Source organism: Eubalaena glacialis, chromosome 7, assembly GCF_028564815.1.
Source record: "Eubalaena glacialis isolate mEubGla1 chromosome 7, mEubGla1.1.hap2.+ XY, whole genome shotgun sequence".
NCBI lineage: Eukaryota > Metazoa > Chordata > Mammalia > Artiodactyla > Balaenidae > Eubalaena > Eubalaena glacialis.
In genome coordinates, this window is record NC_083722.1 from 43,203,718 (window position 1) to 43,492,075 (window position 288,358).

At 36.9% G+C, this 288,358-nt stretch overlaps 2 protein-coding genes across 4 annotated transcripts; one reads left to right on the forward strand and one right to left on the reverse strand.

The window, feature by feature from the left end:
* Positions 1-4,536: 4,536 nt before the first annotated feature.
* On the forward strand, positions 4,537-67,615 carry GFRAL (GDNF family receptor alpha like). Its single transcript, XM_061197455.1, is given in 10 exon segments — positions 4,537-4,558; positions 8,636-8,770; positions 10,856-11,014; positions 22,933-22,989; positions 23,890-24,220; positions 29,217-29,467; positions 64,880-64,975; positions 65,062-65,131; positions 67,542-67,560; positions 67,562-67,615. Coding segments are annotated over 10 exon segments (1,194 nt in total).
* An 18,889-nt stretch (positions 67,616-86,504) lies between these two features.
* HMGCLL1 (3-hydroxy-3-methylglutaryl-CoA lyase like 1) lies at positions 86,505-234,244 on the reverse strand. 3 transcript variants are annotated; one of them, XM_061195179.1, is made up of 9 exons: positions 234,137-234,244; positions 194,177-194,257; positions 193,844-193,951; positions 167,100-167,195; positions 164,771-164,919; positions 146,593-146,656; positions 142,153-142,341; positions 90,506-90,631; positions 86,505-86,606 (listed from the first exon to the last, which is right to left on the reverse strand). In XM_061195179.1, exons 1-9 carry the CDS (start codon positions 234,242-234,244, stop codon positions 86,505-86,507), a joined length of 1,023 nt encoding a protein of 340 aa, XP_061051162.1. The 3 variants fall into 3 exon arrangements, with proteins under 3 accessions (XP_061051162.1, XP_061051163.1, XP_061051164.1); XM_061195180.1 differs by lacking the exon at positions 167,100-167,195; XM_061195181.1 differs by lacking the exons at positions 146,593-146,656; positions 164,771-164,919; positions 167,100-167,195.
* Positions 234,245-288,358: the final 54,114 nt, after the last annotated feature.

The window sequence follows — 288,358 nt, forward strand, 5'->3', positions numbered from 1 at the left end:
TTCTCCTGAGACCCTCCGGGAACAGGCAGAAAGACTCTATTATTTTTTCTCCCCAAATACTGGATAATGTCTTCCTTTATTACCAAGTGTCTTAGAACGCTGTTTCCAGGCTTTATAGCTAAGGAACTCATCACTCTGTGTATGTGTGTGTGTGTTATATTACATATATTATATATTCTATATTCTACATATAGCCTCTTTCCAGAGCTCTCAATTTTAGGTTGACTCTAAATCTGAGACTGTTCAGATTTTTTTCTTTCCTCCAGGTATAAGCATCTTACAAAATTTTAAGTAGACAAATACAAATGCAAGGGTGTTTTTTTTCCGGGGTGGGGTGGGGGGAGTCAAATGTCATTAAACACAAAGTAGTTGTCTTATGCTCCAAAAAGAAATGTCTTCTAATACATAGATTTTTCACTCATTTACTATGTTTTTATTTTGTTAACAAATTTTTCTTTCTTTCTTTATATGTAGTTTCTTCTGCACCCTGGTTTATCTGATCCATGAAACTAGGGACCATGCCTCAGCTTTATTTTTTCATAGAGCTCTATGTAGGCTTTTAGTAAGTGTTGGTTGGATAGAAATCATAGTGTTTTCTGCCCAGTGATGAGGCTCGAGGTCTAAGGTATTTCATTTAACCGTTATGAGAATGGATTCTTTATGTGACAAAAAATTTGCAAACAGGTAAATGAGACAGGTGATTTTTGAACAGGCCTTCTGGAGTCTTTGGATGCCTCAATGGCAGCTGTGGATGGTGATGCAAAGCCCCCTGACCAGAGCTTGGGGCTTGCCACCCAAATTTCAACCAGAGCAACTCTATTTTTTTTCTGATTCATTTATTTGAGAGCATTTTATTCAAAACAGAATACATGTTAAAATCACACACCCATTATCACTGGAAACTACTGAAACTGATTTTTTATCATTTTCTCTCACCTCTAAAATATTCTGATTCAATTGCCAGTTTCCACTTCAGTAAATAATTGAGTTGAAGGTACTGTTTATTAATCTGGTGTGTCTATACATTTGCTTGGGGCAAAACTGTATTCTATTTTTACTAAACTCTAATTTAAAATTCAGTACTTCTTGTGCTGTATTGTCACAAAGGGAAATTACAGATATTTTTATGTAATAGTATATTAATGGAAAATATCTCAAATTAGTATCTATGGTCATCACTACACTGAAATTACAGTCTTATTAGACCTGCCTGGATCTTGATATTTGCTTTTTTAATAAAGAAGCATATGTATCACTTTGTCCCAAGTGTGTTTAAAAATATTTTGATGAATATATTTCATATGAGTAATTTTCTTTGTAATACCTTTTTTACAATCTTCATGCATTTTTAAATTGTTTTTATTTTATATTGGAGTATAGTTGATTTTCAATGTTGTGTGAGTTTCAGGTGTACAGCAAAGTGATTCAGTTATACATATACATATATCTATTCTTTTTCAGATTATTTTCCCATATAGGTTATTACAGAGTATTAAGTAGAATTCCATGTGCTATACAGCAGGTCCTTGTTGAAGCAATACCTTTTTTAAAAAAACTGCCTTTAAAAATATTCTAAGGAGGGGGCAGTCTATGGAGAAAGGAGATTGATGGCACAATAAAATGCTAAAAATCCCTGCTTTAGACGGTGACACAGCTGACAATTATTATTTTGAATTAATCAGGAATATGACCACAGATGCTTTCTATACCTGTAAGCAATAGACCTCAGCAGCTGTAACTGTTCGGAAAAGATTAACGCCATTCACCCTATGCCCTGCATTCAGTTCTGCATAGCACCACTCTCTAGAAAGTTATAACTAACCTTCCTTGAACAGGAAATAGTATTTTGGTATTCTTTTCTCTTGTTTCATCAGTTTATTTTTCTTGTGGTAACCCCACATAAACTCAACATTTATATGCTTTACTGAGTATGTTTTTTTTTTTTCCTACCCAGGATTCCTTCACATGTGGCTCCTAACACCACAATTTTCCTTGGTAATGCATCCCTCTCCCACCATCAGTTCTTGTGGGTTCAGTAGGGCCGATTCCAACTGCCTCTATGATGCTGGGCACCAAGTGGGACCAGTTCCGCTTTCCAAGATTGATGGGCATGGGGCCCATCTAGAACTGATGTGACTCAATTCTGGAATCCTAATGGGAAGAGCCCCACTTCCCACTCTGGCTTCTAAGAGAGAAGGATGCAGGCTGAGAGCTTGACAGCATCTTCCATCAAGAGGAAAGAAGCTGCCTGTGAATGGAGCCGACAGAAGAAAGCAGCTCAGAGGCAGGAGGGCAAGCCCTTCAGACCTCGAAGGTTTAAAACATGCAGGAAATCAGCTCTACCACCAGACTCTTCAACTAACAGAACCTCTTGGAAGAGGTCATCCAGGGGGTATTACTGCAGTTTGATCTGTGAGCTGGACCCAGGGAATTGGAAGATCCTCCTTGCCTCCTCTGTCCTCCAAATGTACGTTCTGTCCACTGTTCCCGCAGTGGGGCTGCTCTGAAGGACTCAGCCTTGAGAGAGCTCTGTGTGGTTGAGACCATCTGGATGGAGCACATGATTGAACCCAGTTAAGCCCTCTCTATAAAATTTTAAGATTCTGGTGGGTGGGTGCGAACATCTAATTGTCTGTTGTTCACCCCAAACAGGTTCCTTGTATGTAAGTTCCTTTGCTTATTAAATCTGATACCTACCTATCTGGAGCAATCTGCCCCTTTTTTCAGACTCTCCTTGCCCTTTGTGTAAGGGACCAGTTTGCAAACCAACAGAGCCACCAAATCTTTCTTGAGCTTAAACCATTTTTAGTCATCGTATATCAAAAAGAATAATTATCTCAACAAAATTTATAATATAAGCTTAGTGACTCAGTGCCTTTTAAAAGGAAATAATTGGTTAATTTTATGGCATTATAATTATTGGTTAAATAATAACTAAGCCAGGGGGTGCAATATAACTGTCGTTTGTTTATCTCTTGTAATATAAACCTCATATACATATTTAACATTTATAGCAACCATGGATACAGTCAGCCCATTTTACAGAGTAAATATAAATAACTTCTGATGGAAAGTCATTTACATACACCTACAGAGAAAAATAGGGTTATAATTTCAGTTTGTTGGACTCCAGAGTCTGTACTTTTCCATCATGCATTCTGAAAACAAAATACGCTATAACTTATTTTCTAGTGTAAATTAAATATGGACAATTGCAATCAACAACTCTCTCATTGTGTAACTGCGTACACACAGTGTAAATGCTCCTCCCCCATCTCAAGATAGTTATCCATGGCTGCCTTTTCCTAATTTCCTGTTATGCAGCATTTTTTTTACTTCCTAAGCATTCATTACAAAAATGTCTCGGGCTATTTTAAAAGTCGAAGTCTCAGTCGAAGTCCCCAGGTAGATGATGTGTTCTAGATTCTGGTGAAGAAGAGCACAATCTAAGTAAGAGGAGATAAATACTGTCTGTCCAGTCCACTAAGGCTGTTACAACAATATACTGCAGACTGGGTAGCTTACAAGTAACAGAAATTTATTTCTCACAGTTCCAGGGACTGGAAGTCCAAGATCAAGCTGCCAGCACAGTCACCGTCTCACGAGGACCCTCTTCCTAATTCATAGCTGACAACTTCTCACTGTGTCCTCACAAGGTGGAAGGAGCAAGGGACTTCCTGGAGTTTTTTTTTTTAAAAACATTAATCCCACTCATGAAGGTTGCACCTCACGATTTAAGTAACCCCCAAATGCTCTACCTAATACCATCTCCTCTGGGGTTTAGGATTTCAACATATGAATTTGGGGGAACACAGATCTTCAGATCATAGCAATGCATCTCATTGAAACTCAGAAAAATAGTGTCGAGTGGCAAATGTCGAGAAGTCAGTCCGTACACATTGCCCTATTTGAAGTGTTAGAGGAACTGTGGCTAGAGCAGCACAAGTTTTAGGCACACTGGGGTTTGGGGCACCTGTAAAAAACATTTCTTGTTTGGAAAGATGAAGTACACTGGTTTGATCCTAGTGGAACTTGAATTCCCCATACGTTTTCCTGGGCTTTGCTTATGCCTTTTCTCCTTTTTCCTGTCCTCAAAGATATAAAATTGCCTGAATGATGCTAATTAATGAAGTAGAAACTGAGCCTTCTCAAGTGTCTAGGAAAATTTTGAGTTATAGTTGGGAGGCTTGTACACAGTTTAGCATTCTAGTTGAACGGAAAAAAACCCCCACCTTTTTCCTGATTGCACAGAGTATGTATCATTTCTTAGTATCTGGCTCTTGGGCTTTCTTGGAAGCATAATATCTGAGATCAGTACACTCAGAAGAGAATAATTGAATTTGGACCTAATTAGGAATGTTCACAGCTCAGGAAAGATTGGTGAGGAAGTGGTGACAGGAAGCCAACTTGAATCAGTGATGTTTTTAGGAAGCAGGAGTAGAAGCTGAAGCCTTATTGTGGATAGTTACTGTTAAGAAGGTGGTCGGAGAAAGACATCTGCTTTTCTTCCAGGTGAACAGCCCCAAGCTGGCTACCATGATAGTCTTCATTTTCTTCGGTAAGTGAATTATGCTTCCGGTTTATCTGATTTCATAACACCAATTCTCCGTGAACCAAATGCTGTCACTTAACTGTCAAGCTAACAAATGTTTATAATATAAAGTATTAATTACAAATTTATACTTTAACATAGCTTCTTAATTTTGCAAAAATGTACACCTACTTTTACTTATTTATATAGCTCTATAGAAAATGCACAATGTGAGAATTGCATTAACAGCTCAGGTTGTTTCTTTTTTATATATAGAATAATCCAATCACTTTAAGTAATTGATCAGGATTTATAGAATTGACATCTGTACAAGAGCCTTTTAGAAATGAAACCTTCCAGTACCTATTTACAAGTTATAAGATGACAAATTTTGAATTATTATCTATTTTTCTTTGGTATTAAATTGAAATGAGGTTAATTTAAACCATTCAATTCCCCTGATTTTAGGTGTTAATATTTAATAAGAAGGAGGCAGTTAGTAGAGTAACACAACACGACATCAAATGCTTCTTCACATTTCAGTCAATTTTTGTAACCTAGAGATAAAGTGTGAACTTATCTCTCTTGTCTTGGGTAGTGTGAATGCATTGTAAGATGTTAGTAAAAAATAATGTATACTTAAAAGTAGAATCTATGAAGATCTACTTGCTATATGTGTTATTGGAGAAGCTATTTATATTTTCATCAGCATGCAGTAGAATCTACAAATTGCATTCAGAAAAAGGGATAGTTATAATTGTAGCTGAATATTAATAATTTACTCATTAAAACAAAGCCAGTGTATTTTCTGCTTACTCTCTGCTAATAGATACTGATGAATAAAGGCACACTTGTGGGCAAGAAAACAAAGAAGTTTATTTCAAATTATGTTGGAAGTCTAGTAATAAATAAATAAAAATAAATCTAGTCAAAGAAAATAAAGGCAAGAAAGAAGAAACCATTTATATATTTTCAGGTTTGGGGGGGGTTAAGTAATCATTATTCAAAACTTTGTTCCTTGTATTTATTGCTAATAATGTTTCCTTATTTCTATGATTTATAATAAGGAGAAATCTAGGAAACTTTAATTTTTGTAGATCAGGCAGCAATATAATGAAACACACAAAATAAATTACAACCTCATTATGGACCCCCATTAAAAAGGTAGTGATGGCCTCCTGTTTTCAACTTTCACTTCTAAATTAACCTAGACACTAGGTTGCATGAATGAGGGAAATCATACCTAACACTGTTAGGGTCAAAACTGTGCTATTTGATAGGTTTAATCAATATTTCCCATAGTGTGTGCTTCAGAATATTTGTTCAACATCATTTAAATAGGCTTTGTGATGCAGGAAAGTTCTGCAGCCAAAGAAATGTGAGACATAGTGAATTTTTAAAACAAAGCATTTAATAGCCTAATGAGTCTTATACATCTTTAAAGGGTGATAAAATGTGCAATATTCTCCATCTTATTTATTTTAAAATAGAACCTGTTTTTCACTTAGCATTTCAAGATGATCCTTGAAAACTCCTGGCTTAAATACATGGCCAGAAATCATTGTCAGGAATGGATAAGATTCTGGAAAGCTGAAGTTATTTTGATTTTTCTGGGCCAAATCGTTGAAGTGGTTTTCTTACTTGATTTAGTATTTCTTCTGAGTGGAAGGTGTGGAAAATCACGTAAAACAATCAAGGTGATTATTCAACCTAAAATTTTAAATATGAAAGAAAATAAAACACATTTGGGAAAGATAATATGTAGAATTCATTAATGATCATTGCACTGAGATACAAGTGAGGTTTGATGATATACCCAGGAGACCATCACCTATAAGCTTCCTGAGAGAAGTATTCACAAGATAATAGTGATCAATGGCAAATGAAACTCTAGTTGCTTATAAATTGACTTTCTGACATGAAATCCCTACTTCAGGATCTTTGGCAAGCTGGATTGAAATAAGTAACCTTGGGCCAGAATGGAAGTGGCTCTTTCTCTTTCTCTAGGCTTGCTAACCTAGAACAGGAGCTTGGCTAGATGAGGTTATCCGTGAACACATGAAAACACAGAAAGCTGATATGTCAATTTCCACTCTAGCCCTCAACAAGAAAAATGTGACCAAGTCACACGCATGGGCTTAATCTCCAAATGCAGTGACTCAGCCAGTAATACATATGATCCAATCAGTTTTCATGGATTCTCCTTAGGAGAAGAAGTTTGGAAAGAGGTAATATTTTAAAAAAAAAGATGCTGTGGCTTAACTTGAAGCCTATAACTCTATGTTGTGACAAGTCGTTCATAATAACATCATCTTTTTAAAAATTCAAATAATTTGGCTGTGATTAAGACATAGCTTGAGGTCTCTTGATTATAGTTAATATACTGTCTCTAGAACTCAATTGTAATTTCCATATTTTTCTATGGATTGATTAAGCAAGTGTCAGTTTGTATACTTGCAGAATTAGTTTGAGTAATTGGAACAATATACTAAATTAACATTGCTACTTTCTTGGTATTTTAAAAAACTTGCTGGAACCTTTTCTCTTCTACCCAAAATAACTTGTAAATATCTGGAAGGTGTTATATTTATTGAATATTAAGAGTTATTTATATATAACTCATCCATAAAGAACGATTCAAGTTGGTTAAGTCAATATGCATTAATTGAATATGTATGATCCATCATTGTGTTGATGATAGGAATATGATCATGAATTAATGCCTGCTGAGTAAAACCCCAGAACCCAGTGGTAAAGACAAAAATAAATACACACTTTCATTATGGAGCAATAAATGCTATAGTTGGGAAATTCCCAAGACTAGTGAAACAGATGAAGGGTGTTGAATTCAATTTGAATGTAGGAAAACAGGTATTGAATTAAGGGAAAGTTTCCCTAAAAATAAGTAGTTATTGTGTCGAGTCTTAAATGACAAAAAAAGGGTTATTCCAGAGTAAAAAGAAAAGGAGTGCCATACAGTAAATGCTCAGAGGTGCAAGGCAGCATGGAGCATCTGAGAAACTATAAATGTTCGAGCACCTCCAGATTGCACATGATGAAGAATAGGAGAGTCATGCTAAGAGGAACCATCCAAAGGATGAAGCAGAGAAACAGCAGGACTAGATTGGTGCATGAGGCAGATTAGGGGGTGTAAAGAACCTATCTGAATAAGATAGAACTGGAGGCAGACTGACTAACTGGTGAGTTGGTCAAATATTCAAAATGAGAATCAATGAAGCATGCAAGAGTAGATATGGGAGAGTAAAACTGAGGATAGAAAAATAACCTATCATGAACCCAAGGTTCCCAGTGTGGGTGCCATTGTGAATGGTGAAATTGCTGATGAAGTAGGGTGGTCCAGCAGGGAGTGATGACGAGCAGGACAATACTGATGATAATATTGTCTGGAAGTGTGTCTGGAACATTTAGGTGGAGATAACAGCATCTGTAACTGGAATACTGGAAAATATGGGATTGAATTATATATCTGAGAATCATCAGTCTAGATATTTTAGTTAAAACCATAAGTACATGGAATTGTCCACAGAAAGGGTGTAAAATGCGAATAAGAAAAGCCTGAGGACAGAACCTAAGCTTCAAATATATTTTAATAGAAAACTAAGAGGATTCTGGGAAGAATTCTAACTGTGGTCAGAAAATATCAAATGAATAAGTATCAAGAGAATTAGAAGAGAGGGTTGCCAAAAGAAAAGAGTTTCAAGAACAAAATGACGGTGAAATGCCCAATGATAAAATTAAGCAAGATGAAGTCTTAAAACTATTAAATTTGATGTTATGGAGATGATTGGAGCATTTTTAAAAGTAGTTTCAATGGAACAATAGAAATAATAAATTATAAGTTGAGAAATGAATAAGCAGTAAGAAAGAAAGAGGGCAAATACAGACTTTTTATTTAAGAATCTTATATAAGAGAAACAGAGATCTGTAGCTAGAGGGGAGGTTAAGATCCATTCCAGACTTGTAATGATTTTATCACATTTCAATTTTCATAATTCTGGTCTTGATAATTAATAACTTAGTTTTGAGGTAAATAGCTGCCATATTGCTGTTGTTTTTGTTGTTCTGTTATTGTTGTTATTCAAGCTGTGGGGCTATGCTTGGACAATGAGTCCACTTCCCAAACCATTGATTGTACCTATTTAAGAGAACTCTGCCTAAGTGATGCAGATGGATGTAAACATGCCTGGAGAATAATGGAAGATGCCTGCAATGTATCAGGTAAAACACGCTCTATACTAACATAAAAAGTTTAAAACACACTCAAATAATTTCTTTTTACAGAGATAAAAATAGAATTTGTTCTTTTTCTTTCACTATCCTAGGAACTAAATTTTTTCTCTAAATACCTTACTTAAACTTGGTATTCAAGTGATTCGCCTACAATTACTTATTAGTGAATTTAGATACAAAAGACTATTCTTAAATTACTCAAGGGCCCTAATGCATTGACACTGCAGGCAACTTTATGCAGGATTTCAGATTATTTTTTTACTTATCTCACCAATGTTACAATTATACACATGCCTCTCAGAAGCATGGCAAAAAAATTTTCAAATAAAATGTTCTTTTGCTTATATGTTACTATGTCAGGATAACATAGGAAGATAACATTTGTCACAATCAAACACATTATTTATTTGCATGTACATAACATGAGTTTCATGTTTTTGCAACCTATACACTATTTTCCATTCCAACTGTGTCAAGAACAAGTTAAAACATATTTTTATTTTTAACTACTCCTACATTCCAAACATTTCAGAGGAGGCCCAATGGGTAGAGAATATGAAGACTGGAAAGTCACTGTTATTTGTTTAACAGGAAAAAAAAAGTACTGAATATATCAAGTAACTGAATATATATTGAATGAGAACATTATAGTAAGACTCCATTCACTAAAAATAGATAAACTTATTATGTAAGGGGACATTGCCCTAATATTATTATGACATAACTTTTCAAAAAATCTTATACTAACATAAAAAGTTTTATCAACTTGTATAATGAATATGATAAAACTGTAAAAACCCAATAAACTTTCTGGCATATTCAGTAAGAGAAATCCAAAGTGAAAAATAAAAATATATTCTTTCATGACTCACTTTGCTACTCCAACCATTTCATGAAGGATAAATTCTGTACTGCTCACGACCCTAGCCTATCTGCCTGTGCTTCCTCTACCTCCCCAAAATGTAAGGTGGAGTGTGTTGGGTTAAGAGGCAACCACCCATAGTTCTAACAATGTCAACATTCACAACCTCCAACATCAGAGCTCCTGTCCAGCCACAAGATTTCAAGGAATTACATAGGATGTAGACAAGGAGCAAGATTTCCTTTTCTTCCCTGCCCTTCAAGGGAGTACATGCAATGTTCATACGCCAAAGAAAGTTATAGGTCTCTAATCCAACATTCTCATTACAGTTCAGGAAAAGAATTTCAATTGTAAGTTTTCTCAAATAACATAATAATATTAAGATGAGAATAAAGGACAATGACAAAAAAAAGTCTGTTATTTGTTTTGATGATGAAGCTCCTTGTTACATTTTATAAGGCAATTTAAAATATCACATTCAGCGTGTCATGAATTATAACATATTTATTGATTTCAGTATACAAATAGCAAGTCATTTGCAGTGAATGGTAAATTTGCATAATTATACCATGCATGAAGTTGAAATAGAAATATTCTCAAATACACAAGTGAAATGTACTCAAGTAGTTTTATTCAGAAAAATGAATAAAAGAAAATTGTTGGGTAGATGAATATGGCTTTTTAAATTAAAGAAGAACATGAAATATTGGTAATTATGAAAGAGGACCACATCTTTTTCCATGATAAATTTAGAGCCACTTGCTTGTCTCTTATTATTATCTTGGAATGACATGTAAATAAAATAAGATTAAGACCAAACAGCTAATACAATTGCTAAACTGACAAAATAGCTAAGATTACAGAGCATTCTGGTCACCTCGTGTAAGGGCAGCCTTGATTATTATTAAAGAGAAAAAGTTGGCATTCTAAGTGGGGACAAATCTCCTTTAAAATACAGAAAGTTTTATTCTATTTTAGAAAGTAAATATTGGGGGAGAAAACAGTAGAAATAGTTTTTGCTTGAAAAGTCAATTATATGGACATGCTGTAGCAACCCCAGATAATTTCACTCTAATAATGAATTACTAAAATTAACGTGTTAAAAGCTTTGGGTAAGGGGAGGCTCCTTAAAACTTTAATGTATCTTGGGTAGGAGGCCTCAAAAATTATATTCAGATTAATATCTAGAGTGTTATATGTTTGACTGTGAAATCCAGGCAACCCCTGCCAGATGAAGGATTCATCCAGCTGTAATTTAAGTATCCGGTCTTTAGCAGAAAGCAATTTCCAATTTAAAAATTGTCTCTGCTCTGATGACCTCTACTGTACCATTAAGAAATTGCTTGGAAAAAAATGCATCAACAAATCAGGTAATACATTGTTATATGAAACATTTACTGTCATTGAAAAGAAAAGTACAATGTCAAAGTGAACCACATCTATGTAATTTGATGAACTCTTGTTTTTTCTGGTGACTTGATTAATTCTTCATATAATTTAAGGTTCTGTGAGCTGTAGATCTCAGTAAGTGCATGGCATATTTCTGTAATTGCTAACCACAATTTCAAGCTTCATTCTATTATAATTCATTAGCATTATACATTCACTCGTTCAATACATATATTTGTGAGGCTCACTATGGCTTTGCACAAGACTTAAATGATAGAAGATAAATAAGGTACCATTTCTGTTGGTAAAGAATACAGGGTCTCCTGAGGAAGACCAAAGTATAACCACTTACCCAGAATTATGCTTGCCTTTGGATAGGATAACTTGATTATTTAATATGCATTTATTTATTGTTTACTCAAAGTGCCAGCCTGATGGTGAAGTAGTGGTAATCAAGCTTGTCGACATGTGTCCTGAGCTTACAGAAAGATTTTCCAAGAGATACGTGGGATCCAATAGTCCTAATGTAATCAATTTCCATATCCTCAATGTCCCTATGTACCTTCTCCGAAAAGTGATCAGCTTGGGAATACACCTGTTTTCATAGAGTTCTCACCTCTTCTTTCAGAATCCTCCTTCCCCCACTTTATAAGAGAAAGGTTTACCTCTCATCTATCTTGAACGTTTCATTGCCCAACTCATCCAATCATTACTGGACTGTTTTCTGTTCCATAATTTTACCTTTACCAGAATTTTATAGGAATGGAATTATATAACATGTAGCCTTTTGAGCCAGTGTTCTTTTATTTAAAATAATATATTTGCGATTCATCAAAAAAATTGCTCTCTTTTTTGATGAGTAGTATTCCATTGTATGGTTATTCCATAAATTGGTTATCCATTCACCCCTGAAAGCCATTTGCATTGTTTCCAGATTTTTAGAGATTATAAAGCTGCTATAAATAGTCACATATAAGATTTGTATAAATATAAGTTATTTCTCTTTGGTAAAAAAGTATTGGGTCGTATAGTAAAGTGTATGTTTAACTTTATAAGAAGCTTTAATACTGTATTTCAAATTTGAAGTAACCATAAATGTATGAAAGTTCCAGTTGCTCCACATTCTCAGAAGCACTCAATTTTTTTTTGCCATTCCAAAACATATTTAATGGTATCACACTGTAGTTTTAATTTGCACTTAAATAATAATAATGTTGATCATATTTTCATGTGCTTATGTGCCACCTCTATATATTATTTGGTAAAGTCTCTCTCCAAAATTATGTAGTTTAGTTTCTATATTTAGGTCTATGATGCATTTTGAGTTAATTTTTTATATGGTGCAAGCTATGGGTCAGATATATTCTTTTGCCATATGGATATCTAATTGTCCCACCACATTTGCTGAAGATATTTTCAATTTCACTTTTCTCAAAAGATCACTAGGCTGTATATTGCTGGCTCTACTTCCAGATTTTCTTTTCCGTACCAATTACCCATATTTCTATACTTTTGCTAATATTCCACAGTCTTATTTATTGTAATTTCATGGGATATCTTGAAATAAAGCAGTGTAATTCCTTTAATTTTTTCCTTTTAAATAATTGATTCAGCTATTCTTCTTTGCTATCCCATATAAATTTTACAATCAGCTTGTCAATGTCTACAGAAAAATCCTGCTGGCATTTTGATTTGGCTTACCTCAAAACTATAGATCAATTTAGGTAGCATTGACATATTTACTATGCGAGTTTTCAAATCCATGAACGTGGTATATCTCTCCATGTATTTAGGACTTCTTTGATTTCTTTTATCAATATTTTGTACTTCTGAATATAACAGTTCTTACATTTTGTTAAGATTTACAGATATGCTTCACTTTTTTGATGCTGCTGTAAAGGGCACTTTATTTTACATTTTAATTTTCAATTGATCATAGCTAGTATACAGAAATACAATTGACATTTTATATGGACGTTTTACAATTGGCACTTTATATGGACAGTTTATAGTTCTAGGGGGTTTTGTTTGTTTTGTTTATTGTTTTTTGTAGAATCTATAGGATTTTCTACATAGATAGCCTTGTTATCTACGAATAGAGAATAAAGAGAGTTTTATTCTTCTCTTTCCAATCTGTAAGCCATTATTTCTTATTCTTGCTCTATTGTTCTGAGTAGAACTTCCAGTATAATATTAAATAGGATTGTTTGGTGTGGCCATTTTTGCCTTTTTACCTATCTTAGGAGGGTTGCATTCAGCTTTGCACAGTAAAGAATGGTTTTTGCAGTAGGTTCTTTGCAGGTTCCCTTTATCAGGCTGAGGAAATTCCTTTCTATTTCTAGTTTGCTTAGAGAATTTTTATCATGAATGGATAATTAGATGTTAAATTTTGCAAATGCTTTTTCTGCCTCTATTGAAATGATCATATGTTTACTTCTTTAGTGGCATTTGGTAAATTTTATTGTTGATTTTTGAATGTTGGATACAGCTCTTCATTCTGAGGCTACATCCTGCTCAGTCATGATGCATTATTGTATTATTCTTTTTATATATTGTTGGATTCAATTTGCTAATATTTTGTTGAGGGTCTTAAATCTATGTTCATGATGCATACTGGCATGTTATTCTCTTTTCTTAGAAAGTATTTGTCTGATTTTGTTGTCTGGGTAATGCTGTCTTCAAAATGAGTTAGGAAGTATTTCCTTCTACTCTAATTTCTAGAATAATATACAAAGAATTGGCGTTATTTTTTTCCTTAAGTGTTTAATTCAATTTACCAATGAAGATATCTGTGCTGTTCTTTACTGGAAGGTTTTTAAATGTTCAGTGTGTTTAATTGTTACAAGACTGTTCTATTTCTTCTTTTGTAGTTTGTCTTTCAATGAATTTGAAAGACATTTGTTGGATTTATGTTGAATTTTTATTTTTAGAGTTTCCATTTTACCCTTTCTTTTAGTTTCTATCACTCTGCTAAGTTGTTCCTAATATTCCCAAGTTGTCCTTTAAAAGTCTGAAGAAGTTCAGGTGATGTCCTCATTTTTGTTCAAGTACTGGATATTTGTGCCCTTCTTTCTCTCTCTTTCTGTGTCTGTTTCTCTGTATTTCTCGCTCTGTCTCTGTCTTTTTTCTCTCAGTCTTTCTCTCTCAATTTTGCTCGACATTATTTCTTTTGCATTTGATTTGACTTGAAATTGATCCTCACTTTTTAGTTTCTTAAGATGAAATCTTATCAGCGATGTAAGCATCTCATTACACGAATTTTCTTCTAAGTGATGTTTTAGTCACATCTACTAATTTTAATATCTTGTGTTTTCATTTTTATTTATTTCAAAATATTTTCTTATTTCCCTTCTGACTTTCCTTTTGATTCAAGGTTTATTCATAATACCATTGTTTAATTTCCAAGTATTTGAGGATTTCTTAGATATCTTTGTTATTCATCTAATTCCAATAACATTAGAGAGCATATTGTGTATGGTCTCAATTCTTAATGAAAATGATAACTGCCAAATATCACCTATATAATGTGATACACGTGAGGTGATACACGTGAGATTATACACACACAATTACACACTTGAAGTTATACAGGAAGAAATAATGGAGACTTAGAAGCCTTCATAGAAGAAATAACAGACTTGGGCTTTTTAGGGTGAACTGGGCTCAATAGGGAGATGAAATAAAATGGATGTTCTAGACAGAGGAAGTAGAATGAAGCAGAAGACATTGGGGAGCAACACATTCTTGGTAAAGCTGGATTATAGAACAGAGGAGTCTTAGGAGATACTGGAAAGAAACCAGATGTTAATAAGAAGGAGGAACTTATTAAACGTACATATCTTTCTAAGGAGATTAGACTTCAAACTGTTGTTTTGAGGAACTACTAATGCATTTTAAACAGAAGACTACAGAATCAGTATTTTGAAGGATATCGTTTGTTGGCAGTGGTATAAAGGATGAAATGGAGGCAGGGAAGGATGCAGGCCAAGGATATTAGTTAAAAAGCCATCAGAAGAGTTGGGGAGAGAGGTGACTCATGCCTAAACTACCACACTGGTGCTGAGGACTGTAAGGATAAGAGATATTTAAGAAATATTTATAAATTACAATCAATAGGAATTGGTTTCCATTGGATATGAGGAGTATGGAATGTTGTTAAACGTGTGAGAGAAGCTGCTGGCTTGAGACAAGGGTATTGCTGTACACGGAGACAGGACTGGGGACAGAAGTGGTGAGTTATATTTGGAGAGTTTGCATTGGGAGGGCACACTATGGCACATTCATGTTAGAAATGTTAGTATTTTGCTTTACATTTCACATGATGAATATATAGTTTAAAAAAAGCAATGATGGAGTGGACCTCATCTGGCTGGCATTTGGAAACATGGGTCTCGCACTGAGGAGAGTATCCTAAAATAGACATATAGATTTGGGAGTCAATGGTTTGTAAGAAACAGATACAAGCATGCAGGAGGATAAGACTGGCCAGGAAAAGATATGACGTGAGAATATAAGTATTTTGATAACAACATTTGCAATCTAGTTGATGAAACCACAAGGAAGTTTTTAAAGACTGGAAAAACAAAAACTACAGGAAGAATTTTGAAGCCAGTGAAAGAGAGAAAGACACAGAGGAAATAATCGACAATTATAAACGCAGAGAAGTCAAATAGGAGATAGACTAAAATGTCATTAGTTAGCTAATGAGTCTTTACTAGTTTTAGGTTGAAGTAGGCTGAAACGAAAGCGTATAGAAATACTAAAAATATTTATTGACTTTTGTTTCAAGATAGTAGGGCTAGTTCATTTATATCTCAATGACCATTTCTATCAGACCAAGATGCTGGCAAAATATAGTTACCAGCCACAGGTACATACAAATCTAGAGCAGTTAAACTGAAATCAGTTCACATTTAAACCATTTTTTTCCATAATAAATACTTGTTAAATGCTATTCTGTGGTAATGTTGATAATCCAGGAATATAGAAACCCTGTACAGAAGACCTGAATGATCTCACAAATGCACTTCATGATGGACCTGGCCTGATCATGGTGTTTACCCAGAGCATCAGCTGCTTGCTTATAATTTAGCTCAGAGTGGAAAAGGAAATGATAATTGAAATCTTATTATTTCATCCTATTTCAACTGCAGCATCCTCCACCAGCTCTTTGGTCATCACTCCAACAAGATACGATGCCTCTCTCTCTCTCTCTCTCTCTCTCCTCCTTGTATTCCCAAAACATTTCTCAACATATAACAGACGTGCACTTTTCTATTCTTTATTATAGATTATAAACTTCTTGAGCAAATCAGCTTTGACATTTCTTCCTTTTTTTTCTTAATATGATAAACTTTCAACATAGTGCCTGATACCTAGTAACTGATCAATAAATATATCATTTATTTTTAATTTTAAACACATTTTGAGCATCTAAATTATATATTTATTCATAAGATATTTATTATTCAGTTAATATGTGTAGATATCATATAAATGCTGGAGGATGGAAATAAAGATGGGTTAAGACAGTCCCTGCTCTTGGTTAGCTAAAAACATAGCAGAGTAAAATTGGCATTTAGCCAGATTATTTCATTTAGCCTTGATTATTAAATATAAATATATATATAAATACTCATACATATATGTGTACTATAAAAGAGATTGACGTTTAGACAGATTTACAGATTATTTCAAAATATATAATTACCAATATAATAGAACTAATTATATGAAGATGGCATTAATTCACATACATCCCATCCACACCAGCCTGCATATGCTGGCCAAAAAGGGTAGGAGAGATGTTCTCTGTGCCAGTAGAGAAACCTGATTTAAATAATTATAGCAATCCATGTGAGCTGTTGTTTGATAAATGTGCAAAACTTTATCACAGTGTGTGTCTCCAAACCCATGCAGTACAGAAGCTGTACTCTGAACAGTGCTTCTAAGAATGCCCTGGCAGTTTTTAAGTAAACATTTTCATATCATGAAATAGATTGTATTATCTTTATCTTGCATGAGGCATTTGTAAAAACTAAGATATAAGAAAGCTCATTTAATAAACAAAAGAGAACAACCTTTTTTTTTTTTTTTAAGAGACGAATACCCCAGGGGAAAAAGTTACTTTGGGAAGAATGGTAGGGTCAAGGAAGATTTCATTGTGGAGATCCACATGAAGGACCTCAGAGGAAGATGAGACATTTTAGAATTAGACGGTATACTTCTGAAAGCTTAGGTTAAGCAAGTAAGGATTCTTATATTGAGGTTGTTTTTCTTATCTTTTTTCTATAAAGTTTATATAATTATGTGCTTATTGGAACTCTCTAGCAGAACATGCATTCTCTATGAGGATATAACCCCCAAGGGGTGAAAATTGGTTCTTAGAGGTGAGCAAAAAACCTCTCACTTATATATAAAGCATAGATATACATACAGTCCCTAAACAGATGCACGATATATCTGTGGAATTAAAATTTCACGAGGGGGTAAGGGAATTAGGAAAAAACTGTCTAAGAATGCTTCTTAAAGGGGAAATAATGAAAAACTGTGGAGAAACACTTTAGTATAGGTACATTTCTAGGATGAAATGGAAATTCACAAAATTTTATAGAAGAGAAATAATGGACTATAAGTATTTTAAGTTACACATGATTTCTACCAATCATCAGCAAAATGTAATGAAAAGATGAAATAAATAAGGATAAAATATTAAATGAAATTGAGCATTACCATTATGTTTAGTTACATAAACTATAAATAATCAATATTTTTATTTCAATTTTTTTAAAAAATTCAAGATCATTTATAATAGCTCTCTTGCAATTTTTTTTCCAATGGCTTTTGAAAGACAATAGATATTGGTATATTTATAAAAGATATGTCTATACACTTTTTAGGAAACATTAAAAGGTCATAATATTTAATTTTTAGTCATTTTTTATTTGTAGAAGAATCAGCACTGTCCTCATATTTGGCTGCACAATCCAACATCACACAATGGCTCCATCAGAAAGATACGTCATTAATGATTGAAAAAAAGAGCTACTGTGTCATGGCAGCACGTATCTGCCAGGAATCTGAACATTGTGCTCTTTTGTATGAAAATTTTAAGAAAACCTGTGGGAGGGAATCAGAGCAATGCAAAACCCTTGATGGAAGCTACCTGTGTGCAGCGTTAAGAGAAAGTCTGAAAGAAACAATCTTGTGGAATTGTCAATGCAATGACCCTTCAGAAGCAAAATGCATTGAAATTTGGAAAAGCTTGTTTGAGGACATTTGTATACAGGATGCTCAGATGAATCCAGTTCCAGCCTTCAGTGAAGACAATGAAGATGAATTCAACCTAGACATTGTTTCAGGTCAGTATTCAAGGGAGGAATTTGGGAACCTTAAGTATAATCACGAATATGAGTTGACTAAAGACTTTGCTCTGCCATTTCTGCCTGTGTTTCTCTTAGACAATGAAAATTAAAAAACATAATACTATGACTATGTCTAAAAGGGATTATGAAGAAAGACATAAATGCTAAAAGGTTTTAGAATAATGTGAATTTTATTCATTAATTTATTCATTCATTGAACAAATACTTATGAGACATTGACAATGTGCTAAGTCCTAAGTCTGGTGCAGCAGGATCAAAACAACAACAACAAAACTGTCCTTCATTTAAGAAGTTTCTTATTTTCTAGGGGATTTAAAAAATTAAAGAAAGATAATGTAGTAAGGGATGATGATTTATTTACTTAATAGATATTTCTTTGAGTGCCTACCATGTCCTAGGCCATGTGCTAAGACCTGGGGAAAAAGCAGTATACAAAACGAACAAAAATCACAAAAACCATTGCTCTCTAGGGCTTTACATTCTCAGTTGAGGAGTGTCTTGGTGAGTTTCCCTGGAAACAGACTCTGAGACAGAGGTTTGCATACAGAGTAGTACTTGGCTGAGGGCTCAGGAACAAAATCTAGAAGTGAGAAAAACAGGATTAGGTGGAGGGAGAAATTGAAAGGCAAGACAATGATCACAACAAACAGCTGATTCCACAAGATGTTTGGCTCTGTAATGGCCTTTTAGAGATGTTGCCCATTGAGACACGGGGGGACTGCTCCTTTGAGCCCCTCTCATGGACTAGCCCTTAGTTAGGAGCTGTCCCCTAGAAAAGTCTGCCCCCTTGGATGTGGCAACTTTCTTTGGATGAGGCAATGCTGGAAAAGGACCAGCAACTGGGGAAATGAATACTGGGATCACCAAAAGGGGGGTCTTGGTAGTGGGCTGTAGCATCCAGTAAGAGGAAACTAATAGGATAAAAGATTTGAAGATGTATATTTTAAACAGTATAAGTGTTACCAAAGGGGAAACATGGGGGGGGGGAGCAATAAATTAGGAGCTTGGGATTAACATACACACATTACTATATATAAAATAGATAACCAACAAGGACCTACTGTATAGCGCCTGGAATTCTACTCAATATTCTGTAATGGCCTATATGGGAAAAGAAACTGGAAAAGAATGAGTATATGTATATGTATAACTGAATCACTTTGCTGTAGAGCAGAAACTAACACAACATTTTAAGTCAACTATACGCCAATAAAATTTTAAAAAATAAAATTAAAAAAAAATAAACAGTATGAGTGCTAAGGAGAAAAATAATACAGGTAGGGAAAAAAGAAGTCTGAGTTGGTGGTTTGTAATTTTAATAGGATGGCCAGAAAGTTGATATGAAGAAATTAATGTTTGAGTAAAGATGGAAAGAGGCAAGGGAATGAGTCATGCGGGTATTTAGGGAAAAAACACTTCAGGCAGCAGAAACACAAGCTCAAGGTGAGCTGGGGATAATCTGGAAGGTTGAGGAAGAGCAAAGAAGACACTAGAGGTAGAGTCGAGAGAGCAGGGGGAGAGATGCAGGAGATGAGGCCAGAAATAAAACAGGGGCAGGATCATGAAAGGCTTTGTAGGTCATTTCAAAACCTTTGGCTCTTATTCTGAGTGTTACAGGAAACCACTGAAGGATTTGAGCCAAGGAAGTGTCATGGTCTGATCTACATTTTTAACAGGATAATTCTGTTTTTTGTGTTGACAAATGACTGAAGAGAAATAAGGCCCAAGTAGGAAGACCAGTTAGGAAGCTTTTGTAATGATGGGTGATGGACCAGTGTGGACAGCTGTCAGATTCTCGATATGTTTTGATGTGAATGGATCATATGGGGATGCAAGGGGATAAAAGGAATCAACATTGACTCCAACGTTTTTGTCCTGAGTAATTAGAAGGATGTGGTTGCCATTATTTTCACTGACTAACATGGGAACAACTACAGGAAGAAGAGGCTTTGGTGTGGACAGAGGAGAGGTCAGGAGTCAGTTTGGGACATGGTAAGTGAGAAATATTTGTTAGATATCCAAGTGAAGAGATCAAGTAGACAGTTCTAGGTATAAAATTGATATCTAAATTCATTGCATGACACATAGAAGTGAGATCTGTACTGTAGGTATAAATTGGGGGTCATTCACTGATGGATCGCAAATGAGACCATGTCACTAAATGAGGTCAACAGAGAAATGCATGGTGTCTTGGATCAGAGTGGTAGCAGGGTGAAAAGATATCAGAGTCTGCATATATTTTGATATTAATGGATCAAGAAGTGGGAACAGTGTGCATTTTTTAATGTGTATGATCTTACAACGCAGATGGAGGTCTGGTGGGTGCATGTTTCTCTGTGTTCCCATGACATACTGCCCTTTAGCTCCTTTTCAGCAATTAAACTACTGTTTAAAATATTCTCTGGAAAATGTGTATATACCTATGTATGCACCATACAGAATTAGGATTTAATGTGCAGAGAATTTATTATAATGCATTACTCATATTATATAAAATAGCATGGGTCCATGATAGAATTTGTTTCCCCATGGTAAAAGAATTGTTTTGTTGTTTTTGTAATAATTACTCATATTGTGAGTGTATTAGTCTGCTTAAGCTGCCCTAGTTAAATACCAGAGGTAGGGTGGCTTGAACAACAAAAATTAATTTTCTCATCATTCTGGAGGCTGGAAGTTCCAGACCAAAGTCCAGCAGGGTGAGTTTCTGGTGGGAGCTGTCTTCCTGGCTTGTAGATTTCCTGGCTCCTTGCCATGTCCTCACAGGACATTTCCATGGGGTGTGTGTGTGAAGAGGGAAGAGTGAAGAAACTCACTAATGTCTCTTCTTATGAGGACACAAATCCTACCAGATCAGGGCCCCACTCTTAGGACCCCATTTAATCTTAATTACTTCCCTAGAGACACCATCTCCCAATACAGCCACACCAGGAGTTAGGGCTTCAACATACAAATTTTGGAAGGAGACAAAATTTAGTTCATAACAGTAAGTGAACTCAGTTTCTTGAATATGTTTTATTCAGTGGCACAGCCATACCAAACACTCCCAAAGCAGAGCTATTAACCTATCATAGAAGGTCTAGCCTAGACTTTTGTATGTTACAAAAGCTGTAGAACTCTCTGAAATTTGCTTCTTGGGATTTCGTTCAATATGGAATAGTAGCACAGAAGAAGGAACATCTCAGAAACACAGGGGATTGTGTTCCAGAAGAGACAGTGATTCTTGAGCTGAGAATTAACCAGTAGAAAAATGAAAAACCATGTATAATGAGAACAGATGGAACAAGGAGTCTGGAAAGGCTGTGACACACCGGGGGGTAAAAAGAATTTTCTTATGATTGTACCATCATATATGTGCAGTAGATGGGCAGGCAGGGAGTTTGGACAGACAACTCAAGTAAGGACAAATTGAAACTTGAAGAGACACTTATGCCATAACAGAAGTCAGTATCTTAATAGCCAATGGCAAAAATTGAATTTTTATTTTAAAATGAAAATCTGATAATTCTATTCTATCACTTTATGCATATGTCTATTAGTGCTCCATCTATTTTATTTTCATTTTGTTTGTGTGTCTCTATTTCCTAATAGGTTTGACAATAGGGACTGCCGATTTGTCTTCAATATGGCACCTGGTATATAGTAGGGACTCAACCAATGCTTCTTTTCTTTTCTTTTTTTTATAAAGTTATCTTTGAAAGAAAGAACAATTAAATGAGATTTTTAAATGTCATTATTTTAATTGAAGTATAGTTGATTTACAATGTTGTGTCAACCTCTGTTGTACAGCAAAGTGATGCAGTTATACACATATATACATTCTTTTTTTTAAAATATTCTTTCCCAATATGGTTTGTCACAGGATACTGAATATAGCTCCCTGTGCTATACAGTGGGACCTTGTTTTTTATCCATTTTAAATGTAACAGTTTGCATCTACCAACCACAAACTCCCGCTCCATCCCTCTCCCTCCCCTCTGGTGATCTAGTGGTTAGGATTCAGCTCTCTCAACCAATGCTTCTTGAATGAAATGTTTTAGCATTAGATGGTCACCAAGTTCACTTCCATCAATGAGAGTCTTCAATTCTGTACTTACAATTCCTAAAAACTCTGGGAGGCTAAGATAGAGGTGGAAATAGTCTTTAAATTGCTTTTCAATCTAATTAAGACCTTACTGGGAAGAGTTTTTTGGTTCAGACAATATTCCTTCTGTTCTTTCTCTCCAGACAGACTCTTTGTTTACTTCTGAGCACATGGCCTAGTCATTAGCATTTGTTTAAATCTTCCAGTAACTGGATACTCAGAGCAGGGCTGTTTAACTGACTTGAATGATATTTCAGGGGTTTATTTTTCTTCATCTGTACCTCACTAATTTTGTGTATCAAGGATTAAATAAGGGTTACATGAGCTTATATGTACTTTTGCTTGATTATTCACTCATAAAGGTAGTCCACATTCTCCTATTAAATTTAGAACATTGTTCACTAATAAAATAGTCTGTTTGTTTTCCTTCTAGATAACATGAAAGAGGATAATAAATTCAAGTGGAATCTAACTACTCTTTCCTATCATGGTAATGTTTATAAATTGTTATTTTGATCTGCATGGTAAATACTGGACAATATAATTTAAAATGTAGTTACTAGGCTTCTTAAAGATATGCCATTACAAAATAAGTTGTGTGAATTTTTTTATCATTCTAATACTACAAAATGCAACAAAATCAAATCAACTATACTTCAGTAAAATTTTAAATAAATAAATAAATAAAATTTTTAAAAAACAAAAAAAGTCAACAAAATCATTGCGTTTCTTCCACTCATGTGACAAGACATCTGTTTTGCCCATCCATCGTTTATTCATAGTTATGCTGAAGAATACTTTACAATTAAAACCAAAGACTAGGTCGTCATTAAATTTCATAGATATTTTGATCACGTAAATTAAATTGAGGTCTTTTTGTATATGTGGATGTGTTGGGGGCGGGGCATTCACACATACCTGTGTTTTCCAGAATGTGAACATTTTTATATGTTGGAATAACTACAGCCTTTAGTCAAGATTTCCCCCCCAAATAAAAAGTGCAACAGAACAAGAACGTTTTGATTCGAGCCACTGAACGCACCATTAGCTATATAGCTGAAATGCAATTTCTGAAGATTTACTGTTTACATTTGAGAAACTTGGACTCAAGAATTATTTTCTGCAGCTCAGTTTTGGCCCTACACACTTCCCATCACTTCTGGATCACAATACATAGCCAGTGCAGATGAAAGATGATGCAAATAGTCCACTATTCAGGTCCCAGTAAGTTCATACTAATTCTAAGGGGAAAAAAAAGGAATGTTTGCCAAAAATAACACATGGGTACATCATTGTATTTTGCTCACGGACTTCTCACAGTGTTTTGCAGATTCTGTATGTACAGCTTTTTGTTTACTTTTCCACGACTTGGGCATATCATTGCTTTTAGGAATCAGAGGGATCAGGTCCTGTTTGGAAGTGGCGAAGGAGTGTGTGGCGGATGTGCTCTGTAACACACAGTTGGCCCTTTACCTGAAAGCTTGCTCAGCAAATGGAAACCTGTGTGATGTGAAACACTGCCAAGCAGCCATCCAGTTCTTCTATCAAAATATGCCTTTTAACACTGCCCAGATGTTGGCTTTTTGTGACTGTGCTCCCTCTGATGTACCTTGTCAGCAGTCCAGAGAAGCTCTTCACAGCAAGCCATGTGCAGTGAACAGAGTTCCAGCCCCAACTTGCCTCGATATAATTCACAGCTGCCAAAATGATGAATTATGCAGGTGAGTAAAAACACGCATACCTTGCTTTCTGATCTTGGAACCTTATTTGTTACAGTCTAGTCCCAACACTTGATCTCATTACATTAGCTAGAGTTCCCACCATCATCCAACATGATGTAAATAAAGCCAGACAATTCATAGTTTTGAATCCATGGTACATGTGTAGTATCCTTTTCGAAATTCAAATGCAGAATATGTTTTTGGAATAAAAGAAATTCAGTTTGTCAGGATTGGGTAGTCATGAAATAGCATTATTAAAATTTCATATTCAAGTGAGACTCATGAATTGCTTAATAGACATGTCTTGTATGTCAGTTTTATTATTTTTTTGGGGGGTGTGATTATATAAGGCTGTTAAATGTCATAGAATTTTGACGAGGTGACTCTTAAAACTTCAAAATAAATATTTTGTGTCTTAGGCTGGAGATGAGGAAGGAGCTAGAGTTTGGATTTCCCCAACACACGTGTGCCATGGTGTCAGGAATGCACCCTTTCCCCTGTTCCCAACCTCTCACCCTTAATTCTCGAGGCAATGATGTTAGTCATGTATTTGTTTATTCAAAAAATAATTACCAGGCACTTACTACTATTTTAGGTATCAGGGTACAAGATACAAAAATGCCTGCCCTGTGGAGCACACACACACACACACACACACACACACACACACACGTGCAATAAGGGGAAATGTGAATGGGCAGAAAGAGTGAAATAATTGCAGTGCAAATGGGGTGACCCCAGTAGAGACATTTTACCAGTCGAATAAGTGAGAAAATGAGCTTGTCTCAGTAAATACTGGAAAGAAGAGATACCAAACAAAAGGACGAGCCAGTGCTGAGGCAGAAATGTGTGTGGCATGATCTCAGGCAAGGAGGGTAGAGTGCACAAGGAGAAGAGAAATAGGAGAATGGATTTACTCAGAGAAAGAAGAGCGGTACTGGGAGATTTTGAACAGAGGTGTGAATGATGTGCTCACTTATTAAAATTTCCACTCTGGCTGCTAGTTGAGACTAGACTTTACCTTTGCAGGTAACTCCTCCTGGAAACCATAAATTGAAACCAACACCTTGGCTTTCTCTTCTCCTCACTGTGGTCTTAATTAACACATTTCCTTATATATTCAAGGCAAATTGATCTTTTGTGTGGTAAGAAAGCCACAGTTAAGTGAGCCTCTTTGGACACGAGTCAGAAGATGGAGGAAAGAAAGAGGATACTGAATAAACTTGTTGAACAAAAACTACCTGTAACATTGATATTATCAAATTAAAGGAGCTTTATTTAACATCCAGCATTAATTGGGATGAAGCTTCTGCTTCTTCTTGGGATAATTACCCCAAGAAATTCATATTAATTTGTTTGCCCAGTACCTTCTATTAGGGACTATTTTATTTAATTGTATTTAAATGAATAAAACTCCATATATAGCAAATTCCTTTAAAGGTCAAAATAAACATTTAGTGTGGAGAAGTGGCTAGGTGTGATAGCTCAGGGCAAGATTTGTCACATTTGTCACCTTGCTTGAACCACTGGCAAATGAGATTTAATGACATCACTTCCTGAATGGGCTGATTCTTGGTGAACTGCTTTCCTTCCGCCTTTTAACTATCCTCACACCTTTACTGTCAGTCATTCCAACTTGCAAAGTAACTGCAGATCTTGTAAACATTTGTCAAAAAAAGAGAACTGCTTCCCTATAACACACATTCTGTAAGATAAAGGGTAAAGATCTCAGCAGAGTGCTAAAGCATTGACTATTTTTTTTTGCTTCAACTTATACAGAATGTCAAAATTCTTAGGAAAGTTTTATTTGCGGATCTTTTCCTGCAAATGTTTATCAGTTATTTTGAGTTTTACTAATTATTTCTCTTGAACGAATAATAAAATTAACAATAAAAATATTTTTTACAATGAAATTAAAATTTTTCAAACTCATTTATATCTCAAAAATCCTTATTCAGTGTACTATTATATTTCATTGATTCAAAGATGCAAAATTTTTGCACATTTTAATATCCCTAACATGTTTGGAATGCATCTTAAGCTCAATGACCAAAAAAAAAAAAAAATTATTAAATTAAAACAATAACAACTGCCAACAAGTGATTTTAGTTGTAATAAAATAATTGTATCTCCTATAATCAATGAAATGTGGTAAAAACATTTGATTGCACTATTTTTCTCATATCGCAAGTAAAATATTACTGTCTATCATCTATCTTCACTAACAGTGAAACCAAATAACATTTTACCCAGCCAGAGGACACTTTTTTTTTTAAAGTAATCCTTGTAAAAATGCCAGATGTCTCCATGGATGGTACCAAGCTTTACCTGATTCCAGTGCCAGGGCCCCGGATATTCTACGTCATTATCTTGGAGTTATTAGTACTCAATTTTCTCAGGATGATATAGCTGAGTTTCCCTATCAAATACCATATTTTAATGTCGAGTGATGGGATCTGCTGCTACAGTCCTTGAGAAGCCCTGTGATGGATTCTGAAACACACACTCTTGCATGAACCTCACTTTGGCATCAACACCTCCTCAGACTGACTGATACAGTGTTGGTGATTTTCCTCCACAAGGACTCCTGGGTTTCACAACCTCTCCAAAGTGCTTGGTGCAGGGTCTGGAACACGATATGCTCTCAAAAGACTTCATCTCGTTTCCCTCCACTTTTGAATATCTGTACTTCTTAATTTTTATAATGTTTTAATATACAGATACATCTCTTCTTATGTAATTCCTGTCTTTTATATATTAATTCAGGGAGTAAGGATTGTGTGTCTTTTTCTTTTCACCATGTGCAAATAGTCTCTGAATGAACACTTTATAGAGGTGATGGAAATATTATACAATATTAGTTGTCAAGATGAAAAGACAAATTCTGTCATTTTCCCAAGCAGATTTTGCCTTAGGAGATTTCCAGTATTTATATTAAATTATCCTTAATGTAATTCAGATGGGAAAAAAAATCTCCAAATGAAAAACAACTTCTTCAGTGAGAATGTTAAGCCTTTATCATGGATCTTTCTTGCAGAAGCCCTTATACATGGGGCAAAGCAGAGCAATTGGATTTTAAAATACAACTTCTGTCCCTGTACCCGTTTACTCTTTTCATGATTGGTCTTGAAACTCCTCTGTTTATTTGAAAAGGCCAAAGAAGGTGACATAAAGAACTATTTTTTCAATTAATTGGCCTAATACTGATACACACTGGGAGGTGAGATTATATTTTGCCAATTATAAATGTTTAGGAATTTACAGGAAATTACAATACATTGTTTTTCCATATGTATGAACTCCAGAAAGTAGTGAAAAAAAGTAATTGCTTACAAGAAATTTTATCTACTTTTTAAAAGCAAAACTCCACAATAGACATATTTAAGTGTCAAGGAATATTCACAAAGTATGACTATATATTAGGTCACAAAGGCAAATGTAATACATTCTGTGTGTAGAAACTACACAGACCATATTCTCTTACATTTTACAGTATAACCAGAAACTTATAGCAAAACTAAAAACTAAATAATCAACTCTATTTTAAAAATTACTCTTTTAAATACTTAATGGTTCAAGTAATAAACCAGAATAAGAAATTGCAGTATATCGAGAAAATAAGGATAATGAAACAGCTACACAGCAAAACATTTCAAACGTAAAACAAAATTCCTATAATATAAAATATTTTGCCATATTTAATTTTTTCAAATAATTTAGATAGTAAGTATACCAAAGTATTTTTATAATATTTTAATTTTTAATTAAATATCCTTCAGTTCATCATTTTTGCAAAATTTCACAACTACTTTTTTATATGAAATAACTTATATGAGGAGATAAATCATGCAACTTAAACTTTGTAAAACATATATTTAAGAAAGACTAGATGGCACCTGTCAACCTCATAGATGACAACCAGTACTGCCAATGCTTACATCTAGATGACATCTTATATATAAAACCCTTAATTGCATTAAAGGAACATATTTGTTCTTCTGGATTCAGAATTATATGCTCAAAAAATTTATAGTATTTTATTAAATATAAATTTTAATATATTAATTAATTTTTACCACTGTATTTAAAAGCTGATTCCTTTAAGATGACTTAAAATACAAGATTATTGAAAATAATGTGATTTATGGATTTAAGCAGAGTAACATCATGAAAACAAATAAGCACAGGACAAATGACATGTACTCAGAGGGTTTTCATGCATGTTTGATGGTGACGTATTCAAGACAGGGAAAAAAATAATTATACGTGATAAATAGTAAGATTAATATTGTTGGTTCCACTAAGTAGATATGTTCTTACTGTGAAAGTTTCAAATATGAAATTATTGTACACTATCCAGATTTTATTCAAAGCTAATACAGCAAGAATGATATATGTAATCAGAAAAGTTATGAATGGATATGGTTCTAATGGATTATCTCGACCATTAAATAAACTCATGTTTTGCTTTAAATTAGCTCATGCTGCCGGAGAACCTCAGAGCATTTTGTTAACTCTAATTAGTCTGCCTAGAAATATTGAGAAAGAATACAGTACCTCCCATCCTGTGGGAAAACTCTCCTGAAAAGTCAAGAGACTTTTCTGAAATCACTTGGTGGGAGTCAATGGCCAAATGTTAGTCTCAAAACCACATTCTGCTTCAGAAATTATTGCTAATAAATCTCCCAAGGAGTTCTTACTGCAAATCATCGCCCAGTGAAATAAAATTAGTAATGAAGGAAGAGTCATCCAGGTAATCCTAAACTTAACCTCTGTCTTTCATCACAAAAGGAAAATAATTCACAAGTTTTCTCTACGTTTTCTTCCGCACTCTCTGCTGGGATGTTTGAATGTACAAATTTAGTTTTCAACTATGTTTAGAAGCATCTAGAAGGCATTTTGCTTTATGTCATTCTTTCATTAGGTGAGGCAACATTACATGTTAGTGTGAAATAATATTATTCAGAGACTAATTCCATTTCCTGACTCTTTCTAGGAGGCGCTATAGAACATTCCAGGCAAAGTGCTGGCAGCGTGTGATAAGAAAGTGCCATGAGGATGAGACCTGCATCAGCACCTTAAGCAAGCAAGACCTCACTTGCTCCGGAAGTAATGACTGCAAAGCAGCTTACATTGGTACCCTTGGGACAGTCCTTCAAGTGCAGTGCACATGTAGGACCACTACCCAAAGTGAAGAATCCTTGTGCAAGATTTTCCAGCATATGCTTCATAGAAAATCATGTTTCAGTAAGTTACCCAATTATATATATATATACACACACACATATATAATATATTTCTTGTTTTTGTCTATACAGCACAAAGTAGTAATCCAGCACAGAAAATTTGGTCACAAAGTCAACTCTATGTTTTTAATTTTAAAATTTATTTTCTGATTATGCTTTGCACATTTGCTATTTTACTCTTTTATCTGCAAATGATACATGTTGTTAATTTATATGATTGATCACTCCTGGGTGTCACATTGATTTCAAAATCAACAGCCTAAAAGGTTTATCCTACCAGATACCTGAATGTAACAGATATCTATTGCAAGTAACAAACCAACCCAAATCTTGGTGGCTTGAAAGAATTATTTATTTGTTCACAATTCTTCTCACTGGCCTTAGCTCAGTTGGGTGGTTCTTCTGATGGTCTTGTTTGGGGTCTCTCATGAAGGTACAATCATCTGGTGGTGAGGCCAGTCTGTTCAGGTGTTGTTTAGCAAGGACTGTTGTCTGGGATGGCGTGGTTCTCTTCCACATGACCTCTGCAGCAGTAGACCCTGGATCTTTCATGGTGATGGCAGCATCCTTAGCAGCGAATCCCCAGTGAACAAGTACTTGTCAAGCATCTGCTTCTGCTATATTTGCTAGTGCCCCACTGGACAAAGCAAGTCACATGGCCAAACTCACAGTCACGGTGAGAAGGATGTGTATATCCAAAGCTGGATTCATCAGGGGGTAGTTAACAATCTACTATACAGCTGTCCCAACCTAAGTAAAACATATTTACCCTTGGATTTAGTTATCTCCCCTTGGTCTTTAATATGTCTTCTGATCTACCTGTATGAGGGAATGGAAAACACATTTTCTAAAGTTATTATGTACAGTATTTTAGGGAAAAGAAAACAGATTTAGGAATTTAAATAATTTGTCTACAGTCTCAAAGGGAACAAGTGGTTGAGAGGGATTTGGCTATAAGTCTTCTAGGAAAAAGCCTAACGATGTGATCACACACTAATTCAAGACCTCTCCATCATCTACCTTCAAGGTTAATCCATGCAACTATGTGAGTCCCAAAACATCCCCGGCTCCTAAGCCCCTAGGTGTAACCACCAAACCACAAGCACCATTTCCAGGAGGGAATAATAGACATTTACCATTTCATTGCAAAAAATCTTTATATTTATACAAATTTTGACAGATACAGATCTGTATATATCTTTATATATATCTATCTAACTATAAACAGATATACACATTTTTAAAATTTTGTTCTATTTTTCTTTAAAGATACTAAAGCAATAACACATTAGCCAATACGATCAAAATTGTGATTTCTTATGTATTAGACATTAAACATATGACTCAGAGTGTATGGTTTGATTCCAACAGAGCTCTCTGTGGAATTTCTATAATTAGCACTACAGACATATTTCAATTGAAATCATGATACAAAGAGGAAAATTGCATGATATATGTTGAGTCATATTTTCTAAATAATCTTCCTCTCTGATTAATACTAGGTGGCTAATTCTGTTGGAAATAAAGGTATTTATAATGAATGGCTCATAATATTACAAAAGGAAATACCAAATAAAGTAACTTAAACCAACAACAATATATACAATTACACTATCATGATTATTTATAAGTGGTTTTTCCATATTAAATGGTGTCCGGAAAAAAAAATGTAGTTTCTACAAGTTAGTGGTAACCAATTCCTTGGGCATAAATTCCCTAAGAATGCCAGTGCAAGCAACCTAATTCTACTTCCAAACCGGGTTTTCTCCCATGTGTTTTTAATAATTCTTATGTTTTGCTTTCATTGTATTTGGCTACCTGTATAGAGCAAAAATACATATATATTCTTGAAGAAACAGTAGAAATGGACACAAAAATCCATAAACATTGACATACTCTATAATGTTTTAGAAAAATAAAAATTCAAAATGATTTCACTCACTTCGGAAGACTAAACATGATGAGGTTTTCTCCTCAAACATTACTTACTAAAAGTAGGAATTTTAAGTGATGTGTTTATAGAATTAAAGGAACCTTAAAGGCCTTCTGTCAGGGTTCTGAGTACTTGAATTAATAGGAAAAGTTTCAGACAAAAACACAAATTAAATCCTTAGCCTGGCTAGTTCTAACAAACCCTCATCCCCTGCCCCATATACTTGGGAAGTGGTAGCACATGCAGATTTTTGAATGAATTCTAACCACTGCCTCTGACTTTTCACATCAGCCCAGCATGCTCATGCTTTATCAAAATACACCCGTATCTAACACATCATTGTTAATCAACTATATTCCAATATAAAATAAAAATTAAAAAAATATTAGTACATTTTATCAACCTCTCACAAAAACCAGCTCTAATTACAGCTGGTTTCCAAAGCCCTTCATCTTCCGCTCGTTTTACCTGAAAGGGATAGAGCTGAATAGAACAGAGAGGACAGCTGGAGAAAATTTTCCATTTGTCACTTTTGTTTGGCTTCAAGTCATTGTTTTTCAAACTCACTTGACCTCAGACCACAATAAGCAATGCATTTGACATTAGATTTTTATGTGCTGTGTCTTCTGTTTTTTAAAAATTATTATTCTATTCCATTATATTTTTTCAATGCTGACTACCTACTAAATTGACTTCATGACTCGGTAATGTGCTGCTCTCGGAAGTTTGAAGAACACTTGCTTGAAACAAATCTGGAAGTCATCTACCTTGATGTATCCAAGTCAGAGTCTTATAATAATTATAAAAAATGAGAGACTTGCTAGAATGAGTGCTTATCTGGGGTCACATTTCTCATCTAACCTTCATCATTCCATGAGCTGGACAGTATTATTTCTGCAGTTTCACACAGGAGATAAAGGCAGCTGAGAGGTGAGCTGGGTCACTCGGCTTCCATGTACAGGATGCAGTGGATGCAGGAGCCCAGCCCTGGCTGGTTGACTGCAGCCCACGGTGTTCTCCTGCCTGTAGCACCATGAGGACAACAAGCTTGTGTTGGTTCAGGATGCTCCACAGCCCTCTCAGGCAGAACCTCTTCGTTCTCGTCTCAGATCTGAGCTTTGAAAACATGTTGAAGAGCGTGTCTCGGTTCCAGTCTGCAGGACTGCATTTGGGCAATGAGCATCCTGAAGGCACTGGGTATTTGGCCACCAACTTGCACTCACCTGCACACCTCTGCATCCACAGACTCACTCCTCTCTGGCATCTTGCAGCCCAGAGCAAATTGTTGGCAGTTAGAGCTGAGAGAGGCCTGAGAGAAACGGAAGAGAAAAAAATTGGTTAAGACAAAGAGGACCACAGAAATGGAAAGAATTAAGAGACTGCTGTTGCCTTTCCCTGCTACACTGAAAAATTCAATCTACAGATGTGTGTGTACCGCATGCTGACAGGAATATTCTCTTTTCTCCTGGTGCAAAATTGTCTTTTTATGCCAACTGTAGACAAATATCTTAAAGAGGTTTGGAAATAAACCCATTCTGCCCCTGAAGGCTCATCTTCTTTTTGAAGAATTATTTTTAAAAAGAATAAATACATAAAAAGAGACTACCTATTTATATTAAATCTTATAGGGAACAGAAAACATTATAATTGGGATACAAGCTTAAACAAAATTTAAAGAATATAGAAACAAAAATAAGTTAAATTCTTTCCCCAATCTCATTCTCTAGAGAGAGCCAACGTTTACAAGATTGGTGTACATTCTTTCTCTTTTTTTTTTTTTTTTTTTGCTTGTAAGATATACGTACCTTATACATTTTGTACACACTCAAACAGTGCCTCCCTCTCCCTGACACACACACACACATATTTTTTAATGGAATCAAACTATACATCCTGCTCTACAGCTCCCTTTTTAATTTAAAAATATATGATTGACCCATTTGCAAGTCTGTACACATATGATGGCTTTATTCTTTTTAAAGGCTGCATAGTAGCCTATATTTAGAGGACCAGCCTCTTCCCAATGTGTGTCTCTTTCTCATGATGGACTTCATAGCCCTCTCCACTCAGCTGGAAAGAGGGTAAGACAGAATGCAGAATGCAACATAGTCACAGAGGAGTATTTTATGGTTTGGTAGTGGAAGCCGTGCACGTCACCTACACCCACGTCCTGCTGACCATGACTCAACCACATGGCCACAGCTGTCTGCAAGAAAGCTGGGAAACTGTAGTACAGCTTTGAACCAGAAGAAAAGGCAACTATGGTTATTAATTGACAAGTAAGACTCTGCCACAATTCACCCAATATCTATTTCACTCTTCTGTCTACAAAGAGAATGTACTTACCCTTTCCCCAAGGGAGACGACCCAATGTTTCCCAAATGTTCATCCAGAGACAGTCACTAGCTCAAAGACCTGGATCTTGGGTGATGTGCAATCCAGATGATGTAGCACCATGGAGTGGACAGGCAGCCCATGAACTAGAAAGAGAAGTTATTCCCTACCATCCCTCCAACACAAATAACACACACACACACACACGCATGCACGCATGTTATAGGTATATTAACAGGGACAGCATAACATCAATAAAGACGCCCATTCAAAATAAGGCAAAAAGGGAGAGTTATAGCACCCAGTAATGAAATCCTGCCTGGTAGACATTTGAAGCCTCTCTGACAGATATCTGGGAAGAACCACCCTTAAGGCTCCCATCTTGCCCTCTGGAAGCTTTTTCCTTATCCACCATCCTCCACAGCTGTATCTACAGTAGGCTGGGGGAGAGGATGCCCTCCTTTGGGAACAGGAGCTCTCCTAGACCATATCCTGCTCACGAGGTTTGAGAGACTGTGAGTTGCTTTAACATTTAGCAGTCACAGACTCTTTGCAAGCCAACCGGTGGCTTCCTTGGCAACATAATCTCTTAAAAATGTGTTAGGTTTCTAATATGTTTGCTTTCAGTCAGTTCTATGTGCCAGTATCCACAATAAAAAAAGTGTTTTCTTGACTTAGTTCCCAAGTGTGCCTTCTTGCCCTGCTTCCTCACCCCCATACCTCTCTCTCTAATGCAATGATTTAAGCTAATCTAAACAATGGACTTGAATGAAAATGTATTCCCCTTAATCTGATTTTTGCTGCTTAGCTGAGTCAATTTGTTTAACTCAGAAATACTGGGACTTTTATGACTGAACAATCTTGTTCAGTCGTATCTCTTACTATTTGGGACCTAAAAGACAGTCAGCTTTCATGTCATAAGGTCCTCATTTTAATCTCTCTGATCTCTGCTTGAAAACCAGCCAGTTTCTACCTGAGCTCATATCTTTATTGTGAAACTCTGTACAATGCAGTCAAGAGGAATCAACTCACATTATCACTCCAGCTCTTTCAAGTGTTCCTGTTCCTTTTGGGACCTTCCAAGGTGCTTTGAGAAATGCATCTCAGAACTGTCTTCATGGCAGAAGGACAGGAAAGACATCCTTTGGATTCTGTGTCCCATTTCTCAGGGGTGGCCCCATGAACCTTGATTCCCTGGAAATTGTGTATAGTACATACATAAATGCTGAGTGGAGCCTAATGTCCATTTCATGCTGCAGGGACAGAAAAGCACTGAGGAGGGAAGAAGGAGGTGTCCAGGGCCAGATCCAAGGGGAAGCACCATCAGGTTGCATCTGCACAAAGATGGACTAGGCATTGGAGAAAGTATTTGATGGTAAGGAGCAAAGGCAAATCCATACCCAGAATAGGTATAAATTCCAGCAGGAATGCAACACTGCCTTCTTCAGGGTGGAAGGGTTATGGTATCATCAGCCTGCCACCCACCTGCCAAACTGTGGGCTCCATACAGGTCTCTGCTGTTGCTGTGCTGTTTGGCATTCAGCACTGGCAGAACTTTGATGGGCCGGCCTGAGGGAGAGGGAGTCCAGTCTGTGGGGCCATGCATGGCTGCCATCCTTGCCACCACATGCTCAGTGCACAGGCATTGCGTGGCTGAAGAGGGCGTGATTGGCCTCCTCTGGGCAGGTCACTAGTTGACCTGGTTGTTGAGGGCCTACTCCATGGTGCATACTATCTGATCTGCCCACTTTGTGCTACTACCACAGGACCTTCCATACACCTCTTCCCCTCATTCCCTTGTCTACAGTCTTTCAAGGATGCTCTTTCCATCTCTCTGATCAAGCAATCTACCACTGCCCACCAGTCTTAACTTCTATCCATGTCTGTCTCTGCAAAGCGGTCAATCAAGAGCACTGCTCGTGCTCTCCCTTGGGGAGGATGTCCCCTCACCCCTGGTCTCTCAGGCCACATCTAGGTGGGTCTGTGGTGTGACAGCTGTCCATTTAGTTAGCAATGATATCCTGTACTCACCTTTCTGGGAACCAATGACTTAATGAATCTCTTAATACCAAGCAACATGTTAGGAACTATATTTTAAATGGCAAATGGGCTCCTCCTACAGATGGTGGAGTCTTGCTCTAGAATCCAAGGGGTCTGTGCTGTACCTCTATTAGGGCTTGCCAGAGATGCCATATGCATCCAGAGAGCTTGAATGAGATTAAGTGTATAAACTGTCTGTTACATAGCAGATATTCTATACATTTTAATCACCCTGACTTTAGATACCACTGTTTTTTGGCACTGGATTCAGGACTGGACTATTGGGTTTCTTTTTCTGATGTTTAACAAAGACTATACCCATGTTTAGGAGTTTCTATATTAATGTTTCACTAAAGACAGCTGTTCCCCAACTCTGTTAGGAACAATCTTTTCATTATTAATGAAGAGCCTGATGATCACAAAGACAACCGCAAAGTACTGAGAAGATGGACACGGAATTCTTGGCCCTCAAACCTATTCATCCTTCAGAAATATCTAAAGGTTTGTTTAAAATACAGATATTTGACCCTAACCTCAATTATTCTAATTCAGTAGGCCTGAGGTAGAGCTCAGAAATCTGTATTAAAAAAAAAAAAAAATCACCCAGGTGTTTCTGATTTTCAACCAAGTTTGGGAACCACTGCTCTAATCCACATGTGGGAAAAACCCAGTCACTGGCCGGAGAACCCAGAACCTCTTTTAGCTCACACCTCTCAGGGAATGAGAAACTCCTGTGCACAGAGAGGCAAGACTAATACCATGCAGCTCTCAAGTTGGCCTGCTTCACCCCAGTGCCTAAAAACACAGTTGGCACACATTCGCTACTCAATAAACAGTGAGTGGATGGATGGATGGATAGATGGGGATGGATGGATGAATGAATCAATGAATCAACTCTATCTCTGTGGCAGCACTGCCTTCTGAATACCATTGTTCTTTTCCCCCCTTATTAGACCTCTCTTCATAATATAGCTTTCCTATTAAGAGCCTCACTCATTTGTGTTTCCACTTAAGCTGGAATTTTCAATTCAAATATTTGAGCAAAAGAATCAGGAATTAATAAGACTGGGTTGCTACTGCCCACTTTAATAAAAACATTTCAGGCTCCTTATATTTTCCAATACTTTTCCTCTTCACAGTTCTACTTTCAAAAAGTCTGAATAGTGGGAAACTCTTTTACAGTTGATTCTTGTGTGGTGTCAGCACTGAAATAGGCAATTGGTTCTAACACATTTTTGTTCTTAAATGTGTGTTATCCCCTTAACGAACTCTAGGATACAGGTAGCCCTGTCTGTTAGTAACAAGGATGAAAAAAAGACAGTCTCCAATAGATTTACAAAACTACCTGGCTTTTGTGAAATATTCATATAAAAACTCCTAAACATGTGTATAGCCTTTTGAGAAACTTGGGAAAAGAGCCCTCAGATTAGTAAGTATTTCTACAACTTTATTTCTTCCTGTAGCCACACTTCTCACCCATCTGTCTATTGAGGCCTCGTCTTAGATATCAACATTGCCAGTAAGACTGTCTTACTTATCTTATTTGTCTCCGTTCAATGGATAGATTATTTATTTTGCTGTTTCATCTTGCCTTACAATATTTCATCTGTCTATTCCCAGTGAAGGTCTTGATCTAAAAGTAACATTCCATTAATGAGCATTCTTATAGAAGGTCCTTTAAACACACCCATTTAGGTACAGAAGTGCTTAATACATAGTTTTGTATATTTTTCCTAAACTGCATAACATTTTACACTTATTTTCAGGAAAATAATTTAAAGACTGTGCAAAGTGGATTAATAGAGGCTCAAACTCACTTTTGTCAATTCTTGTTTTAATTTTTATTGTCATCTGGTCACTGGCTGTTTGAGGAAGTAAGGTTATAGACTATAAATAAAACAGTGAGCGAAGTGAATTGTGAAAGACATTTCCATTGCAAAAATCTCTCTCTCTCTCTCACTCTCTCCCCCTCATATGCTCACACATATGCACACAGACACGCAACACACACACACACACACACACACACCACCTTCTCTTATAGCCAATTCATATAGGTTGGTATTCCAGGAGCTTTATGTTAAGTTTTGGCTTTAAATAAATCACTTCATCTAGCCAAAACCACTGACTTTTTCTTGGTTCCTACACAAAACTCTAATTCAAGTCCAGTTTCCTTCAAATTCAGTCCAGGTGCTAAAAGAATCTCTTGGTTTTCCAAGGAACATTCAACATAATTTCTCTACTCTGTATTCATATTTATAACATAGCCTCTAAATTGTCCGGTATTTTGTATTTTCGGGATTAAAGTGGCTCCATGGTGAATTTGTAGTCCATCCAATTCGTAGACACTCACTTATAAATGTATGTTTTTCCTCTTAAAAATTATTCCTTTAGGAACCTGTTTTTCATTATTTGCAAACTCTTCAGAACTCTTTAGAGAACAGGCATGTGTGTTATAAGTTAGCAACATAAAGAATAATAAAAACAAATAAACCATTTCTTTAGAATGACTTAAGTTACCACCCAATGTAAAAAAATCAGATCCATGGTAAACTCTGTAACTTTAGGCTTTTATGCTACTTAGAATTCTGGATATTTCTTTGGCTCTGGGCCTCAGAGGTAAATCAGTGTATTAAACCTTTATTAACTTTCAAACCTAAAATACACACAGAGCTTTTTTCACCTCCCTTCTTCCTTGGCCCCAGCCTTGATTTTTTGGTTACAAACCATGATCAACAACAATGCCTCTAATAATCAGATGGCATGTTTGGAAGTGTTAATAGACCTTATTCTAGAGCCTAGTCTTAGAGAGGCAATATGGCACCAGCATGCTGGGTTTGGATAATTTCTCCACCATTTACAGGATAAGTAACTGTGAACAAGTTACTCACTTTTGGCCTCAATTTCTTGTCTGTGAAATGGAAAATCTATGCTAACCCAGAATGTTGGTGCAAAGATTATATCAGTTAATTCATGTAAAGAAATATCCGTAACAATAGTAAAATTCAGTAAATATAAACTCTTACTATAGACTTTGAGGGATTTGGAAAATCACACAAATTAATAATTTTTGCATAACCATTATGATGTCACACAGATGGTGTGGGAAACAGACTAATTTCCAGACGTTCTAAGGTGTCATATTTTCTCAGAATAAGTGACTTCTTAAATATACGTTTGAATGATTTTAGGTCAGATGATGAAGTTGGACATTTGATCTTAAACTTTAATGTGTATAAGAATCACATAGTTTCTAGTTAAAATGCAGATTCTGATTCAGTTGTTCTGGGTGAAGGCCTGAGATTGGTATTTCTAACAAGCTGCCAGGAGATGTTAATGCTGCTGGTCCAGGGATCACACTCTGAGTAGCATGAACCTAGACAATCTCTCAAAGACCTTTAAGGAAAAAAAAAAAAGTCTAATTTAATAACTATCAAATAACTTACATATCTTGTAACCTGTCTGCTACTAAGAAACATATCAACCTAATCAGCCTGGTGTATTGTGTCAATCTAGTAATCAGTAGGCATCATAGTGTCATGAAAGATTCTAAGCAGATGTCCTTATCATTCCTAAAACTTTTATTGAGATAGTGGCTTAGAGCAGTGGTTCTCAAACTTTAACTGCAAGAGAATCACCTACAGTGCTTGTTAAACACATTGTTGGGTTCCCACCCCAGAGTTTCTGATTAAGTAGTTCTGAGATGAAATTAGGGCATCAGATGTTGCAGATACAGCTCGTCTGGGTACCATACGTCAAGAATGTCAACCAAGAAATGCTGAACGCTGTAAGTAACAAAAAGAGTTTGTTTGCGGTCTTAAGCATTGCAGTTTTGGAGGCACTGATCCGTGTAGCAACTCAAATGTGCTCTGAGGGAAATAGAAAATGGTCAGGTTCATAAAGGCAACAGACAAAGATATCCCAGAGAATTTACATAGGCTATTTTTACGGAACTACGGGTCGATGTTGGCAGGTATTCAGCCACTTGCTGGTAGTAGATTGGCTGCTAAACTGTCGACTCTAGGGAGTAAAGAAGACAGGTTCCAGGTGGTCTCAGGATGCCTGGGTCAAAAGTATGTTGCATTCAGGGCTGGATGTGTGTTTCACTTCCTTAATGGCCTTCCATCTCCACTTTAGGTCCCTTTGACGTAAGTGACTACATTTTGTTTTTCATGGTCCACGAGAACACTGGCTTGGAGTACTCATTGCATTGATTCTTTTCTGAAGTCAGCCAAAGTCTACCAATGTTTTCCTACATGAATCATCTATATAAGCATATACTATCTGCATTGGAGGAGCGTCAACATTGGTTGTTTTGAGATACTGTGACATTGTGATTTAGAATAAGCAATACATATAGCTGTCCCTCAGTATATACAGGAGATTGGTTCCACCTAAAATCCATGGATGTTTGAGTCCCCTGCATAAAATGGTGTATCAATAGTATTTGCATATAACCTACACACATCCTCCCATATACTTTAAATCATCTCTAGATTATACTGTTCTGAAACAAATAGACTCAGATATTCCTTCCACAAAGATGGGTTTATTAGGGATCAGCAGAAAATTGAAATTTGGGGTCTACAATCACGGCAAGCGACATGCAAGTTCCCAAATGGCAAGGGAAGGAGAAGGCTTTTACAGAGGGGGAAAAGGAAGTCAGGAGGGCTGGAGTAAATAGAGTCCATGGCTTTTCATTGGCTGAGTCCTTGCCAGGAAAGAAAGGGAGTTTTTCTTCTTCTTGTGGGCCTCTGCTATTGTAATAGCGTGTGAGAGCTCCCCATTCTGCTCTCCCAACTCTATTTAATTGAGGTTTTTGGTTTTTATTTATTTATTTTTTTACAATTATTTATAATACCTAACAATGTAAATGCTTTGTAAGTAATTGTAAATACAATGGAAATGCTATGTAAAAAAATAGTCCCAGCGTGCATCAAATTCGAGTTTTGTTTTTCGGAATTTTCTGGAATTTTTTTTCCCAAATATTTTCAATCCTCAGATGTAGGACCCAAGATACAAGGGTTTGGTCTCTACTGTATTTAGTCTTCAACCTAGACTCTGCTCCTGGCACAGAGCTCCTAAAACCCTGTGATAAGAGCAGTAAAGGTGTCCTTTGTTATGTTAATGAGGAGACTTTGGGAAAGCCCTTAGGTAATCTGAATAAGGGGCTGGTGGCCAGGGGAGCCAACCAAGGGATTAGAGGGTTGGAACTTCCAGCACCACCCCTACAATCTCCAGGGAAGGGAGAGGGGCTGGAGGTTGAAATCACACCCATGGTCAGTGATTTAACCAGTCATGCTTATGCAGTGAGGCCTCCATAAAAACCCAAAAGGACAGAGTTTCTGTAGCTTCCAGGTTGGTGAGCACATGGAAGTGATGGAGAGTGATGCCTGGAGAGGGCGTGGAAGCTCCGAGCCCTTTCCCCACACCTTCCCCTATGCATCTCTTCCATCTGGCTGTTCCTGAATTATATCCTTTCATTATAATCCGGCAATCTAGTAACTAAAATGTTTCTCTGAGTTCTGTGAGGCACTCTTAGCAAATTAATTGAGCCCAAGGAAGAGGTCCCGGGAACCTCTCATTTATGGCTAGTGGGACAGAAGTACAAGTAACAGTGCGGACTTGTGTGGGGCGGAGTCTTGTAGGATTTTTGGAATCTGACGCCATCTCTGGGTAGATGGTGTCGGAATTGAGTTGAATACTAAGACTCCTCTCTGGCGACCCAAGAATTGCTTGTAGGTGTGCAGATCGCCTGCCCATTGGAATTGGTTTCAGAACCAAAAAAAAAAAAAAAAAAGAAAAGAAAAAAATTGCCATCCCTAGAATCATGATTCCTAAATGTGTTTCAGTTTGCTTACCAAGCCAGTGGAGCAAAAGATCTCATCACCTCCCATTTATCCCCATGTGATAAGATATCCCCAGAGTCAACAGCAAGAGAGGCACTGGTTTTGATTAAAGAATGGTGAGGTGATGCCTGTTTATTATTATGAATAAATTATTAATACCCCAGATGCATTAGGACCAAGATTGTCATGTTATAAACATGAAAAAGTAAACATGGATCCCTGGAGGAAGTCTTGTTGGCCCTGCAATTTCACTGTCCACAGTGATAACCACTGATGTGATGGATAAAAGTCACAAGTCAGAAAAACTCAGAACAGTGTTGTCACTTGAGTTACTGCACGTAACACCCAATATTCAGAAAATAGTGCAGAACTGAGTGAAATTGTGCTTGGAGGTGAAGAGTAACCAAGGGGAAGGGGGGGATTAGCTAGATAAGGTTACTTATTTGAACCTCCAAAGTGAAACCTGAATGTATTTGAATAAGTCATATTTCCCACACTAACCTCCACACAGAAACATCTCAGGTCCCCTAAGTTCATTACGGAAAATTCAGTCCTTGCCCCCCCGATGCCAAATGAGAGTAACAAGGACTAGGTTTTGAGGACAAAGGAAAGAGAAATTTATTGATTCACCAGCAAATGAGGAGGGTAACAGACTAGTGTCTTGAAAACTACCTTCCTGCCTTCTGGGGAGAAAGCAGGAGTCTTAAAGGAAATTCTTGGGTTTCTATGGTTAAGATGAGAGAAACAAGCAAAACCAGCAAGAATGCCCACCCATGTCAATCAGTAATAAAGAATGCACAGTAACAAAGAATGTAAGTTTTTCTTCCCAGCAACGGAGGGAGGGACGGGAAAAACAGTTTCATTTAGCAATCATCCATCAAACAGTTTCATCGTTGTGACCTGTTACAAGTTCGCCCTAGATTTGCCCACCCTCCCAAGGAGAGCGGTGAGTAAGCAAGACTCAGTTTCCAGGTTTGACTACATGGGATGCTCGAACCTCTCTGATGGTGTCCTTGGGGCTGCCCTGGAAGGCACCATCTTTAGAATAGGGATGTGGAGCTTATAGATGAGGTTTTCCTGTGCATTTGGCTCTATTGACATCACTTGTTACAGAAAGCAATGGCTATCTGGTGTTGGTGCTCTCCAAGTGCATTATCACCTGCCTCAAAGAAACTGCAGAAAGAATGACTGATGGCCAGAAGCAGATTCCTACAACAGGGTGTTAATATTAATAGTGTCAGGATCTGGACCAATGATTGAAAATAATCCTCCCATTTGACAAGCTACAAAGAACATTTTAATGGATATGTTTGCCAACTCGCCTCAACAATGTGAAATAATAACATGGAGAAAACTGAAGTAATATAAGATATAATATTCTTAAGATGAAGGTTTAGGGAGAGGAATAGATTGAGAGTTTGGGATTGACATGTACTCACTGCTATATTTAAATAGATAACCAACAAGAACCTACTGTATAGCACAGGCAACTCTTTTCAATATTCTGTAATAACCTAAATGGGAAAAGAATTTGAAAAAGATTAGATATATGTATATGTATAACTGAATCACTTAGGCTGTACATCTGAAACTAACACAACATTGTTAATCAACTATACTCCAATATAAAATAAAAATTTAAAAATAATTTAAAAGAAAGATGAAGGTTTAATAAACATCTAAAAATACTGCTTGCCAGTTTAAAGCTGTCCCCTGGCTATGGACACTAGCTTACTTATCTTTTATTTCCTTTGATTCCTATGACCTAATTGAGGGCTTACTGTGTGTTCAACACTAGTCTGTTCATTTGATGTCTTGTTTAATTAATTTGTATAAGCAACAGAAGAAGGAGATGCTTGCTCTTTCACCAAAGAAAAAGTTGGGGCACCTAGAAGTTAGTAACTTGCCCAAGGTTCCACAGAAGGCAACAGAGGCAGAATTTAAACAAGGCAGTTTGGGGCACCAGAAATTGTGATTTTTAAACAACCATAATGTACTTCTCTCATGTAATGATGTGAAATTTATAATTGTCATTGATTATAAATGTTACATTTCCCAGGGAACATGTATATAGAACAAAAGCATCCTTGAAAGTGTGTTTGCTGGAAAGGGAGTATGCTTTAATGCAAAGAACAAGAGCTTAGGAAACAAGTTTGATCCCTAATACCCCAGGTGGTATGGAGGAAATCAGTTACACTCACCCTAGATCTCAGGTTTCTCACAAATTAAATTTTGGTAACAGTTTAACAGAAATAGATGATCTTTGATATTAGATGTGCCCTGATATTCTTGGATTAGGTGACGTGATATTTGAGGCCAGTACCTTTTCGGCAAACCTCCCTGCTACCTATGTATAGGACCAGCTCTGGAGAGATTTTTTTTTTTAATGCCAAAAAGACCAGTAGTCTGCCAAGGCTTTTCCTTCCTATGATTATACCAAAATTTTATGAAAGTATGTATCCTTTCTTTCTTTGCCCTTGGAAAAAATGCTCATTCTTTCAGAGATCTAAGTTGAGATTTGGAGTAAAAGGGTTTTCCTCTAGTGTTGAATTACCTTTTATTGCTTTGTTTTCCAAATTCTAAATAGCTTTATAAATAATGTATCCCAGACTTAGTAAAAAATCATCGTACTATGTGTTTCTTTGCTTCTATTCCTTATATGTTTAAATCTATAAAATTGCATATTTTTAGTGAGGAATGTGGTAATTTTCACTTAAGGCACAGTCAAAATAGGATGTGAAACTTTTGCTATATACAAATCCAATAAGTTAGTCATTATTTGCCACTCTGACCAGACACGTGTGTGTGTGTGTGAGTTTAAGTGAATGTGTGTGTGTTGGTTTTTGTGTTTGGAAGTACTTGTGTGGAGGGAATCATTAGCTGGTTTAATTGGGGTAATTTAAAATCAGGTTTCAGAGAGACACACAACTTCTCATCTCTGAAGATTTGACTAAGAGAGACATCAGACCTGGTTGTACCTTCCATCTTCATTGGCTAAGGTTCCGATCAGATACTCTATGGAGTAACCTGGCAGATTTCTTTTAGGAACTTTCAAAATTCAAAACTCCCTTAAGGGAAGCGACATGGGGTAGGGGGGTTTTCCCTAAAGATGTAGCCCATTCCAGTGGAGACAAATGCTGGCTTGAGTTTCACCGCTAGGTTTACTTGCATGCAAAATTCCCAATAAAATCCAGCTGGTTTAAATTTTGTCTGCAGACCTGAAAACCAGCAAATTTGGCTTGGCTTTTTATTTTGCAAAAAATGCTTCACACAGCTATAATCTGGAAATACTGAAGTGTCCAAACCCTCCACAGAAACAACAGAGCAGCTGTCCCCTACCTTCACTTTTTCCCAGCTCTATCCTTAAAGGCTTAGGTGTTAAGGCAGGGGAAAAACTGCCACTGAGCATGATTCTATGAATCATCCATGACTACCTTTGTCGTTTGCTCTAAACCAAAAAGGAAAGATTAAAGAGTTGCCATTGATGAGTGAGACAACTCACATTTTGGCAACACTAGAGAAGGAAGGAGCATTTAAGATCATGGAGGGAAAAGAAACAACAAAACAATACTGTTACAATTTGAACAATCACTGACTCCAGTATGTGAAAGCACAGTGTTATCTTTTCCATTTTCCACCCTTACGCTTTCATTGGCTTCATACAATCCCCTTGATGCCCATAATTGGGGATGAAGTTAGTGCCAGAGCTACATAAAACAAGCAGTCTTTCCTTTATACTTTCTGTGTATCATGATTGTGTATGTGAAGTCATAAAAATCATTTATTATGAGCATGTGTATTCCTGGCTTAAAGAGCCAAGTATTCTTGTGACAACAATATAATAGCATCAAATGTATTCCCATAAAACACCACATGTGGACACTTAATAGTTATTGCCCTGGCACCTACATGCTGGGATATCATCTTAAAGGAGGACTTCTTCAAAAAAACAAACGTTTGGTACTTACACAGATAAAATCCCCTAAGTGAGACAGGTTAGTAAGGGGTAGAGATTTAAGAATTCATTGATAATGACAATCATTCATCTTCTGTTAGTATCAGATTGTCTCAAACCATCTTCTCAAGTTCTTTTCATGGGTTCAAGAATACCCTTTACAGCATTACAAACATCAGTAAATATTCTTTCAATCTCAAATTTGCAAGAATGCCCTAACACTACATTGGTATCTAGTAAACATAATTCTCATTCTTCTCACCCATTACTCTTTGGAAAGCATTTACTGGGGGCTTGTGGTACAAATCACAGTAAACAAATTGGTTTTCAAACTAGGTAAAAGAATGTGGAATGGATAAAAGCTGCTTTGTCGGACAGTGTGAGTGTTTGGTGATGTTTTTAAAGTGTGTGTCTGTGACAGAAATTATTCCCACTGTCTCTTGCATTTCTGCCGGCTTCCAGCTTAGGGTGGAATGGTTTCCTTTGGTTGCCACTGACACTGAATACTGGGCTTTTCCAATTTGCAATACACTCAGAGTTTGCCAGAACTCTGGGACTGATGTTTTACTCTTGCATTAGTACCTGGGTCAGCTGGTCAGACACTGTAGGCATATGGTAGGGACTTTCAAAGCAACTCAACTTCAGAAAGAGGCCTGAGCCCACTAGTCCCTGATGGTAGATCTACTTCAGGTGGGAGTCAAGGCAATCTGAAAGGAGGGAAGCCATATAAATCAGACTGCAGAGCTTTCTTCAAAGGGCACCTTATCTTAGGGATACACTGCTATGTGTCCCTGAGGTCTATGTAGGAAGATGCTGTGGGTGATGTTTTAAGTTTCCAGACCAGCCATCATTCCATACCTGCATCTCAAGTCTCTCACTCTTCCTAGTGTAGCAGACAGCCTGAAATGTACAATGGTATTTTGTTTGAAGTCCATATGGTAGTTATTACATTAAGAATGTACACTAAGCATATGTCTACAATCCTAATAGCTCCTTCCAACACTTCTACATGGCTGTATCAACCCAGTTAATTTTTCTCACTGTTCTTTGGCCCTAACTTCCATTCCAACACCCCTCCTCTACAATGGAAATATTGTTGGTTTTAATTGTTTTTGTTCTTTCAATGCTGCCAGGTAGCTGAAAGGGAACTTGTGAGGTGGTGAGGTCTCTTACTGATCCAAATAAAATTATCTTCCATTGGTAAAACTGGCTTGGCAGTGACTTACCCTGTATCTGGTCACACCCAGCCATTCCTGATTTTTTTCAAAGCCGTGATCTATTAAAAAACATAATTCTCCAAACTCTTCCTCTCTTCCTCTCTAACAACCTCTATTCCACTAGCTCACAATAGTGTGATTTACAATATGATCTGTTTCTTTTACCTCCAAAACCATGTGTTTTCTACTCTCTACCAACGGTTCTCTATCCTGACCATAACACTGAAAGCATCTAGAGAGATTTTGAAATTAAGAATGTCTAGTACTTTAATTCTCTCTTCTCCCTTGACCTATTAAATCAAACCCTATAGTGATAAGGCCAAGGAATCTAATTTTAAATGCTCCATAGTTAATGCTTATATGCAACCACAATCAGAACATACTTTTCAAATTTAAAAAAAATTATAGCTTCTATGTGGACCCTCTGCAATATACTTTATATGTCTTGTCTCACTTAATCCTCACAACAAGTCAATAAATGTTATTGTCCTCATTGAATAGAATAAGAAAGTGGGTACAGAAGATTTTTTTTGTTTAAGTACCTCCAGTCACACATTTAGCAAATTTTAGAGCAAGGACTTGAGTCTGTGGCTTGAAGCCAAAGGCTGGCCTCTTTCCACAATGCCATACTGCTCCTTATTATATTGTCTGTATTTACTGGTAGCCTCTCTTTATTTTCAATTCTCATTATGTCTTTGTGGGATGATTTAATGTGAAGAAACAGCTGGAAAATCCATATTAACAAAGTCCTACTATCTTGTGTTGTAATGCAAGTCAAAGGAGTTTAGGAATAAAAATAATGGGGCCCTCTTTGATTTGGGTATAATTTAATCCCATTAGAGATAATGATATTGCATCTCATACTTATTTTTAAGAATAAGGTGAATGTGACATTCGTATTGGTGCATGAGAGATAAGGAGAGACTGCATGACTATACATCCCATGGCCCCATATTTCCCCCAAAACAGAGAAAAGCATTCTCATCCCCCAAATGAAGACCATTCTTCAATGGTCTCATCACCTTTCTCCAAGTCCCCTCTCCTCCTTTCTCACCTTTCTTTAACCTTTTTTTCACTTTTTTTTTCTCCCTCTACCTACTATTCAATTGAGAGTTATAAGAGAGGAGAGAAGAAAAAGAGGTAGTATTAATTAAGAAGCTACCATTTGTCAACAATTTTCATTTATGGTACATTATTACCCCTGAATTAGTCAGCTTTTGCAGGGTTAGGCAGTTACATACAATCTCCAAGCTTCAGTGACTTACAAACCCAAAGACTGATTTCTAGGTTATGCCACATGTAGGCAGCTCTGGGCTGACAGCTGAGGCTCTGCTTCCCATTTCTAGACTTAGGCTAAAGACATGGCCACTCTTTGGAACATGACATTTTTGTGGTAGAAACAAAAACTAAGCAACGGAATCACTCAAACTTCTACTTGAACATAATATACATCATTGCTGCTCACATTTTTTTTTTTATAAATGTATTTATTTTTTATTTATTTATTTTTGGCTGCATTGGGTCTTTGTTGCTGTGCATGGGCTTTCTTTAGTTGCGGCGAGCGGGGGCTACTCTTCATTGCGGTGCGTTGGCTTCCCATTGTGGTGGCTTCTCGGGTTGCAGAGCACAGACTCTAGGCGCACAGGCTTCAGTAGTTGTGGCACGCAGGCTCAGTAGTTGTGGCACACAGGCTTAGTTGCTCCACAGTATGTGGGATCTTCCCGGACCAGGGATCGAACCCATGTCCCTTGCATTGGCAGGTGGATTACCAAGCACTGTGCCACAAGGGAAGTCTCAACTGCTCACATTTTTGACTAACTCAAGTCAAGGTGAAGCCCAACGGCAGGGGGCAGTAAAACAGACTCTTCTCACGGAAGGTGGTTCTCTAAGCCACATGGTATTGGGTGGTAGGATTTTAATTCATTACAGTGAAAGAGGAGTGAATCCTCCTACAAAATAATACAATCTGTGGGGAGGGATAAATTAGGAGTTTGGCATTAACAGATACACACTACTATATATAAAATGGATAAACAACAAAGCCCTACTGTATAGCAAAGGGAACTATATTCAATATCTTGTAATAAGCTATAATGGAAAAAATCTGAAAAAGAACATATATACATATATGTGTGTATATATATATATATATATATATATATATATATATATATGACTGAATCACTTTGCTGTACACCTGAAAATAACACAACTTTGTAAATCAACTGTACTTCAATCTTAAAAATAAATAAATAAATAAATAATACAATCTATCTCAACTCCCTTTCTACATGTGAGCAGCATGAGGTTCAGAGGTTAAATTAACTTGTCCAAGGCTACTGCAGCCAGTGGATGACTCAACTAAGATTGTGATGGAGTTCTGGTTCCAAAGCCAGGGTTCTTTGCTATGAGCAGTCAAGTTGAAAAGTGGAGAGGTAAACGTTGCAGTTCTCTCCTCTATGACTCTTTCTTCTTTCACGCCGAATCTATTCCAATATATCGTGTTGTCTCAAGAACCTAAGGGTCATCTTTGATTTAACTTTGCATTTTTAATATCAAATAAAACTCTAAATTATATAATATTTTAAAATTATGTAATTTATTGAGCACTTATTTTGTGCCAAGCACAGTTCCAAATTCTCTTTATATATTGTCACATTTAATTTTTAATTAAATTTTGTGGTTGGCATTATCCGATTTTAAAGCTAAGGGAACAGAGGACCAGTAAGTTGCCTAAAATGACAGCTCTGGGAGGAGGCAGAATCCAGATCTGATTCTGATGCTTCTGCTACTCTCTGATCATTCTGCTTTCCAACAGAAAGCTCTTTGTTTTAAATATGCCCTTACATTTCCTCTCTTCTCTACTCCAACTTCTCCCACCTATTTTTAGTTTTCATCTTCCCATGCCTAAACTGCTGCTGTAGCTTCCTTATTAGATCTCCCCATCATGGATGGACTAATTCTTGAACTTTGACTTGATCTTGTTATTTCTGTGTGCTCTCCATTGCCCCTGCTTTCATCTCTCCCACATCTGAATGCCTTCATCCAATTTTCAAGGACACCCAAAATGTAAATCAGCCTTATTTCCCACCATTCACCAAATGCGTACCTTTCCCCTACGTGTCCCTTATCAATTCCCACTGCGCTTGAATCACATTATTCACCTTACCCAAAATTCCATTGAGAATTTCATGAGAACAGGGTCATGTACCATCCCACGAATGTGCCCCATGTTGATTGTCATGGCGCTAGCTTTGAAGTAGGAAATAATTACTCAACTGGAAAATCTTTACTTGGGTCCAAATATGCTGGTTTCTGTCCCATGGTCCTGTGGACATTTATAGGTGACTAGGTATAAATGATCCATGAACTCTTAGCTCTGCTGGAATGGCTCTACGAAGTAGAGGGCAGATTCTAAATTATCCATATCCCATGAGGGCAAGTTGAGAAATTGAAGAATAGCAGATTAACTAGCAGCAAACCTGGAATTAATGTTGCATCACGCCGACCACTCCAAGAGGCAATAAAAGTAGCGTTTGGGAGGTCAGACATCTCCCAAACCACAGGGTGAAAATTTTGCTTGACTCCCAGGAGTAGAGAACAAGAGAAATTATGGTGTCAGGTGCTTGTGAATATGTGTGCTTAATAGAGGAAAGGATTATAAATTAGAGCCTACATTGATGGGCACAAAATATTGTTCATATGGTGTTCTCTGAATTTCCATTGACTAAGTACAAATAAGAAGCCTTAATAAATATTTATGCCCACCCAAATACATAAATATTTGCCTCTAAGTCACATATGCCCCCGTTTTGCAAGATTTTTAAATGGATTCCCAGATATAACCCATGGAGAAAATAAATGTAGGTAAAGTGTGCCCCACTAGTATAGTATATACTTGCAGCAAAAAAGCACATAGTTTATTTTGTCTTACCTAGAATTTTACAAAGTTGTCTACTTATGGGCTCTTTGATTTTTCTAGCACATAAAAGTATTCTGCAGAGCTAGTGTTTCATGGAACAGCTTAGAAAACTCTGCCTCTTCTAACAAACCTGGACTTTCGTGTGTCTACCTGGAATCAGGTGTCTGAAATAGAAAACGACAGAAGGTTCTACTTCAGTCAGTTGGCCTCGGGAGATCTTTCTAAGGAAAGGGGATAAGGGAGAAAGGAAGGAAAGGAAAAGAGAAGGAGAAAAAGAACCACAAAAGGAACCCCTTCTCTTATCCCTGTTTCCCTTCCCTTCCTCCCCACCTGTGCACATTTCTTCTCATGGAAGTTCCCAAGAGCTCTGTTATTTTAATATTAATTTTAATATTATTTTTCACTCTCAAAAATCTTGCAAACATAGGTATTACTAGTCTCATTTTACAAATGAGAAAACTGACGCTCAGAGAAATTCTCAAAATTCTCCTCATCCGATGACCAAGATGCTTACTCTTCGCCCATCAATGAACAAACTTGACTGCTAGAATTAATCACCAGGTGAAATAGTTTCTTAACAGATTTTTGTTGATTGGGCAACAATATGCATGGCAGTTGGGACACTGAATTTACATTTTAAGAAGTGGTGATAATATGTGAAAAATATGTGATTAATGTGAAGACCCTTGGCTAATGTCAGTTAAAGATGAGAAAGAACTAAACATGATATAATTATATATTTCAAAATGTATGTCACTGTGCAGGGGCAGATCATGTGTTATTTCAGACATGAAACTTGCTCATACACATGTTTTGGCCATCAGATAATCGCATGGGCATGGCATTGTGTCATCCATGTTATATTGTAAATTAGATGCATATGATGTCTATTCTCAAGAAGGTTGCTGTCTAAGAAGAATTAACAGTATATCTCATACTTTGATATTCAACTTTTTGCTGAAGATTCGCAAATGTATGTGCATTGAAAAAATACTACAATTGTATAATTTTTTTCTCATTTTAAAACTCGGTAACTTACAAAATTTTCTGAATCACCTCATCATGCCAAATGACTATGAAGACCCTCCAAAAATGTATCTCTACCTTTTATTTTTTTCCCTAACTCTCTTTTCCTTGGTGTTTTCCATCGGTGTATGAAAAAATTGTGTACACCTGCCAGGTAAAGTCTTGTACATTTCCAAAAGGGGTAGACACTAGTGAATCATTCAGTTCCAAACAAAGGCATCAGAAAGCTATCTGGACAATTAATGGTATTGTCACGTATACTTTTTCATTAAAAAAATTCTGTATGTTAAAAACATCCAAACATGAAAACATAAACTTTTAAAATTGACAAAATATAGTGTAGATTATTCCCATTCTTAGCTTATATTTGTCTTATTACAAGACCTCCTATATAATTCAAGGTAAAAATTCAACATCTCCTAGAATGTAATTCACAGTAAAAATTACTGTTCAATTTTAGGAACACATTTTTGTCTATTGAACTCATTCCAGATATAGACAGATTTAAACCGTGGGATTACTTTATATTTTTCATCTGAGACTCAGGTTGTATTGATGTAGACATACATTACAGCAACAACAAAAAAAATAGTTACACTCCTCTTTTGTGTATTATTCTTTGTATGCACTTTGTCTGGTGAATACTCTGGAAAGCTTTACATATGGTCCTAACTCTACGTCTGTAAAAACAGAAAATACTCATATTGATATCATAGTCTAAGATATCACCTTGAAAATTACGGCATGCATTTTTTTTAATGTTTCTGTTAAATGTCTAAGTTAAAGTGGTTGATTTATTTGATTTGAAATAGAAAACGATAAACATATTTCAGAGGTGTGTGCAAGTTGAAAAATCCTACAGGTATACGTGAGGCATTTCAGATGCTTTAGTTATTAGATTTTATGTCTTCTATTGTGATTTTCATCAACAGAAAATTATATATATGTATATTATATATATAATCATGGATATTTGTGATCAGATAATACTACTAAATGCTTCTTATTGTACAACACTATCAAATTCAACTGGTCCCTATTATTTTTCAAATCTATTTCCTAATCCATGTGGCTGCCACATTAGAAAAAGCTGAAAATGTTTTACATGCTTTTGTGGTCTCCACGACGTTTTTTAAAATATATATTTGGTAGAAAATTTTGCTACAAATTACATCTTCACTATTTATCAACTCTGTGATCTTGGACAAGACAGCTATTCTGAGTCTGAGTTTCTTTAAGTTGAGCTAATAATTCCTATGTGGCTAGTTGTTATAAAATTTAAACAGTGTTTGTCAAAGTGCCTTGTAAAGTATTAAGCACCATATACATGGAAGTAAAGCATTTTGTATGTTACATGAGTACATACATGCATCTCTCTCTGCCATTCTGTATACAGATATATGAATATATATATTCTGCCAGCATCATCATCATCACCTAGGAAGCTTTAAGAGATTCAGCATCTCTGCATTATCCCAGACCTACTGAATCAAAATTGCCATTTTAAGATAAACAGAAGATTCATATTAATGTTTGGAAAGAATTGCTCTGTGTGGTCTAGTGACAGTGAGATCTCTCTCTCTCTCTCTCCCCACAAACACACATATACATGTAGCAGCCAGAGAGGTAGGCAGTGATACCAACAAAGGAAAGTAGATTTATCATCTTGAGTTGATAAAAGAACAGCCTAGAAAGCTACTTCCTATTTTAATTAGAACTGACCATCAATAGTAATAGAAGGGTAAAAAGTATTAAGCGGCTCATTCCTGGAATGGTGATGACAGTCCAGAATGAGGCAGAATGGATCACTGCACTGAAATTTTGACTAAAATAATCTAAGAAGTCCCATCCAATTTTGTAATTCTACCCTACATACACACTTGTGTATTTACAGATATATACCCTAACCACAAATATTATATTCCTATTTTTGATCTATATCTTTAGATCTATTTTGTATGAGCCCAAAACTACAGATGACAGATTTTTTTCTTACTTTCAAGATTTAAAACATGACCTTCTAAAACAATAATACTATATTGATCAAATCTAGTGTTAGTTTTCAGAAATAGTATAATTTGCATTCCAATTGCCATCTCGGTGACTATTTCATTATTTGCAGAAACTATTAAGAAAAACATAGAACATTTGTAATATTTTAGTAGTGCAGTTGAAACTCACCATAATCACCAAGCAAATCCATTAGACATGTGAACACCACTGTCATTCAACCACAGATAAAAGAGTGGTTACCAGGCTTGTCATTGCAGTCATTTACTAACACTGAGCTTTTGGCTCATGACAAAAGATCTAAGCAAATATTCTTGAAGGTATACTTATTCATTTATATGCTTTTTGGTTTTGTTTTGGTTTTGGTTTTGATATACAGAAAGCTGTACATATTTAATGCATACAACTTGATGAGTTTGAAGATAAGTATACACCATGAAACCATCACCACAATCTATACCATAAGCATATCCATCACCTCCAAAGATTCCCTGCCATCCTCTATTACTATTTTGTGTGATAATGTAAATGATCAGGACCCTATGGGGTTTTCCTGGGACAGACCCCTCCCCCATACCCTCTGCTTTAGCTCCTAGCATCTGATGCATATTTCCTGAGTTTTTCAGATGCTTAAACCACCACCAAATGGAAGAAATTAACTACTTGATGATCATGAGCATGTAGTCTGAAACTTCTGATGCCTAAGGATTGATAATGTTAACTGCCCAGTTACCTCAATATCAACCAGTCAGAGAATTGTGCATGAGCTGATCACATACCCTGCAACCCCTCCCCTCACCTGGCCTTTAAAATGCTTTTCCGGAACCCTGCAGGGAGTTCAGGGTAATTTGAGTACGAGCCACCAGTTTTCCTTGCTGGGCCCTGCAATAAACCTTTCTATGCTCCAAACTCCAACATTTCAGTTTGTTTGGGTTCACTGTGTGTTGGGCACACGAACTTGCATTTGGTAATAATTTGAGCACTTAACCTAAGATCTACCTTCTCAGAAAAATTGTAAGCATACGATTCAGTACTGTTAATGATAGGCACTATGGTGTACAGTAGATTCCTAGACTCATTCATCTTGCATCACTGAAACTTTATACCCGTTGACTAATAACTCCTAAATTTCTGCTTCCCCCCATCCCCTGGCAACCACAGTGTGTTTAGCCACAGTGGAAGAAAATAAACCTAAGACATGCTTTTATCTTCTTTGAAGTTTGTGAACTAAATAAAAGAATATGCCTCATTGATGCATGCTATGACTGTTTAGGGAAAGCATATTATTTAGTTGGTTTTGTTTTTACTGCATACATTTTAGTAGCAATGATGTTATATCCATGTTAGGTGTTTACACCTTGATTTATCATATTACTAAAGTATTGGTTTTTCAAACTTGTAGCTGCTGATATATTTTCCCCTCTTCCCAGCAGCAATGCTCCTTAGATCCACATCAGCAGGACATTTTCATACACTGATGATCAAAAGAGTCCATGATACATGGAATCTCAATCCTGATCATAAGGTGAAACAATTCAAAACTCACTTCTAATTTACATACCTTCAGATGAGACAATATTGACCAAATTATAAATAAAACCGACCCTGGGATACCCAAGAAGATCATCCTTGAATTTTCATTCTCACTAAGATGTTGCCATGGTATTGGTGCTCTTTTATTTAAACTTCTAAAGAAAACAATAGAATTTTAACTATGCCATGAGATGCATTAATGGGGATAAATTAGGATTTTGGAATTAACATATACACACTACTATATATAAAATAGATAACCAACAAGGACCTACTGTATAGCACAGGGAACTAGATTTAATATCTTTTTTTTTTTTTCTTTTTTAAATCTTTATTGAAGTATAATTGCTTTACAATGGTGTGTTAGCTTCTGCTTTATAACAAAGTGAATCAGTTATACATATACATATGTTCCCATATCTCTTCCCTCTTGCATCTCCCTCCCTCCCACCCTCCCTATCCCACTGCTCTAGGTGGTCACAAAGCACCGAGCTGATCTCCCTGTGCTATGCGGCTGCTTCCCACTAGCTATCTATTTTACATTTGGTAGTGTATATATGTCCATGACACTCTCTCACCCTGTCACATCTCACCCCTCCCCCTCCCCATATCCTCAAGTCCATTCTCTAGTAGGTCTGTGTCTTTATTCCCATCTTGCCACTAGGTTCTTCATGACTTTTTTTTTTTTTTTTCCTTAGATTCCATATATATGTGTTAGCATACTGTATTTCTTTTTCTCTTTCTGACTTACTTCACTCTGTATGACAGACTCTAACTCCATCCACCTCATTACAAACACCTCCATTTCATTTCTTTTTATGGCTGAGTAATATTCCATTGTATATATGTGCCACATCTTCTTTATCCATTCATCTGATGATGGACACCTAGGTTGCTTCCATGTCCTGGCTATTGTAAACAGAGCTGCAATGAATATTTTGGTACATGACTCTTTCTGAATTATGGTTTTCTCAGGGTATATGCCCAGTAGTGGGATTGCTGGGTCGTATGGTAGTTCTATTTGTAGTTTTTTAAGGAACCTCCATACTGTTCTCCATAGTGGCTGTATCAATTTACATTCCCACCAACAGTGCAAGAGTGTTCCCTTTTCTCCACACCCTCTCCAGCATTTATTGTTTCTAGATTTTTGGATGATGGCCATTCTGACCGGTGTGAGATGATACCTCATTGTAGTTTTGATTTGCATTTCTCTAATGATTAATGATGTTGAGCATTCTTTCATGTGTCTGTTGGCAATCTGTATATCTTCTTTGGAGAAATGTCTATTTAGGTCTTCTGCCCATTTTTGGATTGGGTTGTTTGTTTTTTTGTTATTGAGCTGCATGAGCTGCTTGTAAATCTTGGAGATTCATCCTTTGTCAGTTGCTTCATTTGCAAATATTTTCTCCCATTCTGAGGGTTGTCTTTTGGTCTTGTTTATGGTTTCCTTTGCTGTGCAAAAGCTTTTCAGTTTCATTAGGTCCCATTTGTTTATTTGTGTTTTTATTTCCATTTCTCTAGGACCTGGGTCAAAAAGGATCTTGCTGTGATTTATGTCATAGAGTGTTCTGCCTATGTTTTCCTCTAAGAGTTTGATAGTGTCTGGCCTTACACTTAGGTCTTTAATCCATTTTGAGTTTATTTTTGTGTATGGTGTCAGGGAGTGTTCTAATTTCATACTTTTACATGTACCTGTCCAATTTTCCCAGCACCACTTATTGAAGAGGCTGTCTTTTCTCCACTGTATATGTTTGCCTCCTTTATCAAAGATAAGGTGACCATATGTGCGTGGGCTTATCTCTGGGCTTTCTATCCTGTTCCATTGATCTATATTTCTGTTTTTGTGCCAGTACCAAACTGTCTTGATTACTGTAGCTTTGTAATATAGTCTGAAGTCAGGGAGCCTGATTCCTCCAGCTCCATTTTTCGTTCTCAAGATTGCTTTGGCTATTCGGGGTCTTTTGTGTTTCCATACAAATTGTGAAATTTTTTGTTCTAGTTCTGTGAAAAATGCCAGTGGTAGTTTGATAGGGATTGCATTGAATCTGTAGATTGCTTTGGGTAGCAGAGTCATTTTCACAATGTTGATTCTTCCAATCCAAGAACATGGTATATCTCTCCATCTATTTGTATCATCTTTAATTTCTTTCATCAGTGTCCTATAATTTTCTGCATACAGGTCTTTTGTCTCCTTAGGTAGGTTTATTCCTAGATATTTTATTCTTTTTGTTGCAATGGTAAACGGGAGTGTTTTCTTAATTTCACTTTCAGATTTTTCATCATTAGTGTATAGAAATGCAAGAGATTTCTGTGCATTAATTTTGTATCCTGCTACTTTACCAAATTCATTGATTAGCTCTAGTAGTTTTCTGGTAGCATCTTTAGGATTCTCTATGTATAGTATCATGTCATGTGCAAACAGTGACAGCTTTACTTCTTCTTTTCCGATTTGGATTCCTTTTATTTCTTTTTCTTCTCTGATTGCTGTGGCTAACACTTCCAAAACTATGTTGAATAATAGTGGTGAGAGTGGGCAACCTTGTCTTGTTCCTGATCTTAGTGGAAATGGTTTCAGTTTTTCACCATTGAGGACAATGTTGGCTGTGGGTTTGTCATATACGGCCTTTATTATGTTGAGGAAAGTTCCCTCTATGCCTACATTCTGCAGGACTTTTATCATAAATGGGTGTTGAATTTTGTCGAAAGCTTTCTCTGCATCTATTGAGATGATCATATGGTTTTTCTCCTTCAATTTGTTAATATGATGTATCACGTTGATTGATTTGCGAATATTGAAGAATCCTTGCATTCCTGGAATAAACCCCACTTGATCATGGTGTATAATCCTTTTAATGTGCTGTTGGATTCTGTTTGCTAGTATTTTGTTGAGGATTTTTGCATCTATGTTCATCAGTGATATTGGCCTGTAGTTTTCTTTCTTTGTGACATCTTTGTCTGGTTTTGGTATCAGGGTGATGGTGGCCTCGTAGAATGAGTTGGGGAGTGTTCCTCCCTCTGCAATATTTTGGAAGAGTTTGAGAAGGATAGGTGTTAGCTCTTCTCTAAATGTTTGATAGAATTCGCCTGTGAAGCCATCTGGTCCTGGGCTTTTGTGTGTTGGAAGATTTTTAATCACAGTTTCAATTTCAGTGCTTGTGATTGGTCTGTTCATATTTTCTATTTCTTCCTGGTTCAGTCTTGGCAGGTTGTGCATTTCTAAGAATCTGTCCATTTCTTCCAGGTTGTCCATTTTATTGGCATAGAGTTGCTTGTAGTAATCTCTCATGATCGTTTGTATTTCTGCAGTGTCAGTGGTTACTTCTCCTTTTTCATTTCTAATTCTATTAATTTGAGTCTTCTCCCTTTTTCTCTTGATGAGTCTGGCTAATGGTTTATCAATTTTGTTTATCTTCTCAAAGAACCAGCTTTTAGTTTCATTGATTTTTGCTATTGTTTCCTTCATTTCTTTTTCATTTATTTCTGATCTGATCTTTATGATTTCTTTCCTTCTGCTAGCTTTGGGGTTTTTTTGTTCTTCCTTTTCTAATTGCTTTAGGTGCAAGGTTAGGTTGTTTATTCGAGATCTTTCCTGTTTCTTGAGGTAGGCTTGTATTGCTATAAACTTCCCTCTTAGAACTGCTTTTGCTGCATCCCATAGGTTTTGGATCGTCGTGTCTCCATTGTCATTTGTTTCTAGGTATTTTTTGATTTCCCCTTTGATTTCTTCAGTGATCACTTGGTTATTAAGTAGTGTATTGTGTAGTCTCCATGTGTTTGTATTTTTTACAGATCTTTTCCTGTAACTGATATCTAGTCTCATAGCGTTGTGGTCGGAAAAGATACTTGATACGATTTCAATTTTTTAAAATTTACCAAGGCTTGATTTGTGACCCAAGATATGATCTATCCTGGAGAATGTTCCATGAGCACTTGAGAAAAATGTGTATTCTGTTGTTTTTGGGTGGAATGTCCTATAAATATCAATTAAGTCCATCTTGTTTAATGTATCATTTAAAGCTTGTGTTTCCTTATTTATTTTCATTTTGGATGATCTGTCCATTGGTGAAAGTGGGGTGTTAAAGTCCCCTACTATGATTGTGTTACTGTCGATTTCCCCTTTTATGGCTGTTAGTATTTGCCTTATGTATTGAGGTGCTCCTATGTTGGGTGCATAAATATTTACAATTGTTATACCTTCCTCTTGGATCGATCCCTTGATCATTATATAGTGTCCTTCTTTGTCTCTTGTAATAATCTTTATTTTAAAGTCTATTTTGTCTGATATGAGAATTGCTACTCCAGGTTTCTTTTGATTTCCATTTGCATGGAATATCTTTTTCCATCCCCTCACTTTCAGTCTGTATGTGTCTCTAGGTCTGAAGTGGGTCTCTTGTAGACAGCATATATATGGGTCTTGTTTTTGTATCCATTCAGCCAGTCTGTGTCTTTTGGTGGGAGCATTTAATCCATTTACATTTAAGGTAATTATCGATACGTATGTTCCTATTCCCATTTTCTTAAATGTTTTGGGTTTGTTATTGTAGGTGTTTTCCTTCTCTTGTGTTTCTTGCCTAGAGAAGTTCCTTTAGCATTTGTTGTAAAGCTGGTTTGGTGGTGCTGAACTCTCTCAGCTTTTGCTTGTCTGTGAAGGTTTTAATTTCTCCATCAAATCTGAATGAGATCCTTGCTGGGTAGAGTAATCTTGGTTGTAGGTTTTTCTCCTTCATCACTTTAAGTATATCCTGCCACTCCCTTCTGGCTTACAGAGTTTCTGCTGAAAGATCAGCTGTTAACCTTATGGGGATGCCCTTGTGTGTTATTTGTTGTTTTTCCCTTGCTGCTTTTAATATGTTTTCTTTATATTTAATTTTTGAGAGTTTGATTAATGTGTCTTGGTGTGTTTCTCCTTGGATTTATCCTGTATGGGACTCTCTGTGCTTCCAGGACTTGATTAACTATTTCCTTTTCCATATTAGGGAAGTTTTCAACTATAATCTCTTCAAATATTTTCTCAGTCCCTTTCTTTTTCTCTTCTTCTTCTGGGACCCCTATAATTCGAATGTTGGTGCGTTTAATGTTGTCCCAGAGGTCTCTGAGACTGTCCTCAGTTCTTTTCATTCTTTTTTCTTTATTCTGCTCTGCAGTAGTTATTTCCACCATTTTATCTTCCAGGTCACTTATCCGTTCTTCTGCCTCAGTTATTCTGCTATTGATCCCATCTAGAGTATTTTTAATTTCATTTATTGTGCTTTTCATCGTTGCTTGGTTCCTCTTTAGTTCTTCTACGTCCTTGTTAAATGTTTCTTGCATTTTGTCTATTCTATTTCCAAGATTTTGGATCATCCTTACTATCATTATTCTGAATTCTTTTTCAGGTAGACTACCTATTTCCTCTTCATTTGTTAGGTCTGGTGTGTTTTGACCCTGCTCCTTCATCTGCTGTGTGTTTTTCTGTCTTCTCATTTTGCTTATCTTACTGTGTTTGGTGTCTCCTTTTCACAGGCTGCAGGTTCCTAGTTCCTGTTGTTTTTGGTATCTGCCCCCAGTGGCTGAGGTTGGTTCAGTGGGTTTTGTAGGTTTCCTGGTGGAGGGAACTAGTGCCTGTGTTCTGGTGGATGAGGCTGGATATTGTCTTTCTGGTGGGCTCGTCCACGTCTGGTGGTGTGTTTTGGGGTGTCTGTGGACTTATTATGATTTTAGGCAGCCTCTCTGTTAATGGATGGGGCTGTGTTCCTGTCTTGCTAGTTGTTTGGCATAGGGTGTCCAGCACTGTAGCTTGCTGGTCGTTGAGTGAAGCTGGGTCTTGATGTTGAGATGGAGATCTCTGAGAGATTTTCGCCGTTTGGTATTACGTGGAGCTGGGAGGTCTCTTGTGGACCAGTGTCCTGAAGTTGGCTCTCCCACCTCAGAGGCACAGCCCTGATACCTGGCTGGAGCACCTAGAGCCTTTCATCTTTTGGGAGGTCTGACGTCTTCTGCCAGCGTTCAGTGGGTGTTCTGTAGGAGCAGTTCCACGTGTAGATGTATTTCTCATGTATCTCTGCTGATATTATCAGCATTGGGTGGGGATGAAGCGACAATCTGTCAAAATCTGAACCATCTTTGCCAGGTTTGGGGTTTCTGTAGAGAAGTTACCTCTACCAGGTCTGACTGCCATAGCTCAGGAAAATAGTGCAGTCATTCCTCCTAGCGTAGAATGTACTTCAGAAGAAGATGTTTAAGGGACCGGTGGCGCCTCGCTGCCTCCCCGGAGACAGCCCTTCAACGGTTGCCGCAGTCAGAGCACCACCCCGCGGTGGGGTACGTCGAGCCCGCCCGCAGCTCTCGGATCCGCTCAGCTCCGATTTAATATCTTTTAATAACCTATAATGGAAAAGAATCTGAAAAAGAATATATATATATATATATATATATATATATATATATATATATATATAACTGAATCACTTTGCTGTATACCTGAAACTAACACAACATTGTAAATCAATTATACTTCCATTAGAAAAAGACAGCTACAAAAATATATTTTAAAAACTGTTCTATGAAAATGTTCATTTTCATCAAATTTTTCCTCCAATGAGACTCTTCTAGATTATGCTTTATTTAAATTTTAATTGAAGGTTTACAGATTTTCAGTTTGTGCTAAGTTTAATTTCTGTTTCAAGAATTCTGACATTTATTTTTAAATCATTACTTTGTGTCTGATTTACCACATTTTTTACAATGCATTTACCACTTCATATAAATTATACAAAGTAGAGGTTTGGTCTGCATCAGCTCTCAGCCACTGCTTTACAAGGCTTTTGGAAGAAAAAAGGAGAAATGATCCCATCTCTGAAGCTCATTTGGGGAGAATACTATATAAATTTGTTCTTACTGTAAGGTTGAAATTAATCTTGATTTCCTGTCAAATGTACAGGGATTTTACAATATAGTTCATAATAATGTTTAATTCCTCTAGGGTAGGAGTTAAGATAAACAAGTCACTGACAGTGTTTATCTATAAATATAGCAAATGGTGTGGGACTGAGGTTGGTTATTAATTCTGCCGACTTCAATTTCATGGTTATAAAACACAGTAAATCTCACTGTTTATAAAAGGTGGGAAAGAATCTCCAATGGGCTTCAGTAGCCAAGAAACCTTCTGTAACATTAATCTCTCTAACTGATATTTGGTATCCTCCTAGGGTGCAATATTTAAGATTGTGGAGTGACTGCTAGTCACATTAAAATTTTCACTGGGATCATTAGCTAGCATTTCTGTCATTGATCTATTATAACTTTGTTAATGAGTTCCATGTGAGTGAAATTTAGTGAATGAGACGATTTTTTCTAAGCCTTGCTAGGTGAATGTTTAACAATTACTTTAGGCAGTTATATATCTAAAAGATAGTCTAATTAATCAAAATCATACCTTTTTTCTTATACAAAGATGAATTGTAATACCTAACTAGGCAAGATGTACTGAATAATCAGCCAGTGTACATTATATACATTTACATTTAGGTCATGAGTCTGCCTAAAATGTCACAAAATGCCATAAAATTAAAAAACAAACAAAATAATTTATTCTTAATAGTCCAATTTATTTAAATATAAGATTTGATTATGATCACTTACTTCCCTAAAAGTCTGTATGCTTGGGCTTCCCTGGTGGCGCAGTGGTTAAGAATCCGCCTGCCAATGCAGGGGACATGGGTTCAAGCCCTGGTCCGGGAAGATCCCACATGCTGTGGAGCAACTGAGCCCGTGCACCACAACTACTGAGCCTGCACTCTAGAGCCCACGACCCACAACTACTGAGCCCACGTGCCACAACTACTGAAGCCCGCGCGCCCTAGAGCCCGTGCTCCACAACAAGAGAAGCCACAGCAATGAGAAGCCCGCACACTGCAGCAAAGAGTAGCCCCAGCTCACTGCAGCTAGAGAAAGCCCGTGCGCAACAACGAAGACCCAACGCAGCCATAAATAAATTTATTAAAAAAAAAATCTGTATGCTTAATTTGATTGAAATTAATTCTTCCCCCAAAAAGGACCACTGTTATAAAAATGGTATTATTTGAAATAGCTCGATTTTTCCATTCTGACTTTCTAGTGAATAACAGAATTATTTTATAACCACAAAAGTGAAAAAAAATCACAGCCTCTACCTCTATTGCTTTTACATTCAGAAGAGGTTGATTTTTCACTTCCCAAGAAGGTCAGACTTTTATAAATATAGGATAATCTGATATGTGAGTTGGGGATTAAAACAATCTTGAACTAAAAATGTCTTAACTGTGTTGGAGGTCAGACTCCTTGAGAATGAATTTTCAATGACAAAATCCTCAGTTACTTTCCTAGCTCTTGTATTGGGCTGCTTCTCCTGGACCCACCCTGAGAGTTTTATTACTGATCTGAAACAGTCTGGCTCCTGTGCTTTCTACCAATTAGTCTCAACATAGATCTCAAACCTTGGTTTCCAAGGAGCTGGCTTCTGACAACATCAGCCCTGGGTGGAGAGAGGCTGAATGGAACTGTTGGTAATATACCTTCTCATCTCCTTTCCTGCTCAGAGCCTCTTGTCACTCGTGTCATTGGATGCAATACCCCGCTATTTGATACACTCACTTCTACAAAAAACTATCCACTCAGACTTAGACTTCCAGGTCTCAAAATGCATGAAACATCTATAAAAGACAGCAAAGGCTCTCTCAAGTGGAGGCTTTATCTGTTCCCCACCCCCTTTTTTTAAGCCTCAAAACCCACCTGAACCAATTATCATCAAAGAAATTGGTTATTGTGTTATTGGTATGCTTGACATTCATATATGTGTTGACTTGAATCAAAACTAGGGATGATTTCACTTCAAAGTTATCAATAAAGTCACCTAAAATAGATCTATCAGTTAAGTCTACGGATTACATCTTCTTGTCTTATGAGTTGTGAACTGAGGGTGCAAATGTGTTTAGTAAAACATGGTCGAGAAGACAAGGGCCGCAGAATGGCCAAGAGGATCCCTTCCGTAAGGCAAAAATAGGTAAAAGCAATAGAAAGTGAAGGGGCTAAAAAAGGGAGACAGAATAGGGGAAATAGCAAAACCGGATATTGAAGTGTCTAGGTAGAGGCAAATATTGTGATTTGTTTAGGGAGTCTCCTTTACGTACTTTAAGAATTCATAAATACTGTGGGTCTTAGGGAAATGAGATATTGTTAAAAGCACATTCAAACAATCACTCTTGTAAAGAAGGACTCTTTTTCTGTATCCCAATGGTTAGCCTTAAATTACTGTGTTTTTTTTTTCCCTAGTCTATGTGTAAGGTACAATGAGTTGTCTTATAAAATGTAATCATTTTCTTAGTCATGGTTTGGAAAAAAAAAACAACAACAACCACACAACTTCTATTATGAAATTATTTGATTAAAGGGTGAAAAAAAAGCTGTTAAAATTGAATAAAAGTACTCCCTGTTTCACCCAAATCTATCATATTTTATTAAGATAATGTCATAGAAATAAATTGTTGCCTTATAATACAAAGCAAATTACAACCCACAGGATAAAGATAATGCATGACTTTTAAATACTTTCATCTCATTTTCATTATTTTCTTTCAGATTATCTGACCCTGCATAATGTCAAAGGCATTGCATTGCATAAAGGAAAACATGCAAAGGGAATAACTCTCAGCGGATTTCATTCCCCCTTCAATGGTCAGTGAAAAATCCATCCTCTAAAATATTTTTAGTATTTGTTCTCTCTAAAAATCCAGTAATTAAAAAAAATATTTTGTTTCTAGAAGTCATCTATACTGTCATGTGCATGACAGTCATCTGTGGAATTCTTCTCTTGGTGATGGCCAAACTGAGGTAACTGGATGCAACTCAGAAGGGAAGGGCTAGAAAGGGACCAGACCTGTGAAAGCACATTTCACAATGGCAGAGCTTACCAGGGCTGAGAAGGAAAGCTTCTCCATTAAGACTTAGGAAACCATTCTTAATGTGGGATGGGTACATGAAAACGTTACTCTGTCTTCATATGTAAGGTAAATGTGATCACAGGGATTCTTTCATGTTGCATTTTATAAGCACGTATGCATTGTTCTCCCAATGAAATGGCTCCCAATCATTCCCCTGGTTTTCCTACAAAATCCAGATTGAACTTTACTGCATTCCTTAATCAGATCACTTGCAGGATTAATCAGCTCATATAATGGACCTGCTGTGTACTTCATACACTTTATGCTTAACTGAAAATTTACTCTTCACTCTAATTTCTTATATGCTAATGAGCTTTATTCATATTTTATCATGTAGTTATTAAATGAGACATGTAATGAGGCCTCACTGGGTAACCTTAGAAAGACATATTACTATTGCCTGATGTTAATTCACTCTTTCCAAATCTTCTGTTTCCTTGGCTGCCTTCATTGTGAATGTGAGACCTCAGGTTAGAGATACATCAACTTCTAGATTTCTACATGTCTAGGGTTTAAAATACTTCTACTTATATAACACTTACAAATAGATATAAAGTGGTGTTCAGTTGCTTAGTTTTAATTTTAAAAAAACCCTCATATTTAAATATCAATGCTGTTCATTTGCTTATTCATGATACAAATGTATACATTTTTGTATACAAAATGGAATACAAATATTCCATCACAGAGGTATAATTTGAGTATCATAAATGTTAATGAAGAAATATATATATTAAGTGTGTATATACATATATATTATATACATACACATAAAATATACTTCTCAGTAAGATTAGGCCTGAGGGCAGCAGAGGTGGTGGACATTTCTCTGATCTCATGACGCTCAGAGAAGAAGAGTCAGTAAACATGATGATGCTTGTACACATATGGTTCCTCAGACTCCAAGGCTTTGATGACCAGACAGATCAAGTGCAAGATTTAGTGGGGAAGGTGTATGGTGGTACCAAGGAGCTGGGCACGTGATGAGTGTGTGCTCTGTCTACAGACATTCAAACTTACTTATTTTTAAAAGTAATCCCAGCTAAACATATTCCCTTGTTGGATCCAGCTCATCTAACTGTTTAATTTAATGCTGACCAATATCAATACCAAACAAACTGCTTCTCTCCAAGGCCTTAAAAGTTGTATTTGTATGAAAAGATATTCTTTGAGTTCCAAGATATAGTTTAAAGGCCAACAAATAAGAGTCAGTTTCAAGGGGGAAAAATAGCATTTGGAATTTATTAAACTTTCCTTTATTTGGTTTAAAATATTTGCGAGCATGGTTCAGTTACTGGGCCTGCCTAGATATTCCATCACAGAGGTATTGTTTGAGAGAAGCACAAAAAAACTTTCTAGCTTAGCAAGAATCTTAAAGGTTTTCAATCTTTATTTTTTAGTCACTCACTTAATGTATAAAGTTCACATCTGCCACCTTGTTTTTTTTACAGATTACTGTTGTGCCCCAGGTAGATAAGGCCTATGGCTATTCAAAATTTCCTATATATCAGCTGTTATTTCACCTCCTTTCTTGCCCACAGAGAAAGACATATTCCTTTACTGGATGACAATGGGAGTGTTATAGGCAAAAATCTTGAATTGATTCTAATATGTATTTAAAAGCAAATCATTCATATTATATATTATAATATTTTTATTAGTTATAATATCACATTGTAATATATTATAATTATATTATACCATTATTATTATATTACATTTAGTTATCAATTATTTTCCATGCAATTTAAATTTGATCCTTACATGTAATCTGAAAGATCCAGACCCAGGGTTAAGAAATGACAAAAGTAAAAGCCATCATGGAAAGAAGGAACAAAACAAAACAGAAGTATCAGTAACCACAAAACCTGTGTTACCTCACATTGGAGATCAATAATACCTTCTTCATAAAGCAGGCTGCTTGCCACTCACCTGGTGGTCAAGTCTAATCCATGTGAATACCTTCTGCAGTAAAGATTAAGGATTTTGCATTTGCTCCATGTTATGCTAAATTAAAACAGCCCTAAATCTTCAAAGAAATTTGCAGCGAAACCAATGATTAAAGTTTAAATATTTGAGAAAAAAGACTACTTTTCTTTTCGAAAATGGTTACTTGGAGATCATAGTTAAGTGCATGATACTTAGAAAGACCATAGAATATTCTACTTTTGGAACTTTACATTCAAAAACTTAATTATCTTCCCCTCCAGGCATAGAATCCAACCAAAAAATAAGCGCAGACACATTTGTAAAATCCTTAAAATAGCATATTGTTAACTTTTACTTTTACTTTTATGTAGAACCTTCAGAATATCAAGTCAAAACAAGAGACCCTTCACCAATCCAAATACCTGGAGGACTCATGATTCATTGAGAGTCACGAATCATTAAAAATCACTTTCTTTAAAGCAAGTCTTTGTAGCCAGTCAACAGAATATCCTATCCATTGTCAACAAAGAAAATGTTAGGATGGATTTAATGATACTGGATCATTAAGTATGTTCATGTAAGGTATAATAATTGGAATGATGTTAGATTTGTTTTTTCTTAGGAAAATATTCAAGTATAAATTTACAGTGGTATCTTTGGACACTAGTATAGAATTACAGAATTACCCTTGAAGGCAAAAAAAAGTGTTATTCTAAGCTACACTCTGCGTGATTTGTTTCATAGTAAATTTGAGTCCGTATAAGAGTAATTGGTTGTATCATAATATAACACTTTATAGTTAGCAGAGTATTTTCTGATCAATTTTATAAATCTCTATTAACTTGCCAAAAGGAAACTGCTAATAAAACTATCCAGTATATGTGCCATTTGTATATCCATTTCCAAATCATCAACTACATCATCAGTATTAACTTTAAGTTTCTAAATATATTTGATTAGATGATTAGTCTTAAAAATCAGAAGTGGTATCTTTGGATTTTTGTAATTTGAATACTATTGAACTGTTCTTTGTTAATTTGATGTTTTTATGTCATGTTCATAAAGATGTAAAGCAACTACACTGGCCAAAAAAATCCATGTGCATTTCAATGGTATATTTCATTTGTAAATTTACTTTTTTCCTATGCTAATTATTATGAACTTCTGCAATAATAAAGTAACATGATAATTGTTACTTTCTATATTGTTACTATAATGTTACTTTTGGCCTGATTTGACATCAGAATATAACTGTGAATAGAAAATTGTGGAAAAGATGTTTGTTAAGTTTTTGATACATATGTGCTTTTTAACTCTCTGCAATCACATTATACCCATATCTAAGAACACACATGAGTTATTTTTATCTGTAGTGACACAGAGACTCAAATATTCAAGAACAGGAACATACATTTAGTGATATATTTACAATTAAAGGTCAAACATTTTCTACCTGTTGGTATCAGATCTATTGCTCTTCACTATACTTCAGATCAAATTGTCTACATTAAATCAAATTTGAAGTTAACATTTGGCTATGTTTATTTGGAGTAATGGAAAAGCCATCCTTTATCTTTTCAAACAGGGAAGAATAATTTGGTGAGTCACAAAGCTCCCTCAAGGAGCTCTCCATATTCCAGTGGCTGCTAATTCTCTTAGTTATGGGAAAAGAATGTAGGTCTTTCCATCTCCAAATCACTGCCATTTATTGCAGGCTTGCTAATGCCTGGGAAAAGAACTGTTCCCTAGAAAACAGAGGAACGAAGTTGAGTTGCTTTTAGAAATATGTTTGTGTTGAGCAGAAAAGGGGGGGACAGAGTGTGAAGTAATAACTAATAGTTAAAGAGATTAAGCAATTTCTCAAAGTCTCACACTTGTCAATATAAAAATTAGTAATTGAACACAGATATAGCAGATTTTAGAATCTTTTATCTTAATTCCTAAACTCTACTGCCAGTCACTTATCCCAGCTGTAATTGTGTCATTTTTGTACATAAACAACCAGGAAATACCTGTTTTAAATATTCTTCTCTGAAGTACCATCTATATCAACCTAGATTACATGTCTAGTAATTAGATGCTTTTACCTGTAATAAAATGTCTTAAATGATAAGGAATACATAATATTTCCTATATCAAGATGTCCAAAGCAGAACATCTCAAGGGTCGGTTGACTTAGCAGTTCAGTGATACCTTCCAGGACTCAAATTTTTCTTTTCCACTCTTTTCATAGTCAATGAATGACTGACACAGGTCAGACTTTATAAGAAGACATGGAAATATAGGAATTCAAATTGCCATAATTGATAGTCTAATCCCTGAATCACCTGAGGAAAGGGTGAATTTCCAAGTAAAATCAGAGTTCTACTTAGCAAGGATGAACAGGAGAGGGATCTTAGGTAGGTAGTCAATAGTTTCTGCTACAAAAGTCTAGATTATCTCCTTTGTAAATTAAATGATGCCTCTCATGACCTCAAACAAATAAACTGAACAGTTTGGGCTTAAGTTCTATTTTTCATTGGGCTCTTTGGAACTAAAGACCCCAAACCTAAAACGGTGTTTCTCAGGCTGTCAAGGAGCTCAAGTTCTACCAATTCAGGATTTTTTTTCTATTCATTAACGAACACAATTCGTCTGGTAGAAAACAATATTGGTTGCTTTGTGTAGGCAAGAACATTTCATCTTCCAGTGAATCTTTTTCCAGAAACATGGAGATCATCCATTCGTTGGCAGGGGAAATGCTTGAAGTCTGTGCTACTGACTGTCAAGTTACAGGATCCGGTAAGTGATGAGGTAAACACTACTGCCTGGGTTTCTTGTGGGAACTGCCATCCAAGCAGAGGTGCACTTCAGAGGACTCATCTGTGTTGGGAACCTCTGCCTCAGTTGCACTAGAAAGGTTAAATAAATGTTTCCCAGATTAGTATTAGTAGACAATGTATTAGTATACAATGTTTCCAGATATTAATAAAATAGAACATCAGGGGTCCCTGATGCCAAATAAGTGTACCATCAGGACAGAAGGGTCATGCTTAGAAGGTAAAGGTGAGATACAAGCTATGAAGAAAAACATTGGGAAACAAAATTTCCACAAAGAAGAAATTCAGAAGTTATAGATGTTCTGCTAAAAGCAAGCTTCAGAGACACCTATTCTTTGGGGGTCATGCCATCAAAATTATTCTCTGCAAACATTAAGCAACTGGACTAAAACAGTAGAATTTAAAGGTGTTTAATAGGAAAACAAAATTTGTTAATGCCCCTGATACCTCAATAGTAGAGGTCTTCCGATGTTTGAAGATCAGTTTTGAGGGATTTGGAAGAGCGAAATGGTTGATGGGAACATGAAGATTTATCTAGCCTTTCTTGTTTATATTGAACCTTGTTAGAACTGGGGGCGGGCAGAGGGGGGTGTAGGAGTGAGGATCAGGAGTGAGCAGAGGGGGAGTGCTCAGCATTGTTGGCGGAAGTATTGAAATTCACGAGGATTGTTCATTGTACAAATTATAAGGTGTATTCCACCCATGATGGTAGTTCTTATTTCAAGCATACAGCTAGGTAATAAAGAAAACAAAACATCATTTTACACATTCATCTGGCTGTCTTACAAATACTGTACATTTCTTTCATCACAGGTATTAATCCTTTTCCGTATTTTCTCCCTCCACTCCTGCCATCTTTCTTTCCTCTAATTTTTTTCAAGTTTCATAAAGGATGGGAGGGAAACAACCTCAGGAAAGGAGAAATCAGTTAGCAGCAGAATACTGTAAAATGGCTAACAAAGAGGCACTGCCCATAAGAACATTTAGAGGGCTTCCCTGGTGGCGCAGTGGTTGAGAATCTGCCTGCAAATGCAGGGGACACGGGTTCGAGCCCTGGTCTGGGAAGATCCCACATGCCGCGGAGCAACTAGGCCCGTGAGCCACAATTACTGAGCCTGCGCGTCTGGAGCCTGTGCTCGGCAACAGGAGAGGCCGCGATAGTGAGAGGCCCGCGCACCGCGATGAAGAGTGGCCCCCACCTGCCGCAACTAGAGAAAGCCCTCGCACAGAAACGAAGACCCAACACAGCCATAAAATAATAAATAAAAAATAAATAAATAAATAAAGGGAAAAAGATGGTTCAATTTTAAAAAAAAAAAGAACATTTAGATCAACGCTTTTAGTCATTTCACATCCCATTCTCTTTCACAAATGCATTTCAAGTGAAATAACTTATAAAGTAACATAAGTACACTCCTTATCTCATAAGCTATCAGCCTGAAGACAATTAAACATCGAAGGTGGTACCACCTCAGACTTGTGAGAATGGCCATCATCAAAAAGAAAAGAGGTGAGTGTTGGTGACGATGTGGAGAAAAGGGAATCCTCCTGCACTGTTGGTGGGAATGTAAATTGGTACAGCCACTATGGAGAACAGTATGGAGGTTCCTAAAAAATTAAAAATAGATCTACCATATGATCCAGCAATCCCACTCCTGGGTATATACCCAAATGATATGAAACCAGAATCATGAAGACATATCCACACTCCCATGTTCATTACAGCATTATTCACAGTAACCAAGATATGGAAACAGCCTAAGTGTCCATCTATGGATGAATGGATAAAGAAGATACACACCCACACACCCACACACACAGGAATATTATTAAGCCATAAGAAAAGGAGAATCCTGTCATTGGCAACAACACGGAGGGAACTTGAGGGCATTATGCTAAGTGAAATAAGTCAGAGAAAGACAAACTCTGCATGATCTCACTGATATGTGGAATCTAAAAAAAGCTGAACTCATAGAAACAGAGGGTAGAGTGGTGGTTCCCAGGGGCTGGAGTCTGGACAAAATGGAGGGATGGTGGTCAAAGGGTACAAACTTCCAGTTATAAGATGAATAAGTTCTAGGCATGTAATGTACAGCATGGTGACTGTAGTTAACAATACTATATTTTATACTTGAAAGTTGTTAGGAGAGTAGATCAGAAGAAATGGTAATTATGTGAGGTGATGAAGGTGTTAACTAACCCTAGTGTGGCAATCATTTCTCAATATATAATTGTATCAAATCATCACATTGTACTTCTTAAATTTACCCAATGTTTCATGTCAATTATATCTCAATAAAGCTAGGGGAAAAAAAAGAATTAATCTTGATTTCCAATCATGTCCAAAAATACATGTTTGAGTCTTTGAATCATTCAGTAGGAAAAAAGAGAAAGTAGAGAGAACTATTAGCAAATAACTTATATTTTTATATAAATATTCAGAAAATTGGTAAGAATAGCCAGATTTTGGTTATGGGACTACCAAACCTATGGACTAAGCACGAAGGGAACATTGTTAGTGTGGGTGTCTGATGTAATGCATGTAACCCATGTTTGGACAGGCAACACCTAGAGAAGTTGGCTTCTGCCAGTTGCATTTCAGCTTATTCATCTTCTTTGAGTGACTGGGAGACAAAAGTATACAAAGAATAAATATTAAAAACTAAATATTTTAAGGGTTGAAGAAGACAAATAGTCCCTCTTATCTGTCAGGATACTATTTTATAAGTCCACATTCTCATCCTCTGCTGCTCAGAGTATGCTGCTTGGGGATATTCTTTGTTATTAAGACTCTAAATTTATGATAGTGGCAGCTCTAATATTTTAATTGGTAACTGGCCTCACATAGGAACATATGAAACAGGTCTGAGTAACCAAAGCAACTTTAAAAACAGAAAAGGATACAAACATTACACTATTGCCTTACAACATATTATAGCATATATGTAATGGTAATGGATATTTACATTTATTTATTCATTGTCCAGTCTCAGAAGCCTCTATTCCCCTGATGATGAGAAACATATCTTAAAGTTGCCAAGAAAGGTAACCAAAATGCTTATTCACCTGAACTCGGTCCTCTTGGAAAACGAATCAGCTATTTTAACTTTGAATTCCCAGTTCGAGGACATCTCACCTCTTTCTCTCCTCTCCCTCTCCAAGAGGGTATATTTATGAATGTAGAGTATGCTTAGGTATATGCGTGCTGCCTCCTGTATCTTTGCTGGTGTCTGCTGTGAGTGACTGTCCTGTCTGGTATCTGGTCACACTGCAACAGAGCTGCTGAGGATGGCTGGTCCACCCTGCTACTTTGAGTATCGTGGTTCCTTGTCATGGCTTTCAGTTTTGAGACTCCCATATATGGCAGGTTTCTTCCTCTCAGGCTGGGCCTCTTCTGGCTCCCTAGAGAGGGTCTCCACATTCTTGCATTCCTCTGAGGAGCAAAAGGGCCATCTACTTTCTTTGCACATGGCTATATTATGCACTATTTTGTTGAAGCTAACTTCAAATCCTTCCTTCAGTCATGGCTCCTGTCCTGCTAGAGTTCCAGTGCCATGCAGATTTGGCAATATAATTAATGTACAACTTTGCTGAGAGGAAAGAAGTAAGGCCTCTTATACTGAGATTTTCCCCAAACTTATATGGGTGTAAGCATTGTTCCTCATTTCTGCCCTGGTCCCTAACACCCAGTGAGATCCCCCATGGATGGGATGGGATGGTGACAGGGTAAGCGGGGGAGTGGTGGTTAAGAAGGAGTTGGGGCAGGATGCCAAAGCTTAAACTCTCGCCTCTGCCTTTCTCTCTCCTCCATCTCTCCAAGGTCACCATCTAAAGTGGCCTTTTCTTGCCCTATGTCCTCCATATTTTTTACGCTATATCTTTTAGTGCAACTTTACCACTCAAGTTTACCAGAGTTGGATCATGATATATACAAGGATGGTTTTATCAATAGAACTTAGAAAACGCTACTCTCTTCACAAAGCCTGGCTTTCAATGCCATTGTTCATTTAAGTACTTGAAAAGGCTAGATTTTAAACTCCAACTGAACAATGACTCCTTTGTTCTAAGACTGTACCCAGTCTTTTTTGGGAGTAATGGATACTTGTTGCTTCACTGGTTTTGGAGCTGTAGAGAATCACGATTCAAGGAAAATGAAAAAAAAAAAGTGATGGCTTAAGATTTTCCATTATGTTTCTATCACAGACATACAATGTTTCAACTAAAAACTAAAATTATTAGAGAGGAAATAAAGACAAGGGAAATGAGAGGAAAAGAAATGAGGTGATGAGAGGAAATGAGAAGAGAAAAAGGAAAAAAAAAAGAGAACAAGGTGCCAGAGGATTTGACAAATTGGTCCTGTTTCCCTCTTTTTCCATTTTCTGAATTATCTCTGCTCTGTTGCAGGCAGAAGACAAGAGGGTGCCTATTAGAGGGGAGAACCCCGAATATAAAACCACCTATGAGACAATGCTTGTAGGTCTATTCAGATTAGGCCTTTGGAGGTTGTAGTTTTGTAGATCACTGGAATTATCATCACCACAGGTCAATCAGAGAAGCCCCCAAATCAAACAATTTCCCCACATTGGATTTAATTTGCTGGTCAAATGTAAAATTTTTTTGGTTAAAGTCCACAGGGCATAGTTGAGATTTCTGAACTAGAAGTAGTTTGATTCCCCTTAGGAACTGATTTACTTTTATATAATGGACACTGAATCTAGCATCTCAATATATTTGCCTTTATTTGATAGTGACTGCTAGAAAACTCAGAGTTTCATTTGCATCTAACCTTTAGAAAGTACCCCTGGTTATACAGACTTTTACAATATTTTTATTTTTCAATATATATTTGAATTTGCCTTCATTATCTACCTTATTTATGATAATACTCCTAGTAATAAGTGTAGCAAACAGGATAGGCTGGGTTATCCTACAGTAACAAGCAATCATGAAATGTCAGTGGATTACAATAACAAAGTTCATTACAGGGAAGCTCTGATGCCATAATGGGGAGGTCCAGGCTGACAAAGCAGTTTTTCTCCAGACTATTACCAGAGGTAAATTAGAGATTGTGACAAAGTACATGTTGGGTCTTAAAAGTTCCATCAAGGATAATACCTGTCATTTCCACTCACATTTCATTGGCCAAAGCAAGTCATATGGCTGCCTGAATCAGTGAAGTATAATCTTCCTCCAGAGAGGCCCAGGGAATATTTGGGGATAACAATATAGTCTATCAAAATAGGTAGCATTTATTTAAATAATTCTTTGGAACCTGGCATTCTTCTAAGACAGGCATTCTTCTAACCCTAACCCTAACCCTAATCCTAACTTTAGACACCATTTTATACCAGTTCTTGTGGTGGACCTGGACACGACAGCCAAGGGCTGATAGTCAAGTAGGGGTGACTTAGACTAAATAATAATTAATATCAATTGCGGCAGCATTAAAACATTTTGGCAACACATCCCTTTGCACTCTCATTACTTGGTATCCTGAATTTGACAGGAAAGCAACATGCAGATGTATTCATTTCAAGTTTACTATCAACAGAATGGTTGAATCTCAATGGAATGGTTGTATCTCCCCCAAACACATATACTGGAATCCTAACCTCCAGTGTGATGGTATTTGGAGGTGGAGCCTTTGGGAGGTCATTTAGGTCATGAAGGTGGAGTCCTCATGAGTGGGGTTAGTGCCCTTATAAAAGAGACCCCGAGAAATCCCTAGCTTTCTTTTCCCCATGGGAAGACAAGGCAAGAAGCCAGCAGGTTGCAACCTGGAAGAGGATTCTTACCAGAATCCAAACATGCCAGCACTCACATCTCACAATCCCAACCTCCAGAGCTGTGAGAAATAAATTTTTATTCTTTATACGTCACCCAGTCTATGGTACTTTGTTGCAGCAGCCCAAACTGACTAAGACATATTATGATTAATTTATACTATATAATAGAAGGCAGGCATTTGTTGTCTTGTAGATAACTATTCATGCCCAGGCAGGGATATGGAAATATTTTTATCAGAATTGAAAACTTATGCCTTGAAGCTGACCATTTTTGAAGGCTTACAATTTTTAAAAATTTCCTCATGAAATTTAAAAAGAATTCTATTTAGTACTTAATAGATTACACATCAACATTCAAAAATAATTTCACATGTACTTATGAGTAAACATTAATGTAGAAAATATCTTTTGTTAAAATTTCTTCCATTTATTCTTATGAGAACTGAAATTATGTTATAATAGACTTCCTTTAAAGTCTATGAAAATAAGAAGTACTATAAATTTAACTTTACTATAATAAAAAGCCTTGCATTTTCTGGTTTCCAGAATATATAACCATACATTATGTTCATCCTTGAATATCTTGAAGCGTACATACTAGGAAGTTTAGCATGAAAGAAACAGGCACTCAAGCAGGTGGATAACATAATTTTCATTTTCCTAATGTATACCAGAGTCTAAATTGCATCTTGCCTTCATTTGAAACCCAACCATTCAGTTTATGGTAAACTGACTTGATGGGAAGTTTATCTTAAGACTTATGTAATCTTTGCCCCTTGTGTATCATGATATTTGGGGGAATATATTTTCTGGGGATAACATATGGTGGAGCAATCTTTCAGGTTACCTCTTGAGACCCCAAGTTTGCCTTATGGGGGAAAAATATGCTTCCAATTAAAATTGTCCTATAGGGACGCTATTCTTTATGAATTCAGAGTGAAGAATAGCTAAGGACTCTGGTTCGTGTTTGACAGCTGGTGCAAAGCACCTTGAATCAATAAAACTGTTATTAATTCCATCCTAAGTACTTGCTATTGGTTCACCTTGACATGATTCTATAATAGAACTTTAACTTAAAGCTATGTAGACCAGGGCTTATAGAAGTTCTTATCAAATACATAAATTCACTTTGTGTCAAATGATCCAACCATTCTTTAAAGATCTCCTAGGTTGAACCCTGCATAATGCTAAGTCTACTAAACATTCTTCAGAGTCAAGTAAAATCTAATTACGGGATAATTTATCCTTTTTTTCCCCTTACTGTTCCCAAAGCATAGTCTTTCAAGTTCTTCCATATTTAGTTTATCATCCAGTGCAAAGCAGGACAACACAAAGCCGTGTTAATTATTCATCACTTCACCTTCATGACACATCTCTAGTTTGTTACTATACCCTATTTGTTTTCTGGAGCATATTTTACAATTTTCCCCTCCGATTCACGACTGAGTATCCAGATCCAAAGAGAAAATAATTTTCTCTTGCGTTACTAGAGCCCCGCATCTCCAGGAAAAAATCAACTTGACAGGCAATAATGGGGGAGGAGTTGACCATTCATTCCCTTCCTCCCATTACAAGAAAATCAAGGTAATTAAAAAAAATTTTTAAGATATGGTTCTCTCTGCAAATGCTCCTTAACAAACAGTCAATAGGAAGAAAGATACACCTGTCTCTTTTTTATATTTATTTAGACCTAAGGAATTGAGTGCGGTTTGAGAAACATTTATTGGAATAATGACATATCACATGGCAAAATTAATTCCTCTTAAGTAATTTAGTCCTTTTTAAATGTCTGCTTTCTTTTACCAAACAAATACATAGATGCAAAGAGTGATTGCTATGTTTTATCCATGAGCACCTGGGTGTGGAAGAAGTTCGAGGCTCTAAACATAACTCCCAAGTATCTGCCCATCTGAATTCCTGCATATTATAATTTCTGAGTTCTTTATCAACCAGCTGCATCCACACACCCACATTCCCCCATTTTCCCCTGTGTTTCTGCCACATTGACATTCTTTGAGTTTCCCAGATGCATCCTTCCTTCCAAAGGGTCTTTACACATAATGTTCCCTTCAACATGAAATGGTCTTTTCCCTCCTCTTCTACTATTTAGCAACTTAATTCTTTTTTCAGGTCTCATCTCTTGAATCATGTCCTACAGATGGAAATACTTGACAAGGTCATACCTTCTACCATGCACATTTAAAGATTAGTTTCTCCCTCATGGCACTTATTACACATGTAATTGACACTTGATGATACTTTCTATGATCCCCGCCATCAGACAGTTCCATAAGGGACCACTGGTCGTTTTGCTCATTATTATATCCCAGGCTCCTCTTTGGCCTGGCTGATATAGACGGTTGCTTCCCGGGATCCAGTCTCATGTATGTCCATACAGAGAATTATGATTTTGTTTGGGGTGGAAATATACTCAAGTAAAATGCTTGAATTCCCTGACTTTAGCAGCTAAGCACAGTGATGTGACACATTTCTGGCCAATGTCAATGAGTAAGTTACAATTTTCCTGAGAAATAGAGACAGATGCACCAAGTCTTTTATTGTCCGTCCTTCTGGCCTTGAATGTGAATATAAAGACTGGAGCTATAGAAGCCATATTGGGACCATGAGGAAACCAGCATAAAAATGAGAAATAACGTGTTTTCATTGTGGTGAAGCAGGAAGATAGCATTACAGGGTGTAATGCTATCTACTCACATAGATGGGATGGGCCTCCACCAAAATGAGTTCAGATGTGGAGACTGATGATGCCAAACACACCAAGAGGGTATGAAGAGATGTATTTCTCACATAGGGATTCTTTCTGAGAAGATCAAGGAAGATATTCAAGCAGGTCTGAAAATGGCTTGTGGAAGGAAGGGGTGAATGGCCCTGTGCTTTACTGTGCTGGGGAGTAGAGCCAAGAGTCGGGGTGGTTCCTGCACAGTTTGAAATTCCCTACTGGTGATGGCATGGTTTGAATTTCCCCTCCAGCACCAATGGATGGAGCACCAGGGCTTTCTTAAGAGCTTGTCCAGATCTGGCACAGAAGGATAATGGGGTGTGGGGGTACTTAAGTGCTATCAGTGGTCACGTGTCAAAAATGGAGTCAGACATTTTATTATTTAAGGCGTTAGAAAAATAACTGCAACCATGTACCTCTGTATTCTCATTAGTCACAGACATATACAATCCTAATTGTACAGTAGGTGCTCAATAAATACTTATTATTTTTTTATTGAGGTTTAATTGACATTTTAGTTTCAGTTGTACAACATAATGATTTAATATTTGTGTATATTACAAAATAGTCATCACAATAAATCTAGCTAACATCCATCACTATACATAATTACAATTTTTTTTCTTGTGATAAGGACTTTTAAGATCTACTTTCTTAATTTTCAAATATGCAATACAGTATTATTAACTACTGTCACCATTCTGTACATTACATCCCTATGACTTACTTATTTTATAACTGGAAGTTTGTGCCTTTTGACCCCCCTTTACCCATTCTGCCCACTCCCCATTCCCTGTCTCTGGCAACCACCAACCTGTTCTGTGTACTTATGAGCTTAATAATACTATATTATATACTTGAAAGTTACTAAGGGAGTAGACTGTAAATGTTTTCATCACAAAAAAGTAATGGTAAGTATGTGACATGGTGGAGGTGTTAATTAACACCATGGTGGTGATCATTTTGTAATATATCAGTGCATTGGGTCACCTCATTGTACATCTTAAACTTACACAATGTTACATGTCAATTATATCTCAATAAAGTTGGGGGGAAAGAAAGCAAGCTACCAAAGATAGGTGACTAGAAACAGAAATGCACCAGGGCTAAACTTACAAAACCATGACTGAGGTTTTAAGTCCCATCCACCAATTTCATAGAAAAGGTTTTATTGAAATTCACTAAGTGGCTGCCATATATATGTCAGTTATTCTTACAAAGTTACCAGAAGAAATTGGATTTTTATATTTTAAGCAAATGAATTTTAAAAAGAAAACTACTGGGGTTCTTGTTGGAAGGTTTTTAGACAAAGTGAAGTAGTCATTTTCCAATGTTGTCTTATAGTGAGAAGATAGGAAGTTTTTATGGGGGGGGCATACATTGTTTTTAGCAAAAATAAATCTAAAAATGGGAATAAATAAACTAAGTTCCAAATAAACTATTTTCAGAAGGAAGGAAGGAAGGAAGGCAGGCAGAGAGGAAGGAAGGAACAAAGAAACAAAGAAAAAAGAAAGAGCCAGACACTGGTATTCCAATTTCATTGTTTCCCCTCTACTTTGGAATATACACACATTCAGAATATGAATTTTATCAGCTGACTCCCAGATGATCCAGTTACATCTAGATGAAGCTCTTGGGGGAAAAAAGAAAAGCAGGTGGTGCTTCTCAGAAAGCTTCCAGAATATCTGCCCAACAATCCAATATATTAGCATCCATGCACAAATAGAGAGGGGCCACCGTGAAACTGTCTGATTGAGAGACAGCTCTTCAGGATTCAGATAACTCAGGATAATGGTGTGGTTAGCCGTGACATGTTGTTGGTCTACTTTACCAATGATCTTAAGGAACTAGCTGTAGAAAGGAAAGTTCAGATGAAAGTTACCAGAAGTTGTGAGATATTACCATTTGATTCCTAGAAGGGTAAAAGCCCTTCCCTAAGCCACATAAGCTTGATATTATGGCTCAGTTAGGTCAGAGGTTGGATGGCTCCCATGGAACCAAAGAATAGTCTTTTTCAGTGAAGCTCACGACTTCATGATTGAAGCATGTAGAACGATATTCTGTAGAACAAGGAGAAAAGAGAAGTCTGCCTAACTTGATAGCCCACCAAGGAAACACTGGCAGCTCCAATGTGGCAATAGACACCAATCCAATCATGCAACCATCAAAAGAGTAGGAATAAATTCCTAATGTTCATGAAATTTCTGTCTTTAGGTGATGCAGGATATGAAGATTAAGGCTGTTATGATGTTCTTTAGACAGGGTTACGCAGTAAAAGTCTAATAGTAAGTTCTTACAGTAACTACAGTCCCATGAAATACAGAAAAGTCAGCTCAGAAGGCATAGTTCAATGACGCAGTGTAAGAGTGAAGCATGGAAATTTGCTGCCAATTTAAGATTACACGGTTCTGGGGTTTAATGGTGAGCTGTCTCTTTTGGGATCATGGCAGGCCTTTTAAGACAATGTACCCTTTTCACGGAACAGAATACAAGATGATCTTTTATGAGAGCCTCCCTGAGGGTTAAACCACTCATAAGGGAGGAGGAGTTCCACTCCAGGGCAGTGCCCTAGAAAGGGACAATAAAAATGATGATAGTTAACATTTATTGACCACTTATGGGCACTTTGCCAAACACTTGTAAGCATTATTTCATGAAATCCTTCCAACAGCTGTGTAAATAAGTGCCATTATTATCCAAGTTTTATATGTAAAGGAAGTGAGGTTTGAAGCGAAGTTTAAAGGGATTGGTAAATCGACTGAGGTTGCACAGCAGTTAAGTAATAGATCAGATGATGCCAAAGACAGCTCAGGACAGATGGATGGGCAGTAAGTCCAGTACACCTCCTCTCTTCTGGGGCTGAGCATTTGGGTCAGTGTCTCCTTCTCACAATTGATGTGTATATCTTAATTTGCTGTTATAATAAGCTTGAGGGATACCACATATAGAAAATTGGTGAAATCTGTCTCCAATCCAAGCATCCTGGAGAAATCCTGATTATGAGCCTGTTCAATTGGATCTCGTCAGGAAACAGAGTCAAGGGGAGGAAGGTGGCAGGGGATGTGACATTTGTGTCGCATACTCCTCTTCTTCTTGTTTGAAATTAACTCATTTCTATTTTTATTTTTCCACCTAACCACCATGTAATAGATAGCTATTACGCCAGGCCCTAAGGAAGTAAGAATGTTGAACACAGCAAAGACGCTGCTCTCTTAGAGCGTGTATTCTCTTGGGGAAAGAAAGAAAATAAACTAAATAAACAAGTAAAGAGTTAAATAAACAAATAAAGAGTTAAATGAAACAAGTTGATGTGAGAGAAAGTAACTAAAACCTTACTTTAGTTGGAGTTGTCTGGGAAGACTCACTAAGGAGGTGATATTTATGCTGTCAGGACCTGAGTGACCAGAAATCACAGCCAGGGAAGGAGCATGACCCATGACTCTCAGAGAGAATAACCAGGTAAAGGACCTGCAATGGGTCCCAGGCTGGCTTGTTCCAGGAGCAGAGAAAAGACAACAGGCTAGGACACAACACACAAGGGGAAGTGCCACAAGGTACTTGGAATACATGGAGCTTCCAATACCCGTTAGATACCCGAGAGGAGGCGTCAAACTGGTAAGTGCTTCTCAAACTTTAACAAACATATGAGTCCTGCAAGGATCTTGTTAAAAATGCAGATGGTGATGCAGTCAGTCTGGAGTGGAGCCCCAGATTCTGCTTTTCCCAAAAGCTCCCAGGTGATGACAACCCTGCTGGCCATGGAACACATTTGGATGAGGAGGCAGGGTATAGGCAATTTTGCATTTGTGAGTCTCTAGTTAAACACAATGGAGAGAAGAAGGAGACCAAACAATGAAAGAGGTGGTAGGACCTGGGACCAAGGATGTAGTAGGACCCAGGAGAGAGCAGGGCCACAGAAATCAAGAAGTGCTTCAAGTAGGAGGGAGTGTGTGGAACACAGAGGTGTAAAGATAGCATGAGGACCAGAAAGTGGACTTAGATTTAGCACATAACAGCCCCTGGAAAACTGTTATAGAGTAAGTTAACTTCCTTTTTTTTAAATTGAAGTATAGGTGATTTACAATATTGTTAGTTTCTCGTGTACAGCAAAGTGATTCAGTCATACGTATATATGTATATATCCATATTCTTTTTTTTCTATTCTTTCCCATTATAGGTTATTGTAAGACATTGAATATAGTTCCCTGTGCTATACAGTAAATCTTTGTTGCTTATTTATTTTACATATGGTAGTGTACATCTGTTAATCCCAAACTCCTAATTTATCTGCCCCCACCACCACCTTTCCCCTTTGGTAACCATAAGTTTGTTTTCTATGTCTGTGAGTCTATTTCTGTTTTGTAAATAAGTTCATCTGTACTATTTTTTTAGAGTATGTTAACCTCTAATACTGTTCTGGGTGGGTTTCACACGTTACCATTCTTCTCAAGCCCTCACTCCACCCCCAGCTGTAATGCTCGCAGATCTCACTTCCTACCTTCCTGAAAAATATAGAGACCAATTAGTAAGATGGACTACTTTCTCCTTAAAACCTACTCCTCGCACATTTGAAACTTTTTCTATTTCCATCCTTTCCTCCAGTTTCAGAGAACTTGGATACAGCTCCTTCCTGAGAGGTGTGAGCTCTTCTGCCTTCAATTCTCCCACCCTGTCTCACCAGGAAACGTGCTCCTACAGGGTCCTCTTTCCTCACCACTGCACGGATCCACTCAAGGTCACCCATACCCTTGGCTTGTGTATCCTAATGGTCTATTCCCCACGTAAGTGGTTAAGGGAGGGGCACATGATGATGTTCTGCCCAGTGAAACAGGAGAGGAAGTTTGGGATGGGGTGGGGGAAACGCTCTTCATTGATTAAAAACAGGCATTCCAGAAGAAAAAGCCTTCAGCAGAGGCTGAGCCCTGTGGGAAGGGTGAAGCCCAGAGTGCTACAACCATCTTGCAACTCCGAGGAGCAGGAGCCCGAAGGTGCCAACAGGGAAATGGGCAGAAACTCTTATCTTGTAACATAATTGAGTCACAAAGCTAAATGATGGTGGAAAAGCAATATTTCTGAGATATCTGAGAAAACTGTTGCTGCTTAAGCCCATGGAGTTGAGGTTTTCTATTGCCTGCAGTTTAAAGCAGCCTAACTGATGCTTCTACCAGAGCAGGAGATGCCTTCCACTGGAGCTGCTCACAGGCAGGACGTAAATACAGTTTCTCAGCCCTCTCTTTCTCTCCCTCCCTCTCTCCCCACCATCTCCTCCTCCTTCCATCCTGCATCCCTCCTCCCTGCCTTCCTCCCTAGCCCACCCATTCCTCCCTAGCTCTATACCTCCAAAACTATTCTTTTTTAACTTTTAGACCTGCCCCACACAAGCATAAAACTTCTATCTTCTAGTCCACAAAAGCACTTTGCAAATGGGTATTCACAGCAATTCTTCACGTGCCTATTTAATACAGATTTCTGGAGGGTTCCCAGGCCTTATTTTATCTCTCCTTTACTGCTGTGATAGGGATATTGCTGGCTTACGTATTCAATGCTAAGTAACCTGTCACTTGCATGTCTGGAGTTCATGCACATATATAGAAATGAATAGCCATATAAGTGTAGCTAAAAGGGTACTTATTAAATGTTATAGTGATCAGAATAAATAGCATAAAAGGGCATTATGAATTTTCTCAGCAAGTCATAGGCAGTTTCCATTTCTTTGCTTTATGAATTTCATGGATCCAGAATTTAGAAAATTTCTACTTTTTACAGTAGTCTTAAAGGGCAGATGCCATAAAAGGTTACTTCTATATGTATTTCATAATTGCTTTGCCATTCCTAAGCTTTCACCCAGGGCAAACCCTGGTGTGGGTTTATGTGTGGGTGGGTTGTTTGGGTAGGTCCTACAATGATTCCAAATTTTCCTGGTTAGTGGAAATATAGCTTTGAGGGGATTTTGCCTATGGACTTCAGGCAGCTTTGCTGATTATGTGATTTTTTCCCCCCCAAACCAGAAAAGAAACTCTCTTTAAGTTAGCAGAAGGGTTTAGATGGTTTGGGTGGAGCAAGGATAACAGATATCTAAAACACAAACTTTCCCTGTGGTGCATGTGATTAGGAATCTTCCAGGTGTTCTGGGATATGAACTGGTAGACTGATGTGTGTGCCATGTAAGTGTGTGCTAGGCTGCACCTGGGGTTCTCACGACTTGCTCTGCCTTTTGGAGAGTCCGTGGTTTTTATTTCTAAACAGCAAAGTTTTGTCCTTCACTGTTTCTATAAGCAGTTTTCATCAACTGATGCTTTTCCAAACATCTCAAAACTAAGAATTCCACAGTTGCATAAGAGAGAGGAAAAGTGAGTCTCCTCAGAAGATGGGTAGATACCCTGCTGTGCACACTAGGGCACGTGTCCCACTCCTGCCCCGGGGTGCAGTGTCATGTTCTTCCTGAAAAGAGAGATGTAACAGATCCACAAAGAGCTGCAATTTTGCTTGCTCTCTGCACTGACCCTGCCCCAGCACTAACCCAAATGCAAAGAGTCATTCAGTTCTGATGACAAGCTCCTGCTCTGTCACCCATCATGACCTGAGCATTAGCCTTATCCATAGGAACTTAGTTTTTGTCAATTTCCAATATGCTTCCCTTGTGATCCTTTTCTTATGATTGTGTATCTTTAAAGTTAACATAGTTATAATCAGTACTTCTCTTATTTTCTTGAATTTCTTTTTATTTCTGCGGTTTTGATGAATATTTAATAGAAAGCCCACAATGCTCACTTTCATATTTCAAATTCTATTCAAATTTATTCAAAGATAAGATCACCCAGTATCGCTGGAGAAGTCTACATAAATAATAAAACTGATGATTGAGATCCACATGGAATAATACTGTCCCCATATGATCTGCATGGGTTACAGAAATGTTTTTTTCTTAACATAGTCGTCCTGTGCCTCTTCTCAACTTTAATATATTAATTTTTGCTATTTCTGGTAATGCTATTACAAAGATAAAATTTCAGCCACTTCAACATTAAAAATAACCATAAAACGTCAACCTTCCCCAAACAGATGTGATTTAATCAAACTGAATCAATGGAAAAGTTTTTTTTTCATGAATTTTAATAACTGCCTTAATATTCTTAGGATCACAGTGACATTTCTTGGACAATTTGAAGTGAGCTGAAAATGATAAAAGTACGTGTATCGCTCTATTCTCATCACTGTAACTTAGAGATTGGGATGAAAGTTGTACCTCTTATTTCTCAATAGCTGAGTAACACGCTCCTGGTTTTCACTACAGCTGATGAGAGGGAAAGCAAGGTAAACTGGATGCATGTGACAAACATGGAAGGTAATATGTTTCCAGGATGTGGCATCTTGTCACTGACCACAGCCTCTTGGAACAAGATAAAGCCACTGAAATAATTAACAGATGTTAGCATACTTGAAATATAAAAGTTCTATCACTAAAAATTATGTAGGGTCAGATGGAGATTTGGCACTTGGTCCATAATTTAACTGACTTGGCAAATGGGAAGTTGAGATCCAGAGGCACATAACGTATAATATGGAGGCCACACACTTTGCGCACCATGCAGGAGCTCATAAACTACTGATGATATGTACGCTGTGCTAAGCCAGCTTGATTAAGTATTAACACAGTTTTTGATACTTAGGGAAATCTGAAGTCAATTTTCACATCGACTAAATTAAAAAGTTATTTCTATAAGAGCAAAAGAGTAGACTTTTCTCCAAGTTCAAAGCATGTCTACAAATTTTATTATTTAGCCTTGGCTTGCAATTCACCTGATGACTGGTGTATCTTCCTGTCAATTTTGTAATCTATCCAGCCTACTCTTTTTCAAAGTATCTCTTTTTTTCCCCCACTCTTGTCTATTACTTCACATTTCAGAACAAGTTGGCAGTAATGATTTTCAGATGAGTATCTGTAGCTGAAATGGAGCTTCTCAGCCTTAACTCACAAATGCATTCAAGTCAAGCGTTGAATGAGGCTTGTGCTACTTTTGAGTTTGTAGTTTTATTCACAGCTTTGCAGATGAAGTCGCCAGCTTCCATCACTTTGTAAAGATTCACACCCTGGTGAGACAAAGATGACAGTGATACCAAGTGGGAAGGGGGGTTAAGGAGAAAGAAGACAAAACAGATTCTTTTTAATTGTATTAGTAGTTACTTAACCATTTAAAATTACTAAACAAAATTCTGTTCATTATTGATGGGGGGCAGCATTTATCTCCATGAATTATGTAGATTTAGATTTTTCTGCTTTATTAAAACATATCTTGAATCTGACCCTAGTATAAAACCATAGGCTAGCCACACCTGAATAACTCAGTGTAATTCATGCTGATGCCTAAACTCTACAAAGGACAACAGTGGAACCAGAAAGACTCTACAAAATATCAGTGAAGGGCAATTAAAATGATAATCATTTGGAGGAGTTCAAAGATAAGGACTTAGGGGGGAAAAAAAACCCCTCTTAGTATATCTTAGTATGTAAAGAAACAAACCTTATAAAGCTGTAAGAAATATAGGAAAGATGAATGTATAATTTTTAACCATGTTCAGAAACACTCTTACTGGCATGAAATTGAAGGAGGCAGTCCAATAAAATGAAGTAGTATTTAGTACACATCTGGAACTTGTTTGCCTGAGAGGTTGTACTGTCTGAAAGCATAAGTAGGATCAACAAAGGCTTTGGTAAATCCATGGATGACAGATCGACAGTTGGGTATGAAGGCCAAGTTCAAGGCAGGCTCGTCATCTTGGGCTTGGTGCAGCCAAAGATCACCATCATCAAGGTTTCCACCCTGCACCTGTGCTGTCACTGGGGGGGAGGGGGGTGGAATGGGGGCACAGTGTTAGGTGGATTAACCAGAGATTTGCCCCATGTAGTATTTCGTAAGCTCCTATGTCCTCCCTCAACTCAGACTAGAAACAACAGGGACTTAAAATCAAACAGACTCAGGCTCCCTTGCTATTAAGGAGTAGTTTTTAAAATTTATGTAAGTTTGTCATTTTCTTAAAACAGACAAGTATAAATACTCATAGGGGCTTTTCATACAAGTGATCAAAAAGAGATCATCATTTTAATATAGGTAGTTACTTGTCTCTAGAAACTTTTAGGGCACTGTTTTCTTTGTAGTTTACTTCTGTTTAAAAATCACCAAAAATATTTTGTAAAATGACAAGTAATTTTCACTGTTTCTTTTTATTATGAAGTTGTTTTTAGGGTACTAACATGTGCTTTGGTTTTGTCATGGTAATGGTTTTGGGTGGAGTATCTGTTAGGCACATTTTGGTTTTACATCCTTAATCTAGTAATACGTAAATTTTGTAAATAATAAGCTACATGTGTGTCTTTCATTTCTGAATTACATCTAACAAAAGATAATAAGATTTTAGTCACCAGCATTCTTCTTTGCTTTCCAGTAATTCCATTGATAGCAATTACGCAGTGGGATTGGTTGGTATTGTACCAAAGGATTCTGTTTTGGCCTTCCTCTACTGTTTTATTTAATGAACAGATACCTTTATGAAATAATGTTGTATTTATTCTTAAATCATTTAGCACTTAAACCAGGTGCTTAAATATATCTCATGTACTATGATCCATTCTGGGGTTTCAAGAACTTCTCGCAGAATATGGTTTCTGTCTTGAGGGTGCCTGTGGTAAAGCAGGCAATATGGAGCCCTAAACAGGAAATCCAGTACTTCCACTAAAGTCACTGAGAGAGAGAGATGCTCGGATTATCGTGAGGGCAGAGCTGCAGGGTAGTCAACCCACTGAGGAAAAGGGTATGGAAACAAATGGAGAGGAGTGTGTCAGGGAAGGGTGCCAGGAAGGTAAATCCTGACCTGAGGCTTGTACGGACAGTATGAGTCCTTGAGAAGAAGTAAGAGGAAAGAGGCACTGTCGGCAGAGAAGAGTACGAGACATCTGAAAAATACCATGGAATACATGGAAAGTAATGGGCAGAGGTGACTGGAAAAGGTATAAAAGGTATAGAACACAGCCTTGCTTTTCAGGAAATGGGAATCCACTGATGAGTACCCAAGCAGGAGCAAGGCATATTCATATTTGTATTTTAGATAAAATTTTTTATGGTAGCATGGAGGATGAGTTTAAAGGCAGTCTGAAGCCATCAGACCAGTGTGGAGGATGAATATCCAGGAAAGAGATAAGAACTTGTGCTGATGTAGCTACAGCAAGGATAGTAAGGGAGGAACAAACAACCAAAATATTTTAGAAGTTGAAGCAGTAGCTCTTGGTAGTTGAGTAAGCATGGGAGACATAGTGATACAGGTTGTACAGAGAATCTTGGCTTGTTGGCTGATATCCAAAGTAACAACTGTCCTTGAACTGTGAAATTCTTAGGAATGGAGACATGGCTTATTTGCATTTGGACCCACATGGCCTGACACATATGAAGCAGAGTTCATATGTTGACTCAGCTGAGTTCAACCAAGTCATTTAAATCTTCAAGAAAGGATTTCTATGAATTGGGAGTTTGGGATCAGCAGATGCAAACTATTATATACCGGACGGATAAAACAACAAGGCCCTACTGTATAGCACAGGGAAATGTATTCAATATCCTGTGATAAACCATAATGGAAAAGAATATTAAAAAGAATATATATATATATAACTGAATCACTTTGCTGTACAGTAGAAATTAACACAACATTGCAGGTCAACTATACTTCAATAAAATAAATTTTAAGAAAAGAAAGGATTTCTACTTCTGTCATGGTCATACATTTCTAATGGAAATGATGGAAGCAATCAGGCTACTTTGTAATAGCTATTTCTAACCAGAGAAGAGAGGCTCCTGGTGTTTAGTGCCAAGTGGTATCAGTCTTTCACTGAACATTATTGAGGTTCTCTAGGCAACAGGCACCTGTGAATCAGCTGTCATACTATATTTCTGCCTGCAGGGGGACCTAGACACAGAAAGAAGATGGTTCTACAACCTCGTGGTAGGTTCAGAGGAAGACACAAAGGTAGCCTGGAAACACGGAGGAGAGGAACCCAGCAGTGTGGGCCTGGGGAATCAGCAGGGAGATGTTAGAAGGTGCATTATTGAGGATGGTGGTGCCTCACTCTCCAGGTGAAATCAAGTATGGGCAGTAAGGCTATTCCAAGGGGTGGTGAAAGCAGGAGCAAGGGGTGGAGGTGAGAAACTGAATGCCACAGGGAAGGAGACTGCAGACAAGCTGGCTGCTGCAGGAACATCGTTCAGTAGAGTGAGGGAAGAGGAGAGAGAGGAGAGATGGAGAGGACAATTCCATTCTGTAATCCAGGTGATGCTTTACATCTCAGAAAACATTTTGAACTTCTGATAATCTGTGAACAGTTTTTTGCCTTTTATATTTTATCCTTAAAAAAAAAATCTGCCTTAGAATGGTAGGCCATTTTAACAAGCATGTGGCAAAACAAGGTACTAATTTTGGTGGGTTATTATAGAGCATGTGACTTTTTCAGGTAACACTTGTAAAGAGAGTATTCTTGTTCACATACTAAGTATTATTAAGCTCTGATCCTCCACTGGCCATTTTAAAAGTGCCGTGGGCTCTCTTCCAGAAGCCCTACTTGTCACCATGAGAAAATCAAGATCTTAGTTTTCCTCCAATGAAAACAAAACAGCAAAAACAATAATCATAATAGCAAAGACAGGCTCAAATATGCAAAGTGTGTGAAATCAAACTGGATACTAGATGAAAAAGGACTTTGGAGGTCATGAAACACCATAAAAATGTGAAATGGTAGCATTATTGGTGATCTAACTATAGCAATAAGTTACTTTATAAAGCCTCCCACAAGAATTTTTTATTGCATTTTCCCACTGTGCATTTTAGCAAAGAGCAAAAGTGTAGTAAAACTTGACCTCAAAGTTGCTTCCCAAATCCAAGAAGCATTCCAATTTGAATCTGCAAGGAATGTATGAATATTAAAATATGCTAAGTTAACTTACTGTCTTGACCCCCAGGCCATTAAGCATGTAGATCAAATCCTCAGTGGCTACGTTCCCAGAGGCACCTTTTGCATAAGGGCAACCACCTAATCCGGATACTGCTGAATCCACCACATTAATCCCCATCTGGAAAACAAACCCAGACACTCAAGGTTTGTCTCTTTATGGCATGTAAGTTGTTGCATTTCTATTTAACCTGTTCCAAAGAGCAAACAAGGAAAATCTGAACCATGATTCCAACCTATTCACTTACCCACCTGCTGCTAGAACAGTCCCCGAGGTGCTAATTTCTTTTCTGACTAATCTCATCTTTTAGGCTAACAGACACTCTGCTAAGGATCTCGGGAATGAGAATAATCTTAGATCAAAATTGAAATGGTGTTTTCATTGATAACAGAACAAAGGTAGGGGATGAAGATTGAAGTAAGATAAATACACACATGGGGTGTATTTTCCAATCTAATTTTGAGCTTTAGTCTAAAAACCTTATATAACCAACATGAAAGATTTCCAACATCCTGACTCAAAATCAAGGTGCCTTAGAAGACAGACGGAGTGTGGTGGGGAGCTGTCCTTATGTTTGAACTTGTATTTTGTGGGCTCAATGTATTCACTCAATTCACCCAATCTTTACTGAGCCATTACTTTATTTTGTGCACAAAACCCTGCTGTTTTGGGAGAAGCGAAGAGACACTTAAGAGGCAGGACATCCACCACTAACAATTGTAGCAGCTCACATTTACTGGGTCCTCACTAAGTGCTGGATATTATTATTAATACCTTATGATACTAACTCACAATTCCCACAAAAACCCAGGAGATACTCTTCCATCATCTCCAAATCACAGATGAAGAAACTCAAGTACAGAGGGATAACACATTTTGCCCAAGGTCACCTGTGTCTCCAGAGAATTCACACTCTGCTGTGATTTGTGGCCTCTGGAAACATGCAAGTTGGTTCATGTTATGAGTCTAGGGATATCCAAGGTGGAGATCTCTGTGGACTGGAAAAGTTGTGAAAGACATGAGCACAAAAGGGTCTGAAAGGGACCCTGGGGATCAGATTTGAATAACATAAGCAGAGCAGCCCTCTGTGGAAAGGGACAATTGGGAAATCAGAAGCCACCAAGAGGCTAATCTGACTCTTCACTCCTGGACATTGAAGAAAAAGTAACATGACCTCAGCTAAAATGAGAAGTGCTGGGAAACAGAGCCCTTGGCCAATCTGCTAGAGTTTCTGATTCTGGAGGTCTGGGCTGGGCCCTGAGAATTTGAATTTTTAACAAGATCCCAGATGCTGTTCTCACTGCTGCTCTGGGGAATCACACTTTCTTTTTCCTTTACTTTTTTGATAAACTTTTTATTTTGTAATAGTTTTAGATTTTCAGAAAATTTGGGAAGAAAGTACACAGCATTTCCATACATTACACACAATTTCCCCTATTGTTCACATCTTACATCATTATGGTATATTTGTCACAACTAACGAACACATATAATATGTTATTATTAACTAAAGTCCACACATGATTCAGATTTCCTTAGTTTAGAAGCTAATGTCCTTTTCCTGTTCCAGGAACTCATCCGGGTACCACATTACATGTAGTTGTCTTGTCTCCTGCTGTGGCTGTGACACCTTCTCAGACGTTCTTTGTCCTCATTGACCTTGACAATTTTGAATTGTTACTTGTCATGTGTTTTGCACAATGTCTTTCAATGTGCGTATGTCTGATGTTTTCTCATGGTTAGACTGGAGTCCTGAAGTTTTGTGAGGAGAGCAACACAGGGGAAGTGCCATTCTTAACACATCATATCAAGGGTGCGTACTATATGGTTTACAACTGGTGATGTTCACCTTTACCTCATGCCCCCTTGTCCATATGGTACTTTTTGGAAAAAAGTCACTATGTGCAGCTCACACCTAAGGAGTGGAGAATACCTACCTAAATTATTTAGAAATTTCCCATATGAGAGATTTGTCTATTCTCCCATATTTATTTATTTCTTCAAACATTTGTTTATATCAGTAGAGACTCATGGGTATTTATTTAATACTTTGGGTTGTAATCCAATATTCCCTTATATGTCTTGTCACTCACGTTGTTTGAGATTTAGCTGTTGGGAGCTCTTCAGGTGGCTCCTATCTCCTTTGACATGCCAAGGGGGCTGCACATTTTTTTAATTGAAGTATAGTTGATTTACAATGTCGTGTTAATTTCTGCTGTACAGCAAAGTGATTCAGTTTCATATATATGTATATATATGTATATACATATATATACACACACACAGAGATATATATATACACATATATATACATATATATATATATATATACACACACACACACACACACACACACACACATTCTTTTTTATGTTCTTTTCCATTACGGTTCAAGGGGCTGCACAATTTTACTGTTCTGAATTTTCTCTGGTGAGACCTTGCATGTTTACCAAGGCTCCCAAGGGCAGAACCATAGTCCAAAAGCCATGGATGCCTTTGGGACTAATGCAAGTTTACAGATATAATTTGTTTGCTTCTGTACTTCCATTTCTCCTCATTATACTCTTCAACATGGGAATGTGGCAATGGCTCTTCTTCCTTTATCATGACCTCTCTCAAAGCTCAATCATATTTGGGTGTTAATAACTGACCAGCTAAAGTACTGGTCCATTTAGGGCAGTCTACATTTGCGGTGAATCAAAATAGTAAGTTTAAAGAATTATGCTCTAGGAGTGAAATCTGTGGAATTGTCCAGTAGTTGGAAAAGACAAAGGTTCAGACACTGAGCTCATCTCTGGAAGTCTGCCAGGACATCAAATAGGCAGAGGCATTCTTCACCTATAGGTTAAAATTTATCTATTCAGTAGAATTGAATCTATCACTCCAGGAGAAAGAGGTTTCAGTGGTTCTCAATCCCTACTAATTATAATCACCCGGGGACCTTTTAAAACTAACAGCCAAGCTTCTCCCCAGAATCTTTGTCTGGGAATGGGGTCAGGCATTGGTATTTCTTTAAAGCTCCCCTCTGGTGATTCTCTTGTGTAATTAAGTGTGGGAACCCCTGAGGTAAGTTTCTCATCCATCTCTGACTTTATCAACTGTGGGTATGAGTGAGCTTTCATTTAGAGATGCTCTGTACCCTGGGGCAGCAAAGAGTTAATCAGGATGGATCAACTTTTCAAGAAAACCTGTTTTTGAAAGAACACCCCAAAAAGTATGAGGTAGTGAATGTCAGCAGTACCAGCATGAGAGGTGAAAGATGGCTTCAGCCTACCATGAGGGCTTATGATTTGTGCAATTTTCTGTATGTGCATTAGACTTTGATAAACATCAATGACAAAAAGGAGGTGTTGTTGGAACTGAAGGTAAACACGAAAACTTAAACTGGTAGGAAAATAACCTGGAACTTTTTTTCTGTTGAGCAATTAACTAGTAATTAGTCTTAATTGCCAATATCCAATTCCTATCAAAAAAGTACTTCCTAGGAATATTTCGCAAATTCTAAGCAAATAATTAGGTAAGAAATAAAAACAGATATATATGGGTGAGTGTATGTGTCACACATGAAACACACCCCTTATATATAGATTCATTACAGTATGTTTTATATGAATAAAAATTAGAAAACCATCCAAATGTCTGCAATGGGGACTAATTTAAATTAATTAAGGTGTAGCTGTAAAATGGAATGATAAATGCTATGTAAATGCATAGTTAAGGGAAAGAAACATATTACAGGACATTATAATGGTATATGGAAACATAATCCCATTTCTAAAAAAAAAAAGGTAGAATTTGGATGATATACCAAAATGCCAACAGCAGTGATCACTGGGTGGTGTGACTATAGGTAATTTATTTTATTTTAATTCTGTTTGTCTTTGTTTTCTAATGGCCCCACAATGAATGTAATTACATATATAATTAGAAAAAGAAAGGTGTCTGCAAACTGTAGCCTGTCGTAGAATGACAGTAAATAAATGAAAATGAGAATAAATAAACCTATGACTGAGTTTATTGACCAACAATTTATTTTGCAACTAACTGATCTTTCAGGGTGTAAGTGTGCAGGGCTAATCTGTGTGCATAATTTTGTAAAGGCAGACGCTATCTGGGTGAAAGCCTCCCTGGAAAATGGTCCTTCCCTCTTTCCTACCATCACATTCGCTCTGGAACAGATTATATTTCTGTGAGTCTTAGTCACAAATCAATTGAATCAATTCTAAGAGCAGTATGTGGATTTAAAATTTCAATAAGCAAATTTAAAGAGAGTTTATTAAAGTATACCTTAGCTGTGAATGAGACTATTAAGATATGTGTTCCTTTTAAAGTCTCTCTTCAAAAAAAAAAAAATCACAGTACTTTAAAAATAGAACTTTCTACATAATATCCTCTCAATTCTGTCCTCTATTAAATGTGCAATTCTGTTCCCCAGAAAAACATATCTTCTCAATGTATAGTGTTACCCATACACTAAGTTAGATGACTTTATTTTGGAACAAGCTGCTTTGGAAATTTCTAGTCATAGTCATCTAAGAAAATTTGATTTCACTGTGTATGTTTTCTTTACCTCGACTTCCCTATTCCATTAGAAACGGTACATAATATGATGTAAACAAGTTCTTAACAGAGCAGGAAGAAAAACATTATTTCTTCTCTGTTCTTTATGGTAAATAGAGGAAACATGTTTTTACTTTGCTACTGAAATCATAGTATTATAGAAAATGCATTGCTATAATATCCTCATGTATTTGATAATAGTAGATGGGTTGCATAGCTGATTTTATCATACAAGAGACTGCATTAAAATATTATTCTTAGATATTTCCTTTCCCATGTCTCCAAATCTAAAACACTGCTTTTCAGATGGTCAGATTCCTGGCGTGTATGTGTGTGTGTGTGTGTGTGTGTGTGTGTGTGTGTGTAAGCACACAAGCACAAATGGTTTTCTGCACCACACAGTATGTTGCAAAATAAAGCATTTGGGTTTTGTTTTGAAGGAAATATCTTCAGATCAATAACCACAAGATGGCGATGTAACACCAAAATCCACCAAGTTAAAGTCAAGCATTGAACTGCCACTGTGTTCCAACCCAGAAACAGCAAATACGTAAGTAAATAGCTTTATATTATTCAAATAAATATTTTGTTACCTTTAAAATATGGAAACTTTTACTAATGGTGTGTAGCACATCATATGTGGTTCAATGTAGTCAGTATATTTTTTATTATTCTTCCTTTGACTTGAACATGTTTATTGAGCATGTTCTATGTGCCAGGGACCTGGAATACATACAAAGCTCTGTAGCTCATGGAGATTAGTGTTAGAAATTAATATTACTATACATTTTGTCTGTTACTGAGAAGTCGTTCACTATTGCCAAATGAGAAATGATTCTCTCTAGAACTCAGGGAGCTAATTCTCCCTAAAATGAAACAAATCCAGAACTCAAAGGGTGGAGGTGACTTTGGCTTCCACTTTCCTCAAAGCTCATGACCAAAGCTATTAACACAGTGACCCAGGTTATGAAAAGCCTGGTGAGTGCGGTTATGGGCTCCATCTGCTTGAGCTCCCAGACGTGTACTTGGACTTAAGGCTGAGGAAAATGGATAAAATATGAGTGACCACTTCTTCTGGAAAATTGCAAATTAGCTGTAGATATAGCACGAGCATTATCACTCTGTACTACAATCTCAGGTGAGCTATGAGGAGAGTTAACTTTGTTAATTTTGCATAGTGCTTAGATGCCCAGATCATGCTGATACAGTAACTGAAAGTATCATCTCGACTTTTTCTCGTGCTGTAAAAACTTATTCTCCAAACAAAACTGAGAAATATGATAAGAGGAGACAAAGAAATCATTTCCCCAAATGTATAATCTTCCCTATATGTCTGATTTCAAAATATTTAATGAAATCTACAATTTTAGGTATTGAAGTTAGTAAAGTATTAAGGAACATATAGAAGAATTTTGGCAATGTTACTTTTTGAAATGACATCTACTTTTTTTGCCAAGACCAAATTTTTCTTTAGAAATCTGTAATAATATTACATTTGAATTAAAATAACAAGTAAATCTCTGACAGGGAAATTACTCATTTTGGGATCTAAGTTACTCATGAGGAAAAAGACAAATATTCATGTAGGATAAAATATTACAAATATACTCATTTTTCTAAAATTTTTCCCTTCAACTTGTTCCTCACAGCTAATATTCCCTCCAACAGAGGATTGTAATTATCCACATATGATGCGCTACTTCTCCCCCAGCAGCCAGACCAGTGTCACTAGTGGGTCACAGCACTCTTTCCAGGGAGCCCAGATCTTGCTCTGAGATGCTACTCACCCAGCACTCTAAAGAATTACCATATATTGAGTTTTGGTACCAACTACTGGCCATTCATGTGTACTGTGAATATACCATGCTTTGTAAACCACAGATAGTGAACCACTGGCATGCATGAATAAAGCCCAGTGTTTTCATAAACTGAAGTTATACACCAAAATTGGTATGCAAATCATGATACCTTGCTGTTGGGGGTGAGTAAGCTAACGTGATGGATTACTAATGCTTTCATAGACCATCTCTCATCTTTGAAAAGGGTTTCCTACACGTTTCACTCCTCCCTGCCTCACCACACATAATGAGATAGATTATATTCGTACTTTCATGTAGTATATTTCAAACTGAGATAGAAATGGGAGTGTGTACATGGAAGGAAATAAGGAAATGGAAAAACATAAGGAAATTCTCAATTTCAGTAGACTGAGAAATAATAAATACTATTAGTGAATATTGATTGAAGGCTTATTATATCACAGATACTGCACCACATACTTCACATATGAGAAAACTCCACAAAATCAAGGTAAGTGGGCAGTAATTCATGCTCATTTACTGATGAGGAAAGTGAGGCTTAGAGAAGGAAAGTGACGGTCCGTGCTTCACACATTTAGTATGAGACAGAGTTTAACAGGTATAACATTTGCGTGCTACAGTTCAGTATTAATAGTTAACTGACTATGTGCTAATTAAATGCCAGCTGCATCACTAAACACTTTACACACCTGGTTGCATTTAATCCTTATAACAACTCCGGGGGGAAGGGTGTGAATTAGGAAGAGAGCCATTGACAAATCAAAAGACTCCATTTTCTGAGGATGTGGTATGTATATACAATGGAATACTACTCAGCCATAAAAAGAATGAAATAATGCCACTTGCAGCAACATGGATGGACCTACAGATTATCATACTAAGTGAAGTAAGTCAGAGAAAGACAAACATCATATGACATCACTTATATGTGGAATCTAAAAAATGATACAAATGAACTTATTTACAAAACAGAAACAGGCTCACAGACTTCAATAGCAAACTTATGGTTACCAAAGAGGAAAAGTGGTGGGGGGGATATATTAGGAGTTTGGGATTAACATATACACACTACTATATATAAAATAGATAACCAACAAGGACCTACTGTATAGCACAGGGAACTCTACACAATATTCCGTAATAACCTACATGGGAAAAGAATCTGAAAAAGAATGGATATATGTATATGTATAACTGAATCACTTTGCCATACACCTGAAACTAACACAATATTGTAAATCAAGTATACTCTAATTTAAAATAAAAATTAAAATTTTAAAGAGACTGAAAACAAAAAAAAAGACTCCATTTTCTCATCATACTTTCTTCAACTCTCTGAAAAAGTTTCTACACAACTCAACATTATCAAGAAATTGAGAAAGTAAAGGATTGTTGTCCCAATGGTTGCATTTCTAGGAAGCTAGCCCAAGAAAATAGCCAGAAATGTTAATATAGACTTATGTTCAAGGATGACTATTCTTTGTATTATTATTTGTAACAGTGGGAAAAAAGCCCATAAATGAAATGTACAACAATAGGGAAATAGTTAATAAGTTATGTAAGACAGTTATGAGACAGTTAAATGGTTTTGAAGAATATATAATGGTATGGAAAAATGCTGATAAGAAAATGGAAGATAAAAGAGTAGGAGAGTAACTATATTTGGTATAACTCATTTGTATTTCCAGATTGTTAACAATTATCTGTAATAAATATATACTACTTGTAATTTGTACAAATGAGCCATATTAATAAATGTATACCCTTCTTTCTCAATCATTTCCTTCTTCTGCCAGGACAACACCCCAAAGTACACTGGTCGACTTCAGGCTCTATTTTCTCATTTCCTGGGTTCAATCCAAACCCTACAGATGACTCCTCTCAGAATCATCTCCTCTTTTCTGTTTGTGAGTGGATATCACTGGCTCCCATGTGTACTCCTTCAGTTACCATCCATGCTCTCCAATCTACTGGCACAAAATAAAATACAGATTTCTGTGCCTTACACCAAAATCTGAATTTTTTTCTTGTAAAGCCCAAGTATATGCAATTGTTTCAAACTCCAAGGTGACTTTTATGGATAATAAAGTTTGAAGATCTCTAACCTTTCAGTTTAGCCATTCATCTGTAGCAGACAGTACTGGCTTTTCACCAAAAGATCTGTCACCTTTTCTTCCGGGACTCAGCTAGACAACATTACATAACTGCCCTTCTGTGTAGGTGAGGCTGCGTGACTGTGGGTTAGCCAATGGCATGAGAGCAAAGTGATGCAGGCCATTTCCAGAACAAGTCCTTTCAGAAACTACGTGTCTTCTTCCTTTTTAATAGTCAAATGCCCATGACAATGAGGCCTGAGGGAATGGTGTAGGCACAAAATGGAAAGAGCCAGGTCCCTGAGCGAACACCTGGAGGAAAGATGTCCGCTGCCAGGAACACATGCAGTGGACAATCTAATTAGTGAGGAACAAACATCCCTGTGTTTTAGCCATTATTTATGTTGGGGGTGGGGGGTGCAAGGTCTGCTATATCAGCATAGCCAAGTAGAACTAATACACCAACTGATACGGTTGGATTAAAATCTGCTAGCTATTTTCTATATGTTCTATTTGCTCTATGTTTTGTTTTTCTTCTTTTTCTATCTTTTGTTAATTGAGCATTTTTTATGACCCTATTTTATCTCTTCCTTAATATTTCTACCTCTTCTTTAAGTTGTTGAGTAGTTACCCTACGCTTTACAGTATAACTTAATACAATTAAATTAATATTATTTAATTAATAATAGCCTACCTTCAAATATCTATGCCACATGGAGGTAAGGATCTTACAGTATTACATACAATATATTCTCAATTCCTTCCACCCATCCCTGGTGTTACTGTTTCCCTACCTTTTACTTTTGCATGTGTAAACTCACAATACCTTGCTACTTTTTTTCCTTTAGACAGTCGGTTCTCTCTTAGAGCAATTAAAAGTAAGAAAAAAGTAATTTCATCTTGATTTATTTCATATCTGAGTTCTCTGAAGGAACTTGTCTAGAAAAGAAGAGCAGAGATTCAAATCCTGGCATTTAGTGAACACTCACTTTTTGGAATTAGGAGAAGGGAGATGAATTAGTGCAGGGGGAAGTTCAGTGTCACAGGACAGGGTAGAAATTTCCCTAAATATACCACAGTGACGAATGCTGAAGGTAGTTAAAGAAAATGAGACCAGAGAAAATTTATTGGATTCATGCCATTGACAAAGTCTGAAATGGGTCGTTTCAGCAGAGATAGAACAGGAGTGAGGTGGCGATAGATTCAAAAACAAACAGAGAACCTACAGCCTTGTGCTTTCAAGATCAGTTTCAGGAGACAGATTTCTGCTTGAACCTGCTCTGCCACCTGTTAGCTGTGTGATCTGGAGGATGTTACTTTACCTCTCTGTTCCCCCAGCTGTAAAATGAATTTAATAGCACTGATTCACGGGCTTGTTCAGGATACAATGTGATGTTCCATAGAAAGCGCATATCCCATAGGTTTGTACATAACATGTGAGAAGTCTTGGCTTTCACAAGTATATGATAAGGATATAGAGGCAGACGGAGGATGTGTGTGTGACAAATGAAGAAGAGAGTTGGGGCAGGTTTCAGTGTGGAAGTATGCAAATGGAGAGATAGGTGAGTTGGCAGCCATGAAGGATAGGGTTCACTGAATGGGGGTAAAGAATGAGGCTGCACTAGAGGAGAAAATTAACCAAAAAAGCCTTAGGGAGGTAGGGATGAGTTTGAGGTTAGGGCAGAAACATAGAGCTGAGCCTGGAAATTAATAGATAAAACTGTGCCATGAGGTAGGGCAAAAGGAGAGGACAGACAGAGTGACAGAGACTCTTAAAGGAACAGTGACCCCAAAGCTTCCAAGGAAAATCAACAGTCAATCTTCTTAGAAACACAATAACTGAGTTCATCGGCTGAGAGCCCTGGAAAAAGTTGACCATCTCATTCCAGCTCCTCTTAGACCCAGCCTTACCCCGCTCCCATGATGCTCTCAATGTGTGCAGAAAAAGTGATGAATGGAGACAATGGTAACAAAGTGAGGGGGAAGAAAAGGGGACACAGATGGATAACTAACACTGTGTAAACATTAAAGATTTTGCATCTATAAAGGTAGAAGTCACCATGTATTTTAGTCAAAATCCCTTATACGATTAATTGATTAGTGGACTGATTCTTGTTTAAAGGGAAGGAGCTAAGCCCCAGAGCTCTTAGGGGGTTCCCCAAAGTCGCAGAGGTCTTTGGCGGTAGAGACGGGTCTAGAATTCAGGTCTTCATGCTTCTGGAGTTGCACTGGTAGGAGATAAATAATTTCCAGTTCCAAAATGGATGTTAGTGGGAGGCCTGCCTAATATTGTGAAAATATAAGTAAATGTTCAGAAAAGAAAAAAGAACGTTAAGAGAGAGAAAGAAAAAAAAAAGAATTGAAAACACAGTGGTGCTGACAAAGAACTAACAGCGTTATCAATACTCACAAACCAGGCAGGGCTTGTGATAATGGAAAGATTAAACCTTTTTTTTTTTTTTTTTAAGTCAAAGCAGCAAGCAATATACATTAGCATCATGAGGTCAAGAACTTCACGCTACCTCACTCCATGATACCCTCAGTATATGGCATAATACCTGGAACAGAACAAGTTACTATTCAAATGTTTTTGAAAGTGTAATTGAACAAATTCAAATATTTTGAAGAACAATTGCAGGATCAAGGCCTGAGTGCAAGTCTGACTATACATGGTGTGAACTGAACTTGATCCAATCCAACTGGAGACACAGAACGATGCTCTGAGGATAGCAAAATCAATGAGCCATGTCAGTGGATCACTACCTACTTTGCTCCCTAAACTTTCTTCTCTTGGAAATGCCATAAAGATAAGTTTATGGCACCTGCTTGTTTGTTTGCTCAGTGACTCTTTGTTAATCTTGGCGGCAGCTGTTGGAACCAAAATTGAGTCAATCACAGGCTCCTCCCCCAGAATGTGGCGCAGAGACAAAGACAGACTCTATCTTTCTAAGAGGTGAGATGTACAGCACATGAGCTATGGACAAGCAATTTTTTCCATGGGCGGCGAGCAGCAGAGTAATTTGGTCTGTAGGAGGGGGTGGAAAAAGACATTCGAATTAGAGAAATGCCACCTGAATTCCAGACAGCTTTTTGGTCCTTCCTGAGATCCAGCTTCATTTCCTCCCCACCTTTGTTTTTTTGTTTTTGTTTTTTTCTTGTGTGTGTGTATATAGTCATCTTTATTAAGACATCTAGATTCTCATGGGCATCTTCTTTTCTCTCATTAGAAAATCCACGGTTTATTTGAGAATGGTAAAAAGGGACAATATCTTAGTGTCATTATGACAAGTTTTCACCTCATAGGAAACCTGAAAGGGGCTCTGGGCCTCCCAGGTCACCAGACTGCCTTAACAGACCTGCCCACACTCAAGTATCTTCTGGAATTCCTTATAAATTTCAATGGGCACCCGGGCAACAGAACATTCTATTACTCTGCTGGTTTTTAAGGTGCAGGTCCAGGGTTAAATATTGTGTCCAAACTTAACATTTTAAAATTGTCCAGGCTTATTTTCCAAAAATAGTGTATTACTCACTTTACCAATCTCCATGCCAAATAAAGGACCCCAAAGCATTAAATGATAACCTCAAAGAAGTTCGGTGAGGCTCCTCTGCTCTCCCCAAATCAAGTTATTTGGAATCCCAAGCAAATGCTAGTACCACAAACGCAAGGCAGTAGTCTTTCCCAAAAAGCCCCACCTTTGTTTTTGAAATAAAATTTAATGAGAGCTGTGCCAAGTAAACCATGTAGTAATCCAAGGAAGTACGTACTATTATTATCATCCTCATTTTATATGTGAGAAACTTGAGCCACAGAATGTTTACTATGACCATGCATAGTGACACATATTGGCTAAGTGGTGAGAGCTGAGATTCAGAATCAAGTGGGAAGGCTTCCAAATCTCTGCTCTTTGCTTGTCTTGTCTTTTAAGAGGTTTTCGTGACACACCCCTATATCCTCATAATACAGTCTCTTTTTTGCTTAAGGTAGCTTGAGTTGGCCACTGTTGCTTGGAAACAAAAGAGTAGTAACTAACACATCATTAAGTTAATGACCTGGCAGACAAGATATTCATAAATACAAAGAACTACAATGCAAAGTAGAGTGTGGTAGCTATTATGAAGATTATAAACAAAGCTGTTCAGACACATCAGTGAGATGGTTTCTATATTTTATCATGAAGCAAGGATGGGTGGGGTATGGTGAAAAGTTTGATGACTAGTTTGGCTCTGAATTGGGCCTTGAAGGATGTTGACAAGTGGGGGATGGTGAGGGAAGGGATATTCTATAGGGAGGGAACAGCTTGAGAAAATACAAGCTTGAGAAAATACACAGATGATGAACAGGCCAAGGGTACACTGAGATTTTAATGAGACTTTTATTGTAGGGAGTGTTGGGGTGTGGATGGAGTACAGCTCCTAATCATGAGGACTTGGATGCCTTTCTATACGAGCTGAACTTTATTCTCTAGAAAATAAAGACCTACTTAAAGCTTATGAATAATCATGCCATCATCAGCATTTTGTTTCAAACAGATTTCGGTAGCAAGGGAGCAATAACTGAGAAGGATAAAAGGTTGAGAAATATCTAAGTAGAAATACTAGTCAGAAAATTAGTGCAATGCATCCATTCAATGGTGGTGAGTATTTAAAGTGAAGCAAAAGTAAAAAAAAAAAAAAAAAGTTTTTTTATTAAGGAATAAATTTGAGATAAGTTTATGAGATAAAATGGTGTCTAAATAAATGAAGACTAATGGTAGATAACATACTAAGTAAAGTCAGAGAAAGACAAATATCATATGATATCACTTATATGTGGAAAAAAGATGATACAAATAAACTTATTTACAAAACAGAAACAGACCCACAGACATAGAAAACAAACTACGGTTACCAAAGGGGAAAGAGGGGGATAAATTAGGAGTTTGGGATTAGCAGATACACACGACTATATATAAAATAAACAACAAGGACCTACTGTACAGCACAGGGAACTCTACTAAATATTTTGTAATACCATAGAAGGGAAAAGAATCTGAAAAAATATATATATATATTCAGTTTTATATATATATATATACATATATATATACACATATATATGTATATATATATACACATATATATATGTATATACATATTTATGAGGTGTCATTAACAGAAGCCCTGTGATTTCTAGCTTAACTAAGTGGAGGGTGCTCCATGAATGGGAATCATCAACTCTAGCGGAAGGTAGAAGCTGCTTTCTTGAAAATCATCATAGATAGAGAAAACTGGATATTTAATACATAATGTTTCTTAAAGCCTTCATGATTGTTCAAAACTAACTTTAATTCCTTTTTTAATCTTTCATTACATACCCATTTCCACTTGCTTGTCTGCTTTGGGGATGATCTCATGGTTTGGTAATGCTCAAACTCATGATTCAATATTCTTATAACTCAAAGTATTGGTCTCCATGGGGCAGTAAAATAATTTTACAAGATATAACTATGTGCTTCCCGGGTCCCTGAGAAGAGTCCAAGGCTCCTCCTCTCTGCTGAGTACCAGGGATGTGGTTGTGGGTAATGTGTGACAGAAATCCCAGGCACATTTAGAGGAGCCCCAGAACAGAAGGGACTGGTTCTGCTTCCAAAAAGGTGGGCTGGAGGGGGATTACAAGACTCAAAAATCTCCCACCCAGCTGTGGGATGCCATGGCAGCAAAGGCTAAGTGAGGTGCCTGGCAAGTGGGACTCAAGGCAGCTGGAAAGGCAATAGGGCACTCATGCCTGGCATAGAAAGCATACAACAATTTCTCATTTTCCCCGGTGGGGCTGAGAGATCACTGGTGGGCAGGAAGGAACTAGGATCATGACCAGGAAGGTTCAGAGAATAGGCCAACATCCACAGACCATGGTCACAGTACCATCACAAGGACAAAGGATGAACAGGCTAGAGAACTCCATCTCAGGGCGACAAGGGAGGACTAAGATACCATCAGACCAGGTGACCCTTGCCCCATGGCAGGATGATACTTCAGCTCCCATCTAACTTAGCTCTCCTGTAGGAACGAGAGGAAAAGGTGTGCAGGAGAAACTTGAGACACTATTTTAAATAAGAAATGACTGAGCTGGTTAACAGTAAGCTGATGAATGTATTCAGCCATTTATTAGGAGATATTCATTTGGGGGCATTTAAATGGACAGATTCATTAAACTGGACATTGTCATATATTTACATGGATAATAGGGTTTAAAATATTTTATAATATTACATCACTGAGTATTACCACTCACGTCTTTATTGTTCATTTTCAATAGTTCAAGTTCAACTTGATTTCTAAATGAGTTACCAAGGATCTTGCTTACGCTAGAGCCACCATGATCAAAATATCTCACAAGATAGTTATGGTAACAATGGTATTAATTTTTCTAAGCAATGAATACAACTTGAAAGAAGAGAAAAAGCTGAGTACACATAAAATCAAGAATGGATTTCTCCCCAGTTAAAGCCAGTTATTCAAAAAGTTGAGAAAACAAAAGTAGGTATAATTACAGTTAAATATATAGGAGATGAAGGAGGTTTGGAGCCAACCAACATATCTGGAAAACATGATACAACCAGTGTTTGAGGCATTTGTTAGTATTTATCTTGGGTAAAAATTCAGAGGTAGATGACCGTTATAGTTACATAGTTCAAGATCATTACATGGGCAAAAAAACAGACATATTCTGTATAATTCTAGAGGAAAATAGGCAGAGGTAGATTTTGGTTGATTATGAGAAATAACTCTCTAGCCTTTCAAAGCTCCCCAAACTTAAATGAGCTCACTCTCAAAAAAATGATCTCCCTGCCACTGAAGGTATTAAAAGACCATCTAAAGGTTGTAGAAGGAATCCCTTCTATGGTGACTGAAGCTTATTGACTTTGATTGTTCCTAGGGTTTTATCCAATCCTAAGGCTTTCTACAAATGCATGTTGAATGTAGCTTGTTCAATAACATCTAATTCTGTCATACAGCTATAAACATAGCCAAATAAAAATAAAATTAAGGGCTTCTGCTATTGTAGTTGAGACAACACATCACTGCTGTAGGTCCGTTCCTTGGAACATATGACAGGAAAATTCTAAGCAAGACAGTGACTTCTTGGGAAGGCCACATGCCATAAGCCTCCAGATGGCATCCAACTGGGATGTCCAGTGCTAATAGCCAAGAAAATGTCATATAAAACACAGTTTTAAAAGAAAAACACTTGTTGAAGATTCTCCTTAAAGGTGCCAAACCCACACATACTTGGTATTTGTGGCCAGGCTGCCAAATACCATAGACATATAAAAGCTTCCACATGACCTGTAACATATTTTAGGATTTTTTTTTAACTTTAATACTTCTAAGCACCTAAAATTCAATGCCACCCTTCATTAAGAATGAAAGTAGAAAAGCAGATGGAAATCTTGAGATCTGAGTCCAATTCAAAAGCTATTTCCCTCACTGGCAAGATAACATTTAGAGAAAAAAAATCACTTATGAGATATGCAGGAAAATATACCAAATATCAATCATGAAAAAAAAAAATAAAAAACAGATTGGCCAAATATCTTCTCTGGGCAAGAATACAAGTTAGGCTTCTCAGCTTTCCCAACAGAACAAGAAAGGTGCCATCTGCACCTCTGTTCTCCAAAGGACACAGCCTTGTAACAGTCAAGCTGTTTGCTCCCAGAGGTCTTGCTTGTTCATCCCTGTTGTGTATCTTATCACAGGGGACTGATCCCTGCAGGTTGCATCCCCAAGCTCCCATGTCTGCTGGACTCCTGCTGGGTTCAAACAGAAAGCTCCATTGGATGGAGAAGAATAGCGCCCCCTCTCTGACTGCTTCAGGTGGTACCTCTGTGGCTCCAAAGGCCCCTGATGACCATGGTTCCAACTCCCTCCTGGTGACTCTGGATGATGAGCTCCAGTAACACTGTCCTCTTCCTTTGTCCATCCAGCCTGGGAGCCTCAGTGTGGTGCCAGTGGTGGTCCCCTTGCTGTTGCTAATCTCAGGAGTGCCTCCTTAGAAGTGAGGCACCCAGGGAGCAAGATTTTAGGAGACACTTACTCTCAGGGTTGGGCAGAACAAGGTCAGCACCTGAACACGAATGCCTCCTAAATTTTGTATCCTAGGTGCCTGGCTTGCCCTGCCTTAATCCAGGCCCTGCTTATCTCCAGGGTACCTCACTGTCTGCTGTTCAATTGTAGCATTCTCCCATTGCCCGTATAACCAATTCTCTATATTCCATTGCTTATATGTAGCCGGCTTTCTGGCTGGACCTTGACAAATTCTGGCATCCTTTTCATGGAGTTTAATCATGAATTTGCTTCTACCTAGCTTTTGTCAAAGGCATACTGAGAGAACATTAAGACACCTTAAGAAATATACGTCCATCCTTTTCTAAGTATTTCAGTTCTATCTTTATGTCAATCTAGTTCGCCAGAAAGACAGATACCTGGATCTCATTAGCTCAAACTGCTGCAGAGATAGCTTCCCTGAATCCCATTTTAAGTTTATTCTCTTGTCTTTTATTGACATTCAGTATAAAACATTAAAAAAATAGATGTCTTTCCCCACATTTATTCTAAAAACACCTGCTGAAGATATTGTCCCCTAATTTTACTATATTGTATCATGTATTAATCAGGGTGACTTGGTTGAAATATTTGAGGGAAAAAAAGAGGGAACATTTTTGGGTTCATTTAAGTGGAAAGAGTTTGGTGGAGCTGATCTTGGGAAAAACTAGACCAAGGACTCCAACACTATTTTTCTTCCTTCCTCTCTCCCCTTCCCTTTCCTTTCTTTCCCTTCCCTTCCCTTCCCTTTTCTTTCCCCTTTCTCTCTCCTTCTCCTTCTTTCTCTCTGTCTCTCTCTGTCCCTGTCTCTGTCTCTCTCCTCGCCCCTCATTTCTTTTCTCACTGTGTTGGCTATATTCTTTCATGTCTACTATGCCAAAAGTTACAGGGTCTAACATAAGAAAAGTGAGCACTTTTTCATGAGCTCCAGCCAGATAATTCTTGGGAAAGGAAAATTTACTGACCTTCCTTGAGTCACATTTCCATCCCTGGACCAGTTACTGAAGCTGGTGCACACCCAGGAGGGGAGGAGGGTGTGGGTGGAAATGCTGTGATTTCTAGGCCCTCCCAAAGAACCCCGTGGTTGGAGTGATGAGGGGTTAGTTTCTTAGACAAAGGGAGATGTGGCTGTGAGCAGACCAAATAATAAATAGTCTCTAGATACCTTTTTTTAGAAGCCATTCAACATCTTCCATTTAAAGTTCAATACCATAAAAAGTTTAATGAGTGTTAAGCTCTCATACATCTCTTTTTGTCTTTGTTTTCAGGGGATTTAAAACATGATTTAATGCTTGGTAGTGACAACTGCTCACTCTATCACTGAACAGATATTTACTGAGTTCCTACATTTTTCTGGGTGCCAGGTATACAGTAATGGAAAATAACACCTACAAAATCTGGGCTCTCGTGGAGCCAGCTGTGTGGTGGAGAAGGAAACCACCTGTGATGGTCAAACAACAAGAAGAACGCAGGAAAGCAAGGGCAGAGATGCTCGTTTCAGTCATTCTTTCCATGAACACTGTTCTGCTAAGAGGTATTTGAACTGAAACCTGCATGAAGCAGGAAAGTGAACTAAGAATTTATCGGAAATAATAGTGTTATAGTGTTTAATGAAAAATAAACAAGGTCAGAACAGATGTCTTGAACAGGGATGTTGCTGGGTATGTTTAGAGAGTAGGAGGGGACCATTAGGACTAGAATAGAGGGACCCAGGGAGGCAACGTGAAAACATAACAGCAGACACGTGGCAGGGCCAGATGGTGTGGACTGATCTTTCATCTGGTCAGTATAATCAGTGTGTCCGTTTGGAGCCCCATCAGCATTTTTTCAATGATAGGAATAGAATAGAAAATATCTTTGTGCATTGAACTTTCTTATCTCAAAACACTCTGCTGTTTGACAGGCCACAATGTGTTGAATTAGTAAACCACAACTGACAAGGGAGCATGTTCTGAGCCAAAGCTCATATGAAGTAATTGACAAATTCATTGGGGTCACTATTTTTTTTTAATTTTATTTATTTATTTATTTTTGGCTGCGTTGGGTCTTTGTTGCTGTGCACGGGCTTTCTCTAGTTGCGGCGAGCAGGGGCTACTCTTCGTTGTGGTGTGCGGGCTTCTCATTGAGGTGGCTTCTCTTGTTATGGAGCACGGGCTCTAGGCACGCGGGCTTCAGTAGTTGTGGCTCATGGGCTACAGAGAGCAGGCTCAGTAGTTGTGGCACTCAGGCTTAGCTGCTCCACGGCATGTGGGATCTTCCCGGACCAGGGATCGAACCCGTGTCACCTGCAGTGGCAGGCGGATTCTTAAGCACTGCGCCACAAGGGAAGCCACATTGGGGTCATTTTAATGCTTTCTTGTCAAATAAAATATGTTTACTTGAACAAAAGTCTCCTGTATTGATTACAGGAGATTTGAGTTTCTCATTGGACTATATGAATTTCATAAATATCTACTAGTTGAACAAGTTCTAATTTTACAGGGAGACCTCCTCTGCTGTCAAAATTACTATGGAAGGATATAGTGCTTAGAAGCACATTCAGTTTTATGTAAGTCAAAGAATAAATCAGGCAATCAGCCACTATTGACTAATTATTTACTCTCAAAAGGCTTAGTGTGCCAATATATGTAAGATACAGTCTGACTGAAAACACTTACGATCTAGTAGAAAAGACATGATGTATAGGTGAATACTTAAAATAAAAGGGAGACTGTGAGAAATACTAATTTAGGTCAATTAGGAAAAAAATTGTATGAGTTCAAGGAGGAAGGAAACTATCTCAGGCTGGGTTAATCAGAGCAGGTTTCATGGAGGAAATGACATCTGAACTTGGCCTTGAGGAGTAGGATGATTCTACAGAGTATGGGGCTTGGGAAGCAGTCCTTAAAAAACAACTAAAAACAATGCCAGTGACTAAACTCATTAATAACAGTCTCCTGTTTGCTGATGTTTAACGTTAGCCCTGACATAACACTGGATCCCCCCTGTGTGTAGCACAGTCTGGGAGAAGTATCCCAAATCAGTCACTATTTATTAAAACATATTTATTAAGTGATTTCTATGGACAACTCATCATGGGGGACACAAATAAAAGTAAGATGTGGTATTATAAATAATTTTTGATGCTTGATAGAATGGATTTGTAAGATAGCATTATGATGTATGTATGTCTTCTATATATAAGAATATATATATCCATATATATTCTTTTAAAATTTCAGTCTGCTACAGTATTAAATACATTTAAGATAGCTATATACAAATATATGTAGAGATAGGCATATCTATATTAGCTATCTATGTGTGTGTGTGTGTTTCAGCTACACCACACAACAACTGTTTAATTTAGAAATTTTCACTTTCATTATGGCTAGTGTCTACAGGACGTCTGTAAGTACTATTGCATTTCTTAATAGAAGTATGTCTGTTCTTGCTCAGTATTCCAGGCCAGTACCTAATCTTGTATCAATTACTCACATCATCTCACGTGTCTAGGAGGGATTTATATCAAAGTTTGTGAGCCATCTCACAGACGCATGCATGTTTCTCTAAGACACAGCTGTATTAGAGGCTGTACAAGGAGGAACGCTTCCAGGCATCATATCTCACTAAGGATGAGAGAAATCCAAAACCTTACACAAAAAGAAGCACAGTACAATATAGTTATCTATGCAAAAAAGTGCTAGCTATTTACTTCAATATATATAAAACCAAAATTACTATTTTCAAGTTGGTATTTAGCTCTAAACTGAATCATGCATGTATACAAATAATTCATTTTCACTTTATCACAGACAAATGCCAGACAACTGAAATTCATAGAAAACACTTAAGTCCAATTTTATTCAAGTTTCTGTCCCTTTCACCAACCACGTATTTATAAACATGATTCAAAACCAGACAAGGTTTGATTGAACCCTATGAAATTGTAATAAGGGAAGAACAAATCTGGCTCCATATTAGATCTGTTTCTTGTTCTTTAACCCTTGTGCTTTGTGGCCTGTGCTTAGTCATGCTGGCTCTGCACCTTATGTAAAAGAATGTTGCCTATAGCCTGAAATATACAAGATAGCCTGTTCTCAGGGCTCTGACTTTTAAGAGTCCATTCATATAGAGATAAAAATTTGCAGAACAGAGAAAAACATTTGTCTTGTTGGAGGTTTGCAGGAACATTGTGACCTGACCTATGTGGACAGCTGCAAGAACAAAGGATTCCGGCACCAAGAAGTTTGCAACAACTAACCACACTTCTCCCTCACCTGGCCTTTAAAAATGCTTTGCTGAAATCCTTTGAGGAGTTTTTTTGTTTTGTTTTGTTTTGTTTGTTTTAGGCAGGAGCCACCCATCTCCTTGCATGGCCCTGCAATAAACCTTTCTCTGCTCCAAACTCTGACGTTTTGGTTTGTTTGGCCTCACTGTGAGTCAGGCATACAATAACTTGCTTTCGGTAACAAAGATGGCCTCTGATTTTGTTTTCAATTCTTCAGTAACTGGATATTTGACTTTAGAAAAGTCACCTTACTTCTTTAGACCTCACTTTCCACATCTGCAAAGTGAGCTGCTAAAGGAATTTCCTTCGAAGTCTTACTTTTAGAGTCTATAAAAATATTCTCAAAAAAAAAAAAATAGGACCTAGAACAGAGTTCAAGTTTACTCTCCTAATTACAAAGGAAATGAGAGATGCTTAAAAGCTCCCGATAAAGTTTTAACAAGATGACACTCAAGGTGCTAATATTTACACTTGCCAAACATCACACATCTGCAGCACTGGTTTGCATATGGTAGGCAGGCAGTCTATAAATGTTGATTAAAGGAATATATTTTGTGCTTCTTATAGATTATTCTCTTGATAAAATATATGACAGTTAAAATGCATGTTTAACATAAAGAAAATAGCATGTTTATTGTGCTATAAATATTCATGCCTCTCAATAATACAAAGAAAAGCCTCTTCTTCTAAGTCACAATTCTAAATATTTCATAAGTCATGGATTCCTCTAGGAATCTGAAGAAAACATTGTATCCTTTTGCTAGAAAAAAATTCACAAAAAAGACACACTCGAAATTGTGTATATTGATCTGATCCAAGGGCAGAATGCTTTTCTTAAAGAAATATACTGAATTCACTTCATTATCACCCTTATACAAAGGAGGAAAAACTTTCTGTTGTTACTTGTGAGCTCTGTAGACCATGTATCTAAACATTTTTGTGTCAGTCTTTTTTAACTCAGCAATTTCTGAAATTAATATGAAGGTAAGTTTTAATGTTGATGCCTTATTTATTGTTACAACATAGCAACATTTAAAGATTTAGCTGACCAAGTAAAGTAGGAAATTTCTGAGACATGTAAAACATAAGATGTAATAGCTTCTCATGAGAAACAACTTAATGTGTTTTATTAAGACTTTTGCCCTTATCGTGCTGCTACAGGGTTTGGAACCAAAATCATTTAACTCTGTGCCCTGAATATTAAATATATATATATAACCTAATTTGTAGAATCTATTCTGTGGTGTTTTGTTGGCAAGCAGTGTAAACATCCTAAAGAATAATGACCCACTATATTTTAGTCATCTAGACATTCTTTAAGGCAGTAAAGATTTGTTTTCTGAGAGGGTAAATTTTTTTGGAGAGTGAAAGAAGAAACATGTGGAAGGCATCCCTCTGCTTTCCAAAATCTCCAACTGTGAGTGACACATGCAATAGTATTTCAAAAGTTTCCAAAAAATGAAATAAGAAAGGCAAATCATATTGTAATTCTCCAGATAAACAATATTATGTCTACCAAAGACTACTGCTATCAAAAAGGTTTAGCTAGTGTTTTGATGCCTACTAATTAATCCTGGAGGGGTGCTCAAACCAACTATGAGAAGATTTGCAAATTTTGAAATACAGTGAGGGTTCGGTAGAATATTTGGAACATGAATAGAACTAAGTTTTTCCTACATGTTACTTTGACTAGTAAATTCACTTACTGAAAACTGACTTATTTTGGTATTCTACAAAGTAATAGTTTATATTTTAAATGTGGGTGCATTTGATTGGACTATATGGCCTTAAATAAACTGAAGTACTCAAAATAGTCAATAAAAAGTTGGTCACTATGGTTCCTCCAAAATTCTTAGCTCTAAAACATATTAATAATTGAACGATGATATTTGTAACTTTAGATAGGGAAGTTAAATAGTGAAAAAATTAAATAAGAATATAATTTGTGGGGAGTTCAGGTCTTTTGAGCATGAGCCAACTGTTTTCCTTGCATGGCCCTCCAATAAACTTTCTCTGTTTCAAAAATAATATATATATATGTTATATATATATATATTATATATATATAAAATTTGGGCTGGCCATTTACTAATAGAGTAGAAGTTTGGATGATTCATTGCAATCCATATGAATGACCAACACAGAAAATCAAGACAATCTTTTGGTCCCATCAGATATGCCATACATACATGTGATTCTGGGTCCTTCGGCGTATCCTCATGCTAACTTCTGTCAAAAGGAAGACTCTATGAAAATACCTTATAAATTTTAAAAAAGTGTGATAAAAAAGACCATTTTTTTCTATGCTTGCTTTTCTAAAATATAAATTATTTCCTGTCTCAAATGCTGAAATCTGTTGTCCTGGGACCTTGCCTTCCTCAAAACTCCCACATTTATTTGTTGCAACCATATACAAAATCATGTCCTTTCTTCCTGTCCTGACCATGTGTACTCACCTCTTGAATCTGTGTGTTGCTCTCTTTTTCAATTATACCGCATCATAGCTTCCTCCTTCCCACCCCCTGACCTCCAGAGCCCTCCTCTCTCTCACATATCCGCCTTCAACCCCTGTCTGAAGTAACAATTATCATTTTAATTTCAGCTAGAGATTTAAGTTTCAAAATATAATCTATAATGTTGTGCCCATAGAATCTTATAAATTCTTTAAATTGATGTAAACTCGAGCATGCAAATGATCAATGAAAATGCCGGCCATCTTTATCTGTGCTTGGATAAGCTGCTATAAAATGGCCTCAGGATTATTTTGGTCTCCGGATTATTTTGACCACCTGAGATAGGGCTGACTGTGCACACTTTCCCCATGGTGGGCACACCTGGGAGGTGTCAGTTTTCTACACCTCCTATTGCTGCTGTAGGTTTCAGCCCACAGGCTTCTCAGGAGGGGTGAAGTGCAGAATGTGTAGACATAACGTTGACTCTATCACAGTTAAAAACAATGTTTATGAACAAAATTGTTCATGGAAAATACAAAGAATCTCTTCCCAACTGGAACAATACGTGTGGTCAAAATTCACCAATTATGCTAGGTTTGGAGTGTTGAGTCCATACAATCTTTGCCTGAGGAGAGAAAGGACATGTGGGAAAAGTGGTCCTTGCCATGTGAAAAATTGTGTAGCTATTTTAAAGCAAATGAAAAAGGGATGCTATAAATCATAATTTAAGTTATTTACACATATGCCTTACTTTCTGTACTTTAGAACTCTCTACTAAGGAGAAAATTCCGGAAAAATTATGCTAGAATATACACATTTTCAAAGCGCTCCTGTAAGACAATAAAATATATTCTGCTACAAGTATTTTAAAATATAACAACAGAAGCATAAAAAGTTTTGGACTGAAACATTTGTGCAACTGCAGACTTTCAGGTATCTCAAACAAAATATTTACTTTTTTTCCCCTAAATGCTCCTAGGCACCTCTCCAGATGGAATCATCACTGAAAGAAAGTAAGCTTTGTGTTTTGTCCTGTTTCTGATTGAGCTGTTCATTTTTCTACTCCTGCTTTCCTGCCAGAACATATGGGATATACTTTCAGGATAAAATATTTCCAAGCTCTTTGGAATGTTGTGAGTCTCACCTCCAGGGTGGTACTCTGTATGTGCAGGATCATTAAAAAAAAAAGAGAGAGAGAGAGAGAGAGAATATGAAACAGGTGGAAATCAGGAACCACACAAGGCTTTAGACTAAAATGTCTCATGTCATTTGATTTTAGCTTGTTTATTCCTCACTCTTTTATATACTTTAAAATTTAAATATGATATTGTAATGAGGCTCTTGTACAATTACCTAGAATTGAAATTTTTGTCAAGATACACATTTCTAGAGATGACTGAACAATATTAACATTAAATTTCAAGAGATATCAATTCTCTTAACTTGCTAATGTGTGGTATCAACTAAAACATAATTAATCTATGCCATTACATTTTCATAAAGATTATTTACTGGTTATAAAAAACTCACAAGATTATTAGAGAAAAAAATTAGACTCCTAGTTGCAGGTAGAATTCAAATAAAAAAGGACAAAATGAAAGATGTAAAAGTCTTATTCTGTAGCCGTAACACTGACTAATGTAACTTTTCATGACTTTTTGAGTTTTTAAGAAAACATTTCTACTGTCAGGCCTCTATGTACCCACATGGAAAATCACCTAAAGTATATTTTTAATAGATATTACCTAAAACAAAGTGCTCCAAACAGAAACAAATCATATGGCAATAGATGAGCCTGATGTTCAGTTCTGATTGTAACGAAAATGCATTCAGATTAACAACCTGGTCGGGATTAACAATAAAGCTAAATTTTCTTGTGTGGCTCTCCATAGGTAAAACCAAATCACTACCAGAGTGAGGGCTTTGACACTGAGAGCCCAGGTCTTCCCCTACCCTATCCTACTTGCTAGCCTTCTAGAATAAAGTTACTTTTAAAAAAAATTAAGGTATGGTTAATTTACAATGTTGTGTTAGTTTCAAGTGTACAGGGATGTGATTCAGTGATTCAGTTAAGTTCATTCTCAGATTCCTTTCCATTATGAGTTATTACAAGATACTGAGTATAGTTCCCTGTGCTATACAGTAGGCCCCTGTTTATCTGTTTTATATATAGTAGTATGTATCTGTTAATCCCAGACTCCTAATTTATCCCTACTTCCCTCCTGCTGTCCCCTTTGGTAACCATAAGTTTGTTTTCTATGTCTATGAGTCTATTCATATTTTGTAAATAAGATCATTCATATCATTTTTTTTAGATTCCACATATAAGTGATATCATATGGTATTTGTCTTTCTCTGTCTGACTTACTTCACTTAGTATGATAATCTCTAGGTCCATCCATGTTGCTGCAAAGGGCATTATTTCATTCTTTTTTATGGCTGAGTAATTCCATTGTGTGTATGTGTATATATATATATGTGGTATGTATATATATATATATATATATATATATATATATATACCACATCTTCTTAGAATAAAGTTTTGAACATAATCCCAGGCCTTGTGAACCTGCCTAGGACTCTGGCTAGAATCTGCTTTATCATAAAGAAGTCTTTCCTGCTAAAAACTTGATAAGGCAGCTTCTCCTATCTTGTTCTTAAATATTTCGTGTTTACTTTTTTTGCTTTTTACTCTTCTGTTTTATTTCTTTTTCTTTTCTAGCTTTTTTGACATATAATTGACATGTAACATTGTATATGTGTAAGGTGTACAATGTGTTCACTTGATACATTTATATATTGCAAAATGAATACCACCACAGCAGTAGCTAATATCTCTATCCCATCATACAATTGCCATTGTGTTGAGAACATTTAAGATCTACCCAATTAGCAACTTTCAAGTATATAATACAGTATTATTAACCATAATCACCATGCTGTGTAATGATTCCCAGAACTTGTTAATCTTGTAACTGGAAGTTTGTACCCTTTGACCAATACTCCCAATTTCCTCTACCCCCCAGCCCCTGGTAACCATCATTCTACTCCGTTTCTCAGAGTTTGTCTTTTCTAGATTCCACAATTAAGTAACATCATACAATATTTATCTTTCTCTGACTTATCTCACTTAGCATAATGCTCTCAAGGTTCATCCAAGTTGTCACAAATGGCAGGATTTTCATCTTTCTCATGGTTAAATAGTATTCCATTTACACACATACAAACACACATACACATGCATACTATCATCTGTTGATGGACACTTAAGTTGTTTCCATATCTTTTTTTTTGGCCGCATGCCCAGTTTGTGAGATCTTAGTTCTCCAACCAGGGATTGAATCTGGGCTCCCTGCAGTGAAAGCGCCAAGTCCTATCCATATCTTGACTATTGTGAATATTGCTACAATAAACATGCAATTGTAAGGGTGCAGGATTCTCTTTGAGATAGTGATTTCATTTCCCTCAAATGTACAACCAATCTCTTGTTAGATCATATAGTAAGTAGTTCCATTTTTAATTTTTTTGAGAGTCCTCCATACTGTTTTCCATATGGGCTGCACAAATTTACAGTCCCACCAATGGAGCACAAGGGTTCCCTTTTCTCTGCATCCTCTCCAACACTTGTTATATCTTGTCTTTTTGATGACAGTCATTCTAAAAGGTGTGAAGTTATACCTTACTATAGTTTTAATTTGCATTTTCACGATGATTAGTGAGGTACAGCCCCTTCTTTGGAAAAAAAATTCTATTTAGTTCCTTTGCTCTTTTTTTAAATTGAGTTGCTTTGTTTTTTGCTATTGAGTTGTGTGACTTCTTTACATATATTGGATGTTAATCCCATATCAACTAGACAATTTACAAATATTTTCTCCCATTCCATATTGTCTTTACATTTTGTTATTTCTTTTGCTCTGTAGAAGATTTTTGGTTGATGTAGTCCCACTTATTTATTTTTGCTTTTGTAGCTTGTGCTTTTGGTGTCATACTCAGGAAATCACTGCCAAGACCAATGTGAAGGAGCATTTTCCCTATGTTTTCTTCTAGCAGTTTTATGGTTTCAGGTACTATGTTTAAGAGTTTAATCCATTTCAAGTTACCTTTTGTGAGTGGTATAAATAGGGGTCCAATTTCATTCTTCTGCATGTGGTTATCCTGTTTTCCCAACATGATTTATTTAAGAAACTATCTTTTCTCCATTGAGTATTCTTGGCTCCCATATCAAATATTAGTTGACAGTATACATGATGGTATACTTCTGGACTCTCAGTTCTGTTCCATTGGTCTATGTGTCTATTTTTATGGCAGTATCATGCTATTTTGATTACTATAGCTTTATAGTATAGTTTGAAATCAGGAAGCATGAAGCCTCCAGCTTTGTTCTTTCTCAGGATTGTTTTGGCCATTGGGGTCTTTGGTGGTTCCATAGAAATTTTAGATTTTTTTTTTTATATTTCTGTGAAAAATGCCACTGGAATCTTGATAGAGATTGTATTGAATATACATTCTCCAGTTTAGGATCTTGGGAATGAAGAGGAGCAGGACTAGAGATGAGGCTGGGGTGGCAGGCCGAGGGCAGCCTGCCAGGGGTTTGGATCTACTTTGATGATTAAGGGTACCATGGACTCACAGAAAACTAAGCAGAATACGAGTTCTTATGTCTAACAATGTACTTGATAAAGTAACAATGGATTCCAGCTTCATGACTTGGGGATTATTTGAAAATGAATGACCCAAACTCATCTCACAGACACACGCACACACACATATACCCACAACAAAGTAACAAAACAACCAGTCAAGTCTAGCCCCTAGCAAAGAACAGTACCCTATAGAAGGTACTCAATAAATGTTGGATGAATTCCTTCAAGGACTACTGAAAAGTTCTTTCATAATGAAATATTGCCACACTCAATTAAATACCCATCTAAATTTTAGACTCAGGGTTGAGAGAAGAAGCCAAGTTTCCAGTAGAAAGCTGGAATTCTTGAGTGATGTTCCCGATTCTGGTATGAAGGCGAAGCTGACTGTTAGCTGAGGAATGGAGCCAGTAGGAAAGTTGAGAAAAGCTAACACTTCCAGTGCCTACTGGAGACCTACATCCATTTAATCCTCACAAGTAAATACTATGAATACCCCAAATTTACAGATGAGAAAACATGGGGCATAGGAAAATAAAGTAATTTTCCCAAGTCAACATTGGAACCTAGACCTTAGACTCTAGAGGCCCTGCTTGCAACCTGTATGCTCTCTCCCATTCAGGGGTGAAGATACCATACCATACCAACCAGAAAAAATCTATGAGTTGGCTTAGAAGCAATAGCTGTGCTTTATTACTTTAAATTAATTAATGAATTCATTTATGTATTTGCACATTTATTTTAATGAAAGACCACACCAGATGTTTGAAAACAGGGAGAGCAAACCTCTTGAGTAGCATGGATTTAGTGGGGAATTCTGTAGACCTTATATGTAGTTGTCCGTATTTCCTTTATTCACTAATTCATTTTATGAGTTTCAATCTAGTCTTTTAGGATAATTTTTGTCACTGGAAAAAAATATATTAATGCTGAAAAGAGGGATTTAATTAAAGTAAAAAACTGGAAAAAAAAAAAGACAAAAGACAGTTAAAAAAACAAATAAAAAACCTTCAAATAGCAGTTCAAAGTAAGGAAATGTGCTAGGTGAAGTGGGGAGTGGTAGGCAGCCCAAACCATCATGGAAGCTAAAGGGAGGAAAAACCAGTCCAAATCGTGGCTACACTGTACTGCTGTTCTATATGGCTCATGCACACAACAAGATCGAGGCAGCTTCTACCCTCCACTGACCTTGAAGCCAGACATTTATACAGTGACCCTGAAAGTCGCTTATTGATAACACGCAAATATATATGTGAAAATAGTTCTTTTGTTTTATTTCCTTGATTATTTGTAATATTTAATGCAATGGGAGGGAGGGAAGAAAAGAGGGAGTTCTTGATCAGGCAGGAGAGTGAGTGAGCAGAGGCAAAGGGGAGAGAGAGGGGAGAGGGGAGGGAGAGGACAAGAAGAAGAATGACTTGCTACTGTTCACTAATTTTCACCAGCCAAATGGACAACATGTAGAAGGGGACAAATTACAAAGCCCAAGTGTAAACACAGAATCCAGGAGGCTTCTTAAGCCATGGGCTTGATGCACGTGGATATCCATCTTTTGGCTCATGTGGGAAATGAAAATTCTATTCTTTATTCTAATGCCATTAAGTTATTTACAACTTGATCTGGAGGTTTCATATTTATCATCGTGAAGTATCAAGCCAAATGTCCCTTTTCAGGAGCACCAAAGATTAACAGATTAGAATGTTTTCCACATGTCCATTTTTACTATCAAGAGAATTTTAAAGAAGTTTTCCAGCTTCCGCAGCTAAGCCAGATGTCAGTGGGTCCCACAGTGAAACAAAATTGGCAGAGCAGCCTTCTCATGACCCCGGGGTTGTTTTATCAGGGATCAGTTTAACATCTAAGAGCCATTCTTTGCTGAAGACTGTAAAGTTTCTGGGGTCCAATCTGCCACAATTACAGAAATCTGCTGACTTGGTTGAACCTCTGAAACCCAGCAATTTTTCTTACAACCTTTCTCACACGGAGCTGTAATTGTTGTTTGTGTTGGCTCAAGAAAAGTAAAGGGTCTCATTTCCACTGTATGTTTCCGGTCTCTGGTTTCAGAAACATCAGTAGAGAATATTTTACCAGCCACATTTTTTGTTGTGTAAACAAGCCCTGGTGATTTACCCTATTGGTCGCTCCACTGTGTTGACCATAGGCTGAAAGATATCAGATGAACACTTTCTAAAATAACTGTAAAATAATGTTTTTTATTTTAATTGATAGCTTTGGTTCAGAAAATCATGGCCAAAAATCCAAATGTGGTTATACTGACATATTTTTTTTCTTTCACTTCTCATTTCTGTTATTGTTTTGTGTGTGTGTGTTGGGGGGGGACATTTTATTTTATTTCATTTATTTATTTTTTTAACATCTTTATTGGACTATAATTGCTTACAATGTTGTGTTAGTTTCTGCTGTATAGCAAAGTGAATCAGATATACGTATACATATATCCCCATATCTCCTCCCTCTTGTGTCTCCCTCCCACCCTCCCTATCCCACCCCTCTAGATGGTCACAAAGCACTGAGCTGATCTCCCTGTGCTATGCAGCTGCTTCCCACTAGCTATCTATTTTACATTTGGTAGTGTATATATGTCAATGCCACTCTCTCACTTTGCCACATATATACAATGGCATATTACTCAGCCATAAAAAGAAACTAAATTGAGTTATTTGTAGTGAGGTGGATGGACCTAGAGTCTGTCATACAGAGTGAAGTAACTCATAAAGAGAAAAACAAATACTGTATGCTAACACATATATATGGAATCTAAAAAAAAAAAAGGGTTCTGAAGAACCTAGGGGCCAGACAGGAATAAAGACGCAGACGTAGAGAATGGACTTGAGGACACAGGGAGGGGGAAGGGTAAGCATTTCTGTTATTGCTGATGTAAAACGTGTATTTAAAGTAGACAGTTTAAAACATAATAAAATAAAACATACTTCTACTTATCACACAGTTTAAGAAATACAGCATCACCAATAATTGTGAATCCCCGTTAGCTCTCCTTGTTAGCATGTCTCCCACCGCCCACTCCCTCACAGAAAATTCTTCAAATCATTATTTTGTTTTTCTTTATAGTGTAACACTGTAATATGATTGCTAATTTTGTCTGATTTTAAACTTTACATATCCGGAATATTACTTTATATATTCTTCAATAATTTGCTTTTGTTCATGCGTTACTAAGTTTTGGAGATCAATTACGTGATCACACAGAGCTCTAGATATTACTTATCAGAGAATACTTCCAAGTAATTTGAGGTGGAAATTGGAACTGATTCAGTTTTTACAATTATGAACAATTTTGCTACAAACTGTCTTGTCATGTCTCCTGCTGTACATCTACAAGAGATTTTCTAAGTATATGCCAAGGAATGAACTACTGGATCACAGTATGCACATACTCAAAATTACTATAAAGAGCCAAACTTGTTCAAAAGTGGTTGTATAACCACATATTCTTACCAGCAGTATGTGAGATTTTCTGTAAATCCACATCATTTCCAACACTCAATATTGTCTGACTTTTAAATTTTTGCTGATATGCCAGCACAAAATGGAATCATGTATTTTAATTTGCATTTTTTAAATTAATAACAAGGTTAAATATATTTTATGGTTACGTGGCATTTGTGTTCCCTTTTATGTATAACAGTCCTTTGACTGTTTTCCTGCTACTTTCTTTCTTTCTTTCTTTCTTTCTTTCTTTCTTTCTTTCTTTCTTTCTTTCTTTCTTTCTTTCTTTCTTTCTTCTCTTTCTTTCTTAAGGAAACTCTTTAAGTATAACATGCATATAGAGAAGAGCACAAATTATAAGTATACAGAACAATGAATGACTTCACAAAGTGAAAACACCACCCACATCAAAAAAGAGAATATTACCAACACAGGACGTCCCTCTCATGTCCCTCCCACATTATCTCATTCCCATCTTAACATCTATCACTATGGATTGGTTTTGCATGTTTTTGAATGTTATATAAATGTAATAGTTTAATATAGACTTTATCACATCTGGCTTCTCTTGTTCAACATGTTTTTTTTTTTTTTTGAAATTTAACAATGTTGCATTGTTAAATGCAGTGTTTTGTTAGTTCTCATAAATGATAAATATAGATACCACAATCTCTACGTAAATTCTCTTACTGATGTACATTTGAGTTGCTTCCAATTTGGGGCTATTACAAATAGTGGTAGTGTAAACATTCTTGAACATATCTTTTAGTGAATATGTGTACACATTTGTGTTGGTATATATTTACAAATAGAATTGCTGGGTTCTAAAATATGCATATGTTACAAAGTGGTGTACCAATTTAAACTCTCAAAGCATCATGTGAAAGTACCATCTGTTTTACATTCTTGCCAATACTTGGCAGCCTTGATAATTTTAGCAGTTCTTGTGGTTGTGTAGTGGTATCTTATTGTGGCTTTAAGTGACATTTCTCTGATGAAGTTGAGTACCTTTTCATGGCTTAATGGCCATTAGCATACCTTCTTTTGTGAAATATCTCTTCAAGTCTTTTGTTCATTATTCTTTATTTTTTCATAGATTAGTAGGATTTCTGTATATGTTCCGTATACTACTGCTTTGTTAGATACATGAACGGCCAATATCTTTCCCCACATTGTAGCTTCTCTTTTCACTCTCATAATGGATCTCCTTGTTTTTTGTTTGTTTGTTTTTTGGCAAGGGGATTTTCTTTATTTGAGGAGGCACTGGTTTTTGAGGCAAAAGGTTTTTGAGGCAAAAGACCCCAACGTACAACAGTACCCGAAGGTCGCAGCAGCCGTTCAGAATGCAATCCAGTGCTACTCGTGTCACCTATGAGAAAAAAAGAGCTACTACCCAGACATCACTGGATTGTTTTCTCAGGAGGGTAGATAGAATTGAATCCAGCAAGGAACCAGAACCTCTGCCATCAATGTGAGGCATGAGTAAAATTGCAGCTTGCCCATGGATCTCCTTGTTTTAATAAACTTTTTATTTTAGGGCAGTTTTAGATTTGCTGAAAAAAAATGTAAAGATAGTACAGGGAGTTTTCATATTAACCACATCCAATTACCATATATAATTTCTCCTATTATCAACATCTTTCACTAGCATGTATTCTGCTGTCATTGGTATTCTACAAATATCAATTAGAACAAACTGATTGATAGCACTGTTCATATCAACTACTGTATCCTTACTGATTTTCTGCTGGCTTGAGCTGTGAATTACTGCAAAAGGCATGTCTAAGTCTCCAACCATAATAATGAATTTATTCTTTGTTTTAGTTCTAATGGTTTTACCTCATAAATTTTGATGCTGTGCTGTTAAATGTATACACATTTACAGTTGTTATTTTTCCTGGATAATTATCTTTTTATCATTATGTAATGTACTTATTTATCCCTGATAATTTTTCTAGTTATAAAGTCTGCTTCATCTGAAATGAATATTGCTACCCCAGCTTTCCTTTGATTGGTGTTAGCATAGTATGTATATATTTCTCTATCCCTTTACTTTTAACACTTCTGAGTTTTCATGTTTAAGATGGATTTCTTGTAGACAACAAATAGTTGGGTCTTTTATTCGCTCTGACAATCTTTGTGTTCAAATTAGTATATTTATGCTATCAAATAATATGATACTAATCATATAAATGATTACAGTTGGATCACAGGTGGATTAATATTTTCTTCGTAAATAAAAATGTTTTGTAAATGTTTGTAAATGTATTCTATTAATTGCATTTTTTTCTATTTTTCTCCCTCTTTTTCATCATTCTCTGGTTTTAACTGAGCATTTTAAATGATTTTTATACTTCTTTTTAAAACACTGAGTGATTTCCCTAGAGTTTCCAATACACATTTCTAACTAGTCTAATTTCACCTTCAAATAATACTATACCATTTCATGCACAGTGCTGACACCTTATACAGAGTATTCCCACTTCCTCCTTCCCATCCTTTATAACATTGTTATTCATTTCACTTATCCATATGCTAAAATTGATGTATATTTAGTAACTATTATTACTTTGAACAAAAAGTTTCCTATTAAATGAATTAAGAACAATTAAAACAAGAGACTCTATTCTACCTTCATTTATTACATCTCTGATGCTCTTTCTTTCTTATGTAGATCTGATTTTCTGACATATAATTTTCCTTTTCTATGATGAATGTCTTCAACATTTCTAGCAGGGCAAATCTGATGATGAAAGCCTTCGGTTTTTCTTTGTCTGAGAAAAGCATTTGTTTCTTTAGCACTTTTGAAAAGTAATTTTGTTGATTATACAATTCTAGGATGGTGGGGTTTTCTTTAAACACTTTAAATATTTCACTCCACTCTCCTGTTTTCTGATGAGAAATCCAACGTAATCCTTAGCTATGTTTCATTATATGCAAGATGTTTATTTTCTTCTCACTTCTTTCAAGATGTTCTCTTTGTCTTTGGTTTTTTGCAGTTTGAATATGATATGCATAGGTGTTGATATTTTTATATTTATCCTGTTTGGTGTCGTCTGAGCTTCCTGGATCCGTGGCATTGGTCATTAACTTTGGAATATCCTCAGCTATTATTGTTTCAAATGTTTCTTCTACTCTGTTCTCTTTTTCTTCTCCTGCTGGTATTCCAATGACACATTTGTTATACATTTTAAAATCGTCCCACAGTTCTTGTATAGTCCGTTTTGATTTTTCACTGTTATTTTTCTCTTTGCATTTTCCTTAGATCAAGTTTCTATTGACTTATCTTTAAGCTCCCTGACCTCTCCTTGGTCATGTGTAGCCTACTGCTGAGTTTATCAAAGGCATTCTTCGTTTCTGTTACAGTTACACTTTTTTTAAAAAAATTTCTATCATTTCCTTTCAATTCTCTCTTAAAGGTTCCATCTCTCTGCTCCTATTTCCACCTCTTTTTTGTATGTTTCTACTTTTGCCATTAAAGACATTCATATATTACTCACAGTTAGTTTAAATTCCTTGTCAGAACATTCTAACAATCTCTGCTGGACCTGAATCTGGTCCTGACGCTTGCTTTGTCTCTCCAGGCTGTATTTTCTTCTTGGCCTGGGACCTGCCTTGTGATTTTTGTTGTTGTTATTGTTGTTGAAAGCCAGATATATTGTATCTGATGATAGGACCTCAGGTAAATAGGCTGTGTAAGTGTGAGAGTTTGTCATTCTGGCTAGGAGTTTGGCTGTGTTTAATGTTTGTTTTAACTGTAACAGCCAGAGGGTTCAAATTTCTCTAGTGTCTTTGATTTTTCCTTCCTTCTTCACTGTGGGCTTCCCTAAGTGTATCTCCTCAAGGAGAGTCTGCATCTGCAGCTCTTTTATCTGTAAATCACTATATTGGGGACGTGTTGGCATGGTGATAAGATGTAGGGGAAGGGAACCATTCTATAATCTTATGAGTAAATCTCAGATGTTTAGTTGGCCTGTGTCTCAGGAGGTGACCTTCACATGTGGAGTTGACACCAAAATTTCATAAAATATCTTTTTATGGACAGAAAATTCTAATTTTACTGTACCCTGTTTATCAATATTTTCTATCATTAGCCCCTTATTATGTAACATGTAATAAATCTCTGCCTATACAAAATATTATCTCTCATGCTATTTTTTTCCTGACTTCGATTTACAATCCACCAAGACTTGATTTTGTGTACAATGTGAGGTAAGTGTTAAGACTGGATGAGCTGGATGTCCCCCTGGGCTCTTTTCCCACTGGAGGTACCACAGGCTCAGGGGAGACCTCACAGTATGGTACTGCATGGATCTGGAGAGGGCAATGAAACTGGCATGTATTTGTTCCTAATACCCTTCTAATGCAATCTGTCTTGGTCTCCGTGGTACACTGTGGGGTGGGGGGGTGGTGCGTGGTGCTTTAGCCTTACCCCCATGATCTAGGATTCTCTTAGCACTGTCTTGTACATGAAGTTGTTGGCTGCCCTCCTTGTGAGGGGGAGCAAAGTCAAGAATGACCTACCTGGCCATCTTGATGATGTCACTTCCCTAAACTAATTCTGATTTAGGCTATTCTCTCATGGGACTGTACTAATTGAAAGATTTCATCCCACTTAGTTTCTTTTAGTGAAAAATATATAAATTCAATATGTCGAGGGAGAAACCTTCCTCTAGAAATTCATTCTTCACTAGTATTTCTACTTAAATTTAAAACTTTGGAAGACCATGGATTTGAAATGCCCTCATGTCTCTCAATTTGTCTCTTTTTTTCCCATATCTTCTAACAGTGAATGGAACTCTGCATAACTTTAAGTGGCTTTGACATTCAATCAAGAAATCTCAGAGATCACTGTGTCAATTCTCCCATCTTAGAGCTGAAGACACCAAAGTTATGGATGTAGGAGCCATTGTCACCCAGCTTGGACTTTGTATACGGATCACTTCCTGTGCAACAGGAAAGCTCTTTACCAGCCTGTCCACATTCTCTTTGGGGGTTTTTACTGTCAGTCAGCCTAGTATCTGCTGAAAAAATTTTGCCAATCCTGTTGTCCTTAATCACACATATGAAACACATAGAAATGGCACCATTTTCCTTACATTATATTTGCATTATAGTGCTGCATCTATGTTTATATTCTAACATATGTCTGAAAGTATGGGGTGTGGCTTATTTGAAATATGAGGTCCTAATAAAATCTAAGCAGGCTGAATAAATTTCCTGAACCATTTTCATGGAATATGAAATTACAAGTCCCCTGCCACTCTCACCCTAACCTTTTCATTTCTATAACTGCAAGTGATCCTCAGGCAATATTATCCTTTCTCTCCATCTTTGATATAAATGCTCTTTTTTTTTCACTTTTGTATTTGCAGAACAGGTCAGTACAATGTAGAAACTCGCTTGTAGACATTTAATGATTTTCTTTCTGAACTAAAGAAAAGAAAACACTACTTCAGTGTATGGAAGCCTGAACATTAAAAGGATATACAGAAAGATAATTACAAATGTACTTTGTAGATACATTCTACTCCTTGTAGAACATATCTACTTTGTAGATAGATCTATTCTACAGCTTTTATTCACTTTAACTCAACAGAGTGCAACAAAATTCATTTTAACCTCCATCGCCTAATCATTTAATCCAGAATTCCTCTACTTACTAAAGGCCACCATCTCTATTTGAGTCCCGAATTGGTAAGATGCCCCAAATTCTGTTTACCAATTTACCATGACCTAATCCCACCACCACTATCTCCTCCTTCAAAACTTAGATCATGTTTCTAAAACTCAGATGCTTGCAGGAGTAAACAAATAAGTGGGACACATGACAAAAACGAGATCTAAGAACTTAGAGCACGTCCAATCAGTCAGTGTGAGCTGGAGAGGCTGGCCCTATTTCAGGGGCTACTTGTAACTTAGTTCCAGCCTATTTTTGTCAAGCCAGAATATGAACTCACCTTGATAACCAAGTTAGCACTTCATGAAAAGCCACAGCAAAGCAGGATTTTCATGAGAATTCTTACCATTTAAGAAGGTAAACAATCAATGGCTTTATACCTATTATCTGTTTGTTTAACTTTGTGCATCAAGATTGAAGGAAAAAACAATACACATATTTGCCATATTTCCTTACTAACGCTCTCTTTCCAATTGCACATTTCAAGTCAAATGGCCAAGAGGGTCTCCTTTTCCACCTCCTCCTTAATGTTTCTCCCCATTTTTGCTCAATGCATTTTCACTTCTTCATAATTTAGTGATATCTTCCCACCTAGACCACACATGAACTCACTCACCTGGAATTTCAGACAAGAACACATTTCTTGTTTCCTGATATCATGGCTTTAAATAAACACCATAACCACATTGGCAAACCTAGTAATATTTCTAAATCACAATTAACTTTAAATTAACATGGTTTCAGACACACTGGGAACTCTTAATCCTTGGGGAGTTCTGTGTCTTTATTTTTAAGCAAACAAGGCAACAATAAAGTATGATGAACTTCAGAAAGTTGCCTTTATCTCTTTAATGAAGTTGTCTTAGCAATCAAAAAGAATCCTCTTTCTTTTTAACAATTTTTTAGTAGATTTGCTATGGATAACACTGTTGGCCTTCTTACAGCTGATATGGGTCCTAATTCTTTTCACTCTAAGGTCTGTTATCTATAAAGCCTTGTGTATTTTCAAGGGGAAATGTTCCAAAATGTCTATGTAGAAAAATAAATAAGATTTTTCTTTCCTTACAGAATAGAAACAGTATTCTTTTAATTTGGACCTTCAATGAAAACAGTGGGTTTTGGTTACTGCAGCGAATGTTTCCTTTAAGAATGTTTACTGAACTGCAAACATTTTACTAAGAAATGTGAGCTTTATTTAGTTATCTGTTGTTATTATGAGATCAAAGTAAAAGAATCTAATTCTCAAAGCATACTCTTCAAACCTCAACTTTTTTACCTCAGGAAATTGATGTCATAAACATATTTTCCATATCCTGCAAGGAAAGTTTTTCCCCAAGAAACTTCTCAAGGTATTCAAACATTTACTATAAATAGATTTAAATGTTTTAAACACAACTAAATACAAGAATGTTCCGAGAAATTTGAAGAAGTACTATTGATTAATGAAGAAATGAGTTTTGGTGAGACTTATAATTTCTGGAAGGCAGTTATGCTCACCACTATACCACCAACGTGAGACTTATAATTTCTGAATGAAGGGAGGAAGAAAGATTGATAGAACACAGGAAGAAGCATTTCAAAATCAGGAAGAAAAACGGTAGCACATATTACAATGATTCTCAACCAGGGAAGAAACCTAAATTCGTAGGCCTTCTACATAAAGAAAATCACCAAATTTTATTTTTATACAAACAAAAACCTGAATAAAAGGAAAGGCCTGTCAATTTCTTGGATGGGGAGATGATATTCTTAAGTCAATCCTCTCTAAATTAGTCTAGGTATTTAATAAAATGGATATTTGGGGGATGAAGTTTGGGACAAATTCAGTTTAAAATTCAATTAGATAAAGTATATAAAAATAATTTAAATGGGTTTGATAAAAAGACTAATAAAAGGGTCATGTGATACTAGATTTGAAATCTAACATAACGCCATGTTAATTAAAAGTATGGTACTTACACGAATAAATGACCAAAGGGACAGGAAGAGGTAAGATAAATTGGGTTGGCATCCTTGTTCTACTACCTTTCAGATAAAGGGCTTTGGGCAACTGACCTAACCTTGGAAAGCCAAAGTTGCCTCATGTAAAAAGTTATAGTTATAAAAAAATTACTTCATAGGATTGTTACAAGGACAAAATAAAATAATGCATGTAAAACATAGTTTAAAAACTCAATAAATATCAGCCAATGTTATCACAGAATAGAAACTCTAGAGATCAACTCAAGAATATAACAAGATAGTATGTGTCATAACTGAATATTTTGTATCTCTGAGGAAAAGATAGGTTATGTAATGAAGGGATAGCAATGTGTTTATATAAAATATAGATTCTCATCCTGCGTCATGAATAAGAATACAGTACAGTTGGATGAAAGATTTGATTATAAGAAATAAAGTCAAAGAAAAGATAGGTAATCAGTTTATATAAGTACTAAAGTTTTGAAGAACTCAAGGTCCTTCTCAGCAAAATTCCAAAGGCAGAAGCCATAAAGTGAAGACAGTATTATCAGTGTTGGTCCCCGTCTTCCTTTACCCAGCGTTTCACACCGAGGATCACCTCCTCCTCTTTGATAGACTTCTTCCTTTAGAGTCTTGCACTCAAGACTGTCTTGGTTTTCTCCTACCTCATGAGTCACTATTTCTGTCTCTACAATATCCTGTTTTCTTTGATCTCTTAATGATCAATATTTGGTGCTCTATCCTTGGTCCTCTTTCTTCTCTATCATCTCATGCATTCCTTGGAATTAAATACTATATATACTCTGTTACTTCTAAATTCATATCTTTAGCAAAGACTTCTCATCCCAAATCAATTCTTATATAACCAACTGCCTACATGTAAGGGTAAGGGGAAGGGAGGGAGTTATAGGAATCACGAAGTGCAGTTTATGTAGCTCAATATACTATCAAATATTCCTTCATTTTATGTATATACATACACACACACACACACACACACACATATCAAAGAGGCAGACCTCAGAGATCCTGCAGATTTGGTTCCAGACCACCACAATAAAGCGAATATCATAATAACACAAGTCACATGAATTTTTTGGTTTCCCAGTATATATAAAAATGATGTTTACATTATACTGTAGCTATTAAGTATTCAATAACACTATGTCTAAAAAAAACAATGTATGTACCTTAATTAAAAAATAATGCTGTTGCAAAAATGGCACCAATAGACTTGCTCAACACAGGATTGCCACAACCCTTCAATTTGTTTAAAAAAATCAAATTAAATAAATAAATAAATAATAAAGCAAACACTAATAAATTGTGGTATGCCTATATACATATATATATATATTCATATATATATGAATGAGAATGACCTATTTTGGCAGCTAATACTAATCTTCCTTCTGAGGTAGGATTACAGGTAATTAATTTTTCTTTATACTTATTTATATTTTCCAAATATTTGAACATCAACATTATTTTTTAAAAACCAACCAGTAGGAGTGATGTCACCATGATGACAACATAGGTCATTCCTGTCTTTGTTCACCCTCCCAAGAAGAACAACTAACAACTATTCATGGACAAGACACCACTGTGAGAATCCTAGAACACAGGGATGAGGCTGAGCACCCCTGCACCACAGACACCAAGAGAGACCTCATTAGAAGATAAGAGAAGTGGCTACACACTGATCACCTTGCCCATCCCCCAGGCTGGAGCAGCATTATGCTGGGAGGTCCCTCCTGAGCCTATGACACCTCCAGTGGGAAAGAGAGCCCAGGGAAACATCCAGCCTCCACTCAGTGTTGTGGGTCGCTTTCTGGGAACCCCTACTTTGACTTCGCCTCACAGGGATTTCAGAAGAATCTTCAGGGATCAACCACTGGGAATCTGACCATGACAGAGAAATGGGGGGGGCGGGGGGCTTGCAACAAGAGAACCTGGATCTTGGCAGCTCGAGTTCCTACCTGCAGAACCTAAGCAGTAGTGCCAGCCAGCAGTTTTGCTCAACTGCAGAACCAAGTTCCTGTTGCAGTCTGACCAGGGAAATGGACGGGTGCAGGTCTGCCTAATTCAGGTCCTCAAACAAGGACCTGAGTTTTGGTGGCTCTAAGAGCCTGATTTGCCCATTGCCAGGCAAGGTAGCTGAGTCACAGCCCAACAAGCTGCAGAGTGTGACTGAAGGACCCGACCAGAAGGGCTGGTGAGAACACTTGGAAGCTTCATAGCCTGGCAACGCTGGAGCCGAGAGGCAAGCAGGCAGTGCTGATCGTCCACAGAGCAGAGCTATTACTGGGCAGGGAGGTTTCCCCTGCTACACCCAGGCAGGGGAATTAATCCATAGCCTCACCCTTGCCATTTCTATTCAATATAGTACTGGAAGTCCTTGCCAAAGTAATCAGGCAAGAAAAAGAAATAAAAGACATCAGAATTGGAAAGAAAGAAGATAAACCATCTCTGATTTTAAATATTGAAAATCCTAAAGACTCCACCAAAAAACTGTTAAATGTAATTAACAAATTCAGTAAAGTTGCAGGATACAAAATTAATGTGCAAAAAATCAGTAGCATTTCTGTACACTAACAACAAATTATCTGAAAAAGAAATAAAGAGAATCATCCATTTAAAATAGTACCCAAAAAATACTTAGGAATAAACTTAACAAGGAAGTGAAAGATCTTTACTCTGAAAACTACAAGACACTTATGAGAGAAATCTAAGGAGACACACATAAATGGAAAGGTTTCCCATGTTCACAGATTGGAAGAATTAATATTGTTAAAATACCAATACTACCAAAAGCCATCTATAGATTCAATCCAATCCCTATCAAGATTCCAATGACATTTTTTATAGAAGTAGAAAAAACAATCTTAAAATTTATATGGAAACAAAAAAGCAAAAGCAATTCTTTGAAAGAAGAACAAAGCAGGGGTTATCACAATTTCCTGATTTCAAGCTATACTATAAACATATAGTAATCAAAACAGTATGGTACTGGCACAGAAACAAACAAATAGATCAATGGAACAGAATCAAGAGTCCCAAAATAAACCAAGTATATAAGTTCAACCAATATTTAACAAAGAACCCAAGAATACTCAATGGAGAAAAGACAGTCTTTTTAATAAATGGCACAGGGATAACAGATATTCACAAGTAATAGAATTAAACAAGGCCCCTGTCTTAAATCATTCACAAAAGCTAACGCCAAGTGAATTAAAGATTTAAATGTAAGATCTGAAAATGTGAAATTCCTAGAAGAAAAAATAGAAAAAATGCTTCTTGACAAGGGTCTTGACATTGATATTTCTGGATATGACACATAAATATAAGCAACAAAATTAAATATGCACCCCAATGTTCATAGCAGCACTATTTACAACAGCCAGGACATGGAAACACCTAAGTGTCCATCAACAGATGAATGGATAAAGAAGATGTGGGGTATATATACAATGAAACATTACTCAGCCATAAAAAAGAATGCAATTTGCAGCAACATGGATGGACCGAGAGATTATCATACTAAGTGAAGTAAGTCACACAGAGAAAGACAAATATCATATGATAACAGAATCTTAAAAAAATGATATAAATGAACTTATTTACAAAACGGAAACAGACTCATAGACGTAGAAAACAAACTTATGGTTACCAAAGGGGAAAGGGCAGGGGAGGGATAAACTAGGAGTTTGGGATTAGCAGATAAACACTACTGTACATAAAATAGATAAACAACAAGCACTTACTGTATAGCACAGGGAACTACACTCAATATCTTGTAATAACCTACAATGAAAAGAATCTGAAAAATAATTTATATACATATATAGGTGTAACTGAATCATGTTGCTGTACACAATATTGTAAATCAACTATACTTCAATAAAAAAATAAACAAATGGGACTACATCAAACTAAAAAGCTTCTTCACAGCAAAAATAAAAACAATCAACAAAGTGAAAAACAACCCACCCACTTGGAAAAAGGATGTGCAAAACATACATCTCATAAGGAGTTAATATCCAAAATAAATTTAAAAGCTCATAGAACTCAATATCAAAAAAACCAAACACTCCAATTTAAAAAATGGGCAAAAGACCTGAATGGACATTTTTCCAAAGATGATACAAGAATGGTCAACAGGTAAATGAAAAGAGGCTCAATATCACTGGTCTTTAGGGAAATGCAAATAAAAATCACTATGAGATATCACTTCATGCATTTTAGAGTGGTTGCCACCAAAAAGAAGGGATAACAAATGCTGGTGAGGATATGGAGAAAAGGGAAAATTTGTGCACTGTTGGTGGGTTTGTAAACTGGCACAGATCCTAGACAAAACAGTATGTAGACTCCTCAAAAAATTAAAAATAGAATTACCAATATGATCAAGGGATTCTAATTCTGAAAATATATCCAAATGAAATGAAAAACTATCTTGAAAAGATATTTGTACCTCCATGTTCACTGCAGTATTATTTGCAATAGTCAAGACATGGAAACAATCTAAGTGTCCATTGACGGATGAATGGATAAAGAAGATGATATATATATATATATATATATATATATATATATATATATATATATATATAAAATGGAATATATATACATAATATTGTATAATATATATTATATAATGGAATAGTACATATAATATATAATATCATATATAATATTATATAATGGAATATTATATATAATATTAAATAATATATAGCATATATAATATTATATATTAATATATAATATATTAACATATATTTACATAAAACATATATAAATATAATGTAATATATAAATATATATTCACTATTATATATTAATATATAATCAATATATTATATATTACAATTAACATATTATATAATATTTAATATATAATATGATTATATACCACAGCAGTGGTAACTATAGTCATCATGTTGTACATTACATCCCTAGTACTTTATTTACCTTACTACTGGAAGTTGGTACTTTTTGACCACCTTTCTGCAATTATACGTTATACATGTAATATATATAATATATAACATTAATATATCTTTAATATATTAATATAATTTAATCTTAATATATTATACTATATCATAATATATTATTAATATAATATAATATTAATAAAATATATTTTATACTATATAATATATATTAATGAAATATATATTATATAGTATATTTCATTTATACACTGTATGTTATATATTATGTATTATATATTATATATATTCATATATTATAATATATTAAACATTACATATATTATTTATATTTCATCATATATAAAATATTGATTGTATTTAAACAAAATATCATATATTATATGTAATATACAATATTATAAAATATAATTAATATATTAATATATGATTATTGTATATTAATATAATTATACAATATATTATTTATATAATAATATATTTATGTATTGCATTATATTGTATATAACATATACTATATATAAAATATATTTATATTATATAATATATTAATATATTATTATTATATAATATATTAATATTTCTAACATATGATATAGGTATATTAATATATATTATATTACATTATTATAATTATATAATATAATAATATATAATAATATATAATATGTAATATATTTTATGTAGTATTATATAATATATATTACATATATTATATATTATTCATAATTATACATAATTGTATGTAATATATATTATATAATATATTATATTAATATACCTATATTATATATATATATACCTATCACACAGAAGGCAGCTAATAAATATTTTTTGGTTAAATAAACATTTTAAAATAATCCATAAAATAATTATAAATGGTCACTGTTGATAGATATAATTTCCATTTTATATTCTGCTCTATATTGAAGGGATTTATAAATAGATGGGAAAATAACCCACAAAACTTTGTAGCTTCCAGACTGGGATTCCACATGTTCGACTTGCACTTAGTAAGCTCCTCATCCTCAGTCATCTTTCAGTCTTGAATCTAACTTTTATTAATACTATTAAGTTCAGTGTTCTAAAGTGACAATTTATAAAAGTGAACCAGTGTGAGCTAATAGCGTAGATCACCTCCACTTAGTTCAGGCTCAGAACTAGAATATGTGGCAACATGAGAAAGTTGTTCAAACATTAAAGCTAAAGCATTCTTGTATTTTGGTTATGATGTTTATTAGCAGTTCTAATTGTGTGTGTGTGTGTGTGCGCACACGCACACTTGTTTTTGTTATTAGTGCTGAGCCTACAACCATGAATTGGTTACATTACAATAAGCCAAAAAAATAGTTATGAGAATAATACTTTATGCTCAATACCAAACTACCAATTTCAAGCCAATATTCTTAAGGAAAAAATCTGGGCCACGTTACATTAATGGGGAAGAGTATAAATATTCATAAAGTTTCCTTGTAAATAGATATTTTTGTGAGAGAAAAAAATAAGAAAAAAGAAACGTGAAAAGATATTCAAAAAACAAAAAGCTTAATGTGTTTCTATACAAACAATAGAGCAAAACAGCAAGATTTCCAAATTAAAGGTGCATGTGTTAAGAAAGATGTGACAAGTACTTGATTGAAAATAAGATATTGAAAACGAGATTAAAACAATCAGATGAGATATTTACGGAATGAATTAGAGAGGTGCTCGAAAAGGTAGTGAGTTCTGAAATTTCCATCTTTTACGTCAAAGGAAAAATCATATCATATCCTGGCCCTAATCCCCATCAACAATAATCAATTTTTGTAACATTTGCCTAACTGATCAGCATGGATTAATTGCCATGGGAGCGGCAGAACCGTTTTGGGCATCTTCTTTCTCAGTGAGGTGCAGGCTTATGATCTAAGTGTAACCCACTACATAAAGATTAAATATTTTCATATTTAGCATATTAGAATCAAATTCACGTGCATTATTTTTAAACATTGATTACTTGAATTTCCGTTTAAAATGCCATCTAGCTCAGAAGGAGTTTTTTTCTAACTGCCCCTTCAATATCTGTGGATACAGAAATAGATAAAAGTTATATTATCTCTGAAAAAAAACCTGACTGATTACCTATAGTCAAAATCAGAGAGAAGTTTATATTAATAAAAAGATGTTGGAGATAAACAAAACAAAATTATTCACGTTTTCTCATTTTTATCACTGATATAAGCAATCCAGCCACTTGCAAAAAAAAAATAATAGAAAGGAACTTTGTTCACCTTTTCTTACTGACATTTATGGCTCAAAGCCCTGTTTTTAAGCACTCAAAAATTGGACAGTGTTAAACTTCTGCTGGACTCCCTGTTCTCTTTTATTTACTTATTTTTGTCTTAAAAGTATTTTTTAAATACTTGATAGTATAGTTGATTTACAATATTGTGTTAGTTTACCTCTTTTATTTATTTTTCAATGATAACTTACACCTCATCCCACCTGAGAATATTTTCAACATAATACTGTACTGGAGAAAGTTAATTGTGTAGCAAAAAGCAAACAAACAAGCAAGAAAACAAACAAAAACAAAAATACTATTTCATACTCAAAAAGCTTCTGGAGGTACTGAGTTAAACTAAAACAGTTTTCTCCACAGCAGGACTGCTCAGAGATTTTACATCTGAATCTAACATCTAAAACAGTGTCTGATAAAATGAATATTTGTTGAATAAATTAGTGATGCATTTTGTAAAACCTATATAGGAGCATCCAGTTTTCAACTTTTTGTTTTCTTTCTTGCTCACTGATTTCTATTTAGCTCTTTAATAGATGTTGAATAAATGAATAATATCTAATGCATGTATTTACAAATTTACACATTTGCAAAGCAATGCTTTATGCCTCTGGCTCCTTGAGTAATAAAGGTTATAATATTATTGCTATTAGTATATCAGCAGTAGTAATAGTTTTAACTGTAATGACGGTAATAGTATGAAGTATCAACCAAATGCAGTCACCAAGACAAATGTTCTAGAAACTCTGCACCTCACCTCAGTTTTGTAAAATCTGAGGACATAGACATCATTGTACACATTCTATAGGTATAGAATTGAGAAGAGAATTTGGAATTCTAAAAATTTTCTTTGAGAACCTCAAAAACAAATTACATGAGGAAATTGTTTGGTAGCACTTAAACGTGGTTTAGCAAGAGTCAATATAAAGAAATGAATGCTTTGTTGTAAAAATTAGGTAAATGATTTGGTTTTTCTGAAACAGAATACTACACATATGGAAAACATCATGAGGAAAGGCACATTAGCTAAATGTCTATTAAGTTTAAGAGAAGAAAAAGGCACATGGTATTTCTTTAGGGGAAAGCTAAATATTGCCTGTTCTACTCTCTTTGCTACCAGTTAATGTGGTACTGTTACTTGTGATATTGGAACTCATTTGTTTTACTCTGTTTTTACCCAGTTATGAAGACTCAGATCATTTGAGTGAAGAAAAACAGAGACTGTGCCATTGTTTAGTGTTAAGTAGATTAAGTAATTTGTTCACTGGTGTTTTACTTAGGTACTTGGGAATATGCAAAAGGGTGAGACTCAATTTTTACATAAAAAATTAAGACAAGTATATTGGGCCATGTACGTTTCTTCCATTACTGAAATGCTGTACGTTTTGTCACCACATTTTCTTGCTCTTTTGGGTTTGGGTGGTTATAAATATCCCCCACTCAAATCTATAGTGTCAATTATTTCTCTATATTAAAGAATATCTGATAATTATGAATTCTTGACTCCCATGCAACCATGTACAGTCCTATAAGTCATATGTTTAAGTAATAAAAAAAATACAATAAACCTGGGAACCCAAGAATGATCCCTCTATTACATTGTTAGTATGTGCTTTCCAGACTGAAGGGGATGTTCCATTTATAACTCTCATTTGTTTCCTACCATCATGGCCAAGTTTCCACCTACTACATGTCTCCTTGCCATCATTTTAACTTCCAGTTTGGAGCACTGTAAACTGTTTCCCAACCCCTAAATTAAAACAAATGATATCCACTCCACATGCACCGGCAATCTGACTAGAAGCCACTTCAAAGATTCCATTTTAAAGAATGAAGTATGGCCACTGCTTCCTGAAGCCAGAGTTAGCCTAGTTCATAACGAAGTGGGACTTTCTCTGATTTCCCTTCTACTTAAACACTGGCAGGTTTGGATTTTTGTTTTTTTGTTTTTTTCCTAAGACATTTTTTCTCCTCCACTCAAGGTAATCCTGGTTATTTTGTTGTTGCTGCTGCTTTTATTGGGAAGGGGCCCTGGAGGACTCTGCCTCACTCAGTGTTGCCAGGGACCAACCAGTACACGTATGTCTGCAAAGACATTCCACGACCCTGCTCCGCTGTCTGTGTGAGCATACACCTCCCCAAACATTTACAGACTGTCTCAGCTACACACAGTTTCAAAGAGAGCAGAAGTGTATATTTTTTCTTACACTGGCACTGGCTTATCAAACTGGATGAAAGTGGATGAAACTGTTTGAAAGTGGATGGCAGCAAACACAAACTCTACAACTCCAACGTTAAATTGTTCATTTAAACTGGCCACTCGGGCTTCATATTGCTTCTTACACAAGCTGCTCTTACCCTCTCCTCCACCCACTTACACTGTGACTACACGTCAAGGTCAGGGCAATGCAACACCGCCACGCTCCAAGTGCACTTTCCCAGGCCCCTCGCCTCCCTTCTGCCCTCCCACCTCACGTATATGCTTAGAGCTTGTGCACATAGTAAAAGAACAGAAAACACAATGACAGATACTTGTGAACACGTTTCCTGCTAACTTGTACAGGAGCTGCCAAAGAGCAAAATATCCACCCTTCCCCTGACAGACATAAACACACATATATACACATACACACCTAGACATATAGATACACATAGACACATACACACAAATACACATATGCATGTACACACACATGCATACGCACATATGCATATACACATACACACATGCACACACAGAGACATACACAGGCATACACACACAGAGAGACATAAACACACACACATACACATACACACATAGACACATACACACACACACCCCCCAAATAATTCAGCTTAAATTGAAGATATGTTCCTTCTGAAAAGATTTATATTATTCCTGACACCTGTAGGTGCTACTAATTCACACCCATTTGAAAATAATTTGCCCGCTTGAGTCTTTCACATTCTGCAAGCAATGTGAATTTCAACCCTAAACTCACAACAGGGTCAACAAAAAGTTATGACATATAACGGGGGTCTGTGTATTTCTCCTTCACCCATAGCCAAGGCCATTAGAATAAATATCCTTGCCACCTTCTCCCGTTGTGAGGTGGTTTTTGCTGGTTCACCCTTTTTGACTGAAGGTGTGGTGGTTTTATTTGTGGGGTGAGGGGTCTCAGCCTTATACAGGTTCTGGCCTGTGCTCCCCATCTTGCTTGGGCCCAAGGTTCTTTCCTGTCCCCACCCCGTACTGCTGTTACAGTATGGATGGGCAAATGCCCCAGAATTGCAGTCCTCATCTCTTTGTAAATGGAGACTCTGCAGTTCATCTAATTCAGCGAATGTTATAAAGCTCAGGTTCCCCTCTGAAGACAGTAGCCGTCTTTCAGCTCCTAGGACACGCTGCTCCCTCTCCAAGGCCTTTTGCCCGAGTGGTGTTTCATCTGCTTGAACATTCTTTTCACACATTGATGCCCATACACACACACAAATGCACGCACACACACACACACACACACTCACCCCTTATTGAGGTTACTTTCTTCTCATTCTTTATATCTGATTTTAAATCTTACTTCCTCAGACAGCCTTAACCGTCACAATCACAATGGGGTAACAGCAATATTTTGCAGTGGGGTATTTTCAACAGGCAGAAAGTTTACAGAATCAGATCTTTGGGTTCCCAGAATGTGCACTATAGCCCTGGATCCCAAAACCCTAAACTATCACTCATTATATAATAAATATGTTACATGAATAAAACATGACTCAAGTGTTACCGTATAGAGGATATATCCATAGGAGAAATGAGAGAGACACACAGACACACACACACAGACACACACACAGACCTCTCCAGGAACTTGCTGGTGAGGAACACTTAATAAGTTACAGTTGCAGCTGAACACAGAATCCTGAAGTGATGCCTAGTTCTCTATTGTTTTAGAAACTAGAATAGAGAAGGAAAATTGTCAAAATGCCCCAAAGTCCATGGGATATCATTTTTTCTTCTAATTCAATACAATGTTCCTTGCCTGCTTCCAGAGGATAAATAAGGATTTGTGCACATATGTTACAAAGTCCAAATAAGTCCTTGTGGGGCTTGATATTCACAGGTTTTTTTTAACTTCTGCCAAACAACTGTGCACTGCAGGATGATGACATTAAGCTTTATGTATTGATTTTCAGCCTCACCAAAAAGCTTTCAGACACTCTTATCTTTAGTTGTCAAAATCTTGGGTTTGAAGAACATCCAGTGAATCTATTGTTAGCCGAGTTTAAGAAATAACATCAATTTAAAAATAAATACCTTAAAATGCAATTTATATCTATTCCTTTCAATAAATACATTAAAAAGAACTGAGGTATCATTAGAATGTAATAAGCAATCCTTAATCCTCCAACTTTCTAGCTCTCTTGATTTTGATCAGAATATACTTGATAAAAACCAGGGGTTCTTTCAAAAGGATGCTTGCCAACATCAGGAAGACATCTTAAACAAAATAGTCTATATTTCAGTGCCATATCTCCTCATCACAGAGCACCAAATTATCCAAAAGAGCACAAGTTACATGATTACAACAGTACACGCTACTATCTCTGTGCTTTGCGCTCCTCAAAAATGCCATCATTTTTCAATCTATCAAGTTTTCAGGCTGAGAGCAAGTGGGAGTTGAAAAAAGCAGACATAGCTCTGAGAAGATTAGTACTTTTAAAAAGAACAAATTCAGGGATTTTATCAAATCAAATGAACAGTAATAAGAGACATCATTGCCCTGAAAAGCATGGGCAATTTACAAATATTTCCTGAGTGCACGTCATGTGTCAGGCGCTGTTTAAATGTCTCTTGATTTTCAATCTAGTTTTTCTTCTGTCATATCACACTGCCTCCCTTCTAGTTTTCTACCAAGTTACAGCTATTCAATGTTCTCCTTTGATTCTAAACCTAACCACAGCGTTCAAACAATGGTTCGATTTCTGTATATTTCTACAATAACAATTTCTTACTGGGTCAGCATGTTAGGAAACTAGGAGAGAAGTCTTGGCATGGAGTCGGGAGCCCCAGTCTCTGGTCTCAACTCCAGCACTTTGTAGCTGTGTGGTCTTGGGCAGGTCACGTAACCTCCAAATCCTGTTTCCTGATATGTAACAGGTTAATGCTACGTATACTGCAAAGGTTGCTGTGAGGGTTAAATGAAATAACGTACATGGGAGAGGTGAACAAAGGGCTTGGAACACTGTGGATGCCCAATAAGTATCAACACTTGAATCTCAAAAAAAAATGCTATATTCATAGCAATTTATAAATATTGTCTCACTAAAGCTCTTAATATGTTTATACGGCAAATAAGTATACACACCTTTACACATACACAAAAATAATACAAAATACCTGAAGGGCCGTAAGGATATTTGCTAAGGCTTGTCCGTATGTGTCATGACAGTGAACAGCAAGAGCCCTGGGTGGGATTTCTTTCATGACACTTTCCAACATCCTCTTCATGCTTCCTGGAGTTCCCACTCCAATTGTATCTCCCAGGGAAATCTCGTAACAGCCCATGCCATACAATCTCTTAGATACCTATCAAGAAAAGTGACAAGCTAGTAAAACAATGGAAATGAACACACTCAAACCCTGTTGTTCCTTAACAAACGTCATCTAGAAGTAAACATCACAACTAAGATAACTTGCATATCCACGGAAAATGTATAATTTAGTTTTCTAGTCCTTTTCCTTGCTTATTAAATCCCAAGCATTATATAAAACTTTGAATGACATTCCTGTAATTATCTTTCTCTAATATTCAAGTTTGCCTCAGAATCGTATCTAAGTAGCTACATGTTCAATTATGAAATTATAAGCTACAATTTCATTTATGGGAGGCTTATTTTCTCAGCCTTTTAATCAAACAGAAGCATCACAAATTTACTTTGGAACTAGTATTTCTCAAGGCACTAGATTAGCGGTCAAGAGATGTCAATCAAGTAGTTTTGTAATCAGTACAGACACTTGATATTTTTGGCTTAAATTTTCTAGCTCATAAATGGATGCTCTTGAGTGAGTCTGGTAAATTTTGCGCTCCGTTCAAGCCAAATAACTAATGTTACTTTCAAAGAGCAATATGAATCTTCATGAAGGCAGCATGGTATGTTGACAAAGACATGGCTTCTGGAATCAGACAGGCCTGGATTGAAATCTCAGCTGCCACCAATGCTAGTCATGCGATACTGGGCAGAAGATGAACCTTTTGAAGCCTCAGTCCCTATTCTGTAAAATACAAACAATAAAACACCATTATTTAGCATGTTTTCTAAGCCTTACTACTTAATTTTTCAAAATCACAATAATAATGATGAAGTGAGTGTTGACATGTTTGGTTGTGAAAATGAGAATATATAAAAATCACTTTGTGCAAAATCAGACACATGGTCACCCCTTAACTCATGCCGTATGCGTGTCTTTGGTGCTTATTTTACATCAGGTGCTGCCCTAGATGCTGGGATATGATGGGGATGCAGATGTTAAGGGTCCAGGCTCAAGGTATTATGGACTCTGGAGTCAAGTGAGGACAGACCTTAATCAATTCCACTCGGGAATGTGTAAACACAGCTAACATAATAATTATGGAACAAAGAAACAGGATTCTAAGAGCATGTAGCAAAGGAAATTGACCTAGATCTGTCAAGCAGGAAGGGCCTCAGTGACAGCCTGAGATAAAGTCAGCAACAACTTGTCGAAGAGGTTGCGGAGGAAGGGTGTGAGAACATTCAGGTGGAATTTCAGGCAGCTGAAATGTCAAATACTAAGGGGATTCCAAGTAGGAAGGAAGGTCATGGGAATTCCCTGGTGGTCCAGTGGTTGAGGCTCCGCGCTTCCACTGCAGGGGGCGCGGGTTAAATCCCTGGTCGGGGAACTAGAATCCCGCATGCCACGGGGTGTGGCCAAAAAAAAAACAAAGGAAGGAAGGTCAGATGCAAAGGACAGATGTGACAAGAAAGCAAAAACCAAGGGGGAATGGGGCTCCATAGAGCTGGGGAGGAAGGCCCGGGGCAGAGCATACAAAGAGTACACACAGCCTTGCAAACTGACCGGGTTTAGGATTTTGGTTGAGGAATCTATCTTAAGAGCAGTAGAAAGCCTTGACCGAATGTGGAGTAGTGGTGACATAATGGGCTTTATGTTTCAGAAAGGCAGTATCAATACAACATCAAAAATAGTTTGAAGGGAACTCAGAAGGGCTCCCTAGTCCAGGTAGGAGACAATTATTGGATGGAAACTTGGATGAAAAAAGCATAATGCTGATTCTCCTCTTTCTTCTCCTTTATTTAAAAAGGTACATACATTCAACTGTTAAATATCCAGGTCTTTGGAATCATATAGAAAGCATGTAGATGACTAACTGAATTTCTCTCTTCATTTCCATCTGTATGTTTTTGGCCTCACATAGATAGAGTAATTAATCTCCTCAAAACTGCCTATTAAATGCTGGAATTTCTTAATGGCCACATAGAGAAGAATGAGGCTTCCATCCAAGTGGCTGGAGGAAAATCCTAAGTGTGGAGTCAAGGCAATCCAAGGGCTACAAGAGTGGCAGGAAGGAGGGGATGGTCACTAGCCCCCAATTCTGCTGAGAAGTCAAGACAAGGACTGAATAGGATCTCGCACTTCTTGACCCAAGTGCTCAGCAGTGATGTTAACAAAGAGGGATTTCAGTGGAGTGAATGGTCTAGACGTCATTTTGGAGCCTGATGGAGAGTTGGTGGCACAAGGGTAGGTGGGCATCACTGCTGCAGGCAGCCCTTTGAAGAAGTGTAGATGTGGAAGGATGGAGATAGATCATCGATAACTAGCCAGGGATGCTAATTTAAGGAAGGAAGTTTTCACATGGGAGAGGCTTGAACATGTTCGAGTATCAGTGGGAAGGGCTCTGCAGTTGCATATACAGGGGAGTAAGCGACAGGAAAGGCTAGAGGCTTCAACAGAGGGAACACAGTCTGCAAGAGTCATTTTGGAAAGGAGTTGTTCCACACAGGGTAGTGTGGAACAGAAGACCAGGTAAGGTCACTGGTCATGAATTCCTAACGCTTCCAATCTGCCTGTTCCAGGATTCTCTTCAGCAACACCCTGGACATTATGGAGGAGGAATGCAGAGCCTGAGACTGCGTGTGGTCTGTCCAGAGGTGGCACAAGCCAGAAGGAAGAAAAGCAAGGGGTGGGTGTATAGGCAGAGTTGGATTCAGGTTTTGTGGAGTCTGAAGTTATACTATTTTGGAAATGTTCTTTAAGAAAAGAATATATAGGGACTTCCCTGGTGGTGCAGTGGTTAAGAATCTGCCTGCCAATGCAGGGGACACAGGTTCGAGCCCTGGTCTGGGAAGATCCTACATGTCACGGAGCAGCTAAGCCCGTGCGCCACAACTACTGAGCCTGCGTGCTGCAGCTACTGAAGCCTGCGTGCCTAGAGCCCGTGCTCTGCAACAAGAGAAGCCACTGCAATAAGAAGCCTGCAGAAGAAGCACCACAACGAAAAATAGCCCCCACTCACTGCAACTAGAGAAAGCCCATGCGCAGCAACAAAGACCCAACACAGCCAAAAAATAAATAAATAAATAAATAAAAGTTTTTAAAAAAATAATAAAAGCAGTAAACTGATTTTTTTAAAAAAAGAATATATAGTTGTGAATACAAATTAATAACAGAGCCTTAGAAGGGTCCCATGCCAGCGAAGGATTGCAAAATTTCAGCTTCATAAAGATGCAAACTATTATACATAGGATGGATAAACAACAAGGTCCTACTGTATAGCACAGGGAACTATATTCAATATCCTGTGATAAACCATAATGGAAAAGAACATGAAAAAGAATGTATATGTATAACTGAGTAACTTTGCTGTATAGCAGAACTTAAATGCAACATTGTAAATCAACTACGCTTCAATAAAATTTTTTAAATATTTAAGTTTCATTATTTTATAGTATTGATATATCTGGCTCTGTGGTCAATTGTCTTGCTTAATGAATAGATGATGGGATATCTCTCACTGGAAACACCTGCAGTTCAAATGAATACACAAAACAGGAATGGTTTTAGCCAAACTGAAAGTTTATCCTGTCTAAAGTTCGATATTCTAACAATCCCATCTTCACTGCTTCAGCACCACATTCCTAAACTATAAAAATTAACCTTAACAGCAGTGCACAAGAATATGCTATTTCATGTACAAATGAGTTTCTGAGTCTAATATAATTCCAAAGACAAGCATTTTGTATTCATTGGTATCAATTAAGAAAAGGGGACAGGAAGTAGAAAATGAACTTCAATAAGTAGGTCCTTAATGACTATAATCAATTGCTGTAAAATTGCTCTGGAATAATAGCAACTTGAATCTCAGCAGAAAGAGTTATAGAATCTCAAAGGAACAAAAACACGGAAGCAGTATGTACTCTGATACAAATGCCAAAATACGCAGGAGACAACAAAGGGACACTACCTGAGCAACCAAGGCAAAGTTTGAGTATATGTGCAAAAACTGCCTCAGAATTCTGATAGAAAGTAGAAAGGTTGCTCAATATGTTCTATTCACATAAAAACAAATCAGGTGTTTTTATTCCCTCAAACTTTGAACACCCATATGATAAGAATCAAATGTTAACTCTGTACAGTGATAGGCACTATCTAAGACTTTAGTGTTAAAATAAAACTATTAGCTAAGTGATCAGTCCATGGCTCTAGTTGTGCAAATGCAATAAACATTAGGAAAAAGAGCCCACTTTTTAAAATAATACACATCATTTTACCATGAAGCAGAAAACCAGGCGTATATCTTACTTCTGTTACTTTCTGCGGTGTGATGTTTCCTTCATACGGACAGCCCAGGGCACAGGATACATACCTAAATTTAAAATACAGAGCCATATAAATATGCATCTGGTGGATAAGCCATTTCCTAATTTCCATTTTATAAAAATGAAGAAATAGCCAAAGAGTCATCAAGAAAATTTCTTTTACTCTATTCCTTCCTTCATTATTATTCTCAGACCAAACAAAAACAATTGGGAACATTTTCAATTTAACTCACATTTTAATTTTTCTAATAATTACAATTTGATATATGTTATTTGATGGCAGATGGGAATAAGACAAGTGTTTATCTCGTGAGGTTGCTTAAACTATAGCAATACGTGAAGATTCAAAGCAGAAAATACCAGTGAAATATATTGTTTTATTTCAATAACTACATACATTCAACTGTTAAATATCCAGGTCTTTGGAATCATATAGAAAGCATGTAGATGACAAACTGAATTTCTCTCTTCATTTCCATCTGGATATTTTGGCCTCACGTAGATACAGTCATTAATCACCCCCAAACTCCCAGAACTGATCACAACCTCAAAGTTCACCTTGTTTATCCCTCATGGGTGTACCTAAAAATCATCCCCAACAGAAGAGTTTAAAAGGCTCTATATAAAGATATTCCATAAGCTTCTTCAACAATTTAATATAAAAAGTCAAGCCTTTCTTGCAAGGATGATGATACATTTCCATCTTAAAGTATGAAACTTTAGAAAAAGCCTCTTTTAGCTATTTTCAGCTGAACACCAATCCCATTTTATTAAAGTTTTCTCAGAGATTTTACAACACTTGTATTAAAATAATGCACCATGTGTCTGATCATCAGGAATGAAGCAATTCACATGAGGGAGAGAGGGGTGGTGCGGAAGAAGGTTGGAAACCCAGTTCTTTGGGCCAGAATATGAAAGGCTTTAGATAGCAAGCCCTTGAATACTGTGCCATGGAGCTGAAACTTTGAGATCCCTGAAAATTATTTTGAGACATTCGTATGACAAGATCAGTTTTGTTTTCCAGAAATGCAACTCTTCATAAATTCTGGAAGTGGGTGCCAAAGGAAAGATGGAGGCAAAAACATGAGCAAAGATGATCCCATGTTTCCTTGATTGAATGTATATGTATGTGTAACTGAATCACTTGGCTGTACAGCAGAAATTAACACAACATTATAAATCAACTATACCTCAATTTTAAAGAAAAGATGCTATCAATTGGAAGATACACTAATTTCACAACAGGTTTTGGGGTAAAAACATGAAATATAGATTCAATAATTCAATATATATTCATTGATCCTAAAGATATAACCAAATTTCAAAAGTATTAAAAATGTGAATAAAAATTGGGTTTTGTAATTAAAATAACTAAGCAGTTCCATAAGCCAGGCAAGCAGTTATGAGGACAAAGAAGGAGAAAAAGAGGATAAAATCAAGTAAAATTTGAAAGCCTATGCTGGACAGGAAACCCATCTCTCTGCTCTTTCAGTCACTATAATTTAAGCTTAATATTCAAATAATTTGTATAAATTTACTCAAGATACGCAGAAAAGAAAATGTTCTTATGTGAACATAGCACTGGAGAAGGTGGCAAGGGATGAAAAAGGATTTTCAATTCAGGTACAATGATGATAATGTGTTGAAAACAGAAGTACATTTATTCTGAACCCCAAATATCTAGGTGTGATTAAAAAGAAAGTCCAAGCTATTCATTTACATGCAATCCCTCTAAATGCAAAAACAAAAACAAGCAAAAAAAACCCGACAAATGTAAGACAATATAAAACAAACAAACCTCTCTAGCATTCTCTTAACTGAAAAGTAACAACCTGGCTATAGTTGCCCCTTTATGCCATGACCCTAACTCTCTCCATGTGCATTTTCACTCACTAGAGTTTTCCCTCTGAGTCCTTCCCTGGTCTATGGTTGGCCTGGTCTTCATTCTCCATTGCATGTTATCTTCATATGTTCTTCTCCACCCTTCTTTAACCTATTCACACGTGGGGCTACTTTCTGCAAAGTGAATGCAATGGTTCTTAACTGTGTTCATTAACTGTACTTTAACACTCGAAAGCAGAGGTTGGCAAGCTAAGTCCCAGAGGCCAAATCCTGCTCATTGCTCTTTTGCAAATAAAAATTTTATTGGAACAAAGCCATGCCCATCTGTTTACCTATATTCCATGGATATTTTGCATTATAGCAGCAGAATAGTAGTTACATCAAAGACCATCTGACCCACAAAACCTAAAATATTACTATCTGGCTCTTTACACAAAAAGCTGGCCAACCACTTGTAAAAAGTGAGGGATTTTTGTGAGTGTGAAATGGCCTCCCTCATGATGAAAATAGGCTACCACGTCTGCTTTGACTGGTGGCAGAAGTCAGTTTCTAGACCTCTGCTCTTCTCTGACAATCTATTACAATGCTTCTCAATCTCAGCTGTACAGAATCACCTAGGGAGCTTACAAAACAAAGCAGACACTGGTGGGTAGGACACACTCCAAACCAATTAAATCAGAAACTCAGGGAATAGACTCTAACCACTAATTATTTTAAAATAATTTTCAAAGTTCCATTAAGGTGCCAAAATTGAAAACCACTCAACTATTAGCAATACTTCCTCACCTGGACTGTTGGATTGACACCCTTATGTAAAAGTGATGTTACACAGCCATGAGAGTATCTAATCTCAGGGATTTCCTCACTGCTACCCCACAGCATCTATCTTTCATTGGACCCACAGCATTCACAACATTTATCCATCTTTAATTGGCTGGTGGTTGATTTCTTATAGACCTATTCCAAATAGTTTCTACTCTGCTGAAGCCCTGACCTGCAACCTCTCCATTTCTTTTTTCTTTTCATTCCTTCCTTCTGGTTCAATGTCCATTTTGTTGAACTACAGCCTTTAGTAATTTTTTCAGCAAGGGTAGACTTTTGCAGACTACTTTGTCAACAAATGGTTTTATTTCACTTTTATCAATGTATAATAGTTTGGCTAGGTATGGAACTCTAGGTTGACAGGGTTTTTTTTTTTTGCCATTTTGAACATATTATTTCACTATTTCTCATCTCAGTTTTTGCTGATGAGAATTTTTCTGTCTAATGATAATTCCTTTATTTTTATAGTAATTTTTCTCTACTGCTTTAGGATTATCTGTTTATACCTAATATTCTACATTTTATAATGAGTATGTCAGGACTTGTTATACTTCTTCAATATTAACATTAATGCTTTTGTTCTCTTCTAGAAAATCATCAAAGTACTAGTTCATCAAAATATCTATTTTCCCTGTTTTCTCCTTCTGGGAATTCTATTAGGCATTCTCTCTTAATTTCACTTTCAAAATTTCTATTATCTTTCTGTGTTTCATGATTGCAGTTTCCTCAAATTTTACTTCCAGACCACTAATCCTCTCTTCAACTGTAATCTGCTGTTCAATGCAATTATTGTTTTTATTTAACACATGTATTTTTCGTTTCCATTTCTTTTCCTTAAATCTTCATCCTTTTTTCCTTAAAGACCTGCTCTTTTATTATGTTCTTCCTTTGCCTTTATAAATAGGTTAAGCATTAATTTATAATCTCATTTTCAAATTATTCTATGTCCTTATTTTCAGTGAAAATTCTCCTGCTTTTTCTTTTTCTTCTGCTTATTTTTCTTAGGCTAGTTTGTTTCCTCATGTGGCCTGTAATTTTTACCATTAGTGCCTTTTCATGGTGATTTCAGTTTCTGTAGAAGTTCCTGAAGTGACAGTCCTGAGTTATTTTAATGTTCCTATAAAGGATATCTAATTTCCTTTTTCTCTTGCCTTGCAGACTTTACCAGTTCCCAGGCAAATGCCTACCTTCATTTCTCAATTTGGGTTTCCACAATACTCATATGTCTTAAATCCACAACCCATAACACTGGCACATATTTCAGTGACTTTGCACTGGCAAGGAAGTGCTTCCAGGCTCCAAGAACACTCAGTTCCAAATCCAGTCTTAGCAGAACATCTATCTTTTCCCATATAGATTTTAAAATCCCATTTCCAAGCCACCAGGGATTATATCTGGAATAGATACCCCCGTGTGTTAGTGGCATCAGCCTGCATCCTTACCACACTTTCTTTGATGAAATCTGAGTACTTTCTTTTCTTTTCTGAGCTTGGCTATATGTTTTACAAGTTGTTATATTTATGTGTCTGTAATGGGAACAGAAAAGGGAGTCTCTGTATCAGCTCAGTCCCCTATAGTCTCTCTCTCTCACTATTACACAGATAATTCCAGGAACAAATTCCCAATATTCTTATGAACATTACAAATCGATTGCTTGACACATTCACATGGCATGTGAAGCTCAATAGATCCAAAATGGTGCTCATTCCTGTTTTCCCCACATTTGCCATTAAAAAAAAAAATGATAGTCATTTTCAGCCACTAAATCACTTGAAGGTCAGCTTTGAGAACACGTTCATTAAACAGCATTGGCTGGTTCTTCCCTCCAGGCTCTAGAGCATATGAACTCTGCCAGCGCCAGCCCACATGGACAGAACAGTACACAAACCCCTCCCCAGGATGGTCACAGACGTCACCTAAGTGCCCTCCTTGCCTCTAGTCTCACACCACTCCCTCATTTGCACTCCCGTATCTGTTGCCAAAATAATATTCCTAGAGCATATTTTTACACTCTGAAAATCCTTAATGGCTTGCCATTGTCTACTGAATAAACTTGATATTCAAACTCAGCAATTTGTGAAGCCTCATCTGACTTTCTACCTCTCTTGCATTTCACGGCCTCAAAAGCTCTTATTACAGTAATTATAAAGTTCTCCCTTTTATCCAAACATTTCTGGAGATTTCTCTTCACTATGCCTTTGCTCTTTGTAGATTTCCTACCCTGCCTGAGGAGGCCATCATTTCTGATTATGTTTCCATATTTTTACCCATTTTTAATGATTTCATTTTATTCACACCTCCATGAAGGCTTCTACAAATAACTCCAGAGAAATTTAATACAGTCTTAATTTGAACTTTCATAGGATTTATCTGCATGTCTCTTAAAGTACTTGGCTTTTTTGACCATATAATAATTATCTCTATACATATTACTTCCCCAGTCTGCTGGGAACTCTTCGAAGTTAGGCTTCTTTTTCATTTTCATTATTACAAATAAAATCACAAGAGAGAACACTATATAAAACAATATTTCTTGAATGAATTAATGCAAAAATATGTTAGTAAAGATGTCATTTTAACCTTCTGAATAATTTCCTAAGAAATTCCTAATCTTTACAATCAACGTATAGCCAGGTTCAGGTTCTTAACATTCTAAATTCTTTAGTCAGAGATGACAGCACATATTTGGGAGTTCAGACTTGGAACCATGTTTTAAACATTACGTAGGATGACAGGGTAATACAGGAATCACCAACCATATTGAAGCCAATTGTACTAAAATTACAATAAACTCTGGATAGAAATGTGAGTTGTTTTATTTTTATTTGTGCTTGGTGAGGCCATTTATCAACATTATGCAAAATCATGATAAAAGATAAAACAGAAACATTCAAGTTTTTAACAACTTTACCTATGTGTAAAGTTGTTGAATCATGAAAAATAACCTACAGTTGAATCATGAAAAATAACCTACAGTTGGGCCTTACTCAGGTCTACCTTCCCACAATTAGCCCATGTTCCTCAAATCATCCTGGCAAAAAGGAACCAAAAGACTGAGTAAAAGCCTTGAAAAAATATCACAAACACTTGGAGTGTAAAGAGTCAACCACTGCTATCCTCAGAAGAGAAAAACAATGCCAAGAATGATGAGATGAGATGACATGTAACGTCAATTAAAGGTAATTAAGACATTTAAATATAGGAACAAGTTTGATGTACCCATGAAGAATATATCAACCTATAAACAATATAAAATAGCATTCCATTATTAACAAGCCAATTATAAATAAAGTTGAGAGCCTATCATGCACTTATCTCTGTGGATGATATAAGAAATAATGACCTTCCCTTGGTCTCAAAAAGCAATTCTGCTAAAATTCTCCTTTTGCTCTAAAATGCAAATTTCACGAGAAATGACAAAACACATTCTTTGCTCAAAAGCTGTACATGAAGGCTATTTAGATGTGACTTCACAAACACAACTTACACATATTAACTGTAGCTGGGTATGTGTTATCTGGCAGACAGCCGTGACAGAATAATATGTGAGGCTAAAATAAGTAGAACTCAAACAAACCATATGTACAAAAGAAAATAGTTTTAACAGATGTCTCACTGTTAGAGTTTCATGTGCCATATTTTGGTAGATGATTTGAATTGCTCTTCCACACCAATGCAAAGGCCTCAGTTTAACAGTAGAAATTGGAAAGAAACTTTGACCAATAAGCTGTCCACTTATAGGAAGATGGCGCCATATATGCAAGTGAATTCCACTGGGATAGATTACCCAATGGAACACATTTGCTTCATCAATGAGAAACACTCTCTGCCAGTCACTGTGTATTTAAAACACTAAGCCCCTAAACAAGGAGGCTCATTATCTTACTCAATACGGCGGCTATTTCAGGATCAGAATCCATAATGACATTTTGCATGAGGCAGGGGAAGGATAGAAAATACATGTTCACACGACCTAGATGGTTTGGCTAACAAACAAGTAGGCTGCAAATTCTCGAAGAAATGTGTTGAGTTACAAATTCTCTCTCCAAGGGAAATCCAGTGAAAGCTGACCATTTTGAGAAAGAACACTGAGCCCTGACTTCACAGCTGTTAGAAATGGTTGCCATTTTAAAGGCTAGAAATTATACAGTTAGGCAACCAGCCAAAAATAACTAAGCACAGGAAGAATTTCCTAACATTGAGGGTCTTTCCTCAAAGAAATTTGTCACTGATATAAATGATATAATTTGGAGGGAGGGGCAAGATGGCGGAAGAGTAAGACGCGGAGATCACCTTCCTCCCCACAGATACATGAGAAATACATCTACACGTGGAACTGCTCCTACAGAACACCCACTGAACGCTGGCAGAAGACGTCAGACCTCCCAAAAGGCAAGAAAATCCCCACGTACTTGGGTAGGGCAAAAGAAAAAAGAAATAACAGAGACAAAAGAATAGGGACGGGACCTGCACCAGTGGGAGGGAGCTGTGAAGGAGGAAAGGTTTCCACACACTAGGAAGCCCCTTCGTGGGCAGAGACTGCGGGTAGCAGAGGGGGGAAGCTTCGGAGCCACGGAGGAGAGCGCAGCCACATTGGTGCGGAGGGCAAAGCGGAGATTCCCGCACAGAGGAGCGGTGCCGACCAGCACTCACCAGCCCGAGAGGCTTGTCTGCTCAGCCGCCGGGGCGGGCGGGGCCTGGGAGATGGGGCTCGGGCTTCGGTGCTAGCCGGGAGGGAGTCCGGGAAAAAGACTGCAGCTGCCAAAGAGGCAAGAGAATTTTTCTTGCCTCTTTGTTTCGCGGCGCGCAAGGAGAGGGGATTCAGAGCGCCGCCTAAACGAGCTCCAGAGACGGGCGCGAGCCGCGGCTATCAGCGCGGATCCCACAGCAACAGGGACGCAGAGGGAAAAACGGAGAGATTCCCGCACAGAGGCTCGGCGCCGAGCAGCACTCACCAGCCCGAGAGGCTTGTCTGCTCGCCAGCCGGGGCGGGCGGGGGCTGGGAGCTGAGGCGCGGGCTTCGGTCGGATCCCAGGGAGAGGACTGGGGTTGGCTGCGTGAACACAGCCTGAAGGGTCTAGCGCACCACAACTAGCCGGGAGGGTGCACGAGAAAAAGTCTGCAGCTGCCGAAGAGGCAGGAGACTTTTTCTTGCCTCTTTGTTTCGCGGCGTGCAAGGAGAGGGGATTCAGAGCGCCACTTAAACGAACTCCAGAGACGGGCGCGAGCCGCGGCTATCAGCGCGGACCCCAGAGACAGGCATGAGACGCTAAGGCTGCTGCTGCCGCCACCAAACAGCCTGTGGGCGAGCACAGGTCATTCTCCACACCGCCCCTCCCGGGAGCCTGTGCAGCCCGCCATGGCCAGGCTCCCGTAATCCGGGGACAACTTCCCCGGGAGAGTGCACGGCGCGCCTCAGGCTGCTGCAACGTCACGCCGGCCTCTGCCGCCGCAGGCTCGCCCCGCCTCCTCCGTACCGCTCCCTCCCCCCGGCCTGACTGAGCCAGAGCCCCCGAATCATCTGCTCCTTTAACCCCGTTCTGTTGGGCGGGGAACAGACGCCCTCAGGTGACCTACACGCAGAGGCGGGTCCAAATCCAAAGCTGAACCCCGGGAGCTGTACGAACAAAGAAGAGAAAGGGAAATCTCTCCCAGCAGCCTCAGAAGCAGCGGATTAAAGCTCCACAAACAACTTGATGTGCCTGCATCTGTTGAATACCTGAATAGACAACGAATCATCCCAAATTTAGGAGATGGACTTTGGGAGCAGGATATATTAACTTTTCCCCTTTTCCTTTTTTTTGTGAGTGTAGATGTGTATGCTTCTGGGTGAGATTTTGTCTGTATAGCTTTGCTCTCACCGTTAGTCCTAGGGTTAGGTCCGTCCGTTTTTTTTTTTTTTTTTTGGCTTAAAATTTTTTTTTTTTCCCCTAATAAATGTTTTCTTAATAATTTTTTCCTTATTTTCTATTTTTAAAAAAAGTTTTAATAAGTTTTTTCATATTTTTTATTTTAAAAAATTAAAAAATTTTTTTTCTTAATAAATTTTTTCTAAATAATTTTTTTCTTGTTTTTAGTATAAAAAATTAATAAATCTATTTTTAAAAATTAAAAAAATTTTTTTTTCTTAATAAATTTACTCTTAATAATTTTTTTTCTTATTTTTTATTATAATTGCTTTATTTTATTTTATTTTATCCTCTTTTTTTCTTTCTTTCCATTTTTTCTCCCTTTTATTCTGAGCCGTGTGGATGAAAGGCTCTTGGTGCTCCAGCCAGGCATCAGGGCTGTGCCTCTGAGGTGGGAGAGCCAACTTCAGGACACTGGTCCACAAGAGACCTCCCAGCTCCACGTAATACCAAACGGTGAAAATCTTTCAGAGATCTCCATCTCAACATCAAGACCCAGCTTCACTCAACGACCAGCAAGCTACAGTGCTGGACACCCTATGCCAAACAACTAGCAAGACAGGAACACAGCCCCATCCATTAACAGAGAGGCTGCCTAAAATCATAATAAGGCCACAGACACCCCAAAACACACCACCAGACGTGGACGAACCCACCAGAAAGACAATATCCAGCCTCATCCACCAGAACACAGGCACTAGTTCCCTCCACCAGGAAACCTACACAACCCACTGAACCAACCTTAGCCACTGGGGACAGATACCAAAAACAACGGGAACTACGAACCTGCAGCCTGTGAAAAGGAGACCCCAAACACAGTAAGATAAGCAAAATGAGAAGACAGAAAAACACACAGCAGATGAAGGAGCAGGGTCAAAACACACCAGACCTAACAAATGAAGAGGAAATAGGTAGTCTACCTGAAAAACAATTCAGAATAATGATAGTAAGGATGATCCAAAGTCTTGGAAATAGAATAGACAAAATGCAAGAAACATTTAACAAGGACGTAGAAGAACTAAAGAGGGACCAAGAAACGATGACAAGCACAATAAATGAAATTAAAAATACTCTAGATGGGATCAATAGCAGAATAACTGAGGCAGAAGAACGGATAAGTGACCTGGAAGATAAAATGGTGGAAATAACTACTGCAGAGCAGAATAAAGAAAAAAGAATGAAAAGAACTGAGGACAGTCTCAGAGACCTCTGGGACAACATTAAACGCACCAACATTCTAATTATAGGGGTCCCAGAAGAAGAAGAGAAAAAGAAAGGGACTGAGAAAATATTTGAAGAGATTATAGTTGAAAACTTCCCTAATATGGGAAAGGAAATAGTTAATCAAGTCCTGGAAGCACAGAGAGTCCCATACAGGATAAATCCAAGGAGAAACACACCAAGACACATATTAATCAAACTATCAAAAATTAAATATAAAGAAAACATATTAAAAGCAGCAAGGAAAAACAACAGATAACACACAAGGGCATCCCCATAAGGTTAACAGCTGATCTTTCAGCAGAAACGCTGCAAGCCAGAAGGGAGTGGCAGGATATACTTAAAGTGATGAAGGAGAAAAACCTACAACCAAGATTACTCTACCCAGCAAGGATCTCATTCAGATTTGATGGAGAAATTAAAACCTTTACAGACAAGCAAAAGCTGAGAGAGTTCAGCACCACCAAACCAGCTTTACAACAAATGCTAAAGGAACTTCTCTAGGCAAGAAACACAAGAGAAGGAAAACACCTACAATAACAAACCCAAAACATTTAAGAAAATGGGAATAGGAACATACATATCGATAATTACCTTAAATGTAAATGGATTAAATGCTCCCACCAAAAGACACAGACTGGCTGAATGGATACAAAAACAAGACCCATATATATGCTGTCTACAAGAGACCCACTTCAGACCTAGAGACACATACAGACTGAAAGTGAGGGGATGGAAAAAGATATTCCATGCAAATGGAAATCAAAAGAAAGCTGGAGTAGCAATTCTCATATCAGACAAAATAGACTTTAAAATAAAGACAATTACAAGAGACAAAGACGGACACTATATAATGATCAAGGGATCGATCCAAGAGGAAGGTATAACAATTGTAAATATTTATGCACCCAACATAGGAGCACCTCAATACATAAGGCAAATACTAACAGCCATAAAAGGGGAAATCGACAGTAACACAATCATAGTAGGGGACTTTAACACCCCACTTTCACCAATGGACAGATCATCCAAAATGAAAATAAATAAGGAAACACAAGCTTTAAATGATACATTAAACAAAATGGACTTAATTGATATTTATAGGACATTCCACCCAAAAACAACAGAATACACATTTTTCTCAAGTGCTCATGGAACATTCTCCAGGATAGATCATATCTTGGGTCACAAATCAAGCCTTGGTAAATTTAAAAAAATTGAAATCGTATCAAGTATCTTTTCCGACCACAACGCTATGAGACTAGATATCAATTCCAGGAAAAGATCTGTAAAAAATACAAACACATGGAGGCTACACAATACACTACTTAATAACGAAGTGATCACTGAAGAAATCAAAGGGGAAATCAAAAAATACCTAGAAACAAATGACAATGGAGACACGACGATCCAAAACCTATGGGATGCAGCAAAAGCAGTTCTAAGAGGGAAGTTTATAGCAATACAAGCCTACATCAAGAAACAGGAAACATCTCGAATAAACAACCTAACCTTGCACCTAAAGCAATTAGAGAAAGAAGAACAAAAAAACCCCAAAGCTAGCAGAAGGAAAGAAATCATAAAGATCAGATCAGAAATAAATGAAAAAGAAATGAAGGAAACAATAGCAAAAATCAATGAAACTAAAAGCTGGTTCTTTGAGAAGATAAACAAAATTGATAAACCATTAGCCAGACTCATCAAGAGAAAAAAGGAGAAGACTCAAATTAATAGAATTAGAAATGAAAAAGGAGAAGTAACCACTGACACTGCAGAAATACAAACGATCATAAGAGATTACTACAAGCAACTCTATGCTAATAAAATGGACAACCTGGAAGAAATGGACAGATTCTTAGAAATGCACAACCTGCCGAGACTGAACCAGGAAGAAATAGAAAATATGAACAGACCAATCACAAGCACTGAAATTGAAACTGTGATTAAAAATCTTCCAACACACAAAAGCCCAGGACCAGATGGCTTCACAGGCGAATTCTATCAAACATTTAGAGAAGAGCTAACACCTATCCTTCTCAAACTCTTCCAAAATATTGCAGAGGGAGGAACACTCCCCAACTCATTCTACGAGGCCACCATCACCCTGATACCAAAACCAGGCAAAGATGTCACAAAGAAAGAAAACTACAGGCCAATATCACTGATGAACATAGATGCAAAAATCCTCAACAAAATACTAGCAAACAGAATCCAACAGCACATTAAAAGGATCATACACCATGATCAAGTGGGGTTTATTCCAGGAATGCAAGGATTCTTCAATATACGCAAATCAATCAACGTGATACATCATATTAACAAATTGAAGGAGAAAAACCATATGATCATCTCAATAGATGCAGAGAAAGCTTTCGACAAAATTCAACACCCATTTATGATAAAAGTCCTGCAGAAAGTAGGCATAGAGGGAACTTTCCTCAACATAATAAAGGCCGTATATGACAAACCCACAGCCAACATTGTCCTCAATGGTGAAAAACTGAAACCATTTCCACTAAGATCAGGAACAAGACAAGGTTGCCCACTCTCACCACTATTATTCAACATAGTTTTGGAAGTGTTAGCCACAGCAATCAGAGACGAAAAAGAAATAAAAGGAATCCAAATCGGAAAAGAAGAAGTAAAGCTGTCACTGTTTGCAGATGACATGATACTATACATAGAGAATCCAAAAGATGCTACCAGAAAACTACTAGAGCTAATCAATGAATTTGGTAAAGTAGCAGGATACAAAATTAATGCACAGAAATCTCTTGCATTCCTGTATACTAATGATGAAAAATCTGAAAGTGAAATTAAGAAAACACTCCCGTTTACCATTGCAACAAAAAGAATAAAATACCTAGGAATAAACCTACCTAAGGAGACAAAAGACCTGTATGCAGAAAATTATAGGACACTGATGAAAGAAATTAAAGATGATACAAATAGATGGAGAGATATACCATGTTCTTGGATTGGAAGAATAAACATTGTGAAAATGACTCTGCTACCCAAAGCAATCTACAGATTCAATGCAATCCCTATCAAACTACCACTGGCATTTTTCACAGAACTAGAACAAAAAATTTCACAATTTGTATGGAAACACAAAAGACCCCGAATAGCCAAAGCAATCTTGAGAACGAAAAATGGAGCTGGAGGAATCAGGCTCCCTGACTTCAGACTATATTACAAAGCTACAGTAATCAAGACAGTTTGGTACTGGCACAAAAACAGAAATATAGATCAATGGAACAGGATAGAAAGCCCAGAGATAAGCCCACGCACATATGGTCACCTTATCTTTGATAAAGGAGGCAAGCATATACAGTGGAGAAAAGACAGCCTCTTCAATAAGTGGTGCTGGGAAAATTGGACAGGTACATGTAAAAGTATGAAATTAGAACACTCCCTAACACCATACACAAAAATAAACTCAAAATGGATTAAAGACCTAAGTGTAAGGCCAGACACTATCAAACTCTTAGAGGAAAACATAGGCAGAACACTGTATGACATAAGTCACAGCAAGATCCTTTTTGACCCAGGTCCTAGAGAAATGGAAATAAAAACACAAATAAACAAATGGGACCTAATGAAACTTAAAAGCTTTTGCACAGCAAAGGAAACCATAAACAAGACCAAAAGACAACCCTCAGAATGGGAGAAAATATTTGCAAATGAAGCAACGGACAAAGGATTAATCTCCAAGATTTACAAGCAGCTCATGCAGCTCAATAACAAAAAAACAAACAACCCAATCCAAAAATGGGCAGAAGACCTAAATAGACATTTCTCCAAAGAAGAGATACAGATTGCCAACAGACACATGAAAGAATGCTCAACATCATTAATCATTAGAGAAATGCAAATCAAAACTACAATGAGGTATCATCTCACACCGGTCAGAATGGCCATCATCAAAAAATCTAGAAACAATAAATGCTGGAGAGGGTGTGGAGAAAAGGGAACACTCTTGCACTGTTGGTGGGAATGTAAATTGATACAGCCACTATGGAGAACAGTATGGAGGTTCCTTAAAAAACTAAAAATAGAACTACCATATGACCCAGCAATCCCACTACTGGGCATATACCCTGAGAAAACCATAATTCAGAAAGAGTCATGTACCAAAATATTCATTGCAGCTCTGTTTACAATAGCCAGGACATGGAAGCAACCTAGGTGTCCATCATCGGATGAATGGATAAAGAAGATGTGGCACATATATACAATGGAATATTACTCAGCCATAAAAAGAAATGAAATGGAGGTGTTTGTAATGAGGTGGATGGAGTTAGAGTCTGTCATACAGAGTGAAGTAAGTCAGAAAGAGAAAAACAAATACAGTATGCTAACACATATATATGGAATCTAAGGGAAAAAAAAAAAAAGAGGTCATGAAGAACCTAGTGGCAAGATGGGAATAAAGACACAGACCTACTAGAGAATGGACTTGAGGATATGGGGAGGGGGAGGGGTGAGATGTGACAGGGTGAGAGAGTGTCATGGACATATATACACTACCAAATGTAAAATAGATAACTAGTGGGAAGCAGCCGCATAGCACAGGGAGATCAGCTCGGTGCTTTGTGACCACCTAGAGGGGTGGGATAGGGAGGGTGGGAGGGAGGGAGATGCAAGAGGGAAGAGATATGGCAACATATGTATATGTGTAACTGATTCACTTTGTTGTAAAGCAGAAGCTAGCACACCATTGTAAAGCAATTATACTTCAATAAAGATGTTTTTAAAAAAAAAAAAAAAAAAAAAAAAAGATATAATTTTATTCAGAAACATTTAAAAACCGATTGGGTTTTCATTGGTTTTGTATAAGAAGAAAGTAGGTGATGAAGGTGACAGTAGGTGAAGAGCTATATAAAATATGAACCTTAGACTCATTATGGTTCTATGAAAACCTGATTCCTTGTCTCCTCCAAAATATCTATCAATATTAATCACATTGCAAAACATTATCGCATTCTAAAACTGTCTTTGTTTTTCCATACCTAAAAGTTATCTATGGCCGTCTATATTAGTTTAATCGCTAACTTGCTTTTTATTCTTCCTTCTCATTATTTTGTATGTCTACTTTTTCTGGGAATTTGAGAATATATTCAGCATTGACAGTTCACAGTGAAATATTTTTGCAATTTGTATTTTTTTTAACAGTAGGTGAATAATTTTGTTTGGCTCCTAAAAATGTTATCAGTCGACTTCTTTCAACTTTCAGTAGGCTCAGACTTTCAGGAAGTTAATCATGGATCAGATTATTCTAGGCCACTTTATAGAAGAGGCCTAAGATGTAATCATGTAAAAGCACATTGCTTTGATATGCACACTTGCTGACTTTGTGAATTTATAACATGTTTATAAGCATCTAATAATGAAATGAATAAGGCACCTTAGAGATAGTTTCCTTTTTAAATTAATATTTTCACAAGAAGAATGAGCATGTGATTCTTGTGACATCATTAAAGAGAAGCTGATACTTCAAACAAAAAGGAATAAAACCTGAATGCCTGAATTGGGGAATTGGGATTGACATGTATACACTGATGTGTATAAAATTGATGACTAATAAGGACCTGCTGTATACAAAAATAAATAAAATTAAATTAAAAAATTAAACAACAACAAAAAAAAAAGAAAAAAAAAAAACCTGAATGCCTTATATGATAGATGAGAACACTACTTCATATCTGAGGGATTTCAATTTTAAACAGATTTTGACAAACCAAGAGATAATTCTTTCAATAAATGCCATTGATAAAAAGAAAGAAAGTGATTAAATTTATAACAGGCTGCTATTTTTCTCTGTCTTTTTAATGTTTTCAAAATTTAACAGATAAGAGAAAAATAACCTACATTTTTTAAACATATGTGAAATACACATTAAAGAATGAAGTCCAAAATGTAGACATTTCATTGCTCACTCACATACAATGTATGTGCAGCAGTAGTTAGCTGACTCTGCATTTTATGTCAACCATCTGGCACCATGTCTTTCCCCAATGTGTCCCATATGTTACATAAAGTTTGGAGCATGTATAAAAACATGTACATAGGCATATGTATGTGTGTGTTTCCGGGAAGGGAGGAAACAAACAACAGCCTTCATAATTTTAATAAAAGCTGCTATTTAGAACATATGAAAGTTTACTGTTTTTACAGAAGCTTAAATGTCTTTAGTGAGCCTTTATAAAATGTGTCCTGCCTCATGGCCTTTAAATCTGACAGCAGCTGGTGATATACATTTTCTGGGTGATGATCCATGTTGATGCAGCTGTTGCCATAGTAACACTGGCTGAAGCATCTACTTCAGGTTCAACTAGTTGAGCATGGCTCTTTCCCTTAAATGAGTACCAATGGCCTATAACTTTTAATAATGAGTACCTACCATCTAGATTGCCAGTGAAAATAAAATCTAATTTAAACTCTGTAAAAGTTTGGGAGAGAAGATAATTTTCAACTGCACAAATAGTGAACTCATATCCATCCATCCGAAGGCATAGTTCTAAAAATGACTAGTGTTTCAGAAAATCAAGGGCTTGTGCTCCAAAGGAAGGAAGTCTGCGTTGGAAAACATACATCTGTCTACAGTATAACTACAATAAGTCTCTGATGTACTTTCACTGATTTCATTTGGCTGTGGGTGAGTTCTCGTCCATCAGCACTTCTGTACTCTTCTTATCAAAGCCTGAAAAACTTCTTAGGTTGTAACATGGTTAGAAGTTTCTTTATTGATAGTACAATATTAAATGTTCAGCAATCAGTATTAAAGGGGAGTTAGGGTTTCTATTAGCCTTATTAAGTTACCTATTCTCTTTTATAAAAAACTAAAATGATAAAATTTGTTATTATATAATTTGTTCACATCCATCTTTCAACATTTAAAGAAAAACACTTCCCATTTGAAGCATAAGCTTACATGTACCTGACTTCTTAGAGTTTTGTGTTTTTTCAACTTTCCAATGTGAATTACTTTACTCCACATTTAAACATAAATTGAAATAGAAGAACAGCTTCTTCATTTGTTCCTTTCTTTTAAAGGGAAGAGAGACAAAGCAACTTACGTATGTTTGAATTTAGAAACTTATAGGATATCTCTCCTTTTTGATGGTGGTTATGTAACTTTTGCCTTAAGAACAGACATCCTTTATTTTCTGTCTATGGAAATACATTATCTTGGTTTTTAAACTTTCTTGCACGCCCTCTGCATGTTATGCATGCATGTCAGTTACAAAAATATCTTTATATCTTTAAAAAGTCATGTTGGAAATTTACTAAGGAGAAAGGAAAAAGAAGTTAAAAAAAAAGGAAGAAAACCAACAAGATAGCTAACTATGGTGTAATCTATTTCTACTTGCTCTCCAAATGACCTTGGTTGAATTCCAATCCTTTTCTAATCCAGTCACTCCAAATTGGATCCATTTGTCTTTCTCATTAATGACTGAATCTTTCTTGCCACTATGAACTTTGCTCACTTCAACCATAGGAAATACAACCAGCATCTAAGCCCAGTGACAGCACTCAGCCTTCTGTTACAAACACTATGCATTTTAATTTATGAAGGTGATATGGCATGTTTATCATATCTCCATAATTATAAAAATAGAAAATTAGCTAATGTCTGAGAAACTTTTTCTTAAGTAACAATGAATTTATTATACATTTCACAGACATGGGCCTGAGTATAGAGCCTGTTTGTACTAGATGCTCCCCTGCTGGCCTGAAAGCAGGCAAGAACCAAACCAGTTTCCTCTCTCTTCTCCTTCCCCAAATAATTTTGCTTTGGGGGCCACACAGAGAAAACCTGGAAGTCAGCTGTTAAGGGGAGGCTGAATGGGTGGAATGATGGGCCCAGCGCCCCAGTGCAGTTCTCAATTTTACGTTTTACATAATCTATTGAATTTCTGTACAATATATTCTTTGAAGAAAAAGAATGGTTCTTAAAAAAATTTTTAAATTTGGAAACCGCATTAGATGATTCCTTTCCAAATGCTACTATGAGTTCATAACAATCTATCCATTTACACTAGGCTGTGATCCAAAAATGGGTACATTTGGATAATTTGAAATTAATAAAATGAGTAACAATGTCAGTTCCGATGTTGGTCCCTCTGACCTCAAATGCATGACAACATAAGGGCTAGATACGCCCTCATAATTATCAGCTGATATTAATGAGGTAGTTATAGTAATAAGTATATAATCATGGCCCCGATCACATAAGATCAGGGTATAAATAAGATACCCTATGTATATTGTTATATGTCATAAAACAACGTCTAGATAGTTCATAAAGAGCTTTAACAATTGATGTTAATGAACTAAATAGAATTTGTGGAATTTCATAAGTACCCTCGTGTTGGAATATTCATGTGTCTTGCAGACTTAACGACCTCCTCAAACTTCTCCATACTTTCTTCAATAGCACAGTTAATATTCTTCTTGCTAAAGGGTTCAGAGGCAGCACCAAAAACGGAGATCTCAGTGGCTCCTGCAGCAACCTGAAAAATACAAATCAAAGGCCAAAGCTAGTAATTCCAAAAACATAAACAAGAGCAGCAGAAGCAATGTTAACTACTCTATAAAGGGATACTTGAATTCTTTAACATTCTCCTTAAAATTTAAAATTAGATTTCTCTCAACTTGCTGCATACACCCTTTTGAAATGTAAAAATATTTTATGATAGCACAATAATTCCACAAACTACAACACTTATAAATCACAGAATATACAATGATGATGTTCCAATTTAATCTTGCCTTTCCTAAAAGTTATCCTCAGCAATATTTTAACCTTAATTATGGAAAATACTAGCACCCCAATGAAACCTCTTGATATCGATGGAAAACTTTATTTTTACCCAATTATTAAAATTGAGGCTAGTAAATGCTTTGTTTTTCTTCTCTTCTTACCATCCAACAGAAAAATATTTTTCCAAGTCATCATTTAGATTTTGCTCCAAATTTTCTCCCTATGTCTTAACCTCACTTCCACTGTTTCATACCTTGACTGTGACAACCAAACTATTGCATGTCTTAAGACCTTAATCCTCTTGCCAGTCTTCAAATCCAAAATGTCGACCTAATCAATTCTCCCTTTTGCCCTTTGGCCATCTTCTCTCCTCCCTCCAGGCTTCCCAGTGCTTGTTTTCAACGTCAAGCCTCCTAGTTTTCCAGCTGGATTTTTAAGACTTTCTATTAATATATCTCTAGCACTGTACCTAGATTCCCCTTTCTCTCTGATACCCTATTAATACATTAAGAAAAAAAATTCTGTCATCTCTCCTCCAACATTTAAAAAAAAAATACTGGTTTCCACTTTTCCATCCAAAATAAATTTTAACCTTTAAAATTAAAATTCTGTGGATAAACAAGTTCCTACTGTATAGCACAGGGAGCTATATTCAGTATCTTATGATAAACCATAATGGAAAAGAATATTAAAAAAGAACATATATATATATATATATATGTAACTGAATCACTTGGCTGTACAGCAGAAATGAACACATTGTAAATCAACTATACTTCACTTTAAAAATTTTTTTTTAATTTAACTAAATTAAAGTACTATTTATTGAACACCTACTATGTGCTGGTGTTGTATTTTGCATGCCCTATTTCTAATCCACAAACAATCTTGTAAATGAAGTATTATTATGGCGATTTTACAGATAAGAAAACTGCGGCTCAAAGAGGCTAAAACACTAATAGGAGGTCCCAAGGCTAGTAAAAGTTCTGGGGCCATGTTTCAAACACAGGCTTGCCTGACTCCCAAGCCAAGGTTTCTCCTATTACTTTCTAAGCTACCCTGAGGGTATACTCTCATATCTTTCTCAAGGTGGTTACATTCCCAACTTCTTTAGGACCGGATGACAGCAATATTTATAATTTCTTAAAAGGCCTCTGTCTTTCTTTACAATGTGAAAAAATTTGTATTAATTCAAATAAAAGAAAAGTGGTTTCACAAGATACACTAACAGGTGATACGCCAACTAGCACCCACAATTTCAACTTCATGCAACCCAGTCACAAATACAAAAGTGAAAAATATCCATTAACACCAAAAATAGCTGTTGCTCAACTTTTACAATAAAGCCATGTAAGCATAACACCTCAAGCTTTTACTTAAAACTACACTGATTCTTCTAGTATGTGTAATTACGAAAGCTTCTTGGCATATAAATTCCCAAGGCACATAGGATTGGAAGAAACAAACCGGAAGACAAATAAGGGAAGTTGGTAGAGGCAATTCCAAAGACAGTGATTAGCTCCATGTAGAGGGCGGGAACAACAGCAACCTCAGAAAAAGTGACAAAAATAATTATCCACTACAATAATATTAATAATTATAATATCGTATTGGGAAATCTTTGTTATATTTTGTATTCCTTGTTTAAGTGGGGAGCACAAAATATACTTTCAAAAGAATTTCATCAAAATGGTAATTGTGTTTCTGTGTTTTAATTCTTGAATGGTTAGACTGGAAGAGCCATTACGTGGAGCATTTTAGTCCCAACAATGCCACAAGGTCACTGATCTCCATGTACCTGCATTACGGGTATTAGTGATAGTGTTTATGCAGGATAACAAGGGAGTCACATATCACACCAATTTAACTTTGAAAAGATCTTTACAACAAGAAGCTTATCAGTTTTAGAAAAATTAGTAGCACACTTACAGCACGGTGGAAACCCTGAAGATTAGGAGTAAGGACAGGATATCGAATTCCTGGATATTGACGAATGCCCTTCATCACTTCAGTGTGATCTGCCATCTTAAATACATAATAGTTATATAGAGATATGGGACTTGGAATATTCTATCAAGCATGTTTTTAGTTTTTCAGGAGGTTATAATAATACAAGCAATTATATTCTATCAATTCATGTTTGAAATAGCAAAACCATGCCAGATAAGTAGTTCTCAATGTCATAAATACATAATAACTAGATCTGGGTGTAACGTCCTCACATAACAGGATCTGGTTAAGTGACTGATTACAGACAGTCAGGAATTCTGAACTCTGGTGTTTTCCCTTGACTGATCTCTATTCTCCTCCTTTCATTTTATGGTCAAGACTCCAATACCCCTGATAGTGGGAAGAGTTTGAAAGGCCATAGGCTGTACATTTACCTTCCACATGAAAATTTTACGTCCAAATAATTTTTAACATATGAAATTTTACAATATTTAGTAAAGCATAAATTACACATGTCCATTAGAAGAATTTAACAAGGCTGAGACCCTAGTATATTATTGGTTTTAGTTAGTAACAGTCATAATGCTTTACGTAGTTCTATCCTTGAGTTACTATTTGTTCTTATAATGTGAACATATAAATACAATGGAGCACATAGCAGGAAACTCATCCTACAAAAACTTTATTTTGTATATTTTCTATGAATCTATTTAAAAAAAGCCAAATTTGAATTAAAATATCAAATTTACCAGTTTGCTATAAAGTCTATAATTTAGCCTCCTAGAGCAATAACTTATGATCAAATCCCATAATCATCACATAGAGAAATTACCATTGACATAACCATGAGCTTTGCATATTGAAGAATAATAAATTATGGCATGAACAATAAATATAAGGAATAATATATAAACAATGAAAAGTATACACAATGAACATGGAGAAAGCTGTAAAAACACACACCAAACCAAACTTTGTATCTTCAGTATGGGAATGGTTGAGGGAAGACTTGTTTTTTCTCTATATACCTTGACTTGTTAAAATAAGCATGTATTGTTTTTAATTTAAAAGGAAATAAAAGTAAATTAGAGTATAAATGCTTTTATTAGCATAGCTACACATTTTTTTTAAAATGTGAAATGTTACAATATTTACTCTTACTGGTCCATTGGTCTTATTGACTCTGAGTTAAATGCCAGTAGAATTCAATTTAATACTTTCAATGATTATTATTTGGAATAATTAAATGAATTTTTAAATACATTTTAAATTTAAAATTAAATACTTAAGATGCAAAAAAGCACTTCCCACTGACTGCCATCATGCCTTGTTGACACTTAAGCTTTCATGTTTCATTCAATCCAAACACATTTAATTTTGTCTAAAATGTGATTCTTGTTCACTTATTTCTTAGAGATCAACAGCCACCATTGCCCACCCCATAGCTGCATCCTTCACAAAGACCATCCACCACAGACATCTACAATGCATAAAAGCCAAAGCTTATTTTATTCTAAGCCTATTTTACTTTAACCCAGAGGTTTATTGAACATTAACTGTGTCCAAAGCCCTATGCTAGGCCCTGTGGGAAATATAAACACTGGAAAGTAACGTCCTTGCACTGAGTAATTTGCAATATAGTTGGGGAGATCAAAGAGATGCACTAGGAAAGTTAACAATTCAAAAAAATATACTGGTTGTGAACAAGAGCACAGTTTATAAGAGTTCAGCATGGGGAAAGGTTGGCAGGGCCTATACTAATCTAGGAAAGTTTAAAAGAGTATATGGGATAAGAACTACAGTCCCTAATATGACATAATGACAATTTTTTTAAATGGCCACAGCAGTATTTCCAATCCCACGTGTTCTTCCAAAACCTCACCGATCTCCATGAAGAAATGGATGCTATTTATCATCCACTTGAACCTAGGCAGGCTTGTGATTGCTCCAACCAATAGAGCATAGCAAAAATAATGCCACGTGAATTATGAGGCTAGCTTGTGAAAAAGGATAGAGCTTCTATATGGCTTTCTCCTTGGGGGAAGCCACTATGGGAAAGTCAGCTGATCTGCTCTGAGAAAAACTAGCTCCTGCAGAGCAGCCACAGGAAGAGGCCCACATGGAGAGCCCCATGTGAAGAGGAGGTGAGCCCCCGGCCAACAGTCAACACTAATCCTAATCCTAACCTTAACCCTAACCGTAACCCTAACCCTAACCCTTAAACTTGTGATTGAAGGAGCTCCAGATGATTCAGCCTGAGGCCCCAGACTTTGTGTACCAGAGACAACTTTGCTCCTGTACCCTGTTCAAATTCTGACCCTAAGATTTGATGAGCATGGAAAATGTTTATTGACACCACTAAATTCTCAGATAGGGCTTCCCTGGTGGAGTAGTGGTTGAGAATCTGCCTGCCAATGCAGGGGACACGGGCTCGAGCCCTGGTCTGGGAAGATCCCACATGCCACGGAGCAGCTGGGCCCGTGAGCCACGACTACTGAGCCTGCGCGTCTGGAGCCTGTGCTCCGCAACAAGAGAGGCCGCGACAGTGAGAGGCCTGCGCACCGCGTTGAAAAGTGGCCCCCACTTGCCGCAACTGGAGAAAGCCCTCGCACAGAAACGAAGACCCAACACAGCCAAAAATAAATAAATAAATAAATAATTTTATAAAAAATTCTCAGATAATTCATTACAAAGCCATAAAGGCTGAAACACTGAAAAATCAATAGGGTTGGAAAAGAGGAAGAGGTGGGTGTAGCAGTAGGAATACACTATCCGGCTAGAAAAGATTATTGGCAAACAATCAAGAAATAGATTATAAATTAAGACAGGGGACCACACACTGTGATGTGTCTTGAGTTAGGTTCACATTATTCTAAAAATTCAGGATTTATTGTGAAGACAATAGAAAGCCATGAAGAGTGGGTGCTGAATTAGCAAGGGAAGACTGGGATAGACGCAATATTTTAGAAAGATTAACTTGGGAGAGGCGCAGAGGGCAGTCAAGAGAAAAGAGAGGCAATTCTCAGGTAATGGTGAGGATGCAGCTTGTGACAAGTTCCACTGCAGAGAAATGGCACTGGGAATGGAACTACCAGAGAAAAATTAATAGGACACAGTGGCTGGTAGTATAAGGAAGGTGACTTTACTCAAAAATGTAATCCTCACTCTTTTATAACTTCTTTTTAAAATAGTTAACATTTGTGCAGATTTCAACACAGTTCTTGATTATATATCCACGAATTTAGCCTTTGTGTCTGAGGCTAGAGTGTGAGCGCTGTCTCTCTCTGTCTCTCTGTGTCTCTCTCTCTCACACACATGTACATGCAAACATGCACTCACAAATTATCATAAAAAATTTAGAGCACTTATTCCTAATTTCAATCAGAAAGACAAGTAAAGTTACTGCTAGTTTTAGGACATTGTAATGAAATCTAAAACACTCTTACTAGAGAATAATGTTCATTGATATTACTAATACTTATGTCTAACTAAACACAGTATGTTTATTTATGAGACACATTTACATTAACATGACAACAGAAATCAATAAAGAGTGCTTCTCAAATCAATATGCAGTTAGAGAATAAGGTATGGCAGTGCATCACAGCATGAAGGAGACAAGACAAATTTTAATCTTCAAGAAATATAGGTCATATTAACCTGTAAGTGATTATTTTACTCTATATGTAGTTTAACAAAAATCTTGAATCATTATGTAGAAATTTATGTAATTAAACTGTGACTTAATAGATATTTCAGTCAGCAGAACTAGAAAATAAGCAGAGATGACAGTAACCAAATTCCCAGGTCATGAAAGCTAAACTTTGATAATCATTGAAGATATCTTAATGAAATTATGATAAATACATTAATTAGAATCCAACAAATCAGAACATTTCCCTTTTTAAAAACAGCCACACTATAATGAGGTAATTTAAGACATAATAGTATTCTGTCTAAATTTGGTCAATAAAGACAATTATGTAAAGAGCTTTAGGAAATCATGATAGGATATAATTTTATTACAGTGAATAAAATAGAGCAGGTTTCAATTAAAGGTATAAAATCCTTGCTTTACTTTATTTTTTTACTCAAAGAGTTTATATTATACTTCAATCTTGATGTTATTTTAATGTCTAAAGTTTAACTATTAGTCAAATAATAATAGCACTATTCCTTTACAGTACTATTTTGACATCTTAACAAAATCTTTCTACATCTGGTTTGAATTAACATATTTTTAAGATTTTGCTGTAACTTTTCATTTAAGATCATAAAAATTCCCATTATTTGGTTAGTAACAGGATTTGCCATCATCTGGTCACGGTGTGTGAATGGCCATACCTACCTAGCCAATCAAACAGGCTATACCATGGTGAATCAATTGTTCTAGGTATCCAAATTTTGATATGGATTCAAATAGTCACAATAATTGTGCAACAATTTGCAAGCATCTTAAAGATATGCAAAGCATCACAAAAATTAGAATGTAATTTTTAGAGCTTTTATTTAGAGCTTTTATTTTACTTGCTACTAACTCTATCATGGGGTGATTATATTTGGACATGCCACATTACACATATTTAGACATTTTACTAATACTTTGTCATTATCTGAATACAATAATCTCTCCTAAATATTTATGCTTTCAATGTGTTCTCCAGACAACAGCAATGGCTAAAATATAGTTTAAGCATTGTTTTTTTTTTTTTTTTTTTTAAACATCTTTATTGAAGTATAATTGCTTTACAATGGTGTGCTAGCTTCTGCTTTACAACAAAGTGAATCAGTTACACATATACATATGTTGCCATATCTCTTCCCTCTTGCATCTCCCTCCCTCCCACCCTCCCTATCCCACCCCTCTAGGTGGTCACAAAGCACCGAGCTGATCTCCCTGTGCTATGCGGCTGCTTCCCACTAGTTATCTATTTTACATTTGGTAGTGTATATATGTCCATGACACTCTCTCACCCTATCACATCTCACCCCTCCCCCTCCCCATAACCTCAAGTCCATTCTCTAGTAGGTCTGTGTCTTTATTCCCATCTTGCCACTAGGTTCTTCATGACCTCTTTTTTTTTTTTTTCCCTTAGATTCCATATATATGTGTTAGCATACTGTATTTGTTTTTCTCTTTCTGACTTACTTCACTCTGTATGACAGACTCTAACTCCATCCACCTCATTACAAACACCTCCATTTCATTTCTTTTTATGGCTGAGTAATATTCCATTGTATATATGTACCACATCTTCTTTATCCATTCATCCGATGATGGACACCTAGGTTGCTTCCATGTCCTGGCTATTGTAAACAGAGCTGCAATGAATATTTTGGTACATGACTCTTTCTGGATTATGGTTTTCTCAGGGTATATGCCCAGTAGTGGGATTGCTGGGTCGTATGGTAGTTCTATTTTTAGTTTTTTAAGGAACCTCCATACTGTTCTCCATAGTGGCTGTATCAATTTACATTCCCACCAACAGTGCAAGAGTGTTCCCTTTTCTCCACACCCTCTCCAGCATTTATTGTTTCTAGATTTTTTGATGATGGCCATTCTGACCGGTGTGAGATGATACCTCATTGTAGTTTTGATTTGCATTTCTCTGATGATTAATGATGTTGAGCATTCTTTCATGTGTCTGTTGGCAATCTGTATCTCTTCCTTGGAGAAATGTCTATTTAGGTCTTCTGCCCATTTTTGGATTGGGTTGTTTGTTTTTTTGTTATTGAGCTGCATGAGCTGCTTGTAAATCTTGGAGATTAATCCTTTGTCCGTTGCTTCATTTGCAAATATTTTCTCCCATTCTGAGGGTTGTCTTTTGGTCTTGTTTATGGTTTCCTTTGCTGTGCAAAAGCTTTTAAGTTTCATTAGGTCCCATTTGTTTATTTGTGTTTTTATTTCCATTTCTCTAGGACCTGGGTCAAAAAGGATCTTGCTGTGACTTATGTCATACAGTGTTCTGCCTATGTTTTCCTCTAAGAGTTTGATAGTGTCTGGCCTTACACTTAGGTCTTTAATCCATTTTGAGTTTATTTTTGTGTATGGTGTTAGGGAGTGTTCTAATTTCATACTTTTACATGTACCTGTCCAATTTTCCCAGCACCACTTATTGAAGAGGCTGTCTTTTCTCCACTGTATATGCTTGCCTCCTTTATCAAAGATAAGGTGACCATATGTGCGTGGGCTTATCTCTGGGCTTTCTATCCTGTTCCATTGATCTATATTTCTGTTTTTGTGCCAGTACCAAACTGTCTTGATTACTGTAGCTTTGTAATATAGTCTGAAGTCAGGGAGCCTGATTCCTCCAGCTCCATTTTTCGTTCTCAAGATTGCTTTGGCTATTCGGGGTCTTTTGTGTTTCCATACAAATTGTGAAATTTTTTGTTCTAGTTCTGTGAAAAATGCCAGTGGTAGTTTGATAGGGATTGCATTGAATCTGTAGATTGCTTTGGGTAGCAGAGTCATTTTCACAATGTTTATTCTTCCAATCCAAGAACATGGTATATCTCTCCATCTATTTGTATCATCTTTAATTTCTTTCATCAGTGTCCTATAATTTTCTGCATACAGGTCTTTTGTCTCCTTAGGTAGGTTTATTCCTAGGTATTTTATTCTTTTTGTTGCAATGGTAAACGGGAGTGTTTTCTTAATTTCACTTTCAGATTTTTCATCATTAGTATACAGGAATGCAAGAGATTTCTGTGCATTAATTTTGTATCCTGCTACTTTACCAAATTCATTGATTAGCTCTAGTAGTTTTCTGGTAGCATCTTTTGGATTCTCTATGTATAGTATCATGTCATCTGCAAACAGTGACAGCTTTACTTCTTCTTTTCCGATTTGGATTCCTTTTATTTCTTTTTCGTCTCTGATTGCTGTGGCTAACACTTCCAAAACTATGTTGAATAATAGTGGTGAGAGTGGGCAACCTTGTCTTGTTCCTGATCTTAGTGGAAATGGTTTCAGTTTTTCACCATTGAGGACAATGTTGGCTGTGGGTTTGTCATATACGGCCTTTATTATGTTGAGGAAAGTTCCCTCTATGCCTACTTTCTGCAGGACTTTTATCATAAATGGGTGTTGAATTTTGTCGAAAGCTTTCTCTGCATCTATTGAGATGATCATATGGTTTTTCTCCTTCAATTTGTTAATATGATGTATCACGTTGATTGATTTGCGTATATTGAAGAATCCTTGCATTCCTGGAATAAACCCCACTTGATCATGGTGTATGATCCTTTTAATGTGCTGTTGGATTCTGTTTGCTAGTATTTTGTTGAGGATTTTTGCATCTATGTTCATCAGTGATATTGGCCTGTAGTTTTCTTTCTTTGTGACATCTTTGCCTGGTTTTGGTATCAGGGTGATGGTGGCCTCGTAGAATGAGTTGGGGAGTGTTCCTCCCTCTGCTATATTTTGGAAGAGTTTGAGAAGGATAGGTGTTAGCTCTTCTCTAAATGTTTGATAGAATTCGCCTGTGAAGCCATCTGGTCCTGGGCTTTTGTGTGTTGGAAGATTTTTAATCACAGTTTCAATTTCAGTGCTTGTGATTGGTCTGTTCATATTTTCTATTTCTTCCTGGTTCAGTCTCGGCAGGTTGTGCATTTCTAAGAATCTGTCCATTTCTTCCAGGTTGTCCATTTTATTAGCATAGAGTTGCTTGTAGTAATCTCTTATGATCGTTTGTATTTCTGCAGTGTCAGTGGTTACTTCTCCTTTTTCATTTCTAATTCTATTAATTTGAGTCTTCTCCTTTTTTCTCTTGATGAGTCTGGCTAATGGTTTATCAATTTTGTTTATCTTCTCAAAGAAACAGCTTTTAGTTTCATTGATTTTTGCTATTGTTTCCTTCATTTCTTTTTCATTTATTTCTGATCTGATCTTTATGATTTCTTTCCTTCTGCTAGCTTTGGGGTTTTTTTGTTCTTCTTTCTCTAATTGCTTTAGGTGCAAGGTTAGGTTGTTTATTCGAGATGTTTCCTGTTTCTTGATGTAGGCTTGTATTGCTATAAACTTCCCTCTTAGAACTGCTTTTGCTGCATCCCATAGGTTTTGGATCGTCGTGTCTCCATTGTCATTTGTTTCTAGGTATTTTTTGATTTCCCCTTTGATTTCTTCAGTGATCACTTCGTTATTAAGTAGTGTATTGTGTAGCCTCCATGTGTTTGTATTTTTTACAGATCTTTTCCTGGAATTGATATCTAGTCTCATAGCGTTGTGGTCGGAAAAGATACTTGATACGATTTCAATTTTTTTAAATTTACCAAGGCTTGATTTGTGACCCAAGATATGATCTATCCTGGAGAATGTTCCATGAGCACTTGAGAAAAATGTGTATTCTGTTGTTTTTGGGTGGAATGTCCTATAAATATCAATTAAGTCCATCTTGTTTAATGTATCATTTAAAGCTTGTGTTTCCTTATTTATTTTCATTTTGGATGATCTGTCCATTGGTGAAAGTGGGGTGTTAAAGTCCCCTACTATGATTGTGTTACTGTCGATTTCCCCTTTTATGGCTGTTAGTATTTGCCTTATGTATTGAGGTGCTCCTATGTTGGGTGCATAAATATTTACAATTGTTATACCTTCCTCTTGGATCGATCCCTTGATCATTAGATAGTGTCCGTCTTTGTCTCTTGTAATTGTCTTTATTTTAAAGTCTATTTTGTCTGATATGAGAATTGCTACTCCAGCTTTCTTTTGATTTCCATTTGCATGGAATATCTTTTTCCATCCCCTCACTTTCAGTCTGTATGTGTCTCTAGGTCTGAAGTGGGTCTCTTGTAGACAGCATATATATGGGTCTTGTTTTTGTATCCATTCAGCCAGTCTGTGTCTTTTGGTGGGAGCATTTAATCCATTTACATTTAAGGTAATTATCGATACGTATGTTCCTATTCCCATTTTCTTAAATGTTTTGGGTTTGTTATTGTAGGTGTTTTCCTTCTCTTGTGTTTCTTGCCTAGAGAAGTTCCTTTAGCATTTGTTGTAAAGCTGGTTTGGTGGTGCTGAACTCTCTCAGCTTTTGCTTGTCTGTAAAGGTTTTAATTTCTCCATCAAATCTGAATGAGATCCTTGCTGGGTAGAGTAATCTTGGTTGTAGGTTTTTCTCCTTCATCACTTTAAGTATATCCTGCCACTCCCTTCTGGCTTGCAGCGTTTCTGCTGAAAGATCAGCTGTTAACCTTATGGGGATGCCCTTGTGTGTTATCTGTTGTTTTTCCCTTCCTGCTTTTAATATGTTTTCTTTATATTTAATTTTTGATAGTTTGATTAATATGTGTCTTGGTGTGTTTCTCCTTGGATTTATCCTGTATGGGACTCTCTGTGCTTCCAGGACTTGATTAACTATTTCCTTTCCCATATTAGGGAAGTTTTCAACTATAATCTCTTCAAATATTTTCTCAGTCCCTTTCTTTTTCTCTTCTTCTTCTGGGACCCCTATAATTCGAATGTTGGTGCATTTAATGTTGTCCCAGAGGTCTCTGAGACTGTCCTCAGTTCTTTTCATTCTTTTTTCTTTATTCTGCTCTGCAGTAGTTATTTCCACCATTTTATCTTCCAGGTCACTTATCCGTTCTTCTGCCTCAGTTATTCTGCTATTGATCCCATCTAGAGTATTTTTAATTTCATTTATTGTGCTTGTCATCGTTTCTTGGTCCCTCTTTAGTTCTTCTACGTCCTTGTTAAATGTTTCTTGCATTTTGTCTATTCTATTTCCAAGACTTTGGATCATCCTTACTATCATTATTCTGAATTCTTTTTCAGGTAGACTACCTATTTCCTCTTCATTTGTTAGGTCTGGTGTGTTTTGACCCTGCTCCTTCATCTGCTGTGTGTTTTTCTGTCTTCTCATTTTGCTTATCTTACTGTGTTTGGGGTCTCCTTTTCACAGGCTGCAGGTTCGTAGTTCCCGTTGTTTTTGGTATCTGTCCCCAGTGGCTAAGGTTGGTTCAGTGGGTTTTGTAGGTTTCCTGGTGGAGGGAACTAGTGCCTGTGTTCTGGTGGATGAGGCTGGATGTTGTCTTTCTGGTGGGCTCGTCCACGTCTGGTGGTGTGTTTTGGGGTGTCTGTGGCCTTATTATGATTTTAGGCAGCCTCTCTGTTAATGGATGGGGCTGTGTTCCTGTCTTGCTAGTTGTTTGGCATAGGGTGTCCAGCACTGTAGCTTGCTGGTCGTTGAGTGAAGCTGGGTCTTGATGTTGAGATGGAGATCTGTGAGAGATTTTCGCCGTTTGGTATTACGTGGAGCTGGGAGGTCTCTTGTGGACCAGTGTCCTGAAGTTGGCTCTCCCACCTCAGAGGCACAGCCCTGATGCCTGGCTGGAGCACCAAGAGCCTTTCATCCACACGGCTCAGAATAAAAGGGAGAAAAAATGGAAAGAAAGAAAAAAAGAGGATAAAATAAAATAAAATAAAGCAATTATAATAAAAAATAAGAAAAAAAATTATTAAGAGTAAATTTATTAAGAAAAAAAAATTTTTTTAATTTTTAAAAATAGATTTATTAATTTTTTATACTAAAAATAAGAAAAAAATTATTTAGAAAAAATTTATTAAGAAAAAAAATTTTTTAATTTTTTAAAATAAAAAATATGAAAAAACTTATTAAAACTTTTTTTAAAAATAGAAAATAAGGAAAAAATTATTAAGAAAACATTTATTAGGGAAAAAAAAAATTTTTTAAGCCAAAAAAAAAAAAAAACGGACGGACCTAACCCTAGGACTAACGGTGAGAGCAAAGCTATACAGACAAAATCTCACCCAGAAGCATACACATCTACACTCACAAAAAAAAGGAAAAGGGGAAAAGTTAATATATCCTGCTCCCAAAGACCATCTCCTAAATTTGGGATGATTCGTTGTCTATTCAGGTATTCAACAGATGCAGGCACATCAAGTTGTTTGTGGAGCTTTAATCCGCTGCTTCTGAGGCTGCTGGGAGAGATTTCCCTTTCTCTTCTTTGTTCGTACAGCTCCCGGGGTTCAGCTTTGGATTTGGACCCGCCTCTGCATGTAGGTCCCCTGAGGGCGTCTGTTCCCCGCCCAGACAGAACGGGGTTAAAGGAGCAGCTGATTCGGGGGCTCTGGCTCAGTCAGGCCGGGGGGAGGGAGCGGTACGGAGGAGGCGGGGCGAGCCTGCGGCGGCAGAAGCCGGCGTGACGTTGCAGCAGCCTGAAGCGCGCCGTGCGTTCTCCCAGGGAAGTTGTCCCCGGATTACGGGAGCCTGGCCGTGGCGGGCTGCACAGGCTTCCGGGAGGGGCGGTGTGGAGAATGACCTGTGCTCGCCCACAGGCTGTTTGGTGGCGGCAGCAGCAGCCTTAGCGTCTCATGCCCGTCTCTGGGGTCCGCGCTGATAGCCGCGGCTCGCGCCCGTCTCTGGAGTTCGTTTCAGTGGCGCTCTGAATCCCCTCTCCTTGCACGCCGCGAAACAAAGAGGCAAGAAAAAGTCTCCTGCCTCTTCGGCAGCTGCAGACTTTTTCTCGTGCACCCTCCCGGCTAGCTGTGGTGCGCTAGACCCTTCAGGCTGTGTTCACGCAGCCAACCCCAGTCCTCTCCCTGGGATCCGACCGAAGCCCGCGCCTCAGCTCCCAGCCCCCGCCCGCCCCGGCGGGTGAGCAGACAAGCCTCTCGGGCTGGTGAGTGCTGCTCGGCGCCGAGCCTCTGTGCGGGAATCTCTCCGTTTTTCCCTCTGCGTCCCTGTTGCTGTGGGATCCGCGCTGATAGCCGCGGCTCGCGCCCGTCTCTGGAGCTCGTTTAGGCGGCGCTCTGAATCCCCTCTCCTTGCGCGCCGCGAAACAAAGAGGCAAGAAAAATTCTCTTGCCTCTTCGGCATCTGCAGTCTTTTTCCCGGACTCCCTCCCGGCTAGCACCGAAGCCCGAGCCCCAGCTCCCAGGCCCCGCCCGCCCCGGCGGCTGAGCAGACAAGCCTCTCGGGCTGGTGAGTGCTGGTCGGCACCGCTCCTCTGTGCGGGAATCTCCGCTTTGCCCTCCGCACCAATGTGGCTGCGCTCTCCTCCGTGGCTCCGAAGCTTCCCCCCTCTGCTACCCGCAGTCTCTGCCCACGAAGGGGCTTCCTAGTGTGTGGAAACCTTTCCTCCTTCACAGCTCCCTCCCACTGGTGCAGGTCCCGTCCCTATTCTTTTGTCTCTGTTATTTCTTTTTTCTTTTGCCCTACCCAAGTACGTGGGGATTTTCTTGCCTTTTGGGAGGTCTGACGTCTTCTGCCAGCGTTCAGTGGGTGTTCTGTAGGAGCAGTTCCACGTGTAGATGTATTTCTCATGTATCTGTGGGGAGGAAGGTGATCTCCGCGTCTTACTCTTCCGCCATCTTGCCCCTCCCTGTTTCTGTCAGTTTAAGCATTGTTAAGTGCTCATTCGAATTCCCTGAGATTATTGGAATTTCAAAATAATGCATATGAGTATATATTTTACAAATAGACTATAAAATTTGTCATTGGTGGATATAAAAGCTAATTTTAAATTATAGTGAGACCTTCAAAATGGACTTTTTAAATGCCCTTCAATGTTTGAATATTGACTCATTTCAACATTTTATACACTTACAATATATCTAACATTTCGGCATTAAAAAATGAAGCAGAGGCAGTCCATATACATATAACACACAGGCTAGTGGTGGGAAATGTGTGTGTATGTGTGTGTGTGTACATACCAAAAATACAAAATAATACAAGTGCCATGTGATCTGAAGTTCTATGAAGCAGATAAGGAAGTATTTTTCTTTGCAACCTAAAGTAGAATAATGACAAATATTTAAGCTAACCCTTATCTAGGCCAAATGTAAATAACTCAGGGGCCTGTTTTTTAAAGGAGCAAAATATTCACAGAGTTTAATGGAGCAAGACTATTCATAAAGTATGATATTATTAAAAAATAGTCATAAAGCACAAGTATTCACATATTATATATGCAAATATAATTTCTATGATAAATTATACTCTAGTATACTATAAAAAGAAAGGGTTTAATAAACTTAAAACATAATTGTTTATTAAAATTCTTCAGATAATTATGGAGTGAGATATTCTATAGAAATTAATTTTTAAATTCATACTCTTCTTTCATTTTCAAGTCCAATGAAATGAAAAGTAAAAGTATCTATTACCCTTTACCTCTCTTCTGAGTAACAGTTGATAGAGAAAACAGAATATTCATTGAGTAAATTTTGTTCAGTTCCAACTGAATATATGTTGTGTGAGATGTTCATTTAGAATCTAATCACTGATGAACATTTTTTTTCCTTTTCCCAGAACAAGTATAATTACAAAGATATCACATTGTACAGGTCACTAAGTTCCAGAGGTGCATTTACTATAAATTTTTTATGTGAAAGTCTCACACACATGTATGACACATAAAACTTTTACCTTTATTATTTTAACTCAGTAAGAGTGAGTCAATAAGGAGAATGCAAACTTCCTGAGAGGAGTTGTGTTGTTTTGCATCACCACAGAAATTATTCAATACATCATGGTGGCTCTGGTGAGGCAACTGTGTTGTGTGATGGAGTAGAATTACTCAGAGTTGAAGTTAGCACTGTTTTTAAATGGCAAATGTGTTTAGAGTAGAATCTAAAATCCATGTAAGTAAAATCTAAAATCCATGTAATCTAAAATCCAGGTAAGATACTCCATCTTTACAGCAATATCTATAAAGTTGTATAACTTGACCACCTCTTTTACCATTGGATCTTGCAACCTAAATATAAAACTGCTTTGTCTCCTCTTCTCTCTGCCCTGGTCCAGTCAATATGACCAAGTCAAGCATCATCAATGGGCGAGCTTTACCCTCTTTTCCTTCCTTCCCTCTACTCACCTGCTAAAGCGCTCAAATTATTTCCCTCCCCTGCCATCTAACAAGAGTCCTTCTCCTGATTCTTTGCCATGATGTATGAAGGAGAAGGAGGAAGGTGAGAAGTGGTAGGAAAAAGAGAACAAGATAGCCAGAAAAATTTAAGTAATCTAGAGAGTCATGCTGTTGGAGAGGGACAGGATGGGTTTGGGAGTTTTGTTTTGGTGGCAAGATTATTTTACTGCTCTGGAGCAGTGAAGAAGTGTGAGAAGAGAAGACAAAAGGACAATTACACAAAGTGTTGCTCTAATCTAATCTATAGAGTGAGTCTCCTGTAATGGTCTTCAAGTAATGCACATAAAGATGGGAAGACCATTTAATTCATTTAGGTTGCCATATTATATTTCTTTTTTAAAAGTATTTTATTTTATATTGGAGTATAGTTGATTTACAATGTTGTGTTAGTTTCAGGTGTACAGCAAAGTGATTCAGTTATACATATACATATATCTATTCTTTTTCAAATCCTTTTCCCATTTAGGTTATTACAAAATATTGAGTATAGTTCCCTGTGCTATACAGTAGATCCTTGTTGATTATCTATTTTATATATAGTAGTGTGTATATGTTAATCCCAAACTCCTAATTTTCCTTATGTGTAAATCCAGGCACAGACTTTGCTACTTGGGAGAATTCACAATGCTGTGCTCTCCAAGAATATTGGTGTAAATATTCTCATATGTTTAATATCTATAAAATATATTATATAACATAAAATAGAGTACTCAACTGTACCTCCTATTAAAAGTGTCACTCTAGAGTTAAGCCAAGAGTCCTATGATATCTGGCACCAGAGGTATGTAAATATTTGAGGAAAAACAAGTTTCAAAATATACAGAGCCAGAAGCTAGTCTACAGAAAATTGTTCCAAACATCACATCTGTAAAACTGTAAGTGAATGAATCAGTTGGCATCAATGTCAAATTAAATGGAAGTCCTTTCTTATCAGAAATATATTCAATATACAGTATATACAATTATAAATAAAGTGTTCATATTTTTGCTTTTATTTTTTATGAAAATCACATAGAATAGAATATATATATCAAAATTCTTCACTGGGAAGGACAAAAAACTACAGTAATTCTTCTAAAACAATATATCTGTGTATAAGGTTACACATTACAAAGTATTAGATTGCATCTTAGCATGACATTACAAATAATGAATTATTAAACTGAAATACACCCTCCTAACCTCTCAATAATAATAATAAAAAAATCTTGATCAATGGTGCAAGAGAAAAGACAGTCTTTCTTAATGAGATATCATTCCTTCTTTTTTCAGCTAGTCAATTTATTTCATCCTCCAATATTCACAATATTCAACTCAAAAACTCCTCTTATAAGACATTCTCAACAACCAGCTTGATTTCCACATCTGTTTACCGCCATAGTTCTCTGTGTGTGTATATCTATCCATCTATCTATCTATCTATCTATAGTTACTCTTATTAAATTTTGTATAATTTATACTGATTAATGTATCCTTCTCCCTAACTAAATTATTAGCTCCTTGAAGACTTCACTCAAAAGGGACATTTAATAAACCTTGTCGAATTGAACTGAAATCTCTCCTCCTTGCCCTTTATTCTAGTTTGCATTCAATTTGAGTTCAATCCACTTTGAATCATGATTCTTTTTCTCCACTAATTCTAAGATTTTATTATTAGTAATGATGGTTATAATGATAAAAGCAAACATTTACTTTATGCCGGTCTACATGGCAGGTCTCTATGTGTTGAGTCCTTTATGTGCATTATCTCTTCAAACATTTTTAACCACCCAATGAGAGGGACAGTTTCTGTAGAAGAAGAAGTAGACAGAGATGGAAAGGATGAGGAGAATCACCCAGTGAGTGGGGGAGGGGAGACGGGACCCAGGTCTCTCTGACTGTAAAGCACACTCTCTAATTCCTCTTTGTTAAGTACATCCTCCATATTGTCTAAATATCTTCTCTCTCCTCATCTTAGTCATTGCTCAAGATTTTTTGCACCACAATATCAAGGGAAGAATTCCTAGAAAGATCCCACCCTCAGGCTGAACAGTTTTGAGAGTATGTGTTTTCATCAAACCCAGTGTCTCCCAAACTGGATTGATCATCAAAACTATTTGAGGTTCTTCTAAAAAAAAAAAAAAAAAAGATTCCTTGGGCTCATCAGTACAGATTCTATTCTGTTCAGCTGAAGGACCCAGGAATCTGTTGTTCCTAAAACTTCTCAGGAGATGTCAGACATCAACAAATCTGGGAATCATGGTTTCAGTCACAAAGGCCACCAGTTAGGCTGGAGGGAGGTCAAATCAATGCATCCAAGCCCACCCACACCTGCTTCAAGATGGGACACTTCATTTTATTTTTATTCAGAGATGAATCCAGGTTTTGTGGATCTGAAATTATTGCTATTTGGAAGGGAGCCTTTTAAAAAAAAAAACTCAAAAATCTCTAACTTTTGTAAATTTTACTGAAACACATGACCAGGTGAGCACATTGCTAGGGCCCCATCCAGGGTCTTGGGAGGAAACTATACAAATATTTTGTGGTAATTTTCCTGTCTGTATCGTATATTGAGGTTCTAAATAAAGTTTCATCCAGGGTGAAAAAAGTTCCATTGATTAAAAAAAATAATAACATTTCCGAGACTCCAAGCCTGTTTGAAATTTCCTACCTCGCTCTTAGTCATATCATCAAGATAGTTAGGAATCTGTCTGAAATAAAGATCCATGGTGTCTACAGTATTTCTTTTCCTTACCATTTGAGTTCAGTTTGGCATGTCTTATTCTTGGTATATCCATAATATTTCTGGGTATATTTATTTTTATAAAGTCTCTGCTAAATAAACCATCTTAAATTTTGCCAGGAAATAGATTTATCCTCATGGATCTATAACCTCACTAATACATTGTGCTGAATAATTTTTTTTTAAATATATTTGAAAGATTTTTTTTACCCCACCATCACCCAGGACAGCATTCAGATCTCTTCAAAATGAGCAGACAATATCAGAAGGTGTTTGCATACTATCTCCACTGGCTAGATGATATCTCACTTATAGTAATACTTTTCCTTATGCAGCAGGAAGGATGGATACAGGACGTGTCATTTCTTCAACACATGCCACAGATTACTATACAAATGTAAATAATGTGGTTTCAGAACCTATAACTCAAAACTCAATTTGAGCAGTAACTCCTCTTAAAGGTAACACATTCGTAAATTCAGCCATGAGAAAAAAAATGGAACTAAGCACCCTTCCTGACAGCCATAAGTGAAAACGCTCTACCCAGCCATGAATAGCTTAAAGCCTGGGTACTCTAACCCTGTCTCATTCACAGACTCTTTCCACAAACCCCATATATCTTAGCCTCAGTAGCACAGAGGAAATCTTGGTCTGCTTGAAGAAGTAAGACAGTTTTAATAAATCACAGTCTTACAATAATAAACACAGGAAATCTCTGGAAAATTGAACATCTAGTTTTTTTTTTTTTTTTTTTCTACCCAGTACCCTGTCTTGGCTGCCACTGCTAAAATGGTCTGACACCATACTCACAAAACTTCTTAAGTCCAGAAGCCTAAAAACTAATTTGGGCTGGTGTATAATTTCCTGTGCTTCCTTATTTAACATTACCTTTGTGTTCTAAGGGCCTCTGTACCGCCCTCTATGGGAAGGAATGCGCAGGCTTCTCAGGAGTGACCCAAGCAAGTAGCATACATGACCCACACTCTTTTACTGTGAAACCTGCAAGCCATTTTCATCATAATCTATTAATGTCTACAAATAATCATTTTTAAATTATAAAATAAACCCAATCTACCCAATGGATTTGTGGGTTATACACTGGGAGACCAATGTTCCAGACAGAGAAACCAGAGTCATCTTATTCAATAACATTTCCTGTTTCCTAAGGCAAACATAACAAATATGCATTAGTGATTCTTTGTTCGGGTCAATGCCTTTGGTGACCACCCTCCTGGTCGTCCCATGTCAAAACAATCATGTTCCCAACATGACTCTGAAGTAGGGGCAAGAAGTCTCAAAGCTCCCAGTATAATTTTCTTTCCATTCAACTGTGTTGCCTCTCATACATCATGCCTTTGTGTTTGTTAATAACACTGTCAACAGTGTTATTTCTCATGCATGGGAGCAGAAGTGACTTTTAAAATACTGTGTCTAATTGTATTCATTCTCGATGACTGTAAGTGGACTTTCCCCTCTATACTTACACTTCCTTCTGGAAGCCCCCCTGCCCACAGTGGAGAGCTGCGCTGGTGAGCAGAGGGGAAGCTTGGGAGGTTTGAGGCAGACCATCTCACTGGCAATAAGAGAGCACTGTAGCAAAAAAGTTCTTGTTATGCTGGCAAGCAATGCAGTCACAATAGCCTGTAAGATCTAACTGCAATGATTTGACATCGTATGGCTCTGAAGAGCTCTGTCTGGCTAAGCAGTACAGAAGACAAAACTTGAAAAGCCTGGACAGACAACCTCTTAAAGATAAACTGTTTAACATATTTGGATTCCTAGGTTCTATTTTATGACAGTTCATTTACAGATATTCAAGTGATTTTATAACCCCATTATATGAGTCAATTTTTTTTTTAGTGATTTCATTCCCATTACCCATTTTAACTTTACAATTGGATCATTATACAGATATTGCTATCAACCACACATTATTCAATTTTTGAGTCCAAAAAAGAATTCAATGCAGTGTTTAACAGAGACACAATAAAAGCAGTGAATGGGTGAATAAATGAATGGAAAGAATCCAAGGCATAAAGGATGAAAATACTTTGCCAAATCATATCAGAAATAAGTAAGAGTCATGTCTCAGATTTTCTGTCAGAAAATGTGTATGTTGTTATTTCTAACCAGATACAATGATGTCACTGAAAGCTCAGGAAACCTACAACCTGGAGGACTTGTGAAGAAATAACTATTTTGGAATTACTAAGAAATATGTTTCTTACTATATACTATAAGCTGAATTCAATACATGATGCATCAGTCTTGACTAAGTACAGTGTTAAAATTTCTTGATAGTCCCACACACAGCAGTACAAGGTCTGGAGTAAGTAGTATTAACGCTCTCAAGTTGTTAGCGTGAATTTGCTTCAATATGTTGATATTTCAAAGAGTACTTAATTTAGTTTATAAAGCAAACAGGAATGTGAGTGCCTAGAACAATTAAAGCAGCTCAGTTATAACCTCTGAACTTTTGCCTTTACAAATTTGAAGTTATCCAAGATATTTCTAAAATGAACAGCATTCTTCAAAAGAATGTCCTATACATTGACAATGAACAAATAGCTAAAATTCATAGATGTTACAAAATATTCTATTATTCTAAAAATATAATTCCAATCAGCCTTTAATTTGATAAATTTGACATTCAGGATAAATGAATTTGGATAAAAATTCTTAAGTATAAGAATGTAAATGTTTTATATTTACTCTAAGTGAAAAAAATATACATTTGTATTCCTTTTATTTTATCAAATATGGAAGAAGTGAAATGTTAGCATATATATGTCTCATTAATGTGTCAGTTTGAAATATAAAACTAACCTATTGCTTAATATTATTTTTGGAATGTAATGTTACTTCTAGCATTCAGATTTATCTAATTTCCTATGTTTACTATTCCATATGACTCCTAGAGAACTTTCCAGCAATTTAACCAGGCAATATTAGATCAGTGTCCGTGTAGTGTGTGTGTGTGTGTGTCCGTCTGTCTGTGTGTATATCTAAAAATTAGGAAAAAATATTTTATTTTTATTTTAAAAAATTAACTGGAATCATAATTCTTTATAAACATATCAACAAAACATGTCTTTTAAAACCATAATCAATTTAAAAATAATTAGTATGTGTTTCATTTTCAGTGTTCAACGTACAAGGATCGTGAATTCTTAAAAACAAGTGATGCTTGGCATACTTAAAACTTATGATCGAAACAGTCCACATTTAATCTTAACACTTTAAACTTTAAACCTGGTTTTCACTAATGGCTGTGATTCTTCCCATGAGAGTCATAACTGTGGCACCCAGGAAATACTTTAGTTCCTTGGAGTCTGGTCCACAGGACAAACTCTGCTTCTCTTAAAGTGGATTGCATGTTAAGTGGCTTAGTCAGGAGTTATATCAATGGAATTAGTTTATAGTAAAATAAGATTGACAAACTAATCAGCATAATGCAGAAAATGCCATTAAAAAGTTAGAATCAAGTCTTTCTGTGCCAAACTGTACTCTATTCAGCTTTTATGCAATTGTATTATATGCACGACCTTTCAAACTGTCGCTGCATACTGATAATTCATGGTCCAATTTTAATATAATTTTAATCAGATACAAAAATGGAATTTTCATATGATCAAAATGCCTTTGAAAGTTTCTTTCTTTCATGGGTAAACTTAGAGAAAATTTGACAAACACAATATAATTGAATAAAAAGTGAGATAAAGTATTTTATTTGAACATTTTTGGTACATTTCATAAATCTAAGAACCAAAAAAACCAAATTTTTAGTCAAAATGTAATTGATCAGATTAAGCAATTAGAAAAGCAATGCATGCTGAGCATAGTAAATCTTTGAGTAGAATCATAGTTTTTGGCTTCATGGGGAAAAAAGTCTAAAAAAATATTGAATTATACCCTACAATGTGAAAAAAAATAAGAAAATCTAACCAGTAGAATTGTGACATTATTGCTTTTCATTATAAGCTTGCTTTTTGCTTTGCACACAGAAGTGAAATTACATCTTAGGTCGAGAATAAGTTACTGTTGAATGCCAAGTAATATGTACAGTGCTAGCAACTAATTTTTTTTCCAATTTTGTTCCAAAGTATAACCTTAAACAAGTTCAAAAAGAAAAAAAATGTAGTGCTCACAATCCTAATAAAAAGAAGAAAACATTTTCATATTTCCACATTCTTTTCTGAGAGAAACAAAGTTGTTTTAAAGATCTGTGACTATGCTTTAGGCAATTTGCATGCCCTCTGTGATAACAGTAGCAATGACGTAATTGAAGGATGGAACCACTTTAAAATATTGCATTTCAGGTTAATCACTCAAATAACAACCTGACTCCCATGTGAGGCAACACAATTGTATATAGGGAGTGGATAGGAGTCAGGTAAACATTAGCAGCCCTGAGAGTACTAAAATATCTATTATTTTTTTTGGAATTTGGGGGTTTCACAATGCAGAACCCGCTTTTCTATCAGCTGTATTTATTCTTTAATTATCAGTAAGAAAAAGCTCATGCAGAACTAGATTAATTACTACATCATTTTACAAGACATAAGTGTCACAGATTAGAAAAATGGCTCCAATGATATCTCCCCACCCATGTGCTCCTCTACAATGCCCCTCCCCAGTCTAGAGGTGGCATGGATCCCCTCCCTTTGAAACTGGGTGGCTTTGTAACTACATCAACTAATATGGTATGGAAAAGTGATGCTAGAAAATTTATAAGGCTTGGCTATAAAAGGCATACCATGTTTGCTTGTCTCTTGGAACACTCACCTTTGCAACTCTAAATCACCATGTGATATCCAAACTAGCCTATCTGGGTGAAAGGATTCCTGTAACCCCATGAAATGGGAACTGCGGTCTTGTAAATTTCACCAGGCTCCTCTCTGGGCCGATGGCAGAGGGCAACTCCTCTGGGATATAGGGGATGAGACTCGCAGAAGATGAAATTACCCTGCCAAGGACACTGTGCCTTATAAGCAAAAGAATTCCAGGGCTCTCCCCAAAAGCTCTCCACACCAGTTCTTCCACTTTCTCTCTCCTTCAGTCCTCTCACACACACACACACACACACACGCACACACACACTCAACATCTCTGCCAAATTATCCCCTTCCTTGCCTCTTCACACACCCATCCCCCTCAAAAAGAGCAGAACAAGAAAAAGAAGCCAGGGGCGCTCAGGAGCAGAAGCTACAGCCTCCTGCACCTCATCCATGTAAATCTAAATCTTAAATTTCAATCCAGTAAATGTGTTTTCATTATCGATAAAGCATTAATTGCATCACCACTAAAAGGAGGGCAGGGAAAAGTTTACACATTCCTTCCTGCTTACACTGTGCTTGGGTCATATTTTTAAGTGTTAGACTGATTGGTAAATAATTTTTACAGCCTTTTATGTATATTTCTTTCTACTTTACAGAGAAAATCTATTTCTGCCCCTTGCTGATGTGGCCAGACTTGGGACCCACCCATTCCAACAGTTAAAAGTTAATGAAATGGAGAGCAAATATTTATAACTGAGACTTTGTATACGACAGACATAAACATACAGTGTCTTGTAATTTTCATGTATTCTTATTTTTAAATAAATGATATTCACTTTAATCACTCATGTGAATGAACGTGTTTAAAACCAAATGGTTACATTAAATATAATGGAAAACTCTAGTTCACCTTCAAAAATTATTGTATTTATAATGATTTAAAAGGCTCATTACTGAGAGCCACATTCCAAAGTTGCAGTAAACCCATCGAGTTTTTATAAACACATTTTCTTTCTACTCTTACTGCTCTTCGCTCCACTGAAGTAAGGGGCTATGTGGACTCATTTCAAATGTCCTTAGATTATACGTCACTCTAAGGAAACCCTTTTTCCAGATAAGTTGTTAAGAACGTATATTTTTTAATGGCAAGTATTTTATCATCTCTGGTCATTTAGATTATAGGTGTGGGATCCTGTTTTATATGGCACCCTGCTACTGTGGAACTTTTCTTTCAGCTGCTTTAGTTAGAAAAGCTGTTGCCAAACAAAACAGTAGGAGGGAAGCTGTAAAAACGTTTTGAAATGCTAAAAAAAGAAATAAGGGAGCAAGCAGTAATCTAAACATAAACCGGAGGACTCTTCCCATGACCCACGTTTAAGGGAAAGAAACAGAAGAAGATGCAGAGAATTAACAGAATACCAATTTTGAGCCACATTCAGGATCTTTAGAAGGATTAGAAATTATTCAGAAAATTACGTGTAAGCTGGTGCACTAAAATCGTTCTGTCACAAATCTCAGACATTATTTTGAGCTAGACAAGCCTGGTGTCATGACATTTTCTCAAAAAATGAGAGGTCATAGAACCTGCAAAAGAATACGTACATGTATAACTGAATCACTTTGCTGTCCACCTGAAAATAATACAACGTTGTAAATCAACAATACTTCAATAAAAAATAAATTAATTTTTTTTAAAAAATGAGAGGTTATAATATAAAAGTTCAAATTACCATTATGAGTTAGTTCTGTTGATTTAAGGCCTTTTTCATTAGCATCAGAACAATGAAATCGGCAGTTACATAATGAGATAACCTCCAACCACAGCAATAGAAAAGGCTCACTCAGGCAAGCTCAGTGAAATCTATAATCCAAACACCACTATAGAAAATCAAATTGTAAAAAATGGGATGCTCTCACGACTGCTCTTTGAAAAACCCTTGATGTGCTATGTAACATGTGACCAGTATAACTTTGGAAGTTCAATCTGATATCTTTGATCCAGGCACACTGCTCTTTTACAAATATGTGATTTATTTAAAACACTCCTTTTTCTTTCTTTTTTTTTTGACTTGGAATGCATGTAACCAGATGAGTATTAAAAGTGAAATATATAACATATTCCTTAGTATTTGAAGGATGAGTACCTTTATTTTTTTTTTTTTCCGAGCCAATATTTAAACTAAACACATACTTCAATCTTTAAGAAAAAGGGTGTTTATCCCAGAGAAGGTAACTGACTTGCATGGAACCCGGAATAAGTCAGTCAGTTGTCTGTTGGTCAGGCATATGCTCAGATAACACTGATGAGCCTGGTTGGAGCCAGGTGCCCTGGACTCTGGGCATCCACAGACAGGGATTCATTCATGGGCTTTATTGCCCTAAACCCTCCCAGGCTGCAGGCTTCATTGCTGGGATTCCCAAGGTTCAAGGAGGTTAAGTCACTTACTCCAGCTCCAGACAGAGTGTAGACAGAACACAGAACAGAGGTACCTCTGCCCTGCCACAGCTGTCCTCACGAGCTTGTGGGGAATTCCGTCATTTATTCGATAATACTTTGAGCCTAAGCCGAGTTCATTACATCTCAATAGGTTAAGTCAATGAATCATGTTATTTTATAGTCCCATCATATGTATCTACTTCCTGTGAGGCCAGAAGGCATTTTCCTATTACTGCTCACAGAGGGACGCCTTCCCTTTGTTTTGTCCCTTTTTTCTTTTAAGTAGCTGTTCAAGGAGGAGAATGGCTCTCTGCAAGGGGCTCTAGTCTCGTCCTTCTAAACGTCCTGGGGTGTGTCCTAGATGAGATTGAAGAATAATCCATCAAACAATTCCAGTATTGTGGAATAAGAGAATTTCCTGAGCATCACTGTGGTCCAGAGGCGTATTTTGTAGGCAGCTTCACAAAACCATTGGGAAATAAAAGTATCTTGAAAAGGACTAGGAAAATATAAAATCTGAAATATAACTTTTGTTGGTAATCATTAATGTTACCTGTCCTCCTTCCTAAACTTTACTCTGAAATTACACCAGCGTATCCAGTTTCTCTCCAACAATAATCAAATACGTGAAAAGAGCATTAACTAAATCAAATAAAGAGGCAATGTCATGAAGACTTAAAGATGATAAAGGGTCTCACGTGACAGCTAGTAAAATAATAATAGCTCACATTTTACAAAATGACAAGTCAAGGAAATATGTCTAGTCTCATCAAGCTGTTTATGTCTTCCTAAGGAATATATTTGTGGCCTTCATAACACAAGACCAAATACGTGATCAAAAAGTAAGAGTCACTTGTCCATGCCAGAGAACTGAGCCATGTTATTATGGTTTCAGGCTGATGGATTCATTATTCATTTCACGATATTTATTGAGCACCTACTTACTGCACCAAGCACTGGGGATACAAGTGATGAACAAGAGAGACACGGTCACTACCTCCATAACTCTCAGAGTCTGGGAAGCAGATCATCAGACAACATTTATAAAAAATATATAGGATTATACACAGGGGCAACTGGGATGCAGAAAAGTGACAGTTTGTTTTGAGGAGAAATCAAAGTAACCCTGATATTTGAATACTGACTCTGTGAAAAGTGATGTATTGCTAATACTATTAATCCTTTTGTGGTTTCTGTTGTTTCCAACACCTTGTAATTAAAAGGGCTTTAATGTTTTAAGCTTTCTTACACCATCTTGCTATAACTGCAGGGCAGTGTAGAAACTGAGATGTATATAAATGAATATAGATAAAGCACTGTATAGCTACAGAGGCAGGATGTAAGTAGGAATAAGAGGCAGTTTGGTTTGCCAGGAGCTTCTGCAAAAGGAAGTAGGGCCAAGTAAAGAGACCTTGAACCCCAGGCCAGGTTTCCAGACTTTTTCAACAGGGGGAAGGAAGGTTCTAAAGAACTGAGGATGTGAGTTTCAGGAGGCTAGTATTTCTGGGAGATTATCTTAGAAGCAATAGGCAAAATACATAAGGAAGGGAGAAACAGTGCTTAGGAATATCATTTAAGGGACTATCTCAATAATTAGTCCATAAGGGTATGGATTACTAATACATCCATGGTATTGAAAAGAAGAGACTCAGGTATAGGCTCTACTGAGGAGGAAGAATTTTTGTAACTGACCAGTAACTGGCCAGTAACTGACCAGATATAAAAGACTTCTGAGAATTCAAATCCAAGATTCCCTAAGGAACAGTTAGGCTATGAGCATAAAGTAGGATCAACAATGATGAGTCTGACTTTGAACCTGCTGAGTTTCAGGTGCTAATGGCACGTCCAGCTGAAACTTATCAGAGAGGGCAGGACTGGAAATATAGATTTGTCATCTTCTCAGAAGCAACTTTTGATTTTGGAAGGGTTGGCAAAGAGGAAAGCACAGGCAGAGAAAATTACTAAAGAATCTCAAGGGAACCTTAAACTTGGTGGTGGGGAAATGATGTCAGGGGTGACAAAAAGAGCAATGGAGGGGGACAAGTGAAGGAGGATTATAGAGGAAACCAAGGGAATCAGATGAAGAAGTAATCAGTGAAGTTAAGTGCTGGGCAGAGACTGAAAGATCCAAGGAATGAGAACAGGGTCCAAGGAATCCAGGGATCCAGGGAATGAGAATTGGATTGGGAAGGGAGTGGGGGGGTGTTACTGTTTGCTAATTATTAATCACGTTTCAAACATCAGGGCCAAGTCTCAGAAGTGATGATTGCTGCCATATGCCAGACAACTCTGGATAAGGCTCTATCCTCTTCAAGAGAAGATTCTGGATGACTACCATTGCCTTGCCTTTGATGAATATGTATATTTTCATCAATATATATGAATATATATAACCCTCTAGCAAATATAATCATTAAAAAAAGAGAGCATATCTACATTTCTCACTGCTTAAAATAGGATTATAACGGGGAAGGTATCAGGCGACACTCAGCATTACTTCCTTCTAACAGACAAAAAAGATAAATCACCTGGAGATACTCAGATCACTCATAAAGTCAGTAAAATGGTAAATGGAGGACAGGACCCTAAACTGCTATTAAGAGTCTTAGCCTCTACTCACTATATCAGACCATACACTCTTGAAGGTTTAGGTTGGAGTTCCAAATAACTTTTTAACAACTAAGTCTAAATAACTTTTTAGGACTTAATTTATATATTTCATTAAAGAGGTTTTTCTTTAATCGTATCTTAATGCATGGGCTAATAATTACTAATTTGCTATGCTCTTACAAAATATATCAGGTTAATATCACAATGTATATCACACTGTTCACTAAATCTTGCCAATGTTAAATTAAGAATCTAGTTAAGGAATTACGGATTTGCATACCTGTGGTATCCATCGGGAAGACACAAAGCTTGTCACTTCTATTACAGGCAAGCCAGTTTGGGAAAGTTGATTGATAAATTCAATTTTTATATCTGTGGGAACTATAATCTAAGAAAACATTAAGAATTATAAGTAATTTGCATAAATTATTTATTGAAGCATAAATAGAAAATTAATTCCTAACTGAAAGCAAATACTATTTAAGATTTATAAATTCAAGTAGCAACTAAGAACAAATGTAATCATCTAATATATGAAAACCATGTCTTTAGACTCAATAAATATTTAGATTTAGCATTTTTAAAAAACTGTGTAAAATTAATATCAAGTTACCTTTTCATTCTGCAATCCATCTCTAGGTCCAACTTCTACTATTTTAACATATTCAGGGAGTCCAGATGGCTGGGATGATTCCTAAAATGAAAAATACAAGGCAAGAAAAAGAGATAACAGATCATCAAACTTGTTTATTTGAAAAGTCAAACAATTTCACTTTGTTGGATTAAGTTCTCACCCTGGAAAGTTAAGAAAGGTAAGAAATCGATATAATGATATAATCCAAATACCAAGTTTATGTTATTAGCAACATGAGGTCATTTTTTTTTACAACCCAGTGATATTCAGTCTAATTATGATTAAAATCCAAAAGATAAATTTCATAGATAAAACTGCTGAGAAGGTGACTTACTCAGGATCTAAAGAGACAATCTGCTGAGTAATTCTATGCGTGATGATAAATGTACCATTGTTAGAGTTCATTAAAAAATTAGATCTTTGTATTAACAGACTTCTACCAGGCACAGTCATCCAGATGTCATACCCTGAACTTGCCAAGTGTGAATTCAGTTTTCTGGCCTGTGTCAGAGAATAAGATGAGTTGTTTATTTCTTGTCTGTGTCACACAGCACTCCCAGCACCTAAACGCAGCTTCCTAAAGGACAAACTCCCCACAGGAGGACTTAATCCTTGATATTCCCCTCTGTTCCTAAACTAAGTATTATGCTCACGTCATGTTTAGAAGGACACTAGTTTGAAACAGGAAAAATTGAAACTGACTTTCTCAACTTCATATTGCAGTTAAAACTGGCAGTAGGCTACATCTTTCCAGACTGGACAAACATAACCTCCTGGTATCTCTGAGCCTTAAGTGTGGGTAATCAATCATCAAGGTCTTCTAATGGATAGCTGATGGAACTGACCCAGATCAACATGACCTGTACTTCAAAGTTATTTTTTTGTCTTGCCTTTCATAAAGGATGATGACTCTGGGCTGACCAATTTACATTGTCTCACTCTGTCCTTGTAACAATCATGGGCATACACCAATGAAGTGGCTATTTTGGATGCACAACCCAGTTTGTTTCCATCACACAGCACAATGCTCCCTGCCCCTTCTAGGGTCCATAGCTGTTACCTGTTTTTATTAGCATTCTGTGCTAACTAACTCAGCAAAGGAACCCAGATGATCCCTGTTACAATGTTTACATACCACCCTCAACAATTTCCATGAAATCAGGCAGTTCAATAAGCAAAAACTAACTGAGAAGGAAAAGAATTCTCATCTCTGCATCTCCTGAGCAGGCTGTGATGCATGCAGTTGGGAGGGTGGAGGTTTGAGCGAGGACACATGGGGTCCCTCAGCTTTAGGCTCAGTTTTGGATGAAAATCATGAAATCATGCCTTATTTACAGGGTGGCCGTCATTTCAACCAGGCAATAAAGGAGAGGGATGGCATGGGAAGGCAGAGTAAAGAAGAGAAGCTCACTCCTCTTTCTTATTACCTCCAGTCCTAAAACTGCAGGGATGAAAAAACAAAAACAAAACTAGGCAATCTTAAAGCCATGTGGTCTCATTATCGCTGATTGTTTCCTGAAACTCATTTTCAACAGCAATTAGCTTGGAGTATACATGGATGAAGAATACTTCTTTATTAAACAGCAGTGTTTAACCCCAAAAAAGGAACATAGTGTTTTTTAAGGTAATAACAACATGCTGAGTACAATTAAAGAGCTTGGGACCTTCCTTTGCATCACTGGTATAGCTGGCAGAAGTAACAATCTGAAGAAATTAAAGTGTAATCTCCCACTAATTATAGCCATTTAAGTCCAAGCAGAATATGTGCTTACTTGATATTATTTTACATTTCTTCTTGAATCTAACACTCCCATTTTGTCTTCTAGTCATGGGTCTGTATTCCCTCTATCTGAATACCCAAGAAATCAGAAGAAAGTTATAATGTGTTCAGTAAGTTCAAAGAGTAACAAGTTTCCCTTTAAACAGCATATAAATAAATATGTAAATAAAGTCAATACATACTTGTTGAGTATGTGTGATGTGAGAGCCCTATCTTGGTATTTTCAGTGTCATTCTGGGCATTACTATCTCTGTATTGACATTTCTAAGCAACTTCAGCTTTACATAAATAATGCAATGCCTACTGAGCAAATCCACCTAAATGTTGTACAAGCACATAGAATTCAATGATGCAAAACTGATCTCATGATTTCCCTGCCTCATTCCTCTCCTCAGATATTCTCCCACCACCTACTATCCGATTCCATCTCTCTTACCACTTATATCTAATTGGTACCTAATTGGTATCTTTATTACTGGTCCTATTTTGGCATATACCCAACACCCAACACTTAGCTTGTACTTAATAATTGTTTGTTGATTGTATTAGTGAATCTCTTCTGTCACTGGCTTTATTTAAATTGTCATCCTTTTCTACTCAGTCTATTGCTGTAGCTTCCTAAGTATTCTCCCTAATTTTGTTTTTCCATGATTAAAATGCTTCAGAATCTACCAGTCACCTTTGGAGAGATCTATCAACCTAAGGTAAAAGATGATTCATGACTAGCCTCTCACCTTCTACCACACTCTACTTCATGCATCCTGTGATTTTAGTCATGCTAAAGTCATGTCCTGCTCACTTTCATGACTGTAGAAATGAAGTTACTATTGGTTGGAAATAGCTTCTATCTGTGGGTAAAACTTTCCACCAAAACCATTTCTCTTCTTCACAGACACAGGACTGGACCTCATTTCTCCCCTAAAAGTTACATTTGAACAAGTTCCAGTTGATGGAACATGAACGTGAATGCTAGGTACTGCTTTTAGGCTTGGCCCATGAAAATATCCCATGCACATGCCTCCATGCACATGCCTCCAGCCAGCTTGATGCAGATGAGTATGGCAGACTTGGAAGCTGATAAAGACAAAAAAAAAAAAAAAATTGAAGGAACCTATACCAGAATCACTGCTTTAATAAGAATTCCATGCCTATAAGAAACAATTATTTTGTCCCTTATAGAGATGAAAATAAATGTCAACTCTTTTACACCATTGAGGGTATAGGTATATCTTTTATAGCTCCTAATTGTGAAAAATGATGAAGGGTCTGAAATTTTACCCTACTTTCAAGCTAACAAGTGAGCCTGCCATGGATGTTGGTGGAAGGCACAAGACTCTTTGGTTAGAGAAGGAAAAAAAGGCTTATCACTCACAGCAAACAGCAGTAGCTAGAAAATCAGGATTTGTGCTGGGTCCCCAAGCCCCAACTCCCAGGAAAAAAAGAGAACCATACAATGCTTGCCCAGACAATGGGTTGCATTACAGGAAAGGAACCCCAAGCACAGGGACCTTGAACCTTTGCTAATGGTCAGTACACATATCATTCCTTGGTGACAGAGGTAGACACTGTGTTTATCATGCTTGACCATGAGTATGCCTGCCTTTGATCTGAGAGAAAGACACTTCCCCTTGGCTCCAGAAGGAGACACTAGTTCTATCATTCAAAACTATTTTACATTAAAAAAATCCTTGAAAAGAGAGTCTGGAACAAAGGTAATTATGCCTCTGCTTGCAAGAAATATAGAAATTCAATAAACTCATGGAGAATTATTTCCCAATAATATCCACTCTTCATTTTTACACCATCCTGGTTTATGGCAAATTTTCCCACTAGTAAACCACTCTGTTGGCCCCTCTGATTAATGAACAGAGGCTGGAACCAAATCCGCTCATTTTTATCTCAGAAAACATTTAATTAAGGCTACTTTCAACACACCTTCAAGGAGCAGGAGAAGGTCAACCTGCAATATTGACTTCTGCCATGCCACTACTCCCCAGGGTCCTGGATCCAACCAGCGGAATGAATCCTATACTGTAGTGGCCTCTGTATCAGAAGCTCAGCATTGTTTACTTTGTGCCTATTTTATGATGATGGATGTGTTACCGTGTTCAATGCTATGATTTATCCAGGCAGCAACAGTGACAATATAGGTGATGGAGGCTTGATCCACGGCATGATTCCAGTGTGCCTCATCAGAGAATGGGCTTCAGATGATCCACCAGCAGCCATAATTTATTGCCATAATTCATAGCCTCCCCCAAAAGGTGTCTTTAATATCTTAGTCTACAGTTTCCCAAATGGCAAATAAGCTAGGCCAATGACCCCGACCCAAGAGCCAATAAAAACATGGCAATGGCCTCAAGTTCTGTTGGGCAAGTAGAGCAATCACATCCCCTTTCAGTTCTGCATGGCGGCTGGGGAGGTTTTACAACTGCAGGAGCCCAGTGGTCATCATCTGATTTCAGTTTGGCCAAAACATCATCCAACCAGGATAAGAAAAGCACCATGAAGAGAAGGGCCCCCACTGAGCCGGTAGCTTTGTTCCAGGCAGTGGAACAGGCAACAGAGGGCAAGGGTTACTTTTTGTGGGTAAAGCTGAGACTGCACTGGGGACAGGCCAACCACTTTCTCGAATATACAATTTCCATTTGATTAGTGTGGCCTGTTGAAAATGTCCAACCTCGTTAGTCATTGACTCCAAGTTAACCTCCCAAAATGGAAATAGGGGCCAGAGAATCACAACGTCCTCCCTAACTCAGGTGTCCAGTTTCAAAAAGAGCTCCAAGGCAAGCCAACAGCTGATTTTTAAAAGAGACTTGGATAGCTGTGTCATGGCAGTAAGGGATCCACAACCCCACAAAGTGCCACCAGGTAGAGGCTGCCTGACTTTGACAGAAGCTTAAATTTGTAAAATCACCAGTCACAGAGACTTAGAGCTCAAAGAGGTCAGGAGGATTTGGGGACCCCCAAAGTTATGTTCACTTCACTACATGCAGCTCTTCCCATTGAGATGATACCCTCTGGCACTTATGGGACAGAGAATTACAATCACAACACACATCAGTTTTTACTATACATTCAGACGTGCAAGCAACAACAGGAGAGTGTATTGGCCATGAAGGCCCCACCCACAAGGCTGCTTCAGGTCCCCTTTCCCACTGAGAACACTGCCCAACCCCATCAATTGAATCAGGACTCCCACCCCCATGGGACTGATAGGATGGTTACTTGGATGCCTTTATCAGACAGAACCAGGAAGGTTAGAGTTCTTGCTCTCCCCACCATTCCCCAGCACACTCAGATGGATGATCTCCATTCACCAGTAATCATTTTTTTCCTTAAACAGCTGAAGGAGGAAGGTTGGGAAGGATAAGTGGATGCAGAAGGGAGCAATCAGCACAACAGCTGCTCACTGGCTCAATCCAATGAATTGCAATGTCTTTGGTCCACACAAAGCCCTGTATCAGGCAGCAAAAATCATCATTCCTGACGCCATCTATTTTAACCTTGGGAACCCCTGGCCTTAGCATCTATAGCTGTGTTGGTTTCCAGCAGGATCACTGGTTTTTATCCCTCTGGCTGTCAAGGGCTAAACTTGCACATGCTCCATTGTCAAGATACCATCTCTTAAGTTTTCATCCAGTTACAATACAAGGACTAAGGGAGTCTTGCAAGGTAGCAAGGGTGACTCTGAAATTCATCTACAATTCTTTGGGTCCTTTCTCATTCTCTAGTGGATTGCTTTTCAGCACCTTATACATAACCTGGGGCAGCAGTACCCCCACATACTAGTCAATGACTCATCTATGGCTCCTCACATAGGAGTTTGTCCATCCCAGTGAAATCTCCCCAAAGTGTCTGTATAGCAGCCAAGACTCACAGCAGACCTTTTGCTGCCATCTCTAGTTGTATTAAGTTACTGAGGACAGACTGCTGGATGGGCTAAGAAGGTCCAGCTACTGTTATTCCTTATCAGCAAGCATTAATTATCCCATCCCATCACCTCCCAACTCAACCAATCAAAGTTCTTATGATTCACCTGGCTTATTCCAATAATGCTGGCCAAATTTCTTCCTTCTACACTCCCAGTAACTATTGATGGACAGAGAGAAAAGAACCTTCAGCCCACCCAGGACTCATCTTAGTGCTACTTTTCACAATGGATGGACCTGAGGCTGACCAGCAGATCTCCAAGGAAGTTCCCCATCTCTGAGAAGAGTTAGCACAATCAGGGCACCACTCGGCCTTTGAACCTACTTCCCTGAAATCAGACAGCAACCATCTTTCCCAATTCCTCATCTTTACTAGACAATAAAGCAGAGGACCATTTGTTGCTCAGTTGACTAAAATCTGGTCAGCATGTTTGTTACCAATACCCATGGACTTCCCTCAAATCCCTTTAACCACCTGAAAAGCCCTCATTCTTCCTTTTCCAGGAAGTGTCTCTCTCAACATTCCATCTTCATCAACAAAACTGTCAAACCTGTGAAGGGCTGAGATTTTACCCTACATACTAAGTAATAAGTAACCCTGTCACAGTGTTCTGGATGCTGGCAGAAGATATGCGACTCTTGAATCAGAGACAAGAGGCTTTACTACTCGCCTTAATAGCAGTAGCCAGAGCACCAACAGCTCTTGTACCAGTTCCCTGAGCATTGCAGGGATGGTGCGTGGGGAACCTGACCATTTCATAAGGGGCAACAAGCACGTCTGCCCTTTGCTTCGAAAGGACACACTACTATCACCCAAGGCCATCTGCTACACAAACACCTTGAAAAGATATTTCCAAAGGAACTAGTAGAATATGCAGAAATGTGAGACACCCATGAAGAATCATTTCTCAACTCTATGATTACCTTAATTACTGTCCTCAATCAAAATGCTTACTTATTAACCAAGATTCAATCTGTCATCTACTCAAGACTTTTCTGACCTCCCCATATAGAATTAAGTACAGTTGACCCTTGAACAACGCAGGGGTTAAGGGCGCCAGCCCTCTGTGCAGTCAAAAATCTGTGTGTAACTTACAGTCAGCCTTCCATGTATACCCAACTGCTTCCCATCCACAGTTCCTCCCTACCTGTGGTTCCACACCTACAGATTCAACCAACCACACGTCCCATCAGGTAGCACTGCAGTATTTACTATTGAAAAAAGCCCACATATAAGTGGAACCCCACAGTTCAGACCCTGTGGTTCAAGAGTCAACCATAGTTTCATTTCTATGACCCAATAACACTTTGTAGAGACTTATTTTAAAATAGATCTGTAATTACTTCTTTGCCTGCCTGTTTGCCATTTTTCATTATAAACTTTCAGGATGGACATACACTAAGTGCTTAATTAACACTGTTTGTTGAATGAATGAATGAATGAACAAATTCACATCTAAAATTTAGAAAAGCAAGGTTAACCTTTCATTTATATTGAATACTACACTTATTAGCCAGCATTATTATAGCTATTGGATATATGGAAATGATCCAACCACACAAAAAATCTCTGCCCATAACAAGATTACATTTTCATGGCACAGTGATCTGTGTGTTACCTTCTGGGACTGGGGTCACTGGGGACGTGGCACTGTTCTTATACATTGCATATATAAGAGTTGATGAATGACTTATAAGTTCCAAGGAATTGCATTCTAGTTTGCAGAAGTGAGCACCATCATCCTTAAACAGGTCTTTGGTCTAAATTTATTTTTATGGCAATAAAAGCCCTGTTACTGAGCTCACTGTATCCTGTTTAACGTGGAGTAGTGTATGATACTAGTGAACAACAAAAGATGTATTATCCAGAATGAGGGTTTAAAAAAGCCAAGTTATATGGCTGAATGTATGCTCACATCTGGCATCAGATTTCTAATGGTTCACTTTCACAGGGCAACAACCAAAGCAATACTATCTTGCATTTATATGTTGCTTTATTATTCCAAAGCACTTTTCTATCTACATTTCATCTGTGGAGCTACTCTGTGGGGTAGGCAGACTGAAAGAGAGATTAAATGACTTTCTAAGGTTACCTAACTATGGTCCCTGGCTCCTATTCTAGTTTTCTTTAGGATGAGGTTAAATACATCACCAACTATTGAAAAAGCTTTGGTTGAAAAAGTAATAATGAACCATTCTTTCATGCAGAACATAAATGGGCTGCTTTAACTCACATTTTTCAATCTTACATAAAATTAAATGGAAGGCATATTTTGATGGGAACTTCTCTGAAATCTTTAGGGTGTGTGTGTGTGTGTGTGTATGTTATTATAGTATATATGTTTTATATGTATTATATAATACATATACACATATTTATGTGTGTATATGCATAGTTTCCCATAATGGGTGGCTTCTAGATATACAATCAACCCTCCAGGTGGTGACAGATATGATTCCTCATTATTCACTCTACAAGCACAACTCCTTTTTCCCTAGGAAAATGATACCATCCACAGTAGAAATTTCTAAACAGAATTTTATATGTTTTACTCACTTCATTTCTTGAGGAGTAATTCTATGTGTAAAAAAAGTCTTTATGGATATTGAAATACCCTGTTTCATAGCCAGTATTCTCCTGGAGAACTGCTACAATGACCAAATCAAATGCTCCCACTACACAGATGAAATGTCTGAATCAGGAAACTGCATGATTTTCCTTTGAAATTAAACTGGACTTTTTAGGGGGCATTAGATTTCCACTTTTCCAAAAGAATCTCATTTTGCCATCTCATCTGACATATGCACATAGTGCATCTTGCAGTAATGGTAAACCATCCATGTTGTGCTATTTTTTATTTCTTAGATATTAATTTATCTTTTAATGAAACATAGTCAGAAACACATAAAGCATCATCACAGGAACCTTGGTTCTCTGGAGCAGTCTAAAGATGGTTCTCTCCCTGGGTGCCTTTTTGGGATGAAGGGCTGAATCAACAAAGCTGATATTTGAAACCTTTCTTTCAGAATAGCTGTGCCCCAAGGTCAATTCAAAGGCAATCTCTGACAGTTTAAGAAGAATTTATTTGTAGCCAAGTGAAAATAAATTTATAATAGACGACTAAGTCAAACTCCATGAACAACACATCTTATTTTCCTGAATCAAAAGGTAAAGGAAGGTATCCACTTACCTTTTAGCAATTATTGGACAGCCAGAATGAAAATGTGCACTACTTCATTCCCAAATGCATTTGGTCAATGTTTTAACAGAGATTAAAAGCAAGTTCTAAAATGTGAACAATCCTCTGTATGTATGTGTACTAATATTTGTTCTTGGCACCAGATGGAAAATTAGTACTGAGTGTTAGTGTAGATATATAACATGATTAAATATGAATTTCCTCTGGAAATATATAAATTTTTATGAACACTTAAATAAATCAAGAGGAGTCACAATAAAGCATAAGAATATTATATAAGGGGCTTCTGTCATATATGGCAGATTGAAATGTAGTAGAATGATGGCAATATAAAATCATCCAAAATTATGTATTAAAATAAAAAATAAGGCTGTTAACATCTGCGCCACATAATTCACTTCCTAATTAAATAAATTCCATTTTTAAATGTCTTGAGAAATAAATGTATACATATGTATTTAATAATCATCCATTAATTATTGTTTTAACACAAAAAAGTAACTGCATTTTAAATAAGATAGTGTATGAGAGCTGAAAATAGAGAATATTAAAATAGATTTTGTAAACAGTTTACGCAATGTAGATAGAAATAGAATAAGAGAAACAAAAGTAAGATGAAGCATTTGTAAACAGTTTACGAAATGTAGATAGTAATAGAATAAGAGAAACAAAAGTAAGATGAAGCACATGTAAGAAGAAACAAATTGAAGAAATCAAGAATAGCAATTTTTAATGAGAGAATTCAATAAACCATCCTATAGAAGCATTAACATAAACTTGAAAGTTCAAAAGAGAAAAACTTCCATGTATTGATAGAGCACAAGACCCCCGCATACCTAGTTATGTTTCTTTAAATGGTGACTTTTATTGACATTATTTACTTTCAAGAAATACCATTATTTATTCCTGCATTCAAGGCAACTTAAGAATCGAACAAAATAAACTATGGAAAAATCTATAGATTTTTCATGACTATTATCAGTATTACTTAATTGAAGGTTAGGATAGTAATAAAAGTGTTAATTAGAAAATCAAAAGAAAATGTTTGACTTGAAATACTTTAAGTATGAAAAGTTTCCTTTTCCTCAAGGTCTTCACTAATAAAATTTTTATGAAACCACTAAGATTGCTTTGTTTTTTGCAAACACAGAAGCAGTAAAATTGATTGAAAATATATGGATATTTTTGGAAAGGCTGAATCTCCGAGGATAAAATGCAGTATGTCATATAAGATACCAAGTTTCATCATGGAAATATTTTTAGAATAAATTTCTGAAAACCGTGGTTTAAAATAAAAATGCAACTAACTATATTAAGCTAGTTATACAAGCAGCATGACCTTATAACCACAAAGTTAAAAAAAAAACGACTGGGATATATAATTTTGTCAGAGTTTTAGAGTTTATACTCCCAAGTGGTACAGCAATGCTTCTGCTGGGGAAGCTTGGCTTATTATTTGGTTAGGAAGACACAATTCATTGTTCTAAATAGTTATTTAAATTTAGGTTGTTATTATTAACAACAAGCCATTATATTGCTTTACATGACTTTTTTAATTTATGCCATGTTGGTTGTATGTATAACAATAACAAAATGGGAAATCATATCATAGATATACCATGAGTTTTCAGCTTTATAATGCTCTTCATTAATTTCAATAACCTTATTCAGCCATCCACAGAATCCATTCAGACTCTGAATAAAATTTTTCAGATCTTAATGAAGCCCCTCCATCAAAACACTCCCTTATGTAATATGTATTTTCTGATTGGCAAAAATCAATTGGAATGCATGAGTATTTGCATGGTTATATACACTAGCACCAAAACAGATGATCTAAATAATAAAGTGTGGTGTCTTACACCTCATGATATGTAAACAGTTTTTGATATTTGATATTTGATGAACTGTTGTGTGCTAAAGGTGGCAGAATAAGAGGTGGATGAGATACTACCATATGCTAGTGAAGTTAGGTAAAGTCTGTATCTTTGGAAATTTTTATTTCTATTATTAATGGATGTTCTGCTCAGATACCCCTTTCAGGACTGAGACATTCCCAGAAGCTAGAGGTTTGGCAGCCGATGCCATTTCACTGAGCCCTGTGTCAGGAACTGCCCTCAACTAAAGAAATCCACCTTACCCCAAGTCATGTCCCCTCCCCATGATCATCCACTGAGTGGTTGATGCAGGGACATAATAGCCCAGCTCCTTTGCCTGAAGGAGGACAACTCACCTTAGAAGAGGCCTGCAGGATGGACTCAGGCCTCCCTCTGCTGGTCCTACTGCCCTTACTTCCCCACAGGTACCGAATCAAAGGCTACAACTTCCTGAACACAAATCTTTATCCGAGACTGTTTCCTGGAAGCTAGACCTAAGGAAATTGGTGCCAGAAGTGAACTGAGGAAGCAGTCTCTAAAATGGGATTTGGGAGCTACCTTGCTGGATATTTTCAGTTGGTTCTCATCCATGAAGTAGTTTTGACATGAACACTCCCTGGAAACCTGCAGCAATGTTTAAAGATTATTAAAAGACGCACTACTGGGGTTAGTTTTGCCCCACAGGGGACATCTGGCAACGTCTGGAGACACGTTTGATTGTCACTATCACTGGGCACTGCTGGCAACTAGCGGGTAGAGATCAGGGAATACCACTAGAACCGTTACAGTGCACAAGACTGGCCTCTGGAATAGAAGTATCCTGCCTGAAATGTCTTCAGATCCAGGCACGCTGATCTATACAATTGAAATAAACCGAGGATGTAGTTGACCAGTTAGCTGAGGTTAGCTGCCTCCATAAAAATTCCCTTGCCTGGTTTCCGTATCTGAGCCAATTTTCAGACCAAAACCCAACTGCCTGAACAAAAAGCCGGATTCCCAGATCCTGTACTGCTACAGCAGCTATTTACAGTAATACATCTAATGCTTCCCAAAGGGACCTACAGCCACTTATTTGAGTAAATGCACACTGTGCAAAGGGGATACCAAACATTACAGTCTCCTGGACACAGGGCCCAAGTTGACATTGATACTTGGGACCCAAAGTGTCATTATGCTCCCTTGTTAGAATGGGGAGTAGAGGGACCACATAATATATGGAGTCCTGGGCCCCTATGTCCCCATGGTCATTTCCAGTCCCTGAACATATAATTGGAATAGACATATTTGATAGTTGGAACATCCTGAACCATACATTCATTCCTTGACCTATAAGACCTATCACGGGAGTTGTTTTTGTCATTATCATAAGGGCAAGTGGAAGCCTCTGAAAATGTTCATTCCTCCCATTCAGCCAAGATAGGATGGAAGGGAGGGAGAAAGGGAGGAAGGAAAAGGGGGTGGGGGGAAGGGGAAAAAAGAGAAGAAAAGAAAAAGAAGAAAGGAAAGGAAAGAAAGGAAAAGAAAAAAGAAAAAAAAAGGAGAAAAAGGAAAAAAGAAATAAAAAGCATTTTGGGAGATCTTGGAGAAATGGCAGAGATTATTGCCATCCTCAAGTATCTAAAGAAAAGGATGTAGAAGTGATGACCCCATCATAAATCCATTTATTTTTCCAGCTTTATTGAGGTTTAATTGACAAAATTTTAAGACACTTAAAGTACATATTGTGAGGATTTGTTATACTTATACATTGTGAAAGGATTTCCTCCATCAAGTTAAATAACACATCCATCACCTCACATATTTACTCATTTTTTTGGTAAGAATATTTAAGTTCTACCCTCTTAGCAAATTTCCATTACATAACACAGTGTTACCAACTACAGTCACCATGTTATACATTACACATTAGATTTTCAGACAGTATTCATCTTATAACTGAAAGTTTCTTTGCTTTACCAACCTCTCCTTATTTCCCCCACCCTCTAGCCCCTAGCAACCACTTTCCTGCTCTCTGATAAACCGCCCTTAATCACCAGTACAGTGGACTACCAAACTCAACCCCAATTGTAGCTTCTGTGCCAGTAGTGGTATCTTTGCAAAAACAAATTAACACTGCCTCAGGTACATGTATGTAGCCACTGTTCGGGATAGTGCATTGTTTTCTATAACTGATGGAAAGGAGACCATAAATAATTCCCATTTGTTTGGGACAAACAACATTAGACGATTATAGAATTTTCCCAGGGCTATAATAACTCTCCTACCATCTGGCGTATTTCAAGGGGTCTAAACTATCTGGACATTCTGCAGAACATCACACCGTTCTACGACATCAATGAAGAGTTAATCAAAATTCTAACAGTATGAAAGGCTACTCAGTGTGCATTAATAAATTGTAAAAGTGTGCAATAAGAAATTGTAAAAGTAATTCAGGGGTCTTTGGGGTTGTTTTTTACTGCAGGCATCCAAAAGCAAACAAAACAAAATAAAAATGACTGCAATACTCAATACAGAACTCAAAGCATCAAATAGCCTGATGAATACCATAGAAAACCCACCTCCATAGGACATTGTATTAGCCAAAAATGTCAAGCGTGAATACGACCACTCCTCCATTTCAGACTCAGAGTGGAAAAGAGTAAATCAAACATGGCAGTTTCTCACAATGGGTCCTGGTACAGGCTCCTGGCTTTGCAGTATAGCCATCTCCTGCAGTATCTCTGATCCAGGTACATACCATCAGTTAGATACTACTGTCCAGGTAGGGACCACTATCTAGCTCCAGACATCCACTATTATCAATGATTGAACCCAGTACCCAAGACAAAAATCTATTTGCCATCCCTGGTGTGATGGAAATGTTCTTCTCACCACTATGTACTTCCTTCACTCCTCTATGAAATGGAGATCATAATAGCTATAAAGAGTTGTGGCAAAGTCAAGCTTAGTGCTGTACCTATTATAGCCATTAGACTCATCAGAGGTACAGGTAATCATTCTTTGTTCATTGATTCACTCACTTAATTTTGATTGGACACTTAACATATGCAAGACCCTATGCTAGAACTTGGTCAAAGAAAAGAAAGCCCATTTTGGGATGGAGATCAAATTTAAAAAGTGTTACTCTAGTGAAGACATTCCTAAAATAAAGCCTTAGTTACTCTAGTAGCTTTGTTTCTAACACCACTACTGAAGCAAATCTCAGAAGTCCCTTAAAAATGAAGGTGTAGTAAGCCAGCCAGAGTGGCGGCAAAAAAATCCTGGAGGCAAACCACCTGGCTCCACCTTGTCCCGATGCTCAGACCTGAGAAAATCACTGAATTACTTGTCCTCATTCTCCTCTGTTTAAAGTGCGAAGTTGACTCTCCTCTGAGCCAAATGGCACTTGGCCCTTTGTTCTGTGAAAATTAAATGAGGGTGTGAATATAAAGCATTTCCCACAGTGCTTGGTGAGGGGTTAACACCCGATCCATGTTTATCTTTTGCCTTTCTTAAGGCTAATTTGAAGACACAGAAAGCATTTCTAATATTTTGAAAGGTAGGATAGCTTAAAATCATTCCATTTATCATTTTAAAATGGACCTACTTTGCTTAAAATGTGCAATGAAAGGATTCATGGTTGATAGCAGAGCAGATTACTTTATACAACCCAAATAATACATGGAAATTACTCAAGGTCTTTTCAGCAAGGAGCTCCAAACTTTGGAGACATTATCCCATTCTGGAGCCCGCCAACAATTTTCTCCACCTCCAGTGCTGACACCACCAGCTCCACCCATCCTGTTCCACTTGGCAATGTCAACCTCAGTTTGAACCTTTACGAGGCAACAGAGGGGCACTCACTTCATCATGAGGGTAAATAAGTGCTCATATTCAAAACCTGGCAGCATGATGCCGTAATCGAGCATGGCGGTCACAGCTATTTACTTGTTGGAAATGTTTTTACGGAAAAAATACGAATTTAAAAGGCAAATTAAATACATGAATAATTCTGATTGGCATCACATGCTCGGAGGCAAGAGTACCCCAAAAGCCCTCTATCCTCTTCACAAGCTAGATTTTAATTTCTTCTTTCACCCCAGGGAGCTTCATTTCAACTTCAAAGAGTAGTTTGGGGGTATAGGAGATCTACATTTTTTTTTAATGTAGATCTTTTTGTGCAATCAGAGCTGGCAGATGGATGGTTAGACATTCATACCACAGCACAAGGTTTAAGTGGACCCACACCCTTGTGCAAAAGAGACTTCACAATGCCTTAAAGTAACTCAATTACTCATTTTGTCATTATACTTAGAGGACACTGATTACTCTAAATGTCACTAAAGCTAATGGAATGGAAAAGCTTCTTGACCTCAAAATCTGTCAGAATTTTCAGAAACCATACCATTTGGGACATTCAAAATATGAAATAAACTGTGAAAAACTAAAGCAGTGGAGTGGGACTTAGACAGTTTTGTAAAAGTTATGTCAGTGGAGGCATGGAGCCCAGTCAGGGGCCCTACTTGCTCAAGTCCAAGAATACTTATGTCAAAACCTAAGACTTAGTTAATTCTCCTACAACCTGTCTGCCTGCGGGCTTCCCCATCTCAGTAGATGGCCTATCTTTTCTTTTAAACTGCTGCTATAGCCTGGATGTTTTTGTTCCCCCCACCCATCCCTGCAAATTCATATGTTGAAACCGAATCACCAATGCGATAGCAGGTGGAGGCAGAGCCTTGGGGAGGTGATTGGGTCATGAGAGTTGGAATCTCCAGGACTGGGATTAGCGCTCTTATAGAAGAGACCCTGGAGAGCTCCCGCTCCACTTCCGCCATGTGAGGACTCAGTGCAAAGACAACCGTCTACCAACTAGAAAGCAGGACCTCACCAGACACCAAATCTGCCAGCACCTTGATCTTGGACTTCCAGACTCTAGAACTAGAAGAGATAAATTCCTGTGGTTTACAAGCTGCCCAGTCTATGGTGTTCTATGATAGTTGCCCCAACAGACTAAGATAAACCCTAATGCCAGCCTACACATGGACTCATCCTGGATGCCCCTCTTCTTCTTATACCCTTTATCAGATCAACAAGCAAACCATGTTCTATCTTCAAAATAATCACTTCTCCCCTGAATGACTGGGAGAGCTTTATAAGTGGTCTGTCTGCTCCTCCCACTTTTTTTTTTTTTGGTAGCAGATGGACCTGCAGAGATTTAATCGATGTAGAAAACACAGGATTGTCACCAGAGTGGGTGGTAACACATGAGCTATTCCCAAAGCACACAGAATGATCCAAATAACAAAATGGACATGCTTCTATGTGGTAGACTGATGCCTAAAAAGTATCTGAGGGGGTAACAAGCAAATTGGATCTTAGTTTCTTATTCCAGGACAAAGAAAGGAAGGGTGGGATGGTGGAGAGTTGGTTCTATGTCTGTCTGCATTCTTGACACCCACTCTCCAAGGCTCATTCTTTTAAAACAGAAATCCAATCACATCACTCCTCTGGTTCAGTACCCTCCATGACTTCCCATTTCCATTAAAGAAGAATCCCATCCTTACCTCCATGACATTGCATGGAACCCCTTTCCTGAGCTCCTTGCCCACCCCTCCTGCACCCCAGCTCTGGCCACACTGAATTCCTTGCTGCCCCTTGAACCCCTGGGCATTTACACCACCCCCACTGGACTGCTCTTCCCCTGTACATCTCTGTGGCTCATTTCCTTCAGGCATCTGCTCTCTGAAAAGTCTACATAATATAATACGAAAAAAAATTCACAACAACAACACTCCTCTCCACTTTCTCACTCTTAATCTTTATAATGATTCTAGCATTCATCACCACCTAGCATGTTGTACATGTATCTGTTCATTTGTCTACTGTCTACCGTCTATCTCTTCCTATTAGACAAGCAGCCCCTTGAGGGTTCACTGCTGTATCCCAGTCATTAGAACACATGGCATACACACCATGTTCAGTGAACACTTGTGGAATAAATAAACAGGTATGATTCATCCAACCAGAGTTCACAGAAGTTATATTATGGCTTTGGAAACTAACAAAAATCCACTATCCGTAGTGCTCCTGGAAGCTCTGAGGAGGACAATTAGAATCACTATTTGCACTCAAACTGTGCAAAGGAAGCCTTCAAAAACACTTGGAAAGGGAGCTGAATGGGGTGAGGAAGCTTCGACCAAAGAACGGTGGGCCAAACACCTGGACCACTGCTTTTCTAAAGTACACAATAACCTGTGATTTAAAGGAATATCCGTGTTTCTGCTGAATAGATTCCCTAGGGCAGGGTGGGGTAGAGTAGAAAGTCTCCATTGGCATTACTGACTCTGATATATTAAAATAATGTATCAAGAGTCTTGACCCTGAGGGTCCAAATACCTACCAGTGTGCCAAATCTCTGGGAGGTTCTGTAAATTGGAAGGGGAAGAGCTGTGATCATAGTTATCAGTATCCACTTACTAAGGGCCCCATGGAATTCTGGGAGTAATGATGAGCTGAGCTTTCTTTTGTCCATTCATTTGATGAGCGCTAGAATATAGCAGTGAACAGAACAGACAAGACACCCTTCATGGAGCCTACAGATTGCGGCCAAAAAAAAAAAAAGAAGAAGGAGTAAAGGTCTGGGGAGGAATAAATTAGGAGTTTGGAATTAACATATACACACTACTATATATAAAATAGATAACCAACAAGGACCTAGAGTATAGCACAGGGAAATCTACTTGATATTCTGTGATAACCTACATGGGAAAAGAATCTGAAAAAGAATGCTTATATGTATATGTATAACTGAACCACTTTGCTGTACACCTGAAACTAACACAACATTGTAAATCAACCATAATCCAATATAAAATAAAAATTAAATTAAAAAAATTTTTTAATTAAAATTAAATAAAGTAAAAAGTAAAATATATAGTGATAAGTATTATGAAGAAACCAAGGCAAAAGGGGAAGAGGAATTTGGGGGACAGGAGCCATGCTGCAATTTTCCATAAAAAGGTGTGCTTTGAGAAAAAAACAGAAGGAGGTGGGTGATGGGGGTAGGTGCAAAGCTCTACAGATATCCTGGGAAAGAGCCTTCTAACAGCCAGTGCAGTGTTCACTGTACTGATCATGGGAAATACATCTCATGTATTAACTGTTCTTGGAAGGCCTGGAAGAAGAGTAAGCAAGGAGTAAAATAAAAAGACAAAGGGACCAGAAGTACAGAGAAGGCCCAGACAAAGACTCAGTCACAGGCAGATGGAAAAGGACTGGAGGGCTTTGGAGGAGAGGAACGATCTAAGGGACATTGTACTGGGCTTCTTCTGGCTGCCGTACTGAGAATAGGCTAAAGGAGGCCAGAGTGGAAACAAGGAGAGCAAAAATTAGGTTACAGCAATAATCCAGGTGAGAAATGACGGCAGCTTGGATTAGGATGGTTTGGGTAGAGACGGAAGAGGAGACCCTGAGGGTTCAAGAACTTTTCACCCTGACAAAGTCAGTCTTACTGGGCTGGGCAGGACAGCTGAGAACCTTATACCTGATTCTCCCTGGACGTTTGATAATGTAAAATTCAGATAAAGTCAGAATACTTACAAGAGGAAAATCCAGAGTCCCAAATATAAGAAAAAGAAAATTGTTAAATATATTCAAAAATCTGCTTCTCTATGAAACTCCTTTCTAACTTCCCCCAGAATACTACTAAATATTCTCCTACAAGAAACTTTCTCACATTTTATATAGTTAAATTCAATCATCCTAACAACACCAATATTTTGTTCTGTTTTACTCCTTAGCATCCAAAATTGAGTTCACCTGCATCTACTAATTGATACCAAATAGTCTTATACAAAAATGCATTTTTTTTCCATTTACTAAGCTTGAAAGTACCCTATGGCTGCGTTGAATCTGTTTCCCACTTTAGAGGATGCTCTCCAGAGACAGGGCACACACGCACTTGTGTCACACTTCCTATTACAGCTAATCCCAGGCCAGCCCCCAGCAACAAAGCCACATGCCAGGTTGCCTGGGGCATCTCCATCCTCCAGGACGGTATTTGTCATCAAAATCCCCAGCTCTGCATTTGGGGATTTCTAGACGGCTTCTCTCCCCCCGAAGGCTGCACTTTCTAACACACTGGCCCCGACGCCGATTAAAACGTTATGTTGTGCTTCCCGAGAGGGCTCTGAGCCCAGCTGATGAGTTCGCTAATGGCTTTATTATACATGCCTTCCTTTCCAGGTGGTCAATTTCATCTAGAGATGCTTTATCTCGAACCCCAGAAGTGGCTCTCATGTTGGGGCTGTGAGCAGGCTGGTGAGGGGTGGTTTGAATTTCTGATCCTTCCTAAATCACATCGTGTGTGTGTGTGTGTTCATTCCCTGTAAGCCAAAATCTTGCCCTGCTTAAATGTTCTCTGTATACTGGGGGTGTAGGGTGTGACTCAATAAATTATGTTGCCTGAATACAGTACAGCTGGTCTCCATACTGTACTTAACAGTGCTTCATATCCTTGAAGACTGTGCCTAATTCATTCCACAACCTTCTATTCTCAAGCTGAACAAGTGAGCAACAGGACACTTAGATAAAAGTGTAACCTATTGGGGTCAGTCTAAAATACCCCTGCCTCACCCAGGATTTGGTTGGTCCCCATTTAAAGAGACAGAGAACTAAGAAAAGGTCTGCAAAGCAATTAAAATAGCAGCTTACAGAAAGGGTGAGAGAGGATAAAAAGCACTGGGAATATTTAGCCTTGAGTATAAAAACTAACGGGCAATTTTCTAACTTACTACGTAAAGTGTTACCCTACAAAGACTAGTGTTTCTGTTGCTTTTTATTTAGCCAGGAATTAATTGAAACAGTAGGTTGGGAATGAAGATGAAATTTTCTGAAAGTGAGGGCTGTTAAATACTCAAAAGGGTGATTGTTAGATAAATGCATTATCACTGTCTTAAAAGTAAGGTGGCCTCGGGACTTCCCTGGTGGCGCAGTGGTTAAGAATCTGCCTGCCAATGCAGGGGACATGGGTTCAAGCCCTGGTCCGGGAAGATCCCACATGCCATGGAGCAACTAAGCCCACGCACCACAACTACTGAGCCTGTGCTCTAAAGCCCGCGAGCCACAACGACTGAACGCTTGTGCCACAACTACTGAAGCCTGTGTGCCTAGAGCCCATGCTCCGCAACAAGAGAAGCCACCGCAGTGAGAAGCACCCGCACCACAACAAAGAATAGCCCCCGCTCACCGCAACTAAAGAAAGCCCACGCACAACAACGAAGACCGAACACAGCCAAAAATAAAATTAAATTAAATTAAAAATAAATAAAAGTAAGGTGGCCATATATCCATCCTTTTTAGTTTGAGGTGGTCTTGATTTACACCTGATATCTGAGGGTAATTAATACTATTCCCTTTTAGTTTAATGTGCCTGTGTTTGGACCATATTATGTGATCATCTCATTTAAATTACCCCTGTAAATTTACTTAGAAGAAATACAGACTTAATTATATTCCACATCCCTCTTCAACACACCAGAATGCACAGCTTTCACACTAAAGATCAAGCTTCCTGTCCCCCACGGCATGTAATTCTCATGTGACTACATGTGACTACAATGACAAAGAACAACCACAAATAAGCAAAGCCACCCCTCCCAGAACCCCTATATCTCAATACGTGGACCACCCCCCAGAAGCTTTTTCCAGTCTCTGGAAGAGAGCATTTCTCTGGAAATGAGGGTAAGCTCCAGGCAATGTGAAAAAGGAGCCCTGTTCTCAACCTTTCTCCCCCCAGAGCTGCTTCTTGACTCTTTTTAAAAATGTTCTTTCTATCCCTCAATGAGTCCACCATCCTCAGAATTATCCAAACTGCTGCTCCTTCCCAAATCTCATCAGAATTTGCCTGACCTGGTACTTAATCTGGCAGGACTATGATCCTGGTTATCTATCTATCAGGGCTACAGGTGGAGGTAGCCCTGAACAAATGTTGGGCAGGTTGGCATTCCCATCTCTTTCACCTACCAGTGGAAGCAACCCTAAGACACACTTTAGCAATCTGAGCTGCCTTAGGTTTTGACTTCTCAGGGCCACCTGATGAAATGACTGTCCTCAGGGAACACCAGTCTAAAGAGCCTGATGTTCACCAGGACTGGACAGGAGGAGAGGCCAGAGAAGTATTTAAGGGGAATTCAATGGGACTTTTTGTTCCAAAGTTTTATTGAGAAGCAAATACTACATATACAGCCCTCTCTTTAATCTGCCCAGTTAGTTTGTCCTTGAAAGTGCCCAATTAGATTTATGCTTTCTTATCATCCAGAAAAATAGCCTGCCTAGAGCTGTGACAGGAAGGTTAAGTCTCTCTGGTAGAGCCTACCATGCACACACTCACATCCAGTGGAACCATTCGAGTGAGTTCTGGACAATGGGGCAATGCAAAGTGTGTCACTTCACTCCAGAAGTGGATATGTCTTTCCCCTGGTCTCTCTCCCCCTCCTCTAAATGGCAAGGACCTAGAGCAGGGCAGTGCCACAAAAAGAAAGACTTTGGCTCACTGAATGGTCAAATCATCCAACCTGGACTTGAGCAAGAAATCACCTGTGATGATTTTGAGGCACGGAAAATGTGGAGTTGTGTGTTGCAGTGTTTACACATCCTGGCTAATGAAACCCAACTCTTAGATTTTGAGCCTTGAGTAGAGATGGAGTCTTGTGTCTGCTGAGTCTCCATACATTGAGATTAAAGGATCTTTAAGTGATTTCTGGAAGGGATGACTGCGGGTAGAGCCACTCACTTCCATAACATTGCCTTATCTTTCTCTCTAATATCTAACTCTTCCAGATGCTCAAGTATCTGGTATCAAGAAGAAAAACTTGTATTCAGAGGAAACTTGATTTTGTTTTTAAGGATAAACATGAGCCTTTTGGGGAGAAATAAACTATCTTTCATCCCCTATCATCTAAACTGAAAAGAGAATTTTATTCATTCATTCATTTATTCCTTTATTCACTAATTCATGCATCCCTTTATTCACTAATTCATTCATCCCTTTATTCACTCATTCATTCCTCCCTTTATTCACTCATTCATTCATTTGCAGTTGGGAGTGGGGAACTGTGAGTAGGCAAGAGGGAAGGGCAGGAAGAAGAGATTGTGTAAAACAGTTTAAAGCAACGCTGTCTTTACACATTATGAATGAGTTAGCACCAAACTGCTAAAGTAAAACCCCTCGCTTGATTAAAACCTTGGATTTCCATTTCCAAACCCAGAGCTTTCTTAGGATTTTAAAGTAGGGCCAATATAATCAGAGTAAGACTGCAAAGGTGTAAGAGCAGGATGTCTTTCCAACTCTTAAGACGTGATTTCCAGTGGCTCGGAATAACGAGACATCATCGCTGTCCTTTACTGTTCCAAAAAAACACGTCCCAGTATGTTCTGTATTATGTGAATCTCGTGTTCTATTTCACGTGATACCTCTAAGCTGGTCTGTCCAAATTCCAATTCCAGCTTTTTCTAAATTCTGCTGTGATCTACGGTTCATTCTGTTAAGTCTTTTCCATAATCCCTCCACTCCATATTATGTATACACCTTCAGTGCTCCTTCCCTCCCTCACATTCTAACACCTTCCCTTAATCGCCTCTTAATCATTTGTCTGAAAAGTAAACCGTCCAGCCACTTATTGTTTCCTTCCAGATGCTGCCATGGAATGACTCCCCATGGACTTCCTGAATATTCCATCATGGTCAATTGGCTGGGCAGACTGTGAGTGCAGCACTCCAAAGCTTTTAAGCTCTTTCTTTCCAAGAAAACTCAGAGCTAACACCATTGTTTCCTCACAAAACAGCTAACATCTGCAGACTGGAACATCAAAACAAAACAAAACAAAAAATTGTGCATGGTTCTGCTAAAGTTGGATGCAAACTTTCTCGGCCACTTTAGGCAATAAATCAATGTTCTTTTCAATTTCTATTGAAAAATAAACCATAGTGGCTGATTTTCAATTTCCCCTCAGAGGAATACTTAACAAACAGGTTACATGCAATGACTAATTAGTCTTTCTGCTTTCCATCTAAGCAAAGTCAGCTTCTATTTGGAAATTCTCTGCTCTATCTTAAGCCAACTTTTAAAAAAACTATATGAATTATCTAAGAAACAGACACAGACTCACAGACACAGAGAACAGACTTGTGGTTGCCAAGGGTGGGGGAGGGATGGATTAGGAGTTTGGGATTAGCAGATGCAAACTATTATATATAGAATGGATGGACAACAAGGTCCTACTGTATAGCACAGAGAACTATATTCAATATCCTGTGATAAACCATAATGGAAAAGAATATGAAAAAGAATGTATATATGTGTATAACTGAGTCACTTCGCTGTACAGCAGAAATTAATGCATTTTAAATCAACTCTACTTCAATAAATTTTGTTTAAAAATCTATATGATTATACTTAAGTAACAGCCCATCACCATCAACTATAAAATCAATAAAATCCCTCTATCAATATAATGTTAAACTGATAAAATTAAAATTCCAATTGTTATATTAATACCCATTCTAAGTCTGTGCCTTGAATAGCACTTTCTAACTTCTTCCTTTCAAATGCCACTATTTTATTCCTAAGTGGAAATGATTTCTCTTTCCTCACTTGGACCATTCCAAGCCGGTCTTCTCAGCATACACTAGAGTCAAAAATGAATGAGATTTTAAACCATAATACCAGATTCTCAAACAATTCTATAATATCTCTTTACAAAGTTCACAAATCATTTAAACTTTTTTTTTTAATTTATTTATTTATTTTTGGCTGTGTTGGGTCTTCGTTTCTGTGCGAGGGCTTTCTCTAGTTGCGGCAAGCGGGGGCCACTCTTCATCACGGTGCGCGGGCCTCTCACTATCGTGGCCTCTCTTGTTGCGGAGCACAGGCTCCAGATGCGCAGGCTCAGTAGTTGTGGCTCACGGGCCTAGTTGCTCCGCGGCATGTGGGATCTTCCCAGACCAGGGCTCGAACCCATGTCCCCTGCATTGGCAGGCAGACTCTCAACCACTGCACCACCAGGGAAGCCCCGAATCATTTAAACTTTTTATCCCTCTTTAAATGTCCAGTGGTATTTTATAAATACCAATAACAGGAACATCTACGTGTATTAGAGATCACTAAAAGAAACACATACACACACAGAAACAATTTTAATGCTGGGTACTTTGAGAGAATGAAAGATGGTTGTTCAGAAAAGGCCTCAGGATCTGCTGCCCCTACCACCAGGCCACCTGCCCTCAAGGGGTCTCCTTTTAGTCCTTGTGGAGGGAAGGGGCTGGGACCTCAAACCTTAGGTGGGTTCAGTTAGCAGTAATAAGAGTCCAAAGTCACATACTACAAATCTAATAACTTAAAATGGTCATTTGAAAACTTATTTGAGATAATATATTGAAGTCTCAAGGACCCTCAAAGATGACAGCAGAACAGGCTAAGCAGTCAACTACAAGGCAGGCAGGACAAACAGAGCTGCATTGTGGAAGATTCTATCCTAATGAATGTCTTGTTCTACACTCCCACTTTTCAGGGGTTCCTCTCAGCTCTTATCATATAAATCTCATACACAATGTCCTCAACTACCCCAGGTCAGAATTTCCCCAAGTGCTCTAACTCCAAAATTTATGCTTTGATATATTCCCATTCACCCAACAGTAATAAATATATACTCATTTATATTCATAGACATAAACCTACATACTTGAAGACCTACATCCATGCACTTGTAGACATGTTTGGATACGGATGGCGTCTCTTTCATGCACAAGTTGATAAATATATATATATATTTACAAGAACAAGTTCATGAGCCATAAATTTTTGACTTCATGAAAATTAGAGCAACTAAAATTTATCAACACTTGAAAAGTATTCAAATTTTTAGCTAATAATAACTAATAAATTATAAACTAGTGTTCTAGGAAAATACTGATATATGCTGGCAGGGATGTTAAAGCCAAAATGGAAAAAATAAAACACACAGCCTCTAGACTGAATATGATTACACTCTGCCTCGACAGTAATACAAATAGCAAAACTGTATAAGAATCTGTTCAGTTTTTCTGACTTTCAATTCCTGTGAATTCTATCGTATATGAGATTTATATATTTTACTAATGATTAGGCACATATTCAATTTTTTCACACTTACTTTTCCTTCCTGGAAATTAATATCATTATGTTATAGCATGTCGCAGTTCAGTTTAATTATTTCAAACTTTCTAAAAGAGTTCTCAGAACAGACTTGTGGTTGCCAAGGGGGAGGGGGTTGGGGGAGGGATGGAGTTGGAGGTTGGGATTAGCAGATGTAAGCTATTATATATAGAATAGATAAACAACAAGGTCCTACTGTATAGCACAGGGAACTATATTCAATATCCTGTGATAAACCATAATGAAAAGAATATTTTAAAAGAATGTATATATATGTATAACTGAATCACTTTGCTGCACAGCAGAAATTAACACAACATTGTAAATCAACTATACTTCAATAAAGAAATAAAAGAGTTCTCAGCATTCACTTTTTACTGTCCCTACTGTTCAACAGAAAATGCCTCCAACAATACTATGAATCTGAAAACAGAAGATGGTTATTATATGTAGTTTGACTAGTTAAATCATTTGATACCAAGTTTTACATGTGGCTTCATTAAAACTATTGATAGCTAAATAGGAGTTCACACAAAATGAATGACAAGGATCGTCTTTGTCTTCTCCTTCCCAAGTTTGAGAAGGAGTTGCTGGTCTTCTTTCACACTTGCTTTTAGGAAAAAGAAAAGTGGCATCAACTATCTGGGGACTTGCAGCTTCCCCAGAGGCGGATGGTGCAACCTCCAAGCCTGAGTCCCCCTGGAACCGAGGCAGCCCCATGGAGAGGGGAAGGGGCCATGGGAGCTCCCGGCCCCTCACCAATCTGCACTCCCAGCCCAGGTTTGAGAAACGCTAAGCAGTAATGCAAGGATAGCAAAACTGCAGGAAAGCACGGTGTGAGAGTGTTCAGTCCTAACTCGTGTTCAGTCCTAACGTGACTGGCTCTGGTTCCTGAGTTACTCAGGCTGAGTTTCTCAAATGGAAGATACTGAAGTCCTTCTCCTGAGGGCACATTCTTGGCATTAGAACAACTGCTTTGCAAATGACAGAAAATTATCATTTTCTATGCTTCAAACAACCCATGTCTTATTAATAAAAATTTTTATTAACCTCACAAGAGTACTTCAGAACATGTTAGGTCACTGAGTTGTTTTTTGTTTTGTTGCATTGTAATATGCCTTTTCTCTACACACTATGGTTTTGGATGGCCACTCAAAAAAAAAGAATAAAGATTCAACGGTTAAAGTAAATAGATTTTTCTGACAGAAGTTATCCAGGAACTTTCAATATGTATATGAAGTCTGCATACACAATATTTGGTATATAGGCAACAATACATTTTAAATAAATCTGACCTTTTTGATATGATGGTACTTGCTCATTTGACCTACTTACTAAAAAACTAAGAAAGGATGCAAGTCTCAGAAATATCCTGTAAAACTATTAACCTGAGCTCAGGAGAAAGAGAAGGCTGCTGGTAGATCAGAGTGAAAGGAGGAGATCATGAAAAGTCACAAAAGTCTTTGGAATCATCATAAAAAATCTGAATAACTTGTCTCTGAATAAAAGTGATTTATTCAGGTCCATCCACCTCAGGCTTTAAATGCTGGATCTCAAAATAAACTACAGTTCAAAGCTAAGCTATATCATCTTAAGCCATTTGTAACCAACTGCAGTGATAGGTTAAGCTAGAACTTTACTAATATGTTAAAAAGAAAACACATTACAACAAATGAGTACAAAATAATTTTCCTATAACTGAAGTTCCTACTGTTCAATTGACTGACGTGATGTAGTGAAGAAATACAGGCTTTGGAACCTTACACAGATTCAAATCCAGTGCCTCTACCAGGTATTTGACCTGGAGAAAATAAATATTATTCACTCCCTTTCCTCATATTAAAAATGAAAATCACAGGACCTTCTTTGCAGGACTATAAGAGTTCAGAAAGTATGCAAATTCCTTAGCAAACTTTGCTGATAAAGTGTGGTTGGTGCCTAAATGTCCACCGAAAGATGAATGGATAAAGAAGATGTGGCACATATATACAATGGAATATTACTTGGCCATAAAAAAGAATGAAATAATGCCATTCACAGCAGCATGGATGGACATAGAGATTATCATACGAAGTGAAGTAAGTCTGATGGAAAAAGACAAATATCATATGATATCACTTACATGTGGAATCTAAAATATGACATGAATGAATCTACCTATGAAACAGAAACAGACTCACAGACATAGAGAACAGACTTGTGGTTGCCAAGGGGGAAGGGGAGTGGGGGAGGGATGGAGTGGGAGGTTGGGATTAGCAGATACAAGCTTTTACATATAGAATGGATAAACAACAAGGTCCTACTACATAGCACAGGGAACTATATTCAATATCTTGTGATAAGCCATTATGGAAAAGAATATGAAAAAATATATATGTATAACTGAATCACTTTGCTGTACAGCAGAAATTAACATAACATTGTAAATCAAGAATAGTTCAATAAAATAATTTTTTTTAAAAAAAGAGTGGTTGGTGGTATCATCATCATCATCATATAATTTCCTAAACTCTTATTAATAATATTCTATTAACAATTAGCATAATATTATGTCTCTCATATATTCTTAAATTTGTCCCATGCAATAAGCCAGTTGCAAGTCTATTGCAAGTATTCTAAAATAATACTCCTGCCCCTAAATAATAACCGGTTATCACTATGGCATTCCCATCAAAAGGTCAGCATCTATATAATGCTTCGGAGAGCAAATAGGTTTAAGAGATCCAGCTCTCTAGAGATGAATGTTTATGCAAGCTTCTGTTCCATCTCCTTTAGCTCAAGTTTTCCCTTCAACATTTTCTAGAGCATACATTCAGCAGAATTACAGTGAATTAAATATTAAAATCTTGTCATACGGGAATGGGAACTAAGTGACAGCAGACATTCACGAGTGAACCTCTGAATCACTCCATCTGTTTCTCCACAGGTTCTGCAAATGTCTTTTAAACCCACCCCTAAAATCTAGGCAAAGAGAATTCCAAATTGCCCTCAGCTTTTATGTGTGATCAGGTCCACAGCTTTCTGCAAAACGCAAGGTTTGAACGGTGACATAGCATTTTAAAAATCAGAGAATCCTTGGTCCCTACGTAAAAATTCTCAAAAGGTAGAAATTGTGTCTAACTAAAATAAGATTCATATTTTGACTTCAACATTCAGCTATGATCGGCTTCTATTTCACAGTGAAATAAATATAGATTGAGGAAAGAATTTAAAAAGTGGATGCCAAGCTCTGCACATCCAGTGGGTTACAGACATACAAAAGTAGTGGCAGAGAGCCCCTCCACTTCCTTCAAGATCCATCTGGAAGGAAACCCCAGAAGGAAAGACGTCTGACAGACATGTTCTCTTTGGGGTTTCCTGACTCCTTGTCTTCCAAGCTTCCTAGACCCCATCAGTTGTTAATAAAGTTCACCAAAAAGACTTTCTGAAAGGCTGATTTCACAGTGTGAAACTTATATTAAAGGCATTTTTCTCTAGCTGAAGTTTCCTTCCATCCGCATTTCCCTACTTCACAAATCCAAGAAAGCTTGACTTGGAAAGTTGCAAGCATAAGGTGACATTTGATGTGCTATCAGTGGGATACTCAGCCCAAATGCTGAATCCAACACAGGAGACCATATCTTACACACTGCAACAGAGAAGCTGCATCACCCTGAGGGTATCATTATACCCCTCGACGTTTCTACTCCTTCTCCTGTAAAATGGAGTTATGAGAAGATGCATATTATATGCTGTGTGGATTAACCTAATAAAAACCTAGACATGGAAAGTGAATGAAAAGCTAGATTCTACTTTTTTTTGACCTTTACAATGATAGCCATGAAAGAAAAAAATAGACTTTCAAACTTCCAAAATGAATACATGAATTAAAAAAACAGACATTCTATTCCAATACAAAAAATAATAAATAAGAGTGAAAGCTACTAATTCTTGTTTACAAAAATAATAGCTTTGATATAATTAAATACATATTTTTGCCAATCAGAAAGTCAATGAATGTGGCTTAAACCAGCTGAAGTTTACTCTATGAATGAATTTTTACCACATCCAAACTAATTTATTCTGCAAACATTTACCAGGATCTAAGTACTTAAGTCTTCCGGATAACAGAAAAGGTAGATAAAACATAGTTTCACTCCTTGAGAAGACCTCAGTCTAGCACTGCAAATAGTACATATTCACTAAAGAGATGTTTCCACCTACTCAACCATCTTTGGGAAGGAACTGGGCTTCAATGCAGAAAACAAAAATGGGTCCGCTGAGCAGTATTCAAGAACTAGGGTTGGGAGGGGCAGCAGTGAAGAACACAGAGAAACACTTGTAAAAAAAAGTTTCACCACAAGTAAAAGGCTAGTATCCATCTTCAAATCAAGTATGAAAGTAATAATAAGGCAATTTTTAAAATTAGGGATCTTTAAATTATTATTTTTTGTAAAAGATTAGATATATGAAAAATAGATACATACATAGATAGATACATAGATTGATTGCTTGATAGATGACAGATAGATGATAGATGGATGATTGATTTATTGATGGATGGATGGATGGATGATGGATGAAAGATGATAGATAGTTAGATGACAGATGGGTGAAAGAAAGAAAGATAGATAGATAGATAGATAGATGACAGATGGGTGATAGATAGATATAGTTAAGGCAATTTTTAACATTAGGGACCTTTAAATTATTTTTTTCTTGTAAGAGAGAGTAGCTTAGATATATGATAGATAGATAGATGATAGATAATAGATTGATGATAGATATATAGATTGATTGATGGATGGATGATAGACAGAGATAGATGATATATGGATGACAGATAGATAGGTAGTTGATGCAGCTACTGATTGATAAACACAGATACAGATACAGATTGATATGTTATATTCATACACATATATATTTACCACATAGACTACAATCATCATCACTAACTTCCCCAGCCCTGAATTAGAATAAATGTACAGGCTTGTGTTTAACTGAATGGCAAGAAAGGATTGTGGGGGGTGGGGGTGAGGGGAAGTGATCCAAATAAAAAGCAAAGCCAAGAAATGAGCTTTCAGAGGAACACAGCAATGAAGAATGAAAATGTGGCCTGGGCTGCACCCCTGGGACAGAATCTCCAGTGGTTCTACCTCCCATGTGACACTTGGCCCTCCTGCCCCACAGCATCCTTACCACCCGGCAAGCGTCAGGGCCAGGGTACAGCTCTTCCCCTCCCTGGAGCAGGTGGAGAAGTATCAGCTCCTCCTTTCTAAAGCATGATTGCAACTCACAGCTCCAGCCCCTTCATCACTACCTAGAAACAACAGCTTTCACTTAAGTTTTATATTTTTCAGAGAGCTTTTCCATTCTTGCTAATCTTGGCTTTTACATAAATTACATGAAAAAAGTCCAAAATATACCTCTAGGCACCTGAATAACTTTTTAAATTATCCTCCAGTAAAATTCAAGTAAAAATCAGTCTAATTTCAGAATGAATGTGTTTAGGAATAAGATCTGGTGATCAATATTTATTTTCTATGAGAAAAGAACATAAACATTGGCTCATACATATGGTTAGATCCAGGAGAAGAAATTCCCAAACACCTGAGCCTTCATTTAGGAATGAATTCTGATCACTATGAAAAGGAAGATGGTCCCAAAGGGAAAAATGGCAAACTCCTGGTAATTTAAAGACAACTTCCTGCCTGCTGAATGATTATGATTACACTCTACACTGTTGGAAAATATGCCAATGTTTAGAAATGTCCTGGATGGTCTCATTAAAGCATCCCCATGTAATCGTCTGGTAAGGACCACAGAATCAAATATCCACATGCACAGGAAGATAACCTGGGTGCCCAAGGTAGCTAAGTATATGAGTAAAGAGTACAAATCCTGTTTAAGGCATTCATATGTACTTATCTTTTAAGTGTAGTTTTGACCAAACAAAACATTTCCAGAGGTTAAATATGGCTCACCTGTGTAGCAGCAAATTTGCATCTCCTACTTAAACTAACAATCGTGAGACCAGGAAACTTGTTTTCTTGTGTTGCTTTTACTGTGAGGTCTTCAAGCAGGCTGGACAACACTTTCAAATCAGAATTTCTTCTAAAATGATATTCCCCACATATATGAGTTTGTATGATCTCTTTTAAATACCATGTGCTCCATAAAAGTGACCCATCAAGTTATGGGTCTGCACAGTCTAGCCCCTTGGTTGAGGAGGGAAAATCAAAAGAAACAAAAATAAAAGCTAAACTTGGAAGAGGAAAATGAGGAAAGAAGAAAGGGTCAGGGAAAGTTACAGCCCAGAGTGAATAAGCAGAAAGGAAGCCAGAAGACTTGGAGGAGCTCAGAGCTAATGAAAAAAACAAGAACACAGAGCAGGGGGAGGAAAGGATGTGAAAGCCAGCTGGAAGGAGAGAAAGAAAGGAAGTGAGGAGCTAACAGAAATCCAAGGACAGAAAGTATTGGAGATGGGAGGGAACAGGAAATTTATTGGAAACCAAGTTGTTTTTCCTTATGCATCCAATGCAATTCTATTCCAGGCAGAACTCTAGTCTCACCTTCAAAAAGGAGAGAAGGGAAGTCAAAACTCATAGGAGCCTTTCATGGGCTGGAGCCAGGAGCTCTCAGAAGACAGATTAGAGGAAACATGAGCCTACAGCTGACCCTCTGACAGAAGATACAGGGATGAAGGGGCAGCAGCATCACTCAGTCCAGCATTTCCCAAAACGTAGGTGAAGGAAAAACAGTGAGAGCTGGGCTCCAACACACAGCTACAGAATCCGAATTTCTAGCACATTTAATAAACACCTCCGTTGACTCCTATCACCAGAAAGGTCAGGAAGCACTGGTATAGTGGTGAAAACTGGGAGCTCTGGAACCTCAGCTGACTGAATTCAATTCCTAGATCATCAACTACTGACCATGAACAAATTATTTAATGTTTCTGTATCCCAGTTACTAAACCTATAAAATGGATTGTTACGGGGATTGAGTTATGGCATGTAAAGCAGTTAGGCAGTGCCCAATGTATATTGAATATGAACCAGGAACGAATCAAGACAAAGCAAAAGATAGCATTGTAAAGAAAAGGTTAATAATAAGAAGGAAATATTTTTACCCACTTCAGGGCCATTAAATGGAAAGATCCGAAATAATCTCATGACTATAGAGATAAAATACTGTAAATTTAATCACTCATTGATTCATTCATTCATTTAACAAATTTTATTGAACTATGTCACACATAAAGAGGGAGTAAATAGCATACTGTTTCCCTAAAGCAAGATAATTTAGGCAGCATATTAATTTTTATCTTTAAAAAATATCTTCTCTATCTTTCACAATTTTTACTTATAGTGAAAATCATTATAAGTCAGTTTTTCTGTAAAATATTACTTTTTCATGAAGCAGCCAATCATTTTATTCAATTTTTGGACTTTAAATTGTTACTCTATACAAAGTTCAAGCTATAAGATGAATAAGTTCTAGGAATCTAAGGCACAGCATAGTGATTAACACTACAGTTAATAATATATTATATCCTAGAAAGCTGCTACGAGAGTAAATCTTAAATGGTCTCAGCACAAAAAAGAAACGGTAATTATGTGATGTGATGCAGATGTTAGCCAACGCTATGGTGACAATCATTTTGCAATATATGAATGTATCAAATTTGTATACCTTAAACTTACACAATGTTATATGTCAATTATATCTCAATAAAGCTTGAAAAATAAATACACAAATTGTTACTCTCAACAGTTTGCATATTACCTGGAATGTAACCACTTCAAAAGCTTTGTAATATGGTAAATGAATATATTTTTTCAATTCCAATTATATTGCAAATTAAGTGTTTTTAACTAGCTTGTTCAGAACAAACTTCTCACAGAGAACCAGAAAATCTGGTGAAAATATTAGTGAAAAACACTTGTTTGATAGCCTTAGGAGTCTCCAAGGGAGGGTGTACTTCAGTGGCCAAGATACTAGTAGAAGAAAAACACAGAAGGGTGACACCAAAATTCAGCATGAACTTTCCTCTTGAGGCATTCGCCAATTCTATGCAATCAGATGAGAAGCTGAGAAGAGCATCAGAGCTTCCAGGAGTCTTAGAAGTTGGGGAGGAAATATTTTTGAGTTCAGGTTCAACAAGTAGAAGACATTCTGGTAAACACTCTAGGCTTTTAGTTAGAACCCCTGGAGAGCAACAAAATAAAAGTAAGTGTGAAGAGAAAAGACAAGCCCTCACAAATGAAGTAGGTCCAGCCTTGAATCAGCTAAATATCTGATTGGCTTAAGGTAAGCTACCCTTGCACTTATTGCCTGCTAGAAACAAAAGACAATCAATCCTTCCTGCACCTCACACCCATACGAATGGCTATTACCAAAATGACAAGAAATAAGTGTTGGTGAGGATGTGGAGAAAAGGGAACCCTTGTGCACTGTCAATGGGAATGTAAATTGGTGCAGCCACTATGGAAAACAGCATGAAGGTTCCTCAAAAAATTAAAAATAAAACTATCATATGATTCAGCAATTCTGCTTCTAGCTATTTATCCCAAGGAAAGGAAATCATTATCTTGAACAGATATCTGCACCCCCATGTTCATTGCAGCACTCTTTGCAATAGCCAAGACATGAAAACAACCCAAGTACCCACTGACAGATGAATGGATAAAGAAAATATGGTGTATATATCTACACAAAGGCAAATTATTCAGTCATAAAAAGAAGGAAATCATGCCATTTGCTACCTGATGGACCCTGAGGGTATTATGCTAAGCAAAATAAGTCACACAGAAAGAGACAAGTACTTATATGTGGAATCTTAAAAAAAAAAAATTAGATACAGAGAACAGACTGGTGGTTGCCAGAGGCAGGGTGTAGAGGGTGGGCAAAAGGGAGCGGGGGGAAGGTAATCATTTCTGGAGGACAGTATGACTCAGAGCCTCAAATTATGTCTATAACATTTTCATAACAGGTGTCTAACCTAAACTGAAAAATTAGTAGGCATTGCAAGAGGAAAGATACATGAAAGAGACCCACTGGAGATCTGAATATTGGAGTTACCAGACATGGAACTTAAAATAACTGATAAGTATTCAAGAATTCTTGATAAGACGGAGAATTGTGGCAGAGAACTAAAAATTAGTTTTAAAAACCATATAGAAGTCCATTAATTCAAAAATATAACTAAAATTAAGAACTCACATTAAATCAGCAGCAAATTAGACAAAGCTAAAGAGGGAATTAGTGAAATGGAATAGGTGAGAAAAAATATTCAGACTGAACATGGTGAGAAAAAAAAAGATAAAAAATACAAAAAATGAGTATAAGAAATAAATGGGTCACAAGGAACATTCTAAGATTCTTCAAGCTATAGGTCCAAGTTGGGTGGGTGGTTAAAAAAAGAAACAGAAGCAATAGTTGAAGAGAATTGATTGAAAAATTTCCAAAACATATGGAAGCCAACAAGCATCAAGATCCAAGTAGTGCTATGAACCATTATCAGATATAAAGAAACTACCGGTCAACTCATCATAGTCATACTGTTGGAAACCAAAGATATATTATCATCAAAGAACTAAAAGTAAAACTAACAGCTGATTTCCCTCTGGTTTGTCTCTGGTTTCCGTTTTATCTGTTGAGAAATCTGCATTTCGTACCTCTGTCATGTCATGTATTCTAATTCTTTATATGGAACATATATTTATACTCAATATTCATTATATTTATGCACATTGCACACGTATATACATAAATGTAATTCAGGCAAAGAAAAACTGAAAGAAATTATCACCACCAGATTTTTACTAAAGAAAATATTAAAGCAAATATTTCTAGTTGAAGGGAAATAATTTCAGATGAAAGAATGGAGATAAAGAAAGCAATAAAGAACAAAGGAAAGAGGAAATATGTGCATAGATATAAATGTATATTGACTATAAATACATATTACAAATATACCATATAGAAAATTCATATATACAACAACAATATAGAAAGCGAAGGCAGTGAAGGGAGTTAAATTATCATATTTTTAATAAGTTGCAATAGAACTAATTTATATAATATTTTAATAAGTCAAGGTTGTACGTTGACATCTTATGGGTAGCAACTACCAGTACCATAAAAACAGCACATAACTAACAAGCCAACCCAAGGGAAAAATGAATTTTAAAATGTACATAATTTCAAAAGAAGTCATAAAAAAGAGAAACAGGGCAGTAAAGGACGAAAGAACACCTGAGACAAACAGAAAACAAACAAACAGTGGGATGGTAGTTTGGTTCCTTTCTGAAAATTCCTCCCCACTCACTCTAAGGTATTTTGTAAATGTACTAACAGCTTCAGAGTTGTAAACTGAAAAGCATATAGTCACTTTAGTCTTTTAATTAAATTTAAGCAAAAATATTATACATTCCAATTAAATTCAAGAGACCTTTTAACACTAAATACTTGGAATCATAATATTTGCTGACAGCAAATGTAACTTAAAGGATCAGGATATAATGTAAAATAACTATAAATTTAATCTCACATAATCTACAATTTTGTCTTTAAAAAACTAATATATTTTAAGTGTTGTTTATGATAGAATTTAGGTCCTTGGGAATTTTATTGCTGTGATGGGGTATTAATACATGAAGATATTTAGCTACTGCTTAAGCAGCACTTGGAAATCAAAGAAGGACTACTTTACAGGGAACCTAAATTTTAATCCAAACTTTAAACCACCAGTTAAGCCAGCTTCATCATATCCATTTTAACAGAGACAAATATAGAAAATAAAACAGGCCCTAAGAGATAGCTTGAACCATAGAAGGTTCAATTTTAACCTCCTGGTCTATTAAGAAATCTTCTGAAAAACCAATGCCATTAGTCACAAAAAAAAAAGAGAGGAAGAGAACTAAAGAATTTAATTAGTGGAGCTGTGGTAGTGCAAGCCTTTAATTCACATTGACCCATTTTATATTTGGTAATAAATTGCTAAACTTCAAATGTGTATATTTGTACTTATACACACACACAATATTTAATTTTATCTTAATAATATATTGGTAGCAGAAAAAGGGCTAGGTTTTGAATCTTTCTATTGACTAGCACAGTATTCTTTCAAAATAGAGCACTCTGTCTGTCCCAACTGCAGCCAAATTATTTCAAAACTTAGGGGTCCTGTCCATGATTCCCTCTGCCAGATTTAACAGTGGAAAAATAGTTAAGCTCTGTGCATCTTTTAACAGCTTCCAGAATCCATTTTCAACTCTTTCCCCATCAAAGTATGACTAGATTCTATAAGATAAAAAGATGACACAACCCAAACGTCCATCGACAGATGAATGGATAAAGAAGATGTGGTACATATATGCAATGGAATATTACTCCACCATTAAAAAGAATGAAATAATGCCATTTGCAGCAACATGCATGGACCTGGAGATTATCATACTAAGTGAAGTAAGTCAGAAAAAGACAAATATCACATGCTATCACTTATATGTGGAATCTAAAAAAAAAAAAAAATGATACAAATGAACTTATTTACAAAACAGAAATAGACTCAGAGGCATAGAAAATAATCTTACAGTTACCAAAGGGGAAAGCAGGGTGAGGGATAAATTAGGAGCTTGGGATTAGCAAATACAATCTACTATATATAAAATAGATAAACAACAAGGTCTTACTGTATAGCACAGGGAACTATATTCAATATCTTTTAATAACCTAAATTGGAAAAGAGTCTGAAAAAGAATAGATACATATACATATGTGTATGTATAACTGAATCGCTTTGCTGTACACTGGAAACTAACACAACATTATAAATCAACTATAGTTCAATAAAAAAAGGTAAAACACAAATAGTTATAATACCCATCTAACAGCACTAAGACCAAACTTTATTGACACCTGTCTTAATTCTCATCACTTTGGCATTCACATAACAAATAGTTAGCATTGTACTACAATGTGCCAATCATTGTTTTGGAGTCTGAAAAGTGCTATGAAGGATTTCACGTTCCCCATAAATCTGAGATGCTTATGCCCTAGAAGGAAAAACATCCATTCATTTGTTCATTCAACAAGTATTCATTGGCCATTAAAAACTAATCAGACATTTTGTTCATTGTTGAGGATTTTGTGGTGGAATTTTTCCTTACTTTTATGATACTTAGAGTCCGGTTGGGAATTAAACATAAAATGATCACAACAATAAATGTAAAATTCATATTATTTGTAATGAACAGTGCAAAGTAAGATAACAAGAAATGCTTGCCTTGAGAGTCTGGGAAAGATTTCATGAGGAAGCAACATTTGAGTTGAGATCTCAAGGTTAGTTATTTGAAAAGAATCTTCCTAGCAGAGAGGAAAACAGGTAAAGATCATGTTTCCAGAGGAAAGATGATTGGAAAACTCAAAGAAGGACACAGTGGCAAGGATAAGAGAACATAGCTTAAGGTGATGCTGCAGAGAGATGCAATGAAGAGATCACCTGAGGCTTCCAAAAACACATTAAAGATTTTGCTTGCTATTCATTCCTAAAAGCAATGAGAATTCACAGAAGGTTGTGAAACGGGAGAATAGCATGATTCTGTGTGAAACAGAGAACATCTCCCAACTAGCTGTAGAAACAATGGGTTGAAGGATCGCAAGAGTCTAGTAGTTCATTGGAGAGAGAATGCCACTTTAAAATTGATAGCAGCAGTAGAGCTGGAAAAACAGATGGATCTGTGAGAAATTCGAGGTAAAATTGCAGGACTTAGTGATACTTTGGATATGGGGGAAAGAAGGAAAGGAGCTCTTGGTTTGTGCTTCCAGGGCTGAATGAATTGCAATGGCATACCCTGTGATAGGAAATTCTAGAGAATGTCTGGGGTTGGAAGGGGAAGAAGAACGTGAATCTGATTTTGCAAATGTTGGGTTTGAATTATTTTTGAGATACCCAAGTGATGATGTCAGGTGAGCAGGTGAACATCAGGACTGGAGCTTAAGAGAGAGATGGTAATATGAATCTGGAAGACACCGGTATACTAATAGTAACAGCAACTGTGAGTGTGGATAAAAAGTCATGAGGAATCTGAAGATTTACCCCTGAGCCAGTCTGGTTCTAGCCTGAGGAACCAGAGAGGTAGGGCTTAAAGCAGCAACAATGTTGTTAAACACAAACCAAAGAAGAAGGTAAATTTCATAGTGAAGTGTCACGTGTCAATGCTGCTGTGAATTCAACAGGACATGACCTAAAACATTACCATTCCACAACACTGGAACTAAAACAGAACTATGCATAAAATGCCATGAGAGCACAGAAAAAGGCTAGCAACTCTGGAAGGAGGAAAGGGTTGGTCAAAAGAAGTGATATTTAGGCTGTGTCTGAGGAATAAATAGGAGATTCTCACTAAAGCAGTCCAGGGTTAAAACGGCAATATTTGGAGAAGGTATTGCTATTTCTCCAAAAAGGAACGAAAAGTCTTTATTAGGCTGATGAATGTCCAAAAACCTTATTCCCCGCATTCCTAGATCAGTCATCCTAGTCATTTTCTTGCTTTTTTTTTTTTTTTTCATCCTAGTCATTTTCAATTACCCTGTTTCCACATCCCTACAAGGTAAAGTAGACATCCTCACCTAGCAGTCTAGCCTCTGTCATGTTCCCCAAAGCCCACAAAATCAGAATATGGGGGTCGCGGGAGAGAAAAATAATATTAACCCAGCAACAAAAGTCATATAAAGTCTCAGACTTAGAGACTGGAAGGTAAGGATTCCTGATTCTGTAACAGAGTGAATATGAAGGTTATATTATCTTTATAATACAAAGATCAAATTAGAAGGCAGGAAAATTAAATAGAAGACAAGAGAACATACAGGAAGATAAAGAATTATTTTCCCTTTCTTGATTGTCAGCAACAGTCTTTGAGTCAGATGACCAGGGCCATCTTTTAAGTAATGAGGAGCAAAGTATCTTTTAGAGAATCCACAAACGCTGAACTCCAATCTGTAGAACTAAAATTACAATGCCACAGATTGATACATTGAACTGAAAATACACTAATTATAAAACTATAGAAAAATGGATGCCTAATATTAGAATAGTTGATTTAAAAACACAAACTTAAATTATGCTTACCCACTAAAATATTATACTTAATACAAGTTATTATTTTGTACATAGGTGAATCAGGAATAAACATTTTTGTATCCACCAAAATTCGAAAAAATAATAGCTAAACCCTGAGTCTCCCTCCCTTTTCCCACGTTTTCACATTCACTTAACAATTATCACTGTTATTCCTTCGTGAAACTTTAAATTTTAAGCTCTTTTAAGGGAAAAGTCAATTTCTTTATATAGATTTTCTTCATTTACTTGCCGTTTCCGGTTGAGAGTGCATTAAATCACAAGTATGTGGATACTACTCACTTGCCTAATAATTGTCTTAAAATCGGCTTTCAGGAATCACATGGGAATACATTTTGGACTGAAATCGCTGTTATTTACCATTTTTCCCCAGCTTGTTCAAGTGTGTTGAAGCATAAATACATTAGGGATAATTGATGATATGACGGATGATTTCATCCCACCGTGTTTTCCCAACCTTCTGTGTTGGCTTTGTTCCTTTTTCCGCCTCATATTCTGACAAATTCGTCGTCTTTGTCACACAATAATCAGGAGAGAACTGAAAAGAAGGGCGCTATCCTCGGAGGAGTGCTGTATATTATGACTCATCCCTTCCAAGGGAAACACAGAGAAGGAACAGTTTCCTTTAGGCGACCTGCACGTGGCCAAGATAGGGATTTTAGTGGGTCTGAGCTGCAGGGGCGGGTCTGCAATTCACCCCAGAGAGATGATGGGAAACCTTTTAAGGGGTGAGGTTTGACATTACACAACTGTCGCAGGAAGGGCCCGGGGTGAGACGCTACACAAGAAGGGGAGAGGAGGCCTGGGGGATGACGGGAGAGGGTGGGGACACCCTGGGCCGCGAGGTGGTACCTGCGCGGGCTCGAACGCCCCTGCCACTGAATCCCCGATCCAGAGATGCTCCCGGAGAAGTTGCTGGTAGCTGAGGCAGTGCTTCACCGCGGATGGCACGTTCCCCATGGCCGGGTCCGGGGCGGCTGTAGGCGATGGGAGAGAGCGGGGAGGAGAGGGATGCGGGCCGGGCGCGCGCTGCGGTCCCGCGCCAGCCCCCGAGCGCGCCTTCCGCCTCCCGCGCGCGCTGAGCCCGGCCCCGCTCTGTGCACTGCGGCGGCGCCAAGCCGAGAGCGCCCAGAGCAGGGCGCGCGGGAGACACCTGCGCGCACGCGGGCCACCCGGAGCCGAAGCGCGGAGGAGATATTCCCAGCATGGCGCGCCTGCCGCACTGCAACCAGCACGTAGGTCTGATCGCATCTGCACACGCCCCACTCACCGGCTTCTCACCTGGTTCAGAATCCACAGGGAAGAAAGGGTTAGGTCTCCATCAAAGGAAGAGGGTCTGCGTTTTCTTGTCTGGCAGTTTGCTCATTCCCAGCCTTTGCGTCCACTGTAGATGCGTCCGGCCTTGAACTCACCTGAGTTTATCTTCATGACAATAAACTTGACATATACACACAGATTTAAAATAGATAACCAACAAGGACCTACTGTATAGCACAGGGAACTCTGCTCAATATTCTGTAATAACCTAAATGGGAAAAGAACTTGAAAAAGAATAGATGCATGGATTCGTACAACTGAATCACTTTTCTGTACACCTGAAACTAACACAACATTGCTAATAAACTGTACTCCAATATAAAATAAAAATTTAAAGGTAAATACATCAGTCATATTGGCTTAAGGCCCACCCAAACAACCCTTCAAATCAGAAAATCAACCTTGACACAGCACTACCATCCAATCTACATACCCCATGCAAATTTCACCAACTGTCTCAACAGTGTCCCATTTGCTCAAAAAATAGCTCTATTTTTTAAAAGCTCGATTTTTAAATATGAGACAGGAAATATGCTCAGTATTTTGTAATAACCTGTAAGGGAAAAGAATATATATATATATAAAACATATAACACATATATGTTATAACTTAGCCCATACATTTATACTACATATGCCAAGCTTCTGTTTTGTTTTCTTTGCTGTTTTTCTCTTTGCTTCTAATATTAAGGTTTTATATTTTGAAAAAATGATGCAGATCCGAAGTCTTCATATGGAAGAATTTCTTTATGACCTTTCCTTTATTTCCTTGTTAGGGCCCCACCTTAGTTACTTCTGCAATGGTTTCTCTTTATATGAAATTATTATATCAATTATATCAATCTATGGCATATGCTAAAATAAATTTCTTGGAGAGTTAAAAAAAATCTGAATCATTTTGCTGTACACCTGAAACTAACACAACATTGTAAATCAACTATACTTCAATTTTTTTTTTACAATATATGAACAAAAAGTAAATAAATATTCTGAGGCAGTTTGCAAGGTTAGAATACTTATATACAACAGTCTAATAAAGAAGAAAAGATAGAAGGTGGTAAATTAGGGGAGATGTCACAGATAACTCGGTAAGTCAGTCAGTTGTCAGTAAATGGGTAGTACAGGTTAAGCACTGAAATGGAGTTGAGTTGTTTAAAGACATGCAGAGCACAAAATTATTGAAGCAGCTAAAGTCATTCAAACTGAAAAGTGTAAACATATTCTTACATCATTAGAAGAGCACTAGTCTTGAGTGGGGAGGTGTTGGGAAGATGGTCCTGGAACAGACCACCTCCCTGCATCCCCCTCTTTCACAAGCACACCTACATCTACCCACTCTAAAATTCTTCAGCTGAGTTCAGCACCTGCAATTGAACAGACATCAAGATAGCCTTGTGCTGCCAAGTGGCATGGCCAGGGGTACCAGTCAGCCCCACTGGTTGCTGCAGCAAATATAAATTAGGAGCTGGCTGATACCTACTCAGTCAGCTCCTAATTACACATAAAAGGATTCACAGATTACTTTGTACATCATAGTATAAACACACTTAAGGAAATTAACACCCAGAATAAGCAAACCTTCATTCATACTTGTGATGGTGGTGAGACTCCCACTGGTAATAGAAGTAAAGCAGTTAAGGACAGAAAAAGGCAAACAATGGGAGAGGGATCTTTTGGATCCTTAGTGGAACAGGACTGGAAAGGCAAAGAGGATGAAGTGATCTTATACCTCTCATCGCTTTGATCAAGGAGAGTTAACTTGGAGAACATGATCTGAGCTGCCAAAGTGAGGTCATGCAACTCTTGGAAGCCTTTAAAACTCTCTAATGCACCAAAAATTCCAATTATTATTTATCTGAACATACCTTTTTAGAGGTATATATTCACAGGCCTAAATCTCTATGATAAGTTGTTTTCGGTAGAGCTCAACTGTTATTCTTCCAACACAGTTGAAATGAAGCTTAGAGGTTGCATCAATGCCTATTACCGCTCTTCTCTCCTTTTTGTAATTCTATAACAGGGAACATGATATTTGAAAGAATTTGAAAGGCCCCAATTTGAACAACAGTAATTTAGCAGGGTAATTTTATCATGGAGTCAGTTGTTTAATTATTTGTCATCAGTCAGACAATTAATATTGAAATCTAAACTTTTGGAGAATATAACCTCTAAGATAAGCCAGATATTTTATGATTCTCTGCTGCTAAGAAAAAGAACACACAGATACAAACTTTACTGCTTAATAGTTTTCTAAATGGGTAAGTTTAGAAAATTTCATATCTCAGTTAGGGACTTCCCTGGTGGTCCAGTGGTAAAGAATCCTCCTTCCAACACAGGGGACGAGGGTTTGATCCCTGGTTGGGGAACTAAGATTCCCACATGCCGTAGGGCAACTAAGCCCATGCACCACAACTACTGAGCCTGCGCACCTCAACTAGAGAGCCCACGTGCCGCAAACTACAGAGCCCACGTGCTCTGGAACCTGCACGCCACAACTAGAGAGAAGTCCAAGCGCTGCAAGTAGAGGGGAGCCCACGTGATGCAATGACGAGCCCGCATGCCACAACCAAGACCTGACGCAGCCAAAAAAGTAAAATAAATAAAAAAAGAAAATTTCATATCTCAATTAGCTCACCATAGTAATACAGGTTTTTTTTTTTTTACAGAGAAACCTTATAAACATAAAAATATTGAATACAGTTTTATTTTCATGCATTTCATGTGGAAATCCTATAATATCAAAAATTGAAATTATGATTCCTGTAAATACCAAAACCGTTAGCAATAATAAGGACCAAATAAAGACTATCTTAAGAATGTTTAATCTCATATAAAAGGGAGCGAAAGTAGATGCACTTTTGCTGGCCTGTAGTTTGATGTTAAATCTAATCATAAATGCTTAAAATTTATAAATTCAAAAAGCTTCAACTTATAAATTTGAATAATATTAGTGTACATATTTTCTGTTTTTATGATTAAAATGAAAATTATCAATAGGTACCCCTGTTAGTGCAAATCTAAGAAGCTCTAGGTAAAATAAGAATATATATATATATCTTTTCATATTCTTTTCCATTATGGTTTATCACAAGATATTGCGTATAGTTCCCTGTGCTCTACAGTAAAACCTTGTTGTTTATCTATTTTATATATAGTAGTTTGAATCTGCTAATTCCAAACTACTAATTTATCCCCTCCTCCTTTCCCCTTTGGTAACCATAAATTTGTTTTCTATGTCTGTGAGTCTGTTTCTGTTTTGTAAATAAGTTCATTTGTGTCATATTTTAGATTCCTCATGTAAGTGATATCATATGGTGTTTGTCTTTCTCTGTCTGCTTACTTCACTTAGTATGATCATCTCCAGGTCCATCCATGTTGCTGCAAATGGCATGTTACATGCAAAATCATTCAAGTTTACCTGCCTCTCCTGAATTACTCTTGACTCCCTTCGCTCTTTAACCTCCTATCACAAATCTCATCTGTCAACCAGGGAAGTTAGTTAACATCTTGGACCCACCCATCCACTGTCACTTTCTGTTCTCCTACTGACTTGTCTCTGTGCCCCTTCTCTTGGAAGGCATCACTGTAGTGCAGTGGTGGAGTTTAAGTGCTGGTTTTAGATTCTCCGTGATGGGAGTCTGGCTCCACCCATTGGCAAATGAGTGACCTTCGCAAGTTCTTTAGCCACTGTTTCTTTTTTTTTTTTTTAACATCTTTATTGGAGTATAATTGCTTTACAATGGTGTGTTAGTTTCTGCTTTATAAAAAAGTGAATCAGTTATACATATACATATGTTCCCATATCTCTTCCCTCTTGCGTATCCCTCCCTCCCTCCCACCCTCCCTATCCCACCCCTCTAGGTGGTCACAAAGCACCGAGCTGATCTCCCTGTGCTATGCGGCTGCTTCCCACTAGCTATCTATTTTACATTTGGTAGTGTATATATGTCCATGACACTCTCTCACCCTGTCACATCTCACCCTTCCCCCTCCCCATATCCTCAAGTCCATTCTATAGTAGGTCTGTGTCTTTATTCCCGTCTTGCCACTAGGTTCTTCATGGCCTTTTTTTTTTTTTTTTTCCTTAGATTCCATATAAATGTGTTAGCATACTGTATTTCTTTTTCTCTTTCTGACTTACTTCACTCTGTATGACAGACTCTAACTCCATCCACCTCATTACAAATACCTCCATTTCATTTCTTTTTATGGCTGAGTAATATTCCATTGTATATATGTGCCACATCTTCTTTATCCATTCATCCGATGATGGACACTTAGGTTGCCTCCATGTCCTGGCTATTGTAAATAGAGCTGCAATGAACATTTTGGTACATGACTCTTTTTGAATTACGGTTTTCTCAGGGTATATGCCCAGTAGTGGGATTGCTGGGTCGTATGGTAGTTCTATTTTTAGTTTTTTAAGGAACCTCCATACTGTTCTCCATAGTGGCTGTATCAATTTACATTCCCACCAACAGTGCAAGAGGGATCCCTTTTCTCCACACCCTCTCCAGCATTTAATGTTTCTAGATTTTTTGATGATGGCCATTCTGACCGGTGTGAGATGATATCTCATTGTAGTTTTGATTTGCATTTCTCTAATGATTAATGATGTTGAGCATTCTTTCATGTGTCTGTTGGCAATCTGTATATCTTCTTTGGAGAAATGTCTATTTAGGTCTTCTGCCCATTTTTGGATTGGGTTGTTTGTTTTTTTGTTACTGAGCTGCATGAGCTGCTTGTAAATCTTGAGAACAAAAAATGGAGCTGGAGGAATCAGGCTCCCTGACTTCAGACTATATTACAAAGCTACAGTAATCAAGACAGTTTGGTACTGGCACAAAAACAGAAACATAGATCAATGGAACAGGATAGAAAGCCCAGAGATAAACCCACGCACATATGGTCACCTTATCTTTGATAAAGGATGCAAGCATATACAGTGGAGAAAAGACAGCCTCTTCAATAAGTGGTGCTGGGAAAACTGGACAGCTACATGTAAAAGTATGAAATTAGAACACTCCCTAACACCATACACAAAAATAAACTCAAAATGGATTAAAGACCTAAATGTAAGGCCAGACACTACAAAACTCTTAGAGGAAAACATAGGCAGAACACTCTATGACATAAATCACAGCAAGATCCTTTTTGACCCAACTCCTAGAGAAATGGAAATAAAAATACAAATAAATAAATGGGACCTAATGAAACTTAAAAGCTTTTGCACAGCAAAGGAAACCATAAACAAGACCAAAAGACAACCCTCAGAATGGGAGAAAATATTTGCAAATGAAGCAACTGACAAAGGGTTAATCTCCAAGATTTACTAGCCACTGTTTCTTATCCATAAGAGGGCAATGATAAAAGTTCCTACCTGACAGAGCTGTTACAAAGATGAAATGGGCAAGAATATGTAAAGTACTGAACACAGAGTCTCTGGCACATAATAGACACCCAATGAATGTTAGCTATTATTACTACTGTAACCTGGTTTTCTGTTTTATTTTGCATTCACAAATCTAACCTGTATAGCCTGAGAAATTTTTGAAAATACATATCTGGTCAATACTTCTAAGATTAAGATCCTTAGAGATTTTGCAGAGAAATTGTTTCTTAAAATGATACATTTTTTCTTGACGAGACTCTTAGTTATCTTTCCAGTCTTAACTCCTGCCCATTTTCTAAACTCATCCTTCACTCCAGAAATATCAAATTATGTGTAATTTCCCAAGTTTTAGCCTCTTCCGTGCTCTTGAATCATTCTAATCTTGTTCTTTATTATAGACACTTTGGGAAATACAGATGATGCATAAAGATAAATCACCCATCATTCTAATGCTAGAAATACTTTAATATATTTTCTTTTAGAGAAAAAAATAAATTAATATTTCCTATCTTTGCTTTTTATTCTGCCCTTTTCATTTAACATTGATTTAAATTCTTTAAAACTAGGATGCTAATGGCTATGCAATATTCATATATATATATAATATTTTCAATAATCTTTTAAAGTATAGTCTTTTACTTATTTTTGAAAGGGAAGATTGGTGGCTAGACTGTGATCTTGTGAATATTTGTATAAATAATTATCTAATTAATGCTCCAAAAATAGCATGACTGTGGAAATCTTCCACTACAGTTGTATTTCTGTCAATTTCTATTTATATTTTTTACAAAGTTTTGCTTTAAGTATACAGTATTTCCTTGGTTGGAGATTTGCTTGTGTAAGTTTAACTTTGGTGATGGTTTTTTGTTGTTTTTTCTTTTGTTATGTGGGAGGAGTTCTATGGGAATCTCGTACGGATTATTGCAATACCCCTAAAGAATGGTTTCATGTTTGCTTGACCAGAATTTCTAATGAGTTTGGTTTGACAGTTCTAGGATTTATTTTTTGCTAATATCTTAGCTTGGGGTACCATAGGATATTATGAATCTAAAACTTAAAACCGGGAAATTCCTTGGTGGTCCAATGGTTAGGACTCCACGCTTTCACTGCCAAGGGCCCAGGTTCCATCCCTGGTCGGGGAAGTAAGATCCCACAAGCTGCTCGACACGGCCAAAAAATAAATAAATAAACTTAAAACCATACACAGTGTAACTTGGCTTCAGTTTTCTTGCAGGGATTTAATTTCTCACTCACAGACTTAGGTGAACTTTTTCCATCTCCCATACATGGAACCTTGGGAGACCCAGTGGTTCATGATCTTGGCTCCCTACCCTCAGATGACAATTGGTTTAGAAGGACCTTCCCATGTGATTAAAGCCCCAGCCTCTGGCTAACAGAACGTGTGTCCTCTTGTGAGCTTCTTGGAAGTATTAAGCCCCTGAGTATAACCTTGATATCAGTTTTTGAGGGGAGGGAGAGGTATATCTCACATCAGCTTAGTTCTCCATATTTATCAGAACTGTAACTTGAAAATTTTTCTGTGATTAGTGTTTGCACATACTTTTGAATATATTCTGGAATTCCTATACCCTTTAGCAAAGTAAGGGTAGGAACCAAGAGATGCTGAACTGAAGTGAGAACATTCAATTTATCTCAGAGGGCCTGAGGATCTTACAATATAGTTCTGACATCTTGACTAACTCACAAGAGAGAAAACTAGACAAAAACCACATTCTCCCATCCTTCTCCTTATCTCTTTTCCATTTAAAATGACAGCAATAAATTATAGAGTGGTGCATTGCTTATATCCTAAGCAAAGGTTCTCAAAAACGGTGGCAAGTCCTTGGGAAAGAAGGGTCCACTTAGAATAGGTTATCATGTGAGTCCCTTTGGTCTCAAAGATGCATATTTAAGGGTCTCTAAGAGAACAAGATAGATAGAATCAGAAGCAAGTGAAAAAAATCAAAATTGTAATAGCAATAAATGCAAACCGGCATGTAGCCAAGGTACCTACCAGGCAGGAATCAAAGACACATATGGTAAGTCTCAAACAATGATGCCATAGAACTTTGGCAAGAATCACGAGAGTAATGTGCTCCAGCCTTAAACAATAAAAAGGAAAGAATGAAAACAACTTGGTTACCGATACTGGATGATACTTAAGGGGAAGCAAAGCTTTCATAATCTCAGTTTTATTGCTGAAAAATTTAGATAACTTCTCACAAGTGTTATGTCTGGCTGGTCTAAATTGATGGAAGGATAACAGAGTGCTTAAAAACATTCTTGGCGTTTGCTCACTAAAATCAAAGTTCCATTAACAATAGCATCATTCTGAAATAACACATTCTTTCGAGAATAAGTAATGAAATCTATTTTATGAAAATAGCACCCCACCCCAGGTGATGGATACCTGGCATTGGATACAGAAATCAGAACAAAGCTGCAAACCACATCTCTCCAGATGTAGGAGTCTATTTATTCTTTCACTGATTCAAAAGGATCCAAAAGCACTAGCTTTGCCAACTATATTGTAAAATAAAAGATATAGGTGTTGACAGCTTATTAACTATTATTAGTTCATTAGATGGCTGCATTGCACCTAATTTTTGCCAATAGATACAAAAGCGTCTTTTTATTACACTACCTACAAATTCAGACCCTATTTGAAAAATTGTTTTATCAATCAGTGGTATATTCTGATGAGTTATAGTAAATGTGACCTTAACAGGTAATTTATATTAATTCTTACCCATGGACAGTATCATCATTTGAATCTGTATCAATTACTATTGAATGAAAAACAAGTCATTATGAGGACAAAACAATTGATTACAAGTACAAAGCACTTGGTATTTTGCTTTGTACATAGTACGTGCTCAATAAATCTTAGCTTTCTATTTTTTTCCTCTTTACAAATCAAATCAATCAGTCCACTGTTAAGAAGGGATATATGATGTTGCCGCAGTTAGAGGGAATCTGTTAAACCCAAATTTAATGATTTCTATAGAACATTAGTTTAATTCACTGAAGAAATTTTGGAGTTTTTTTTTAATTTGATACTCAATAGCTAATGGGAAAATAAATATGAACAGATATATAAGATATTCCTTCTTGACTTTAAAGACCTCACATTCTAGTGGCAACATCTGAAAAAACTAATTATAAATATTAGATGTAGCAGATATATCTTCATCAGAGAAATGTAAGAAATTAAATTCTACAGTTGTAAAATCTAGATAAGAAAACATTTACAGCAGAATTTGCATGTTCATCAAATGTTTATTGAATAATTAATTGCATAATAAATATAGGGCATTATAATACTGTGTGGAAGGTAATGATGAAGAAGGCAAGTCTTTAACAAAAAAAACCTTCTAATTTAATAGTGAAATATGATGTCACTCAAATATCTACAACAGAGCATCATGTTGATAAGTGCCAAGTGATAATATAAGTTGAGAACCATGGAAGGAAAGAGACTAGACTCCAAGTTCAGTTAGGAAAATAAGAGAAGACATCAGGAAGGGACACATGTGAGGGGGTTGGGCAGACAGAGCCCATCATGGAGGAGGGAAAGGGAGGAGGGGAGAGATACATTAATATCAATTGATAAGAGGCTGCATTACCACAAAAACTATCAAGATATGTAAATAACTTTCAAATAAAAATCTTCATAAAATTACCAGATTTAATTTTTTGTCCGTGATTATTCCACTATGTATATTGTAAGTAAAACGATCATTTCCTATTTTGCCACAGATGAATATAAACACATAAATCCACCAGAAGTGCTAAAGAGCTAACTTTAAAGTATTTATCTTGCAAGTCAGACTTTAATATACAGCTGTAGATTTTTTTAAATCATCCCTGTTTGTGTCTTTCTTGTTCTCCATGGGCAGGAGCAGAAAGATCATAATTATTAAGTGAACAGACCTTTGAAGCACTTTGCTGGGTATTTTAACAGTGCATGAATTATCATCCCCATTTAACAGGTGAAGAAACCGAGGCTCAGAGACCTTGGACAACTACACTAAAGTATAAGAAGAAGTATAAGAAATGGACTCAACTTTGTGCCTGTCAAAGCCTTTGCTCTTTCTCTTTCATCTCATGTTTTTCAAGAATAAATAGTAAAAAGACATTGTTCACACACTGTCGTGTTCCTCAGAATGTCTTTCAGACACGGAAACCCTTGCTCTCAGAAGAGGTTAAAATGTTTCTAAGGGAGGTTCTTTAGAGCTAGAACTTGAACTCGGTCTTCTGACTGCATTCCAGATTTCTACCGTATAGGGAAGAACCAATCTCTTCCTTGAAACCCAGGGACCTTTTCAGGTTTGACAACATTAAAAGTACTGTCCATGGGAACGATATAAGGTTAAAGAATTCTCTTAATAACTTCAGCAGCCATGCCTGCTCTGTCTTATTAGAGGGTTTAAGCCTCAGCCCGAGGTCTTCTAAGAAAATTTGCAGAGGGCTACTTCATCTTGCTAACCATGGGTGGTGGTGGGATTTCTCTTTTTATGAGCCATTCAAGCCATGGACTTATTGTGGCTATAAATTTATCAAAACATACATGTATCTGATGGGAATTATGATTTTCGAGTTCCTGCTCACTTTTTTTTTCTTTCCATTATTTTCCCTCTGTGACCTGGCCCACTTATTAGTATATTTCCTCACATATCTTGTGTTTGTTTGTTTGTTTGCTTTCCCTGAAATAATTAAGTTTTACTCTACCACTTAAGGAAATTTTTCCATCATAGAAAAAGTAGTTGCCTTGCCAACAGTTTCCCAGAGTTCTCTTGAGAGTCCAAATCTCTATAGAATTCACAATTAATTGGATAATGGAGACCCTTTCTTACTAAAATGCCATCATTCCAACTACATTTTTATTAAAAATTATAAGGGCAGAAAGTCACGAGTGCTTTAATAACCGGCATTATTCAATGCCCTGCATTTTTCTAGCCTCAAATCTCCACTAAATTCACAAATGCAAATGCATCAATATGAATCATATGGCTTTCAAGGCAATAATCTACAGTTATTGTGTAATGAAATATTAATTTAGCAACTTTCAAAAACTCCTATGTGATATTTGGATAACTTTTCACTCATTCATTTAAAGTTCAAAATTAACTAAAATGTTATAAACCCACACCAGAAACCTTGGGGGTGGGGGGTGACTGAACAGGAGCCCTCCGAGATTTTCCTCTTCCCAACATGTTTTCCTCCAATGTCGTCTCTTTCACCTTCTTAGTCTGTGTTGTAGGAACTCATTTGCTACCTTATTTACTTTATTATTTCCTCAGAAACTTTTTCCTACCCCATGGTTATATATTCATGGAGATTTCTGATGCTTGGTAATTCATAGTTTGCTTAACAGAAGCTTAGAAGATAGAGAGTTAATGTTATGATTAATCAACATTATTTGCAACATTTTGAAAAGGTTTGTTGGCCTTTAAACTTCACCTTCAACAACAGAATAACTTAAATTGGTGTTTCTCAACCTCAGCCCTATCGATAATTGGGGCCTGATGAGTCTTGGTTATGGGGTCTGTCCTGTGTCTTGTAGGAATTTTAGCAGAATCCCTGACCTCAACACACTAGATGCCAGTAGTCTTCACCAAGTTGTGAAAACCAAAATTGCCTCCAGACTCTGCCAAATGTCCCCCGGGAAGTAAAAGTCACCACTGGTTGAGAACCACGGGTTGAAATGATGAGGATGATGATAACAAAACCTTACCATGTGCCAGTAACTATTCTAAGTCTTTAACTGCACATTATCTAATTCACAGGAAAGGTTCTGTGATTCCCATGTTACAGATGAGACGGCTTGAGCTCAGAGAAGTTACTAAGTCACTTAGCAACATGTGGCTAGTGAGTAAGCCAGCTGGGATTCAAACTCAAGCAGTGTGACTCCGGAGCCTGTATTTTTAATTGTCAGGCTACAGCTGCTTTTTGAAATCACACAAGCAAGAATGAAATCCATCAAAAACATGGATCATTTTGGGTTTAAATCCTTTTCCATGATGTCCAACATTTAAACGTTGGAAAATAAACTTCCTGCAAATTCAAAATCTCTCCAGATAAATAGGTTCCCTTATTCGCCTAGTCATGTTCACTGAGCTTGTGAAATTCTATCAAACATGAGATTTCCCAGACGGAGAGTTAAAGCTCAGGTCAAGGAGTTAGAGTCCTGGGATTGGATCCTGGCAAAACCATGGTCATGAGTATGAGACCCATGAATATCATAGAACTGCTTACATGTTTTATTACTTTATAACATCATTCAAATAGTGAGGGTCTGTTTATGTTTATTATAATTAGTTTAGAAGAAAATAATTAAAATTACTTCATAGCATTTATCCTGTCCCTTAGCATTCAAATATCATTTTATCTTATTTATTTATAGTATTGGTACTATGAATAATAGCCAGCAAAAATTAAATTTCTTTTTCCACCTCTCCATATTAACTGTGTGTGGCAGAGGTGCTATTTTCACACAAAAGAAAAGCTATCATACAGCATAATTTATAAAGGTTTAGCCTTTGAAGGTGTCTTCATAAAATGTGATTTCTCTCTTGATCTAAAACCTTCTTTTAATTTGTTTCAGGCTGACTATAATTTGTTAAGAAGAATATAATGTAATAACCAAAGTTTTACATTTAATCAAGCACAATTAATTTACATAATGTTAAATAAATGGTATATATTATCTCCTTTCAAGTTTCTAGGAAAGTTGGTTGAAATAAAAATAATGACCTATACTTACATTTATTGATTGATTTCTCTGTGCCGTGCACTATCTTAACAGTTCTTCATGGGCTAACATTTAATCCTCATAACAAGCCCTTTTAGGTAGGTACATTTAATATCCCTATTTTGGAATGAAAAATTGGACCCACAGTGAGATTAAAGAGCTTGATCAAAATCAAACAGCTAGGAAACGTTTAGCTGGTTTATAAACCAAAGTAGTTTGGCACCAAAATTTTGCTGGTATCACTTATGTATACTGACCTTCTAAAGTGGGGGAATTATCACCACATATAATATTCATATAATATTATTCATCATTGTAGTAAGTAGATGAATTAAACTAGAAAATCTATCTTATATTGACACAGTAGGAAATATGTACTTGGTCTCTCAATCTGTGAAATTCTTGGCAGTGGAGGGTTAGAACTCCATTTTATGAAGAAATGAATGAATAACCAAAAAAATGGTTTTGAATCCAATGATTCTAAATTATTCCTTAGACATTTCACTTAATTTCCTTCTTCCCCTCTCATTAGCTCAAATATCTGGATGCTCCATGCCCTTCATACCATCCGTGTCAGTGAGACCAAGTTTCCCAGTCTGCTTGGTTCAGTCCTGGGTTATCCTTGTCCTGGTGTCCTTTACTATTTAGAATTTCCTGAATTTCTCATGTTTAACAAAAACTTTCATTTAACAATAGTATTAAAATAAGCCAGAATGAGTTAAGTCAACCTCTTCTGTGTCCTTCCAGCGCCTGCCATAATCTCGTCTTGCAGTGCCTGAGACATTTGTTCCAAGAATGGAGCTCTCACTTTAACATGTGGTTAAATCTGTAAGATGACCGGCTGCAAACCTCTTTCTTTATTTGATCTTTTCCAGTTGCAACAGATAACTACTATCTCCCTTCCAAGGACAGCATGTGGCATGCCAGCTGATAAAATAAAATGTGCTTTGTGAGAAGCAGCTATGGACAGCTGATGCCCTCTGCTCTCAGATGATGATGGTGAGAGAAGAAATCTGTCCATCTGTCTCTATTGGTCCCTTGTCCTTGGCAGCTAGTTAGTTGCCCCATAACCCCTTCTTTGTCTTGTGAGATGCCTGAAGCTGTCAGGATACTAATCATCTTGGTCAGCGGGAAACAATGAAAATTATAGGATAAGCACACATGAATTATGTAAGGAAATGGAGGCTGGGCAGCTCTGCTATGGGGTATAAAGAGTAGCGAACACTCTATATATTGTGGGAGTTTTAAAAAATGCATTGTACAATGCAAATCTATAGTTGTTTACATTTATAGTTTTTTTATTTATACTAATACTTTTTATTTTGAAACAAAGTCTTTAGATAGCAATTGCATGAGAAAATAGAAATGTGCATTTAAAGTAGTAAGTGCTGAATTTCCATTTCTCAAGCAAGTTGACAATGCACTTGTAATTTGAACAAAATGTGTTTCACTATTTACCATCTTACCATGAGAATTGTACTGACCACATGAAAATCAGAAGACAGAAATTGACAATACAAGCATCAGCATTTTAAGAAGACAATGTCCAAAGACAACATCTAAACACATGCAAGTGTAGAAGTGGAATATATATCAATCTATAAAGCATATTTTTTCATTTAGATAAATTAATATTCAAAATTAGTCCTGCCTATTTACATTCTTAGACTTTTTGGTATGTGTGTGTGTGTGTGTGTGTGTGTGTGTGTGTTTGTGCACATGGATGGTAAAGAGTTAATATGTTAATATGTTCACTCCATGAGGAAGAGAACTTGTAAGACATGCCTTACATTATTACTTTGTCTTCAGAGATTTCAAATAGAAAATCAGCTCAACTAATTACAACCAAAGTTTGATTTTGTTTTCCATCTGACTCATGGAATCAAAGCTGTTGAAATTTATTCTACCAAGGTAAAAGATCTGACTTTACTGTGAATGCTATTGTATGTTCAGTTAAAAGTTCAACGTTGAAGATACATTTTTTTCTTGCTGTGATAATAAAAATTAAAATTTTGGTGGAGCACAACAGTATAGTAAAAGCAATGTTCTTTTTAAAGAACCTATGGAGAAAAAATGTACTTGGAATTGGCTGAGAAGCACAAATAATTCATGAATGTGGTCAAACTGGGGAAATATTCTACTAATCACAATTGAAGATATAGATGTCAAATTTTACACATATTAGGAAATATACCATTGGACCACAATTTTTTGCAATGAAGTGATGTTAAAAACAAAACAAAACACTGCAGCTTAATGATGTAACATTTCTTCTTCACTGATAATCTTTGATCTGATTTTTGAAAATTAGAGCCTTTGTGTACAACTCTTTAAACCAGTCTCAATCTCTAATATGTATAGAATATTTTTGTAAAAGTTTCCTCTAAGTTGTGTTAGCATTTTGTTCAAAAAGAGTTGGAAATCTTTAATACATATGTTCAATTAATAGAGTGCCCAAGACTTCAACTTTTGAAAATTTTAGTAAACTGCAACTATAGAAAATAAAGCTCACAAAGAGAATTCTTTAATATTTATCTTTACTACTTTAAGCTAAATGGTGAAATTTAAATGATGTATAAAATTTAAATCCAAGATTGAATAACTGAGTTTTGTGATACCTTGAATTTGGGGAAGAATCTTCTGATAAAATTCTTATGTTTTCTTGCATAAATTTATACTCTGTGTGGGAATTAAATTAAATGAGAAGGTTTATACTTTCCCAACATGTAATTGGAAAACATTCAACTAAATAGATATTGAATAGGATATTGATATTTATTTTGAAAGATATTGAATTTGAATAGAATAACAAACATTCATAGAGATAACTTGCTTGATGAGTTTTATCTTGCAAAATTTTTTGTCAGAATGAAAGTATTTTAAATGCAATTAAAAAGACATTACTTTATAATTAGTTGGGTTAAAATGTTTTAAAATTTGAATAAAACATACAAATTAGGAATACCTTCTCTTTGGAAGATCTTATTCTGTGCTTGCCAGGCAGAAACTATAAAAATATTTTCTCTATTAAAAAAATATTATGACTCATTGAGAAGAGTCCTCTAAAGTGATAAAATTTCTATTTTATTAAACAAAATATATAACTTTGGAAAAGAATATGGAAATGTCATGGAAAATTTTGATAAGTCTGTATTGAAAAAATATACACATACACACATTTTGGAAAATATCAATGATATGCTATTAGAGGAAGATGTGATTAACAAATGGATTAAGTTCATGAATAAATGTAGTGCTTAGATTTTTTTAAATGGTCAGGAAATTACTACAATGAAATCTGTTTAAAGTATATGGGAGTATATTTTTATTTTTTTAAGAAATTTGAAAAGAATTTTTTGAAAAGCTATTTTATTGGTGCCCAATATATTGGTCAATAAACAAATCTAATTTTAATTATTTTTAATGTACTTTTCAAATTCAAAAGGGTCTCAATTTGGACAATAAAATCATATGGTCTTTCTATATGATTAAAACCACAGCACAGGTGGGAACTTGCAGTATGATTGTATCAGTTTTCTGTCACTGTAACAAATTACCAGAAACTAAGCAGCTTAAAACAACACACGTTTATCACCTCATAGCTCGGTACGTCAGGAGTCTGGGCACAGCTTGACTGGGTCTTCTCCTCAGGGTCTCACAAGGCTGTAATCACAGTAAGTGGGCTGAATTCTCAACTGGGGGCTTGTCGGAGAAGAATCCACTTTCAAGTTTGTTTGGGTTGTTGGTAGAACCCATTTCTCTGCGGCCATATGATTACAAGTCCTGACATTTGCTGGCTGGAGGTTGGAGGCTGCCCTCAGGTCCTGGAGACCACCCATAGTTCCTCACCCAGTGGGCTTCTCCAACAGGGCTGCGGGCTTCATTGAACCCACAGGGGCATCTGCTCCAGTCTGCCAAGACAGCCCCTCAGACGGTGTAATACAACCGCAGCAATGATGTTCCATCACCTCGCTCTGTCAGTTAGAAGCCAGCCTCAGATTCTGCCCACACTCGCAGAGAGGGGATTACACAAAGGTATGATCCCAGGAAGTAGGATAATTGGGTGTCATCTTAGGGTTTGTTCATAACAAAGATGCTATTAGATATTTCAAAATTAAAAAATGAATGTTCTGGTGTATGATTGCATATTACTTATAACATTGTGATGGTTTTAAAATATGTCCACAAGTTCTTTGACACCCCAACCCTGAGAGGTGGTGTCTACGCCCCCCTCCTTGACTCAGGACCAACCTGCATTGACTCTTTTCTAACCCATAGAACCCTGAGGAAGTGATGTGCTGTCACTTCTTAGACTAGGTCAGAAAAGGTTACACAGTTTTCGCCTGATTCTCTTCAATCACATGCTCTTTGGAGAACACACCCTTTCAGAACCCAGCCCCCATGCTCTAGGGACTCCCCATCACGTGGAGAGGCCATGGGTAGGTGCTCCAGTCAACAGATCCAGCCCAGATGCCAGAATGTGAGGGAAGAAACCATTTGGAAGTAAATCTCCAGGCCACAGCTGTTCAAGGCCTCAGCCATCCCTAAGTGTTCCCAGCTGAGGCTCCCAACATTGTGGAGCAAAGAATATTTGTCCTCTCTGTGCCCTTTCCTAATTCCTGATTCACAGAATCCATAAACACAATAAAGTGGCTGTTGCTTATAGCTCTGGGTTCGAGGTGGTTTGTTGCACAGCAATAGTAACTGTAATAGAATATATATTAAGGACTGATGTACAATATTTGTTTAAACCATGAGGTCAGGAAATTCTGATATAACTCAAAATGTCTGGCAAAACTATTAATAAAAAAATAGTGAAAGTTTGGGAACCTCATAGATTTGCATTTTAAAATCCTTTCAAGTACATTTTCCCATATAAATTTAAATTACATACTTACTTTTTATTTGATTTTATTTGATTTTCATTGTTAATGACATTTATTGCTTTCTAATTTTACAGTAATACATGTTCATTGCAGACAATTAGAAATACATAAAAGCATAAAGTAAAAAGTCACAATCACCCATAATCCCTAACCCCTAGAGATAACCATGATTAGCATTTTGATGCATTTCCTCCCAGTGTCTACATAATTTTTTTTAAATCGAGGTAAAACTGACCTACATCACTGTTAGTTCCAGGTGTACAACATAGTGATTCAATACCTCTACATATTACAAAATGATCACCATGATATGTCTATTACCATCTGTCACCATACAGAGATATTACAATATAATTGACTATATTCCCCATGCTGTACATTTCATCCCTGTGACATTTTTTGTTTTGTAGCTGGAAGTTTGTACATCTTAATCTCCCTCACATGTTTCACTTATCCCCAAACTCACCTTCTGTTAACCACCTATTTGTTCTCTGTATCTACATACATACATACTTAATACATTACATACTTAAAATTTTTTTCTTTCAAATCTGTTATCAACAATTAGTTAATGAAGCTTACATCACTAGAAGCTCGATTTTGCTTTAAACTATTGTCTGCCAAGTTAAGCATTTTACATTTAAAACAGCTGTGACAACTGTATTTAGTATGTAGATATTGAAAATCAATGACAAATACTAAAATCCACATAGCCCATAACAAAAGCCAGTTGTTAACTTATCAACATGGAAAAATATTTAAATACTACCAATGAAATGGAAAATATATTAAAATAAAATGTGATGTATAAAAAGTACAATGTTATGTGTGAAACGCAATGATTCTTGATCAGCAACACAATGTGGGTATCATTTGCTTTTCCACCTTTCACTTGGGTTTTATTTCAAGGTCAAGTTGCAACATTTTGATGTTATGAATAATGCAAGATATTCCTTGGAACCTAACATAAGGAAGTAAAAATATTGTGATTTTTGGCTTTCATTACAAACCCCATGTCAACAAACTTAATAATAATTTAATAAAGAAATTATGAAAAAAATCTTGGAATCATATGTACTTTTATTTTATAAAGCTCAAAATATGATGCCTCTATGAGACTTCCCCTTTCATCACAAGAGTACTAAAAGCATATTAAAATAAAAGGTTAAATATGATTTACAGCAGCTTTCTATCTGTAAAGACATAGCTTCTTCCATAACAAAACAGTTCTTATGTAAGAATTAATCCCAGATTTTCAAAGCTGTGTGTGAAAAGAATACAGAAGTTGTTAAGAGGCAATTGAAATACAAGATATATTAAAAACTCATAAAAGGAAGAGTTTGTAAGAGCTCAGGGCTCATAGCCCAGAAAATTACATGTCTGGATTCTGTGGAAATCCAAAAAAACAAATCCCTCCACTTATTCCATTATCTTTGAGGAATGGTGGAATGGAACACCAACGACAACGGCAAAATGAAGCAATTATGTTCAAAACCAAGAGCTTAAAATATTAATTCCAGGTAAGATACTAACTGAAATTATAAATGGGACAATTTGTAAGTACAGAAAATGGAAATGGAAATCATGCCAGCACACATTCACAAAAATAAGGCATTTTAAACTAAACACATTTTCTCTATTTTTGCAGATTTACTAGCCCAGTAAGACAAGGAAATGGAGTTGAATATCTGAATATTTCACCTTAATAAGACAAAGCACACAAAGGAACATGATAACTAAAAACATATGTTTGGGAAAATCTGTCATAAGAGGATGTTATGGGTTGTGTGTGACTTCAAAGATTAGAATCTGGATCAGTGGGTGACAATCAAGGTTCCCACAATAAGAGGATGGTCAGCTAACCTGCAGGTATTCAGGGCATATAAGGCATATAAGGCCTTCTCACTAGATGTGTTCAAATAAAGATGAAAAACAACCCCAAAACTAAAACAAAACAAAGCAAAACAAACAAACAAATGAAAAAAAACCAACTTTGCTGTAGAAGGGCCTATCAGTTATCCACGTCATTAGGGTTGCCTTGTGTCCTGTATGTACAGAACATGTCCTGTATTTAATTATTTTGTTCTATATCCTGTACTAAATTTGGTTGGATACCTTAAATGCCCTTTATTCAGATTTTGTCCAAAAATTACAAAACTATGACAGACCTATTTTTCTGCCACAGTATTGGTGCTTAAATCACTTAAATTGAGAACATTAGCTGAAAGCCATATCTCACAAATAAAGATCTGTACAATCTCTTATAGTTTTTCCTGCAGTTTTAGCTGAGGGGACTCAGAATTAATTAACTGTACTTATTTTTCATGTTCAAAGAAGGGGAAAAAAAGAACTTTGCTATGGGCAGAGTTCTAAGTCATGTCAAGTAACCACCACTAAAGAGAGAGAACTTGGAATCTGTACACAATCTCTGATATCTTCCAGTCACCAACAGCCACACTTCTGAAAGGTAGCAAATGAATGAGAAATATGTACTACTACCAGAAATATGTTCTTATTCCCAAATTGCAAGCTAATTTTCAAGGGCCTAGACAAAATCTGCAATAATTAAAAAAAAAAAAAGTACTGATTCCATTTACTACTACAGGGATTATCAAAGATATAAATGTCTCACTTTATTCCTGCATAGACCAAGGCTGCAAGTAATCACAATGCAAAAAACTCTCCCTTTGCCCATGAAATATTTCTCTTGTGAAAAATCTTACTTATAAGACTTAAGAAGCAGTAGAAAAATTTCCAGCGACTCTCTTATTAAGTTAGCAGTTAATGAGAAAAAAAATGTACTGTTTTGGGGGGAGGTGATACAAATATAAATTTGTGAATGTTTGCTTGATGGTATAGACAGTGTTTATTTGAAGTTGAAGCAAAGCATGAAAGGAAGGTGTTGGCTGTCTTGCCCCTTTTCTAGTAATGCTCCCCAAGCATCATTAGATGTCCTTTCTATTGACATTGTAGTAATTATTATAAAATTATTGTCTTACTTCAGTATTTGTCCTGTTCAAGTTACAAGATTAAAGAATTTTTGTGATTATGCTAGCATTCAGCATTCTTTAATTTTCTTATGATCAAAACCTTAGGGTTCTCTTTATCACATGCAGTTGAAAGAATCCTCAATTTACAAGAAACTCTGAAATGTGTTTTAATTCTGAAGAAAAGGCCCCCAAAATTCTTACTGACATTTTTAATAATCCATTAAGTGAAGCCTAGAATATCTAATGATAGGATTTTGCAAATTGAAAGAAGAGCAAACCGTGTTATTGAAGTACCCCTTTCTTTATAGGAATGTGTTGACTGTGTTAAAGAAAGAATTAATGAAAAATGTATCCTAAGTGTCAAGGCTATTCTCCAAAAAAATAATCAGTATCACTTAACAGGAAAATATTCTCAAAAAAAATTAGTATCACTTAACAGAAAAATAAATTCTGAGTTGAAGGATATAATTGTTAAGGTAGTTGTCATGGCTATTTTTTGAAATGGATTTCATCCCTTAAATAATTCAATTCTTGTACAAGGATGTTTGTAAACACTCTTCCAACATGAGAACATGAAATCATCATGTGTAGCATTGAAAAAGAAGGGAATAAAAATGGATAACAATGTCCTTTATTGTTAATGGACAACATTTTAAAAAGTTGTTGATCAAAATATTCAGTGTCATCCTGAAGAATGGTAAAGCAAATTATGTCATTAAAAATAGTATTATGTGCTTCAAGGAATCACGTTTGAAAATCAATTATCAGAATTGTTAACTTTACACAGTAAGTACTCAGTATATCAACTCATTATGCTAATGCTGACTGTGTTTTCTCTTAATGAATGTTCAATGGACCAAAGAATAAACATTGGGTATGATGATTATAGAAGCTATGTTACAATGGAAATAAAACATAGACTGCAACTGCAAGGTAGGCCAATTATGCAAAACAAGGAACTGTTCCATAGAGCCAAACCATCAGGGAAATATAGTTAAAGAAAGAAGTATATAATTTAGATACTTATAATTTATTGAGGATAAATAATTTTTAGTATAGATATGTCCATGCAAATTTTGTTTTATCTCAATAAAATATACATAGCTAATTAGAAATAATTCAAATTTAACTGGGCATCTATTATAGTATCTTTATTAGCTAAATCTGGCAACCAAATGACCACAGATAGCAAAATATCAGTACCATACATTTGTGAATGTGAATTGTGCTGTGAATTGTGAGTCTGCAGGTCAGTTGGAGGGCTCTGCTGATCTGAACCAGGCTTGGTTAATTTTAGGTGGGCTTTCTCCAGCATCTGTATTCACTTGATGGGAAAGTTAAGGGCTGGCTGTTGGAGGATGGCCTCACTCATTTGTCTGGCTGTTTGCTAACTGTTGACTGGGGCTATTGGGGTGGCTGGGACACAAGACTCTTGTCATTCTGTAGGATAGCCCTGCCTTGTTCTCACAGCAGTTGGGAAAGTTTCCAAGAGAAACAATGGATGCATTCAAGGTCTCTTAACTGACACACTATCAATTCCACTGCATTCTATTGGCCAAACCAAGTCCCAAGTTTAATCCAAATTCAGAGGGCAAAGATATAGACTTTACTCCTTGAAGCTACTGATTCACCCAGCAAAAGGCTTGACTATAGGAATGAATGGAGAATTGTGGCCATTATTGCAATATTTACCACTCAGGGATTCAAGTAGTTTGGCTCTAAAAACTATTTTTTCTCTTAGTAGGTGAGCACACTTTCTAATTGTAAAATGTTCTTGATTAAAAGATGAATTGGATGTAAATTAATGCTTACGAAGACTGACTTGGCTATTAATCACTGACTTTGACCAAATTCCATAATTAGTATGTTTTATAATGTTAATTTCTCAAATTAAATAAAGGCTATGCAATATAAATATTTAAATCATAAGTAATATGATTTAAGCTTTATGACATAAATATATAAACCATAAGTAATATGATTTAAACTTAACATGTTTTCCACTTTTTAGCAATTATTTTCTTTTTTTAAAATTTTTTAATTTAATTTAATTTATATTTTTATACAGCAGGTTCTTAGTAGTCATCAATTTTATACACATCAGTGTATACATGTCAATCCCAATCGCCCAATTCATCACACCACCACCCCCATCCCCCCGCCGCTTTACCCCTTTGGTGTCCATACGTTTGTTCTCTACATCTGTGTCTCAATTTCTGCCCTGTAACCCAGTTCATCTGTACCATTTTTGTAGGTTCCACATATATGTATTAATATACCATATTTGTTTTTCTCTTTCTGACTTACTTCACTCTGTATGACAGTCTCTAGATCCATCCACGTCTCAACAAAAGACCCAATTTCATTCCTTTTCATGGCTGAGTAATATTCTATTGTATATATGTACCACATCTTCTTTAACCATTCGTCTGTCGATGGGCATTTAGGTTGCTTCCATGACCTGGCTATTGTAAATAGTGCTGCAATGAACATTGGGGTGCATGTGTCTTTTTGAACTATGGTTTACTCTGGGTATGTGCCCAGTAGGGGGATTGCTGAATCATATGGTAATTCTATTTTTAGTTTTTTAAGGAACCTCCATACTGTTCTCCATAGTGGCTGTATCAATTTACATTCCCACCAACAGTGCAAGAGGGTTCCCTTTTCTCCACACCCTCTCCAGCATTTGTTGTTTGTAGATCTTCTGATGATGCCCATTCTAACTGCTGTGAGGTGATACCTCATTGTAGTTTTGATTTGCATTTCTCTAATAATTAGTGATGTTGAGCATCATTTCATGTGCTTCTTGGCCATCTGTATGTCTTCTTTGGAGAAATGTCTATTTAGGTCTTCTGCCCATTTTTGGATTGGGTTGTTTGTTTCTTTCTTTAATATTGAGCTGCATGAGCTGCTTATATATTTTGGAGATTAATCCTTTGTCTGTTGATTCGTTTGCAAATATTTTCTCCCATTCTGAGAGTTGTCTTTTCATCTTGTTTATGGTTTCCTTTGCTGTGCAAAAGCTTTGAAGTTTCATTAGGTCCTATTTGTTTATTTTTGTTTTTATTTACATTACTCTATGAGGTGAATTAAAAAAGATCTTGCTGTGATTTCTGTCAAAGAGTGTTCTTCCTATGTTTTCCTCTAAGAGTTTTATAGTGTCCGGTCTTACATTTAGGTCTCAAATCCATTTTGAGTTTATTTTTGTGTGTGGTGTTACGGAGTGTTCTAATTTCTTTCTTTTACATGTAGCTGTCCAGTTTTCCCAGAACCACTTATTGAAGAGACTGTCTTTTCTCCATTGTATATCCTTGCCCTCTTTGTCATAGATTAGTTGACCATAGGTGCGTGAGTTTACCTCTGGGCTTTCTATCTTGTTCCATGGATCTATGTTTCTGTTTTTGTGCCAGTACCATATTGTCTTGATTACTATAGCTTTGTAGTATAGTCTGAAGTCAGGGAGTCTGATTCCTCCAGCTCCGTTTTTTTCCCTCAAGACTGCTTTTGTTATTCAGGTTATTCTTTTGTATCTCCATACAGATTTTAAGACTTTTGTTCTAGTTCCGTAAAAAATGCCATTGGTAATTTCATAGGGATTGCATTGAAACTGTAGATTGCTTTGGGTAGTATAGTCATTTTCACAGTACTGATTCTTCCAATCCAAGAACATGGTATATCTCTCCATCTGTTGGTGTCATCTTTAATTTCTTTCATCAGTGTCTTATAGTTTTCTGCATACAGGTCTTTTGTCTCCCTAGGTAGGTTTATTCCTGGGTATTTTATTCTTTTGTTGCAGTGGTAAATGGGAGTGTTTCCTTAATTTCTCTTTCAGATTTTTCAACATTAGTGTATAGGAATGCAAGAGATTTCTGTGCATCAATTTTGAATCCTGCAACTTTACCAAATCCATTGATAAGCTCTAGAAGTTTTCTGGTGGCATCTTTAGGGTTCTCTATGTATAGTATCATGTCATCTGCAAACAGTGACAGTTTTACTTCTTCTTTTCCAACTTGTATTCCTTTTATTTCTTTTTCTTCTCTGAATCCCGTAGCCAGGACTTCCAAAACTGTTGAATAATAGTGGTGAGAGTGGACATCCTTGTCTTGTTCCTGATCTTGGAGGAAATGCTTTCAGTTTTTCACCATTGAGAAGGATGTTTGCTGTGGGTTTGTCATATACGGCCTTTATTATGTTGAGGTAGGTTCCCTCTATGTCCACTTTCTGGAGAGTTTTTATCATAAATGGTTTTGAATTTTGTCAAAAGCTTTTTCTGCATCTATTGAGATGATCATATGGTTTTTATTCTTCAATTTGTTAATATGGTGTATCACATTGATTGATTTGCGCATATTGAAGAATTCTTGCATCCCTGGGATAAATCCCACTTGATCATGGTGTATGATCCTTTTAATGTGTTGTTGGATTCTGTTTGCTAGTATTCGTTGAGGATTTTTGCATCTATATTCATCAGTGATATTGGTCTGTAATTTTCTTCTTTTGTAGTATCTTTGTCTGGTTTTGGTATCAGGGTGATGGTGGCCTTGTAGAATGAGTTTGGGAGTATTCCTTCCTCCACAATTTTTTGGAAGAGGTTGAGAAGGATGGGTGTTAGCTAGTCTCTAATGTTTGATAGAATTCTCCTGTGAAGCCATCTGGTCCTGGACTTCTGTTTGTTGGAAGATTTTTAATCACAGTTTCAATTTCATTACTTGTGATTGGTCTGTTCATATTTTCTATTTCTTCCTGGTTCAGCCTTGGAAGGTTATACCTTTCTAAAAATTTGTCCGTTTCTTCCAGGTTGTCCATTTTATTGGCATAGAGTTGCTTGTAGTAGTCTCTTAGGATGCTTTGTATTTCTGCAGGGTCTGTTGCAACTTCTCCTTTTTCATTTCTAATTTTATTGATTTGAGTCCTCTCCCTCTTTTTCTTGATGAGTCTGGCTAATGGTTTATCAATTTTGTTTATCTTCTCAAAGAACCAGCTTTTAGTTTTATTTACCTTTGCTATTGTTTTCTTTGTTTCTATTTCATTTATTTCTGCTCTGACCTTTATGATTTCTTTCTTTCTGCTAACTTTGGGTTTGTTTGTTTTTCTTTCTCTAGTTCCTTTAGGTGTAAGGTTAGATTGTTTATTTGAGATTTTTCTTGTTTCTTGAGATAGGCTTGTATAGCTATAAACTTCCCTCATAGAACTGCTTTTGCTGCATCCCATAAGTTTTGGATTGTCGTGTTTTCATTGTCATTTGTCTCTAGGTTTTTTTTTTTTTTAAATATATTTATTTATGGCTGTGTTGGGTCTTCGTTTCTGTGCTAAGGCCTTCTCCAGTTGCGGCAAGCGGGGGCTACTCTTCATCGTGGTGCGCGGGCCTCCCACTATCGCGGCCTCTCCTGTTGCGGAGCACAGGCTCCAGACGCGCAGGCTCAGTAATTATGGCTCATGGGCCCAGTTGCTCCACGGCATGTGGGATCTTCCCAGACCAGGTCTCGAACCTGTGTCTCCTGCATTGGCAGGCAGACTCTCAACCACTGCGCCACCAGGGAAGCCCTCTCTAGGTATTTTTTGATTTCCTCTTTGATTTCTTCAGTGATCTCTGTTATTTAGTAACGTATTGTTTAGCGTCCATGTGTTTGTTTTTTTTACATTTTTTTCCCTGGAATTCATTGCTAATCTCATAATGTAGTGGTCAGAAAAGATGCTTGATATGATTTCAATTTTCTTAAATTTACTGAGGCTTGATTTGTGACTCAAGATATGATATATCCTGGAGAATGTTCCATGCACACTTGAGAAGAAAGTGTAATCTGCTGTTTTTGGATGGAATGTCCTATAAATATCAATTAAATCTATCTGGTCTATTGTGTCATTTAAAGCTTGTGCTTCCTTATTTATTTTCATTTTGGATGTTCTGTCCATTGGTGTAAGTGAGGTGTTAAAGTCCCCCACTATTATTGTATTACTGTCTATTTCCTCTTTTACAGCTGTTAACAGTTGTCTTATGTATTGAGGTGCTCCTATGTTGTGTGTATATATATTTATAATTGTTATATCTTTTTCTTGGATTGATCCCTTGATCATTATGTAGTGTCCTTCCTTGTCTCTTGTAACATTCTTTATTTTAAAGTCTATTTTATCTGATATGCGTATTGCTACTCCAGCTTTCTTTTGATTTCCATTTGCATGGAATATCTTTTTCCATCCCTTCACTTTCAGTCTGTATGTGTCCCTAGGTCTGAAGTGGGTCTCTTATAGACAGCATATATATGGGTCTTGTTTTTATATCCAGTCACCAAGCTTGTGTCTTTTGTTTGGAGCATTTAATCCATTCACGTTTAAGGTAATTATCGATATGTATGTTCCTATGACCATTTTCTTAATTGTTTTGGATTTGTTTTTGTAGGTCCTTTTCTTCTCTTGTGTTTCCCACTTAGAGAAGTTCCTTTAGCATTTGTTGTAAAGCTGGTTTGGTGGTGCTGAATTCTCTTAGCTTTTGCTTGTCTGTAAACCTTTGATTTCTCCATCAAATCTGAACGCGATCCTTGCTGCGTAGAGTAATCTTGGTTGTAGGTTCTCCCCTTTCATCACTTTAAGTATATCATGCCACTCCCTTCTGGCTTGTAGAGTTTCTGCTGAGAAATCAGCTGTTAACCTTATGGGAGTTCCCTTGTGTGTTATTTGTCATTTTTCCCTTGCTGCTTTCAATAATTTTTCTTTGTCTTTAATTTTTGCCAATTTGATTACTATGTGTCTCAGCATGTTTCTCCTTAGGTTTATCCTGTATGGGACTCTCTGTGCTTCCTGGACTTGGGTGGCTATTTCCTTTCCCATGTTAGGGAAGTTTTCGACTATAATCTCTTCAAATATTTTCTTGGGTCCTTTCTCTCTTCTCCTTCTGGGACTCCTATAATGCGAATGTTGTTGCATTTAATGTTGTCCCAGAGGTCTCTTAGGTTGTCTTCATTTCTTTTCATTCTTTTTTCTTTATGCTTCTGCTGTCTGCCCTCTGGTGGATGAAGCTATCTAAGAGGCTTGTGCAAGTTTCCTGATGGGAGGGACTGGTGGTGGGTAGAGCTGACTGTTTCTCTGGTGGACAGAGGTCAGTAAAACTTTAATCTGCTTGACTGCTGATGGGTGGGGCTGGGTTCCCTCCCTGTTGGTTGTTTGGCCTTAGGCAACCCAACACTGGAGACTACCTGGGCTCTTTGGTGGAGCTAATAGCGGACTCTGGGAGGGCTCACACCAAGGTGTACTTCCCAGAACTTCTGCTGCCATTGTCCTTGTCCCCATGGTGAGCCACAGTCACCCCCTGCCTCTGCAGAAGACCCTCCAACACTAGCAGGTAGGTCTGGTTCCGTCTCCCCTGGGGTCACTGCTCCTTCCCCTGGGTCCTGATGAGCACACTACTTTGTGTGTGCCCTCCAAGAGTGGAGTCTCTGTTTCCCCCAGTCCTGTCAAAGTCTTGCAATCAATTCCCACTAGACTTCAAAGTCTGATTCTCTAGGAATTCCTCCTCCTGTTGCTAGACCCCCAGGTTGGGAAACCTCACATGGGGCTCAGAACCTTCACTCCAGTATGTGGACTTCTGGGGTATAAGTGCTCTCCAGTCTGTGAGTCACCCACCCAACAGTTATGGGATTTGATTTTGCTGTGATTGCGTCCATCCTAACATCTCATTGTGGCTTCTCCTTTGTCTTTGGATGTGGGGTATCTTTTTTGGTGAGTTCCAGTATCTTCCTATCGATGATTGTACAGCAGCTAGTTGTGATTCTGTTGTTCTCACAAGAAGGAGTGAGAACACGTCCTTCTACTCCGCCATCTTGGTTCAGGGCCCCTAGCAATTATTTTCTTATACTTTTGTTCAATCTAGACAAATGAAATCTATTCAATCCTACAGCTTTTCCCCTTATAGGCCTTTTCTTATAACCTCAATGAAAGCTTCTCCACTTTAAAATAGGATCAATATGAGTAATAATATCTTATTATCAATATGAGTAATAATATCTTATCTTATTAATAAAATAGGTATGTTATCTCTTTAATTTTTTTTCGTTTGGTTCTAGATCTCTTAGCTTGCTAAATAAAATATATAAAGGTTACAATTTTAAAAATTCTTGGCCAAATAATGAAATCAGCAAAAAGTAAGTGTGTAGAGCTTAGAGTAGTATAGAAGTGGTATTTTATATTTGACTCTTTGGTACCAAAAGAAATTTCATAGATCTTTTAGTTTGAGAACAATTGATTGAATGTTGTTTACATGCACACACAAAAATCGATAAGTACAACTATAAGAGAGAATAGGGTTTTTCTACATTTGTTTTAAGAGTATTTCCATTCCCAGAGAGCCAAAAAATGTTTTACAACCTGTAATTATATTTCCTTTTAAATCACAATCTTTGATGATACATTTCCAAAATTCATACATTCTCTTGACTCATTCGTATTTTCTTCCACAATTAAACACAGAAGCAGTAAGATCAAGTCCATAATCATCCAAGTGGAGCTAAAAATCTGTAACTTCTTATGCATCTAATAATTTCGGGTATTGTTTCACTCATAAAATTTATGAGAATTCTGTTTCAATAAGTAATATCAGTCCTTTGGTATTTTTCATTCTTTCTACAAAAAAAAAGTAATAAAAATAATCGTATTCAACAATCAAACAAGCAAATACTTACATACAGTTTAAGAAGTGACCCCGAGGAAGACAAACTATTGGCATCACCGTATGATGAAACCAAATGGTAATGAGTCAGCTAATGTCTAAAGTACATTTTATCTGAAATTCAAACATATGAAAATTTAGCTATCTATATAATTTAATAGAATGACATTTATTTTTTAAAATTGAAATTTTTTTTTTTCTGAAACAATGGTTTTCGATCTTTAGCTTGCATCAGAATCACCTGGAGGGCCTGTTAAGACAAAGACTCACCCCAGAGTCTTTGGTTTAGTAGGTCTGGGGTGGTTCTTGAGAATTTGCCTTTTTTAACATGTTCCCAGATAATGACGATCCTGCAGGTTCATGGACCAAAGTTTGAGAATTACTGATTTCAGAGGGACTTGAAAAAACAATAAAAATTATATAACTCATTATCCTTGAGTCTCCAGTCTACCGCTTCTTTGGATCAATTATTCTATTTTCTAGGTACCTTGATCTAACTGGTTATCTCTCTGTGCTAATCTGAAAGCAGATGCTACAATTAAGGATGATATGAGTAAGAAAAATTTGAAATTTTTGTCATCTAGAACGTTGATGTCACGTCCCTAACTCATTCTTAGTTGATAATTTCAGACACTTGGTAATGACTTTGAACAGCTTTATTTCAAGTTTATTTAGGTTGTAATTTATTTTAGGTTTTATCTCTAGTTAATCTCCATTTTGAAATATAAGATAGGGAGAAATTCGTGAATGAGCGCCCTTGCTACCTGTGTTTATCTACTCATATCTGGGTTTCTCATTGCTCAACTTGGGAGAAGTTATAGTTTGCCATTTTAGCTGATAAAACCTCTTGTGTTCATTCAACACAAGAATGTACAGATTCTGAACACTAAACTCTTCTCAGTGGTCTCAGTATTTGCTTCGTTCACTTCATGATCTGGGGGACAGAAATGTCCATGCCACCAGCTTACTCAATTTTGTGTCTTCTTTCAGAAAAATTGGTGATTTCCTTCCTATGGCTCATTAACTTTAGTGTTTTATTACATCTCATCAGTCTGAAAGTTATTAGGTTGCCTGCTTAAGCTGAAAAACCCAAAGTTATATAGCATATTTATGTTTCCCTAAATTTTATTTTTTTAAATCATTAATTTCTCCTGTATTTTATGATTTCTTCAACAAGAATGTTCTACTTTTTCTTAGTAGGGGCAAACAAAAGAGCCGAAGCATAAGAAGCATTCAACTAAAAAAAAAAACTTGATTTTATTCCATGAGTACATACAAAAGTTATATTTATTCAATATCTATTTCCATAGAAAAGTTGTTTGTTGGCGTGCCTAGAGAGTTTGGTGGGGAGGAAGGTCATTGATAAAATTGTCTCCTCCAAAATTTTCTGCCCCTTTTTCCTTTTAAAGTAGAAGAAAAGTCAAGTGCAGCAGAGAACTGTCCCTTTAGTGGTCCGCTCCACCACCAGTGAATGTTTTATCTGCAGAGGTCTTTGCCAAGTTTCCTACTGACAAAGAAGCCCTGAAATATGAACCTTTAAGTCAATTCCTCAGAAAACAAATATTCCATATAAATTAGTTTGAGGAAAAGAAAATCACACACATTCTTTAACTTCCATAGTTATTTTGAAACAAAACAAACCCCTTCTACCTCTGCCAAAGTATGTGACAAACACATAACCAGCTACATTTTAAGCCTTAAGACTGAATTTGTATTTCTAGATTAGTTTCAATTAACTTTTGTATTGTTCAAGTTATCTAAGTGTGTATGTCATAATTTTTAAATTACATTCTCAGAGATTATACATTTAGCTTCCTAAAACTTTCAATTAAGACAAAAGAAATTTTAAAATATTAGTGTAGAAACACTGATACTTATACTAGGGAAACATATTATAAACATAATGGAAAGTCAACGGAATTTTCAAGGGCTACTGGCATATAAAGCTTGCAGTTTTAAGGGTTTTTTTTTCTGGTTTTTAAATTAATAATAAATGAAATGTTTTCCTTGAAAACATTCCAGTTGGCAGAAAACCTAAATATACAGAACAATTATTAGGAAGATAAAAGCTATGAAGACTTCACCCTCTCTGAATGCAAGGACTTATAGTACTATTTAAAAATCACTCTTGGATAGAGTGGAAAGTTGGGATTAGCAGATGTAAGCTTTTACATACAGTATGGATAAACAACCAGGTCCTACTGTATAGCACAGAGAACTATATTCAATATCTTATGATAAACCATAATGGGAAAGAATATTAAAAAAATAATGTGTGCATATATATATATATGTATAACTGAATCACTTTCCTATACAGTAGTAACTAACACAACATTGTAAATCAACTATACTGCAATAAAAAATAAATAAAAATAAAAATAAAATCACTATTTTCATACAGTGGGCATTATATTACAGGTGCATTCTAAGCATATTTACATGTATTAATTTTCAACAATCCTGGGTAAAAGTGACCATTAAAAAATGAGGAAAGTAAAGTCCATGGTCAGTTAGTCATAGATCATGTACTGTTGGTCATAGTATTTAATTTGTTGATATTTGAACCCATCATGTGCTGTGTATGTGATGGATAAGGAGATCTGCCATCCAGATTCTCCCAAAGAAGAATTTGTAGCCCCAGCTACTAGAAATGCTGTTGGCAGAAAGACTTCAGCTGGCAGCGCTTGCAAAGATTAGCTCAGCTGCAGGGATCTGTACCCTCCCCAGGGCGGCCTCTGTCCAGTGATTGATATAGCAGGGGTAAAAGACTTGGTCATTCTCTCCGAGATGGGCCAACTCTGACTAGTCCTATTAGCTCCAGAGGCTAAGGTCAGGCGTACATTTCAGCTTGACTATTCACTCAGTCCTTCCCCTCTCCCCTCCCTTCCCCAGATATTGATTCTAAGAACACTTCCTAATAAATATCTTATGTGCTAAACTCCATCTCCGAATCTACTTCTCAGAGAATCTAACCTGGAACATTGTATCTGCCTAATAATGAAACATACTTGTTTACAATACACATTTCCAATTACTCTTTGTAGTGTTTTAGTAAACATCCTTGTACATATCTGTGTAGGTATTGGTGAAACTTCATACTCAAATAGATATGATTTTTTTAATTTGATGGCTAACTTTGCTTCAGTTTAGTATTCCATAGCCTATCCTATGGATTTATCATATTTTGATTTGCAAAAGTCACAATTATTTTTTGAATTTTAGAAATTGAAGTATAGTTGACTTACAATATCATGTTAGTTTCAGCTGTACAGCACAGTGATTCAGATATATATATGTATGTATATATGTGTATATGTATATATGTATGTGCATACATATGTGTATATGTATGTATATATATATATATATATATGTGTATTCTTTTTCAGATTCTCTTTCCTTACAGGTTATTACAAAATATTGAGTATAGTTTGCTGTGCTATAGAGTAGGTCCTTGTTGGTTATCTATTTTATATATAGTAGTGTGTATCTGTTACTCCCAACCTCCTAACGCAATAGCTCTCTAATTGTAAATCTCCCAACCAACTCCAACAGTAAATCTTTTAAGATTAATGATCTCCTTATCTATTCTCTGTGTCATTTTCTGCAGTAATGATTGAGCCACATCACCACTGCAGCAATTCGCAGAATCACCTCCCCAAGCCCTGACTTAGAAATCCGTTCCAAATGTTGTACTATTATTTTTTCATAAATCATTCCTAACTGTTATATAAACCTTAGGATTAGGTTTTCATCAATATCATATGTGCTTTGCAATTTTCCTCCACCAAAATAACAATGCAGTACAACTTGTAAAGTTTACTTTTTTGAAATAGATGTAGAAAGTCTTTATAATTTTCCTGTTGGGTAGGTTGAAAAGATACAGGTTATTGAAAGGCTAGTCATCCAATACAAATATCATCCCTCTCTGTACTTCTGTTGCTGCCTTTTGAATATTTCATTTCTCTGTAAGGCCTCTGCTTCCTGGTTAGCTAAGAGAGCCTTAAAGGAAACAAGGAAAGAGAATTCAAGCTACTGAATGAAGTTCATTTCTCTAATCAAAGCTTTGGTTGAAGGATATTACAATTTGAAAAAATATATAAAATTTGAGATATCTAGGTGATTTTTTTTATACATATGACATATCCCCATGATTGAGATAAATAACCCATTAAAGTTTTGTAGGAAAAAGATTTTTTTATACTTTATATCTCTAATGGACCACCTACATTTAGAAAGAGAAACTAAGAACCATGTGTTTTCATAATCAGTTCATGGCAGAGGCAAGATTTGAACCCGAATACCTGGATTCCTGATCCAAAATTCTTTCATTAGTCAATCAGCATTTCATGGACTACCTACTGACAGTTCTTCATTTAATCTTCAGCACAGTGTAAACTAAGAGTTAAGCAAATTTTTCTAGGGATTTTTTGGCAGGTCTCCCCAAAAAAGGCTGATCTATATTTCTACACCAAAGAATGGGTATAAAGCCCTAGCACTTCAGCCAACTGGAGATACAGCAAATGCCACCAGCACCAGAGCTCCCTGGGGTCCGCTGTGACTGTCACAAGGCCTGACTTTTTCCTCTATTCACTCTTGTTTTTATCTCCTTCCTTTTCCACCTGTTGATCCCAAAAGCACTCTTAACAAATATCCTTCAGCTAAACTACATCTCAAAACTCTACTTCTTTCAGAACCCAACCTGCAAGACAGAAGATTCTTTGAAATTCTCTGATATTAAAAATTTGCAAGATGAAGAGAAAGTAAGCCTTCCTGTTCCTCTAATTGTGATTTCTACTTTCATCTGAAAAACAATATTTTTTAAAAATGCTTTTTTTCTTTTAATGCAGCTAACTCTAGCCCCTCTTCCTGCTGGACCGAGATCATTTTCTATCTTTTTAGTAAATGTTAATTTACTTATTTTAGTAAGCATCTAGGATATAAATCTTGGCAGTCTCCCCAGTTTTCTCAATTATTACACAGAGTTGGTCCTATTCTAAACCATTTCCTTGGTCAACTGGAATCTATTGCCAGCAATTAACTTCTGACCTTCCTTCAAAAGTCTTAGAGTGTCTTTTAATATCCCCTTCATGGGATCCCACAGTTACATATATTATCTTTACAGACAGTCAACACCCTGCACTTGTCTCTGCCAGAGATAAATTCTAAGTTTACTGGTGAATAAGTCAGTGGTTCCAGAAAATTTGCATAAGTTTAGTTTCTCCCTTGCCCTGCTCCAGATTGAAACCCTGCTAATATCTATGTATTTCTGCTAGAGAATCAGATCATTTAGACAAAGGTACTGAGAACGGAAAAGAAGTTAGAAGAGCACTGAGCTAACACATCCAAAGTTGATCTTAGGGCAGCCAAGAAGACCAGTCAGAAAAATTTCATCAGGGACTTCCCTGGTGACGCAGTGGTTAAGAATCCGCACACCCAATGCAGGGGACGTGGGTTCCATCCCTGGTCAGGGAACTAGATCCCACATGCATGCCGCAACTAAGAGTTCACATGCCGCAACGAAGGAGCCCATGAGCCGCAATGAAGGAGCCCGTGAGCCACAACTAAGGAGCCTGCCTGCTGCAACTAAGACCTGGCACAACCAAATAAATAAATATTTTAAAAAAAAAGAAAAATTGCATCAAAAGAAAGAGAAAATAAAAGCCTAATTCATTCTAGTAAGATAATGCCTCTTTTCCTTTTTTTTTTTTTCATCCAATGCATGTGGGAAAATCAAAGAAAAATAACTGTCTTCCTTCCAGTCTCACCTAAAATAATTTCTAAAACTCACACTGTGGAAGCCCTAGAGTGTTATAAAATTTGTTTGAATAACAATTCTTAAAGTTGCATTTAAGGATATTGAAAAGTACTAATATTTCTGTTTTAGTGGCCAAAAAGATGTTATATTCTGAAAAATAGTATGATTAAATACTAATATGACTTTAATATTGTATTATTTCAAAATATACACATTTTCGCCATGATATTTTTCTATTTAATATTATATACAGCCTTATATGTGGAAACGTGTAGATACATTATATAAATAAATTTCATTTAAAATGATTATATGCTGTGGATTGAGTTGTGTCCTCTCAAAACTTGTATGTTGAATTCATAATCCCCAAAGTGATAGTATTTGGAGATGGGGCCCTTGGAAGGTAATTATGTCATGAGGAAGGATCCCTCGCGTGGATCCCTCGTGATGATATTAGTGCCCTTATAAGAAGAGCAAAAGCCAACGCATGCTCTCTCTCTTTCTCTCTCTCTCCCTCCCCACCATACACAAAGAATACAGCAAGAAGGAAGAAGGTAGCTGTCTGCTAACCAGGAAAAGGGCCTTTACCAAACACCAAATCTGCTGCTACCTTGATCTTGGACTTCCCAGCCTCCAGAACTGTGAGAAATAAATGTTTGTTATTTAAGCTGCCCAGTCAATTATATATATATATACACACACATATATATATTGTTTTTCAGATTCTTTTCCATTATAGGTTATTTCAAGATAGTGAATATATTTCCCTGCACTCTACAGTAGGTCTCTGTTACTTACCTATTTTATATACAGTAGTGTGTATCTGTTAATCCCAAACTCCCAATTTATCCCTCCTCTCCTTTGCCCTTTGGAAACCATAAGTTTGTTTCCTATGTCTGAAAAGACCCATTTTTGAACATGGAACTTCCTGCTAGCTTTATAGGAGCTAATTCCTAACTAGGAAAAAATTAGACATCTTTCCAAAGAAGACATACAGATGGCAAAATAGCATATGAAAAGATGCTCAACATCACTAATTATTAGAGAAATGCAAATCAAAACTACAATGAGGTGTCATATCACACCAGTCAGAATGGCCATCATCAAAAAATCTACAAAAAAATAAATGCTGGAGAGGGCGTGGAGAAAAGGGAACCCTTCTATACTGTTGGTGGGAATGTAAATTGGTATAGCCAGCAATCCCATGCCTGGGCATATACCCAGAGAAAACCATAATTCAAAAAGATACATGCACCCCAATGTTCATTGCAGCACTATTCACAATAGTCAGGACATGGAAGCAAACTAAATGTCCAACAGCAGAAGAATGGATAAAGAAGATGTGGTACATATATACAATAGAATATTACTCAGCCATAATAAAGAATAAAATGCCATTTGCAGCAACATGGATGGACCTAGAGATTGTCATACTGAGTGAAGTAAGTCAGACACAGAAAGGCAAGTATCATATGTGGAAGCTAAAAAAGGTACAAATGAACTTATTTACAAAACAGAAGTAGAGTCACGGATGTAGAAAACAAACTTATGGTTACCAGGGGATAAGGGGGAGGAGCAATAAATTGGGAGATTGGGATTGACACATACACACTACTACTTATAAAATAGATAACTAATAAGAACCTGCTGTGTAGCACAGGAACTCTACTCAGTATTCTGTAATGGCCTATATGGGAAAAGAATATAAAAAAGAAAAAGAGCAGATATATGTATATGTATAACTGATTCACTTTGCTGTACACCCAAAACAAACACAACATTGTAAATCAACTATACTCCAATAAAAATTTAAAAAAAAACTAAACGTCAAGAACAGTCTTAACTCACATATGAAAGAAACACTTAGAAAACTGAGACCAAAACAGATTTTTTTTAAATTTCAGGAGGAAAACCCAAAACGAGTAAAGACAAAAGAATAAAAGCTCATGAAAACTTATTTAATATTCTTGGAGAGATGAGAGATCATATTTCACTATGTAACAAGAAACTATAATTATAGAAACAGAATCTTTAACAACAACAAGAAAAATGCTATTGGAAATTTTAAATACAATAACAGAAATGAAAAACTGAATAGAAACATTGGAAGATAAACTGAGAAAAATCCTCCAGAATCAAAGACAATAAAACAGGGAGAGGCGCTGGGCAAGATGGCAGAAGAGTAAGATGCGGAGATCACCCTCCTTCTCACAGATACATGAGAAATACATCTACACGTGGAACTGCTCCTACAGAACACCCACTGAACGCTGGCAGAAGACGTCAGACCTCCCAAAAGGCAAGAAACTCCCCACGTACTTGGGTAGGGCAAAAGGAAAAAAGAAATAACAGAGACAAAAGAATACGGATGGGACCTGAACCAGTGGGAGGGAGCTGTGAAGGAGGAAAGGTTTCCACACACTAGGAAGCCCCTTCGCGGGCGAAGACTGCGGGTGGCGGAGGGGGGGAACCTTCGGAGCCACGGAGGAGAGCGCAGCCACAGGGGTGCGGAGGGCAAAGCGGAGAGATTCCCGCACAGAGGCTCGGCGCCGAGCAGCACTCACCAGCCCGAGAGGCTTGTCTGCTCACCCGCCGGGGCGGGCGGGGGCTGGGAGCTGAGGCTCGGGCTTCAGTGGGATCGCAGGGAGAGGACTGGGGTTGGCTGCGTGAACACAGCCTGAAGGGGTTAGCGCACCACAGCTAGCCTGGAGGGAGTCCGGGAAAAAGTCTGCAGCTGCCAAAGAGGCAAGAGACTTTTTCTTGCCTCTTTGTTTCGCGGTGCACAAGGAGAGGGGATTCAGAGCGCCGCCTAAATGAGCTCCAGAAACAGGCGCAAGCCGCGGCTATCAGCGCGGACCCCAGAGACGGACATGAGATGCTAAGGCTGCTGCTGCCGCCACCAAGAAGCCTGTGTGCGAGCACAGGTCACTATCCACACCGCCCCTCCCGGGAGCCTGTGCAGCCCGCCACTGCCAGGCTCCCGTGATCCAGGGACAACTTTCCCGGGAGAACGCACAGCGTGCCTCAGGCTGCTGCAACGTCATGCCGGCCTCTGCAGCCGCCAGCTCGCCGGCATCCGTACCCCTCCCTCCCCCCACCTGAGTGAGCCAGAGCCCCCGAAGCAGCTGCTCCTTTAACCCCGTCCTGTCTGAGCAAAGAACAGACGCCCTCAGGCGACCTACACGCAGAGGCGGGTCCAAATCCAATGCTGAACCCGGGAGCTGTATGAACAAAGAAGAGAAAGGGAAATTTCTCCCAGCAGCCTCAAAAGCAGCGGATTAAAGCTCCACAAACAACTTGATGTACATGCATGTGTTGAATACCTGAATAGACAACGAATCATCCCAAATTCAGGAGGTGGACTTTAGAAGCAGGAGATGTTAATTTTTCCCCTTTTCCTTTTTTTGTGAGTATATGCTTCTGGGTGAGATTTTGTCTGTATAGCTTTGCTTTCACCATTTGTCCTAGGGTTCGGTCCGTCTGCTTTTTTTTTTTAACTTAAAAAATTTTTTTCTTAATAAATTCTTTCTTAATAATATTTTTCTTATTTTTTATTTTAAAAAATTAAAAAAAATTTTTCTTAATAATTTTTTCTTATTTTTTATTATAAAAAAATTAATAAATTTATTTTAAAAAATTAAAAAAATTTTTTCTTATTTTTTATTATAATAGCTTTATTTTATTTTATTTTATCCTCTTGCTTTCTTTCTTTCTATTTTTTCTTCCTTATCTTCTGAGCCATGTGGATGAAAAGCTCTTGGTGCTCCAGCCAGGCATCAGGGCTGTGCCTCTGAGGTGGGAGAGCCAACTTCAGGACACTGGTCCACAAGAGACCTCCCAGCTCCACATAATACCAAACGGCAAAAATCTCTCAGAGATCTCCATCTCAACATCAAGACCCAGCTTCACTCAATGACCAGCAAGCTACAGTGCTGGACACCCTATGCCAAACAACTAGCAAGACAGGAACACAGCCCCATCCATTAGCAGAGAGGCTGCCTAAAATCATAATAAGGCCACAGACACCCCAAAACACACCACCAGACGTGGACGTGCCCACCAGAAAGACAAGATCCAGCCTCATCCACCAGAACACAGGCACTAGTCCCCTCCACCAGGAAGCCTACACAACCCACTGAACCAACCTTAGTCACAGGGGACAGATACCAAAATCAACGGGAACTACAAACCTGCAGCCTGTGAAAAGGAGACCCAAACACAGTAAGATAAGCAAAATGAGAAGACAGAAAAACACACAGCAGATGAAGGAGCAGGGTCAAAACACACCAGAACTAACAAATGAAGAGGAAATAGGCAGTCTACCTAAAAAAGAATTCAGAATAATGATAGTAAAGCTATCCAAAATCTTGGAAATAGAATAGACAAAATGCAAGAAACATTTAACAATGACGTAGAAGAACTAAAGAGGGACCAAGCAACGATGAAAAACACAATAAATGAAATTAAAAATACTCTAGATGGGGTCAATAGCAGAATAACTGAGGCAGAAGAACAGGTAAGTGACATGGAGATAAAATAGTGGAAATAACTACTGCAGAGCAGAATAAAGAAAAAAGAATGAAAAGAACTGAGGACAGTCTCAGAGACCTCTGGGACAACATTAAATGCACCAACATTCGAATTATAGGGGTCCCAGAAGAAGAAGAGAAAAAGAAAGGGACTGAGAAAATATTTGAAGAGATTATAGTTGAAAACTTCTTTAATATGGGAAGGGAAATAGTTAATCAAGTCCAGGAAGCACAGAGAGTCTTATACAGGATAAATCCAAGGAGAAACACACCAAGACACATATTAATCAAACTATCAAAAATTAAATATAAAGAAAACATATTAAAAGCAGCAAGGGAAAAACAACAAATAACACACAAGGGCATCCCCATCAGGTTAACAGCTGATCTTTCAGCAGAAACTCTGCAAGCCAGAAGGGAGTGGCAGGATATACTTAAAGTGATGAAGGAGAAAAACCTACAACCAAGGTTACTCTACCCAGCAAGGATCTCATTCAGATTTGATGGAGGAATTAAAACCTTTACAGACAAGCAAAAGCTGAGAGAGTTCAGCACCACCAAACCAGCTTTACAACAAATGCTAAAGGAACTTCTCTAGGCAAGAAACACAAGAGAAGGAAAACACCTACAGTAACAAACCCAAAACATTTAAGAAAATGGGAATAGGAAAATACATATCGATAATTACCTTAAATGTAAATGGATTAAATGCTCCCACCAAAAGACACAGACTGGCTGAATGGATACAAAAACAAGACCCATATATATGCTGTCTACAAGAGACCCACTTCAGACCTAGAGACACATACAGACTGAAAGTGAGGGGATGGAAAAAGATATTCCATGCAAATGGAAACCGAAAGAAAGCTGGAGTAGCAATCCTCATATCAGACAAAATAGACTTTAAAATAAAGACTATTACAAGAGACAAAGAAGGACACTATATAATGATCAAGGGAACAATCCAAGAAGAAGGTATAACAATTGTAAATATTTATGCACCCAACCTAGGAACACATCAATACATAAGGCAAATACTAACAGCCATAAAAGGGGAAATCGACAGTAACACAATCATAGTAGGGGACTTTAACACCCCACTTTCACCAATGGACAGATCATCCAAAATGAAAATAAATAAGGAAACACAAGCTCTAAATTATACATTAAACAAGATGGACTTAATTGATATTTATAAGACATTCCACCCAAAAACAACAGAATACACATTTTTCTCAAGTGCTCATGGAACATTCTCCAGGATAGATCATATCTTGGGTCACAAATCAAGCCTTGGTAAATTTAAGAAAATTGAAATCATATCAAGTATCTTTTCCGACCACAACGCTATGAGACTAGATATCAATTACAGGAAAAGATCTGTAAAAAATACAAACACATGGAGGCTACACAATACACTACTTAATAACGAAGTGATCACTGAAGAAATCAAAGGGGAAATCAAAAAATACCTAGAAACAAATGACAATGGAGACACGATGACCCAAAACCTATGGGGTGCAGCAAAAGCAGTTCTAAGAGGGAAGTTTATAGCAATACAAGCCTACATCAATAAACAGGAAACATCTCGAATAAACAACCTAACCTTGCACCTAAAGCAATTAGAGAAAGAAGAACAAAAAACCCCAAAGCTAGCAGAAGGAAAGAAATCATAAAGATCAGATTAGAAATAAATGAAAAAGAAATGAAGGACACAATAACAAAGATCAATAAAACTAAAAGCTGGTTCTTTGAGAAGATAAACAAAATTGATAAACCATTAGCCAGACTCATCAAGAGAAAAAGGAAGAAGACTCAAATCAATAGAATTAGAAATGAAAAAGGAGAAGTAACCACTGACACTGCAGAAATACAAACGATCATGAGAGATTACTACAAGCAACTCTATGCCAATAAAATGGACAACCTGGAAGAAATGGACAAATTCTTAGAAATGCACAACCTGCCGAGACTGAACCAGGAAGAAATAGAAAATATGAACAGACCAATCACAAGCACTGAAATTGAAACTGTGATTAAAAATCTTCCAAAAACAAAAGCCCAGGACCAGATGGCTTCACAGGCGAACTCTATCAAACATTTAGAGAAGAGCTAACACCTATCCTTCTCAAACTCTTCCAAAATATTGCAGAGGGAGGAACACTCCCTAACTCATTCTACGAGGCCACCATCACCCTGATACCAAAACCAGACAAAGATGTCACAAAGAAAGATAACTACAAATCAATATCACTGATGAACAAAAATCCTCAACAAAATAGTAGCAAAAATGATCCAACAGCACATTAAAAGGATCATACACCATGATCAGGTGGGGTTTATTCCAGGAATGCAAGGATTCTTCAATATATGCAAATCAATCAACGTGATACATCATATTAACATATTGAAGGAGAAAAACCATATGATCATCTCAATAGATGCAGAGAAAGCTTTCGACAAAATTCAACGCCCATTTATGATAAAAGCCCTGCAGAAAGTAGGCATAGAGGGAACTTTCCTCAACATAATAAAGGTCATATATGACAAACCCACAGCAACATTGTCCTCAATGGTGAAAAACTGAAACCATTTCCACTAAGATCAGGAACAAGACAAGGTTGCCCACTCTCACCACTATTATTCAACATAGTTTTGGAAGTGTTAGCCAGAGCAATCAGAGAAGAAAAAGAAATAAAAGGAATCCAAATCGGAAAAGAAGAAGTAAAGCTGTCACTGTTTGCACATGACATGATACTGTACATAGAGAATCCTAAAGATGCTACCAGAAAACTACTAGAGCTAATCAATGAATTTGGGAAAGTAGCAGGATACAAAATTAATGCACAGAAATCTCTTACATTCCTATACACTAATGATGAAAAATCTGAAAGTGAAATTAAGAAAACACTCCCGTTTACCATTGCAACAAAAAGAATAAAATATCTAGGAATAAACCTACCTAGGGAGACAAAAGACCTGTATGCAGAAAATTATAAGACACTGATGAAAGAAATTAAAGATGATACAAATAGATGGAGAGATATACCATGTTCTTGGATTGGAAGAATCAACATTGTGAAAATGACTCTACTACCCAAAGCAATCTACAGATTCAATGCAATCCCTATCAAACTACCACTGGCATTTTTCACAGAACTAGAACAAAAAATTTCACAATTTGTATGGAAACACAAAGGACCCCGAATAGCCAAAGCAATCTTGGGAACGAAAAATGGAGCTGGAGGAATCAGGCTCCCTGACTTCAGACTATATTACAAAACTACAGTAATCAAGACAGTTTGGTACTGGCACAAAAACGGAAACATAGATCAATGGAACAGGATAGAAAGCCCAGAGATAAACCCATGCCCATATGGGCACCTTATCTTTGATAAAGGAGGCAAGCATATACAGTGGAGAAAAGACAGCCTCTTCAATAAGTGGTGCTGGGAAAACTGGACAGGTACATGTAAAAGTATGAAATTAGAACACTCCCTGACACCATACACAAAAATAAACTCAAGATGGATTAAAGACCTAAGTGTAAGGCCAGACACTATCAAACTCTTAGAGGAAAACATAGGCAGAACACTGTATGACATAAATCACAGCAAGATCCTTTTTGACCCACCTCCTAGAGAAATGGAAATAAAAACACAAATAAACAAATGGGACCTAATGAAACTTAAAAGCTTTTGCACAGCAAAGGAAACCATAAACAAGACCAAAAGACTACCCTCAGAATGGGAGAAAATATTTGCAAATGAAGCAACTGACAAAGGATTAATCTCCAAGATTTACAAGCAGCTCATGCAGCTCAATAACAACAACAACAAAAAAAACCCAATCCAAAAATGGGCAGAAGACTTAAATAGACATTTCTCCAAAGAAGATATACAGATTGCCAACAGACACATGAAAGAATGATCAACATCATTAATCATTAGAGAAATGCAAATCAAAACTACAATGAGATATCATCTCACACCAGTCAGAATGGCCATCATCAAAAAATCTAGAAACAATAAATGCTGGAGAGGGTGTGGAGAAAAGGGATCCCTCTTGCACTGTTGGTGGGAATGTAAATTTTTACAGCCACTATGGAGAACAGTATGGAGGTTCCTTAAAAAACTAAAAATAGAACTACCATACGACCCAGCAATCCCACTACTGGGCATATACCCTGAGAAAACCGTAATTCAAAAAGAGTCATGCACCAAAATGTTCATTGTAGCTCTATTTACAATAGCCAGGACATGGAAGCAACCTAAGTGTCCATCATCGGATGAATGGATAAAGAAGATGTGGCACATATATACAATGGAATATTACTCAGCCATAAAAGGAAATGAAATGGAGGTGTTTGTAATGAGGTGGATGGAGTTAGAGTCTGTCATACAGAGTGAAGTAAGTCAGAAAGAGAAAAACAAATACAGTATGCTAAGACATATATATGGAATCTAAGGGGAAAAAAAAAAGGTCATGAAGAACCTAGTGGGAAGATGGGAATAAAGACACAGACCTACTATAGAATGGACTTGAGGATATGGGGAGGGGGAAGGGTAAGCTGTGACAGGGTGAGAGAGTGGCATGGACATATATACACTACCAAATGTAAAATAGATAGCTAATGGGAAGCAGCCACATAGCACAGGGAGATCAGCTCGGTGCTTTGTGACCACCTAGAGAGGTGGGATAAGGAGGGTGGGAGGGAGGGAGACGCAAGAGGGAAGAGATATGGGAACATATGTATATGTATAAATGATTCACTTTGTTATAAAGCAGAAACTAACATACAATTGTAAAGCAATTATACTCCAATAAAGATGTTAAAAAAAAAAAAACAGGGAGAAAAAAAGAGAAAGGAAAGGATAACAAAATTTGAGAATAAGTCTAAGAATCCGAGTATAAATAGTGTAAGAGACATTTAAGAAAGAGAAGACAGAAAAAATAGAGAAGAAATTTTCAGATAAATAATTCAAGAATTGTTTTAAAAGTTAGGTACATTAATATTCCAGATTACTTCACAATAGTTTAAAAAAGACTGACGTAGGGTATATGATTTTGAAACCTTACAACTCGAACAACAAATATCCTAAAAGCTTACAGAGAGGAGAGAAAAGGGAAGAAGAGTTCATATGCAAAGTACTTGGAGTCAGAACGTTATAAGACTGTTAGATAAGTAACTTTTAAGTTACATTTTTAGTAATTTTAGTAATAAAAGGAACTTTTTCTTGTACTGGAGCAGAAGAAGCTAAAAACCATTGAAAGTTTAAAGGCACTGAAAACTAAACACGTTGAAAATGCTGAAGGGAAATAATTCTCAACCAAAATTATACATCCAGTGAACCTGTATCCAATATGAAAAGGAGCTAATGACATTTCTCAGGCGTGCAAAGTTTTGAAGTTTTGACTTCTCACTCAACTTTTCTCAGGAAATTACCAGAGGAGGTGTTTCCTTCAAGGAGAAGACAAAACCAGAAAAGGGGAAAACATGGATTCCGGGGATGATGGATCGATTACAAGATGATGGAGACCATCGGCAGCCCTCCAGAACAAGCCAGCAACACTGAGGTGGGAGGAGGGAGGATTCTAAGAGGGATGTCACAAAGAAGATAAAATTGATAGGATGCTGGATGCATTTGGAATACGTGGATGGGGAGGAGAGAACTTTCATGCTTGTTTCCATGCACTCACGTGTTATGAGGTTGAATATGCGTAGTACTTGTAGTGAAAAATGTTTTGATATAGAAGAATTGTGCATAAATGCATCAAATGAGTACTTCCTGTAAAACAGTATCTAAAAAATGTAATTTTGCTTTTAATATAAACTAAAAATTATATTTCTGCAGAGTTAATAAGGCAACTGATTCTAATGCCTTTTCACAGATTTCAAATTCAAACCAAAACTGAAAGAGTGGAAAATTTCTGTAGGCTACCTAGACTTAAATTTGGTCAATTACATGCTTTTGATTCCTCCACAAACCAAGGAGTTAATGAATACTTTGTAATGAACTATTCACACCACTACAACTAAGAACAATTCCCCCAGGAAAGAAATAATACGATAAAGACACTAAGATCATGGTTGTCTGCCAAAAGCCAAGATGCCAGTACAGAATCTTTCAGAAGTGCACTGTCCAACAGATAGCCCACACCTGGCATTGGTACCCAGGACCCCTGCAGCACAGTGCATTTCCCATTAAGTTCCCTGATTCTAAATGAGAACTAAAGGATGCTATTTTTAGAACAATTGTCTCATACATTTAAAAATGTAAACTGGAAATAAAATAAAATATTTCATATGCAAAAACAGTAACAATTTATTGATTTCCTTTGTACCATTACTGGGTACCACCTCCACAACTGACTCTGGAGTTGATTCATGTGTTCCGAATACAACGTGATAAGTAAAGGAATACATTTTAAGTACAAATTAAGTTTGGTGTAATAATGCTTATACTCCCCGCTCTCTTATGTCAAGTCTGGTACTGACACTGTAGTTTAGAAATCTTGAAGAATAGCAAAGGAAAGGGCAGAACACTTCAAGGATATGTTTTATTCTATTGGCCTTACTTGTGTTCCCATACTCCTGCATTGAGAATAATCTCTGTGAATTCCTGTGTTTCCTAAGCATTGAGGTTTTTCTTTCTTTTTAAAAATTTTAACTGAGGCCAGGACTGAAATAGATCAATACATCAAGAAGGCTGCCCAATAAAGAAGCAGTGAATGTCTAACAACATTTGAGCCAAGCTAACGGATGCATTTAAAACAAAAAAAGGTTAGAGGACCATTTTTACTTGCTTCACATTTCACCTTAGTAAAAACATACCATACGGTGGCAATCCAAAGAAGAGTAAATAAAGTTCTAATCCATCATATGTAAGAATTTTATACTGAGAGAAAATGGAGAATAACATAGCTAGTCATAATAAGCTAACTTAATCAGGGCATAACCACTGCATCTTTATTAATTGAATGAACATATTTTAATATGTTTATGTTATATATATAGTTTTTATTAACTAATAATTATCTATATTTAAATTTTAATTTATTTCATTTTATTTTTTTAACATCTTTATTGGAGTATAATTGCTTTACAATGGTGTGTTAGTTTCTGCTTTATAACAAAGTGAATCAGTTATACATATACATATGTTCCCATATCTCTTCCCTCTTGCGTCTCCCTTCTTCCCACCCTCCCTATCCCACCCCTCTATGTGGTCACAAACCACCGAGCTGATCCCCTGTACTATGCGGCTGCTTCCCACTAGATATCTGTTTTACGTTTGGTAGTGTATATATGTCCATGCCACTCTCTCACTTTGTCACAGCTTACCCTTCCCCCTCCCCATATCCTCAAGTCCATTCTATAGTAGGTCTGTGTCTTTATTCCCATCTTCCCACTAGGTTCTTCATGACCTTTTTTTTTCTTTCTTAGATTCCATATATATGTGTTAGCATACTGTATTTGTTTTTCTCTTTCTGACTTACTTCACTCTGTATGACAGACTCTAGGTCCATCCACCTCACTACAAATATCTCAATTTCGTTTCCTTTTATGGCTGAGTAATATTCCATTGTATATATGTGCCACATCTTCTTTATCCATTCATCCGATGATGGACACTTAGGTTGCTTCCATGTCCTGGCTATTGTAAATAGAGCTGCAATGAACATTTTGGTGCATGACTCTTTTTGAATTATGGTTTTCTCAGGGTATATGCCCAGTAGTGGGATTGCTGGGTTGTATGGTAGTTCTATTTTTAGTTTTTTAAGGAACCTCCATACTGTTCTCCATAGTGGCTGTATCAATTTACATTCCCACCAACAGTGCAAGAGTGTTCCCTTTTCTCCACACCCTCTCCAGCATTTATTGTTTCTAGATTTTTTGATGATGGCCATTCTGACTGGTGTGAGATGATATCTCATTGTAGTTTTGATTTGCATTTCTCTGATGATTAATGATGTTGATCATTCTTTCATGTGTTTGTTGGCCATCTGTATATCTTCTTTGGAGAAATGTCTATTTAGGTCTTCTGCCCATTTTTGGATTGGGTTGTTTGTTTTTTTGTTATTGAGCTGCATGAGCTGCTTGTAAATCTTGGAGATTAATCCTTTGTCAGTTGCTTCATTTGCAAATATTTTCTTCCATTCTGAGGGTAGTCTTTTGGTCTTGTTTATGGTTTCCTTTGCCGTGCAAAAGCTTTTAAGTTTCATTAGGTCCCATTTGTTTATTTGTGTTTTTATTTCCATTTCTCTAGGAGGTGGGTCAAAAAGGATCTTGCTGTGATTTATGTCATACAGTGTTCTGCCTATGTTTTCCTCTAAGAGTTTGATAGTGTCTGACCTTACATTTAGGTCTTTAATCCATTTTGAGTTTATTTTTGTGTATGGTGTTAGGGAGTGTTCTAATTTCATACTTTTACAGGTACCTGTCCAGTTTTCCCAGCACCACCTATTGAAGAGGCTGTCTTTTCTCCACTGTATATGCTTGCCTCCTTTATCAAAGATAAGGTGACCATATGTGCATGGGCTTATCTCTGGGCTTTCTATGCTGTTCCATTGATCTATATTTCTGTTTTTGTGCCAGTACCAAACTGTCTTGATTACTGTAGCTTTGTAGTATAGTCTGAAGTCAGGGAGCCTGATTCCCCCAGCTCCATATTTCTCTCTCAAGATTGCTTTGGCTATTTGGGGTCTTTTGTGTTTCCATGCAAATTGTGAAATTTTTTGTTCTAGTTCTGTGAAAAATGCCAGTGGTAGTTTGATAGGGATTGCATTGAATCTGTAGATTGCTTTGGGTAGTAGAGTCATTTTCACAATGTTGATTCTTCCAATCCAAGAACATGGTATATCTCTCCATCTATTTGTATCATCTTTAATTTCTTTCATCAGTGTCTTATAATTTTCTGCATACAGGTCTTTTGTCTCCTTAGGTAAGTTTATTCCTAGATATTTTATTCTTTTTGTTGCAATGGTAAACGGGAGTGTTTTCTTAATTTCACTTTCAGATTTTTCATCATTAGTGTATAGGAATGCAAGAGATTTCTGTGCATTAATTTTGTATCCTGCTACTTTCCCAAATTCATTGATTAGCTCTAGTAGTTTTCTGGTAGCATCTTTAGGATTCTCTATGTACAGTATCATGTCATGTGCAAACAGTGACAGCTTTACTTCTTCTTTTCCGATTTGGATTCCTTTTATTTCTTTTTCTTCTCTGATTGCTGTGGCTAACACTTCCAAAACTATGTTGAATAATAGTGGTGAGAGTGGGCAACCTTGTCTTGTTCCTGATCTTAGTGGAAATGGTTTCAGTTTTTAAATAAAGCTCTCTATAATATATGTAATTTATTAATTGAAAATTTATTTTTCTTTTGCATAAAATATCAAAAAAGCAAGCCTGACATTTTGAATCAAACTAGCAGAATAGATTTCTTGTTCCATTTTAGATTTTTATGATAAAGTCATGTCAGTTTAAGTTTTTTGGAAGTGCTAACTTTCTTTCTAAGAGACCTACTCACCACATCAATTGAGAGACAGGTGAATGTTGTACATATTTATATGATAGCATATATCATATCACAGGGGATGCTGAGGTCCTGAGGATGAGTAAAATACAGTAACAGGTACCATGTCTGGTAGGTAATCAATACATTTCGGTTTAGTAAAGGTATTATTGTATTCTTCCTTGGACTCTTCTAGAGATTTTTGGAATAGTTCATTCTCCTGTGAATTTTATTCACTGGCTGGGCAGACCACATATCTATACATGAAGCAAAGAGGAAGCCACATAAAGCACAAAGCTCTTGCCATCTCTGAGAGCATCATCTAGAGTCCTGTTTGAATCTCTGTATTGGCAAGGATTTGCATTTGGGGGGTGTTAAATTTTATTACTCTACAAAAGACTGTAATGTGAATATAAAGCAAAGGTCTAAGGTATTGGCCAGTTTGCTGACTAGTAAGCGACTCACTAGCCCACACCAGCCTCAAGCCTGTATGATTCAGAGGTCTGCCTCACGAAGTTACACGGAAAAATTACATGGACTTTTGTGATCTTGCAAAGGTCAAAACCACCAATGTAAATATGAGAATGTCTATGGTCTAATATGTGGTTAAGTGTGCCCTTGAGTTACAGGAATCAAAAAAATGGGTAGGCCAAAATGAGTTTGTCTAGTCATTAATTGTTCATGGAAGAGATATACGTAGCCTCAGAAGAAGGGTGCGTTTGAATAAGCAAAGAGAGAATTCCAAGTACGTAAATGAGCATAATTTAGTAATAAAGATCAAAATGAGAATGATGACCATGAAACAATTAAGAAACCAATTGAATGCAAGTAGAAGGTAGATGTATGAAAAGATGGAAAATGAGGTCAAGAAACTATTGAGGAATGATATTATGCCAAAAAAAAAAAAAACAACATTAAAGTTAATCTGAAAAATTCAACCTTGAAACAGCAGGCTCAGGGAACAACTTGGTTTTTCAGCAAGATAAAGTGATGCAAAGAATAAATATAAAAAAAAATAAAGTGATTCAAGCAAATAGTGTTTTTAGAAAAAGTAATTCAATGTTGGTGAGCAGAACAGACCAAAGAGATTACAATTTTATAGCAAAAATAATCATTGAAAAGCTCTGAAATGACTCATTAAACTATGGGAAATGAGAAGTGATGAGGAATGTAGAAATCTAAAAACATTAAAATTGTATTATGGCCAAACCTTGGTGACTGGATTTGGGCAAGGAGAGATAAATGTGCCAAAAAATTGTTTTGCTTCTAAGCCAGTTTCCTCAGGTGTTGAAAATATCTTCCTAAGAAATTTGCAAATCTCAAAACATCTAGCTTTGACAATTGCTTCAGCCTGCCTTTTAGCAAATATTGCACGCAAATCAGTAAAGTATTCTCATATATTATTACTGTCAACACTTTCACACTTATGAAAATATTAAATTTTTAATTTTTTTGTCTAAAGTTTTACCATCACTTTTTTTTACCTGAAAGAAGGTGAAATGTTTGCTAAAAACAGCATTGAAGCCCCCTTGTCAAAGACAGAAAGCAAAGTTGATGTGTAATGAGTGAGACTCAGGGTATCCTGGATTAAGTGTCAACCAGCAGTTGAAAGTAGGGAGGCCATTAGCCAGATGACAGATATAATAAAATTGATAGATATAGATTTTACTGAAAATGTGTGTGTGTGTGTGTGTGTGTGTGTGTGTGTGTGTGTGTCTGCGCAATGTTTGCTAAAACATGTTTGGCTACAACAGCCAGCAAGAGCAAAAGAAATGGGAAGGAAAGGGAGATAACAGAACAGCTTTATGTCTGAAACCTCAGAATCCCTGAGTAAGCTTTTGCTACTTGACTTTAGCACTCTTTCCTCAAGGTTACTACTGTGAACCCAGCAGGAATTTAAGACAAAGAGGAATTGGAGAAATGACTTGGAACATCTTAATCCACGTAGCCAGAAGTGATCAATGACATTTCTAAAATGACTAAGATGATTCTGCCCAACATTCCTGCAGCCAAATGTCTGTGATAATGAAGGGAAACACATCACAGCTCCTTCCTAAGTAGATCACTCTGTTGAGACCTCTCCTGAATTCCAAAACCTTACTTGGTTGAAATAATAGTAACCCTCATGGCACTCTGAGTAAATTACACATCCATTTGTGGTACATAGTTCCTATCCTGGAAAAAGGAAGATATCTTGGAAGATCATTTTAGTCCCTAGAATATGTTTTACTTCTCTTGCTCACCACCTAATGGGGCCTTTTGTGAATACAATCAAACACTGTTTAATATGAGGGTGGAAAATTGCATCACATGAAAGTAATTTGGAGATGAGGATTTCTACATATTCTAAAAATAACTGAGACAGTTTATCATCTTTAAGGCACACATATCCTGAGTCTCCAAGTAAACAAACCTCCGAATGCAATAACTCAAACCCTCCCTAAGGGATAGTTAGATGTTCCTACAAACTGGAAATAAACTGACCTAGACAAAACACTTAAAATTATATCATCTGGATAGACAAAATGATCTGATTCTAATACATGTGTAGTCACATCATTCTGGAGAGCTGTAATTTACAGAAAAAAATTGTATGCCCTGACAACAAAAATAGAAGAATTGAACTATATGTGGAACTTTTTTCCATGTAAATTTTCTCTCTCCATCCACGTGCAATAGAAAGCTAAACAGACAACTGAGACCTAGTTTTGAATTCACATAATTACACAGCTAAGGGAAACACTGACTAGGTAAAGGCCAGCCCATAACTTGGTTTGCAACATCAGAAATCAGAGAGCTAGGGAAGTTCTTTAGAAGTCACATATGATGAAGAACAGATGTTCCAAGCCTAGCTAAGGGTCCTCGGTGAGAAACACTCCATTTTAGTGGAATATACTAGCTGAAAACAAGGAACTGAATTTCATATATATTTTATTTAATTTTCTGTGGTTGAATTGATGATCATATCAAATTACTAAGACTATGTACCTTCTTTCCAAAAATGCATACTAGCTGTCAGTTAGATGCCATTTTTACAGAAGGTCAATTTTCACTTTTGCTTATGTTTGTGGAGAAGGTCCATCATTTTGAATTCTCTGCCAGGCATCAAAAGCAGTATTTCATCTTTACTCATCTCTAGGGGAATGTGGCAGGGGTAGAATAAAGGGGGCTCAAGTGCCAGGGCAGAAACTCTGAATGAAAAATTCTTTGTCTCAGTTTTTTGACCCTGAACACAGAGATATGGTGATGTGTCATAAATAATGTGACCAGAGGAGCAGAGTTAAAGTTTTAGAGAATTGTTGTAGCCTGGAGAATGGAGCACTGAAGCTACTCTGGGAATCTGGCTTGTCTGCTAGCATTTCCTGCCATCTGACCCAGATGTTCATCTACTGGAGGTACCCAGAAGTTCTTCCACAGTGCACTGAACCACTGGATAGAACCAGACTCCACTCTGAAATGCTGAAACTGTAAATCTCATCATCAAGGGAAGCACTGGCTTTTAGGATGTGTTTTTCACCTTCACAACCAATCAGTAATATGACTCAGGACGTGTTACAGAACCTACTCACACGTTAACAAAACTGAGACCATCTCCAAGGGAGATATAAGCAAGCATTGGTCAAAAATATTCAAAATTAGAAATAGACATTTTGAGCATTTCTAAAAGGTTGATTTATCGATAATATTCTATAAATATTAGGCATAGCAGACACATCAATCTTCAGATAGAGATCCGCATGGAATTCAGTAGAGATAGCAATAGAACTTTGCAGGATAATATGAAGAATGAGTCCAACTTATAGTAACATGTTCTCACTGAGAACAGACGGTCGAAGTTTCCTGGCTTTGCCTTTGGTAGCTCCCTTGAATTTCCATATGTCCTTCTTACTATAAATGCTTTGTTTCCAGTGTTACAGCTGGACTCACAACCTAAATCTTTTCAACTCAATTGCTGGTAAGCTAAATAACTTATGGCATAGTGTAAGGATTCATATTTCTTAAGTTTAAGCAATGAGTTGTTGCCTGTGGGGATGTGTTAAACTAACATGTGAATAATATGCCTCTAGAGAGTTCAAACCAAGAGGTGCCTTGTATTCACACCAGGTCCCCCAGGTATTTTTCTCATAACAATTGCAGACCAAATAGTATCATTTAAAAATCTGTGCAATAGTAAAGAAAGAAAGTTTAGAGACCAAGGTGATGAACTGTTTAACAAATTTAATAAAAGGAAAAAAGTGCTCTATAAGAAGGTGGATGGAAGAGGGTTCCTGGTACCATTACTCACGTCTGACAGACTCCCTGGGGTGAGGGATGCTGTAAGGAGCTTCCTGCAGTGATATAAACTTTTAAAACCCCAATTCAATTGTCCCTCAAAAGTTGAAAGAAGTGTGATAATAAAATTACTTCTCCCACAAAAAACACATTTGAAAAGTGACTTTTAAAAAGTCAATTGAAAAATAAAAACAAAGAGATAATTCTCTTTTTGAAATATACATATTCCAGGCATTTCTTCTCTTCTCTGAACATCTCTGTTAATATTCATTTAAATGTTTCAGCCAGAGAACTAGTAAATGATTATGAGTAGAGACCACATCTGATCATCTAGTTTTCTGTATTTCTCCTGGAATAATGAAGCACAGGATAAATATTAAAATGACACATATGCCCACTGGTCTTTCTTCTACAATTTGATGTGCACACATACATAAAAGTACAACGTTGTTGACAAAATTACCCAGTAGAGAATTGGGAGTAAACCATTTGTCACGACAGTGGGTTTGTGAGTTCAAGACAAAGGGCAGTGAGAAGGTATACAGGGAAGATTGCCCAGTGGCTGCCCAAAGCCTCATTTATTTTACCCATACTACAGCCAAACGTTGGAACTACGAAACTCATCTTCATGTGCTCTAAATGACTTTGCCCCTAGAATTCAATGCCTAAAACTGATACAATTATGTCAACATTGCAATCTTGATCATTTTACTACAGTTTGGTTAGGAGTATAGAGCAGGACAAAGTGATACTAGAAATTAGAAATAAAAAGACATTTAGAAACAGGAATTTCATCCCATTGAGAAAGAGTTTATCAATATTTGCCAAACTAACTTAAATGACAAAGAGCAGTTCAATACCAGAAAAGTAAAACTCAAAACAAAACAAAACAACAAAGTAAAAAAAAAAAGAAAAGTTCAATCTGAATTGAGTCCTGGATTTTTCATTTTCAACTGTTATTATCTTGAACTGTCATTATCATGAACTTCTTGAAAACTT

Coding starts and splice junctions, on each gene's coding strand:
- HMGCLL1 (XM_061195179.1), bottom strand. CDS start 234,244: ATGGGGAACGTGCCATCCGCGGTGAAGCACTGCCTCAGCTACCAGCAA. Junction 164,920..167,099: donor TTCAGGGTTTCCACCGTGCT/GTAAGTGTGCTA, acceptor TGTATTTTTCAG/GTTGCTGCAGGAGCCACTGA. Junction 146,657..164,770: donor ATGAATATTCCAACACGAGG/GTACTTATGAAA, acceptor TTTTAAATTTAG/GTATGTATCCTGTGCCCTGG.